This window comes from Bos grunniens, chromosome 25, assembly GCF_055505025.1.
Source record: "Bos grunniens cultivar Pamir isolate PY7600 chromosome 25, Bosgru_T2T1.0, whole genome shotgun sequence".
In the NCBI taxonomy this organism is placed as follows: domain Eukaryota; kingdom Metazoa; phylum Chordata; class Mammalia; order Artiodactyla; family Bovidae; genus Bos; species Bos grunniens.
Genome location: NC_141189.1, coordinates 16,162,298 through 16,421,964, shown reverse-complemented (window position 1 = coordinate 16,421,964; position 259,667 = coordinate 16,162,298). Strand labels below are relative to the sequence as shown.

The 259,667-nt window shown below is 49.1% G+C and overlaps 20 protein-coding genes, 1 long non-coding RNA gene and 5 other non-coding genes across 55 annotated transcripts in view; 10 read left to right on the top strand and 16 right to left on the bottom strand.

Annotated features, from left to right (window-relative positions):
* LOC147345159 (putative protein T-ENOL) overlaps positions 1–923 on the bottom strand; it is a 3,790-nt gene extending 2,867 nt beyond the window's left edge. For 2 of the 4 annotated variants that reach the window (XM_086375037.1, XM_086375040.1), the window contains exons 1-2: positions 443–590; positions 52–145 (exon numbers count right to left, since the gene is read on the bottom strand). In XM_086375037.1, coding sequence (XP_086231163.1) covers positions 52–141 — 90 coding nt within the window. In that variant the 5' untranslated portion in view covers positions 142–145; positions 443–590. The other 2 variants (XM_086375038.1, XM_086375039.1) reach the window with 2 other exon arrangements.
* A 272-nt stretch (positions 924–1,195) lies between these two features.
* CDIPT (CDP-diacylglycerol--inositol 3-phosphatidyltransferase) lies at positions 1,196–4,643 on the top strand. Its single transcript, XM_086375036.1, has 6 exons — positions 1,196–1,619; positions 1,715–1,849; positions 2,551–2,704; positions 3,140–3,221; positions 3,751–3,832; positions 3,951–4,643. The coding sequence occupies exons 1-6, from the start codon at positions 1,577–1,579 to the stop codon at positions 4,094–4,096; spliced, it is 642 nt and encodes a 213-aa protein (XP_086231162.1). The 5' UTR covers positions 1,196–1,576; the 3' UTR covers positions 4,097–4,643.
* A 12,297-nt stretch (positions 4,644–16,940) lies between these two features.
* MVP (major vault protein) lies at positions 16,941–36,535 on the bottom strand. 2 transcript variants are annotated; one of them, XM_086374991.1, is made up of 15 exons: positions 36,486–36,535; positions 28,525–28,657; positions 28,121–28,316; positions 26,941–27,064; positions 25,858–26,828; positions 25,324–25,418; positions 24,840–25,076; positions 22,850–23,131; positions 21,568–21,812; positions 21,286–21,483; positions 19,958–20,344; positions 19,073–19,189; positions 18,758–18,884; positions 17,936–18,124; positions 16,941–17,207 (listed from the first exon to the last, which is right to left on the bottom strand). In XM_086374991.1, exons 7-15 carry the CDS (start codon positions 24,945–24,947, stop codon positions 16,989–16,991), a joined length of 1,872 nt encoding a protein of 623 aa, XP_086231117.1. In that variant the 5' UTR covers positions 24,948–25,076; positions 25,324–25,418; positions 25,858–26,828; positions 26,941–27,064; positions 28,121–28,316; positions 28,525–28,657; positions 36,486–36,535; the 3' UTR covers positions 16,941–16,988. The 2 variants fall into 2 exon arrangements, with proteins under 2 accessions (XP_086231117.1, XP_086231116.1); XM_086374990.1 differs by having other exon boundaries at positions 26,697–26,828.
* Positions 36,536–37,118: 583 nt separating this feature from the next.
* On the bottom strand, positions 37,119–40,476 carry PAGR1 (PAXIP1 associated glutamate rich protein 1). The gene is made up of 3 exons (XM_086375033.1): positions 39,854–40,476; positions 39,563–39,645; positions 37,119–37,523 (listed from the first exon to the last, which is right to left on the bottom strand). Exons 1-3 carry the CDS (start codon positions 40,333–40,335, stop codon positions 37,327–37,329), a joined length of 762 nt encoding a protein of 253 aa, XP_086231159.1. The 5' UTR covers positions 40,336–40,476; the 3' UTR covers positions 37,119–37,326.
* On the bottom strand, positions 39,865–44,669 carry PRRT2 (proline rich transmembrane protein 2). 6 transcript variants are annotated; one of them, XM_086375008.1, is made up of 4 exons: positions 44,536–44,669; positions 42,888–43,852; positions 42,374–42,506; positions 40,996–42,199 (listed from the first exon to the last, which is right to left on the bottom strand). In XM_086375008.1, the coding sequence occupies exons 2-4, from the start codon at positions 43,782–43,784 to the stop codon at positions 42,189–42,191; spliced, it is 1,041 nt and encodes a 346-aa protein (XP_086231134.1). In that variant the 5' UTR covers positions 43,785–43,852; positions 44,536–44,669; the 3' UTR covers positions 40,996–42,188. The 6 variants fall into 6 exon arrangements, with proteins under 6 accessions (XP_086231131.1, XP_086231134.1, XP_086231135.1 ...); XM_086375009.1 differs by having other exon boundaries at positions 42,374–42,495; XM_086375005.1 differs by lacking the exon at positions 40,996–42,199 and adding an exon at positions 39,865–40,355 and having other exon boundaries at positions 42,888–44,623.
* A 1,107-nt stretch (positions 44,670–45,776) lies between these two features.
* MAZ (MYC associated zinc finger protein) lies at positions 45,777–51,254 on the bottom strand. 5 transcript variants are annotated; one of them, XM_086374997.1, is made up of 7 exons: positions 50,766–50,904; positions 50,056–50,142; positions 49,116–49,972; positions 48,648–48,711; positions 48,200–48,371; positions 47,173–47,397; positions 45,777–46,883 (listed from the first exon to the last, which is right to left on the bottom strand). In XM_086374997.1, the coding sequence occupies exons 1-6, from the start codon at positions 50,799–50,801 to the stop codon at positions 47,195–47,197; spliced, it is 1,419 nt and encodes a 472-aa protein (XP_086231123.1). In that variant the 5' UTR covers positions 50,802–50,904; the 3' UTR covers positions 45,777–46,883; positions 47,173–47,194. The 5 variants fall into 5 exon arrangements, 4 of the variants coding, with proteins under 4 accessions (XP_086231123.1, XP_086231124.1, XP_086231125.1 ...); XM_086374998.1 differs by lacking the exon at positions 47,173–47,397 and having other exon boundaries at positions 50,766–51,254; XM_086374999.1 differs by lacking the exon at positions 50,766–50,904 and having other exon boundaries at positions 50,056–50,569.
* A 316-nt stretch (positions 51,255–51,570) lies between these two features.
* On the bottom strand, positions 51,571–66,545 carry KIF22 (kinesin family member 22). The gene is made up of 14 exons (XM_086374992.1): positions 66,325–66,545; positions 59,930–60,125; positions 58,498–58,625; positions 58,253–58,407; positions 57,651–57,860; positions 57,330–57,560; positions 57,040–57,193; positions 56,779–56,914; positions 54,660–54,828; positions 53,350–53,518; positions 52,903–52,970; positions 51,942–52,151; positions 51,795–51,854; positions 51,571–51,707 (listed from the first exon to the last, which is right to left on the bottom strand). The coding sequence occupies exons 1-14, from the start codon at positions 66,437–66,439 to the stop codon at positions 51,660–51,662; spliced, it is 2,049 nt and encodes a 682-aa protein (XP_086231118.1). The 5' UTR covers positions 66,440–66,545; the 3' UTR covers positions 51,571–51,659.
* LOC147345152 (uncharacterized) lies at positions 59,639–68,646 on the top strand. Its single transcript, XR_015154567.1, has 2 exons — positions 59,639–59,867; positions 66,084–68,646. It is a non-coding gene; the product is annotated as an uncharacterized LOC147345152 (long non-coding RNA).
* A 4,407-nt stretch (positions 68,647–73,053) lies between these two features.
* ZG16 (zymogen granule protein 16) lies at positions 73,054–74,819 on the bottom strand. The gene is made up of 3 exons (XM_086375584.1): positions 74,765–74,819; positions 74,450–74,582; positions 73,054–73,754 (listed from the first exon to the last, which is right to left on the bottom strand). The coding sequence occupies exons 1-3, from the start codon at positions 74,817–74,819 to the stop codon at positions 73,439–73,441; spliced, it is 504 nt and encodes a 167-aa protein (XP_086231710.1). The 3' UTR covers positions 73,054–73,438.
* A 7,866-nt stretch (positions 74,820–82,685) lies between these two features.
* On the bottom strand, positions 82,686–82,792 carry LOC147345150 (U6 spliceosomal RNA). The gene has a single exon (XR_015155112.1). It is a non-coding gene; the product is annotated as a U6 spliceosomal RNA (small nuclear RNA).
* Positions 82,793–91,168: 8,376 nt separating this feature from the next.
* C25H16orf54 (chromosome 25 C16orf54 homolog) lies at positions 91,169–93,964 on the top strand. Of its 3 annotated transcripts, none has more exons than XM_086374979.1 (2): positions 91,169–91,378; positions 92,047–93,964. In XM_086374979.1, exon 2 carries the CDS (start codon positions 92,047–92,049, stop codon positions 92,701–92,703), a length of 657 nt encoding a protein of 218 aa, XP_086231105.1. In that variant the 5' UTR covers positions 91,169–91,378; the 3' UTR covers positions 92,704–93,964. The 3 variants fall into 3 exon arrangements, with proteins under 3 accessions (XP_086231105.1, XP_086231104.1, XP_086231106.1); XM_086374978.1 differs by having other exon boundaries at positions 91,239–91,431; XM_086374980.1 differs by lacking the exon at positions 91,169–91,378 and adding an exon at positions 91,704–91,827.
* Positions 93,965–104,541: 10,577 nt separating this feature from the next.
* Positions 104,542–119,206, bottom strand: QPRT (quinolinate phosphoribosyltransferase). 2 transcript variants are annotated; one of them, XM_086374976.1, is made up of 4 exons: positions 119,151–119,206; positions 105,964–106,499; positions 105,102–105,233; positions 104,542–105,028 (listed from the first exon to the last, which is right to left on the bottom strand). In XM_086374976.1, the coding sequence occupies exons 1-4, from the start codon at positions 119,161–119,163 to the stop codon at positions 104,810–104,812; spliced, it is 900 nt and encodes a 299-aa protein (XP_086231102.1). In that variant the 5' UTR covers positions 119,164–119,206; the 3' UTR covers positions 104,542–104,809. The 2 variants fall into 2 exon arrangements, with proteins under 2 accessions (XP_086231102.1, XP_086231101.1); XM_086374975.1 differs by having other exon boundaries at positions 104,542–105,233.
* Positions 119,207–122,792: 3,586 nt separating this feature from the next.
* Positions 122,793–126,513, bottom strand: SPN (sialophorin). The gene is made up of 2 exons (XM_086374974.1): positions 126,431–126,513; positions 122,793–126,058 (listed from the first exon to the last, which is right to left on the bottom strand). The coding sequence occupies exon 2, from the start codon at positions 126,022–126,024 to the stop codon at positions 124,546–124,548; it is 1,479 nt and encodes a 492-aa protein (XP_086231100.1). The 5' UTR covers positions 126,025–126,058; positions 126,431–126,513; the 3' UTR covers positions 122,793–124,545.
* Positions 126,514–135,432: 8,919 nt separating this feature from the next.
* On the bottom strand, positions 135,433–135,539 carry LOC147345146 (U6 spliceosomal RNA). Its single transcript, XR_015155105.1, has one exon. It is a non-coding gene; the product is annotated as a U6 spliceosomal RNA (small nuclear RNA).
* Positions 135,540–153,583: 18,044 nt separating this feature from the next.
* Positions 153,584–157,186, bottom strand: CD2BP2 (CD2 cytoplasmic tail binding protein 2). 7 transcript variants are annotated; one of them, XM_086374961.1, is made up of 7 exons: positions 157,048–157,186; positions 155,280–155,379; positions 154,910–155,048; positions 154,627–154,784; positions 154,109–154,544; positions 153,920–154,026; positions 153,584–153,832 (listed from the first exon to the last, which is right to left on the bottom strand). In XM_086374961.1, exons 2-7 carry the CDS (start codon positions 155,352–155,354, stop codon positions 153,722–153,724), a joined length of 1,026 nt encoding a protein of 341 aa, XP_086231087.1. In that variant the 5' UTR covers positions 155,355–155,379; positions 157,048–157,186; the 3' UTR covers positions 153,584–153,721. The 7 variants fall into 7 exon arrangements, with proteins under 7 accessions (XP_086231087.1, XP_086231088.1, XP_086231092.1 ...); XM_086374962.1 differs by lacking the exon at positions 157,048–157,186 and adding an exon at positions 156,388–156,927; XM_086374966.1 differs by lacking the exon at positions 157,048–157,186 and adding an exon at positions 156,388–156,488 and having other exon boundaries at positions 153,920–154,023.
* LOC147345144 (sesquipedalian-1-like) lies at positions 156,126–157,718 on the top strand. Of its 2 annotated transcripts, none has more exons than XM_086374969.1 (2): positions 156,126–156,293; positions 156,923–157,718. In XM_086374969.1, exon 2 carries the CDS (start codon positions 156,947–156,949, stop codon positions 157,565–157,567), a length of 621 nt encoding a protein of 206 aa, XP_086231095.1. In that variant the 5' UTR covers positions 156,126–156,293; positions 156,923–156,946; the 3' UTR covers positions 157,568–157,718. The 2 variants fall into 2 exon arrangements, with proteins under 2 accessions (XP_086231095.1, XP_086231096.1); XM_086374970.1 differs by having other exon boundaries at positions 156,126–156,651.
* TBC1D10B (TBC1 domain family member 10B) lies at positions 157,712–168,717 on the bottom strand. Its single transcript, XM_086374950.1, has 9 exons — positions 167,483–168,717; positions 164,258–164,357; positions 163,880–163,987; positions 163,672–163,778; positions 160,343–160,457; positions 160,163–160,228; positions 159,754–159,943; positions 159,268–159,422; positions 157,712–159,179 (listed from the first exon to the last, which is right to left on the bottom strand). Exons 1-9 carry the CDS (start codon positions 168,412–168,414, stop codon positions 158,544–158,546), a joined length of 2,409 nt encoding a protein of 802 aa, XP_086231076.1. The 5' UTR covers positions 168,415–168,717; the 3' UTR covers positions 157,712–158,543.
* A 3,649-nt stretch (positions 168,718–172,366) lies between these two features.
* Positions 172,367–174,843, top strand: MYL11 (myosin light chain 11). The gene is made up of 7 exons (XM_086374971.1): positions 172,367–172,426; positions 173,039–173,134; positions 173,386–173,461; positions 173,688–173,792; positions 173,908–173,986; positions 174,505–174,553; positions 174,644–174,843. Exons 1-7 carry the CDS (start codon positions 172,424–172,426, stop codon positions 174,746–174,748), a joined length of 513 nt encoding a protein of 170 aa, XP_086231097.1. The 5' UTR covers positions 172,367–172,423; the 3' UTR covers positions 174,749–174,843.
* A 184-nt stretch (positions 174,844–175,027) lies between these two features.
* Positions 175,028–178,856, bottom strand: SEPTIN1 (septin 1). The gene is made up of 11 exons (XM_086374958.1): positions 178,604–178,856; positions 178,341–178,431; positions 178,162–178,248; positions 177,784–177,907; positions 177,342–177,476; positions 177,128–177,245; positions 176,397–176,498; positions 176,174–176,273; positions 175,827–175,992; positions 175,494–175,584; positions 175,028–175,399 (listed from the first exon to the last, which is right to left on the bottom strand). Exons 1-11 carry the CDS (start codon positions 178,604–178,606, stop codon positions 175,313–175,315), a joined length of 1,104 nt encoding a protein of 367 aa, XP_086231084.1. The 5' UTR covers positions 178,607–178,856; the 3' UTR covers positions 175,028–175,312.
* An 8,717-nt stretch (positions 178,857–187,573) lies between these two features.
* ZNF48 (zinc finger protein 48) lies at positions 187,574–192,625 on the top strand. Of its 5 annotated transcripts, none has more exons than XM_086374956.1 (4): positions 187,574–187,659; positions 187,950–188,066; positions 188,616–188,709; positions 190,028–192,625. In XM_086374956.1, exons 3-4 carry the CDS (start codon positions 188,631–188,633, stop codon positions 191,827–191,829), a joined length of 1,881 nt encoding a protein of 626 aa, XP_086231082.1. In that variant the 5' UTR covers positions 187,574–187,659; positions 187,950–188,066; positions 188,616–188,630; the 3' UTR covers positions 191,830–192,625. The 5 variants fall into 5 exon arrangements, with proteins under 5 accessions (XP_086231082.1, XP_086231078.1, XP_086231081.1 ...); XM_086374952.1 differs by having other exon boundaries at positions 187,645–187,659; positions 188,616–188,742; XM_086374955.1 differs by lacking the exon at positions 187,574–187,659 and having other exon boundaries at positions 187,887–188,066.
* A 3,840-nt stretch (positions 192,626–196,465) lies between these two features.
* On the top strand, positions 196,466–205,196 carry ZNF771 (zinc finger protein 771). 2 transcript variants are annotated; one of them, XM_086374968.1, is made up of 3 exons: positions 196,466–196,878; positions 197,532–197,681; positions 204,137–205,196. In XM_086374968.1, the coding sequence occupies exons 2-3, from the start codon at positions 197,541–197,543 to the stop codon at positions 204,938–204,940; spliced, it is 945 nt and encodes a 314-aa protein (XP_086231094.1). In that variant the 5' UTR covers positions 196,466–196,878; positions 197,532–197,540; the 3' UTR covers positions 204,941–205,196. The 2 variants fall into 2 exon arrangements, with proteins under 2 accessions (XP_086231094.1, XP_086231093.1); XM_086374967.1 differs by lacking the exon at positions 196,466–196,878 and adding an exon at positions 197,138–197,178.
* On the bottom strand, positions 202,790–212,222 carry DCTPP1 (dCTP pyrophosphatase 1). Of its 2 annotated transcripts, none has more exons than XM_086374973.1 (3): positions 212,085–212,222; positions 211,291–211,401; positions 202,790–203,151 (listed from the first exon to the last, which is right to left on the bottom strand). In XM_086374973.1, exons 1-3 carry the CDS (start codon positions 212,180–212,182, stop codon positions 203,100–203,102), a joined length of 261 nt encoding a protein of 86 aa, XP_086231099.1. In that variant the 5' UTR covers positions 212,183–212,222; the 3' UTR covers positions 202,790–203,099. The 2 variants fall into 2 exon arrangements, with proteins under 2 accessions (XP_086231099.1, XP_086231098.1); XM_086374972.1 differs by lacking the exon at positions 202,790–203,151 and adding an exon at positions 208,563–209,054.
* A 13,181-nt stretch (positions 212,223–225,403) lies between these two features.
* Positions 225,404–227,668, bottom strand: SEPHS2 (selenophosphate synthetase 2). Its single transcript, XM_086374957.1, has one exon. It carries the CDS (start codon positions 227,505–227,507, stop codon positions 226,152–226,154), a length of 1,356 nt encoding a protein of 451 aa, XP_086231083.1. The 5' UTR covers positions 227,508–227,668; the 3' UTR covers positions 225,404–226,151.
* A 2,351-nt stretch (positions 227,669–230,019) lies between these two features.
* On the top strand, positions 230,020–230,092 carry TRNAR-UCG (transfer RNA arginine (anticodon UCG)). Its single transcript has one exon. It is a non-coding gene; the product is annotated as a tRNA-Arg (tRNA).
* A 636-nt stretch (positions 230,093–230,728) lies between these two features.
* TRNAR-UCG (transfer RNA arginine (anticodon UCG)) lies at positions 230,729–230,801 on the top strand. The gene has a single exon. It is a non-coding gene; the product is annotated as a tRNA-Arg (tRNA).
* Positions 230,802–235,944: 5,143 nt separating this feature from the next.
* TRNAR-UCG (transfer RNA arginine (anticodon UCG)) lies at positions 235,945–236,017 on the top strand. The gene has a single exon. It is a non-coding gene; the product is annotated as a tRNA-Arg (tRNA).
* The last annotated feature ends 23,650 nt before the right edge of the window (positions 236,018–259,667 follow it).

Sequence of the window (259,667 nt, the reverse complement as noted above, 5' to 3'; positions counted from 1 at the left end):
ACACTCCACCTCACTTCACCCCCACCCCAAGAACCCCTCCCCAGGGCTCACCAGATCGCAGCCCAGTGAGGTTGCAGGGGTTGTGGGTTGGGATGGCCGGCTGCCCTTTTTCTCCTCATTCCTGGCAAGAGTGGATGACATTCCCCTGGGGACAGTGGGAGCCCGAGTTAGGCTGCAAAACCAGCTCACTTCTCCCAACCCCAACCCACCACCATTCCCCGGGGCCTTGGAGAACTGTGTCAGTTCTCTCTCTGAAGAAAAAAGAAAAAAGGGGAGGGGGGAGAGAAATAGTTGCTTTAAATCTTCCTAGGGGAGGGAGGAGGTAGGAGGCCCACAACACCCACCTCTCCTACCCCTTACTTCGCCCAGCAGGGGCCCTCTCTTTCCTTCTTCCCACCCAAGGCCCTTCCCAAGACAAGGCAGCCCACTTGCCGCCCCCAACCTGGCAGACGTGTCGAAATCTTGGGCTACTCAGCAGGAGGGGAGACGGAGAGGTCTAACGAGCCCTTTTACGGGCCGTGGGGACGGGGGATTTGGGAGTTGGGGAGGAAGGCTGGAAAGAGGGGAACCCGGGAAGGCGCCGTTGCTATAAAAACCTTGGCGTCTGAGGACGTTCCGCAGCCCCGTTGCCAGGAAATTAAGGATTCTAGAACCAAATGGGGGAGGGCATTTTCCCAGCTGGTCGCATTCGCTTCCCCGGCTTCTCCACCCTCTCTGGGTCCCTCCTTGCGGGCAGTGACCCCAGCGTCAGTGGCTTGAGAAACTTGGGAAGATCACGGACGGTGGACCTTGGCACCTAATCCTCCCACCACTAGGGGCAGGCGAGAAACAACCCCTCCCCAGGCCGCCTTCCAGCCTCTCTGGACGTCATCTCTTTGCCTGGAGCCTGCGACAGCAAATGAGAGCCGAGAGAGGGGGCGGGGAAGGGAAAATGTGGGCTGTACCAAATAACTTTGCCTTTTGGGGGTGCAAAGACTCTGGATGGCGGGATCTTTTTGCCATTATGTCCAGGAGTAATATCCTCCGCAGAAAAGAAAGTAGAGACATTTATCTAGACCTCTTTCTCTTTTGATCTGTCCTTTTAAGCCCCTTCCTTTGCTCAGCGTCGATGATTCTTTGCCCCCTCTCCTCCCTCTGTACTTTGGTACGAATCGATGGAAAGGGGCGGAGGGAAGAAAAGGAAAAGGAAGCGGGCAGATCTTAAAGGGGACGCATCCATTTCTTAAGTCTCGTTCCTTTCTCTAATTTTGCAAGGACAAACGCAGAAAAGTAGGTTCCGGAAGCCGAGCGCAGCTGGAGCAGCAGGGGCCGCAGCTGTAGGCGGGAGCTCCCGCGAGGCAGGCGGAGGCCAGCGTCTGCCCATAGGAAGGGCGGGGTGTGCGCGCCCCCTGCTCCCGGCGCACAGCTGGGTCGGCCCATGCTCCGGCCGGCAGCGAGCTTGAACATCTGGGACCCGGCAGGGACCTGCACGCAGTGGGCGTGGCTGATGCGCCGGGCTGGAGAGTGAATCTGCACCGGGGCTGGGACAGAGTTGGCACCTCCAGTTAAGGCCCAGAGCGGCCAGGGGACCTCCGCGATGGCAAGCGAAAATATCTTCCTGTTTGTGCCTAACCTCATCGGTGAGTGCTACCCGCGGCTCCGGGCGGAACGGGAGGGCCAGGGGCCTTGGGCAGGCTCCCAGATCTGCCCTGTCTCACCCTGTCTCAATTCCAAGGTTATGCTCGGATTGTCTTCGCCATCATTTCTTTCTACTTCATGCCCTGCTGCCCCCTCACGGCCTCCTCCTTTTACCTGCTCAGCGGACTTCTGGACGCTTTCGATGGACATGCTGCTCGAGTCCTTAATCAAGGTGACAGACATCTCTAACAGCCTGTCCCACAACCCTCTGCCTCCTTTTTCCTGCTTCCTCAGGACCTCGGGGTGGGCGGGTACTCGGGAATCCGAGGGCTGTTATTCCCATCTCTGTAGAAGACAGTCTAGAATGACCTGGTTTTGGAGCAGAAGGGATTGAAGCTCCCTGTTGAGAACGAGCGCGACTGGGCATGGCAGTGGCAGTGCTAGAGGCTTTTCTGAATAAAAAGCCTTTCAACAGGTTATTGGGCATCTGCTGTGTGCCAGACACAAGCAATCAGCATTCCAGAAGGCATGTTTAGAGGGAGGATGGAGAAGGAAGGGAGATAGTTTCTGGAGGGTTGACCTCATTTTTTATAATCTGTTCTTCAGACCGGAAGAACAGACTTCCCTAAGACTTCAAATCTTCTTGTCTTGAGACCTGGACCTTTGGTTATGGATTGATGAGTTGTAGAGCTAGCTAGCTTTCTCACGCCCTTTTACAATGTTGTCTCCACTCTACTAGGCTTCCCCCTTTTATGGTATGGTGACCTTTGCCCTTTGACCTTAACACTCCAGCCAGAGCAGTCTGCTTTCCTCTCCCCTAAGTGGATGGTGGGCATTTTCACTCTTAGACTCTGCATCAGAGTGATACACCAAATACGGCCCCTGTCACAGCTCCATTGTCCCCTGACAGCCCCTTTCCACCATTTTTCTCAGGGACCCGGTTTGGGGCCATGCTGGACATGCTGACAGACCGGTGCTCCACGATGTGTCTGCTGGTCAACCTGGCCCTGCTGTACCCTCGCGCCACCCTTCTCTTCCAGCTCAGCATGAGCCTGGATGTGGCCAGCCACTGGCTGCACCTCCACAGGTCTGCAATTCTGGGGATAGGGACCGGTGGAAGAAGAGGCTACATGGGGAGGGATGAGACCTTCTCAGGGGGTATCTTCAGGCTTCTGGGGAGGTCTCCTTTTTGGCTGTGCTTTGTTAAGGGAGTCCGGCGAATCTTCTCTGACTCAGCATCCTATTTTACAGTTAGCTCAGTAATCTTTAAAACTCTTTTGAGGATTCCAAAGAGATAACATCCCTTCGGAAAGGGGATGGGGCTTTTGAATCCTGATTTTGCTTCCTCCAGCTACCCAGCTAGACTGTGACTTCTGGCCCAATGGTCCTCAGCTGTGCCCCAGTCCCCACTCTCTTCAGCAGAGGCAATCCCAGTACTTATGTAATGGGGGTTGCATTGAGGATTTGGTGGGCATTCCTGGTGATGCACGCTCATGGATTCCCCCTCTACTTTCTCCCTAAGTTCTGTGGTCCGAGGCAGTGAAAGTCACAAGATGATCGACCTGTCTGGAAACCCTGTGCTTCGCATCTACTACACCTCCAGAGTGAGCCTTTGCTGCCCCTTCCTATTTGCTTAGGGCAAGTCCTGGCCCCAGCACTGGGCCCAGGGCAGGATTGGTAGGGAGGGTGTGTGTGAATTGCTCAGGCAGCAGGTGTGCGCAGGAGGGAGGAACTGAGTGGCTTGAGGGGTGAGGGAAGGAGGAAGAAGCCAGAGAGGTCTGCAGAACCAGCTCTCTAAAGGCCTTAGGCCATAATCAGGAGTGTGGTCTTCCTCCTGGGTGGGCTGGACGGTGTTAGTACCTCCAGGTAGGACAAGGAGGGTGAGAATTGCAGCATTGCCAGGTAAGAATATCTTCCTCTTTTTGCGTGTCCTTATGGTGAGTGCTGCCCATGGCTCCAGGCTGAAGGGGAGGGTGAGGAGCCTTGGGTAGACTGATCTGCCCTGTTCCCGACATCTTCTCCACACCACCCTGCACCCCTCTCTCCCAGTTCCTGGTCCCCTGGCCCTTAGTTGGAGGATGGGAGCCACTGCCCTGCCATCTTGCTCAAGCAGCCTTTTTGCCGTTTGTTTAGCCTGCTCTGTTCACCCTGTGTGCTGGAAATGAGCTCTTCTACTGCCTCCTCTACCTGTTTAATTTCTCCGAGGGACCTTTAGGTAGGAGATGAGGGACTGGGCAGGAGGATGGGAGGGGGTCTGGCCTGCCCGGGGAGACAAGACCCCTGCCTCACCTGCATCCTGTTTTCTCTGGCTCACCCTTGATCCCTTCTCACAGTTGGCTCGGTGGGTCTTTTCCGAATGGGCCTCTGGATCACCGCCCCTATCGCCCTGCTCAAGTCTCTCATCAGCGTCATCCACCTGATCACAGCTGCCCGCAACATGGCTGCCCTGGACGCGGCAGATCGGGCCAAGAGGAAGTGACCGTGGAACCTCCAGCCCCTGGTTGCCCACCTGCCCTGGGAGTCTCACAGTGCCACGTGGCTCCCCAGTCTCTCCCTAGGGGGAGGGCCCAGGCTCACATCTTTCCAACTGTGTCATCCAAACTGCTGGGAAGGAGGGGTGGGCATCCTCTTTGGTGATATGATGTTCTCCGTAATCCTGGGGACCAGTTCTCCCACCCCCGTAATTGCCAAGGACCTGGACTTCAGGAAGGATGCTCAGGAGGCCCTACCCACACGGGCAGTGCTTTGGGGGCCCCAAGAGAGCTGGCTGAAGACTGGGCATTGTCACACCTGCTGGATCAGCCCTGGGATCTGGCTTGGCCTGAGATCTTAGGGATTTGAGTAAGGGAGGTGGGATAGGGGCCAGGGTTCCCAAGAGGCAGGGATTCAGACCTCTGCCCTTGGCTGGAGGAAGCCTGTGGGTACCGTGGCTGGGCGAGAAGGGGCTGTCAAGATCCCCATTGCAATCTCCTCTGTCCTGGCTCTGAAGGCCTTGATAATAAAGGAGGGGATGTCACTGTTCTGGAGTTGGTTGCCTTGGAGATACTCTTGGAGCAGGGCCTGGGTTGAGGGGAGAGGTTGGGGGAAAAATGATGATCCATCTGGATACTAGCTTACTGGCTGGCTCCTTCCTGTCACTCCTCGGTGACCTCAGCCCCTCCCTGCCACCCAAGCTCATTCTGTGTCCTCTGCCTACTTTATTTTCTTTACAACACCTGTCACTGGCTGTCTACAGTTACTTGTGTACCTGATATTTTCTACTTACTAAAAATTAAACTCCGCAAGGGCACAGACTTTTCTTATTCTTTCTCTGTCCCTACAAAGAAGATTATTCTTGACCTGGCATGTCATAGCCACTTGGTAAAGACCCATGAATAGATGGGTTGGTTTCTGAGAGTGTGGTTCTTTGAGCACGTATGGGGTATTTCTGGAAAATTCAGCTTCTTGGACCCTGCACCAGACCTCCAGAGTTGGGAATTAAGGGATAGGCCAAGAAGTCTGGGATTGTAATAAACCCCAGCTGATTGATTCTTTTCCCCAATTACATTGAGAATCACTGACCCTTCTTAAACATTTTGTGGGTACCTACGAAAGAGTAAGACACAACTGAGCGACTGAACTGAACTGAACTGAACCAATAGGAGATATTGTTCTGGGCATCTGTCCCTAACAGCTTACCCCTGTCATCTGAACAGAAAGCTGCCTGGCATCAGCTTTGACAAGAAAGACTATATTGAGCCAGATACCATATGCCAGATCCTGTACTGGGGATTCTTTGCAGATATAACTTATTTTACCCTTATAAGAGCTTAACCAAGAGGGGCTCATGTCTGTTATTGTTGCTTAGTCGTGTCCGGCTCTGTGACCCCATGGACTGCAGTACACCAGGCTTCCCTGTCCATTAGCAACTCCCGGAGATTGCTCAAACTCATGTCCATTGAGTTGCTGATGCCATCCAACCATTCTCATCCTTTGTTGCCCCCTTCTCCTGCCTTCGATCTTTCCTAGCATCAGGGTCTTTTCCAGTGAATCAGCTCTTCACATTAGGTGGCCAAAGGATTGGAGCTTCAGCATCCGTCCTTCCAGTTGAATATTCAGGGTTGGTTTCCTTTAGGATTGACTGGTTGGATCTCCTTGCTCTTCAAGGGATTCTCAAAAGTCTTCTCCAGCACCACAGTTCAAAAGCATCAATTCTCTGGCACCCAGCCTTTGTGATCCAACACTCACATCCATACGTGACTGCTGGAAAAACGATACCTTTGACTATATGGACCTTTGTCAGCAAAGAGGCCCTCATGTCTGAGGGCTGACATTTATCAGATGTGTACTGAGCCTCAACTCCTGCTCTAGGTTCAGGGGATTCAGTGAGAAGGAGGCCACTGGCTAGCCAGGGAAGAGATGATGCCATTAGGAGGGTGCTTATTGAAGGGTGGGGGTAGAATGTGCTGTAGCGCTTTGGGTGTCTTAAGAAGAAAGCTGGTAGTAGTAATTGGGGAGGGAAGGGTTAATGCAGAGGTAGATTGATTCTCAACTGACTGAGTGGGAAGGTGGCCTGAGAGCACCCTGGGCAGTTGCCAAAGGGAAATGGAAGCAGGTCGATGTGGCTGGAACACTGAACGCTGGGGGCTGGCAGCTGGAGAGCTGGTAAAAGGTAGGGCAGAAGCCAGCAGCAGCCTGATGAACCCGAGAGAACTTTTGGACTTCACCCTGAGGGCCATGTGGAGGTGCTGTAGGAGTCTTTTAAAATAATAGGTACATTATTCATAGGCAAAAATAGTAAGTTGCACACATTACCAAAGGATGACGAAGTCTTCCTGCCACTTGAAGCTCCCAGTTTTCCCCTGAGGCAACCACTGGTATTCACTGCTTATGTATCTAAATGAATTCTTCACATGTACCCATATTCTGTATTTTAAAATTCAGTTTGTATATTTGCTGGTCTGCTAATGAAACCCAGCGGGACCTTGTGGGGCTCCTGGGTAAAAATCCTCTCTGTGTGCCCCATTTCTTGTTCATAGGAATAGGCTTCCTTCAGCCTCCTTGACCTTCCCTGAATTCCAAAGGGCAGGTTCAAACAGTTGCTAATCATAGAAAAGGAGGGGTTGGAGAAATAAGGGAGGAGCAGTTAAACAGGGCAGCCTCTATACAGTAAGAAGGACAAGTCTTGGAGCTGACTGTGACTCAGATCATGAGCTCCTTACTGCAAAATTCAGGCTTAAATTGAAGAAGGTACGGAAAACCACTAGGCCATTCAGGTATGACCTAAATCAAATCTCATGATTATACAGTGGGGGTGGCAAATAGATCCAAGGGATTAGATCTGGTAGACAAGAGTACCTAAAGAACTATGGGCAGGGTACATAACACTGTACAGGAAGTGGTGGTCAAAACCATCCCCAAGAAAAAGAAATGTTAGAAGGCAAAATAGTTGTCTGAGGAGGCCTGACAAATAGCTGAGAAAAGAAGGGAAGCTAAAGGCAAAGGAGAAAGGGAAAGATATACCTAACTGAATGCAGAGTTCCAGAGAATAGCAAGGAGAAATGAGAAAGCCTTCTTAAGTGAACAATGCAAAGAAACAGAGGAAAACAATAGAATGGGAAAGACTAGAGATCTCTTCAAGAAAATTAGAAAAATAAAGAAAATTAGAGATACCAAGGGAATATTTCATGCAAAGATGGGCACAATAAAGGACAGAAAAGGCAAGGACCTAACAGAAGCAGAAGAGATTAAGAAGAGGTGGCAAGAATACACAAAAGAACCATACAGGAAAGGTCTTAATGACCTGGATAATCACAATGGTGTGATCACTCATCTAAAGCCAGACATTCTAGAGTGCGAAGTCAAGTGGGCCTTAGGAAGCATTACTACGAACAAAGCTAGTGGAGGTGATGAAATTCCAGTTAAGCTACCTCAAATCTTAAAAGATGATTCTGTCAAAGTGCTGCACTCAGTATGCCAGCAAATTTGGAAAACTCAGCAGTGGCCACTGGACTGGAAAATTTCAGTTTTCATATCAATCCTAAAGAAGGGCAATGCCAAAAAATGTTCAAACTATGGCACAATTGCACTCATCTCACACTCTAGCAAATGAATGCTCAAAATTCTCTAAGCTAGGCTTCAACAGTACATGAATTGAGAAATTCCAGATGTACAAGCTGGATTTAGAAAAGGCAGAGGAACCAGAGATCAAATTACCAATATCCATTGGATCATAGAAAAAACAAGGGAATTCCAGAAAAACATCTGCTTCATTGACTACGCTAAAGTCTTTGTGTAGATCACAACAAACTGTGGAAAATTCTTAAAGAGATGGGAATACCAGACGACCTTACCTGCCTCCTGAGACACCTGTATGCTGGAGAAGAAGCAACAGTTAGAACCAGACATGGAACAATGGACTGGTTCTAAATTGAGAAAGGATTACGTCAATGCTGTATATTGTCAGCCTCCTTATTTAATTTATATGCAGAGTACATCATGTGAAATGCTGGGCTGGATGAATCAAGAGGGAATCAGGATTGCCGGGAGAAATATCAGCAACCTCAGACATGCAGATGATACCACTGTAATGGCAGAAAGCAAAGAGGACCTAAAGAGCCTTTTGAGGGTGAAAGAAGAGAGTAAAAAAGCTGGCTTAAAACTCAGCATTCAAAAAATCAAGATCATGACATCCAGTCCTATCAGGGCAAATAGATTGGGAAAAAGTGGAAACAGTGACAGATTTCATTTTCTTGGGCTCCAAAATCAATCCAAAACTAAAAGATGCTTGCTCCTTGGAAGAAAAGCTATGACAAACCTAGACAGAGTATTAAAAGCAGAGACATCACTTTGCCAACAAAGGTCCATATAGTCAAAGCTGTGGTTTTTCCAGTAGTCATGTACAGATGTTAGAGTTGGACTGTAAAGAAGGCTGAGAGCCAAAGAATTGATACTTTCAAACTTTGGTGCTGGAGAAGACTCTTAAGAGTCCCTTGGACAGCAAGGATATCCAACTAGTCAATCCTAAAGGGAATCAACCCTGAATATTCACTGGAAGGACTGATGCTGAAGCTGAAGCTCCAGTACTTTGGCCACCTGATGTGAAGAGCTGATTTATTGGAAAAGATCCTGAAGCTGGGAAAGATTGAGGGCAGGAGGAAAAGGGAGTGACAAAGGATGAGATGGTTGGATTGCATCATTGACTCAATGGACATGCGTTTGCGCAAACTCCAGGAGATAGTGAAGGATAGGGAAGCCTGGTGTGCTGCAGTCCATGGGGTTGCAGAGTCGGTCATGACTAAGCAACTGAACAACAAGTACAGCTTTTGCAACTGAACAACAAGTACAGCTTTGGGGCTGGGTCCTGGTTCCTCCTCAAGGAATATACAATAACAATATCTTTGAGGTCTTCTGTAGAACCAAGGCCCCCACTCAGGTGGAGGATGGTGACTTCTGGCTGGAGCACAGCCCTGTACCTCACTACCAACCAATCAGAAGGAAGTCACACACCTTGCAATCGTCACCCCACATTCTAACTGTTAAAACCTCCCCTCAAACTGTTGGGGAGTTTTAAGCAGGAGCCACCAAACATTCTCCTCCCATGGCCTTTTCATAACCTTTTCGTGCTCCAAACTACGTTTCAGTTTATCTGACCTCACTATGCTTCGGGTACACACATGTGTGTTCTGTAAAACTAACACAAGCTGTTCCACAAGCTTTTTGTGTGCATTACCATTTCACCTCACATCTGCGCTCTTCTGTGTACTAAATACAATAAGCCCATTTTCCAGAGAGGAAATCTAGGACCTAGATGGCTTGGTTCCAGAGCTGGCGCCATTAACCTTTACCACACTGCAGTCCATGTCAGCAGTCTTCTTTTTTTTTTTTCAGGAGTCTTCTCAACGGTGGCATGGAATTCCATGGTTTATTTGTTTAAGCAGTTCCTGCCACCTCAAACAGTGTTTGACTCACCTGAGCCCTCTAATTGGGGTCACCTGTAGGATGAACATTGAAGGGCTTTAAGCAGGTTGATGGCAGGGACCGACTTGTACTTGAGGAAGAGAGTGGTTCACGAGCTGAGCAGCCCCTCCAACTGCAGGCGTTCCCCTGTCAGCCTGCTCCCAGGCAGGTGGGAGGCTGAGCAGTGGTCCTTCATCCTTCATGAGTCAGCTTGATGCCGAAAGCTCAGCTTCTCTGTACACCTGTCCAGAATTGAATCTCAGAGACAGGGTTTGGGGTGAAGTAGAAAAGGAGAGCATTATTGCTTTGCCAGGCAAAGGGGGCCAGAGCAGGCTGATGCCCTCAAAACCGTGTGTCTCCCCTTGGGGAAGAAAGAAGTGTTATAGTAATTGTTCAAAGGGGGCGTGATCAGCTCCTGGACATTCTTGGGATGGGTTGGTGGTGAGGTTAGCAGGAGTCAGCATCATCACCCTTCAGGTGCAACTGGTCTGGGGTCTACACACTTGTGGGCCGCATACCATTGTTAATTGCTCTTTACTTCTTCCTCCTGGAGGGGGTTTCAGTATCTGCAAAATAGCTTAAAGATATTGTTTGTATCTGTCGATGGGGCAACAGGAGCCTACCCCAAGGCTGCTCTCTCTTTTTTAATGCAATTTTATGTATCTGTTTTTGGCTGTGCTGGGTCTTCGTTGCTGCACTGGCATTTCTCCAGTTGCAGCGAGCAGGGGCTACTCTCTAGCTGCGTGCGTGGGCTTCTCATTGCCTTGGCTCCTCCTGTGGGCCATGGGCTCTAGAGCACAGGCTCAGTAGTTGTGGCGCATGGGATTAGTTGCTCCGAGGCATGTGGCATCCTCCCGGATCAGGGATCAAACCTGTGTCTTCTGCATTGGCAGGCAGATTCTTTACCACTGAGCCACCAGGGAAGTCCCCCAAGTCTGCTCTTGACTTTTTCTTTCTGATCTCACATCCTCTCTTGAACCTGCCCGTTGGAACTCAGGGAAGGTTATGGAGGCTGTTTCCTATAGTCAAAGAAATGGGGGATATGAAAAGGCTTTGTGTCCAGGAGCCCCACAGAGCCCTGCATGGCATTAAGATCTCCCTTCTGACCAGATGAGTCTTCCAAGCACTCACTCCAGCCCCACAGCTCTGACTGGTTCCTTGGCTCTTTGGCCCTAACCATTTATACAGACATCAGGTATGTCTATTCATGTAAACTAAGCAAGTGTACTACGGTGTTAGTACTCAGTATGTCTGACTCTTTGCCACGCCATGGACTGTAGTCCACCGGACTCCTCTGTCCATGGAATTCTCCAGGCAAGAATACTGGAGTGGGTTGCCATTTCCTCCTCCAGGGGATCTTCCCAATCCAGGTACCAAACCCAGAAATCTTGCATTGCAGGCAGATTCTTTTCCATCTGAGCCACCAGGAAATTCAGCAAAGTGGGAACTAAAAAAGAAAGGTGGGCACAAGTGTGGGTATCTTTCTCTCAAGTAGAATGTGTCCATGAGGAACCAGCACAGAAGATTCTGAATCCCCTCCCCTGTTGGGGCTGGGAGCAGCGTGGGAGGCGGGTAGCCTGCTGCCTTTGGTCCCATATCCAGTGACTGGACAGGGCCCAGGAGGAATCTTCAGGATGGTTCTGTGTCCTGGAGGATGAGGGTGGGGAACGTCAAGGCTGAAGTTGACCAGTGGAGTCACATCATATGTTGTTATGGTCAATGTCTGTGTGTCTGAAGACTTTATGACTGATGTGATGGTGTTTGAAGGTGGGGCCTTCAGGAAGAGATAAGGTTATGAGCCCTCACATGCTGGCTCTGAAGCAAGAAGAGGTGTTTTTGTTTTTTACCAGGTCGGTGCTGGTGCCTTGATCTTGGACTTCCAACCTCTGGAACTCTGAGACAGAAATTTCTATTGTTTCTAAGCCACCTAGTCTGTGATATTTTGTTATAGCAATATGAATGGGCTAAGAAGTATGTGCAGTAGTAACTTTCCAGAATTCAACTCTGTGTTCTCAGATTAAATAAATAATCACCATGTAGGACATGCCATGTGTTCTGCAGAGATGGGCACAATAAATACAGTTCCCTCAGGTGGTCCTGAGTCTGCTCTCACCCCTAATACTGTGATTTAGTGAGTGAGTGAGTGAAGTCACTCAGTCTTGTCTGACTCTTTGCGACCCCTTGGACTGTAGCCTACCAGGCTTCTCCGTCCATGGGATTCTCCAGGCAAGAATATTGGTGTGGGGTGCCACTGCCTTCTCCAGGGGATCTTCCTGACCCAGGGATCGAACCCGGGTCTCCCGCATTGGGGGCAGATGCTTTAACCTCTGAGCCACCAGGGAAGCCCAAGGTAACCCTAACTGCTGTGAAAAACTTCAAGATGCACAGTGGCTCAAACAAGGCAGGTTATTTTTGTTGTTGTCATTGTTTAGTCGCTAAGTTGTGTCCGACTCTTTGCAACTCCATGGACAACAGCCCACAAGTCTCCTCTGTCCATGGGATTTTCCAGGCAAGAATACTGGAGTGGGTAGCCATTCCCTTCTCCAGGGGATCTTCCCAACCCAGGGATTGAACCCGTGTCTCCTGCCCTGGCAGGTGGATTCTTTAACACTGAACTATACCAGGTTAAATCCTAATTCCAGAGATTAGGGACTCAGGTGCCTACCGATTTTCAACGCAGATCTTCCAAGTGGACCTTGCTTGCTTGCATCTCACGTAGGCAGAGGTGCAGTGGGAGGACTGCTCAAGGCTGGTTTATTGGATGGCAGGGAACTGGCACCAGCTACATCCACTCCCATCGATTGGCTGCCAGTCAGTCATGTGGCCACTTCTACATGCAGAGGAGGTTGGGAAAGAGATTAGTTGTGGGCCTAGGAGGAAGAGAAAATAGATTTGGTACACAAAGTCTTTTGCTGTTTAAAGACCATTTTTTCTTCTACAAGGGATACGTCAGTCAATTTATTTGGTATTTAACCAAAGAAAAGCTATTTGCTCCAGAGCTAGAGGAAAACAGGCTGTGTTGATCTACATCTGAGATCACACCATTCTGTATTTAACGGGCAATTTAAGGGACCTTCAAGGGTAAATTTAGTACCAAAGGACTGAGAATTTGGCTCCAGCGTGAACTGGAACTCCACTATATTTCCAGCAAGGCCTGCTTTCCTATCATGGAGATGTATCTTGTCTTCCCACTATATAATCAGTGCTTGGGAGACAGTGAAAACCCATCTTCACGTGTACAGTTTAAAGAGCAACTTCGATTACTTTATTGGATTTCACGACCTTATGAGGTGTATGTAGTCAGGAGAGGCTAGATTATACTGTGGTAAAAAGCTCCCCCACAAACCGCAGTGAGTTCACACAGGAAACAGTGCTCACTTCTGTTGTATGTCTGCTGTGGGCTGGGTGTGGCTCTGCTTCCCACCATTTTTCTCTGGGACCCAGGTCGATTTTTGAATATTGCTGGTTAACACGGAAAAGGAAAAAGTGTGGTGATGTCATTCCCTCCTGCATTTCACTGGCCAGAAGTCATAGGCCGAGCCCAGTGGCCATTGGAGATCTGTGTGGTGGAGGCATCAAGTCATCAACTGGAAATGAGCTTAGAGCTCAGGGGTGAGGTCAGTGGTGGAGAAATGGATTTTTGAATCTAAAGCCAGGAGACTGGCCAAGAATGTAGCCTTGTAAAGGAACAAGGTTCTGGGAATTCCCTGGTAGTCTGGTGGTCAGGACTCCAAGCTTTTGCTGCAGAGGACACTGGCCAGGGAACTAAGGAAGATCCAGTAAATCACATTGAGTGGCCAAAAAAAAAGAAAAGAGCGAGAAAGAGAACAAGGCTCAGGGTGACTCACGACTTAGCAGCTGAGCAGAGAAAGTGGGATTGGCCAAGTAAACTGAGGCACAACCAGGGAGGTGGAAGGAAAAGCGGAGCAGGCTAGGCGATGGGAGCCTGTGGTAGGAGGCGGGCGGCCACTGAGCTGAAGGATGGGAGGGGCTGAAGGAGAGGACCTAACTTCTGGGTTTAGCAACGGTATTGTGATGCTGAATAGAGCTGTTTCCATTAAGCAAGGGGTGGAGACAGAAGTTAATTGGTGTGGTTTGAGGAGATAATGAGAGATAAGGAGTGGAAACTGAGAACTTTGGCTAGGAAGGAGGAGATAGGGGAGCTGGAGGGAACCAAGGGCAGAGAGAGTTGGTTCTCCATGGAAAGGAGCAAAGCACATTTCTAGAAACAGATGGTGCAGGAGATAAAGGCGGTGGGATGGGGGAGTGGACTCCCAGGAGGACTTGGGGGGAAGGGGGTGAGCCAGGCTCAGTGGGAAGAGGAGGAAGGGCACGGTCCAGATGGGGTCGTTTGTTAGATTTGATGCTGGAAAGGGCCTTCCTGCCCAATGAGTTTCTATTTTCTCAAAGAGGTGAGAGAAAGTGGGCCGGGGTGTGGGAGGTGGAGAGGAGAGGGGGTGTGAAGAGCTGCTCTGAAGGGGCCCTCACACAAGCGAGCGAGAGGAGCAGAGTCAGAGGCCGTAAGGTCTCTCGAGATTCGTTGCCATGAGTTTCAAATGAGATCAGTCTGTAGGTGGGTGTTCCTCCTCCAGGAACAAGCAGCTGGTCAGGGCGGGTAGAGGGGGCGGTATCTGGTTTAAGTCAGGATGGAGCTTTTTCCACTGAGTATCATGGGAGAAGAGGAGAGGCGAGGAAGGAGGGTTTTTTGGTTTTTTTTTTGTTTGTTTTTTTCATTGAAGTATAACTGAATTACAATGTTAAGTTTCTGCTGTACAGCAAAGTGATTCAGTTACACATTTATATACGTTCTTAAAAATTCTTTTCCATTATGATTTATCATGGGATAGTGAATGCAGTTCTCTGTGCTATACAGTAGGAGCTTATTTGTCCATCTTACATTTAATAGCTTACATCTGCTAATCTCAGCCTCCCATACTGTCCCTCCCCCAACCCCTCCCCCTTGGTAACTACAAGAACATTCTATGTCCATGAGTCTCTTTCTGATTCATAGATGGGTTCATCTGCGTCATATTTTAGATTCCACATATGCGATATTGTATGGTATTTTGTCTTTCTCTGACTTCACTTAGTATGACAATCTCTAGCTCCATCCATGGTGTTGCAAATGGCATTATTTCATTCTTTTTTTACGACTCAGTAGTATTCCGTTGTGTAATATATACCACATCTTCTTCACCCATTTATCTGTCAGTGGACATTTAGGTTGCTTCCAGGTCTTGGATATTGTGAATAATGCTGCTATAGACATAGGGGGGTGTGTATCTTTTCAAATTAAGAGTTTTGTCCAGATACATGCCCAGGCATGGGATTCCTGGGTCATATGTTAATTCTGTTTTTTAGTTTCCTGAGGAACTTCCACACTGTTTTCCATCTGTCTGCACCAACTTACATTCTCACCAGCAGTGTAGGAGGGTTCCCTTTTCTGAAGGAAGTTTTGAGTGAGAATGAGTGAATTACAGAATAGACAACAAAATCTAGGCTGGGCAAGATTGAAATGAAAAGGGTGAGGGGTTCACCATTGAGAAAGTGGTTGAGATCAAGGTCACTGAACCCTGGAGTAGAGGAATGGTTGGCAGAAGGTGAGAAGGAGTTGATTTCAGAGGTGGTGTGGTTATTAGTAATGACAATGTCAAGGGATGGCCATGGGAGCCATGGCCAAGACAGGAAGGAACTTACTCTTCTTGGGTAACCTTATCTGCTGTTACTTCTCCCCAGAGGCCCTTGGCTATAAACAGTGTTAACACAGCATGTACCAGGTACTGGATGAAGAGCTTTGAGTTAGTTGCCTCTCCTCAGGGAAGATGCGGAGAAGGCAATGGCAACCCACTCTAGTACTCTTGCCTGGAAAATCCCATGGACGGAGGAGCCTGGTAGGCTGCAGTCCATGGGGTCGAGAAGAGTCGGACACGACTGAGCGACTTCACTTTCATGCATTGGAGAAGGAAATGGCAACCCACTCCAGTGTTCTTGCCTGGAGAATCCCAGGGACGGGGGAGCCTGGTGGGCTGCCATCTATGGGGTCACACAGAGTTGGACACGACTGAAGTGACTTAGCAGCAGCAGCAGCAGCAGGGAAGATGTAGGGGGTTTGTAGGAAGGAGGGGTGGATGAGCTGACTCGCTTGCCTGTTCTACCAAGACCGAGACAGCACCACCAAGTGCTATGGGCTAAACAGACAGCCCCACCCCCAACCAGCGGAGACCTGAGTGGGGCCATTGGTTACCAATGCAACTCAAGGCAGGAGACAAGAGCTCATGGGACAGGGCCCAGTGAGGGGAGAGGAATAAGACTCTTAAAAAAAAAAAAAAAAAAGCATCATAAAGAATCTCCCTGCAATGCAGGGGACTCCAGTTTGATCCCTGGGTTGAGAAGATTCCCTGGAGAAGCGAATGGCAACCCACTCCAGTATTCTTGCCTGGAGAATTCCACGGACGGAGGAGTCTGGTGGGCTACAGTTCATGGGGTCTCAAAGAGTCAATCGTGTCTGAGTGACTAACTGCTCAGTAGAGGAAATGCTGGCTCATTTCACAAATGAGGAAAAGATCAGGGAGGTTGGGTTCTCTTGGAGCACAGCTAGACACCCAAGCTTCTCTACCTAGGCATCTTTTTGCTTCCTCAGCAGAGACCAGGCAGGCCTGGCACCTACAGATCTACCTGTGCAGGAGGGCTGGTATACCTTGCACCCTGTACCTGTGTGCCCAGATTAATTGTATCTGGATCCTTCCCCCAAATAAGGGCTCATTAACGGTCGTTGGGGAGGGTGAGAAGGGGCCACCCCTTCCTTGATGCTCCAAAGAACCCAAATCAGAAGCCCAGGGAGGTGGCTCCAGTTCCTAAGGCCCACTGCACCATCTTCCTCTCAGATCTGACGCCCCCATCTGACAAGGGATGGGTGCACAGCGCCATGCGCAGGTGCATAGTTTGACCAGCAGGTGGCGCCGGATAAAGCCTCCCAAGTGCAGGAGGTGGGGAAGCTGGGATGGATACACCCACAGACGGAGGGTTAAGACTCCAGAACGCCCTGGCCAAACTGGGCTCCTGGAGGAAATGGTAGTGAGAAGAGATGGCGCAGAAGCCACCCAGCCACCCCAAGAGGTACAGGCTTCATCCTCTCGCCTGTGGCATCATCTCCCCCCACGGGCACCTAGGTGAGCTGACTGCTGAAGGAATAGTCTGGCTGCTGAGAGGGACTTTAGGTCCACCTTCCCATCAGCCTGACTTTGGGTTAGTCTTCTCCCTGTCTTAAGTTTCCTCTCCATTTCAAGATGAGGGTGGCCTGTAGTAACCATCAAGATTTCAGAGGATCTCTTCCCCACCACCATTAAGCTCCCTTGTGATAACAGACTGAAGGTAACAGAAGAGGGTTTTAAATGCCCAGAAGTGTCCGTTTTATTTGTCAGTGCAGTACAGAGCTAAGGCACAACCTGGTTGTTTCCAAGAGTTAGGGGGGCAGCAGTGGAGATGGGAAGCAAGCCCTCTTGGACGCTGGGTCCCCCGGTGGGCTTCTTGGCTGGGGGCTGGGCCTCAGCCCCGAGCCCCAGCAAACCCAAGGCTGTGTTGAAGAGGTTGATGGGCGTGGAACCATCGGTGATGAGGGTGGATTTTAGGCCCAGGCTCTGCAGCAATTTTACCTGGAAGGAGCAAGAGGCGGGTGAAAATGCAGTCAGAACCTAGTCCCTTCTCTCGTCCCCTCGGCCGCCTGTCTGGGAGGGGGGCTACCCTGTTCTCGGCCCTCACACGGCAGCTGCTGCCCAAGCCATCCTCAGGACTATTCAGTGACAAGTGAAGACCATTAAGAGGAGCCTGAAGGTTTCATCCTCTCCCAGGCCTCAAGAACCTTGAAGCTCTGGCTGCTGCCTCCGGGAGCTCTGCACTCCCCGCCCTTCACCTGCCAGGTGGCAGCCATCCAGACCTTTCTGTTCCTTAAACACACCTTGGAGCCTCTACTGGAAGCCCTCATCGACTGTGCAGAACTTGAGTATCCCCTCTTCAGAGGGGCGCCCCCTTACCCAGCTAACCTGCAGCCTCTCCTCCCCCTTCTCCGTATTGCTCTGTTTGACTTCTTTTGAAGCAACTTGTCATGGATTGACATCCCATCAGTTTACCGCCCTCCCAGGAGCTCACTGAATCCAGTGCAGTGCCTGATATGACCCCATGCTGGAATGACATGGGTCAGAACACGGGATACATGGAGAGTCCAAGCCACCACCTCCTCTTGTCTCTCTGTCCCCGACATCTCTCTAGAAGTATTTGCCTCCCTGGCTCTGTCTTCCTGGTTCCAAACATGGTCCCAGGACACACATCCACACGCACAGACATCCACACACGCCCACACCTGCTCTCTCTCCCCCACTCTCACCTGCATCTCCGGCCCTGCCACAGCCATGTCTCTGATGGTGCTGGGCCCCAGGGCCTCTGTCATCTGCTTGAACTTCTTCACCTCCACCTCAGCCAGCTGCTGGGCCTTGCTCACTTCCAGCTCCAGCTGGGCCCGGGCATAGAGCAGCTCCAGCTCTCGTACTTTCTTTACTCGCTCAAGTTCGGCTTCCTGGAAAGGGAAAACCCAGCATTCTTTTGATTGGGTGGCCCCTAGATGTATCTAGCAAGTCACCTAGCCAGATATCCTGAGAGACCTCGGATGGAAAGGATGGAATAGGAAACTTATCAGTTAGGGGTGAACCCTGGCTATGCCAATTTTAACTAGTGACCCCTGTGTATGTTCAGTCGCAAAGTGGTGTCTGACTGTGATGCCATGGACTGCAGCATGCCAGGCTTCCCTGTCCTTCACTATCTCCCGGAGCTTGCTCCAATTCATGTCCACTCAGCCTCTGCTGCCCTCTTCTTTTGACCCCTGGGAACTCCTTAATCCAAGACTCAGTTCCCTCTGTAAAATGGAGAGAATTCCTACCCATAATGGAATTTCAAGATCTTGCCTGTAAAAACAACATACCTAGCACAAAGCTGGCCAGTATGGGAATGCCTGTCTGTAGGATGGGTAATTATTATCCTTACCTTCAAAGCAGGTATTAGGTGAATGGAAACAGGGCAAAGGACTCCACAAACCCCAACACACTTGAATGGGGCTTTCTGTTAGGGTGCTTGGTGTCCCTCGTGGCTTCAGAGACCAGGCCTCTTCCAGACCCCAAGGCCACACCCTTTCACAGGCATCTCCCCCACGCACCGTCTCAATGGCCAAAGCCTCTGCCTTGAGCTTGGCCTGGAGCACAGCGCCTTCTCCCTCGATGCGCGCTGCCTCAGCTCGGGACTCGGCCTCCGCCTTGGCGGTCCCAGTGCTCTCCACCGCGGTGCTGAGGGTGGTGCAGAGAAGTCAGGGAGGCCCCTGAGGAAGCCCAGCCCCGCCCTCCTCTACCCTTGACTTGTGCTATCGCAGCATGAGTGAACACACACGCACACATACACACACACACACACACTCCCCCCATCAGCTGCTCTTCCAAGACCCTCTGCCATCTTTTCTGCCAGTTCTCCACCCCACCTCAGAGCCTCCAGCTCCAGGAGTTCTCTGCGAGCTTTCTCAGCTTCCGATTGGTCTAAGATCTTCTGCCTCTCAAGCCTGCCGCGGGCTTCTTGTTCTAGTCTCTGAGCCTCGTGCCTGGGTGGGAGAGGGGACAGGTAAGACGCTGGGAGTGGGGCCAGAATAGGCACTCCAAGGGCTGGGAGCACTGGCCGAGGAGAGGCCCTCGACATGCAAATGAAAACGCAGCATGGATATTACGTAAACCAGGGGTGGTTCTAGGTGCAGTGCACATGGCCATGACCCTGCATTCACACGACTCACCTTCCAGTGGGGGAAAAAACAAGTGAACCAAGATTTCAGACAGTGACAAGCTCTTTGAGAAATGGTTGCTACGATAACATGACTGGGCAAAGAGGGCACTGCTTCAGCTGAGGTAGAAAAAGGGCTCTCCAAGGAGGTGAACTCTGGAGGCCAGAGGAGGAACCTGCCCTCAAGTGCAGAAGAACAACTCTGGGCAGAGGGAGCAGCCAGTGCAGAAGGCCTTCAATGCACAGCCGAGTTCCCACCTTGAGGAGCAGAAAGGAGCTATGGGCCTGGAGCACATGAGCCCTGGGAGAAGGCAGGAAGGCGAGGTGGGGGAAGCAGGGCTGGACCCCAGAGTGCCTGGAAGGCTGCGGAAATGAATCTGGGTTCCAGCGCCAGCAAGGTGAGAAGCCACAGAAGCAGAGGTAGCATCTATTCCACTTTCAGTGGCCCAGGCTCTCTGCTGGTAAGGGGACAGCAGGCTGACCACCGGGGGTGCTGTGTCACTGGGGTCCTGGCAGTGGGCAAGAGGCGGGGACCTGTGAGAGGCGGGGCCCACAGTGGGCATCGTGGTCAGCCAGGCCCCTAGGCCTCACTCACTTGGCAGCTGCCTCCTGGGAGTTGGTGGTGATCTCAATGGCCAGCTGGACGCTGCGCTGCAGGGCGTCCCGGGTCCTTTGGTCCACGGGCTCCACCGACTGCACATCCACACTGCTGACCACCAGCCCGTTCTGGGGAAAGACGGCCCGGTCCCGGGGCTGGGGCAGGGCCATGGTGTCAGGCCCCTTGGTTTCCTGGGTCTCAAAGCCAAAGACAGCAGTGCGAATGATGCGGGCCGAGTTCTTATGGAAGTCATCAAAGGTGACAGAGGCCACGGCCCCCCGCACCCGAGATGCGATGGCCTTGCAGGCGTCACCCACAAAGTCGGGCACTGAGAAAAGCTTGGCCGTCTCTTGGGGGTCCTTCCGGTCACTCAGCTCGAAGTGCCTGTGAGCAAAGACAACTTTCTCGTCTTCAAAAATGGACATTGACCCCCACCTTCTGTGGTTTAGGCAGGGTCTCATGACAGAGAATGCTAATTAGCATCTGCTATGTATCAGGTAAAGTCCTAAGAAACTTACACATTCCCATTTCATTCACTCATACCACCCTATTTGGTGGGAATTTTTATTTTTTAGACAAGGAAACTGAGGTCCAGAGAGGTTAAGTGACAGACTCTAAGTCATACAGCAGGTCCTCCCAAGCCAGAAAGTTGAACCCAGGTGGTATGGTTCCCGGGACCAGGCCCCCTCGGTTTGTCAGGTTGCAGTGGCTCCAAAGATGCCAGTGTCCAGCTAGCTGCTCTTGTCATGTCCCAGGCACTCAGCCAAGAGGTGAGGAGGGTATGCTTGGCAGTTGTCAAGCACTGCTTCTGGGTCCGACTTTTCTCTCCCCTCTCATCACTGCCATTTGAGCTTTAACTACAGATGGGTCACTGTTCTAGTTCTCATAGTATCCTGTCCACAGGCCCATGAGACTGATGGTGACGCTGTTATTTTACAGCCTGGCAATGTGTGGAAAGCACCCAGTGCTTGCCCAGCCCGTGGCTAGCAAGTGGTATACCTGTTGGCCTCAGAGCACTTGCTCTCGACCACCTGATCATCCCAGCACACACATAGACACACACACAGTCTTTTTAAAACCTTGTTTGGCTGAATTCCCAATGGGAGTTTAGCTGGTGAGTGTCTTCCACACACGTCCCTCCAAATCCTGCTCCAGGAGAGCCCACATCTTCCCTGTCATTCCCCTCCGGCATCAGACTGCATTTGCACGAACCCCTGGGTTTGCCCCTTGACCACAGCATGGAGCTGGGTGCTCCGCCCTGATTGTGGGCTCAGCACTTGAGGAGGCATCTCTCCTCCTCACGGTGCCCCCCCGGGGCCCCTTACCAGTTGTAGGCAAGCTGCAGCTGGAGCCTGGCATGGTCTGCTGTCTCAATGGTGATGACGTCGGTGAAGAAGTCGGGCCCCAGCAGCAGGCAGAGCGTGCGGCGGGCGTGGGGACGCTTGGGCCGCCCGGCCGAGAGGGACAACACTGTAAACTGCTCTTCGGGACCCAGCAACACGAGCTCTGGCCCGAAGACCACGCTGAAGAGAGCCGGGGGTCAGAGGCCTGGAGAGACCCTCCCGCCACAGCCCCCTGATGGCACAGCCACCCAGGCCACTGCTCACCGGGCTTTCTTCTCCCGGTAGTCATACACCTGCACTGCAGCATTGTGCGGCACGCGGTAGCTGACCACGCGGGTCTTATTCCGGGGAGTGGAGAGCTTAGGGGTCTTGGATGTCTCCTTCTCACCCCTGTCGGCCAGAGGATCCTGCCCCTTGTTCAGCAGCTCCTCCACCCCTGGAGGCAGCTCCTTCTCCCACAGGACTTCGTCCTGGGTCAGCATGTAGGTGCTCCCAATCACAGCTCGCACCTGGAAGATGAGGGATGTCACCAGCGAGGGGAAAATGGAAAGAGACCCACCTGGCAGCCCTAAAGCGGAAGTGATCCAGGAGGCAGGGCAGCATCCTGGTTAAAGGTGGCCTCCGGAAGGAGGCTGCGTTCAAGTTCACACTCTGTGAGCTTGGTCATCTTGGGCAGCTATCTGCCCCCACTGCCCCCACCACCCCGTGTCTCTCAGCTCCTTATCTGCAAAATGGAGGGTAGGGGTGAGGAATGAATGATATCTTGCATGTCTAGTGCCAAGAATTTGGTATATGGTTATGTTCCAATATTGTTCTTGAATTTTCCTTCATAGGGCAGCTTGGAGGGCACCCCAGGGACAGATGCAACCCTAGGAAATAGTTCACACACTAACATTTCCTGGGATTCTGAACTCTACTTGTAGGTTAGAGTCCTAAAAGAGGCTGGAGATGTGGTCCTCAGTCAAACCAAGATCAAGGTTTAGGTGACAAAGAGGGATTCCACCAGGAAAAGGGTATGTGAAAAGGGTATGATCCTATGCATCCCAGTCAGACCTTTATGCCGGAGGCCAGATCTAGATGCCTTGGGGGTTGAGTCCCCATCCTCAAATCTGGTTCATCTTCTTGCTCAGGAATGCTAACATTTAAAATTAACTAAGACAGGGGCTTCCCTGGCGACTCGGTGGTAACGAATCCACCTGCCATGCAGGAGATGTGGGTTCGAGCCCTGGGTTGGGACAATCCCCTGCTCCAGTATTCTTGCCTGGGAAATCCCATGGCCAGAGGAGCCATGGTGGGCGACAGTCCATGGAGTCGCAAGAGTCGGACATGACTGAACAACTCAACCACCATTTAAGGCAAAGGGAAGGCAAGAACTCCAGAAAACGCCCTGGTCTTTTGCAGCCAGCTGGCTCAGATGCTGCCAGCAACGCTGTGGAGCTCTTCTGTCACCTCCACTGCCCACCGCCCCATCCGCATCATCCCCTCGCCCAGACCAGCCGCCACCACACCCACCTGGCAGTGACAGTGCCCACCCCTCCACAGTTACCCTTCCGGTCTTGACATCCTGCACGTAGATGCCCTCGTTCTCATCCAGTGGGATGGCCTGACGCTCTTCCACCACCTCCACCTTGGCGGGCGGCACATACTCCAGGGGTCCACGGATGAGCCAGTGGTCACCAGCCTGGTGGGAGACCTTCTCCTTGCCCTCCCCCTCCTCCAGGGGCTGCAGGGCCCTCAGCAGCAGCCCCTGCTGCTCCGACAGCACGTATACATTCTGGATGCCTCGTTCCAGCTTCTCCCCGGGCTGGAGGAAGAAAGACTGCTCTCCCTGGTAGGGAGAAGTGGAGTCAGGAGCCGTCGCCTCCCAGGACTTTGGAGCCCTCTGATGGTACCTCCCTCAGCCCTGGGTGATTGTGGACTTCTGTTGAGGACAGAAGCCCCTGCACCCCCCCCCCCCAAAGTCCCTTCCCCACCTCATCATACAGCAAATCATTTATTTAGACTGAGACTCTTCACAAATCCCTGTAGATGTGATCAAACCTGCCCTGGAAAGATTCTGTGAAGTGTCAAGGTCTGGGTTCTCACAAGCTCAATAGTTAAGAATTAACCTATTATTGCTTTATTTCTCCCACATTTTATTCCCTTAGGGTGGTGTAGTACAGAGTTTCCCATCTCTGACCTTTGGACCAAATCTGGCCTGCTGACTATTTTTTAATATAACATAATACAATATAAATATATATTTGAGATAAAACCCACCTATTATAAAACATGTGCCCATGTGCTAAGTCGCTTCAGTCATGGCTGACTCTGCAACTGTATGGACTGTAGCCTGCCAGGCTCCTCTGTCCATGGAATTCTCTAGGCAAGAATATTGGAGTGGGCTGCCATGCCCTTTTCCACGGGATCTTCCCGGCCCAGGGACTGAACCCATTTCTCCTACATCTCCTGCACTGGCAGGTGGCTTCTTTACCACTAGCGCCACCTGGGAAGCCCATATTACAAAATACACCTATTTAAAGTATACAATTCAGTTGCTTTGGAATATCCCGAGTTGCCCAACAACACTACTCCCTAATCCCAGAACATCATCATCCTGAAAAGAAACCCTGTATCCAGTAGTAGTTACCGCCCATCCCCACCCCAACAACTGTATGTGGATTTACCTACTCTGGACATTTCATGTAAATGGAGTCATACAATCAGTGGTCTTTTTATGCCTGGCTTCTATTGCCTAGCATAATGCTTTCAAGTTTCTCCGTGTTGTAGGACATATTAGAACCTCATTTTTGATTTTTACCTTTTTGAATTCTCTCAAGAACATGAGTGTCTGCCACCCCAGAAAGACTATCTTATCCTTTTGATTGACATGCCATTGAATGGATATGCCATATTTTTCAGTTATTCATCAACTGATGGATATTTGTTTCTATTCTTTCTGCCTCCCGTTTTTGCAAATAAAATGTTACAGGAACATAGCAGTACTGGTTCACTTACAAGATGTCTACACCACACAATATTGTAAAGCAATTATCCTCTGATTTAAAAAAAAAAAAGACAATCTACACTGCTCTCATGGCACAACAGCAGAACTAAGCACAACAGAGACCATACACCTCACAAAGCCCCACATATCTATGACTGTCGTAGGAGAGGCCTGCCCAGCTCTGGTAGTCCCACATATAGTTCAGAGAAGGGATGAGGTAGAGGATGGGGAAGGGCAAACCAAGAGATTTGTCTGATGCAGGATGACAAAGCTTCCAGAAGAGAGAGACGTGAAATATGAGAGAGAGTTTCTGGGTCTATATTCACAGCGGTCAGGGAGGCGCTCCCAGGAGAGACTGTGGGTAACCTGAGGTCAGGGATTGCCAGAAAGATCAGTGACACTGTATTCTCAAGAGAGAGAGACAAGTGTGCACAGAGGGAGCCGAAACCAGCTTGATGTTTCTAGAACGTGTACCTGGGGTGGGAGGAGGGAAGGGACAAGGGTCCAGGGCCTCAGGCCATTCCCCTCTGGGTGAGGGGCAGGCACTTACCTTGAACACAAGCTTCTGCCCCAGCTGGTTCTTGCCGTCTGGTCCGACCGGGTCGAGAATCACACAGTAGTTGTGGGGGCCCAAGGTGGTGACAGACACAACCCCCATCACCTCCTCATAGACATCTGGCACGTGGGCCTCTGTGTCCTGCACGGTCACCAGCCACTCCTCCCCAGTGCGGCGGGTCACCCCTCTCACGTCTCGGAAGTTCTGCCGAGCTCGAAGGTGCAGGGCTGTCTGGAGAGCAAGATGTCATGGGGTTAGGGGGGTTTCAGTAAAGCCACCTCCAACTAACTTCCTCGGGGAATCTGGGAACCCCACTGGTCACTAAATGCTCCAGGTCTGAGTCCCAGTGTCTACCAACCCAGGAGGATTTCTTAAATCCTTTCCAGTGACCCAGGACACTCCTCAGGTGATCTTATTTTCTGCCACAGTTCTCTGCCCCTCCGAGAATCTCCCACCCAGGGCCCCCCGGAGCACAGACCTTTTCCGTAAGGATCACAGCATCCACCACATCCAGAACCTCCTCAAACACTGCTGGGAGATAGGCACCCACGGAGCGGACCAGCCATTCTTCTCCTGGGCCGGGGAGGAGAGGCAAAGGTCAAAAGTCATCCAGCCTGCTCCCCAACTGCCCCTTCCCACAGCCTAGATAAAGGGTACCTGCAGGGCTTCACACACCACTTTGAGATCATTGCCCCCAGGCTCAAGAGCCTGACGGAAGTCCTTCTTTTCCTTTTTTGAGGCCAGAGGAAAAGCAACCCCTACCTCAGAGAGATTAAAAAAAAAAAAAAAAAGGTCTTCCAAGCATCCAAGTTGTTGCTATGCCAGTACCCTGTAGGCCTTCTCTAAGCTCCAGAGACTAGCTTTTTTCTTCTTCCCCTAAAATGGGCAGAAGGGCTTCCCTGGTGGCTCAGAGAGTAAAGAATCCACCTGCAATGCAGGAGACCCAGGTTCCATCCCTGGGTCGGGAAGGTCCCCTGGAGAAGGGAATGGCTACCCACTCCTGTGTTCTCACCTGGAGAATTCCATGGACAGAGGAGCCTGGTGGGCTACAGTCCAAGGGGTCACAGAGAGTTGGGCATGACTGGGCGACTGGCACAAAGTCGGCAGAACTGCGGCATTACAGCTTAGAGGTCGTTCAGCCTACTAGAGAAGCAAGGGTGCTGGGCACAAGTTCCAGCCTGGCTCTTTCTGGCCATAAACCCAGGCTTCAGTTTTGTCATTTGGAAAATGGGAGCTGTGGTGCCTCAGGGTTACAGGAAGACCTAAGGGAACTGCGGTCAGTAAAACTTTTGAACCACACCTGGCTCCGTAAGCATAGCCTTTGTTAAGACCTTGTTTTGTTTAATATAACAGGTCTGTCAAACAATTGCTAGTTGCATATAAACATGGGAAGTCCCAATGGTTCGAGAGGTAAAGAATCTGCCTGCAGTGCAGGAGACCTGGGTTCAATCCCTGGGTTGGGAAGATCCCCTGGAGGAGGAAATGGCAACCCACTCCAGGATTCTTGCCTGGAACAATCCCATGGACTGAGGCGCCTGTCGGGCTACAGTCTCTGGGGTCGCAAAGAGTCAGGACTGAGCATACACAGGCACAGCAACAATATAAACACCTGCTTTGTTGGTCTAGAGACAGACCCAGCTCACGACAGAGTCAGAGGAAGGGAAAGCCATGTCAACAGGATCCAGGTCAGGTTAGTGGGGGAAGCAGCATGAGGCAGCCCCCAACAGCTGACAAGAGATACCAGGGAAGCACTTCCTCCAGGCTACAGGTGGCCAGCCCCCAACCTCCCCCACTTACCCCCACAGTCAAGGCTCAGCCTGCCCTATCCCCGTGAACACTTCAAGACTCCACCTGTCACCCGCTCCTTGCCATCCCTGTCTAAGCATTCCTTGCGAGCCCTCAGCCTCAGGGCCTGGTTCTGCTTGATGACTGTGGCCTGAATGATCTCGATGACTTCCACCTCCTTCTGGGGTATATATGTGCCTGGGAAGGGAAGATGGGGGAGGTAGGGTTTGAAGGTCAGAAGATATCAAGGCCCTAATGAGAAGGCAGGAAGCCTCTGACCCCAAACCCGGCTGGATAGAAAAACACTTACCAGGCCCTTCAAATAGCCACTCATCCCCTGCTACCACCTTCTGTCCATTCTTATCCTCAAAATCCAGTAGCGCCTTAAGATGGAGGGCAGTGTTGGGTAGAACCACCTGCAGTGGTGTGATGTCCTAACAGGGGAAGCAGGGGGGAGTCATGGGGTACTCAGAGCTGTGACCCCTTGAGGCCAACTGAGATCCTCAAGGTCAGAGTCCACAGCATCAATCTCTCCACATCCCCAAAGATGACCCCAAGTGGAATGTACAAGATAGGGGTGGTCCCAGAGCCATCTGGCCTGAAGAGCTGAGACGGGGTTGACAGAGCTAAGAGTTAAGATGGAGTTGATGCCACGGCTGAGGGCCAAGGAAGTACTTTCCTCTGCAGAAGTGCTCAGATCCTGTTTAGAACTAGAACTCCAGGTAGGAGATTGGGTAGAGGGCTTGCTGGGCATTGTGGGAGAAACATCAGGGAAGCTGAGTAGGTGAATATCTCACGGCCCAGTGTGCACTGGGGCGCTCAGGAAACAGGAGGTGGGAAGGTCTACACTGCTCTGACGGGCATATCTGAAGTGTGAGGCTTTGTTTTCAAGGTTGCCTCATGGTCACCAGACCCAGTGCAGAAGAGAAGCAGCAGCATTGTTTGGTAGAGGGGACTCCTGAGGGAAGTGAAGGTCAAGAAATGTCGCAGAAATGAAGGTGTCCTCACTCTCAGACCCAGGGCCGGAGGGCAACACGGACGAGGGCCCAGCTGGTACTTCAGGCCTGCAATGCCTTCCCGTGGAGCGACCACAGGCACCTGGGCCTCAGCTGGTCCACCACAGCTGATCCGGCCCACTGGCCGCCGAGACTGTCTGAGGGAATGAAATGCTTACTCTCGGCACAAGTCACTGAGTGCCAGACTGGCCAGGAGCTTCGGGCAGGCTCTGGAGCCTGGAAGGTTAGGTGGCGAGATAGGCCGACAGCTCTCAAAGGTCTGACGTGGGCGTATGAAGAGGAAGAGGGTATTTGGGGAAGGTGAGGGAGGGGGCATCCAGTCAATTCTGTCCCAGTGAGAACCAGCAAACGTCCCCTACCATCCCCACCCCCTCCCACCACCCCAATTTGTTTTCCCTCCAGAAAGCAGTGCTGAGCCCTAGGTCAAGGTGGCAGGACACAAGAGAGTGGGTATAGGGAAGGTGAGCCGGGTACCTTCTCCAGCACCTCCCCTGGGAACAGGGGGAAGGGATCCTGGGCCAGCCGGATCTCCAGGTCCGCGTGGCGGAGCCGCACTTGTCCTGTGACATCAAACAGCACGGTGCCCTGGGCATCCCGGGCCACCGGGTTGGCCACCATGCAGTAGTGCCGTGGGGGGACCGTCAGCATGCGCACGGGAGCGAACAGGATCCTGTTGGAGGGCGAGAAGCAGTGTGAGGACTCAGACCCCTGTCCCTAGTCCCGAAGGAGGCAGCGAAAGGGAGAGACAGCTTCCTGTGACCCGAGCCAATGCCAGTCTTGCTCAGGAACGGGAAGGAGGAGATGGGTCATCATGCCAGCCAGACTCCCAGGCCCTCCTTGGCCCCAGATGTCCCCACGGCCCAGTGCTGGCCACCCACCTCTCATTGTCCTGCCGGATGTAAGTCTTTGGCCCGACCTCCACGCGGGACACATTGCTGTTCTGGTCTAGCACGTGGATGTAGTGGTATGGCGGGATGCGGATGATGGACTCTTCCATCGACATGGTGACTCCTGAGCCCAGGGCAGCAGAGTGACACAGAGGTGGGCAGAAGACAAAAGGTGAGTTCGGGGGGCTTGGGATGAGGCTGACGTAAAGACTGCCTGGGGTGATAGGGGAAAGGGCCCTTGTTCCTTCAGCTCAGGCTATTCCATCCTTTACCAACCCCCACTCACTTCTTTCTTCCCACCCAGGGCAGCCCATCCAGACCTCATCTCTATTGAGAGATGCTTGATGTAGTTAACCACAGAAGCCCACAGCTTTCTGCCAACTCTTTTCCCTCATTCCCATCAACTTTACCTCCCTCAAGCTTCCTATGCAGCACAGCTTGTGGGATCTTAATTCCCCCACCAGAGATAGAACCTGGGTTCATGACAGTGAAAGCACCAAGTCCTAACCACTGGACCACCAGGGAACTCCCCTGGAGGCGGCTTCAGATCAGAACTTTCCCGATGTTCAACCCCCAATGTGGAGGAGGCAGAAGTGCACGGAGCTGGGAAAGGTGGTCAGCCTCTGGCGGAGCTGTGGGGGTTCCCCCCCCAGTACGGTGCAGAGGGCAGAGGCTCTGAGGAGCTCCCTGGATCCTCCAGGGGGCAGGCTCCTTTATTTCAGGGGATCCTGAGGGCCCCAGCTGTATGCAAACATTAGCCCACATCCTGAGAATATTTGCATGGTAGGCAATCCTGATGAACTGTTCAGATATGAGCCACCCCTTGAGGAAGGGACCCCTGATGGAACTGATGCCGGATTAGCAACACCAAAGTGTCTAGTCCTTTCCCACTTCTCTCTGGTCTGCTGCCACCCATGACTCCCTGCCATCACAGGTAGGGGTGGGTGGGAAGGAGAAAGGGAGTAAATGAATACTCCATCCACCCCCACCCTACCTGCTTCTGAATCCTGGGTGGTTACATCCAGTGCTCAGCCTGTTCAGGAATGTCACACCGCCTACCTAAACCCCAGTCCTGCCTCCCTCCAGCATGCCTTGAACTTTGGCCATGTCCCCTGGAATCACACAAAAGGAATCAAATTTACTAGGGAATTCAAAGCCTTGCCCTCTGAGACTTTGGTCCAACTTAAAATATTTTTGGCCACACTGTGCAGCATGCAAGATCTTAGTTCCCTGACCAAGGATCAAACTTGCGCCCCTTGCACTGGAAGGGAGGAGTCTTAACTACTGGACCACCAGGGAAGTCCCAGTCCAACAGTTTTGAAGCCACCACCAAAAAAGGAGTGGAACCCATCTACTCCACCATTCATCTAGCTTTCAACCTGGGTGAGAAAGAAATGGGAAGTGAGAAAGAGGAAGGGAAAGTGGCTTGACACAGGAAACAGAGGCAGGAGCCACAAAATTATGGGATGAAGGTGAGGCCCAAGGGTTTTACTTGATCCACACAATCTGAAAAATTTCTTCTGTTTAGAAAATTGTAAGTTTTTTTTTTTATAAATTCCCGATTCCTGCTTCTCTTGACAAATGAGGAGCCAGGCCATACATTCCCACGTGACAAACTGCTGAGCGCCAAGTAGCTGCTGAGCTCTTTAGATGGGTCACAAGCTTTCCTGCTTAACCACAATCCCCACCACTCCCTGTTGTCTTACACCTGTGCCAGTGCACTCACATCACCTGTGTGGTTCCTGTTTAAAACCTTCCAGGACTTGCCTGGTGATCCAGTGGTAAAGAATTCGCCTGCCAATTCGGAGCACATGGATTCAATCCCTGGTCAGGGAAGATCCCACATGCTGTGGAGCAACTGAGCCACAACTGAGCCGGTGCGCAGCAGTTACTGAAGCCTATGTGCCTAGAGCCTGTGCTCCACAACGATGAGTAGCCCCCGCTCACCACAACTAGAGGAAGCCCAGGTGCAGCAGTGAAGACCCAGCACAGCCAAAAAAATTCCAACTCAGCATCATCTGATAGAACTTTCTATAATAATGGAAATAATCAGTGTGGTCTTTGGACTGACTGCACGTGGCTACCAAACTCTTGAAATGTGGCAGTGTGACTGAGAAACTAAATTTTTTTTTTTAAGAAGTGGATTTATTTAGAGAAACACTCCACAGACAGAATATGGGTCATCTCAGAAGGTGAGAGTGTCCTAAAGTTTTAATTAATCACATGTAGCTAGTTGATCCCCATATTAGATAGACAGTGTAGTTCTAAGTAACTGAGTCCTAGGTAGGGAGGATGAGTCGTTCAAGGCCACACAAGTCATTGGCACCATTAGATTCTCATCCTGATGGAATACCTGGTCCTGTGTCTCTCCAGTGGCATGCAGTGCAGTGCTAGGGGCACGGATTCAGCCAGACTGCCAGGGGTCACTTACAATTCTGATCTGCCACTTTCTTGCCTGGTGAAGTGAAAGTCGCTCAGTCGTGTCCTACTCTTTGTGACCCCATGGTCTATACAGTCCATGGAATTCTCCAGGCCGGAATACTGGAGTGGGGAGTAGTTCTCTTCAGGGTATCTTCCCAACCCAGGGATCAAACCCAGGTCCCCTGCATTGCAGGCAGATTCTTTACCAGCTGAGCCACCAGGGAAGCCCAATGTTCTAATGTCTTACCTCATTTTCAAAGGTTACAGTTTTCATCTGTTTTCTTGGTACACTTTCTGTATCCTGAGGGCTATGATTCTCTGCTCCTTTTTCTTGCAACTTTGTATGGGATTTGATCTTGATACTTTTCTGTTGCCTGTTTGTCAGGTTGATTACCCTTAACTTTCCTAACATCAGAGCTCCCTCTTCTGTTGATTTCAGGTAGTGTGTGAAAAACCCAGTGTGGGCTTTCTGCTCTCCCCATTCTTACCCTGGCCTTTGCTTTCCTTCTTCTCTACTGCCCATCCTGCTCAGCTGCGCTTCCATTCCCTGGGACAGGGCCCCACAAAAGCATCCCCCCTCCCCTGGCTAGGACTGCCTGGATCTTGGTTCCAAGTCTCACTATGGATGGGTGATCTTAGACAAGTCCCTTGCCCTCCCTATTCCCGTGTCCTGGACTTTGAACTCGGGATGGATAGGGCATCAGCCCAAGTCTATGAGAATGGAATTTATTATGAAGCACTTGGAATAGAGCCTGGCTCTGAGAAGCACTGTGTGTAGCTTGCAGCTGAGGCCCAGCCTCCCTATCCAGTTGGAGGATGTGACCTAGAACTATGGTGGCCCCTTATCCCACCCAGCATATCCGCTTTAAACGTGTTTACTGATCAGGAAGGTGACAGGTTTGTGCGTCACCCAAGCTGTGGGCCTAGAATAGCCAAGGGGCATCTGACAGCCTAGGGAAGCCTCTTCCTGGTTCTCTGCACAGTGGAAGCCTGGCCAGAAAGCCAGATGGGGGAGAAGGGAGGGCTAGGGCTGCAAGCGGAGGGGAGCGCAGGGCTCTGGGAGGCCCCACAAGACTTGAATTCTAGAAGGCCACACAAGGCTGGGAAGCAGGCTCTGGGAACAGCCTCCAAAGGCTCCTTTGGACGATCCCTCACGCCCTGCAGCTGAAGCCTCTCCACCATCTGTCACCCCAGTTGGGCCCAGTTGGGGGGCCGAGAGCCTCGCCCAGCTCAGTGACTCAGCTGAGAATCATCCTTGAAGCTAATCAGGCTGGGTTCCTGTCTTGTTTCAAGGCCAAGCCCTTGTTAACTACTCTTGTTTCAGTACCGGGACTCTGTCTCACCTCCCTGGTCAACCACCTCCTCAGCCCCAAAGCTGTGCCTTCCACCTAAGATCACCTGCTAAGTTCACCCAAGTACAGGCTTTGAGGACTTCCCTGGCAGTCCAGTGCTTAAGCCTCTATGCTCCCAGTGCAGGGAGCACGGGTGGATCCCTGGTTGGGGAACTAAGATCCTGCATGCTGCACAGTGCCACCAATGCACACACTAAAAAACTCCACCCCCTACAAAACAGACTTTGCCTTTTCCATCTTGCCATCCCCGAAGTAGACGTGAGCCTCAGAGGGTCTCTCAGGGATCCAGGGAAACCACCTGACTAGGGCAGCATGTTTGTGTATCAAATACAGGCTTTTGTGGTTTGCCAGATGACGTGTACAGTTAGAGCATTTTACTTTCAATATACCAGGGCCCTCAGAAGACAATTTTATGTTGAACTTTAGAAAGTCCTGCCCAAGCCCCGAGTTTGGTCCCAACTCCCTAAATTCACTGAGACTTCCTTTCAGTGTCTGCTTCCGATATCTGTGCTCTAGGATGCTCTCTGGGTACATGTCCAGACTGGCCTGATCACACTGACCCTCATGTCTCATGAGGCTCCTGCCAGAACCAGTCACTTCCACCCAGAGTCTCAGAGACCAGTCTCCCCCAGCTGCATCCCACAGACAAAGGAGGGAGGGGCAAGTGTTGCACTAGCAGAACATGAAACAGCCTGTGAGAAGAAACTGGCTTTATCCTCCAGTTAAGAGGTAATTTCTTGACCCCTTTTGGCTCAAGAGTAAACATGCTATAGCAAAATTAAATGAGTCATCACAGGTCCGATTTTCAGGGTCAATTGTGAATGACCGACCATGAATCTTAAATAGCAGATGCCTGGTCGACCAGCCACATGAGGTATGGGGCTGCAGCGAACAGGAGCAACAGCATCACCTGGAAGCTTGTTAATAACGTGGCATCTCGGGTTCTCCTGACCTGTTGCTGAATCAGTCAGCTCTTGAACTAGATCCCCAATGATTTGGGCATAAAGTATGGAGCAGCTCTGCTCTGTAATAGCCTCTCAACCCTGCCTGACTGTACATTAGAATCACCTGGATATTAAAACCACCCATCTCTGGAGATCAATTTAACTGGTCAGGGGTGGGGTCCAAATATTGCTATATATAAAAGCTCTTCCATTGACTCTAATATACAGAAAGGACTGAGGTCTGTCTCTGCTAATAGGATCTTGGGCCACTTGCTAGCCTCTGAGCCTTACTCTCCTAGACTGAAGTGGGAATAAAACTGACTGCTTCCTGGGGTTAAAGACTGGGTTATGTCTAATGGACAAAGGGTGGCTAGGAGGAAGGTAAATCCAGATGGCAAACTGTTCCTCAAATACAGAAAGTTTCATGTATTTTCCCAGCCCCTCACCCCCAGGTCCAAGTAGCCCCCCTGCCAGCGCTCAAGTCCCCTGGTCCCAAGCCATGGGCAGGCCTGAGGTTGGAGGAAAGGGTGGAGACAGCCTTGGTACCCACCGCCCCCACCTCTATTAAGTTTTGTTTGTAGTGGATTTGTTGTTTAGTTGCTATGTCGTGCCCAACTCTTGCCTGCAAGACGCCTCTGTCCATGAGATTTTCCTGGCAAGAACATGGAATGGGTAGCCATTTCCTTCTCCAAGGCATCTTCCAGACCCAGGTATCAAACCTGCGTCTCCTGCTTTGAAGGTAGATTCTTTACCACGGAGCCACCACGGAAGCCCTCTATTAAGCTTAGGTTTAGGAAAAAACACAGAAAACTCAAGCAAAAACATAACTCATCTTTGCAGCTTCCCTTCACTGATTTTAAACATTCTAGTCTTTGTTTAGATAATTCAAGAATCGCATTACTCAGGGACTGCAGAGAGGTTGTTTTTACCAAACAGCTTCCCTATTTAGGGAGATTATTTCCTGTTTTAGGGGACTAGAGTGGAAATTCTTGAGGATTGTCTCACATAAGCCACTTCTTTAGTAGCAGCCAAGTTTTTAGGAAATTTTTCTTCCGAGGAAAATCTTCTGAGCTCCGGCCCTGCTGGGCCACTTTTGGGGAGCAGCAGCTTGTTCTGGGGACGGAACAGCTCTGCCAGCTCAGGCTGATGCTGATCCTGTTTCTATCCTGCCTCCCAGATGTGGGCTTCCCTGGTGGCTCAGGGGTAAGGAATCCGCCTGCAATGCTGGAGACCTGGGTTCCATCCCTGGGTCGGGATGATCCCCTGGAGAAGGAAATGGCAATCCACTCCAGTATTCCTGCCTGGGAAATCCTGTGGACAGAGGAGCCTGGTGGGCTAGTGTCCATCGAATTGCAGAGTCAGATACAACTCAGCAACTAAAGAACAACTCCCAGATGTCAACAATTAATGCCAGTCATTGGCAGCAAAGATCAGCTAGATTGGAAGTGAGCTAGGAACCAGGCTTCAGAACCCCTGATCCAGATCAACATTTGCTAAAATCGCCCAATCATAGGACTCAGCTGGTCATCTTGATGCCTAAGCCTCACCCCATACCCACGGACTAAGGTTTCCAGGAAATCCCACGGACAGAGAAGCCTGGCTACAGTCCAAGGGGTTGCAGAGTCGGACACAACTGAGTGACCAACACTTTCACAAGGTTTCCAGGAGCGACGTTCTGGAATTTCTATCTGTGGGAAGTGCCTCTCACTTCCCCCTGTAACAGCTCCTACTCATTAATAACTTAATTTGGGCCTGGTATTGTGGTAAATGCTTTTAATCAACTCATTTAATCCTAAGAACCTAGAAGTTAAAGAATTTGCTCAGAATCATACAGTGATCAAGAGATGGTGGCTCAGACAGTAAAGCATCTGTCTGCAATGCAGGAGACCTGTGTTCGATCCCTGGGTCAGGAAGATTCCCCTGGAGAAGGAAATGGCAACTCACTCCACTGCTCTTGCCTGGAAAATTCTACAGACGGAGGAGCCTGGTAGGCTACAGTCCACGGGATCATAACGAGTCAGACATGATTGAGCAACTTCACACACACACAAAAAAGAAGTTAAAGAATTTGCTCAGAATCATACAGTGATCAAGGGATGGAGCCAGAATTCCACCCCAGGTACTGTGTCTGCAGAGCCGCCAAACCAGGAAGTAGTGTGGGTTCTCAAGCAGAAATGTCAGTAGATTCTAGAATCAGGACTTCAGGACCCAGGTGGGGCTGGGTACTCTTTAGGAGATAGTGCCAGTGCGGTTCAAAGGTATTCTCTGCAACCTAGGAAGGCAGCACCCAACAAGGAGGCCCGAGTAGCCATTCAAGGCGGCTGCCCTACGTGCTCATGGCTTTAGAGAGCTGCTCTGCCCAGAAAGCCTCGCCTCCAGGGCAGGTTGGGTGTCCTGTGTGCCAAGGGTGGCGACAGGCAGAAGCTTCTGGGAGTCAGTTGGCACCCTAGTGACTGCCAGCCCTTCTCCTCATAAAATCTGGGGGGCCCACCCGGATATGGAGCAGAGAAAAGAGGGCACAACCTACTTCTACTACTACTCCCCCCCCCCGCCCCCGCAACCCTCTGTGCTTCTAAGATCCCCAGAATTACAGGCCAGTGGGTCCAAAATAGAGCTTCCTCTTTTCAGTTTGGTCACCCTGTCCCCGACCCCGTCAAAAACAAAAACCAAACAGAGCCTTGCTCAGCAAACTCTGTGTCTTCTGGAAATCAAGACTTCCTTAAGATTACTCTGCCAATGATTTCTCAAATGATCTGTAAGGCCCACAGCTGGCACAGCCCTGAGCAGGGCAGAGGGGAAAACCTCGACGTCTGCAGAGCTGGGTAATGTCAACGGAGGAGAAAAGATTACATTCTAAGAGCTCAAGGGGACAGGCAAGATAAATCTGGCAGGGACCAACCTCACTCAAGGAGGGAGTCTAAATGGATCCCTTAGGTTTCCTCTGCCCCTACTGCCAATGGGGGAGCTGGAGGTCAGAAAGGCCTGAGATTTCGGGTCTGGGGGGGCAAGGTGACAAGTTCATCTACCTTTACATCAGAAGCCAGAAAAAAAAAAAAAACAAGGAAAGCAAACCCTCCCAAGGCCAAGCCGCCATCCATCTTCTCCTAGTTCTGGTTCAGGGACCACTTGCCCCAGCTGAAGCCCCAAGAAGGCACAACAGAGCTGGAGAGGGACTTGAGGGCCACAAGGTCCCACTCACTGGTTTGGGGATTTGGGGCCTTTATGAAGTACTTACATCCAGAAGTGTGGCTTGGCTGCAACAGACTCCTCAGTTCGGGGAAACTCCAGCACCCAGCCCAGGGGATCACTTCCCGACAGGGCAGGCTCAGGGGTGGGGCTCGGGATTTAAAGGGCCCTCGCAGCTGGTTCTCATTTCTTTTTTTTTCTCCACCTCTAGGCGGCTTCTGACTTCCCAGGTGATTCAGTGGTAAAGAAACTTGCCTACCAAGTCAGGAGATGTGGGTTTGATCCCTGCCTGGGTCAGGAAGATCCCCTGGAGAAGGAAATGGCACCCACTCCAGTATTCTTGCCTGGGAAATCTCATGGACAAAGGAGGCTGTCCATGGGGCTACAGTCCGTGGGGTCGCAAAAGAGTCAGACACGACTGAACAACTAGTGAAGAACAAGGTGGCTCCTACTACAGCTGAAGGCACTGGGCTCATTCAGCGGCAGGGAATGCCCGCCCCACAGCCAGCTGGCAGCTGGGACGCACACTGGGAAGGGTCCACGGCCCGAGGCAGGGGGCAGGTGCTGACTGAGTTCACTTCTACCCCATCTGCCTTCAATTGCCCAATCGGGGTGAGTACAGTCCTGCTTCTCCACAAGGGTTTTGGCTTCAGCTGCAGCCTCTCCTCTAAGAGAAGGTAACTTGCTTTAAAAAATTTTTTTTATTTTAGATTCAGAAAATTCGGCTCAGGTCTCCCAACAGATGTTCAAGAGAAAACATACACACACACACACATCAGTCCTCCTTCTGGCAAGGTGTTGTGGTGGGAGTCTGGGAGCATCTCTCCTCTTGCCCAAGGCCCTGGGTGAGGGAAGGTGGGCCAAGGCTCCAGAAGGCAGACTCAGCACCCTCAGTACTTCCGCTGCCGGGGGAAGAGACTGCCCGAGGACCGGAGTGGGGGGCTGGCGGGGCTGGCGTCCTCCGAGTCCAGGCTGAAGAGGTCCCTGCCGGTACGAAGGATCTGCTCCTCTAGCTTCTTGTGTCGCTTCATGTCTGAAAGGACCTTGTCCAGGCGGGCCTCCCGTTTTTGGCTCCGGGCTGAGCTTCCTGAAGAAGGGGAAGATGAGAAAAGTGGAAGGGAGTGAGGCGGTACGTGCCAGACCTGCCTGGGTCTTATTAATCACTTGGGGAGCTTATTAAACAAAGAGATTTCCAGGTCTGTTGTGAAGGCACTTTTTTTTTTTGGATATTGTCACATTTTAATTTTTTGGTTTCATTTTGGCACATTCAACTCACACTCAAAGTTTTAGAAATAGAAGCACATTATCTTTCTATATGCAGGGTAGAAAACTATTTGTAAACCATGTAAATTTTTCAATTCATTCAGACATAATTGCCATAGACGTCATGAAGGTTCTGAGATTTAGGGTTGGGGTCTCAGATGGGGTGGGTAGTGAAGCTTTGAATTATAAGAAGAGGCCAGAAATATGAAGATCAAGAAGGAGTGTCCCAGGCAAGGGACAGGCAAGTGCAAAAGCCCCAGGGAAGGAACACGGAGGTCTGTTTAATGAGAAATGTAGAGCTAGCAGAGACAGGAAAGACAAGGCCAAAGAAATGACTTACAGGCCATGACAAGGGGTCTGGATCTCTTAGTGTACATGGAAGCCTTGGGTGGGGGAGAGAGGGGCTTGGACTCTCAATTGACATGCTCGTCCACCCACCCCAGCCCCCGTAATTTGGAGGACTGAAAACAAGAGAAGTGACACAGCTTACATTTTGAAACATAAATCAACTCTAGCGCTGAGACTGGTGGCAGGAAGACCAGTTAAGAGCTACCACAACTCTCCAGGTGACAGAGATGGTGGTGGCTTGAATGAGGATATCGTGTTAAAGGTGGAGAGCCGAACATGGACATGTGGAAGCAGAGCTAACAAGACTTGCTGCTGGCTTGAATGTTGAGGTGAGAGAAACCGAAATCAGGAATGGCTCCAGGACTTCCCTGATGGTCCAAGGGTTGTGAGTCTGCCTGACAACGCAGGGGACATGAGGTCGATCCCTGATCCAGGAGGATCCCACATGCCCTGGAGCAGCTAAGCCCGTGTGCCACAACTACAGAGCCCTTGCTCTACAGTCCAGGAGCTGCAACTACTGAAGCCCGCGTGCCCTAGGGCCCATGCTCCGCAACAAGAGAAGCCACTGCGATGAGACACCCAAGTGTCAAAAAGCGGTACCTGCTTGCTGCTACTAGAGAAAACCTGTGCACAGCAACAAAGACCACCATAGCCCAAACTTTTTTAGAAGATGGCTCCAAGGGGACTTTCTTGGTGGCTCAGATGGTAAAGAATCTGTCTGCAATGTGGGAGACCTGGGTTCGATCCCTGGGTTGAGACGATCCCCTGGAGAAAAGCATGGCAACCCACGCCAGTATTCTTGCCTAGAGAATCCCCGTGGACAGAGGAGCCTGGCAGGTTGCAGTCCATGGGATTGCAAAGAGTCTGAGCAACTAAGCACAGCACAACAGCAAGGGGACTTCCCTGGTGGTCCAGTGGTTAAGACTGTGCTTCCACTGCAAGGGCACAGGTTCAATCTCTGGTCAGGGAACTAGGAGCCCACGTGCCGAGCAGCACAGCCCAAAACAAAACAAAACAAGAATGGTAAACTCTAGGAAGGCACACAGGATGGGAAACTGGGTAAGATTAGGACATGTACCCAGCAGTGTGGGTATGCGGATCTAGGTAATAATAGAAATGACTTGGACTTCTACGATGACTGAGATCAAAGTAATGAGAAGCATGATGAAATTATCTGTGATAATCTTTTAAGGGAAGATAAAAGGAAATGGCACCCCACTCCAGTACTCTTGCCTGGAAAATCCCATGGACAGAGGCAAGAGTACTGGAGTGGGGTTGGCTACAGTCCATGGGGTCACAAAGAGTCGGCCACGACTGAGCGACAACACAACAGGGGACCACGGAAGCTGGAAGGCCGGCACCACTGGGAGCATCTCTCTGCTGAAGCTACCAAGGCACCAAGTCAAGGCCTCTTTTAGGGAGTCACTTTATGAGTAAGTGGGAGCAGAGGCTCTTCACCCCACCCCCCCATCTCCCCCTATCCCCCGCTGCCCAGTACTCCCCTCTCGTCTGTACCTGGGGTGCGCCTCCGGTCAATTAGGGAGTCCTTTGGTGTCGTTGGCTCATCATCAAAGTCAAATTCTGTAGGCATATGTGGTCTGGGGCAGGGGGACAGACAGTGAAGGGTGAGGGTGGTTCCCCTCCCACCCCCAAACAACCACACTTGTCCCCAACCCCCTGGCTCTTCCTCTCCCCGTCTCTTCCCTCCCTTCACTTCCCATGATCCTGGGTCCCACCTTCCCTCCCTATTTCCTCCCGGCATCAGGGGAGGAGCCCCAAGGACAAGGTGCCAGGGTGTGCCCTCACTTTTCCTCTTCTTCCTCTTTGGCCTCTGGCTCCTCATCGGATCTCTCCTCTTCACTCTGGGCCTCAGGCGTGGGTGGCCGGCGGGGCAGGATCTCAGCCTGAAGCTCCAGGGTACCGTGGGCAGCCAGCAGTTCATAAAGCCGTTGGATTTCAGAGGGGGGTGGCATCCAGGACTGCCCATCTGCGGGCAGCTCCACCTCTTCATCGCTGCAGGGCACGCACCAGTCCTCGGATTCTCCCTTGGCACGCTCCTCCCCCTCAGGGCTGGGGGCTTCTCCCTGCACCTCCTCGGCCCCGGACCCCTCATGCTCAGCCTCCTCCCGGCCTCCTTCTCCCTCTTCCTCGGCTTGATCGGCCGAAGCAGAGGGGCCTCCGGTATCCTCCACAGCCAGAGCCTGGAGACCGGAGGTCACTTCCCCTTCTTCAGACAGAGGCGCCGCCGTGGTGGCTGCAATGTCTCCATGGCCCCGGACAAGGGACATATGCCACTAGGGAAGGGGCCCTGCGATGACAGGAGATGGCAGGAGTACTAAGCTAGGGATCCCCCACCCACGCCTCCGCGGGTAGGGCTTCCCGTGGCTTCGGGGAACGTCTGTCTAACCAATCAGGCCCCAACAGCAGTCCCTGCGAACAGACCCGCCGGTTCCCAGAAGGGGGCGCTCAAGTTCCCCCAAGGACCCCGCCCCCACGGATCGAGATCTGGTATTCCGACGTTCCCAGGGACCCACAGAAACTACTTTCCAGGCCGGAAAGGGGCGGGCCCGTTCTTTTCGCCTTCACGCCACCCCTCTCTACACCTGGATCCGGCACCCTCTCCTCACACCTCGAAGTTTCGCCACCTCAGCTACCGTACGCACCTGGAGCTAAGACCCGCCTCCCGGGCTGCGCAGGGTCACAGTACGCAGGCGCACCGAGATGGCGCGGGAGGCTCCGCTTTAGTCTAAGCTACTTTGAAGAGGAAAGCGAGGGAAGGCTTGCACATGCGCAGGTAGGCGCTCCGGAATGATAGGCTTCGGCCCACAGTAAAGATGGCCACCGGCGCAGCGCATGCGCAAACCACGCACTAGGGTCTGCGGAAGAGGAGGCAGTACCTCCGGCCCCCGCAGCGCACGCATGTAAGGATAACTGAGGCTAGAGACGAGTCTCATGCAGTCTCCGTTTATTGGTGTCTCAGACCCATGCAGCATCGGCATACAAAAAGGGAGAATCAGATTGATGTATCCTTTTTTTTTGTTTGTTTTTAGACTTTTAGGTTTTTTTCCCTACACTTTTTTTAGGGGGAAAAAAAAAAAACCCGCCAACTCCGAACCGTGTTGTGGCTCGGTCCCCGCCTCCCCAGCGGACTGTCGCGTGCAACAAACCTCTCTCGTCCTCTTAGAAAATAATAATACACCTCTCCGCCCTTCCCTTGCTCCCTGCAGCTGGGAGCTTTGGTCCTGTTTTGGGGATTCTTTTTCTTACAAAGTACGTGAATGACCCCAGCTCCGACGAGTTCGCTGACTGGGTTAAAAAGCCCAGATGGGGCAGGTCAACTCAGGCTGACCAGGGAGGGTCAACAGCCGTGCCCCTCCGTTCTCCCAGGTGCGTGTTCGGAACACGCCACCCCTGCATGTCTCCAAACGAGGCCTGGCTTGCCAGCTCTGCGACCCCGAGGCACCCTGGGGGTCGTCCGGACCTGGGTGGTCCCAACAGAGAACAGTCGGAGCCCGGGCGAGAGAGCCCTCTCCTGACACCACTCCCCTCCCCCAGCCCGATCTAAGTGCTGGAGTTTTTGTAGAATAAACGGTGGAGGAGGGTGGAGGAGAGGATGCAGGAGGGAGATGAGGAGGCAGGAAGAGGAAGGGGGCGGAGGGTGTGGGGAGGGAAGTGGCGGTGAATAAGATGGGGAGGAAGAAAGGGATGGGGGGAGGAAGCTGAGACAATGAATGTTGGGAAAGGGAGACCAGGATCGAGGTGCAGGAAATTTGGGGAGGTTGTAGTGCAGGAAGGTTGGGGAGAGATGCAGGGAGGCTGAGAGCACAGAGAGATGGGGAGATGTTTAGGGAGGATTCCAAAAGTGCAGGAAGTGCAAGGATAGGGAAGCCGAGAGGCTGGAGGGGGTGCAGGCAGAAGTGCAGGGAGGTTGGAAACAGTGCAGGGAGAAGGGAGGCCTACTGTTGGCAGAGGAGCCTGGCAGGATGCAGGAGCAGGAAAGAAGCTGTAAACAAGGCCGCTCAGGCTCCCTTGGTCCCTATGGGTGCGGGCCTGGGCCATGGATTGGGCTCCCCCCAGGGGAGGATGGGCCCAAGGCAGCTCCCAACAGGAGAAAAAGTCTTGGAATGCAGGGCAGAGCCCCTCACTTATACACTGTGGGAGAGGAGAGGGAGGGACAGACAGAGACGGTGGGGCAGGGGGGTGGGGGGAGACAAGGAGAGACAAAGAAGTAGGGAGGACAGACAGGAGAGAGCAGGGGCAGGGGTTAGTAAAGCCGCCCTTGCCAACCCTTCCATTCCTCCCAGCCTGTCCCAGACCCCCACTCACCGCCTAAGTTGATGACGCAGGAGGCGATAATGATGAGGATCCCCCCTACCAGTGCCACGATGCTTAAGAGCTTGGCCACACGACCCAGACGCTGGGCCCCATCCACGTCCCCCTGTTGCAAGCTGTTTCGGGACTGGGGTTAGAGCGAGGTGGGGGGGGCACCAGCCCAGGTCAGGAAATGCCAACCAGGCAGAGATCGGGTGTAAGAGTCATCCAGAGGAGACAGGCCAGCCGGTGGACAGTGGTTAAGGGAGGAAGGGGGTTGAGAGGCAGCAGGAGAAGGCACAGGTCAGTAAGACTGTGTGAAATGTCTCAACTTCCCTCCCACCTGATGGGGTAGGGCTCAGAAGGTGAAGTCCCAGGGAGAGGTGAGCAAAGGCCCAGTAATTGGGAAGTGAGATCCATGCAGAGAGGGGAGGGGAGGCGGGGTTACTCCTGGGGCTGTGTCCCAGCACAGGGCAGGAAACTGGGAACCACTGCAGGCCCGGGCCAGGCAGGGTTCCCTGGGGCTCACCATGACGGCATAAGCGAAGGCCACGATGTTGACAGGCCACATGGGGCAGAAGCAGGACAGGATGGCGAGGATGATGTAGTCCCGAGGTTTCTGGGTGCCTTCACCCCCCTCTACCCCAGATCCTGCGAGCTGGGAGCTAGGGTGGCGGCTCAGGCTTCCTCGGGGAGATCCCGAATGCCCACTGTGAGCCTTTCCTAGTCGATCCTCCTCCACCAGCTGCTGCAGCACACGGGGTGGGGCCCCATTGGCTGGGGGGGTCTTTGTGGAGGGTGGTGAGTGAGGCTGGGGGGCTAGACCCTCTTCCCCATCGCCATCACCAGCCTGCAGGGGAACCACTGCCCCATTCTCCTGCTTTTCTCCCATGCTCTCGCTCAGGATCTCAGAGGTGGGCTCCTCCTGGGCAGGGGGCTCTGGCTGAAGGGCTGGTGTGGAAGTGGACTGGGAAGCTGGCTGGGGCTCTGGCTGGGGTTCTGGCTGGGGGGCAGGCTCTGAGGCTGGCTCAAGCGGGGCTGCGGATTCCAGGTTGGATTCCGGGTCTGCAGTGGCCTCTTTCCTCACTTCGGGTTTGGATGCTAGCTCTTGGCATGTTTCTTCAGTGCTGGAGTTGGCCTTTGCTTCCCCTCCTGGGCTTGAGCTGAGGTTTCTGGCCTGAGCTGCTTCAGGGACCCCGGTTGGGGTCTCTGTGGTTTCTGGAGCCAGCCCAACCTTGGGTTCTGAGTCCCCAGGGGCCCCCATGACGTCTGGGGCTGGCTGCAGGGTCTCTGGCTCATCTGAGACCCCAGCTGGGACCTGGGGAGAGCCAGTTCGGCCTTCAGAATGGCCAGGCCCTTCTCCCTGGGTCTGGGGACCCTCCTCTACCCCCTTAATCTCAGAGACCTCAGAGCTGCTAGCTGCCATCTTGAGACAGGAGAGGGGAGAGGGCCTCTGAGGGAAGGATGGAACGGCACTGAAGACAGCAGCAAATCCTGCAAGACGAGGAGACAGGCTTGGTGTGAGGAGGGAAGAGGTAGCTTTCAGCGCTGCAGCCCAAGAGAGCGATGCTCCTGTCTCAGGGCCAGCCTTGGGCTGCCTCTGGGGAAAAGGAAGAAAAGTTGGGGTTTCCTTTGCTTTGGGGTGGGACATCTCTGGGGAGGAGTGCTCTGCTCAGGCTTCTGGTTGGAGAGCCCTGGGAAGATGAACCCTTTTGTAAACAAGGTTTCCCCACGGTCTCTTCCTGGGTCCACCCAACAAGATCCAAACTCATCCTAGCAGATACCACAGCACCCCAAAATCAACAAGCTGTTCAGACTCGGACGTTCCGATAGGCAGACTGGGCAGAGGACCCCGAAACTCACATTCCACTCTCTCTGCAGCCTCCCTTCCTGCCTGGGCGCCCAGCCGGTGCGGTTTTCGTGCTGCGCTTTTGGGGCGTAGACGCCCGCGCCCCTCCCTCGGGGACCTGGGCATCTCCACTGAGCCCCTTCCCAGCCCCTCTCCCAGGGATTCCCTCGCCCCTGGGGGACCGGCGCCGTCTCCTCCCATTGGCGTGGCGCGCCCAGCACCACGCGTCAGTCCATCAGGCGCCCGCATTCCGGTACAGCCTTCCCGGCGTCCGCTGTCTGTCCGTCCACTCCTACCCGCAGCTTCAGTCAGTCCATTCCCGTCTCACCTCGACGCCGGCCTCCAGACTGCTCCGGCTACTGCCGCCGCCGCCGCCACCGCCGCGGTTGCAGCCGCCGCAGCCCGGGAGGGAGCAAGTCAGCGAGGGAGGAAGGGAGGCGGCGGGTCTCCCCTCCCCTCGGCTCATCCCCTCCTCTCAGGTCCCCTCCCCTACGCTTCGCTGCCGCGCACCGCCCCCGCCCCTTGCACGGCTCCCGCCCCTCCCGGCCAGCCGGAGGGAGCCACGCGTGCCAGGCCCCGCGTTACCTGGGCAACCAGCCGGGGGACCACTCGCGCGGCTCCCTAGCCCTTCCCCCGCGCGCCTCCTGGGGGTGCCACCTTCCCAGGCCCCGGGCCCCTCCCGCCAACGGTCACCGGGGGTCCTGGCAGAGGCAGGGGGTCAGGGGAAGCGGAGAGGGGCCTCCGAGGAGACTGGACCAGTGAGACAGGCAGGACCAGGTGGAGGCACCCCTGCCAGCAGGAAGGGAAGGGAGATGAGGCCAAACTTGGGAGAGGCTGCAGAGGATGATCAGGGTGGAGTTTCCAGAAGGGAGCCTGCAGAACGACAAGTCCCTCTACCGCCAAGGAAGCAGCAGCAGCAGAAATGGGTAATGGAAGGCTCAAGAAAAGGGTCCCTGGAAGGGTCAGAGCAGTGACTGGGAAGGAATTCCAAGGGGCAGGATGGAGGGTGCAAGAGCAGTCTGGAACAACAGGAGGCTGGGTAAGAGCAGGGTGGACCACACCAAGAATGAAGAGGATGAGTGGGGAGAAGTGCAGTTTTTATTCTCCACGTCTTTGTTACCAGTCCTAGGGCTGAGTTGCCCAGTCTTTCCACAGCTACATCATCCATCACCTCTCAGGGCCTTAAGAGTGCAGGTATTGGGCTGGGGTGTGAGCAGCAGGCAGTGGGTCTGGACCGAAGGGGAAAAGCAGCATTTATGTCCAGCAACTGTTTGGGTTTCTGACCCAGGCCTCTTCAAACCTCCAGGGGCTATTCTGGGCCTGGGTGGATTGAGTATTCCCCCGAGACTCCGGAGTCCTGGAACTTGCTCCCCCGCAGCCTAGGAGCCTCAGCCCCACCCTGAATCTGGACTGCCTCGGCTGGTGCTGCCTCTGGGGAAGGAGCCGGAGCCCCAGAGCTGCACAGGGCTGAGCAAGGCTGCAACTGACTGACCAACTGCAGGCCTAAGAACTCCCTTGGGGGTGGGAACAGGGGGTTTGGTGAGAGCAATTCATTCATTGAGTCTGAGACAGGTTTTTATTTAAAATTTATTGTAATGGGGTCCGCGCAAAAGGAGGGGGTGAAGGGTGGGGAACATGCAGGGGACACCGGAACACGATGACATGGCCAGGGCCACAGCTTCTGTCGTGGGGGAGAGGGATGAAAAGAAAAGGCCAGGGCTGGAGCTGGGGTGGAAGAGGGAAGGGGGAGACACTGTGGCTGCATTCCCCCCACCCCCAGGAAGCACCTCTAGTCCCTGGATACCTCCATTTACCCTGGCCCCTAGGATTCCATCTCTTGTCCTGCCTCTGGCCCTAGTGGCTCCTTCTTTTGCTCCCCTTGACTTGTTTTCCCCTGACAGATTCTTAAGCAGGATGATGTTCAGGGCCTGACCCCAAACAACCCCACCTGATGAAGGTACAACCTTTGCTTTCTGCCCCCTCTCAGATCTCACCTTTCCCCATCTCTGGGACAGAATCTTTGATTTCCCTCCTTCCTCTCCTCCCTCCCCCTGGAAAAAAAAAAAAAAAAGCACCAACTCCCCAGGGAGGGGCAGCAGACAGTAGGGGCGGGGGCACCGGAAGGAGGAGAGCAAGGACCATCGAGGGAGAAGGCTCACAATCCCTGGAAGGGCAGGGCAGGGGGTCACAGAGAGGAGAGGGGGTGAGGGCAGTGGCCACTCCTGTCCTCTGCTCCCCCCTGCCCACTGTCCAGGGGACTTCAACACAACCAAGGGAACAGGTGTGTGTGGGGTCAGGTTTCATAGGGAGGAGAGAGGAGCAGGAGAAACAAATCGTTAAAACCTAGCGAATTCCCCTAAGAAAACATTTCTTCCTCCTTTCCTTCTGGAGGCTCCTTGGTTGGTGGGGGAAGTAGTGAGGAGTTGGTGGGAAAAGAGAGGGGAAGAGGAGATGGTACCGAGGGACTTTCCTCCATTCTCCCCTCTCCCCCCCACCAACTTGGAGCTCACCAGGGCTGGGAGGGAAGTGGCTGAGAGCTCACAGGCACCCCCTCGGCCCCAGAGAGGGAGCCCACGCCTGTGGGTGGGGCTGCCACTGCTGCTGCTGCTGCTGCCGCTGCCGCCGCCGCCGCCATTGGACAGACCTCACCTGCCATTGGACAGACCTCACCTGTACCTGCAGGGTGAGAACCACCAGGAGATCACAGCGCGATCTGAATGGCAAGAGCCTTGCCCCTTGCCCCAGGTGCCCTCCCCTGGGACACAGCCGTTGCTCACTCCCTGTTAAGATTTCGGCCTGCATCCTTACCTCATTCTGCTGAAAGGCCCTCCCTGGTCCCAGAAGTCTCCCTAACTTGGGGATAGCTGGGCATCCCTGGCCTTCCTAATATCCCCTATTGGGTCCTGTGAGCCCCCTCGTCCCACGCACCCCATCCCACCCCCCCCAGCCATGCCCCACGCCTTGCCTGGTGGGTGCGGGGGTCCCCCTCAGCAGGTGGGCTGTGGCTGGGGGGCATCTCCCGGGACAGGGGGGGCGGCCCCCCCCAGATGGGTCTGCATGTGGCCGGCCAGCTGGGCAGGGGTCTTGCAGTGCACGCTGCACAGCTTGCACAGGATGCGGTCAGCCCGCGGGGCCTGGAGCCCATGGTCCTTCACCGCGTGGATGCGCAGGTATGCTGCCGTGGTGAAGCCTATTAGGGGGGTGGATGGGGATGGGGGGTGGGGGTCAGCCAGGTGGAGACCCCAGAGACGGGGTTGTTCTCCTAGGCTGGGGACGCCCTCCTCAGATGGCCCTGTCCTCCTCCCACCACATCCTTGGTAGCCTGGGGCCAACTACTCTGCTGGGGCTGGGGGTGGGGAACAGCCCCCCGAGTATGGGAACTGGGTGAATGGTGTTGGCTTCTGGGCCTTGGTGTCCCCAGAGTCCATTCTCTGTGGCTGGGGGATCTCTCCCGGGGTGACAGGACACTGATTCCTAGCCACTTGAAGAGTTGACCCTCAGCAGAGACGGCTGTGTCCCCTCCCTCCAGTGCCCCATACAGTCTCAGCCCAGTTACTCAGTGGAGTGAATTTGTTTAAAAGCAGCTCCCTCTGCTACTGAGACAGGGCGAGTACTTTGTAAATCTCTGCCAACGTACTCCACTTGCCCCAGGAGCTGAAGACAAGAACTTGTGGCTGCACAGCTGAAACCTTGCCTGCCAACCCGTGGGAACTGGCTCTCTTGACCACTCCTTCCTCAAAGCAGTCGTGCCCCCTCCCATCTCCCCACACACACCCAGGAGTTGACTCTTTCTGGTAGATCATCTCCTCCAGCAATGACATCTTAGAACTTAGTGATGTTCAGTCGTCCCAACGTTCCTTCATGTGCTTTCTAAAGGGCTCTAGATGCCACGAGCTCTTGGCTACAGCACCTTTAACCCACATCTGTGGAAGGGCCTCTGGTTTTGTCCCCACCCTCTGTCCCTGGCCCTCCCGGCATCTCTCAGCATGTACCTTTGTTGCAGAGCTCACAGACATGGTGAGGGCCCTGGCTGTGCACCTTCATGTGGTCCGAAATATAAGCCGAGCTCAACATCTTGCCACACACATGACATGGCACCTTCTCCTCGTGTCGTACTGTGTGGGCCCGCAGACGATCCTTCGTAGCAAAAGCTGCCTCACATTTCTGGGGAGGGGGGAGGGGCGTGGGGGGTGTCAGGAGAGTTAAAGCTTCGGGGAGTGGGGCGAGGGGGGCAAGAGGTTAAAGGAATCAGAGCCTTGGGGGTCTTTGATCTGTAGGAAATGGGAGTGAGATGAGGAGGCCTTGAAGAAGGGATGAGAAAATGGAGTGAAAAAGCAAAAAAGAAGAGAGAGAAAAAGGGGCTCTGAGAGGCTGAACTCAGACAACTACAATGAGGATCAAAATCATGAAAATCAGGACAGGAGGAGGCGGGCTTCCTACCTCACATTTGAAGGGCCGTTCTGTTGAGTGCACTTGTCTGACGTGACTGTTGAGGTGATCCGGCCTGGGGACACGTTGGGTTTGGGGTTAGGGCCCTGGGGTGTGGATGGGTCCCCGAGTCTGCCTAACTCGGCCCATCAAGCATTTGCAAGGGTCCCTGCATTTTCTCCCAAGCCCAGGGATTCAGAGTCCAGGTCAGGCAGGAAATCCCTCCTCTCGCTCTAGGCGGCCTCGGCCTCCTCCCACTCGAAGCACTCCTACAACTGAAGGACCCACCTCCTTTTGCTAAGGACCACCCCCTGCTCCCTGGTAACCGGGAGAGGCTTGCCTCCCTCCTCCCTGGGAGTGGCTCCCCGGCCCCATCCTCAGAAAGCTCCCTCCCTCCCCGCCAGCCGAGGCCAGGCCACCTCCACCGCCGGCCTTCCCGCCCTCCCCACCCGCCCAGGGGGCGGCCGAGGCCGTGCACACCGGGAGAAGCTCTTGCCACAGTGGGAGCAGTTGTAGGGCTTGTGCACAGCGCCGTCATGTGAGCGCACGTGGTAGCTCATGCGGTCCTTGCGCTTGAAGCGCTGCTGGCACACCGGGCACTGGTAGGGCTTCTCGTCCGAGTGCGACAGCTTGTGTCGGTTCAGGTGGTACACATCGCGGAAGGCCTTGCCGCACATCTCGCAGGCGTGGTTCTTCCGGATGCGCTTTCCCGAGGCGGTCGTGGTCACCACGCCACCGGCGGCCACTGCGGCCGCTCCGCCGCCGGCGCCCGCCTCTCCCCCTCCCCCGCCGGCTCCGCTCAGTTGGGGCACGCTCAAGAGGCTTAGGGGCACCATGGTGGGCATCTTCATAGCACCCGAGGGGACCCGGCCGGCTTTGGCTCCGGTGTGGATGGCCTCGTGCCTTCGGAGGTTGTAGCCGTTCTTGAACTCCTTGGCGCACAGGGCGCAGATGTAGGGCCCCTTGCTCTTTGTCTTCTTCTCCAAGGCAGATGCGACCGGGGCCACGGCGACCGTCGAGGTTGGGGCAACGACGGCGGTGGCCGCGGCTGCGGCGATGGTGGCGGCAGAGACAGGGGGCGCGGCCTCGGCGGCGGGCGCCGACACCGGCGGGGGCGGCGGAGGAGGCGCCGGGGGCTGCTTCAGAGCCGCTGTGTCCACAGTGGAGGCGGCGGCTGGGGCCGGGGGCGCAGCAGCAACGGCGGCGGCGGCAGCGGCAGCGGCGGCGGCAGCCGCGGCCGCGGCGGACTCCTGGGCGGCGGCGAGGACCGGGAGCAAGTCCACCTGGAGGGGCTCGGCCGCCGGGGCCTGGGGCGTGGGTGGGGGCGCCGGCGCGGCCTGCGAAGACAAGGCGCCGTGTGGGCCGCGGCCGCGGGTCGGCGCCCTCCCGGCCCGGCCCGCCACGGCCGGCCCCTACTCACCTGGAATGGACTCTGGGCGCAGCCCTGGGAGGCAAAGAAGCGGGACTGGAGCTCAGCCCCGACCTGCAGGGGGTTCTGGGCGTGACCCTGAGGTGGCGGGAAGGAGTTCATGAGGCCGCCCACCCCCCGGGAGTCCAGGCCCAGCACGGGGAAGGGGGGGGCCAGCAGCGTGCAAGGGAACACGGGGAACATGGCCTCGGCCACGGCGGGGCCCCCGGGGCTCAGCGGGGGCCGGGGGCGCGGGCCGCACGGGGCCCGGGCTCGGGGCGCCGCCCCCGGCCGGCCGGGCTGGGCCGCGCCGAACGCATGGCCCGCGGGCCGCCCCGCCGCCCGCGCACCCCGGCCGGCGGGAGGGAGGGAAGGAGGGCGCCTGGCGGGCCGCGGAGCGCGGCGGCGACGGCGGCGGCGACGCCCCCTGGGTGGGGGCGGGAGGCCCCGCGGGGCCGGGGGCCGGGGGCGGGGGCCCGGGCGGCGGCGGCGGCGGCGGCGGTTGGAGCCTGGCGGGGCGGGGTGGGGGGAGCGAGGGAGCAGCCTCGGCCCCCGCCGCGCGCGCGCCCAGCCGGCGCCTCGGGGAGGGCGGGGGAGGGCGCGAGGGAGGGAGGGGGACAGCTGCGCGCGCACCGGGCGCGCGGAGGGGGGGTGGGACGGGAGGGAGGGCGGGCGGGAGGGGGTGTGGGAAGGGGGGGTGGGGCGGGGGAGGGGGTTGTTACCTGGAAGATGAAGCTGCTCCAGTTGCCGGGATCCATGGCGGAGGGAGGGAGGGAGGTGGCTCGCGCTCACCCTGGGGCGGGAGGAGGAGGAGGCGGCCGTGGGGGAGGGGGAACCCGGGGAGGAGGCGCGCGGGGCGGGCGGGAGGGGGGAAGGAGGAGGAGGGTGGGGGGAGCGGAGCACACTGCGCGCGGGGAGGGAGGGCGGGCGGGGGGCGCGAGGACACACAAGAGGCTGGAGCGGGCGCGAGCGCGAGCGCGCGCTAGGCCCGCGGGAGGGGGGAGGTACAAGAGGGACTCTGGCGGGAGGAGGGACAGGGGAGCCACCCAGCAGCCGGAGTCGCCCCAAGCGCGAGACCCCTGAGACGGCCGCTGATTGGCTGACGATGGCGCAGGTGGTGGGCGCGCGGGAGACGGGGCGGCTTCTCTCTCCCCCCCCTCAAAGATTCCACCCCCCGCTTCCCTCCGCCAGCGGCCGTTATTCCGCGCGCACGCGCACAAACTCGCTGCCGCTGTCGAGCGGGAGAATAGGGGAGCGCGCGCCGGGTTACGGATGGGGCGGGGCTAAGCTCTAAGCGCGCGCCCGGTTAACGGTCGTCGTCCGAGGACTTTCGCGGGAGCTTTTTGTTTCTTCTCGGCCACCGTCCCGTCCCCCTCCCACTCCAGCGGTTTATTTACAATCCTGCGCTGCTTCGTGTTTTCCCAAAGATGGCGCCCAAAGAAGTTTACCGGCTGAGCTTGTGGCCCATCCCAAGGGCAATTATACCCCGGCCCCGCCCCCGTAGTCCCAAGAATCAGGCTGAAGCAATGGAGTGAAAACTGTATTTACAAGACAAGCAGTTACACAAGGACTTAAAAAAAAAAAAACGGGGGGATGCAAAGGAGGGGAGCCGGCAGTCAGGAGGGGCCACAGCCTTGGCCCGCGGCAAGACCCAGGATGTTTGCCTGCAACACAGAAAGGAAGGGGAGAGCAGGTTTAGAGCCGGCAGGGCACAAGCCAGGGGAACAAGGGGGCCCGAGCCGCGAGCTCACCTTCAGGAACGACTCCATCTGTTTCCCTGATATACCCTCCACGCGTTCCAGGTCCTCAACCTGGCAGGACAACAGCGATGGGGAAGGGTCTAGGCCAGGTTTCCCCCACCCAACTCCATTCCAGGACTGTCCTCCCTGGGCCATTACCTGGCTGAAGGGGCCATGGAGCTCCCTCCAGCCCACGATGAGCTGAGCCTTCTTTTGGCCAATGCGCTGCAGGCTGCGAAGATCACGGGCTGAGCCTTCGTTCAGCAGATCTAATATTTTTTGGCGACCATGGGCCAGTAGCTCTGGGCTGATCTGCAGCTCCCAGCCGTCCTCAGCCTTCTCTGGCTGTGATGCATCCAGGGACTCCAGCTATGAGGCAGGAGGTGAGTGACAGAAACAGCAGAGTTTGCTGTTCGGCCCGTGGCAGTGAACCGCTCTGGACTCCTCTGCCAAGGATAGGAGTCTTAACAGCAGCTACCCGCCCGCCCTCCCCGGCCTCTATTTCCCTCCTGTCCAGTGTCTGTCCCGACACCCCTCCCTCTTGTCACTCTGGCGTGATTCCCAATTTATCTGATCTGTGAAAGAGTAGAATAGAGTTGTGATGATCAAATGAGATAATGAATGTAAAACACACAGTAAGCTCTTAAATCTGGTCCCTCATTTCTGAAAAGGAAAGAGTAAGTTCTTTCATCTTCAGGAAGCCACATAAGACAAAGTACTCAACAAATGACTCTCAACTGATGTCATCTCAGTTTAAAAACTGAGGTGAGTCTTTCAGTGTTATTTCTTGACTGTTTAGTTGTCTGCCTAAGTGGGCTCTGTAGTTTGTAGAGGGCAGGACCCAGGCTACACACTGTGCCAAGTAGCTGATAGAGTGCAAGCCATGGGAAGAAAAAAAAATAACAGGTGATGGACAGCCATCCTGCTAGGTACATTCATATTACCACATTTCATCCTAAATGCGCTGTAAGGCATTCTGAGGGTGAGCAACATGGAGGGGTTGTAAATAGCTGATAAGTGTTTGGAGAGGCCACATAACTCTGTGGCCAGTCCTCTTCCCACTAGAGGTCTCTGCCTCTCCTGGGCTCTAGGTGTAGCCTAAGCCTGCAGCTGCTCTCACCTTTCTCTTCCGGCCTTTCTTCTTCAGGATATGGATCTTCGCATTTGGGGATGCTGCCTGCTCCTGAACTGAAAGTAAGAATCATGAGCTGGAGTCAGAGCAGAGGCCACTTTTCAGCCCCCCGGTAGCCATTTGGTCTTCCATTACTGATTCCTCAGTTCCCCTCCACCCCAAATTAACCTTCTCTTTTGTTTCCATTGGATCTTTCTCATACTTGTACATGAAGGTAATCTCAGTTGGTCTTTCATGATAATCAGTCATGCACTGGTCAGTCTACCCCACTGTACTCAATGAGAGCAGTACACCCAGCTCTTATTTCATATCCACTTTCCCCCTTTCCATCATGGTGGGAGGACATGAGTGACATAAGGACAGCTGCTCCAAATACTACCTTCCTTCCAAGGTCTCGGTTATCTGAGCCCTTCTGGCCCCTACAGCCAAACTTACTCAGTTGTAGAGGCATTACCACTGCCTTTTTGAGGGGCTTAGCCACTGTGACTGTACGGCGAGCAAGGGGTCGGAGCATTGTGGTAGAGTAGTTCTCTTTCTCCTTGGGATCAGCAGCCTCCTGGGCCAGCACTTTGGCTTCTAGTTCTTTTTGCTTCATCTTAAGCCTCTGTTAGAAAGGATCAGGGAGAGAGATGATCCAGAACCAACTTTAAGGCAGTGGGTTAGCAAAGTGAGTGTGCAGGGCTCCAAGGCCTTAGAAGAGCAGAGTGAGCACCAACAAGATAAAGTACCAGGACAATTGGAGCCCAGGGTATTAAGGGCTTTCTAATGATCAGGGAAATAGATGGGGAAACAGTGCAAACAGTGTCAGACTATTTTTGGGGGCTCCCAAATCATTGCAGATGGTGATTGCAGCCATGAAATTAAAAGACACTTACTCCTTGGAAGAAAAGTTATGATCAACCTAGATAGCATATTAAAAAGCAGAGACATTACTTTGCCAACAAAGGTCTGTCTAGTCAAGGCTATGGTTTTTCCTGTGGTCATGTATGGATGTGAGAGTTGGACTGTGAAGAAGGCTGAGCGCCAAAGAATTGATGCTTTTGAACTGTGGTACTGGAGAAGACTCTTGAGAGTCCCTTGGACTGCAAGGAGATCCATCCAGTCCATCCTAAAGGAGACCAGTCCTGGGTGTTCATTGGAAGGACTGATGCTGAGGCTGAAATTCCAATATAGCCACCTCATGCGAAGAGCTGACTCATTGGAAAAGACCCTGATGCTGGGAGGGATTGGGGGCAGGAGGAGAAGGGAACGACAAAGGATGAGATGGCTGGATGGCATCACCGACTTGATGCAGAAGAGTTTGGGTGAACTCCAGGAGTTGGTGATGGACAGGGAGGCCTGGCGTGCTGCGATTCATGGAGTTGCAAAGAGCTGGACACGACTGAGCGACTGAACTGAATGATCAGGGCTGCCCAGAGGTGGAAGGAGCTTCTTTGTGAAATACTGAAGGGAAAGGCTATTCAAGCGGAGAGTCCTGACTTAATTTGATCCGGGTTTTAGCAAATGGCAATGTCCTACACTTGTACCTGGAATTTTTTTCTCTTGCCCCCTCACATAGGATCTCAATTATTTTTCAAAGTTCAGCCATATTAAGGACATTCAAGCAGAAGCTAGAGAACTGAGGGATTCCAGTGTTGGGTGAAAACTGGATGCTGGTCCAGCCTTTCCGGTCCTTCCCTATCTGAAGATCCTCTGACTGCTTCTCAAGGTCAGCAGGAATCCCAGCCCCAACCTTCAACACTTACCTCAATTTCCAAATCCTTCTCTTCCACCGTCTTCATGAGCACCATCCGCTCTCGCTTTGGGGTGCTCAGCAGAGGGGTCCCCTGGCTCCCCTGGGAGCCCAGCAGACGGTCCAAGCTTAGAAGGCGCTCAAGCATTGCCGGATCCATGCTGCTTAGCTTCTGTAGAGGGCTGAGCACACAAAGAGGTTACTCCCCACTTACCTCTTCTCTCATCATCCTCTCCAGCAGCAGGATTCCCCTCATCCTGCCTTAACTTGGTGTTTCTATGGTTCTAGAACCCTACTATTAACTTGCTGGCAACCCTGTACAAGTTATCCAGACACCCTGGGTGCAGTGTCTTCTTCAGGTGAATGGGGATCAATCACTACTTGTTCAGGTAAACCTCTCAAGGAGGCCAGGAGATCAAATGAGAAGAAGCATTTCATGACCACTGAATGGCAGGTATTCATGGGATCTAAGACATCCCCCTGCCCTGAGGCACTCACTGTCGAACAGTAAGAGAGCATAAGGTGACTGCAAGGGCCATCAGTGTGCCTGTTCATTTGGAGGAGCAGTTGGTGCAAGATTCACAGAGGAAGTCATTTTAAGCAGGGCTCTGAAAACCCCTGAAGACCTCAAATGCCAAGCCTTTCTCCTGTGGGCAGTAGGAAAAGCCTATTCAAATGGAGACCTGACTTAATCTGAACATGGTAACATTTGTTCCTTCTGTCTGGAATTTCCCCCTCAATGACAATTGAGATCAATGACAATCTGATCTCAATTGTCATTCAAAGTCAGTTTGATGCTACCTTTCTGGTGATGCCAGCTTGGCTGTGTATCTTCTTTCCTACACTATGAACTAGCTTCTCAAGGATAGAAACTGCCCTGTTCTTTAGATACAAGGGCCTCGGAGAGCAGGATTAGAAAGTACAGGTGAATACAGAAGTCATTTCTTCTTTCCTGGCTGTAGCAGAACAAAATGATCCTCCTTATCGTGCTCTGTACTGTCCACCTTTCGTCATATACGACGTTCCTGTCTTGCTTCCTCTACTGAAACGTGAGCCCGCTGAGGTCAGGGTGTGTTTAGGTCTGATGTGTCCCTATCTGGCAGAGACCTTGCTTGTTCACGTGTTTTACAGATGCGCATGTGTATATGTTTCTCTTGAGTCTGTACACATAGGAGAGGGGACTGCTGACAACAGTTTAAGAAGGACAAGATCGAGAGATGGGGTTCCGAGTGAACACAAGTACCCAAGCGCTTTTTGCCATCCTTTCTAAAATAGTGAGTTGGTCAAAAAGTTCCGGTTTTTCTGTAAGATGCTATGAAAAAACCTGAATGAATCTTTTGGCCAACCTGATACAACTGTCCCCTGGGGCAGAATGTGCACTAATCCTTGGCCTCCTCAGGTCACCTCTGTTCAGTTGTCTTAGGACTTAAGAGAGTTGAGAAGCTTTATTGGAGCTAGGGGTAGAAAAAGGACAAAGATCAAGATGCAAGTGGTTCATTGGAAGGCTAGGTGGCCAGACACAGAAAGCCAAGACCACTGAACAGGGGTGACTTGAACATGAGTGCATACTGGGCCATGAGGTGGGGCTATCAGAACAGGAAAGGAGGTCACACACCTCCCTGGTTTAGAGAGGCCTTGTTTGGATTGAGGGTAGAAGCAGGGCAAAGTTAGGACAGCAGCTGACCCCATGGAAAGTTACAGAAAGGCTGGACCCTGGACACACAGACTGAGTCTCAATGAGACATCTTTCTTTTTATCTCCTTTGCTCTGCTTTATCCTTGGGACCTGAAAGACCTGATCCTCATTACTTCTTGAATCAGAAGCGAAAGTGCTCATCCTTGAAACATTGGTGCCAAAATGTGAGATTTTGCTGACTGCCTAAATGAGTTGGAAAATAGAAAAGGGGGATGGGGGTGGCGGCTAGGAGCTCAAGGAGCCTCCTTATGACCCCTGATAGCAGCATCAAGGCTGGAGATTGCAATGAATTCAGTAGAGTAGGATTTTGGCTGAATCCAGTGGAAGAACAAGTTCACAACTCAAGGATCCAACAGACTAAATCCACAGCCACTCTGCACCCAACCCAGACACAACAGGAAAGGGAATATGCCCAAGACCCCTCCCTCTCTGCTCACCTGAGTTTCTGGGAGGCAGAGGCTGGAGCTATTGGGAGTTCGGGACTCTCAGTTTCCTCTTCCTCAGGGCCTCGGGCTCTCTTTGCCTCTGATGGGCCTAGCAGTTCTTTCTGAGACAATTTAACAGGTGCCAAGACTAGGGGAAGATGGCAGGGTGGGGAAAGAGGGGGTGTCAATTTCTGTGCTGATCCTTGGTGGATTCAGCAAACTCCCCAGGTATCCAGCCTTGGCCTGTCCACTCCAGTCCACCCCAGTCCTCACCAGGAAGCTGCAGGCTCTCATTGGTAAAAGGCCGGTTGATCACCTCCTTGGACCTGGCTGCAAAGTTGAGTGCAGAGACTGTGTCCAGATAGAAGCGTCTCTCAGGGGCAATGTTGGCAATGAGGATGCTGTGAGCTGAGCCACCCAGAGAGTCCTGAGAGACAGCGACAGGGCAGGGTGGGTAGGTCAGTAGCCTCACCTTCCCCCTCCCTGACCACTGCTCCCCGATACCCCGGCAGGCCTGAGAACCCCCTTCTCCAGCCCCTTTTACCCGAGATGGGAGGCCTGACCTGCAACAAGCGAGTGAGCTTGCTGTCCCGGTAGGGCACCCGAGGGAGGCCCTGGTTCAAGGCATCCACCACCTTGCCTAATACAAACAGGGAGGTGTTGATGGCTCCACTCTCCTTCAGCCTCAGGCCCTTGTTGCCTGTGCGCCGGTTGTCCTCTGAGCCAGCCAAGTCAATCAAGTAGAGTTTCCCTTCCCGCTGGCGAAATGGGGCCAGGCGTTCTCGCTGATCCACCTGGGGGCAAGAGCAAGGGCCCCCATTTAGTTCAAATTCCGGGGGCTCTGCAGGTCCTCACCCCTGTCGGGGGTGGAGGAGGAGTCTCACCTTAACCAGGAGCACAGCATGACTGCGGGAAGAGCGCTGGTTGAGCCGGGTGGCTCCCACCGTCCGATTTCGACTGGCTGGCAGGAAGTGCCGCTCAAAATCAGCAAAGCTAGTGATGGGCTTCTGCGTGAGGCCGGGAATCAGGATATTTCCTCGGCAGTCTTCTCGGATCACCAGGTCTCCCGATGAAGGTTCCAAGAGGTCTAATACCTATGTGAGCAGTGAGGGGTAGGGCCAATTCTCCACTTACAGGCTGCCTACTTCCTGCCTGTGGTTCTCATTTTCTTTGCTGGATTCTCAGAGTTGTGCCATCTACTACCCCAACCTCTGTCTTTCCAGGTGTCCTTGCTAGATCAAAGCTTCATGTTCCAGAACCGGGTCTGATTTTTACCTTTTGTTTCTTCCCTCACCAGTCAGAAAGGGCCCTTGAGGACTTCCCGGTGGTCCAGTGGCTAAGACTCCACACTCCCAGTGCAGGGGGCCTGGGTTCGATCCCTGGTCAGGGAACTAGATCCCACATGGCAACTAAAGATCCCACATGTGCCGCAACTAAGACCCTGAGCAGCCAAATGAATATTTAAAAATGGGGCCAGGGGGCTCACCTTTTCCTGGTAGATCTCTAAGTAGGACATAGTGACAGAGAGGGCCCACGGCCGGCCCTCAGCACCCTCCTCCCTCGTGAGCTGCAGGAGGTCCATGAGAGCTCGAGGAATCACCCCAGGCTGTTCTGGGCTGCCCAGCATCGTATGCGTCTTCCCTGGGGAAAGAGTAGAGAGAGCTGTGAGATTTTCTTCCCCATTCCCGAGTCCCTTCTGGCCCAGGGCTGCTCTGTATCTGGCCTCCTCACCTGCCCCTGTGGGCCCATAGGCGAGCACACTGGCATTCTGCCCTTCCAGCAAGTGCCTCAGGATGGGCTGCACCGATCCTGCATAGATGTCCTGCTGAGAGCTCCTCTCCCCGTAGAAAGCATCAAACCTGAGGGCAGGAAGAAAGGCGGGACTCAGTGGCGGGTTCCATTCTCACCCAGGTCTAGAGGATAAAACTGGTCTCACATTTAAGGGTCTCTATTCTTCTTGCACAAAGATCTAAGAAAGTGCCCACTGAACACCCATTCTGTCCCAGTCTCTGTATTGCTGTAGAAACACAGAGAGAAATAATTTGGTATTCCTGCTCTTAGGAGTTCTGCAGTCTGGTGGCAGAGATACCCACACTTTGCTGCGACTCAGGAAACAAAGATGAGAATGCACTAGAAGGAGTAACATTCTGCCTGGGGAAGGAGGATTTTTGCCAGAGAGAGAAGAGAAAGATACTCTAAGTGTCAAAAATAGCACACAAGACGTGGTATAAAAGGGCCAGGCTTCCCAATCCTTTTTCACATCAAAGAATTTATAGCAAGTGGCATCTGTACACCACCATGGAGTAAAGACTAGATGAGACTTGACACACCTGAGGCTTAGTCACTGTCCTCTGATGGAGAAGCTTTGGTTGAGGCAGGGATTAGCACAGATATAAGTGGAGGGTAGCATGTGCTGGGGGAAATGAGGCTGGAAAGAAACTGAAGCCGAGTTGTCAAGGGCCTAGAACAAGGTTGGCAAACTTTTTCCATAAGAAGCCAGATAGTAGATATTTGGGGCTCTGTGGACTACGTGGTTCCTTTCACAACTGCTCACCCGTCACTGTAGTCAGGCAGAAAGCAGCCGCAGATAGTATGTAAATAAATGAGCATGACTATATTCCAGTAAAGCCTTATTTACACAAAGTCTGCTGACAGATTTCACCTGCAGATCTTAGTTTCCCATCCTCTAGCCTAGAATGACAGGCCGAGGAGCCTGAACTTTAAATCTCCCAAGGAATTTTAAAATAGCTGTGAGCTCTATCCCCCAAACGTGGGTGGTCTTATCTGACACCACCCAGCCGCAGCCTGGGTTGGCTAGCTGGTCTATGTTTCCCCAATCCTTCCCACCCCTCCCCAAAGGGCCGAGCTGGACTCCCTAGCTCGCCTTCGCTGCTCCTTCCCCACTTTGGGCCTGCTTCCCTCCAAGACTGTGAACAGCAACGTGTGTCTGACTCAGCCTCTAGCCCTTCCTACACTCTCCTAGAGAGGCCCTATCACAGTGGGCACCCGTGAATATTACCTGCAACGAAGGTGTGGCAAACAAAGCTGCACGAAGGAAGGAAGAAGGATCCTCAGGAGGAGGTCTGAGAAATCGCTTCTGGGTAAGTGATAGTGTGAGCAGGCCTAGGAGAGAGATCGGGAGGGAGTGTGGCCTGAACCTTACTGGTATTTGAGAGTCTCCTGGTGGTTCCTCCAGTTGGCAATCTCCAGAGAACAGCTGTCCAGGCCCCGCACACAGGGGGTGTCGTTTTCTCCAGCTGTCCCATCCACAAAGGGCCGCAGTCTCACAGCTACCCTCACTCGAGCTGGAGGTGGGCGCCGGCCAGCGCCCACCTTGCTTAGCCGACAGCGACCGGCTCCTAGAAGATCATTTTTAGGTGTGAAGTATGGTGGCAGCTTTGGTGAGAGATAAAAGTAGGAGTGGGCTTCCCAGGTGGCACTAGTCGTAAAGAACCCACCTGCCAATGTGGGAGATATAAGAGACACAGCTTCGAACCCTAGGTTGGGAAGATCCCCTGGAGAAGGGCATGGCAACCCACTCCAGTATTCTTGCCTGGGAAATCCGATGGACAGAGGAGCCTGGCGGGCTACAGTCCATAAGGTTGCAAAGAGTGTGACACAACTGAGCACACACGAATACACAAGGGTAGGAATCTTGGAGGTGGAGGTAATTGAGCTGACCCCTGAAGAATGAGTAGGGTCACTGCCAAGCATGTGCAAAACGTATGGAGGGGTGAAAGCACGGCCCCCGTGCAGAACCGCTAAGGCAGGACTGTGTGTGTCCTGTAGGTGAGTCAAGCACAGAAAGGCAGGATGGAAGAGAAAGATGAATCAAATACACGGTCTCAGGCAGGGTGCAGTGGGGGGCTGAAGGAGAGAGATTATCTATGGCTGGAACCATAAACCAGATCGTGTACTTAGCAAACATTCACATTTATGAAGCACTGGCTAAGTGCTGCTGCTGCTGCTGCTAAGTCCCTTCAGTCGTGTCTGACTAAGTGCTAGGCACACTTTAACTTCCGTGGTGTCCCTGAAAGCTAGCTTCTGTCAGTCCTATTTACCTGTGAAGATGCTCACAGAGGTGCAGCCGTTCTCCAAGCACCTCGGTGTCTTAGGCCTGGAGCCCTGTGGCTATAACTGTATCTTGAACCATAACCTACATTGTGTCTTCTTTGCTATTCAGAGGAATAAACAGGGCCTAAAGGCTGAGTAAAACCCCAACATCTTAGTAGACTAAGAGACTCCCCCCGCCCACCCAGAACCTTGACAACAGAGGCAGGGAAGGAAGCCTGAAGACTGTGTCCCAGAGATCCCCCTGGGAGGGTCAGGGGACCACGGCTCATTTCAGGGGATGCTCTTTGAACCCTGGCCGTGCTGGGTGTGTCTGCGAGGTTGGCCTCTGTTCCTATCCTCAGTAAGTAGGTATAAGTGGGTGTAAATTGTGATGTGTATACAAATAACCTAAAGGATCTAAAGATTCTGCATTTCTAGCAACTTCTAGGTAATGCTTATGCTGCAGTGGGACATTGAATTGTCAAGGTGTGGCAGACCAGGACCTCACGGGATTTTTCTAGGATTAAGGAAGTGGACATTTACCCCATCTAAAAACCAGTCACTGAACTCCCTGACCTTTCCGTGCCTCTATTCTTGCCTGGAGTTTCTTATATATATAAGTTTGTACATACATACATATGTCCCCCTGCACAAACTGTTAAGTATGGTTTTCTCTCTGTGGAGGGTCATGTGGGTTTATTTTCTATGTTACCCAGTTCTGTAATGCTGTAACATTTGTAGTAAAAAATAACAGGACTTCCCTGGTGATCCAGTGGTTAAGTGCTTCCATTACAGAAGCTGTGAGTTCAATCCCGGGTCAGGGAACTAAGATCCTGCATGCCAAGCAGTGTGGTCAAAAAATTAAAAAAAAAAACAAAAAAACACAAAAAAAACCACGACACTGTGGACAACTTTGGAAAGGATAAAGTTAAGAGGCAGCCTCCAGTCCCACAGCTTGCAAAGGCACTAACATGCAGTGCTTCTCTGCGTTAAGTTTTCTGTTTAGTTTGCTTCTCATAATTAAATCTAAGTCATCTGGCAGTGGCGGAGGGGGGGGGGGGAGTTATTTTTATCATCAAAAAAACATAAGATACAACTGGAAAAAAAAAAAAGGGCTTTTCTTTCTGTGAGCTGAAAAAATCTATGAGGTAGGTATTTCTGTATTTCAGATACTATACTATAGCTGATAGCTAACAACAGAATTCAAATCTAGATTCCACCTCCAAAAATCTGCTTTTAATGAGGATGTCGTATTGCCTCCCTGTCACATACCAATTGGGAAAGTTCTTGGTAGCTCTGACTCTCCATTTTTGCTGGCGGTGGCAGCTGGTTGCTGGGACCCACGGACCTCATATTAAGGTAGCAGGCTGGTATCTGTGGCCAACATAGAAGCAGCAGGACAGGCTACCCCAGGAAGAATCTTTTATGTAAGTAAGGTATACCCACAACAGACGGCCTGTTCCAAACACTAGGCCTCCGTTCCTTCATCTGACAAATGAAGCTAGCAACCCCATTTCTCACTTTAAAGTTTACGAAGCACTTGGGCATCGAGTTTTCATTTGACCCTCATGGCAGTCCTGAAAGTCAGAAGGAAGTAGAAACATGCAGATGAGAAAACTAAGACTGCAAAGAGGTCAATGACTTCTCAAAACTGTGTGCAGGAACTTCCCCTGGCCTGTCTTTCCCAGGTTTTTTTCAGTGACAGCAGGGATAGTAGATACAGAAGCACTCAAAGAAGCTCAGTGAGCAGTACAAGGGGAAGGGGAAGTCTGTGGTGATGCAGAAAGAGTATAGACTCTGGCTAGACAGAGCTGGATTTCAATTCCAGCTCTAACACTTATCAGCTTGTGACCTTGGGCAAGTGACTTAACACCCATGAGCCCCAGTTTTCTTGTCTATAAAATAGGGCGAGGAGGGCCTTGGAAGAATCTTAATGAGGATTAAAAGAAGTAACATGTAAAATGTCAACACAGTAACTAGTACATAGTAAGTAGGTTGGTAACAATTCTAGTTAAGATGGCCTAGGTTCAAATCCTAGCTCTGCCACTTAACAACTAACTAAATAACCTGGGGAAATGATTTTCCATCCCTATGCCTCAATTTCCACAACCTGTCAAAATGGGGATAAATAAAAATACTTGTTGGGTTCTTATGGCAGTAAATAAGGTCATTCACATAAAAGTGCTTAGAACAGCAATAGCATTGGTGTGTGTGTATATGCTCAGTTATGTTGGATTCTTTATGACCCCACGGACTGTATGTAGCCTGCTAGGCTCCTCTGTCCATGGAATTTTCCAGGCAAGAATACTGAGTGGGTTGCCATTTCTTAGTCCAGCGGATCTTCCCGACCCAGGGATCAAACCCGTGTCTCTTGTGTCTCCTGCCAACTGGCAGGCGGATTCTTTACCCCTGCGCCACCTAGGAAGCACAACAGCACTGGTACTTGATAAAAACCCAGTAAGCATCTTGTTATATATTCATCCATTTTCCAAATGAGGAAATGGCAGCATAGAGAGGTTAGCTAGCTTGCCCATAGTCAATAGCTAGCTAGTGACAGAGCTTCAGATGAAGGTCTAACTCTAAAGTGCATTATGTGATTCCTGGGCCTTCTTAGACCCTACATCCCCATGGGCCTCAGAGTCGGAGACAAGTTCCTCTACTAGCTGTGTGACCTTGGGAAGGCTTCTTTCTTAACCTCTTCAAACCGCAGTTTCTTTTTTTAAAAATAACAGTATCTACCTCATAAGATTGTGAGGAGCCAGAGAAATAACGTACATACAATGTTTTAACACAGTACCAGCATAAGCACTCAGCAGATGTCAGCTATTGTAATTACACATTTCTCTTGCTACTCCCTTCAAGGCAGCAACTCACTCCTGCCCTCATCATTCACAGGGTCACCAGTGACCTCTTTACTGCTAGAGCCCACAGCCGGGTTCAGTCCCCATCCTGTTCGACTTCCCTGCAGTATTCAACACCCCAGATCCACTTTCCTTTGGAAAATACACTTTTCCCTTAGTTTTCCTGCCACCCACCAGCTGTCTAGTCACTCCTTAGTTTCTTCCAGTCTTAGATGTTTTCCCTTAGCTCCTTCTATCCTCTTTCTAGATCAGGGTTGCTCAATTCCTGCACTATTGATATTGTGGGCTGGATAATTCTTTGGGGATGGGGCTCCCCTATGCATTGTAGGAAGTTTAGCACATACCCCACCACCATGACCACTGCAACAACCAAAAACGTCTCCAGATATCACAAGTGTCCCCATGGAGAACACAATTGCCCCCAGTTGAGAACACCATTACTGACTGACTAATTTCACAGGCATGTCACCTGTGCTCCTGACTTCAATTACCATCTCAAGGCTAATGACTCCTAATTGACACCTCCACACCAGAGTGCTCTCTGCTGCCCTGACACCTCCTCTTACATGGTATTTCAAACTCCACTGTCTTAAACTGAATCCTTCCCCATCCCTCTGCAACCCCATCTTCCCTCTACGCTCTCTAACGTAAATAAATGGAACCAACCCCAAAGATCGGAGAGGCTTTCTTAACTCCATCTTCTCTCTCATTTCTCACACCAGTTCTTCATTAACATATGTTAATTCTACGTTTTTAAAATAAGTCCTCTTCTTTCCTACTGTGCAGTCTTTGCCAAGGTTGTCTTCATTTCAACAGCCTCCCAACTGGTCTCCTTGCCTCCAGTCTCATTCCCTTCCAATCATTCTCCCTCTACTTCCTCCCTAGCTTCTCCATCACACTCTCCTGTAGCTGTGCATTTGTCTGTCTTTTTCATCTAACTGTGAATTCAGTGAAAACAAGTCTTACTTGGCTTGCCTTTATATTCCCAACATCCAGCACAGAATAGGCTCTCGGGGGTATTTGCTGAACAAAGTAAGATCTGTCAAATGAATACCATAAACTGTGGCCACTGCCATTCTTCCTCCACAGCTCAGAGTCCAGGGGAAGTTGGAAGGAGGCACACTCACACAACTGCCAATGGTAGAAGAGTCTATTTCACCATAAAAGCCACTTTGAAAAAAATAATATATTTTTTTAAAAAGTCACTTTGAGGTTGGGCGAAGTTAGCACTTCTAATTATTTCTAATTTCCCCCTCCTCCCATGATTCCCAAGCTTCATTCAACTTAACTCTTCTTTTATTGATTAGGAAATTGAGCCAAAGAGAGCATCTTTGGCCTCTCTTTACAACATAAGAAATAGATCAATTGGTGGTCTTTTCCATCCAACAAAGCCTAGCAAACTTCTATCCAACCTTTGAAACCCCCCTCAAATATCACTTCCTTAATGAAGTCTTCCTAGAATACCCAAGAGTTTACTTCAGATTCTGTGTTCCCTATAGTAGTTTATACATACCTCTCATTGCTTTTCACTATGTTATAGATTTTTATGACTACTGATACAGACTAAAGATCCTCTAAAGAAGGGACAATATTCACTCAAGCATTTTTGTGATATCTACAATGTACCAGACACAGTGGATCTTGGAAGGCTGAGGGGAGGTTGTGCTCAGATGGCAGGAATATCATGTGCTTGGGCAAAATGGTTAAGAGCAGAGACTCTAGAATCAGATTTGCTGAGTACGAATTCAGACTCCACTATTTACTGGTTGTGTTAACTTTGAGCAAGCTTTTTAACCTATCTATGGTTCTTTGGTTTCTTCATCTGTAAAACAGGAACAATAGTAAACTACCTCATACCAGCACGTAGAGATTAAATGATTATCACCATAACGTACTTACAACTGTGCCTCACTCCTATCAAGGGCTCAACATGTGCTTGACATCCTATTAAATAGCTTTGTTTCCAAACAGGGCCCGACAAACAGTAAGGTCTCAGATAAATTCTATGGTGCCCATTATAATCACTGACCAGAATTCAGTGTACACAAAGACAGAAGAGCAAGATTCTGAATGTCCTAGTAACCTTTCCAACAGTTCTGACTTGCAGGGCTACAAGAAAAAGAAACAGTCCCTACTTCCCTTTTCTGTGATAACAGCACATCTTATGCTGTCAACTCACACTCTGCTGCAGCCCGTCTGAACCTCTTACCTCTCTCAGGGATCTCCCTGAACCCAAACAACACGTCATACAGGAACTCTTACCCCAACCAAACGTGTATCTAGATCCCTTTTGTCCCTATGGTTAGAGAATAAAGTTAGCTACTTTTCGCTCGCTTACTCCTGTAATCTTCCGAGATGGGTCACTGTCCCCATTTTATTAACAAAGAAAACTGACGTTCATAGGGAAAAGTGAGCTGGGGTCAAAACTGCGCCGGAACTAGGTCTCAACCCGGGTCTACAGACGGACAGCGAGAGCAGGAAGCAGAACTGCGACTCCCACCCACACTCCCAGCTTTCTCCTCCCCGCCCCCGCGCCATACCGCGGTCTCCGGAACAACTCACCGAGCCCACACTGGACTCCGACCCATCGCCCCGCAAGACTCCAGGCTACAGCAGCCGCCCTGCCCGAGTCGGGCTAACTTACCCGAGATCGCCGCCGCCATCTCGCGTCGCCTCCGCGCCGGGAGCCCCGCGTCCATCCCACTCCCCCACTGGGCCCGCCTCTCTATTCGAATTTCCCGCTGCCCCGCCCTCTCCATTGGTTTTCACCAATCACGGCTACTCGTCGCCGGAAGCTCCTGTATTTGCCTACCACTATCCCGCCCTCTAGGGCTGGCCTCCCGGTCTTTCAAGAAAGTTTCCCCTGGAGGAGAGCGCATGCGCGTACGTCGGCTACTTAGCCGTTGACGTCGGGCCGGCGCTCCCGTGCAAACTCCGCCGCCCTAGGCTTTCGCGACAGTGGCCGTCTGGGCCACTAGTGAACGCTGCGGCGTCCTGGGCTCCGAATACCTTCTGGTTTCCAGGGGTAGGTTTGCGTTAAGTGTAGCCTTTTCGCTTCATTTTCCCCCTCAAATAGCTACGAATTGTGGTATGAATTGAGCAAAGGGTGATCGAAGGCATTTAATTGATTTATCGAAAATTTTCTCTGAACTGAATAAAGCTTTCGCTATTTTAGTGGCAGAATAAAAGCACGTTACAGGAATAAAGATGTTGCACGGAAAGGGAATTATTCTAAACGACTGGCAGTGATCTCCAGCTTTACAGGTTCTTGCCTCAGAAGTTGTTTCTCGCCTTTGTGGGGCTGGAATCTTTTTATTTGGGCACTTTGCCGTCAGGGCCAGTCAGCGGTGTAGTCACTGATTTAGGTCAGGACCACGCTGGCTAGATTGTGGATAAATCACGTTGCACTCACTTCTTGCTGAGCCCAAAGCCACTCTGAGGTGTAGAGGCCAGGTGACCTATGTCCTCTTACGTCCTATGTCTGAGCCTAGGAGACCAACTCGGAGGTTCTTTATTTTGTAACTCAGCATGTCCCTGGTCTGTCTAGGCCTGGTTCGTCTCTTACTCAGTGACTTAAATCTTGGTCAGCTTCACCCTTGCCCCCATGTCCTGTGGATCTAGTCTGTTAAATAGTTCCCTAGCCCTTGTGGAAGCTTAACCATCTTTGAGCTCCTGGTAGGGCCCTGGTTTAGACATTATGTCCAACATATCAGAAAACAAATACAACACCAGTGATTCTCAATTTTTTTGGCCTTGGAATGCCTTTGAATTCTTAAAAATTAAGGCTCCAAAGATCTTCTGTTTATATGGGGGAGAAATATCAATAACCTCAGATATGCAGATGACACCACCCTTATGGCAGAAAGTGAAGAGGAACTAAAAAGCCTCTTGATGAAAGTGAAAGTGGAGAGTGAAAAAGTTGGCTTAAAGCTCAACATTCAGGAAACGAAGATCATGGCATCTGGTCCCATCACTTCATGGGAAATAGATGGGGAAACAGTGGAAACAGTGTCAGACTTTATTTTGGGGGGCTCCAAAATCACTGCAGATGGTGACTGCAGCCATGAAATTAAAAGACGCTTATTCCTTGGAAGGAAAGTTATGACCAACCTAGATAGCATATTGAAAAGCAGAGACATTACTTTGCCAACAAAGGTCCGTCTAGTCAAGGCTATGGTTTTTCCAGTGGTCATGTATAGATGTGAGAGTTGGCCTGTGAAGAAAGCTGAGTGCCAAAGAATTGATGCTTTTGAACTGTGGTGTTGGAGAAGACTCTTGAGAGTCCCTTGGACTGCAAGGAGATCCAACCAGTCCATTCTGAAGGAGATCAGCCCTGGGATTTCTTTGGAAGGAATGATGCTAAAGCTGAAACTCCAGTCCTTTGGCCACCTCATGCGAAGAGTTGACTCATTGGAAAAGACTCTGATGCTGGGAGGGATTGGGGGCAAGAGGAGAAGGGGACGACAGAGGATGAGATGGCTGGATGGCATCACTGACTCGATGGACATGAGTCTGAGTGAGCTCCGGGAGTTGGTGATGGACAGGGAGGCCTGGCATGCTGTGATTCATGGGGTCGCAAAGAATCGGACATGACTGAGCTACTGAACTGAACTGAACCGATATATCCATATTTACTGGGTTAGAAATGAATTCAAATTTGAAACATGTATTAATACACTTTAAAAAACTACAGAAACAAATCCATAGAGACAGAAAGTTGATTAGTGATTGGCAGGGGATGGTAAGGAATTGATGAACTGGAACTGTTACTAATAGATTGAAATTTCTTTCAGGGGTGATGGAAATGTTCTGAAATTAGACAGTGGTGATAGTTGCACAACACAGTGAATGTACTAAAAACCACCAAAATGTACACTTAGAAATGATAAATTTTATGTTGTATGAATTATGTCTCCATTTAAAAATTGCCCAAAATTGCAATAATAAACTTTTTACATATAACATAGATAACATTTTAGTTTTTAAAATGACAATTTTCCAAAGCAAAAAAGAAGAGTGACATTGTTTTACCTTTTTACAAACCTAATGTCTGGTTTGAACTTCCCAGGTAATCCAGTGATAAAGAATCCACCTGCCACTGCAGAAGACTCAGGAGCCTCTAGTTCTATCTCTGGGTAGGAAAGATCCCCTGGAGTAGGAAATGGCAACCTTCTCCAGTATTGTTGGCTAGTAAATCCCATGGATTCTGGTCAGTTACAGTCCATGGGGTTGCAAACAGTTGGACACAACTGAGCTTGCACACACAATGTCTGCTTTAAGATGAAATAGCAGGATTCTTACATGTGTTTCTGTAGTCAGTCTGTTGTAATATCACACATTATATAACCTCTTGAAAACTCAGCAATATACTCAAGAAAGAATTTAAGTAAAAAGTTAAATGGTATCTCAGTTTTTTAATGAAAATAGTTTGGACCTTGCAGACCCCTAACTGTCTCAGGAATCTCAAGAACTATTAGATGATTGGCATTTTGGTCTTCCCTGCACTTTACAGAGGACTATTTGGGCTTCCCTAGTGGTGCAGACAGTAAAGAATCTGCCTGCAATGCAGGAGACTTGGGTTGATCCCTGGGTTGGGAAGATCCCAAAGATCCCCTGGAGAAGAGAATGACTACCCACTCCAGTATTCTTGCTTGGAGAATTTCATGGACAGAGGAACTTGAAGGGCTACAGTCCATGGGGGTCACAAAGAGTCAGACACGACTGAGCAATTAACACTTCCATTCAGGTTTTCACATCTGTTGTCAGTCCCCAGATATATGGTAAGATACCTGCCAGAAATAGTGAAAAGAGCATAGCTCAGGGAGTCAGGACTTCTAAAATAAAAAAATAGCTTAGGTACAGGGCTTTGTTGCCAGGCACCTGGGGTCAAGATATTTAACCTCTTTGTGCCTTAATTTCCTTAGCTCTTGAAAGGGAATGATGGTTGGATCTACTTCCTAGGGATCTGCGTCTGCCTGGTGGCAATTCCAATTGTTAAACACCTGATATTCCAAGAGAAACAATTAAAAAAAAAAAAAAAAAAAAAAAAAACCTTCCAAACTAGATCCTTAAGTAGCCAAGAAGAGCAAAGTTGGATATAAGAGCTGACACCAGGGTCTTTCCTGGTGGTCCGGTGGCTAAGGCTCTGTGCTCCCACTGCAGGGAGCCCAGGTTCAATCCCTGGTCGGGGAACTAGATCCTACATGCCACAGCTAAGAGTTCGAATGCTGCAAATAAAGATCCTGCCTGCCTCAACAAAGATCGAAGATCTTACGTACTACAACTAAGAGCTGACACAGCCAAATAAATAAAGAAAATAAACATTAAAAAAACTCAATGAGTCCAAAAGCTATTTAGTTTTTCTTTTGTACTCCGCATCTCAGAGAATATCTTTCTTCCCAGATGCCCAAGCTACTGATGTGGTAGTTCTAAATTCTCTTTCACTCACCCTCTTGCATTTACTTATCAATTCTTCTGAGCCTATCTTCCCCCTCAAATCTCTCAAATTCTTCCCTTTCCTCTCTTTCTCATGCTATTGCCTTTGTACAGACATTATCATTTCTGATCTAGAACTAGTCTCTTAACTGTTTTATCTCATCCTGCTTTATCTTTCTTCGATTTCCCCAATTTACACCAGAAAAATGATGTACAGCTTATCAATCCAATGGGCAAAATTTGATTCGGTGCCATCCCATAGCCCATAAAGTTTAAATAGTTCAGTATTATGTTCATGGTTCCTGCCTTTCTGTGAGGCTTCTTCTTTTGCCCAATTGTGCTTTGCATTTTGCCTGTACTGAATCACTGAACCATTTTGCCTGTATCGAATCATGCCAATCATCCCACATGACACAGGGGTGCAGTCAAAAAGTGGGATGAATTTTATGTGATTTATATATCAATAAAAATATAGTTGTATAATATTCCATTCCATGGACTTGAGAGAAATATCTTCATATTTCTACATAATCTAGACTTAGTACTGTTCCTCCACAGACACACACACACACACACAGACTTCCCTGACCTCCCAGAGAAAGTTAACCCTCCTTTTGGCTCTCTTAGCATATTATGAAAATCACCTTTGTTATGCCACCAAACCAACAGTTTTAACTAGAGGAAAAGAACCAGATCTTCAGTACTCTTTGTATTCCTACCCTTTAGCAGGGACTATTTGGTAAATGTGTGATTAGCTTAATTCAGCACTCTTAAAACTCAAGTTTTTAAGTAAGGGGACATTTTCCTTAATCTGCCAAAACCTAATAAGGACTAGATAAAAGCCAGGAATCCCTCCCCTTAATTCCCTTCTGCCATGGCTGCCCCATTGGTGCCAGTCCCCTAACTGGGTGAAAAAAAAAAAAAAGAGGCTTTCCTAAAGTTGACCAAATATCTGATCTGTCAAAAGGCTGTCAGATTCAGCCATAAGAAGGACTAAAGTATTGATATATGCTGTAACATGGGTGAAACTTGAAAATACTATGTTAAATGGCAGAAAGTAGACATAAAAGGCCATGTTGTTGTATAATTTGATCTGTGTGGAAGGTCTGGAATAAGCAAACCTATAGAGACAGAAAAGAGGGTTACTAGGGGCTGGGGGAGAGGAGAATGGAGAGTGACTGCTTCATGGGGACGGGGTTTCTTTTTGAGGTGGTGAAACTATTCTGGGATTAGAGAGTGATGATGGTTCCACAATCTGTGAATACACTAAATACCTCTGAAAGGCATACTTTAAAAGGGGGAATTTTGGACTTCCCTGGTGGTGCCCTGGCTAAGAATCCACCTGCCAATGCAGGGGACATGGTTCGATCCCTGCTCAAGGAGGATTTCACATGCCATGGGGCAACTAAGCCCACATACCACAACTACTGAAGTCCATGCACTCTAGAGCCAGGGCTCTGTAACAAGAAAGGCTACCACAATGAGAAGTCCGTGAAGAACAAGGAAGACCCAACCAAAAAATAAATAAAATTTTTTTTAAAGGGTGAATTTTATGGGTCTTCCCTGGCCAGCCAGTGATTAAGACTTCGTGCTTCCAATGCAGGGGGTGTGGGTTCCAACCCAGGTTGGGGAACCATGCCAATCATCCCACATCACACAGGGGCTCAGTCAAAAAGTGGGGTGAATTTTATCTTATGTGATTTATATATCAATAAAAATATAGTTGCATAATATTCCATTCCATGGACTTGAGAGAAATAAAGGCATTTTTATAAGAAACAGACTAGTCATGAGTTTGTATCATGCTAATATTTCTTTATAAAATTACATATACATGACTGTTATTTTTGTCTAATTGGGAAAAAATGTGACCGAAATTCCCTGGGATGTGAATAAACCTATTGGGAGCAATGAGGAATCACCACCACGAGCACAAATATACAAACAAAAAACTGTCAAAAATTTGGGACCGAGAACTAGAATTTCCAAAGCAACTACATACCCTTAAATCCTTGCTGAATATGTCCAGTCCCCTAATGCTTCCCCTGAACTCTAAGCAGCCCGTTCAGTCCACAGAAACATGATGGAAAATCTCCACCCCAACCCCACCTCCTGGAATACCCTTTTGTTTTGAGGGTAAAATTGGCAGCGTGGGCTTCCCTGGTGGCTCAGTGGTGAAGAATCCGCCTGCCAATGCAGGAGATGCAGGTTCGATCCCTGGGTTGGGAAGATCCTCTAGAGAAGGAAATGGCAACCCACTCCAGTATTCTTGTCTGGGAAACCCCATGAACAGAGAAGCCTGGCAAACTACAGTCCATGGGGTCATAAAGAGTTGGATACAACTGAGTGACTAGACAGCAACAACAGTTGGCAGAGTAGAAGCTGCTGAGGTGGTGACTTCCGGAGGAAAGAACTGAGGTCTGAGAGAGCTGAGCATGGACCCCAGGACTTTCGTGTAAAGGCGGGAACTAGGATGGGGTAAATAGCCAGAGTCCTTGGCAGGCACTCGGGCTAAACTTTGGGAGTTGGGTGGGTTCTGGGAAAAAACGAAGGATGATCAACCAGGCACCCACAAACAGTGGGTGGGTTGAGGTCAGGAGAGTGAGGTGACAGCCTGTCGGTGGAGAGGCACTGTCTCAAGAAGACAAAGGAGGAAAGGGTTGGAGAGTGAAACATCTGGAGTTTGGGCGATAAGCCACGACTTTGGCCTTACCTTCAGCCTCCAGTTTGGGTAAACACTTGAAAAAAAAGAATCAGTTCAGGCCAGTATCTTATCTCTTCTATATTTCTAAAAGTTATCTCAACTGAAAATACTTTTGTAAAATTTAGTTATTTGGGGCTGTGCTTTGTTGCTGCACTCTGACTTTCTCTAGTTGTGGCGAGCCCTGGCTACTCTCCTGTTGCGGTGCATGGGCTTGTGGGCTTAGTGGTTGTGGCGAATGGGTTTAGTTGTTCCTCGACATGTGGGATCTTCCCAGACCAGGCATCGAACCAGTGTCTCTTGCACTGGCAGGCAGACTCTTAAGCACTGGACCACTAGGGAAGACCTCATCTCCTCTTGATAAATTATGAAGAAAAGCTCAGGATTCTTTCACCTCTCTCCCTCATCCTCCCACTCTTCCCCAGACTAACACACAACAAGTAGCCAGAAATGAGATTCGCACATTCCTACCCAGAGTCAAGAGGTGCATCCCACTAGCTGTAGTCATGCCCTTTTATTGTTTGTTGTTTTTTTTTTAATTGAGACATGGTGGTTTTTTTAATTGGATGGTGGTTAGTGGTGAGTGGGTTCCCAGGTCCCCATTGTAGGGTTGCGGTGCAACTCAGCAGCTCTCATAATCAGAGGGGTAGAGGTCCCAGTGGAAGCCGATGGCATCAATAAGGGAGCCAGCTCGGCCACTGATGAATCGTAGCACAGTGTTGGGGTACAGGGGGACAGCGTTGAAACTCGTGCCTGTGTCTTTCCCGAAAGACAGGAAGCGGAACTTGTCCGTCACAAAGACCAGCTTTCTCAGGTAGGTCTTGTACTTTCCCGACACCTGGACAATGGATTCCCCAGGGTAGAGAAAGATCTCATCCAGGTCTCCCGAGGTGCCACCCACATAGTCGCTCCACACCGTGCCGTAGCGCACCTGGAGACTAGGGGTGGAGTGAGGAGGGAAGAAAGGGAGACACTGAGTAAGGTGATCAGAATACAGGAGCTGTTGGCCTACAGGCTGAGACCTTCAGACTAGTGACCGAGGTAACAGCCCTGAAGAGTGTGAGGGTTGGATGAGCCCTGGAAGGGCATACACAGAACTTCAGCTCCTCATCTTGCTGATGATCAGGCTCACAGAGGGAAAACAGCTTGCCTGGAATCACCCAGACAGTAAAAATCAGAGTTTGCCTTTGGAGTCTACATTCCCATTGGGCCCCCACCCCTTACTTGAAAGAAGAAAAGGTTTTGTTTTTTTTTTTCCCAAACATCTGAAAGGCCCCCACGAGGGGAGAGACTTGTTCGTGCTGTGCCAGGCTCCAGTGTCAGAAGGACACATGTTTGGGGAGAGGCATCAAGCTAGAGAAGGAGGATGCCAGGTGGGATTTAAACCTTGGGTGGGGGTAAACTAGACAATGCCCAGGTCCCTCAGAGTTTAAGGTATATGATTTACTCAAGATCACACATGTGGGAGTCTTACAGGTTTCGGCAGCACAGGTCTCAAATCCAAGTCATCTAATAACTTTTCTATATCATGTTATCCCTGTGACTTACTGATGTGACCCAAAGTGACTGAGACCTTCCTAATTTAGTAAGATCCTAGAAGGTCGCCAAAGCACAGAATCTCGAAGACGCTTACCCTACGATGTAGTAATTGCTGACTCTAATGCGAATGGCGGTGATGGGGCCATCCAGCTGGTTTCCAGACTGGGAGAATCGTTCTCCTCCCCCACCTCCATATTCTCCACTGTAGGAGGAGGCCCTGGGCTGAACTGGAGGGAAAGGAGGAGTTGGGGGCAGAAATCCCCTGAGAGCTCAGTTTCTGCCCATCACCCCTCTTCCTCCCACAACTCGGTTCCAACCACCCCAAGTCAGCCTCTGAAAGCCTTGGCTGCTCGCAGTGCGGGCGCCTGTCTTCCCCTGATCTGTCCTGGACTCCGGGCTTCTCGCTTACTCTCTGTGGCAGAGGCTGAGGCACAAAGTAGGGCGAGAAGAGCAGCAGTCAACATCCTGGGGCTGGAGTGAGAAGAAAGGAAGTGAATAGTCGCCCTTATCCCCTCGAAGGCCATTTACCCAGGTGCCTCTGACCTCCAGCTGAGTCTTGGGGTTCTTGGTCCTTCAATGCAGACCTCATCCACTCAGTCTTGGGGTTTGAAAGAACTGCCCATAGTCTCTAGTCCTGTTCATCACAGATACTATCTTATGTGTCCTTAATCCCTCTCCCTCTCCCCTGTCTGGCTACAACCAACCCTCCTCTTCCCTCCCAGGCTAGATCAATCCTGACTTTCTATCTGGATTAAGCTGTGTCGACCCCTGTTCCCTCCTAGCACAAAGCAGGAAAGGAATTTTCTAAAGAAGTGAGGGACTTCCCTGGTGGTCCAGTGGTTAGGACTCCGCACTTCCACTGCAGGGAGAACAGGTTCCATCCCTGGTTGGGGAACTAAGACCTACAAGCCACATAGCAAAGCCAAAAAAAAAAAAGTGGAGGACATCTCCAAATTATAGAGATGGTTGAGTTCATCAAACCAGGAGTCTGAGAAAAGCCTAAAGGAAGTCGGGCTGGGGTAGATTGGCCCAGCTTGTGGGGCATCTGGGGCATAGTATAAATTCCTAGGTTGGTCCTTTTCTCAAATTGGAAAGAAAGGAGCATTTTAGAGCATTTATCTGTCACTTGGAGAGTGAACACGGTAATAGAAGAGACAGCCAGTATCACCATCCAAGCAGTTCTGGTGGAGATGGGATAGCCCAAGAAGTTTGAGAAGGAGCTGGAATCAGCTCAAGATATTAGATCCCAGGTGCCTGGTCTATTTGTCATACCTCTTTCTCTGCTAACACAAATCTGGCCATGGGTGTATCCCCGGTGTCTCCAGCCCTACAGTTGAGATCCAGACATCTTTACACCTAAGACTAGCTCCGATTCAGATGCCCCAGGTAGTTGACACCCAGGTCTCTCCTGCTGCTCAGTCTAGGAAGTCTCTTCTTCAGCTGAGCTTGAATTTCCCCCTAACTCAGATCCAGGAATCCCTGTCACCCCTTAGCCCACACCTCTGTCAGCCCTTACCTGGCAGTTTCAAGTGCAAAATAGCCCCCCTAGAAACTTCCAGATCTCTTATACCAAGTCCAAGCCCTCCCCCTGCTGTGTGAACCTCACCTCCTGAACAAACACGACCAGACTCCTAGGATCAGTTGTCAGGCAGGATCTGGAACTTATCCTATCCTAAGGGTTACAGGTGGCAGGGTGGGGCCAACTCTGGGCCAAGGCCTAGATCTCAGGAGAGGCAGAATAAACTTGAGAAAAGATCACCAACCGAGAGACCAGCAGCTGTGTGCGGGCAGCACTACTCATCACCTGGTGCTATCGAGGGTTCTCCCTCCCCTGTTTGATTTCTGCTGGTGCCCTTACCTGCAATCTGCCCTCTCTCAGGATAAACATTGCCCTCTCCAGGCATTTGAAATATAGACTGTCTTGGAAAGGGATCACACTCCCAACACCTTATACTATTTGCTGGGCAATTTTTTTCTCTCCTCTCATATTTTATATGAAAAAATTCAAAGTACAGAAAAGTTGAAAGAATATACAGTGAACATCCATATGCTCACCATGTAGATTCTGTCATGGTTAATTTTTTTATTAAACTGAGTCAGACGAAACAAAGCTCTACTTCATTAAAAAATAATTTTATGTATTTATGTTTGGCTGTGCCGGGTCTTCGTTGCTGCACCGGCTTTTCTCTAGTTGTGAGGAGCAGGGGCTATTTTTCGTTGCAGTGCGCAGGCTTCTCACTACAGTGGCTTCTGTTGTTGCAGAGCACAGGCTCTAGGGGGCGAGAGCTTCAGTAGTTGCTGCAGGAGGGCTCAGTAGTTGTGGCTCGTAGGCTCTAGAACACAGATTCAGTAGTGATGACAACGCATGGGCGTACCTGCTCTGCGACACGCAAGATCTTCCAGGATCAGGGATCGAACCCATGTCTTCTGCATTGGCAAGTGGATTCTTTACCACTAAGCCACCAGGGAAACCCTCTCATGGTTAATATTTTGTTGTACTTTCTATTTCTTCCAACCATCCATCCTCAATCTGTCAGCCTCTTCACAAACTTTTTCTCTCTAAGAAGAGTGACTTGAGGCAACACCTGCAGATCCCCCTCCCCGGAACAGATAGTCAGTTTAGTGGGCAAATGGGAAGCTGAGGAAGAAAAGCAGACAGGACCTCCCCGGGGGGCCGTGCTGGGCCCTCAGGACTTCTGGCACCATAGCTGAATCTGCCTGGCACTGTAGCCCACACAGGGCAAAGACTCCCTCCTGTGGGTCTGAAACTTCCCACGATTGGTGTCATCGATTTCTTCTGTCAGCCCTTCTCTTCTGGGACCCCTCCAGGACTCACCCTCTCACCCACTGAGGTAACAGGTCAGAAGGACAGAGGCCAGGGAGGGACTGGAACCATTAGCCTCGGTTATTAATAACCAGGAGCCCAGCATTCAGAGGACAGGCTCACCATCTGGTGCTGAGGACCCATCCCAGGAAACAAAGGAGCCCCACCCTGGGGAGCCGGAAGTAGGGCGGGGCTCCTGGTGAGGAGATTCCGAGATCTAGGAGGGCAGTCAAGGATGAGCTGTGTGATCTCCCTTCTCCAACCTTCTGCGTGTCCTGGTGCCCACTTTTATCTCATTCCAGCCATTGTGTCCTCTTATGGCTTTTGTCTTTCTTTCAGTATTTATTGTTTATTTGGTTGTGCTAGGTCTTAGTTGTGGCATGTGGGATCTTTCCCTGACCAGGGATTGAACCCAGGTCCCCTGCATTGGGAGTGCCAGAGGCTTAGCCACTGGACTACCAGGGAAATCCCAGCTTCTGTCCCAGCAAGTGCAGCTTCCTTGCACTTGCCTTTCTCTCCCGATTCTCTCTCCTTCCTTTAATGTCTTGATCTTCGCCTGACATCTCCTATCCCAAGGTTTTCTCTTTATGTTCCCTCTCTCAGTGCCTTTTTCCTTCTGTTCTTCTCTTCCTTCCTTGTCTCTTTGTCTCTCCCCAACTCTCTCTCTAACTCTGCCCTCACCCCTCATTATCACCCATTTCTTTCTTCTTTAATAGGGGCACATCACACAGTCTGTGAAAAAAATACTGGAAATCAAAGATGGCAGCTCAGAGAGATCTGAGCGGAACACCTTGGGAAAACTCCTCCGGGACCCTCAGAATAATCTCTTACATTGGTCATAGGTTCATTTTCATGCACCCACCCCAACAATGCTGTGATCCAGGGTCTCCTCTCTGCCTGCAGACTGGGTTCTGGGTTCTGGGCAACAGTTCCTTAGCACCCTCTCCAGCATGACGGAGATGCCCTTCCTCCAGTGGGAGGGGTCTCAGGGTTCATCCTCTGTCCTCCTGGAGGCAAGGAAGGCCCCTGTGTAGCTGATGCAGGTAACTCTAGAGCTTGCTCTGATGCTGCACCTCAGGAGCCAGAAGGAAGAGGCAGAGGCCATGGAACACCAGGCCCCCCTCTGCTTCTACCTCATTAGCTCCCCTTTGAACTCTTTCACATTTAACCCATGTGCCAGCTGGGGACCTACCTGTCCCAGTCTATGAGCAGTGAAAAGCACACCTGCCCTGGTCCTATAGACCAGGAAAGTCCAAAGCCTTCCCAAGCTTTCTGCTCTCCCAGGCAACTTACACTCTGTCACCGTCTCCTTCGCCCCCTTAGCAAAGCAACTCACTCAACATATGTTTATGGAGCATCTATAGGTTGGAGGCACCACCCCAGATGTTGAAGAGATAGCAAGGAGGAAGAGATTCAAATCCCACCCCTAAGAGCTTCCACTCCAGTGAGCGCGTGCATGAGTGCTAAGTTGATTCAGTCGTGTCTGACTCTTTGGGACCCTATGGATCGTAGACCACCAGGCTCCTCTGTCTGTGGGATTCTCCAAGCAAGAATACTGGAGTGGGTTGCCATGCCCTCCTCCAGGGGATCTTCCCAACCCAGGGATCCTTCCAGTGGGGGTGGGTGGGTGTTGTCAAATGAACAACGACATCACTGTAGGAGGTGTGCTATGAAGAAACCGTCAAATCAGAGTGAGAACATGAAGAGGGATAGGGAGGCTGCTTCTCCAACTTGGAGGGTTCTCTGGTCCGTAACATTTGTGAAGAGACCTGATTGAAGTCATGAAGAGAAATACAGCTATTTGTGTGAAGAGTGGACCAGGCAGAGGGAACAATGAATACCAGAGCCCTGAGCAGGAAGCACGTGGGATGGGGAGGGCAGGGTGGCTGGTGGTAAGTGAGGGAAGCAGGTGGGAGGCAAGTTCTGGGCAGTAGCCAGTGGGCAGAGGATTCAGGGAGAGGGAGATGTGGTCAGAGGTTTGGAATCTTTCCGAGAGTGAGGGGAGCCACTGAAGGGTTTTGCCTTTCAAAAGCGTTCCTTGCAGGACTTCCCTGGTGTTCCAGTGGCTAAGACTCTGAACTCTCAATGCAGGGAGCCTGGGTTTGAACCCTGATCAGGGAACTAGTTCCTACAGGCTGCAAATGAGCGTTTGCATGTTGCAGCTAAAGATCTCTCACGTCTCATTGAAGATTGAAGATCTTACATGCTACAACTAAATAAACTAAATAAATTAACTTTTTTAATATTAAAAAATGTCTAGTGGGCAAAGGTGACTCTGCTAAGTTGCAAAAGGGGCTTCTACCCCCTACCCCACTGTTCTTCATGCCCTACACGTTGCCCCTCAGTGGCCTACAGTTGGCTCATGTTGCTCCAGCTACTTAACATGCTCTCCTCTTTCTACCCACCCAGTACCTTCTACCCTTAGGACAGTCTGCCGTATCACCACCACCACCACCACTGCAGCCACTCCGTGCGCCCTCCGCCACAGCTTCTCTCCTCAGCTCCCTTCTCCCAGGCTCTGAACTGAAATCAAGCTCCTTTCTCTGACCTCCAGCTGTGCTTCCTCCATCACTTGTTATCGTTCAGTAGCTCAGTCATGTCTGACTCTGCAACCTCATGGACTTCAGCACGCCAGGCTTCTCTGTCCTTCACCATCTCCCTGAGTTTCCTTAAACTCATGTCCACTGAGTCGGTGATACCATCGAAACAGCTCATCCTCTGTCGTCCCCTTCTCCTCCTGCCTTCAGTCTTTCCCAGCATCAGGGTATTTTCCAATGAGTTGGCTCTTCACATCAGGTAGTCAAAGTATTGGAGCTTCAACTTCAGCATCAGTCCTTCCAATGAATATTCAGGACTGATCCCCTTTAGGATGGACTGGTTGGATCTCCTTGCAGTCCAAGGGACTCTCAAGAGCCTTCTCCAGCACCACAATTCAAAAGCATCAATTCTTCGGCTCTCAGCTTTCTTCACAGTCCAACTCTGACATCCGTACATGGAAAAACCATAGCTTTGACTATACGGACTTTTGTCAACAAAGTGACCTCTCTACTTTTTAATACGCTAAGTTTGTCATAGTTTTGCTTCCTAGGAGCAACTGTCTTTTAATTTCTTTTAATTTCCTCCATCACTAATATGGTTCTGATTCGCCTGCACTGTAATTTACCTGTTTTCGTGAACTCCTCTACTGAAACAGGAGCCCCTCCCACAGCAGGGACTATGAATCCACCTCTGAATCCTGGCTCCTGCATCTTACCTGCCCCAGACCAGGTGTCCTCCAGAAAGGACTGTCAAATGCCTTGGCTGCAGCGAGACTCCTAGGAAGTGTACCCCCCGCCCCCGTTTCTTCACGTAGCTAAGCCTTTTTTCTTGCAGGGAGGGCATGTGGGTGTCCTTCAGTTTCTCATTCACAATTCCTCTGGAAAAATTCTGTATTCAGAAGAATACTGGGTGTAAAGGCAGAATTCTGTGTTGAGGTCCTCCATTCAATACTTCTTAGTTGTGTACATTTAAAGAACTCACTTCATTCTGGAGAGCCTATATTTCTGCATTTACCAAATGAGAAAAAAATCTCCAGATCAACGCAAATCCTAAAGTACAGTGTTTCTCAAACTGTAGATCTTAAGACACTGGTGGGCCATGAAATCAATTTAACAGCTCAGGACCAGCATATTTTAAAAATGGAATAGAAAAGAAATGAAGAGAGCAGAGCATGTAACAAAGTTAAATACTGTGGGCTTTGGAGGAGCTTTTTTGGCTACTCGGCTCGGGGAATCTTATTTCCCCAACCAGGGAGCAAACCTGCAGCCCCTGCAGTAAAAGCATGGAATCTTAACCGCTGGACCACCAGGGAAGTCCTTACATTGTTTTTTGAAATAGTGCAGTTAAACACTCTGCATATGTAGTGGGTCACAATATAAAATGTTGCTTCCTGTTATGAAATGTAGTAAAAAAAAAAAAACTTGAAAAAAAATGATATCTACTTCTGTTAAAGGGTAAGGTTCCTGTAGAGTTCATTGATATAATAATGCATTTGGTTGAAAATTATTAGGCTAGAAGTCTAGACCCTCTAGGGCAGTAACTAAAGTGGCTCTAGATTCAGGTAGGTAAATGTACAATGTTAATAATTTTTAAAAATTGAGATACAATTGACATATAACATTATATTAGTTTCAGGTATACAACATCATGATTCAATATGTGTATATATTACAAAATGAGTTAATCACTTTTGAAATCAGAAACCTATAATAATGTACCAAGAATTTGTGGACAGACTGCTGTATTATGAAGAGACATGCATTTAAAGCCTGATTCCAGTTTTCACTCTTTTCATTACCTACTGAGCCTCGGTTTCTTCCTCTGTAAATTGGAGATAATGAGATCAACTTTTGGCAATAAACCTGGCACGTGATCTGTACTGAGTAAATGTGTATTCTCTCCCTTGAGAATTTCACAAAACATGGCCTTCCTTTTTGATCTCTTCAAGATAAAGATGGTTTAGGAGGCCATATCTTTTTCATCTGCAGTTAGCTTTATCTTAAAGCTTGGCTCAACTTGAGTTTAGATCCTGGAGATCTTGTCGAATGCATCATAAGACTGCAAAATAATTTTGTGTAAGTTGGCTTGAACAACTCAAATTAAAGTCACTTGGGAACCTGGTTTTAATTTTCTTTTATTGAGATATAATTACACAGTAACTTTTTTTTTAACCTGTTTTTGCTTTCTCTTACTGAATTGCTTTATCCACTGCAACTTTTTATTTTTCCCTTTGTTTAGTTTTTTGTTCCCTTTAATCTGTTTTGCTCCTCTTCACAAAAATAATCACTCTCCAGAACGTATAACAATATAGTATTCAAAGGGATGAAATCCCTGTCCATCTGAGTTGTAAATCAGCCAGTGCTCATATATGCTGGATAAGTTGCTACCTATGTGGGAGTCATTCCACCACAATGCCCTCTTTCTTGCTTTGTGTCAGAAAGAATTCAGCTAAAAATAGGAGCATGTTTGGTTTCCTTGACACATCACATGAGGTTCAAAGAGTCATCTGCGCTCATGCGTGATGTGTTCTGCAAATGCATTAAGACAGAGATACTGTGAGGTGCTGGTGAAGAGTACAGTGTTGGCATTCAGCCACCACTGCTCAGATGGTGTGTGCCCGGGGCAAGTTACTCATTTATTTATTTTTAAACAGGAGAAAATCAAAGTTTAATAACACGTATATATGGGAGAGAGTCAGAAAAAACTGAGTAACTCACCAAAGTGGCTGTAGCCCTGCCAGCCTCATCTAAAGACAAAAGATGTTAAGGGTGAGAGAGTCAGCTCTGGGAGGTGACCAGAAAAAAAAACACGGTAAACAAGGAGCCCAAGCCAGTCAATCTTAAAGGAAATCAACCCTGAATATTCGTTGGAAGGACTGATGCTGAAGCTCCAAGTAAACAAGGGTGATTGTGATGCAGGTTTAAACATTGTCTTCTCTGAAGATAAGAATTTGTAGAGAGTTGATAATAAAATTATGGAATGCTTTACGATTTTGCTTGGCATCCTTGCACAGGGGCCTTGCTAATCTTCTCTTTTTTCCTACAATTTTAGTACATGTGCTGCTGAAGTGAGCACCTGAGGCAAGTTATTTTACTTCTCTCTGCTTCTGTTTCCTCACCTAAAAAAAAGGGTGATAACCGTACTCACCTCTTAGGATTCACTCCAGAACGTGGCCTGGTGCATGGTGAGTGCCAAGGAAATGTTTCTATATGAATCAAGAGTGCACTAGTAAATCAAATGTCTTGTGTTCTAAGGAGGGGCTCCATCCAGTGGAAATGAGAAAATCCTAAGATTCCTAATTACCCCTCACGTTTTAGTTACACACCTAAATCATACATTTCCAGCATTCTGTATATACGCCTTGATTTTGTTCTTTTCCTTCCCAGTTGAATACAGTGCAGACCAACTGCTCATTGCACATCCAGCTGAGAGTCATTGATTTTAGCATCCATGTGCTCACATGCTCAGTCGCTTCAATCATGTCTGACTCTGCGACCCTATGGACTGTAGCCCGCCAAGCTCCTCTGTCCATGAGACTTCCTAGGCGAGAATACTGGAGTGGGTTACCATGCCCTCCCCCAGGGGATCTTTCCAACCCAGGGATAGAACCTGAGTCTCCTGCGTCTCCTGAATTGCAGGCTGATTCTTTACCGCTGAGCCACTGGGGAAGCCCCATTAGCATCCACAGTACTTAGTATGTCTCAACTTTGTCCCTATTGTACCAAGGTCATGAGATCTTGCACGTTTTCTCTAGTATCATCACTTTTTCACGTCCACTCATTTTATGTAAGTGAAGGCAAAATGGTCAACTAGCCACAACTAACCAGACACACAGGCTAAAGTAGCTTGAACTTCATGTGATCAAAAACATTTATTAGGTCACTTGGAAAATGGAACTGGAGTGTCCCACCTGGAGGGACTCACAGCCTTATGAGGGGATGTGGGGATAAAGGAATGTATAATTTTCAGAGTGCAGTGAATGAGAACAGTGGACGGGCATATGGGGATTCAGCCGAGGACAGAGAAGGAAAGGATCTCACCTGTGGCCAGGAAAGTGTGGTCACCGATGATGGGGTAGCAGAAAAGAGAGGAGCTGGCTGAGGTCCATCCAGCACAGCCACTTATCTTGGGCAAATTACTTAAAGTCTCTCTGGACCATCATTAATAAAAGAAGGATAAGATCTGCTTCATTAAAAAAAATGATACAAATGATGGCACTTCCCTGGTGGTCCAGTGGTTAGGACTGCATTTCCACTGCAGAGGGCATGGCTTCAATTCCTGGTCAGGGAACTAAGATTCCAAAATTGGATGGCCAAAAGAAAAAAAAGATATAAATGAACTTATTTACAAAACAGAAACAGACTCAGATATAGAAAGCAAATTTAGGGTTGCCAAAGGGGAAAGGGTTATGAGAGATAGCTTAGGAATTTGAGATTAACAGATATACCCTATTATTATAAAATAGATCAACAACAAGCCTCTACTTATAGTACTTATCTTGCAATGACTATAGTAGAAAAGAATCATTTCATCGTACATCTGAAACATAAATCAACTGTACTTCAATGTAAATAAATAATTTTTTAAAGAAAAAGACCCACTTCAAAGGGTTATTGTTATTATTTTGGCTGCACCAGGTCTTAGCTGCAGCGCTCGGGATCTAGTTCCCTGACCAGGGATGGAACCCACGGCCCCTGCTTTGGGAATGCGGAGTCTTAGCCACTGGACCACCAGGGAAGTCTCAAAGTGTTATTTTAGAGGATTAAATGAGATAGGAAAATGTGCTCAGTAAACTGTGAGGCACATAGAAGACGGAATTAGTTATAGCCAGGAGCAGTGTCATAAGAGGAATAGATAGTTGAACAGGGTAGGATGGTCAGTGGGGGGGAACTGATCATCAAACAAAGTGAGAACCTTCATTACAAGAGGACAGTATCAGGGTAGATCAGGAGGCAGCTGATGATTATCCCCCCAGGCAAGCCGTGAATGGAGCCAAGAGCAGACCATGATATTCATGATGACTAATCTATCCTTGCTGGGGTGGGGATAAGCGGCAAAGGGGGGCCAACTCCACTCTGGGAAGCTGAGAATCAACAACGAAGAGAGCTGGGGCTCCTGCCAAAATCCTCAGCTTCTTCATGGGAGAGAGGAAGAGATTATTGGCTGATGGGGGGTTGGTGGCATTGGGCAGGACCCTAGGGAAGCAGTGAAAGGTTTGGAAGAGGCACTGTCCAGAGGGGAGAGAGAGTTGCCCAGATCCGTGTTAAAGGGTGACTAGACGCACTGACTGATGGGTTGTTTGATTTTCTCCAGTAGGACAAAGGACAAGTGGTTGTATTAGTTCAAGGGGAAAGGCTGGTAAGGGCTGGAAGGAGAGGGGTTGAAGCAATTCACAATGATGTCAAGTTTATAGAGGAAGCAGAGTGAGGTCAGGGAGGGTGGGTACTCAGTGATGGATTTCTGGATGTGGGCACCAGGAAATAGAAATGTCAATAAGCTGGACCAGAGGGTGGAGCGAGAGAAAGGGGAAGCTCAGAGCTTGGGGAATCTGATGGTCAGTGTAGAGCAATCCTTAATGGTAACAAGATTTAAGGTGGTCCCTAATGTGAAGAGGCAGATTCTTCATGGTCTTGAAAGATAAGATGAGAAGAAAGTGCTGAATGCAACTCTTTATGTGAAGTATCTAGTATTATCACCGCAACAGCCCTTCAAGTTGAGGATTTGTGAAAAATGAAAATTCAGACACAAATGAAGAAGATTGCCAAGTCCCTCAGAATTATTTGCCAACACAGGTTCGTCTAGTAAAGGCTATGGTTTTTCCTGTGGTCATGTATGGATGTGAGAGTTGGACTGTGAAGAAGGCTGAGCGCCAAAGAATTGATGCTTTTGAACTGTGGTGTTGGAGAAGACTCTTGAGAGTCCCTTGGACTGCAAGGAGATCCAACCAGTCCATTCTGAAGGAGATCAGCCCTGGGATTTCTTTGGAAGGAATGATGCTGAAGCTGAAACTCCAGTCCTTTGGCCACCTCATGCGAAGAGTTGACTCATTGGAAAAGAATCTGATGCTGGGAGGGATTGGGGGCAGGAGGAGAAGGGGATGACAGAGGAGAGATGGCTGGATGGCATCACTGACTCGATGGACGTGAGTCTGAGTGAACTCCGGGAGTTGGTGATGGACAGGAAGGCCTGGAGTGCTGCGATTCATGGGGTCGCAAAGAGTCGGACACGATCTGATCTGATCTGATCTGATCAGAATTATTAAGATGGGTGGTGGTGGTTTAGTCTCTAAGTCGTGTCTGACTCTTATGATCCCATGGACTATCCTCTGTTCATGGGATTTTCAGGGCAAGAATACTGGAGTGGTTTGCCATTTCCTTCTCCAGTTAAGATGGGAAGCTCGGGTAATTCCCTGGTGGTTCGGTGGTAAAGAACCCACTTGCCAATGAAGGCCGCTTGAAGCTGAAACCCAGAACTCTGATTGCAGTAACATTATTTAAGAAGGAGTCTTTGGGTTTCAGCCAGGATGGGTGACATAAGCTCAGCAGAACGAGAGTGCGGTTGTCCTCCCCAGTGCCTGCTCATGATGCTCTTCTAGCCTGAGGCTGGTGGCCTCCACATATCGCCCAGGAGCCAGGTTCACTGAGGTCCTCCGCAACGTGGACGGGGAAGGTGTGGAGTTGACATTGCCGGAGGAACATGAGTTATGAAGAGGAGAAGTGGATGAACTCAGCAGTTGTAAATTTGGCCACCCACAGTTCCTCAAAAAGTTACCACAGGACTGAGAAATTCTACTCCTAGGTATATACAGAAGAGAAACTGAAACATATGTCCACACAAAAACCTGGACCTGAATGTTTCTAGCAGCTCTACTTGTAATAGCCAGAGTGGAAACAACCCTCCCAGGAAAGGATGAACAAAGAGTGGTACAGCTATCCCCCACGTTTCTTGAAAGTTCGCTTTATGCCACTTCGCTTTTATGAAAGACCTACGTTAGTACCTGTTTTCACTAGCCTGAAGAAATCTGAAGAGGATTTTCGCTTTTACAGTAAAAGGTGAGAGTAATACTGTGTCTCTTTTGTAGCGAGTGGTTATAGAGGCAGCGCTTACCCCACGCCTGGAAGTGGCACAGTCAAGCTCCTTCCCGGAAACTACACTCAGCGTTCAGTCACCATAGTCTTCAATGCTTGTGTGTGAGCATCTGTGCTTTCTCTCTGTTTATTTTTTGCATCCATCAGTAAGATACATCCTAAGATAATGACTTCCTTATTTTATGCCATTTCAGTTTACGAAATGCTTCATAGGAATGCTCTACTTTCAGATAGAGGGGAAAAAAAACCTAAATATTCTATGCTGGAATATTATTTATTCAGCTATAAAAAAGGAAGGAAGCATTGCTTCATGCAATAGGATGGACAAACCTTGAAAACAGTATGTGATATGAAAGAGGTAAGACACAAAAGGCCACAAATTGTATGACTGCATTTATATGAAATATTCACAACAGACAAATTCATACAGAGAGAAAGCAGATAGTGATTGCCAGAGACTGAGGGGAGGAGGCGATGGGGAGTGGGTAGAGGGTTTCCTCCTGGGGTGATGAAATGTTCTGAAATTAGATGGCGGTGATTGCACAATTTTGTGAATACCCTACACACCACTGAATTGTATGCTTGAAAAGGGTGAAATTTACCATATGTGAATTGTATAGCTCAATAGAAACAATGATAAATAAATAAGCTTTGACCACCCAGTGCTGCTTTATGGAGACAGTGCAGCTGTGAGCAGTGAAGTGATGTATCCAAGAGCCATTTGCTACTCCTTGGCATCAGGATGGGAGAGCTGGAGGAAGGATGAACTTGGATGGAGGAGTTTTCTAGAACCAGGATACAAGTGAGTCCTCCAGTTGGATCTCAGGTGACTAATGACCCATAGAGTTAGTATTCCTTTCTGATGAATGGGGCAGTGATGGCCAGGTATGTTGTAAAGGACATGAAGTTTGATGTTTTCTTAAGAGAGTCCACTTTCACCAGAATAAGGCTAAGTATGATCAGGCTCAGTACACATAGGAGTTGGGGAAAGTTGTGGGAGCCTCTTCAGCCCTCCCTTCTCCTGGAAACATCTGGTGGGCTGCAATGCATCAGAAGATGTAGGTTCAGGTATTGACCACTGAAAGCCGCAGACTGGAATATACCTCATTGACTTTCTTAGGGGCACCATGGCAGAAAAATAGGGCCCACAAAAGCCACCACATGGGCAGGAGCCCCACACATACTCAGCTCAACTGATTGCTCCTTCAAGATCCATCAGGTCCAGTTACCTCCAGATGGGGCTTCTGCTTAGGGCTGCAGAGAACTGTTTTTGTGTTTTGTTAAATACTTATTTAACAGGTCATAGCATGCAGAATCTTCTATCTTCATTGCGGCATGCAGGAGCTAGTTCCCTGACCAGGGATTGAGTTGGGGCTTCCTGCATTGGGAGCACAGAGTCTGAGCTACCGGACCACTAGGGAAGTCCCTTTTTTTTTGTTGTTTTAATATCAGTGGCTGGAAACTTTATGTATTTATTTGCCCAATGGCACAGTTTACGAGGGATCTTAGTTTCCTGGCCAGGGATCAAACCTGTGCCACCTGTAGTGCAAGCACCAACTCCTAACCACTGGACCGCAGGGGAATCCCCATTTTAACAGCTTTTAAGTCTACACTGCAGTAGCATCAAGGACAACCGTATTGCTGTGCAAACATCACCATCCTCAACCTGCAGAACTTTTTCATCTCCTCAAACTGAAATTCTAGACCCATTAAACACAAACTCTTCATTCCCCCTCCTCCCAGCCCCTGGCAACCACCAGGGCTCTTTCTGTCTATCAAAGTTTGACTACCCTAAGGGCCTCACATGAGTGGAATCATATAGTGTTTGTCCTTTCGTGTCTGGCTTATTTCACTCGGCATGATGTTTTCAAGGTTCATCCATGACGTAGTATGTTTCAAAAGATCCTCCTTCTATTTTAGGCCTAAATAATGTTACATATAATATAAACAATATTTTTAATATAAACATTTTGTTTATCCATTCATCCATCAATAGACATGTGAATTCATTTGAGTTATTTCTTTTAGCTATTGTGAATAATGCTGCTATAAGCATTAGTGTGAAAATGTGTTTGAGTTTCTGCTTTTAATTCTTTTTTTAAAATTTACTATTATTTGTTAAAATACTTATTTATTTGGCTGTCCCAGGTCTTAGTTGTGGCATGTGAGATCTAGTTCCCTGACCAGGGATTGAACCTGGGCCCCCTGCATTGGGAACAAAGAATCTTAGCCACCAGGCCACCAGGGAAGCCCCCGCTTTCAATTCTTGTGCACATACGTAGATATAACATTGCTGGACATACGGTAATTCTATATTTAATTTCTTGAGGAACCAGTTAAAAGAAAGTTAAGCCTTTCTGTAAGTGATGAAAAACAGTTAAGAATCAAAACAGCCAGTTTGATACCCTGAGAACAAACAAACAAACAAAAACATACCTGTTTTTTCTGGTTTTTAATAATGTTTACTCTTCGAGTGGGCTTCCCAGGTGGCTCAGTGGTAAACAATCCGCCCGCCAAGCAGGAGCTGAAGGTTCAGTCCCTGGGTCTGGGAAGAGCCCCTGGAGGAGGAAATGGCACCTCACTCTAGTACTCTTGCCTGGAGAATTCCATGGACAGAGGAGCCTGGTGGGCTACAGTCCATGGAGTCACAAAGAGTCCAACACAACGATTAAACAACAAAGTGCTTTTTTTTTAAACACAGATTATTTACAAGAAAACAGATAAAACAATTTTCAGCTTTTATTTACTTGGAATATATTTTAAAAAGAAAACCTTTTTAATGCCATGAATACATGTAACATAAAATTTACCATCTTAATCATTTGTACATATCCAATTCAGTGGCATTAAGTTCAGGTTTTATTTTAAGGTTTATAGTCTCATCCAATTCTAATCTCATTGGGTTTCACACAGGTCATAAGACACAGAGCCTTGGGACTCTCTTTCCTCCTACTCTCATCCCTGCCACATTTTGTACTCCTTCTGGCCCTTCCCTCAAAACCACGAGGACAAAGAAGTCTGAGTCAGGCTGCCTTTGTGACCATCCTTTGTAATACACTAACATTTCAACAGATTTTGGGCAGCCCTTCACCTTAAATGGCTGTTATTTTGCAAAATGAAATATGTATTCCTAGGAAGTGTTGTGCTGTATACAGTTTGTATGCCAGAGAAGGGATTTATATCTATAATCCCCCCGTCCTCCGATGGACATGAGGCGTAAGACTTAGGGCACAACATGTAACTTGTTTAGGGCTTATCTGTCCTCTGTCATTGAGGGAGTCGACCTAGACGATCTGTGAAAGGCTCAAAGTCCAGGAACTGATGATGCTCTCCTTGACCCTCAGTGCTAAGGGAAAGGAGCCGAGATGGCAAATGTTCACTGTCTTGGTGGTTGTTGCTCAGTTGCTCAGTCGTGTTCGACTCTTTGTGACCCCATAGACTGCAGCACGCCAGGCTTCCATGTCCTTCACAATCTCCTGGAATTTGCTCAAACTCATGTCCATTAAATTGGAGATGCCACCCAACCATCTCATCCTCTGTCACCCACTTCTCCTCCTGCGCTCAATCTTTCCCAGCATCAGGGTCTTTCCAATGAGTCAGCTCTTCCCATCAGGTGGCCAAAATACTGGAGCTTCAGCCTCAGCATCGGTCCTTCAGTGAATATTCAGGGCTGATTTCCTTTAGGATTTAACTGGTTTAATCTCCTTGCAGTCCAAGGGACTCTCAAGAGTCCTCTCCAGCACCACAGTTCGAAAGTATCAATTCTTTGGTGTTCAGCCTTCTTTATGGTCTATGGTCTCACATCCCTACATGACTACTGGAAAAACAGTATACAGACATTTGAGTATACAGACATTTGTCAGCAAAATGACTTCTCTGCTTTTTAGTATGCTGTTGAGGTTTGTCATAGGAGCAAGCATCTTTTATTTTCATGGCTGCAGTCACCATCCACAGTGATCTTGGAGACAGGCCTAAGCACATTTTTTAACCTGGATCTTTCCCAGAAGCCTGCCATTTTTGCTACCTGAGTCTCACCTCATAGCTATTTTCCAACTGAAACTGGGGCTACATGGTCTGAAGAAAAGGAGATATATGTCCATGAAAAACACGGAGAAGGTAGGGCAAGCAGGAGGGGGTGGGGGCAGATAGCAAGAGCGGGATTGGGGGAGGGCCCAGTGGGCAGGGCAGGGCAGGGCCACAGCAGCCACCTGGGAGCAAGTAGAGGGGGCCACCTTGGTGGTTGGGATGGGCTCTGTCTCTCTTTCTTGGCTTCCGAGTATGTGTTCTGAGGTCTGGGGGCTGGCTATGGGGTGACACCGAGTTCGGCAGAGCTATTGCCCATTCCGGCCCCACCCCTTGCCAGGAAACGCCTCCCCGCCGCAGTGACCACATCCCCCCAGCAGGTTGCCTGGGAAACGCTCCGCAGGGGCTGGGGGATCCAGGGCACAGTTGCCCAGCAACAGGTGGTGCCCTCCCTTCCGCCCTCATGTGAGGCAACTGTCCAGCACCCTCTGCTCACACAGGGAAGAGCGGCTCCGACGGAGAATCAGGAGCCCAGGACCCACCGCCTGAGGTGAGGAGCATAGGAGGCCCCTGAAGATGGGGGACCAGGGGGACCGCCAGGAGGTGAGCAGAGACAAACAAGGGAAACGGGGTCGGGCAAGACTGGGCAAAGCCAGAGAGGTGGGGACGGGGGTAGAGGTGGCACCTGAGACCTGGCACAACAGCAAACCCAGGGGAGCCTGCAAAGAGCAAGACCAGCTCCAAGGAGGGTTGTGAAGGCCAAGGAGCACCCAGGGTGCCGGAGCTGGGCCCACACACAGGGGCAGGGCTGGGATAGGTCTCACTTCCTCACCCGGCACTTCCTCTTCCAGGCAAGACCCAAGCGGGGCTGAGACGGGAGGAGAGGAGCCCTCAGGGCCCTTTGAGTTTGATCTGAGGCACCCTGAAGTCTGGGAGGAAAATACAGCTTCCAGGAAGGGCCTGGGGATTCTGAGCGGGAGGGCCTAGCTATAGACCCAGGTGGGCCCTGACCCTCTGGCCGTCTGGCTCCTTCCCACCCTTTCTGGGTCTCCGGGCTCCTCTGTCTGCGTGGGTCTGTTTCTCGCCCAGATGTCTGGGAGCCCGGCTCCCCTCTGTCTCTCTCCTCCCCGTGTTCACACACCTGCGGCCCCCCTCTGTCTCTCCTGGTGGTATCAACCTTGTCTCAGGCACTTCCTCTCCTGACTGCTTTCTCCTCAGATGCCTCCAACCCCACAGCCGCCCTCAGTGCAGACGGAGGCCTCCTCATGGGCCCCGCTGCCCTGCGGACCCTGCATCCCCATCATGTTGGCCCTAGCCACTCTGGCCGCTGTCTTCCTCCTGGCCACAGCTGTGTTGGCCGAACGCCTGTTTCGCCGCTCCCTCCAGCCGGACCCCAGCATCCGCGCACCCACCCTCGTGTGGCGCCCCGGAGGAGAGCTATGGATCGAGCCCATAGGCACGCCCCGAGAGCGCTCTGAGGACTGGTATGGCTCAGAGGTCCCCCTGCTGACGGACTGTGCCCCAGACCCGCCCGCCCAGGGGGGCACCTTGGAGGCACGAGCGACAGCCCCACCCGCCCCCTCACCCCCACACTCCCCTCCCAGCAGCCTGGTCCCCCAGACCCCACCCAATGCCCGAACCCGGAGCACCTTCTGGGGGCCCCAGGTCTGGGAGGAGAGGCCCCAGGCCCCAGGCCTGGTGAGCTGGGCTGAGCCTGAACAGAGGCCAGAAGCCAATGCATATCCTGGGAGCCCCCAGGCTCGGAGGGTGCGGCCAGGAAGCCCTGATCTTGAGTGGGGCCTGCAGCCTCGGGTCACCCTGGAGCAGATCTCAGCATTCTGGAGGCGTGAAGGCCGAAGCAGCGTGGGTTTATGAATCCCCAGGGCCTGCCTGGAGGATTGGCCTTCCAGAGACCCTGGGGAGAGGCCCAACCTCAGAGGGATCTTAAGATCCTGAGGCTCCCAAGACCTTGAGCTGACACCTGAGGTCCCCTTAGAGGAATGCCCATCCCAGGCCTTTTACTTGTGGATTTCGGTTCCCCTGGATCTGGGCCTGGAAGGCCTGGATGTGGACAGAGCCTGTGCTTCCGCAGGAACTCAGTGGTGTCTTTGCTTAGCTGCTGGGGGCTGTGGCGCAGAGAACTGGATTTGGAGCTGTCTCTGGTGACTCAGGCAGTAAAGAATCTGCCTGTGATGTGGGAGACCCAGGTTCGATCCCTGGGTCGGAAAGAACCCCTGCAGAAAGAAATGACAACCCACTCCAGCATTCTTGCCTGGGAAATCCCATGGACAGAGGAGCCTGGCGGGCTACAGTCCATGTGGTTGCCAAGGGTCTGATACAACTGAGTGGCTAACACTGCATCAGAAGCTGCCAAGATCACACTTTGGATTAAGAACTCAAGGTACCAGACAGGAAGGAAATAGCGTCAACACAGCGGCATCCACCCTTCTTCTGCTGACCCTGGAGTGAAGGGTGCCATAGATGCTGAAGAACAGACTGTGGTGATGACAAGTGCCAGCCACTAGCAGGAGAGACAGGAATTCAGCTTCCCAGGCCCCCATCATCCCACCAGAGCAACACATACAGAGAGATCAACATCCAACAGAGCATCTTATTAGATACAAACTGTGGCTTTGGCCCCCAGCTGGTGACAGGAGGCCCTCTCTTGCCTGCAGTGGGATCTGCAGTCTGAAAAAGGCCAGCAGGCAGCAAGTCCTCTTGAGGCGTCTCATCTTAGCCCTCTGGATCTTATCCCTCCCAATCCAAGGAGAGCTGAGTTTGGTCCAATGCAGAAGGAACGCTTCCTGGAACAAGGCAGCTGCTAAAACAGCGTCCCTGGCCATCTTCCCTCCCAGCTTGCTAGCCAGAGCTGCCCCAAGACGGGCTTACTTATAATGCTCCACCCCACAAAAATGGAGCCCCCATATCTGTATCAGTTGACCTCCCCTTTGGGCATGGGGCCAGGAGTTGGGGGTGGGGTGGGGGCAGGCTAAGGAATTTCCATTCCCTGGGATCTGACATCTCAAACCTCAGTCCTGAATGTTAGGATTTCTGCCATATCAGTCGACCACCTGTACTTTATATTTTTCTTTACACATGGCTTACTGTTTGCTTAATAAATTTATTTTACAAGGAATCTGTTGTGTATCATTTCTGTAAATGGAAAACCAAGTACCACTGGCCAGAAATAGAAGGTTAAACATGGAAATAAATACAATGTAAACAAAGATATCAAGTTCTAAGTAGACTTGATTTCCTGCTGGAGGCATTGACCTAGAGATTTGCCCTTTCTTTGTTAAAAGGATCAACAGTGTTGTTGAGTTGATAAATCCTGTCCGACTCTTTGCCACTCCATGGACTGTAGCCCGCCAGGCTCCTCTGCCCGTGGGATTTCCCAGGTAAGAGTATTGGAAAACTCTTGCCGTTTTCTTCTCCAGGGGTATCTTCCCAACCCACAGATCGACCCAGGGATCAATCCTGCTTTGGCAGGTGGGTTCTTTACTGCTGAGCCACCAGGGAAGCCGTCAGCAGTGTTAGAAAAGTAGCAGACAGTCTAGGGCCATCCTGAGACCTGCCTCCAGACGACAGCCCTGCCCCAGGAGCAGCCATCCTGTGCGACTAAAGGCCGGCCAGGAGTCCCTCCCCCAAGTTCATCCGCACCCAGGAAATGCTGGGGGGTAGAGGCCAACACTCTGCTCTTCCTGCCTGGAGGGCTGGGGAGCCTCCCTTCTCACTGCTTGGATGCCAGAAGTTGGAGGAGCAATCAGGGAATCAACACCCCCTCCTCCCCTCCCACCTAACACTCATCCTGTCTGTGTTCCTCCCAGCCTGGCCCAGGGGGTGGAGGAATCAGACTGGACCCCGCCCTCAGGGAGCTCTCAGTCTCTTTAGTAGCAGGCGTGGGGGTGGAGGGAGGTGAGATAAGACCGGAAGACACGAGTGATACAAGATCAGTCCCATCTCTGTCACTCACGATTGGCTAACAGTGTCACTTCTTGTCACCATCAGCTAACCAGACTGTGTTGTGGAGACTCCACCCACGAGGTGTGAATGGTCCCCCAGGGAACCGAAAGCTCAGAGCTTAGATGCCTGTGCACCAAGGGCTCAGCCGAGGGACAAGGCCCCAGTGCTCCGATCTGCTCTATCACCTGCTCACTTGGAGAAAAGTAATTTTTGTATTACTGGGCCTCACATTCTTTCTTGTGACACAGAGAGAATTGTAAGTTAAACCAATGCTCTTTTGGAGCTCTCCTAGCTGTGACATCTAAAGATACAATATAATGAAAAATGGACTCATACACTCACTTGTGGATGAATGGCATCTCCCTGAGGCAGAGTCCAACTTGCTGTCCCCAAAATCTCCTTTATGTCCCCAGACCCAGAGCAGGATCTAAAATATAGCAGAAGCCCAAAGAAAGGGAAATGGGAATGACTGTATAGATAGATGGATTAATAGATGCATTCATTTTACTCTTTCTCTTTTTCCTTTTTTTTTTTTGGCTGCGCTCCATGGCACATGGGATCCTTGTTCCCCGACTAGGGATAAAACTCACGTACCCTGCCTTGGAAACCTGAAGTCTTAACCACTGGACCACCAGGGAAGTCCTCCTTTCTCCTCTTTATTTTGAACCTCTCTTCATTTTTAACACTGTCTTGTTACTTTCTCATGTTGAGTCCTTCCTTTACACCTTTCAGCATTTAAAATGTACTTCTTCAGGACTTCCCTGGTGGTCCAGTGGTTAAGACTCTGTGCTTCTAGTGCAAGGGATGCGGGTTTGATTCCTAGTCAGGGAACTAAGATCCCACATGCTATGTGGCCAACAATTAAAAACAAATAAACAAAACCATAAAAATAAAGTGTACTTCCTGAGTGGTCCTTTACCTAACAACTCTGTAGTCTTGAGTCAAGTTCTAGAGTGTCTGCTCACTCTCATTTGTAACAGCTGGCTTCCTCTTATGTTTTCTAAGTTGGGGCTATGAACTCAGCTTCAGCAGGGCCTTATCCGTGGAAATCCCATGTGACCAGCTCCAGGGTGCTTCTTTAGAGAGCTTCTCTGTTTGTTCCAGCCAAGGATGCTTCAGGGGAGTCACCAAGCCTGGGCCACATTATTTGTTCATTTTTATTTGGGCTTCCGAGACTATACAAATCGTATAAATTTGAACCCCAGATTTAATGTAGGCACACCTTTGCTTATGAACTCTCAGGGAGCCTTTCCATTGCCACCAGTTCTCAGGGTGTGACCCACCAGTTTCTTGTGTGTTCCCTGGGCTGATAGAAGGGTGTTTTGCTTTTTTTTTTCTAGTCTGCATTTTCACTGAGAGTGTCACCCTTTAAGGGACTGAGCTGAATATTAGGGTCTCAGTTTTCAGTGCCCCAGGTAAATCTTCTCCAAAATATAGGTGGAGGTAAACCCCAAACTCCTTCTTTTTGCCAATATCTGCAACTGTCCATGAGTTCCCCCAGCTCTGGTTTTCGATTTCCTCTTTGTGTGTGGCTCTGGGGGTTCCCCTTAGTTTCTTGAAACTCAGCTGTGCTTTGTAAAGGATGTTTGCTTGATTTTATGCAGCATTTCTAGATGTTTCACAGCAGGCATGTGCTTGTCAGATTAATACCATTCACAATATCACCAAAAACAGACGATTTCCTCTGTAATCAAGGTCAAACCTTCGCAGCTAAACTTATGGAAGGACCCATCTGTCCTAGCTGGCTACATTTGCTCCTCTCCCCATCACTCTGCAACCTGCTGCAGGCTTCTATACACTTCCAGCATTCTCCAGAAACTGCTTTCCCCAAAACCAAGACCTGCATATGTAATCAGTCTCCTGTGAGCATCTTAGATATTTTGATTCCCTAACTGTTTTTTTGGCCACACCACATGTCATGGGGGATCTAGTTGCCGGACCAGGGATTGAAGGCGAGTCCACTGCACTGGGAGCGAGGAGTCTTAGCCATTGGACCACCAGGGAAGTCCCTGGGTCAGATAACGTTTCATGTTCCTGTACACTGTGGAATATTTTGCAGCATCTCTAGTTGTGAGGAGATGTCTGCAGGCATTGCCAAATGTCACCTGGGGTGGGGTGGGGAGGGGAACCAACCTCTCAGGTCTAAGTGACACATTTTAATCAGTTAACGCACCTGCACACAGAGCTTGCAGACTGTCAGGGAAAGGCCCACTGGGGAACTAGACCCGCTCAGCCACCAGGTAGAACCATGCGTGCCTCCTCTGACTGATTTTCAGGGGCACCAAGAAAGGATTAAGATGAAGAGATAAAACAACCAACCCTGGAGGAAATGATAGGGATAGAATTGGATAGTTAAACAAGTAGTTGTAGAAGTCCCAGTAGGGACTATAGATAGAGGAGGAAACCTAGGAAAGTTTGGGAGGGCATTGTAAGTTAATGATAGCTCAAGAAAGCTACTGGGGGAAGGAAATGGCAACCCAGTCCAGTATTCTTGCCTGGAGAATCTCAGACAGAGGAGCCCAGTGGGCTGCCGTCTACGGGGTTGCACAGAGTCAAACACGACTGAAGAGACTTAGCAGCAGCAAGAAAGCTATTGGAACATTATTCAATGACGCAAGCTTGCTTAATTATAAAACCATAAACAAACCCGCATTTTATGCCCCAGGCCACTAATTGGAAGAAATGTCACCATTCTTTCTACTAACAAGATGATCCTAGTTTGACCTCATAGGGTCAGACACTTTCCTTCCTAATAAAAACCAGGACCTAATGACGTATGCCTTACATCGGTATCTCCGTCTACCTGAAGAAGGCGGTCTTCTCCCCTCCCCTTTTTTTCATTGTAAATTGTCTCCCACTCAATCCTAGGGGCAGAGCTTCCTCACTTGCCTACTTGCATCTCTTAAAACCGCTTTATATTAATAAATCTGCTTCTTGCTATCACTTTGCCTCTTGCTGAATTCCTTCTGCACTGAGACACAAAAGTAAGTCCCAGACATCGGGTGTGTGATTCTAATTAAAAAATTGTGGATTTAAGTTCCAAACTGGGTTTTTGCTGGGTTCAAGTCCCAATCTGATGTAAATTGTTTCAGAAACAAATAAGATAATACACCATGAAACCAGCAGACGCTTCTAGGAAGACAGTGCGTCACAATGTCTCTTGTAATTGAAAATTATAAATTATAATTTGGAAATTGCAAATTTGATTGCCCAAATGAAAAAATTAATCAAAAGAATGTATGGGTGGAAAAGGTTTTTAAACATCTCTCAGGATGTAGAGGAAAATAAATGGAAAACATGTAAGAAATGTTAAGAGATGAAGGATCAATTCATTTAATATTTACCTAGGGCCTTCCCTGGTGGTCCAGTGGCTAAGACTCTGTGCTCCCAATGCAGAGGGCCTGAGTTTGATCCCTGGTTGGGGAGCTAGATCCCACACAGTACAACAAAAATGGGAGGTTCTGTGTGCCACAACTAAGATCTGGCTGGGTCTTAGAAAAAGCAAAGGAATTCTAAAAATCATCTACTTTTGCTTCATTGACTATGTTAAAGCCTTTGACTGTGTCACAACAAACTGTGGAAAATTCTTAAAGAGATGGGAATACCAGACCACCTTACCTGCCTCCCGAGAAACTTGTATGCAGGACAAGAAGAAACAAAGCCAGACATGGAACAATGAACTGGTTCAAAATTGGGAAAGGAGTATGTCAAGCCTGTACATGGTCACCCTGTTTATTTAACTTATATGCAAAGTACATCATGCGAAATGCCGGGCTGGATGGTTCACAAACTGGGATCAAGATTGTCTGGAGAAATATCAATGACCTCAGATATGCAGATGACACCACTTTAATGGCAGAAAGCAAAGAGGAACTAAAGAGCCTCTTGATGAAGGTGAAAGAGGAGAGTGAAAATGCTGGCTTAAAACTCAACATTCAAAAAACGAAGATCATGGCATCCAGTCCCATCACTTCATGGCAAATAGATGGGGAAACAATGGAAACAATGACAATATTTTCTTGGGCTCCAAAATCACTACGGACAGTGACCGCAGCCACGAAATTAAAAGACGATTTCTCCTTGGAAGTAAAGCTGTGACAAACCTAGACAGCATTTTAAAAGCAGAGACATCACTTTTCTGACAATGGTCTGTATAGTTCAAAGCTATGGTTTTTCCAATAGTCATGTAGGAATGTGAGACCATAGACCATAAAGAAGGCTGAGTGCCAAAGAACTGATGCTTTCGAACTGTGGTGCTGGAGAAGACTCTTGAGAGTCCCTTGATCTGCAAGGAGATCAAACCAGTCAAATCGTAAAGGAAATCAACTCTAAATACTCATTGGAAAGACTGATGCTGAGGCTGAAGCTCCAATACTTTGGCCACCTGATGCGAAGAGCCAACTCATTAGAAAAGACCTTTATGCTAGGAAAGACTGAGGGCAAGAGGAGAAGCGGGTGACAGAGGATGAAATGGTTAGATGGCATCACTCAATGGACATGAGTTTGAGCAAATTCAAGGAGGTAGTAAAGGCCAGGGAAGCCTGGTTTATTGCAGTTCATGGAATCGCAAAGAGTCGGACATGACTTAGTGACTGAATAAACAACAGAAGAATTATACAGATTCATCTGTATAATTACAGATTACAAAACTATCTGGCACTCAGCAAGGTGAAATTCACCACATCTCGAAAGCAGTAATAAGTGAAAAAGACAGGAGAAGATAAATGAACTGTCAGAAAAGATTATGGATTTTTTTGGTTCTATTTTAATTATTGTATCCAGAGCATCACAGAACTGTTGCCTCAGATAGGCCACAAACACAGTTCTTTTGCATCTTCTACCTTTCCCCCAATGGGCCTGTCATCCTTTGGAATTAGATTGGAATTTAAAAATGCAAGACTTGGTCTCGCCCTTGAAATCTTCCATCCATTTGGATAATTACTATACCAATAATACAAAAATAACTTTAGTACAATCCTTTACCTAAAAAGCTGCCAAAGCTCAATGAATTCTCCTTCTGGCTCCTAATATTCCGAGAAAACAAAGCAAATCATGCAAAAAATAAAATAGATATTTGTGGTTCTTGGTGAGATTACAGTTCAGTTCAGTTCAGAGAATAAACAGAGCCCCCCATTAGAGTATAAACTCCATGAGACCAGGGCTTTTTCACTGTTTGCTCATTGTTGTATATCCAGCCTTTAAGGAATCAACATTGTTCTTTCCTTATTTATTTTTGGCTATGATGGGTCTTAGTTACTGCAAGGGCTTTCTCTAATTGCCGTGTGCAGGTTTCTCATTCCAGTGGTTTCTCTTGTTGCAGAGCATGGGTTCTAGAGCACAGGCTCAGTGGTTGTGGAGTACGGGCTTAATTGTCCCACAGCATGTGGAATCTTCCCGGACAAGGGATCAAACCCGTGTCCCCTGCATTGGCAGGCGGATTCTTAACCACTGGACCACCAGGGAAGTTTCAGCATTGTTCTTTATATACTGATGTAGTATTCGAAAAGAATCTTCTTTTTGGTTAAATAATCAGCCAAATATTAAGAAGCAAGTGACTTATGAGATAGATCTTTGTTAGTGCTAAAGTCTTTTGAAAATTTTAGCTCAAGAGCTGGAAGAAGAAATAGGTTACCCAGTGACCCACCAAACTAGAGGTACATTAAAGGATCTCTGCCTCTGATCATTCCCTGAGTGCGCTGTACTAGATCCAGGGATCCAAAAAGCACTACCTACCTGAAATAAAGCCCATGTTACCTGGAGTAAATCTACTGTGCACAGAGATCAATGGAGATATTATTCAGAGCCTCACGGTCAGATTCTCTTCAGATCTTTGTAGTTTGGTTTTACAAGCTGAGTTACTTAGGGCCTCAGAAAGCAGCTTTTAAAAGCAGTTACTGAATAACTGCCAAAATTTTCTATTCCTCAGGAAGTGATTGGAACGATGTACGGAGATGTTGAAACATTTATGGAGTTTTACCTACTGCATTGTCTTGAAGGGCTAGCAATAAATTAATATACGTGTCCACACCACATAATAGCACAGTGGGATTTTTTAAAGATCCGAAGTTGAATTGTTTTCACATACAGTTTGGTTTGCTAATAATGTCTTGCCGTTTTTAAATGCTTTCAGCTTTCTCTGGCCTTGACTCACTAAAAAGCTCATGCCCAGTGAGTTCACTGGCTCTGCCAACCTAGTTTGATCTCTTGTTTTCCCTGACCCTGTACACTTAGTGTTCCAGTAGTTGGGTTGGGTGGAGGGGTGGGAAGGGAAATGGATGCATGGAAGAGGGGTGGGTGGATGGAAGGGGCCTGGGCAGGTGAGTAAATGTTAGCAGAATGGGGTGGGGGAGGTGTAGAGTATGGAAAGTTTGGTGAGTTGAATGAGTCTTGGTGGTCTCTGGAGTACGCAGGGTCTTGAAGTCACTGATACCTTAAGCAGTTGGAGGGGGAACTGATGAGGGGATTAAGCTGGAAAAGTGGGTGGAAGACACGCCTGGTGCACACCCCTCCACACCCTTCCTTCTTGGGCAGATGCTGCACATTATTCACAGTCTCTTAGCCTAGTATCTTTGAAATCTGAAAGGAAGATGGAATCAGAGCAGAATGGACGGTGCTGTGACGGTGCTGTGACTGCAGTGCCCTCTGGTGGCCATAAGGGGATTTGGCGGTATTCTTAGGTGTTTTTTTCATTGTCTATTCTCCCCTCGCCACTCCATTGTTTCTCTTCCCTACCCCGCCCCGCCCACACACAGAGCCCCCTACTAGAGTATAAACTCCATGAGACCAGGGCTTTTTCACCGTTTGCTCATTGTTGTATATCCAGCGTCTAGGACAGTGCCTGGCACATAGTAGGCTTTCAACAAATTCTTGTTTTTGAATCTGCTCCTCTACTTTATTGACCCTGAGCAGTATTCTTAACTTCATAAAGCCTCAGTTTCCTGAGCAAATTGGAGATACTAACATCCCCACTACCATAAGCATGAACTGAGAACGAGACCTACACGTGCTGAGCAAGGGCCCCCAGTTAAATAAATGTGCGTTCTCCTCTCCCCCTGCAGCTGGCAGTGATGATGCAGTATATGCTGCCTTGATTTGCACCTGATTTGATGGGCATGTTTGCTTTAATGGGCTTGGGCTTTATGCTGGATGGGGGGCAGCCTGTGGAAGTCATCTGAGCCTAGTTTCAGGCTGGTCAGGGAAGAAGGAAGATACCAGATAGATACCAGGTGAAATGTGAGACTTTGGCCATTCACCCCTGTCTCCTCACCCTCACGGCCACACCCAGTTCTTCCTTTGGCCCTGAACCCATCAGGCTCCATCTGCCCTCTGAGCCTTTGCAGATGCTGTTTCTCCTACCTGCCCTCCCTTCTTGCTAACCACCTGCCATGACCCACATTCAAGCCCTATGAGTAGCGGTATCAGCCTTCCCTTGGCCTGGCTACAGCCACTCTGGCCCCCTCAAATAGATCTTCCTGCAAATATGCTTACCTCATTTTCCAGCTTCAATCTGATTGTTCTCGGGACAGAGTCCAAGTCCTCTGACCTACCATTTTGTGGTCTGGATGCTGCCCAGCTCCTAGTCATCTCGCCTCTCCTGATCCCAGCTTCAAATCTTAACCAAACAATCCAAGCCATTTCCCACTTCTGACCCTTTGCCTACACAATCTCCTCTGCCTGGAAATCCACCCTTGCAAGGAGAGCATGAATTGCTTTTGCCTTCCCAGGCTCCCTTTTCTTCTAGGCAGGTGGGGGAATCCCCTCCCAGTGCCTGCATTTAGGATCAGGCTGGGAGAACTGGTTCATTTTTTCGTTCAAGGGTCAGCTTGAGATTCAGCCTGGCAGCTTGCTTTTTTCTATTTTAATTGGGATGCTGTGGGTGCCGCCCACATTCTCCAGTTGGCCACAGTTCGCTCCCCTGCGTCTTCTTCCAGCCTCCCCCATTTGCCTCATGTGCTTGGATCCTAGAGGCATCTGAGTTTGAGGCTCCTAGTACATGTCTCCCTTCTGCCTCTACTAGACTCTGACTCCCTCTTGAGTCCGAGGCTTTTGCCTTTCAGTTCCCTGCTCATCTTGGGTCCCCATTTCTGTCCTGACACCCAGTTCCATGAGGGTTGTTATCTCCCTGCAGGTCGGAAGAGCTGGTCCTCGAAGATCTAAGATCCCTGGAGCAGGGAAGGCTGCCTAGCGGAGAGTGTCCTTGTTTCCCTGGAGGCAGGACAGGAGGGCCCTAGGGTGGAAGTGTGTATCGCAGCATAGGTGTAGCCCAGGCGGCATCTCTGGTCCGTGTCCTGTGAGAATAGTCCCTTCAGTTCAGGACATCAGCCAAGGCAGTGGCCACTTCTGCCCGGTATCTTTGCTAGTGAATCTCCACCGTGTGCTCAGAGCCTGGCCATGGCAGGCGCTCAGCACACATCTGATGCTTGAAAGATGAAGGTATTGGCCTGTCTGGAGCTTTCCCATCTGGGGTGAGCTTGATGTTTTCTTAATCTGCTTCTTTCCTATCGCTGGTCTCCAGGGTTGAAAAGGGGGCAGTGGGGTAGAATAGATCCCTCAAGACAGACTGGGACCCCCAGCCTCCCCCTGAAGAGGGAGCCTCTGTGGGTGAGACCTGTTTTTCCTCTCCTCCTGGCAAAGGGTGGAGAAGAGAGTAGATTCTGCGAGGGGAGAGGCGACTGCAGACTGAAGCCCTTCCAGAAGGAAGCACCCTGGGGACCACCTTCATCCTTGGGGCCCTTCATGCTCTCGTTCCTCCCAGAGCCACCCAGAAGGGTCAGAGAGAGGTTCGAGGTGAGGGTAGGAGTGGCCACACAAATGGGCAAGGCCTCAGGGGTGCGTTGCGCGCGTGTGTGCTTGGGGGGCTGTATTTAGACCCTCTGCTTAGACCTCTGAGTCCTGACCTAGTACAGAATGAAGTTTGATGTCTGAACCCGGGCCCCCACCCATCCCTTCCTTACTCCCTAACTGACCTTGGCTCTGGTCCTCTCAGAGGCTCAGCAGCTGCGTACCTCTCCCAACTAATGATATCCTAAAAGGCCTTCAGCACCCATGGGAGTTTCATCTGGAGAAGGATGGGTGGTGGAGTCTGTTGGGGAACCCAAAAGTGAGGAATGAACAGGTTCTCACCTCCAACCAAAGAGATGCTAATAGTAGCCAGAGGTGCAATGTGAAATACTTAGTCAGCAGTACAACGTGGGCATCAACCACTGGACATCAGACTGGGTCCACATATCCTCAAATATAACACACCACTGATTGTAAAACACACATCACTTTGCGTCACGTGCTCTGTCATGTCCGGCTCTGTGACCCCATGAACTGTAGCTCACCAAGCTCCTCTGTCCACGAGATTTTCCAGGTAAGAATACTGGAGTGGGTTGCCATTTCCTCCTCCAGGGGATCTTCCCAACCCAGCGATCAAACCCATGTCTCTTGCATCTCCTGCATCAGCAGGCAGATTTTTTTATGACTCCACCACCTGGGAAGCCCCAAAACACACACACTTAGTCAAAAAGAAAACTGTCAAACCAGTCCTTTCTTAGTGCTTACAATTTCCATTTTATGCTTGTTGGAAGAGTTGTTTTGGACTAATTTCCACATAGATCGTAATCATGTTGTACCTACAAGCCTCATGCACAGACCACAAGGGCTCTGTGACAACCCATGTCTGTCTGACAGGGCCCATTAGACGCTGTTAGTTAAAGGCAACTCCCGTGTGTGGAGGGAAAAAAAGTGCATCTTAGAACAGATGAATGATGGCAATTTCTAACATTTACTGAGCATTTACTCTGTGCTAATTATGACCCCCAAGAAGTCCATGAGGTTGAGTAGACCCATTTTACAGATTAGGAAACTAAAGTGAGCAGAGAAGTCAGTCCTTCGCCGTCCCCCAGGCAGTGCGTGGCAGAGCCGGCCTCAGCACAGTCTAACGCCAAAGTGTCCTGTTGGCCGCCAGACTTAAAGAAACCTCGAGGGTCCCATGAAACCACCTTATTCCGCTGCCTGGGTAGCCTCCTCGGCTTTAGGACCGGCGGGCGTGGGGCACTGGAGTGGCCCCTTCAGCAAACAGCTTGAGGGAGAAATCGAGGGCCGGGGCCGCCTGCGTCAGCATCCCCAAAGAGATGACATCGATGTGGGGCCCACAGAACTGCGGGAGGTTGTCCAGCCTGACGCCCCCGCTGGCCTCCACACTCACACTGGGGAACTGGGCCTTCAGTGCGGCGGCCGTGGGGTGCAGCTCCTGCGGGACACGAACGGGGGAGAGGTGAGAGCCCCCAACCCGGCCCCTCCCCAGAAAACCACCCCGGCCTCACCTCAGGCCTGAAGTTGTCCAGCAAGACGAGGTCCGCTCCTGCCTCGGCCGCCTCCACAGCCTCCTGCAGGCTGCTGCACTCAACCTCCACCTTCAGGGCGAAGTCAGCCGCCCGCCGCGCCGCCCGCACCGCCTGGCAGGCCGGAGGGGTGACAGTGAGACCGGGTGGCACCTGGCCCCCCAGGGCAAGTGAGCTGGGACTGCCACGCGAAAGGCTCCAGATAGATAATGAGCTTGGGGTTCATGGCAACCCACTCCCGTATTCTTGCCTTGAGAATCCCACGGACAGGGAAGCCTGGTGGGCTACAGTCCATGGGGTGGCAAAGAGTCGAACATGACTGAGTGGCTAACACTTGGGGTTCATGAGGAAACGGGGCATGGAAATGGCTTCTTGCACATTAGCACACACACATTAGGTGAAACCACATGAAATTACCATTTTTGTGAGGCAAAAAAGGCCAGATTCAGCACACTTTGGCATTTGGACCTGAGTTCAATCAACTCAGAATATTAAGACTCAAAGAGGTCTTCAAGCACAGTTTCACATAAAGGAAACAGGTCCAGGGAATTCGAGTGAACTGCCCAAGGTGGTAGAGTCATCAACACTGGCTTCCCAATAGTTCGTCCTTTGCCCTTGAGGATCATACCAACCAGCTGAAGAAGGCTGGAGAAGAAGCAAGTCCAACCCCTCCCTTCACAGATGGAACCTCTGAGGGGTCAAGGAGTCTCACATCCCCGCCCCCGCCAGGCCATCACTATTTCACCAAGGAGTGGCTGGGGGTCCCTGGTAGCGGGGAAGAACTGGGAGGGGGGCTGGGGTTGGAGCAGGGCCAGGGTAGGGGCTCAGCTGGACAGATAGACACCTTTTTCACACCACCGGCTGCCATGACATGGTTGTCCTTCACCATCACCAGCCCGCCAAGGTCGTAGCGGTGGGCGGCAGCCCCGCCCACTAGGAGCCCGTATTTCTCCACCAGCCGGAAGCCTGGTGTAGTCTTCCTCGTGCCTGCCACATGTCCGGCCCAGCCGGTCCCCCTGGCGGTCTCTACCGCAGCGGCAGCCATGCTGGCAACTCCGCTACAGCGGGCCAGCGTGTTAAGGGCCACCCGCTCCCCCAGCAGCAGGCAGTGGGCAGGGCCCCGGACCTCGGCCACCTTGGCCACAGGCACCAGCTTTGATCCCTCAGGGAGAAACCAGGAGACCTGGCAGTTGACTTGGGCAAAGATGGCATCAAAGAAGGGCCTCCCTGCCAGCACCCCTGGGGACTTGGCCCACAGCACCGCCTGCGAGGGGGCTGTCCCCGAGACCAAGGCCACGTAGTTGAGGCCTGGGCAGTCCTCTCGGAGCCAGCTGTCTGCCAGGGCGGCCAGAGTGGCAGGAGGCAGCAGATGCGCCAGGCCTGGGAGGGAAAGAGAGAGAACGGCATTACATGTTGGCTGCCTTTCTGATAGTCAGGTGATGGTCAAAATATTTAACAGCTGGCTGGATTGGGCACTAGCCAGTCAGGGTGAAGATCTGGGGGTCCTGGGAGAGGGGCTGAGGCATTGGGTAGGCCTTGTAAGCTGAACAAGGTTGCCAGATTGACTGAATGACACCTAGTTAAATTTATATATGTATTTATTTTTGGCTGCACGGGGTCTTCATTGCCGTGGGCAATCTTTCTCTATGCAACAAGGAGCTACTCTCGAGTTACAGTGTGCAGGCACCACTGTGGTGGTTTCTTTTGTTGCAGATCATGGACTCCAGGGTGCTAGGGCTCATGTGAGATCTTCCAGGACCAGGGATCGAACCTGTGTCCCCTGCATTGGCAGACGGATTCTTAACCACTGAACCACCAGGAATCCCCTAGTTAAATTTAAATTTCTGACAAACATCAAAGTTTTTTTTAGTATAAATATATTCTAGGCAATATTTAGAACATGCTTACTCTTAAAAATTATCTGTCAGTTATCTGAGATTCAACTGAGTGCCCTGTATTGTATCTGGTAAACCCAGTGCTGGATCAACAGCTATTGTCAACTATAAGAGACATGCAGCCACCTAAAATGTCATTCTGCAGCTTTTCCATCTGCCTTGCATAGAAGGATGGGTTATTTATTAGCTGAAGCTCCCAGGAGAACATGAGCTGTATGTCTTTCCGACCCCTGTCTTCTCCATAGCACCAAGGATTTTAAAGCTGGAAGTTCAGCTTTTTAGAGACGTGGGGACTGAGGACAGAAAGGAAAGGCAAGCCAACTGAGGTCACAAAGCAAACTGACAGCAGGGTGAGGCCAGCCGGGCCTCAGGGTCACGGGCATCTGCGCTTCACCTTTGCCTTCCAAAATGTGCCTTGTCTCTAGAGATGGAATTGTGTAAGGAGGAAAGAACATGGGGAGATTGTGTTTGAGCCTTTGCTTTTCGAGACAGAGCTTCAGGAGTGTGGGCGAGCCCTTTAAGCGTTAAGGACAAAGTGCTCTCTGAGGTCCTTAAAGCTGGGCCCCATGTCTGTTGAAATGAGTGGGGTGACCACAGAACGGTGCAACACTGCCATCTGTTGGTCAAGAGAAGAACTACAGCCTCGTGGAGGGCGTCGTAGATGGACTTCGCTTGAAGCGGGCAGAAGTGACAATTCGATAGCCTCTAAAGGGGGTAGTTTAGTTTTGTTTCCCCTACTTTCACTCCAAGTTGAAGATTTTGTTTTTTGGCCACGCCACGTTGTAGGGATCTTAGTCTGCCCCCACCCCCACCCCCACAGGAATTGAACCCATACGCCTGCAATGGGAGCATGGAATCTTAACCACTGGACCACCAGGAAGTCCTGCTCCAAGTTGAAGTTTAAGGCCAGACGGTCTGGCTTGCTCTACTCTCAGAAGGTGCATGCCTGCTCAGTCGCTCAGTTGTGTCTGACTCTTTGTGACCCCAAGGACTGTAGCCTGCCAGATTCCTCTGTCCATGGAATTTTCCAGGCAAGAATACTGGAGTGGGTTGCCATCTCCTGCCTTAGCAGGTGGATTCTTTACCACCCAGCCATCTGGGAAGCCCAAGGCCCTTCTTTTTCAGCATTTCTTTCCCAAAACTAAGCACCTGCCCCTCCCCACCCCAGCCACAGATCGTGCTTGCGCCTGACCCTCCTTCCCCACATTCTTCTCTGCAACGAACCAAGTGGCTTCCCATTCCCTCCTCAGAACCAGCTGTGGCCTGGCCAGGTGCTGGGAACAAAGTCAATGAAAAAGACATAGTCCTGCCTCCACCATTCATGATCCAGCCAGGCAAAAGGCCACTGAACAAAGAGCAGAGGTGGATGCAAAGGCCCACACTCCATTCAGACCCAGGTGCCGTGATGTTTACTTTATAAAGTGAATTTGAATTTTTGGACTGGTGAGTATCAGATAAACAAACTGTGATGCATGTATACAATGGAATTCGACTTGGCAATGAAAAAAGAGATGAACTACTGATACACCCACCACACACGTCTCAAATGCAGTATTCTAAGTAAAGAAGCCAGATTCAAAAAACGACACGCTGGGACTTCCCTGGTGGCCCAGTGGTTAAGAATTTGCCTTCCAATGCAGGGGACCCTGAATGCTGTGACAAAAACCCAGCACAGCCAAAAAAAAAAAAAAGTGACAAGTTATTTGAGTCCATCTATGTAACCATGTTCTTGAAAAAGCAAAATGACGCAACAGAGAACAGAACAGGGGTTGCCTGATGGTGGGGGAGGGGCTGCCCACAAAGGGAGCAGCACCCAGTTTGGGGATGTGATTGAACTAGCCTAGATTTTGTCTGTGATGGTGGCTACAGTACTGATGCATTTGTCATGACTCACAGAAGTTGACACAGGAAAGGGTGAATTTTACTCTGGTTATACCTCGTTAAACCTGACTTTAAAAATCAAACCGTAAAAATGGAAATTTAAGTGGATTGCTCTCCTGCTTAAAGCCTCACTTTCATTGTATTCGTGCAAGCTCTCTTGACTTCTTTCCATTTTTCATTTATTCTTTGGACAAATCCTTGCTGAGTACTTGCTCCGTGCCAGGTACTAACTGCTGGGTAGCAGAATGGGCAGCTCTTTCTCTTAGCTTTCAGGCCTTCGCCTATGCTATTCTGAGGTTGTTACTGCCTCCTGAAGTCCCTTTCTTCACCCTTGCCCCAGACTCCCCCTTCACTTCTCAGTCCTCTTCAGATCTTCCCTTAGACATCACTTCCTTGGCCGGGGGCTCTCATAGACCGCCTAAGCCGGGTCACGTGCTCACCCAGCTCCTTGTTCATCCATCAATGTCATCTTCTGCTGGTGTTTTCTCCCTGGGGCCAAGAGGTCCACTGAATTTTCTGCTATAGCCCAAGTGCCTGGCACGCTGACCCAAACAAGTGTGCGGCTTGTATATTGACAATTTCATATTATTTTTAAAAATTATTTATTTATTTTTGGCTGCACTGGGTTTTCGTTGCTGCAAAGGCTTTTCTCTAGTTGTGCCTCAGAGGCTTCTCATTGCAGTGGCTTCCCTGGTGTGGAGTATGAGCTCCAGGGCGGTGGGCTTCAATAGTTGTTGGCCGGAGGACTTAATTGCCCCCAAGGAATGTGGAATCTTCCCAGACCAGAGATCAAACTCGTCATTTCTCCTGCATTGGCAGGCAGATTCTTAACCACTGGACCGCCAGGTAAGTCCAGTTTCACATTATTTTTATCTTTGGTCATGCGAAAGGCATGTGGGACCTTAATTCCCCCACTGGGAATCAAACTTACACCCCATTGGCAGCGCCTAGTCTTAACCACTGGATCACCAGGGAAGTCCCCTTATATTGTTTAGTTTGAAACCAAGTGTTTAATGATACTTATCTGAGCAGAGAGGTGGCACAGTGGAAGGAATCAGAGCCCAGACTCCAGGACCAGTCAGTATGGGTTCCAATACTGCTTCTATTACATTTAACTAAGTAATCCTGGGCAGGTGGCTCTACCTTTCAGGGGACCTTCTGTGTCCCAACTGTAATGGGAATAACACTGATAACCCCATAGACTTGTTATGAAAATTCAGGTAGTTTATATTTCTAACACCCTCAGGAACACAAAGGAAATTCCACCCTGCATATTCACTGGAAGCACTGATGCTGAAGCTTCAATACTTTGGCCACAGGATGTGAAGAGCTGATTCACTGGAAAAGACTCTGATGCTGGGAAAGATTGAAGGTGGGAGAAGAGGGCGACAGAGGATGAGACTGTTGGATGGCATCACAGACTCAGTGGACATGAAATTGAGCAAGCTCCGGGAGATGCTGAAGGACAAGGAAGCCTGGCATGCTGTAGTCCATGGGGTTGCAGAGTCAGACATGACTGAGTGACTGAACAACAGCAGGGACACTGGCACACAGTAGGTGTGTTAGCTTATGGGATGAATGAAGCATTTACCAAGAGCGAAAAGGAAGAAATGACTAAATGTCCCTGAGGAAGCGGGGAGCTTCAGTGGTCATGAAGCTCATGACATGACATGAAGGTCATTTAAGCTCATCACTTAAAGGATGAGTCATGTTTGCCAGGCAGCAGTGAGGAGGTGGGGAGGAGGGAGGGCAAGACACTTCGCACTAAAAGAGCAAGTGCTCAAGGCTCAGAAGCAAGAAGATAAAGGAGGTGAGGGAGGGCTGTGGAGGATTCATGGGAGAAATGTCTCGAGCTTGAGGCCAGAGTGAAAAAGGGGCTAAACCAATTAGTGGAGAACTTTGGACAAATCCTGGGAGCCATCATAGAATTTTAAAGGAGGGAATGGTATGATTATGACTGAGTTCTAGAAAGGTCACTTCAGCCATTAACTGGAGACGGGTTGGGAGGCAAAAGGAGGCTGGGGCAACTGGCCAGACAGAAAGTGAGGAGGCCCTGAACTGGGCAGAAACCGATGGAAGAGCCGGGGCGGGCTTGGGGCAAATGGAAGATGTTTCTGAGGCAGAAGCCACGTGGTCACGGGAAGTGAGGGGTGGGGTACGGAAGTTGGGAAACGAGGGCCCTCCCCTGGGCTGCACGTCGGAATCCCCTGGGAGCTTTCTGGACTCTGCTGCTCAGGTCCATCCCACATCAATCGAATCAAAATCTTTCCAGGGCGGTTCCCATGAACCCAAGTTTTGGAAATGCTCCCTGTGGGATTCAGATGCACAGAAAGGTTAAGAACCTGTGCTCACACAAACCCACCTGTTGTATACCTTGGTTTATATAAAACACCCAGCAAAGGTGAATGGAGAGAGACAAGACATCAGATGAGTGATTGTCTGGGGCCGAAAATTAAACAACATGGAATCTTACTGGGGTGATGGAAATGGTCTGGTGATGGTGGCATAACTTGGTAAATTTACCAAAAAGCTTTGAATTGTTGTCTACTTAAATAAAAACAAGAACCAATACTCTGCCAAAAGGCAGGAATCATTTTGCAACCCTAGTAACCCAGTGGATCCAGGGATTGGATCAAAAGCCAACATCAAGAGGAAAGTCAACCAGATACTGGGTACTCCAGAAAGAACACCCCTCAACCTGTGGAATATTCTTGCCAAAATAGCTGAACCAGAGTCAGATCACACTTCTAATGCAACCACCAATTCACAAGAAAACCAGAAGACAGAACAATGTTTTAAACCATACCACTGGGATACAGCCAGCCAAATTCAGACCATAGGAAAGATAGCCCAATTCAGTTGTGTCTGTCTCTTTGGAGCCCTGTGGGACTATAGCTCACCAGGCTCCTGTGTCTATGGGATTCTCTAGGCAAGAATACTGGAGTGGGTTACCATACCCTCCCCCAGAGGATTTTCCCAACCCCAGGATCCAACCTGCATTGGCCAGAGTGTTCTTTACCACTAGCGCCACCCATACATTGCAAGAAAAACCAAAGATTAAAAGAATCTAAACCACATACTGCTGCTGCTGCTGCTAAGTTGCCTCAGTTGTGTCCAACTCTGTGCGACCCCATAGAGGGCAGCCCACTAGGCTCCTCTGTCCCTGGGATTCTCCAGGCAAGAATACTGGAGTGGGTTGCCATTTCCTTCTCCAATGCATGAAAGTGAAAAGTGAAAGTGAAGTCGCTCAGTCGTGCCCGACTCTTAGCAACCCAATGGACTGGAGCCTACCATGCTCCTCCATCCATGGGATTTTCCAGGCAAGAGTACTGGAGTGAGGTGCCATTGCCTTCTCCAAGCCACATACTAACCTGTCACAATGGATCTTATTTGGATCCTACTTCAAACAAACAAATTGAAATCAAATTAGAACATTTACAAAACAGTTGAAAATCTGAACACTGACTGGGTATTTGGTAACATTAAGGAAATATTTTTTTGAATCGGGTTATGGTTGTGATCCAAAAATGTATATTTAAAAAACAATTTAAAAATAACAAAGTACTGAGATATTTATGTATGGAAATATTTGAGAGCTGGGTTTCCTTTAAGATAGTCTTGGAAGTTAGAAATTAAAGGGTATGGGGACTTCCCTGGCAGTCCAGTGGTTAAGACTCCATCCTTTCCCTGCAAGGGGAACAGGTTCAATCCCTGGTCAAGGAACTAAGAGCCTACATGTGGAGCGGCATCACCAAAAGGGTGGGGGAGTATGGATGGGACTAGATTGGCCAAAAGTTGGTGGTTGTTGAAGCTGGATGATGGGTATGTGAGAATTCATCATACTTTTCTATCTACCTTGTGTACATTTGAAATTTCTCTATAATGAAAAAGTAAAACAAATAGATAACAATGGAAAGGAGAGAGAGGAACTTCGCTTAGGATAAGGTCAAGGAAATTTTTTGGGAGGATGAATAGAGCAGTGATTCTCAACCTTGGCTACACAATGGAATTATCCAGAGAGCTGTGCCAAATGTATATAATGTTTTGGCCCCACCCCCAGAGATTCTAATGTAACTGGTCTGGAATGTGGTAGCTTAATTCTAACTCAGAATTGAGAGCTTCTGAACCATAGGACGAGAACCTGTGTGACTATTATACCTTGGTGAGTACCACATGCCTGGCACTTGCAATATATGTGTGTGGTGTGCTGTGCTTAGTCACTATCTTTGCAACCACATGAACTGTAGCCTGCCAGGTTCTTCTGTCCGTGGGGATTCTCCAGGCAAGAATACTGGAATGGGTTGCTATGCCCTTCTCCGGGGGATCTTCCCAACCCAGGGATCGAACCCAGGTCTCCCGCATTGCAGGTGGATTCTTTATAGACTGAGCTTCCAGGGAAGCCCAAGAATACTGGAGTGGGTAGCCTATCGTTTCTCCAGGGGAACTTCCTGACCCAGGAATCAAACTGAGGTCTCCTGCATTGCAGGCAGATTCTTTAACCAGCTGAGCTACCTGGGAAGCCTACATATATATATATATACACAAAGTCAAATTCTACTTACTGCCCTTCTTCATGATAGAGGTCACTAAGACAGAGAATCTAGGTTCAGAAATGCAAAGGGAAATTACCTAAAGAACAGAGCTAGAAAATGGGACTTCCCTGGTGGCCCACTGGTTAGGACTCTGTGCTTTCACTGCAAAGGGCCTGGTTTCAGTCCCTGGTTGGGGAACTAAGATCCCGTAGGCCATGCCTTCCAGCAAAACAAAACAAAAAATTTAGAAGAAAAGAAAAGAAAATGACCAGCGTGGACCCTGGTCTTCCCTGTCCAAAGAAGGTAGTTTTAGCTTTAGAACCACACTGCCTCCTCCAGCAGGGCTTCCTGTCTGGATCTCTTAGGCAAGATCAGCCATTGTAAATGCAGAATGTTCCTGAAAAACAAATAAATACATCTGGATTTCGCTAAGCCCCAACTCTCTTGTGCATTTCGAACAACAGAAATTCCTGTGGGGAGCTTTGAAAATAAGGCTCTCCTAATTAGCTGCTGAAGCTGAAAGGAACTGCACAAGAGAAGTAGGCTGTTTTTGCAGCTGCCTGAGCAGAAGTTGCAGCACTGAGGAAACAGCTGTAAGCCCTGTCTGTCCCCTTTTTATCCTCGATGTTGTTCTATGTAAATAGTCTCTCAAGACACCTGGACTTCAGAGATTATAGTGTGACCATGTGAGGTATCACCTTGATCTCTCAAGGCAATACTTTCTTCATTGGTTATTCAAGAATTTTTTTTTTAATATTGGCATCTCTGGGACTCCCCCGATAGTACAGTGTTAAGACTCTGTGCTTCCATTGCAGGGGGAGAGGATTCAAAAAAACTGGCATCTCTGTTTTTGAGGGAATCTGAAGCATCTGGGCGGGGATGGGGGGTAGGGGGTGGGGCTTCCCAGGTGGCACTAGATGTAAAGAATCCGCCTGCCTCTTGCTGGACGCAAGAGATGGGGGTTCGATCCCTAAGTCAGAAAGATCTCCTGGAGGAGGAAATGGCAACCCACTTGAGTATTCTTGCCTGGGAAATCTCATGGATGGAGGAGCATGGTAGGCTCCAGTCCATGGGGTTGCTAAGAGTCGGGCACGACTGAACTGAGCATGCACACACACAAAGCATCTGGGGAAATTTCCTGCATTTCTCTCTTTACAAATAATGTAAAAAGATGCAGATAAACTGAAGACTCTGGCAGAATATTTGAAGATTCCTCCTCCCTCCTCCCACCACTGGCACTTTTGCTGTTCTCATCTGGATTCTGGATTGTTGACTGATTTTTTTTTTAAACTTTCCTCACTCTTTTATTTGGCTGCATCAGGTCTTAATTGCGCTGGGTCTTAATTATGGCAGCACTTGCCACCTTCTGTTCTAGGACACAAACCTCTCTATGGGTGCACAGGCTCTGGAATGCTTGGCTCAGTAGTTCTGGCGAACGGGCTTAGCTGCTCCAACGGATGTGGAATCTTAGTTTCCCCGACCAGGGATCAAACCAGCATTCCATGCATTCCAAGGTGGATTCTTAACCTCTGGACCACCAGAGAATCCCTATTAACTGATTTTTCTATGTTGCCCTAACTGGCCAGTGGCTTGGTACCAAGAGGGAATGGGCTAGAATCAGAGCTCCCATCCCTGCATCTTTCTTCCTCTCATGTAATAAGTACTTGATCATGCTTTTGATGAACCGGCACAAAGGCAGGTTCTACAAATGCACGTAAGACAAATACCACAAGTTTTTGTTCTTAATTTGATTGTGACCGGGTGTAACCATGTGTAACCATGTGGCTTGTACTTGGAACAACAGTGACTTATATGAGGCTGAAAAAATGTTCCAGCTAAAAGCAAGTGATGATGGTTTTCCCCAACTGACTGGAAAAAAATTTTAAATAGGTGTTAGTTTTAAAGATTTTGCATTTATAGGTTTTTCTTAAAACTCTGATGCCTGCTACCACTTGTCTATAATAGAATCTGAAGTGACATCGTGTATAATAAGAATAACAGCTAACACGTATGGTCCTTCCCTAGCCCTGTCCCAAGCATTTTCTACATATTAATACATTTAATCCTCCCAACAACACTCATAAGGTAGGTACTATTATTATCCCCCTTTTACAGATAAGGAAACTGAGGCACTGAATAAGAAAGTAATTTGCCCAAAGTTCACACAGCTCCGAAGTGTGTGAAGGCAGGATAAGTCTAGGCAGGCTGACCCAGAGTCCCCTCGCTTATCCCACCTTATCACATAATTCGCTAAATTATTTTTAAATTATTATATATTTATCATATCACTATCCACAGAATTCTATAAGCCAATCCAGGGATCCAGCGTTCTATCCCTGGGGCAGTAAGAATAGCCTGCGTGGGGGGCAGGGGCGGGCTTGGTCGGAAATGCCTGATTTGAATCCCGGCTCCATCACCTACAGGCTGGGTGACCTTAGGCAATTTGCTAACCTCTCTGAGAGTCAGTTTCATGAAAAAAGTACAGGGTTACAATGAGGAGGGAATGGGCGGCTCACGTTAAGGGCCTGAGCCAAGGCCCACCCAGCTGGTGTCGTTGAACCCAGGTGTCTGACTCTGGCAGCTTTGTTCTCCCATCTATTTATTTGTTGATCCATTTGGCAAACACCAGATGGAGACAGAGGCTGGTTAGCACCTCGGCTTCCAGAAGTTTTCTTTTCCCCTTCTCTCCCTAGAGAGGCGAAATGACCAGAGCCAGAGGGGGTTGCCCAACACACAAGTGGTAAAACGATCTACAGGCCTTCAGACAAGGAGAGGAGACCTGTTGTTAAGGAGAAGGCTGGCTCTGAGAATAGGCTGGGGCTAGATGGGCAGAGGAAGGCCTGAGGCTTATGGAGCCAAAGGTGCACAGGGTGAGAGAGAGCTGAGTGGGAGGAAGAGGCCAGACTGAGCAGGCCCTGAATAACAGGAAGCAGTTAGGGTCTCACTTAACAGGCAATGGCAGATCCATCAAACTTTTGATCTGAAGTCACGTGATGAAAAATGCACTTTTAAGTTTCCGTGTGCAAGTTGTACCTAGGATTCTTTTTTTTTTTCCTTTAAGATTTAAAAAAATTTTTTATTTATTTAAATAAATGCTGTGCCAGGTCTTAGTTGCAGCCCCGCCTCCACCCCACCCCACCCCACCCCTGCTGGGATCTTTGATCTTCACTGTGACAAGTGAGATCTTTTTAGTTTTGGCATGTGGGATATTTAGCTGTGGCGTGTGGGATCTAGTTCCCTGACCAGGGATCAAACCTAGGCCCCCTACATTGGGAGCCTAGAGTCTTAGCCACTGGACCACCTGGGAAGTCTCACGCCTAGGGTTCTTGAAAGATGTAATGTGCTTAGTCTCTCAGTTGTGTCTGACTCTTTGCAACCGCGTGGACTGTAACCCGCCAGATTCCTCTGTCCATTGAATTCTCCAGGCAAGAATACTGGAGAGGGTTGTCACGCCCTCCTCCAGAGATCTTCCCAACCCAGGGATTGAACCCAGGTCTCCCACATTGCAGGCAGATTCTTTACTGTCTGAGCCACCTGGGAAACCCTGAAAGATATAAGTTGCAAGACTATTGCAACAGCTTAGGCAAGGAAGCAGTGAACCAAGATAAAGGGTAAAGGGAGAGCATCTGTTTACAGGGACTGCCTCCTGCACTCCACACCCCCAGACCTGGGAATCTCCCCCTGCTCACACTTGGGCCACCAGCCTGCCATCTGCTTCTTCTTCTTTTAAAATTTGGCTGTGCCGGGTCTTGGTCACTGCAGGGTGTGGGATCTTTAGTTGCAGTATGCAGGATCTTGTTCCCTGACCAGGGACTGAACCAAGGTCCCCTGCATTGGGAGCACAGTCTTGGCCCCTGGACGACCAGGGAAGTCCCAGCCTGCCATCTGCTTTTGGCCCAACTCTGTCCTCGCCCCTCCTCTCCTCTGCGTCCCCAGCCTTTGCCTCACCCCACTGATCTGACTACTCCCTCCTGGCTTAACTTCCGGTCAGTGATCCCAGCACCAACCCTTCTGGCTTGGTTAAACATCAGTGTCATCACATGTGTGAAGGCCGCCACTCAGAGGAAGGCTCCCCCAGAAGGAGGCAGGACCGGAAAGACGTGGAGGTAAATCCATAGGACACAGCAACTGTCTGGATATTGGGGTTCAAGGGAGAGGGAGCTGTCAAAGGTGACCCTGAGGTTTCCGGTCTGAGTGGGAAGCTGGTGAGACATGAACAGAAATGGAGCTGGTGGCACCAGAGGAGTTTGAGTTGACAATCCAAGCACATATCCCCAGAATGGAACTGGAACCTGGGGTGGTCTCGGAGCTGGAGAGACGATTGTGAGGACCAACATCATCACCAGTGTAACTGCACTGAGTGATCTCAGTACCAGGCGCCTGACGTGTATTATCTCATGTAATCCTCGCCACAACCTGAGGGTAGGCACTGTTTACTCTTGACCCAATGAGGAAATCGAGGCACAGCGAGGCTAAGCATCTTGTTCAAGGTCACACAACTAGCTGGTGGCAGGGATGGGACCTGAACCCCAGCTCTCACTCTGAGATCATTTCTTTAAAAAAAAAAAAAAATTTGTTTATTTGCTTAATTTTGGTTGCACTGGGTCTTTGTTGCTGCACACCAGCTTTCTATAGTTGCAGTGAGCGGGGTCTACTCTTGGTTGCAGCGCACAGGCTTCTCACTGCGGCGGCTTCTCTTGTCGGGAGCACAGGCTCTAGGCCCACGGGCTTCAGTAGCTGCAGCACGCAGGCTCATAGCTACAGGCACACAGAGTTTAGGAGCCCTCGGCGTGTGGGGTCTTCCCAGATCAGGGATCGACGCCGTGTTCCCTGCATTGGCAGGTGGATTCCTATCCACTGTACCATCAGGGAAGTCCTCTGAGATAATTTCTAAACTGAGAACTGGTCTTGACCCCCCAGGAGCTGCTTCCACGGCCAAGCAAGAGGGCCCAGGGGAGGGAGGCCAGAGCTGGGGAAGGAGAAGGCTGGGGAGAGGACTGTGAAGCTGCAGGGAGCCCTCCATGTTCCTGTCACTCCCTGCCCCCATCCCCAACCTCAGGAGCAGGAAACTATTAATAGTATTATCATTTTGCAGATACAAGGAAATGGGGCCCTGAGACCTCAAGTGACTGGCTCAAGGTCACACAGCCTATTCCTAGTGGAGCTTGGATTCGAACAGGAGGCTTTTTGACTCCAAAGCCTAGCCTGTACCATCCTGCATCCAGCCTCCTCTGGACATCACTCCTCACATGCGTTCGAATCCCAGGACTCACAGGACTCAGGCCCCCTCCCCCACCCTCACGGTGCATGGGATAGGACTTTGCCTCACTCCTCCAGAGTTGTTAGTGAGAGGCAAAGTCCGGAGCTGCTCCAGCCTCCCACTACCCTGCACCTTCAGCACCCCCAAAGATGTGGCCACTTCCAGGCCATCCCTGAATTTCCCAGAGCTCAAGCCCCTTTCTTCCCCAGAGCTCAACTTGGGACCCGTGGTGGAGAGAGAAACTAGAGTGAGAAGAGGCCTTTGGAGGGCAGAAAAGAGTGCTTGGGGTCGGAGAGGCTGGAGGGAGACAGGGGTAGGTAAGAGAGTAGCTGGGGACCAGTGGAGACTCATCTTGGAGGAGGAAGGCTGAGGACGGAGGCGAGATGGGATGCGGGGATGGGCAGAAGAGGGGCAGAGGGTGGTGCAGGGACACAGAGGAGAGAGGTCTGGGAGGCTTCTTTACCTTCAGGGTCCATGAGAGCTTGGAGCTGGCCGACTGGTGTGTCCACTGCTGGATCCAATGTTTGGAGAGGCCGGAAGCTGGGGGTGGGGCTGCCAGAGGGAGGTGGGTGGGGCCAGTCTGACCAGCCCCGTCACCCGACCAGAGCCCTGCCCCAGTCTGGGGCTCCCTCCTGCCTCCAGGACACTCAGACACAATAGCTCAGAAGTCCTCTCCTCTTTGAGCAGAGGGTTCCTATTCTTGCCAGTCACCAGCCTCCCCAGCCCTGCCCCAGGGCCTGTGGTCCTTCTGAGGGCTGGACAGCGTTTTTATAAATAATAATAATAATTTTATTTATTTGTTTTTGGCTGTGCTGGGTCTTCGTTGCGGTGAGCGGGGTCTAGTCTCTAGTTTCACTGCATGGGCTTATTGCAGTGGCTTCTCTTGTTGCGGAGCTCGGGCTCTAGGGCACATGGGCTCAGTTGTTGTGGTACACGGGCTTAGTTGCTCCTCCCCGTGTGGGATCTTCCCAGATCCAGGATCAAACCCGTGTCTCCTGCATTGGCAGGTGGGTTCTTTATTAATACCATTGAGCCACCCGGGAAGCCCCTGGAGAGGCTTTCTGATGGTGCACTGGGGAGATCCTACGTCCACCCTTTTTGATCTCAGATGCCTCTTGACCTTTTTCTGTTCCTCCATTTCCTTAGCTGTAAAATGGGGTGATACCATCCTCATGGTTTCAGCTGAGACTCAAGTGAAAAACTTCATGGGTGACACAGAGTAGAAACTCAGCATATAGCCACTTCCCTTCCCTTCCTTCTTCCCAAAGTACTTTCAGGCCCCCGAACAGATTAGAGCCGGGCTTCTGAACAATAAAACCAGGAAACTGCCAATTATGGTACTGGGACTTCAGGCAGGTTCCTGTTCCAGAAGTGCTGGAGATTCCATTTCTTCATCAGAACCACCTGCTAAGGTCGCTGGGACCATTGACTGATTGCTAGACCCTGGCCTCTTCCCAGACTTCTCTGATTTCTGCCTCTGCAGCACTCGACCCCAGCAGGACCTGGACTCACATGAGGCAAGCAAGGGTCCTGCGGCACAAAACGGAAAGAGCTCAAGCTCGAGCTCCGTTGTTGCACTTCCGTCCTTGCTTGCCTCTCTCTAGTCCAGGCTAGCTCCTGACAGCCCTTCTTCGAACCATTTCTCCCTTTTTTCCCCCTAGACGTCATTTTCTCTTGGTTTCTCTCCTCAAGGCTCTCTTCTGTCTCCTGCAGATCCTTCTTCCTCAAATTGTGGTGTCCCCTCAGTGTGGTGAGGACTGTTCCTCTTTCCCTCCTGGCGAGCATACATGCTAAGTCGCTTCAGTCGTGTCCAACTTTGCGACCCTATGGACTGTAGCCCGCCAGGCTCCTCTGTCCATGGGATTCTCCAGGCAAGAATACTGCAGTGGGTTGCCGTGCCCTCTTCTAGGGGACTCTTCCTGACCCAGGGATTGAACTCGTGTCTCTTCCTGCATTGGCAGGCAGATTCTTTACCACTCCCACCACCTGGGAAGCCCCTTCCCTCCTGAGTACACAGCTAAACTACATTTCCCAGCCCCCCGGGAAAAGAGACCACCATGTGACTGAATTCTGTCTGGTGGAATGTGAGCAAAAATGATACAGGCCCCTTCCAGTCTTCCCATTATCCTCCCTAGGAATGGCAGAGCCATAAGATAGAAGGAGCCTGGGTCCCTGAGTGACCTCGTGGAAGGTTGCCCTCCAAATACCAACACTAAATTGTTGCATAAGCAAGAAAAAGCTTCTTTTGAGTTCTACCCCTGAGATTTGGCAGTTGCTTATTAATAGCAATTAGCTTGCCCTAACACAAGAATATTCTCTCCACAGCTCTCTCCTTTTCTCATTCTACACAATGAATGATAGTTTATGCATTTATCCATCAGTGCCATTATTTAAATTGCTATGCAAACTCAGATGACTCTTTATTCTCCAGCTCTGATCCCTCCAAAATTTCAGGTCTCTACTTCTAATATCCCTCCTGACAGTTCTAAAAACAAACTCATGGAGAGTTCCCTGGTCACTAGTGGTTAGGATTCAGCATTTTCACTGCGGTGGCCTGGGGTTCAATTCCCCTGGTTGGGGAATTGATGTCCTGCAAGCTGTGCAGAGCAGCCAAAATATAAATAAATACATAAGTACATAAATACATAAGTACATAAATACTCATGTTTTCTCCCCAAACTGCTCATCTCTCTGCATTTTCACATAATTATGTCAGCATCTTTGTCTCCCAAGACAGAAACCTTGGAGTTTAACCTCATTCTTCCTCCTGACTATCATCTCAATAGTCAATTAGTTCTACAAATCTTATTCTCTGGATAAATATATTTCAAGCCTGACCTCTTCTTTTGCCTTAGACCAAACTCCCACCCTATCTAACTTGAACTAGGCTGATACTCCCATCTCCGGTCGCACTGCCTTCAGGCCGTGCTCCTGGATGCCAGTTTCAGTCAAAAAACCGATCTGGCTCCTCCTCACAGCGGGGACGCCCCCACCCTTTCTCTCTGGGTGTGCATCTCTGCCTTGCTTCTGTGTTAACTAAACAAACTGTCTCTCCACGTGCTCTCCCACTTATTGTTGTGCTATGTCTCTAATAATTAACTTTGTACCTGCAAAAAACAAAGTCAAAAGACATCTGATCCTGCCATGGCTTACATGAAAAACATTGTTTGCTCATTCTTTCATTCATTTGCTCCTCCATTCAGTAAACACATATTAGGTAAGCATGCCAGGCTCCAGAATCTGGAGTCATAAAGACGACAGGAACAGGGGACACCTTCGCATGATGACAGCCCAGTTGTTCCTACTGTCACTTGAGGCACTGTTGGAGTGGAGGAGCAACCCTTTGCTGGGCATGGAGGCAGCTAGGGCGGCTTCGCAAAGGCGGTGACATTTGAGCAACATCTTGATGGTTAAGAGGAGGTTGGAGGGAAGTCAAGATGCGTGTGGGGTGGGCAAGACGGGGTGTGGGCGGGCTTCAGGCAGAGCATGCGCAAATGCAGGAGTGAGTATGTGGCCCTCTCCATGGCTGGGAGCATTGGGGATCTGGGCCATGGTCTGGCTAGCTGTCCTGAAGACATGAGCTGGGCAGGCAGGTTTGATAAGCACCCCAGGTCTGGCCATGGCCTGGCTAGCTGTCCTGAAGACACCCACTGGCAGCTTGTTGCTGGGGATACACAGACGATCTCCAGAATAGCCTGAGTTTTCTGATGGCTAATGGCTGGGCCCCAAACCTTCCCAGAACAGGAGCAGACTTATGGATGCAGAGGAAAATGAAGTGTAAATATCCACTTTTAGAAATGAAATATCCTTCGAACCATGTTTTGAGACCCTTTTCCTGTCTGGAGAAGTGAATTACATGAATAGATTTTTCAAGACCAAAATCCTCGTCCACCTGGAATTTGCACTGGATGACAAAGCTGTATTTGTAACTGATTATAATGTGCGCTTTTGAAAATAAAATAGGAACATGCGTTTTAAAATATAAGATAAAGAATAAGACACCATATATGGTTGGGTGTGTGAGAGAATTCTGTTATTTAAGATACTAGAGAGTGCTGGCAATTTTGCAAAAGAGGAAAAATATTATTTTACCATCAGGACAAAATTAGTATTTTAAATATTTTATTTTTTATTTATTTATTTGACAAAGGGTGTGGGTTCCATACTTGGTTGGGGAACTAAGATCCCTCCTGCTTGCACGGCATGGCCAAAAAAAAAAAAAAAGGCACCCAGACAAGTGTGGGGAAGACTAGATTTCCACCCCCACTTGCCCACGTGTGGGTGGCACAATTCTAGGTGGGTCTCTGGCCACTTTCTGCCACTTCTCTCCCCATCTCTCCCCCACCCTCCCATGAACTGACTGACCCAGCCCTTTCCCTGTCTCCCACATCCCCTCTGATCCAAACCACCTGGCAGTTACACCACCATGGTGTCTCTTGGCCTCTCCTTTCGTAGGTCAGTACGTCTGCTCTTGGTCACTGCTCCTCTTAATTCAACAACTTCCTCTTTGCAAATCCTCTTTGTTCTGGGGAAATACCAACGGCCTCTGGGTCCACATGGTGCCCAGGGTACTGGCGTGGGCTGGTCTCAGAGATAGTGCAGCTGGGTCTTGCCCCCTTTTCTCCATCCCAGAGCCACAGGGATGCTCCTGATTCTGGGACCTGTCACAGCTCCCTCTCTCACAAACAATTAAACGGGTAACAGCATCAGCGAGTCCTGGGACTCAGTGTGTGCATTGGCGGGGTGGTGGGGGGAGGGCAGGGGATGATGGATGAAAGAGTCGGGGGTGGGAAGTGGGGGAGGGTGTGACTGGAGGGGTGGGGGAAGGGAAGAGGGGATAGGGGTAGGGGTTACGGGGTACTTTGAGGCTGAGTTGAAGAACGACGCTCAGTCACACATGCAGTCTTTCTCGCAAGCCAGGCCACAGACAGAATTAAATCTTCCACCTCCACCCATCTGAGCAAAGACAAGGGTGCCTATGTTCTCAGCACCTCCTCAGGGTGGCATCTCCCCAGCCTCTGCAGCCCTTCCTGCCCCCTCCCTCACACTGTCTGTACTACTTCCCACTGTCCGTCACAAACATCACCAAGTCCTCGCCTCCTGCACACAAACCGCACGCATGAGTGGACCCATGCAGACACCAAGACTTCTAAGAACTACATCTGCCCAGAAACTTCTCACCTCTGCTCTTGGGAGGAGAAACAACCGAAGCCTCTGGCCGCCTCTGTCCAGAGGTGGGGGGAGTGTGGCAGCTGGGACCATGGGCCAGTCTAGGGGCCTGGCGCTGTCATAGATACACTGAAAGCACCCCGAGGCTGGCCTGGCACAGACCACTGGCACCCAGAGTTACAGGCAGTTCATGGGCTAATCCGGTACAAATGTTCTAATCCATGGGGCCAAATATACTTTCCAGAGTAATCCTGAAGTGGGAGCTTGCTGGGTTGCCAATTCCTTCTTCCCAGACTCTGATATCTGTGGGGAACCCACTGAGAAATCACCAATCCAGGAAGTCTGGCGTTTCCAGAGACTCGGCGGCTAGTTTCAAGGACCAAAATGTGGAGAAAATGTGATGGGGAGGAGTAGGTGTTGATGAGGAAGTTTCATTCGTTCCATCTGCAAGTGTTCAGTGGGTGTAGGCCCTGGTCTAGGTGCTGGGGGTGGATGCTGGCTAGAAGAGCCAGGGTTAAGAAGCTGAATGAAGATTAAGGCTGAAGATGCTGTGTTAAAATCCAAAGAGTGCTGGGTGCAAATGCTGGGTGACGGATGAGGAGGTTGGATATCAACCTCGTGGTGATAATGGGAGGGAAGGTGATAAAAGCGGGAATGGTTCTGAACTCCAGTCTTGAGATTCTCGAGCCTTAAGGGGTCTTCACCTCTCTCGCTTCTGGCCCATTAGAAGTAGGGGCCTCTGCACCTTCATCCTCGTTGCACACCAGCGGCTCCTCTTCCCCCTTTAAGCTGGAGGCTGGCCCTGCCTTTAGCTCCTCCAGCGCCATGGAGCCCTGGCGAGACTTCCGTCTACCAAAGAAAGTGGTGAGTGTGGGTCGCTGGCCAGACCCCTCCCTGTGGGGGCCATCAGAGTCGTTGTTCCCCCGAGACGCTCCCTCTGTGGCTGTCATGGCCTCCTCATCAGGCACCCGGGCGACCCCAGCCCAGGCATCTACCACCCCATTGCGTTTCCCACCGCCGCCCAGTGTCAGGACTCCTGTCTTCCGCTTCTGTCGCCGGAGCCACAACAGGATTAAGGCCACGAGGACAACGACCACCAGCAGGGCCACAAGCACAGCCACCAGCAAGGTGCCTTTTGTCCCCTGAGGTGGAATTAGTTTGTCCCTCCTGCTTACGTTTGTGGAGGTATTGGGGCTGAATGTTGTTACTTCATGGCCAGTGGAGCCAGTGGTCCCCATGGGAGTCTTGAGAGAGGTAGCTGGCATGGTGACCAGGAGTCCACTTCCCTTGGAGGTCTTAGGAGAGCTAGTTTTCATGATGACAGGGGATCCACTGGTCATACTGATGGTCTTCACAGAGCTAGGTGCCGTGGTGACAAGGGGTTCCCTGGTCCCACTGGAGGTCTCCAGAGAGCTTGTTGCCATGGTGACAGGAGGTCTACTGGTCCCACCAGAGATATCCAGAGAGCTAGTTGCCATAGTTAACAGGACTTCGCTGGTCCCACTGGAGGTGTCCAGAGAGCTCGTTGCCATGGAGACAGGAGGTCTACTGGTCCCACCAGAGATATCCAGAGAGCTAGTTGCCATAGTTAACAGGACTTCGCTGGTCCCACTGGAGGTGTCCAAAGAGCTCGTTGCCATGGAGACAGGAGGTCTACTGGTCCCACCAGAGATCTCCAGAGAGCTAGTTGCCATAGTTAATAGGACTTTGCTGGTCGCACTGGAGGTCTCCAGAGGGTTAGTTGCCATGGTTTCACTAGTCATAGTAGGGAATCCTGTAGGTTTCATTACTGAGACACCAGGTGTGCTGGTGGCATCAGGGATTTCCATGAGCTTTATTGATTTCTTGATTGAATCTTCCTTGGAGATTGTTGACTCAGATACAGGACTGCCCCTGCTGGCAGTGGGGGAAGTTTCAGGAGAGGACACCACATCGGCTATATAGGGAATCGAGGAAGGCGGTAAGGTCTGGTGCTCAGGGTTATCACTCATCTTAGAGACCTCGTTTGTTGTAAGACTGGTTGTCACTGAGTTGAAAGTTAGGGTCTCAGAGACCGAAGAAAGAGAGGCTATTGTGGTTTTAGATGTCCACAAAGGAGAGCTTCTTGAAGACACTTCAGTCAGGTTTTCTGCCCCCATGCTCCCGAAGAGGAGGAGAAGCAGGATCATTTCCAAAGCAACGGGCGTGAGCAGGAGTTGGGACCTGCGGGTGGGGAAGTTGGAGAAGTAGAACACATAAGGATCTGGGGGCAGGGGGAGGACCGAGCCAGGCCCTCCCCTCCTGCCCACTTCCCTGCCAACTGCCGGGCCGAACTCTGCGGTTCAACGGCTTTTTCCACCCTTGCTTTCACTAGTGTCAGAAATAACAAGATACTGGCAGCACCCCCATCAACTCTATCCCTCAGGACCTCTCAGTGTGCTCTAGCCATTGCCACCCCATCCTGCCCTGCCCTGACCCCATGCAGCTCCAATGGCTCCTCATCCTTTTTTCCCATTATCCAGCAAGGTCTTCTCAAACCAGAGGCACATTCCCAGGTCCACTGAGGCCCCTGCCCCACCACGTCCCACCACTTACCAGCTCACTTGAAAAGGGCACAGGGCTGCGACCAGGCTGCTCCAACTCCTCCTGAAGCTGGGGCAAGACTGGCTGTCAGGGGCCCCAAGGGGAAAGGAAGTGGCCCCCTGGCTCCACCCACCTCACCCAGCATCCTGCCCCACCCTCCCCGCTCCTACATTGCAGTGTGATGAGAGAGGCATCACTCACTTTTTCAGGGTCCCAGGTGATGACAGGGGCTCTGGGGTCTCAGCTGTAGCAGGTGGGGATGGTGGGCGGGTTCTGGAATGGGGATTCCTGGATCTTCACTAGAAAATGGGATGGCAAGCTGGTGACTCTGGAACAGGTATAGGGGTCAGAGCAGATGACGCTATGGCACCACCCTATGGTGGAGATGGGTGCTTGAAAACCAAGGGGTGTGGAGGAGGAGATGGGAGGGGAAGGCGGTTTCCTTTGCCTTTGTGGTCCCCAAGCTGTTAGGTGCGCCCCCAAGGCTAGCACTGCTGCCCCAGGAGCTCCCAGGAAATACCAGGGCGAGAGGAAACCCTTGACTCTGGCTAAGGGCAGTGAGAGGCTTTGCAGGCTGCGTGAAATTCCTGGTAGGCTCTGGACTTCTCAAGAAGTGGGAAGTGGTCACTGCAACAGCCCCAGGGATGGACTACCCGACTAAATCAAAGTGGTTATTAAGCACTGAATACGCTATCATCTTTTTTTTTTTTTAATTTTTAAAACTTTGTATTTATTTAATCACTTGTAGCTGCGCTGGGTCTTCGTTGCTGCACAGGCTTTTCTCTAGTTGCAGGTAGTGGGGGCTACTCTCCAGTGGGTGGTACTTGAGCTTCTCACTACGGTGGCTTCTCCTGTTGCGGAGCACGGGCTCTAGGGCACGTGGGCTTTAGTAGCTGCTGCACGTGGGCTCAGTAGCTACACCTCCGGGTCTCTAGAGCACAGGCTCAATAGTTGTGGTGTATGGGCTTTAGTTGTTCCACAGCATGTGGGATCTTCCCAGATCAGGGATAGAACCTGTGCCTCCTGCATTGGCGAGTGGATTCTTTACCACTGAGCCACCAGGGAACCCCCCTCCTTTTTTCATTTTAATTGGAGGATAATTGCTTTACAATGTCATGTTGCATTCTGCTGTACAGCAACATGAATCAGCTAGAAGTATACATATATCCCCTCACTCTTGAGCCCCCTCCCATTATGCTATGATCTTATTTTTGCAGAAGACTAATAAAAATGTGGGAATCTACATGGAAGACACTGAAAAGATATCTACAGAGGGATTAACAAATTTTGTTGGGTAGGAATGAGCAGAGTTCTCTATTTCCTTCTTTGGGTGGTTGCTGTTTTCTCACTTTCCTTTAATCTGTAACCTTTGACTTTTGGTATATATACGACTTTTTTTTTTTTCTTTTTTTGCCTTTCTTTTTTAAAAAATCAAAACTGATATATATGTTGTGCTCAGTCACCCAGTTGTGTCCAACTCTTTATGACCACATGGACTGTAGCCCGAGAGGCTCCTCCATCCATGGGATTTCCCAGGCAAGAATACTGGAGTGGGTTGCCATTTCCTCCTCCAGGGATTTTTATGTTGCACAAGTAATAATACATGTACATGACATGTGACTGAAACAGGCCAATGTCAGGGCCTGGGATTGTACCCAACTCACAAGCTAACGAGTCAGTCTGACAAAGACATGAGACTCCTGAGTCAGAGAAACAGAAACCCACCACTCATCACTCAGCAAACAGCAGGTGAGCTGCATCTGCTTCAGTTCTGCTCACCCCTGATTTGCACAGGGGTGAACATGGAGAGGCTTGCCCCACAGCTGAGGAACTCTGAGCTTGGAGAATTTCCTTCTTTTTGAGTAAGTGGTGAGCAAACTTGCCCTTTGTCCTGAAGGGAGACGTTACTTCATCCCTCAGCGGTACTCTCTGTCAACACAACCTTGAGAAACTGCCTGGATGTAGAACGGCCAGGACCATGAATTGTTGGCATATCAGCAAGAGTGTGGGCTTAACAGGCGGCTCAGGGATAAAAGAATGTACCTGCCAATACAGATGAGGGTTCGATCTCTGGGTCAGGAAGATCCCCTGGAGAAGGAAATGGCAACCCCCTCCAGTATTCTTGCCTGGAGAATTCCATGGGCAGAAGAGCCTGGTGGACTACAGGCCATAGGGTCACAAAGAGGTGGACACAACTTAGAGACTGAGCATGCATGGACATATGCACACATAGCAAGAGTGTGCAAGTGTGCTCTGGGCTGAGGTGGATCGCCTCTTCCACCAGACTCCTTGGAAAATGGCTGATCCCAGGGCTGGAGCCTGGAAAGTATACGATGAATGCCAAGAACTATCTTGTTCCCTGATTTCAAGCTATATCTCATGCTACAGTAATCAAAACAGCATGGCACTGGCATAAAAACAGAGACATAGACCAATGAAACAGAATAGAGAGCCCAGAAACAAACTCACACTTAATTAATTAATCTGTCAATTAACCTATGACAAATGAGTCAAGAATATGCTATAGAGAAAAGAGCCTCCTCATTAAATGGTGTTGGGGAAACTATACTACTTACAAAAGAGACAAACTGGACTACTTTCTCACACCATATGCAAAAGTAAACTCAAAATAATTTAAAGACTTGAATGTAAGACTTGAAATCATAAAACTCCTAGAAGAAAATATAGATGATAATCTCGACATTGGTGTTGACAATGACTTTTTAGATTTGACATTAAAAGCAAAAGTAAATAGGACTACATCAAACTAGAAAGCTTATCCACAAAGGAAACCATCAACAAAACAAAAAGACAACCTACAGAATAGGAGAAAATATTTGCAAATCATGCATCTGATAAGGAGTTAATATCCAAAATACATAAGGAACTCATGCAACTCAATAACAACAACAAAAAAATCTGATTTAAAAATGGGCAGAGGAGGCTGGTCGGGTCTCTTGAGCCGGTTTGACGGAAGAAGCGGCGCGGCAGCGGTGGCTGCGGCGGCGGCGGCAAATTAAAAAAAAAAAAAAAAAAATGGGCAGAGGAAAAAGAAAACTCAAAAAGAATAGAAATGGGCAGAGGACTCAAATAGGCATTTTTTCAAAGAAGACATACAGATGGCCAACAGACATATGAAAAGATGTTCAATATCACTAATCATCAAGGAAATGCAAATCAAAACCACAATGAGATTATCACCTCGCACCTGTCAGAATGACTACTATCAAAAAGACAAGAGGGACCTTGGCGGTCCAGTGGTTAAGACTCCCAGCTCCCACTGCAGGGGGCAGGGGTTCAGCCCCTGGTGAGGGATCTAAGATACCACAGGGCACAACTAAGAATTTGTACATTGTAACTAAAAAAAATTCCTGCTTGCCACAACTAGGACCTGGTGTGGCCAAATAAATAGATATTTAAAATAATGATAATAAAGATAAAAAGACCAAGTTACAACCAACATAATAATAATGGATTCAGATAAGAATGAATATTTAAAACCATTGGGTGAAACTGGAGCAGGGAGGTGTGGCATGCACATAAGGTGTTTTTATAGTGTTAAAGCTATGTATTTATAGTCCACAAGCTATGTATTCATTAAGGGAAAGTAGCAACTTTACAGGCAATGGCACCCCACTCCAGTACTCTTGCCTGGAAAATCCCATGGACGGAGGAGCCTGGAAGGCGGCAGTCCATGGGGTCGCTGAGGGTCGGACATGACTGAGCGACTTCACTTTCATTTTTCACCTCCATGCATTGGAGAAGAAAATGGCAACCCACTCCAGTGTTCTTGCCTGGAGAATCCCAGGGATGGAGGAGCCTGGTGGGCTGCCGTCCATTGGATCGCACAGAGTTGGACACGAGTGAAGTGACTTAGCAGCAGCAGCAGCAGCAACTTTACAGTGGAAAAAACTAACAGACACTATCTTACCAGAGCGATCAAAGTTCACATCACCAGTGATGGGACAAACCCAACAAAAGGCTCCAGATACGATGCACTGAGAAGGGTCGCTTCTGTCCTAGCAAACAAATGCAAAACCTGAATCTAATCACTGAGAAATATCAGGCAGATCCAAGTTGAAGGGCACTTTACAAAACCAACTGTCCCCTACTCTTCAAAAATGTCAGTGGCAGGAAGAACAAAGAAAGCCTGAGACACTCTCAGAATTTAAGAGTAGAGACTTGAGGACTAAATGCAATATGGGATCGTCAACCAGAAAAAAAAAGATGCTGTAAAGGACACCAAGGGATAACTGGCAAAACTTGACTAGACTGTAGAATAGATAATAATGTTGTTGAGGTAACATTAATTCCTTAAATTTGATAAGCATATTATGGCTATATTCCTAGTTTGAAGGAAATAACATGTTTAAAGAATGTAGGCATCATGGTGCATAATCCAGCAAGTTCCTCTTCAACAGTTTCACACACACAATAATAACAATAGAAAATTTAAAAATTTGGAAGATAAAAACAAAGCACATATGGAAAAATAATATGAAGTGAGGGGGCTTCCAGGTTGATGAACATGCAGAGATGGGGCGAGATGGGGGCGGAGCCTGGAAGCTCCATCCCCTTCCCCCCAGACCTTGCCCTTTTCCTCTCTTCCAACTCGCTGTTCCTGCATTATAAATTTTGATAACAAACCGGTTACCGAATATATCTTAACATTTTCCTGAGCCACCATTTCCCTCTATATATTTAGCACCTGGCCTGATATTTGAGAAGAACTCGACTTCAAAATGAGAAAGCAGAAAGAACTCGACTTCAAAATGAGAAAGCAGAAACGCGTATCTTGCAAATCTCTTCGCAGGTGCCCATAAAAGAAGAAAAAAAAAGGTTTCTAGTTAGCGGTCATTACCAAAAAGGTGAATGGCGTCATTATGTTTCCCCTAAGTCAGGAACAAAGAGGACTCAGAGCTTCTGAGTTTTTAACATGTATCCATATACCCTTCTGAAAATGGAATTTCATCATTCTTCTCTTCTTTTCTTCTATTCTACCCTATTCTTTGTCGTTTAGTTACTGAGTTGTGTCTGACAATCTTTGCCACCCCATGGACTGTAGCCCACCAGGTTCCTCTGTCCATGGGATTTCGCAGGTACGAATACTGGAGTGGGTTGTCATTTTCTTCTCCAGGATATCCTCCCAAAACGGGGATCAAACCTGCGTCTCCTGAATTGCAGGCAAATTCTTTACCTCTGAGCCACCAGGGAAGCCCATTACGTGCTCAGGCATCTAATGAAAGGATTTTTTTTTTTTTTAAGTGGTGAAGACATGTGAAAGATCTGCGGGTGTTCACTATATTATTCTTGGGACTTTTATCTGAAAAATTTCGAAATAAAAGAACATACTTGAAATTCCTTGGCAGTCCAGTGGTTAAGACTCTAGGCTTTCACTGCCAAGGACACGGCTTTGATCTCTGGTCAGAGAACTAAGATCTTGCAAGCCCTGTGGCATACCTCCCCTGACACACACACACGCAAAAGATAATAGAAAGACCTAGAATCTGATTACTCTTCCCCCACCTTCACTGTTGTTTCCCTGCTCTCAGCCTTGTCTTTCATCACCTCCTTTGGGCTCTTAGCCAAGGAGCAGCCAGAGGGGCCCGGGTCAAACATCTGATCTCACCCATCCCCTACTCTAAACTCTGAGACAGCCACCCACAGCAAAAGCCCAAGTCCTCAAAGTGGACACAAGGCCACGTCAATCTGACCCTCCCTCCCTTCCTGCCCTCATTCCCTCTGCTCCTGCCACCCAGGCCTCCAAGCTGTTCCTGGAGAATCTGAGCCCGGAGGCCTTTGTGCCATTTGTGAAGCTGCCTAGAAGGCTCTTCCCCATTATCTACATGGGTCAAGTGTCGCCTTCTCAGTACGTCTTAAAGGCCTGGCTACTCTATGGTATTGTGCGGGGGGAGGGGGCTAAAACTGCTCTCCCCTCACCCCAGCCTGCATGTCCCAGCCCCTACCCCTGCTTTCTATGGCACTTTTTATTTACTTTTTTTTTAGTTTTGGTTTCGCTGGGTCTTTGTTGATGCACATGGGCTTTCTCTAGTTTTGGCGAACAAGGGCTACTCTCCAGTTGTGGTACGCAAGCTTCTCATTGCGGTGGCTTCTCGTTTCCAAGCACAGACTCTAGGGCACGCTGGTTTTACTAACTGTGGCTTGTGGGGTCAGTACTTGTAGCTCATGGGCTCCAGAGTGCTGGCTCATGAGTTGTGGTGCATGGGCTCAGTTGCCCGAGGCCTGTGGGATCTTCCTGAACCAGGGATCAAACTGGTGTTCCTTGCATTGCAAGGTGGATTCTTAACCACTGGGTCACCAGGGAACCCTCGTTGGCTTGCTCGGTAAACAGTAGGTGCTCAGTGATGTTTACTGGCTGACAAGGAGTTCTCTGGCTGAGAGAAGGAAGAAGGCATAGGGTGAAGAATTGTGCCATTGAAGCAAGACTGCTGAAAGGGACCAGACGAAGGTGGAGCTGTGAGCACTGGGTGTGCCTGTAATTGTGAAGTTTGCACCCAGCCCACAGACCTCCAGGAAGTCCCGTGAGGTCTTCAGAGTCTGAAGGTGCTAGAGCGGGGCAAGCGACTTGTGTTCTATGAAGATAATATTTCTGCCCTCCCCAGGGTTTGGGCTTTCAGCTCTGATCTCCTGCAGGTCTCTGAGGGGCTGTTTCCAGGCAGACATCCAAGCAGATGGGAGCCTGCTCCTCCCTGCCCCTAAGCCTGAGGCCAAGGAAGCCTCAGATGAGGGATCACTGGCACCTGAACTGCGTCACTTACCGTCCGCATGGCCTGGGGTCAGTTGTGTCATCTCTCTGACTCAGTTTCTTCATCTATAAATAGGGACAATAATACTATTTTTGGGGACTTCCCTGGCGGTCCAGTGGTTAAGAACCTGCCTCGAAATGCAAGGCATTGCGAGTCTGATCCCTGGTCAGGGAGCTAAGATTCCCTCATGCTGTGTGGCACAGCCAATATATACATATATACATATACTATTTTTCAAAGTTCATAGGAAGATTAAATTAGATAGTGTAGGGGGGCGGGGCAGTCCCTTGGTAAGAGCCTAGTAAACAATAACTGATGTGTATGAGCTGCGTTGTGATGTCCCATCTAATCCTCCAAAGCCTGGGCCTTTTCCTCCCATCCACAGCCTTCTCCAGGAACAGGGCTGACAAGTCAGGCAGCCCTTCCCTCCCTGCCACCCGCCCCCTCCCAGGGACTTTCTATCTATCTAGTCAGAGGGGTGTTTATGTACTACTAATTTATCATTGAATGTAATGGTTTCTCAATTTTTATCAAAGTAACGCATATTATAAGCACAGAGTGTTTATCATGGAGGGTAATACTCCTCCCCTTTCCCTGCCAAGTCCTAGTCCTGGAAAGGAACCATTCTTTAATCTCCTTAATTTATTCTAGTCTCAATTCTTCTGGTGGCTCCATATTCCTCAACAACATGTTAATTCTGCTGTTTCTAGAACTATCCTTCCTGCCTGTCATTAATCCACTGGCTTCTAGCTCCAATAGAAAAGTATTTGACCCACTGGCCCTGTCCCACTTCCCAGGTCAGTGCCATCTCTCTTTTTTAGGCCCTCTGGAGAAGGCAATGGCACCCCACTCCAGTACTCTTGCCTGGAAAATCCCATGGACGGAGGAGCCTGGTGGGCTGCAGTCCATGGGGTCACTAAAAGTCGGGCACGACTGAGCGACTTCACTTTCACTTTTCTCTTTCATGCATTGGAGAAGGAAATGGCAACCCACTCCAGTGTTCTTGCCTGGAGAATCCCAGGGACAGAGGAGCCTAGTGGGCTGCCGTCTATGGGGTCGCACAGAGTCGGCCACGACTGAAGCGACTTAGCAGCAGCAGCAGCAACTGTAACTACAGTTGTTTTTGTTGCTGTAAATTTAGTAGCTCATGGTCATTTTTGGTGTCAGCTGTCATGTGTGGTGAGATGATGGTTGGAGAGGACTCTGAGGCCAGACTTCCTAGGGCCAGACCCCGAGACTCAGCCGCTGACAGAGTGCGTGACCCTGGGCAACAAATGTCACCTTCCTGTGCCTCAGGCTACTGAGCTGTGCAAAGGGTTAGCCTTGTCCTAAGGATTCGGTGAGCTAAGCCAGGGGTAGCTGTGCCATCGACCTGTTAAAGAGTACAACTCAACTGAGGACCTAATTGGCTTTATATTAAACAACCCATGAATCCAGCAGCATCTCACCTAGCGGGGAGAAAGGCGCTCTGAGGGGCTGTACAAATCGATGGCTTTTATAGGCCTAAGTTGGGCAGGATGAGGAGGCGATTAGTCAAAGAAAAAAAAGGATTATTTTAGTCAATTATTTCCTTACAGGCAGGGGTCAGGAAAGATAGAAGTCTTATCAAGGAAATTACCTCACTAGTGTTGATCGAGAAGTTCCAGACTGGTTAATTAATTAATTTATTTTTTAAATTTTATTTTATTTTTAAACTTTACAATATTGTATTAGTTTTGCCAAATATCGAAATGAATCCGCCACAGGTATACCTGTGTTCCCCATCCTGAACCCTCCTCCCTCCTCCCTCCCCATACCCTCCCTCTGGGTCGTCCCAGTGCACCAGTCCCAAGCATCCAGTATCGTGCATCGAACCTGGATTGGCGACTCGTTTCATACATGATATTATACATGTTTCAATGCCATTCTCCCAAATCTCCCCACCCTCTCCCTCTCCCACAGAGTCCATAAGACTGATCTATACATCAGTGTCTCTTTTGCTGTCTCGTACACAGGGTTATTGTTACCATCTTTCTAAATTCCATATATATGCGTTAGTATACTGCATTGGTGTTTTTCTTTCTGGCTTACTTCACTCTGTATAATAGGTTCCAGTTTCATCCATCTCATTAGAACTGATTCAAATGTATTCTTTTTTTTTTTTTTTTAAATGTATTCTTTTTAATGGCTGAGTAATACTCCATTGTGTATATGTACCACAGCTTTCTTATCCATTCATCTGCTGATGGGCATCTAGGTTGCTTCCATAAAAATATGGAACGCTTCACAAATTTGCGTGTCATCCTTGCGCAGGAGCCATGCTAATCTCCTCTGTATCGTTCCAATTTTAGTATATGTGCTGCAGAAGCGAGCACCAGACTGGTTAATTTAAACTTTCATGCCTGGGAACAGCTGAAATTATAATCAGGTTAGGTATTAAGTTTTGGTTTGAGCGACTTGGCTCAATACAAATGGACTCCATTTGAGGCCTGTTGCCTCATTTTTAATAGATCATAAGTTCTATGTAAATGTTGGCAATTATAAATCCTTTTTTAGAAAAATATTTATTTATTTGGTCATGCCAGGTCTTACTGCAGCATGTGGGATCTAGTTCCCTGACCAGGGATCGAATCTGGGCCCCCTGCACTGGGGGCATGGAGTATTAGCTGCTGAACCACCAGGGAAGTCCATTTAAAAAAAAATTTTTTTTTTTCTTTTTTCTAATGTCAGTGGCTGGAAACTTTTGTTTATTTATTTTTGGCTGCACCGTGCAATATGCGGGAATCTTGGTTCCCCAACCAGGAATTGAACCCCATGCAGTAGAAGTGCAGTATCCTAACCACTGGACCACGGGAGTCCCCTCTTATATAGCAACTTCTTGACTGTTGCTTCATGGTTTCCCTTTCCTGATCTCTCTTCTGCCTAGTTTCTGATATGCGCACATTTAGTTTTATAATGCTTAAAGTAGTGAATACTTGCATTCTCTTCTTTGCATTGTCTAGAGCTGTACTGTCCAATACAATACCAACTAGCCAAGTGGGACTATTTTAATTTAAATTAATTAAAATTCATTAAGATTTAAAATTCAATGGAAAGAAAGATGTGGCTTTTATACACACACACACACACACACCCCTCCCTACACACAATGGAATACTACTCAGTCAAAACAAGAATAAAATAATGCATTTGCAGTAACATGGATGGACCCCTAGGGATTATCACACAAAGTGAAATAAGTCAGAAAAAGACGAATATCATATGATATCACTTATATGTGGAATCTAAAAAAATGATACAAATGAACTTATTTATAAAACTCACAGTCATAGAAAACAAACTTATGGTTATCAAAGGTGAAAGGGATGGGGAAGGGATAAATTAGGAATTTATTTAGGGATAAATTGGGATTAACAGGTACACATCACTGTATATACAATAGATAAATAACAAAGACCTATTTATAGCACAAGGAAACTATATTCAATATCTTATTATATACTGAAAAGAATCTGGAAAAGAATCTGAAAAAGTATATATTATATAATATACATATTTTTATTCTATACATTATATAATATACATATAGGATAAAAGAATATATATATATATATATATATATATATATATATATATATAGCTTCCTAGGTGGCACTAGCGGTAAAGAACCCATCTTCCAATGCAGAAGATATAAGAGATGTGGGCTCAATCCCTGGGTGGGGAAGATCCTCTGGAGGAGGGCATGGCAACCCACTCAAGTATTCTTGCCTGGAGAACCCCATGGACAGAGGAGCCTGGTGGGCTATAATCCACAGGACTGCAAAGAGTCAGACATGACTGAAGCAATTTAGCATGCATAAGTTGTTGTATGGCAGAAACCAACACAACATTGTAAATCAACTATACTTCAATTAAAATTTTTTAGCTAATTAATTTATTTTGGCTACACTGGGTCTTTGTTGCTTAGAATGGGCTTTCTCTAGTTGTGGCGAACAGGGGCTACTTTCTAGTTGCGGTGTGTGGCTTCTAATTGTGGTGGCTCCTCTTGTCGCAGAGCACAGGCTCTAGGGAGTTCGGGCTTCAGCAGTTGTGGTGCACAGGCTTAGCTGCCCTGCGGCATGTGGGATCCTCCCAGACCAGGGATCGAACATGTGTCTCCTGCATCGGCAGGCAGATTCTTAACCACTGGACCAATGTAAAAACCAATGGGAAAAACCAGTGTAAAAAAAAAATTGTTTTAAAGATTTAAAATTCATCTCCTTGGTTGCAACTAGCCAGCCGCATTTCAAGTTCTCAAAAACAACACATGGCCAATGGCTTCACTGTACTGATTAGCACAGAAGTAGAATATTTCAATTATCTCAGAAATTCAAGATCAGCACAGTCTGATCTAGAGTCTGGATCAGCAATGTCTGGTCCAGAGTTTGAGTCTAAAAATGGAACACTATTCATTTTCTTTCCTTTAAATATTATACCAATATTATTCAGTGCACAGTCTAATAATTTACTAAGATTACCCACTCTTAATTATGCTTCTTTATTTTTTCCTAGAATATCAAATTGCTTTTCCTAGTTGCTTGCTCTGAGTGGCCTATCTGTTCCCCTGCCTCTCCTCATGGCTACACAGCTTCATCCTGGGACTGGTGGTTATTTCTCTTGAAAGTGGAATCCCCTGTTACCTGAACCCTACATCCTTCTTTCATGATTTATCCCTCATTTTTGTTGGAACACATCCTCAAGTCACTTCCTAAGAAAGTGACCTTTCTAAGAAGAAGTTAAACTTTCTAAGTAATCTTACACCCTAATATGTCTTTATTTTATTCTTATACTTGCTTGATACAGAATTCTTGGCTAAAAATAATTTTCTTTAGAATCTAGAGGGTGTGGTCTGATCTTCTTCTACTATCTGAATACTTGATTTTGCTGATGAAAAGTCTTTGCAGATGAAAAGTCTGATGCTAATCCAGGAGTTTTTTTCTCAAAAAAAAAAAAAAAAAAAGGAAAAATTGAATGCTTTCAAGTTGGGAAGCCCTACTCCAGTACCTAAACCCCCAATTAGCTTTATTAGTTCACTGTAAAGTATGAATATACTTAAAATAAATACCAGACAGTCAACAAAAAAGCCCTTAAAATGTGAAAAGAAAGTGCCCAGATTAACCAACCCCGTCATCCATCCTGCCTTCCTCCTTCCTCAGAGAACCCCAGTTCATTCAGATGGCCACTCTTTCTGCATATCAGGGACACTGACACACCCTTTCAGCTCCAGGAAAAAGTCTGATGATCTAAAGAAACCACCACCACTTCTACCCACGATTGGATCAGAAAAGAGAATGTGACCCCATTCTAGCCACTGAGTTGCAAACTTATAAGGTTTGAAAGTTCTTCTTTGCCTAAAACAAAAACAAACAAACAAAACAGGAGAGATGACTTTTCTTTCTTACCATGTGATTAAAACACATCCTACAACTCTGAGAAGAACCAGCCCTAAGATGCTGACAACGTTATGGGTGCAGAGAATGGAGACAAACAGCATAGGATCCTGGAGGCATTATAAAAACCCAATCAATGAATCCTGAGTCTCCTTTGGTCCCCTTCTATGGGCTTCCTATTAGTTGGTAAAGTTGCAGAATACAAAATCAGTACCTAAAAATCAACTGTGTTTACATACACTAGTAACAGACTATCAGAAAGAGGAATTAAGAAAACAATCCAATTTATAATTGCATCAAAAAGAATGAAATACCTAGGAATAGATTTAACCAAGGAGGCAAAAGATCTGTACACTGAAAACTATAAGGCATTCATGAAAGAAACTGAAAAAGACAGAAAAATGACATTATATTTCATGTTCACAGATTAGAAGAATTAATATTGTTAAAATGTCCATACCACCAAAAATAATCTAGATTAAATACAATCCATATCAAAATTCTAGTAGCATTTTTCACAGAAATAGAACAAACAATTCTAAAATTTGCAAGGGATCACAAAAGACCCCAAGAGCCAATGCGGTCTTGAGAAAGAACAAAGCTGGAGGCATTACACCTCCTGACTTCAGCCTATATTACAAAGCTACAATAATCAAAGCAGTATGGCACTGGCATAAAAACAGACACACAAATCAATGAAACAGAATAGAGAGCACAAAAATAAATCCACAAAATATGGTCAATTAATTTACAACAACAAACCTAAGAATATACAATGAAGAAAGGAAAGTTCTTCAATTAATGGTGTTGGGAAAACTGGACAATCACATGTAAAAAAATTAGTCTTTGTTGTTTAGTGACTAAGTCGTGTCTGACTCTTTTATGACCCCATAGACTGTAGCTCACCAGGCTCTTCTTTCCATGGGATTTTTCAGGGAAGGATACTGGAGTGGGTTGCCATTTCCTTCTGCAGAGGATCTTCCCAACCCAGGGATTGAACCTGCATCTCCTGAATTGGCAGGTGGATTCTTTACCACTGAGCCACCAGGGAAGCCTTAACCTGCACCCTTATCTTACATCATACACAAAAAATATCTCAGAATGGATTGAGGCTGGAACTTAAGACCTGAAACCATAAAACTCCTGGAAGATAACATAGGCAATAAGCTCCTTGACATTGGTTACGACAATGACTTTTTGAACTTAATACCAAAAACAAAAGTAAACAAGTGGGACTACATCAAACTAGAAAGTTTCTGCACAGCAAAGAAAACTATCAATAAAATGAAAAAGCAGGGACTTCCCTGCTGGTCCAGTGGTTAAGAATCCACCTTCCAATTCAGAGGACTCTGGTTTGATCCTTGGTCAGGGAACTAAGATCCCACATGTTGATGAGCAACTGAGCCCACACACCCCAATTAAGACCCAATGCAGCCAAACAAACAAAATCCAAGGCTAAGAAAGAGTAAGTAGAGTGACGAACTCCACATTTGACTATGAACTTCCTGGGGCTGACCCCCCAAAGGGACAATTTATATGATGAGTTCTCTTATTCAAGGAGGAAGAAATACAATAGTTCCTCAGAGGAGTCTGGTGTTTTCCTGGCACTCACTTATAAAATTACTTTTCACATGAGAATATCCTTCATGCTGGTTAATGTCAGGGATGACATCAACCAACAACATGTCAGTCATGAGTAAGGTCTAGGCCTTGAAGGCAAACATTCTAGCCTGATTCCCTGACCTTAACTGTGTGAAATTGGGCACATTTCTTTTCTTTTTTCTTTTTATGGCTGTGCCACGCAGCTTGCAGGATTAGTTCCCCAACCAAAGATGGAACCCTGGCTCCCCCGAAGTTAAAGCACTGGGTCCTAACCACTGGGCCACCAGGCGATTCCCTTGGGCACATTTCTGAGTCTGTTTTCTAGACCTTTGAAATGAGAATAAAGAATCTACCTCACAATGTTATTTAATTTGTTCATTTATTTCATAAATATTTGTTGAACGCTACAGTAAATTCCCCGGTGACTCAGCAGCAAAGAATCTGCCTACAATGCAGATGATGCAGAAGATGCGGGGTTTTTCCCTGGGTGGGGAAGATCCCCTGGAGGAGGGCATGGCAACCCACTCCAGTATTCTTGCCTGGAGAATCCCATGGATAGAGAAGTCTGGAGGGCTACAGTCCATGGGGTCGCAGAGTCGGACACAACTGAAGCCACTGAGCATGAAAGCAACCATGAGTTAGGCATAGTTTGTAATCATGAACCAAAGAAAGTGCCAGTCTCCTGTCCTCCTGGAGGTGACTGTCTCCCAAGGGGAGACAGAGTCTAGACAAATCTACAGTGTTTGCTATTATGGAGAACAAAGTCAAATCAAAGATCCTATCAGCAGATCATGCCTGATGTGTTCTGGGAACCCCAAGGAAGCCAGCATGTCTGAAGCAGAGTGCATGCCAGGGAGAGGGTGGGAGGGGAGGTAGGAGAGAAAATAGGGCCAGATCCTGAGGGCAAGAGTTCCTGCACTGGGTCAGGTGAGAGATGAGGGAGTCCGAACCAGGATGACGGGCAATATGGAGGGCAGTTTTCAACTGTTGCTTATTTTCTGAGGTAGAACCAGTGGAATTTCTTAGCCTATTAGCTTTGGTGGGGGTAGGGGGGTGTTGTGAGAGAGAGGATCTGACAACACCAAGATTTCTGTCACAACTAACTGTAAGAACCAAATTGTGGTTTTCAGATACGGGAAGGCTGGGGATGGAGCAGGTTTGGGGGAGAAGATAAAGAATTCATCTGGGAACATGCTAAATTCGATACGCTTCTTAGACACCCAAGTGGAGGTTCCAAGTAAGCAATTCTCTATGAGCTCCTACCAGTTCCCAGAAGACACCCACACTGAAGGTGTGAATTTGGGGGTCATCAGACCATGGGGTTGCTAAGAGTCGGACATGACTGAGCAGCTTCACTCTCACTTTTCACTTTTCATTTTCATGCATTGGAGAAGGAAATGACAACCCACTCCAGTGTTCTTACTTGGAGAATCCCAGAGATGGGGGAGCCTGGTGGGCTGCCATCTATGGGGTAGCTAAGTCGGACTAAAGCGACTTAGCAGCAGCAGCAGCAGCAGCAGAATATGGTTGGTATTTAAAGCCATGTCCAGATGAGCTCAGCTCAAGAGTGAGTGTGGATGAAGAGATGAGGACATATGAGATGGGTATTACTCCAGTGAAGAATGGGCCACAGTGGCTCAGAGAGGTTAAGTGACTTACCTGAGGTCACACAGCTGGTATGGGGTAGAATCTGCATTGACAACTAGGTCCTGGTACTGCATTCACAAGGGTCTTAGATCTTTAGTACTGCTTTAGAGTTGTCCTTGCAGGCTTCTCTTTATCCAATTTGACCTGGGGCTATCATTAAGTGTTTAAAGGGTTTGTGTGTATGCGTGCTAAGTTGTTTCAGTTGTGTCTGACTGTGCAACCCTATGGATTGTATGTATATTTGATTTACAATGTTATGTTAGTTTCAGGTATACAGCAAAGTGATTCAGGTGTGTATATATATTCGTGCAAGCTAAATCGCTTCAGTCGTGTCCAACTCTTTGCGACCCTATGGACTGTAGCCCACCAGGCTCCTCTGTCCATGGGGATTCTCCAGGCAAGAATACTAGAGTGGGTTGCCATGTCTTCCTCCCAGGGATCTTCCCAATCCAGGGATCAAACCTGTGTATCTTAAATCCACCTGTATTGGCAGGCAGGTTCTTTACCATAAGCACCACCTGGGAAACCCTTAGAGGATTTAACTGGTGTTTAACTGGTGGGCTCTAAAGCCCTTGATGTTTCCAGCTGAGCTTTGAGAAAAGCCAGAGAATCAGGAGTCCAAATTCGGGCCTGGAGGTCTGATGGGATTCCCACACACCAAGACAGTGAAGATCTGTGTGCTTCGCAAAGCCAGAGGTCGTAGGAATTGAAATACTAGATTTTGGAAGTTAGAGGACCTGGCTGACCAGGTATTGGCCATTAAGGCATGTTTTTGGATCCATTCCAGCCCCAGAATAATTAATGAAGTACTCAGTACACCCGTGCGGCTTTCCTCCAGTCTGGAAAATGTCACCAACGGGTGTCACCAACTGCTTGCCCTCATCCCAGCTCTAAATTGAAGAGAATGGTAAAATGATAAATGACAAATGGTAAGATGGTAAATGATAAAACAAAGATAATGCTTGTCTCTCCAGGAATGCTATAAGGTTAAACAAGAAAATGTCAATGAAATCACCCAGCTTAGGTCAAGCCCTGGCACAGAGTTGAATTTCTTCTCCTGCCTCGGCCATTAAGAATCTCAGCAGAGATCCCTCACAAGCCATAAGACTTCCAGGGGTCCCCTCTTGCCTTTGCCCCAGGCACTTGTTCAGTTGGACACATCCCACCTAGGAAGTGGTCTTCAGAGTTCCATAGACCCTGGGGTTCAGAAGTGGTGCTTTGGGGCTTGTCACCCTAGCCTGATTAGTCATCTGCCTTCCACCCCGCAGACCCTTCTCTGCCCTGCTCTCTACCCTGGAGGCTCCTTTGCTCTCTGGCTCCCACTTGGGTTCAGCTAAAGGTAGGACAGGCTGGAGATCAGAGGGAAAGAAAAGAGAGGACATTTCTGCCCCGCTCTAGTCACACTTCTGACTTTATCTCTCTGCTCATGTCTATACGATCTGTGAGGTGACCTCCTGTGATATTGTGATTCAAAATAAGAAATATATATTTGACCTTTGTCTCATTTCTGGCACACAACTCCCCCATACCACACACACACACTGGAATTGATGATCAGAATTATACCCCCTCCTAAGTGTTTCTAGCTTTCACGGGGTTCAGCAACACTATTTCTTCCCTTAAATCTTGGAATTAGTAACATTTTCCCTTTATTGTTAGCCTCTGGGGGCTTCAACATTCTTTGTAGGTTCCTTTAATATCATACCTATAACTCTACCAGGAGTCCCTATATTAAAGCCTCTGGAATTGTGCTGTCCCATACAATAATCACTGCAATTTAACTTACAATAATTAAAATTAAATACAATTTGGGACTTCCCTGGTGGTCCAGTGGTTAAGAATCTGCCTTGCAAGGAAAGGACACTGATTCGATCCCTAGTGGGGGAACTAAAATCCCACATGCCTTTGAGCAACTAAGCCTCAGAGCCACAGCTAGAGAGTCCTCACTACACAACAAAAGATCCCTCATGAAGCAAGGAAGATCCTGTGTGGCACAACTAAGACCTGATACAGCCAAATAAAATAAATTAATTAATTAAAAAAAAAAAGCCACTGGCCCAAGCCATCCTTCCATTACCCGCCATGGAGTCATTCTGGCTACTCCTTCAGGAAACTCCAGAAGGCCCCACATTCCTGCTACTGATGGGTTTACACCCATACAACAACTGGAGAATGGAATGGAAACCCACTCCAGTACTCTTGTCTGGCAAATCCCATGGACAGAGGAGCCTAGTAGGCTTCAGTCCATGGGGTCGCTAAGAGTCGGACACGACTGAGTGACTTCATTTTCACTTTTCACTTTCATGCATTGGAGAAGGAAATGGCAACCCACTCCAGTGTTCTTGCCTGGAGAATCCCAGGGACGGGGGGAGCCTGGTGGGCTGCCATCTATGGGGTCGCACAGAGTCGGACACGACTGAAGCGACTTAGCAGCAGCAGCAGCAGGCATTAAACAAAGTCAAGGACCTTTAGTTCCCTTTCTTATCAAGGGCTACAGATAATACTTGGATCTATTTTGCAGATACTTTCTATTTGCAGAAATCCCCTCCAGGTGGAAGAAGTTCACTATATATTGCCCACAAGCACATAGAACCCAGACAGGTTAGAGCCAGAAGGTTGATGATGCTGACTTCCGTTACCTCACTGCAAACCAATCAGAAGAATAACCACATGCTGATCATGGGCCCCGCAACCCTCTCTTCAACATGTAGCTGCTTCCTCTTTCCCCTATACAATCTCCAAGCAAAAACTTGGGAAATGGGAAGTTGGTTTTTTTGGATATGAGTTCACCTTCTCCCTAGGATTGCCAGCTTCCTCAATAAAGGTGTCTTTCCTTATGTAGCACTTGTCTCGTACTGGACTCTTGAGCAATGAGCAGCCAAAACTGAGTTCAGTAACAAGCCCACAGCCATGACACTCAAGGACTGGCTCCTTCCACCACCCTGTTTCCCCATGCCTGCCTCTAGCCCACACGGCATGGGTGCTCATGAACACAGAGAATGGGGGCTTTCTGCTGACCTCTGTGGAGAACTCTGGGGACATTTGTAGAAGACCAAAAGCTGCCCTCTACTGTCTCAACAGCCACTGACCTGGGGACACAAGGTGGGGCTGGGCTGGGGTGCCACACAGTGTAACCAGAGAGCCTGCCTGGGCTCTGATCAGAATGCAGTAACAGGGGCTGGATATACCTACTTTTAAATTTAAAAAAATTTTAATTTTTTTAAATATTTATTTATTTGGCTGCATCGAGTCAAAGTGGACAAGGATGGGATCTTTCATTGCAGCATCCAGGCTTCTCTAGTTGAGGCACTTGGGATCTAGCGTGTTCAGGTTCAGTAGTTGTAATGCGTGGACTTGGTTGTCTCTCTGCATGTGGGATCTTAGTTTCCCAACCAGGGATCGGACCCGCATCTCTTATGTCTCCTGCATTGCAGGCGGATTCTTTATCCACTGAACCATCTGGGAAGCCCTCCAGTCCTGTCTAAGGAATTGTAAAAACAAGTTTTGAAAGCATCAAACTGTTTTCAAGGCACTATGAACCCCCCACTTCCAAACTTCTTGGCCAAGTAATAAAACTGGTTTTTAATTAATTATTTTTGGTTGCAGTTGGTGTTTGTCGCTGCGTGTGGGCTTTCTCAAGCTGTGGTGCATGGGCTCAGCTGTCCCCCAGGCCTGTGGAATCTTCTCTGACCAGGAATCAAACCTGTGTCCTCTACATTGACAGGCAGATTCCCGGGACCACTAGGGAAGTCCCAACATAACTGTTTTTGAGAACAAAGTTCAAAATATTTAAAGGAAGAGGTTGCCACCTATGTTTGAGTGAGGAGGTCAGCAAATCCTCTCCCCAAAGGTAATTATAAATCTGGGTAAAACAGACAAAACAGTCACTTTGGAGCTCTGAAACTGACCAAACACATGCCCCAATCTAAGAAGGAATTGACTTGAAAACTGCTCAACTTTGAGTTAGAACTGGGGGAGGCTGTTCCTGTGTTCTTGCTTGAGGCTGCTTCATCTCATCTCATCCCAGCTGCCAAGGTGGGACAGTGTTGAGGACCAGCAGATTCACTGATGAAGGGGGCTCATTGGATTTAGAGATGCAGACAGTGCCCACACCAAGCAATGTTGCTGGTAGAAGTAGCCAAATTGGGGATGTGCAAGTGAGAAGAGCTGATGCTTTTACTAGCCTGATGCTGTGGTTGAGATTGAGGCACACATACTCCTAGCTGAGGCTGTGTGCATTTGCAGCGGAGGGCAGGGGGGCCCACTCCATCCTTCCACGCTTGGCTAACCCTGGGGCCACATGCGCAGAGAAGCTTCAAAAGGGCTCAGAGGAAAGTAAATCTGGGGCCAACTTGAAAACAGCTTGAACTTTGTACTCTCCTACCCACACACAGATTTGTTGGCAGAGAACAGAATTCGCACTGATGCGAGGTAACTGAGTACAGCCTCCATTCAATAAGTGGCTGACCATTAAGTGACACTGACACAGAGGTCTTCCTAGGAACCCAAGCTTAAAAATAAAAACATCAATTGGTTAAAAAACAAAACACAAAAAAACAGGGTAGAGACCATGGCCACACGCCATGAAGGAGGCAGATTTCACAGATACTGCCTACCAGGCTAATTATTAAACAAACAAACAAACCAACAAACCAACAACAACCTTTAGGGGGCATCAGTCCAAACTCAGTGGGAAAAAAAATGTAATAGACCAAGACTTTGAAGTACCTATTATAAATATGTTCAAAGAACTAACAAAGAAAAGTGTGACAACAAAACAAAGACTTAAAGCATGCCAATGAATCAAAAATAGATCTTGAGAAGGGGGAGAAATCATGGATTTTTTTCAAAGGAAAGAAGTTCTGATACCTTCTACGACATGGATGAACCTTCAAAACAGTATGCTAAGTGGAATAAGTCGGACACAAAAGGGCAAATTCAGAGAAACAGCAAAAATGGAGACTACCAGGGATTGGAGGGAGAGAGGAATGGGGAGTTTTTTGTTTAGTTAGGGTACAGAGTGTCTGTTAGGATGGTAAAAAATTTCTGAAGGACTTCCCTGGCAGTTCCGTGGTTAGGAATCTGCCTGCCAACATGGGAGACAAAGGTGTGATCCCTGGTCTGGGAAGATTCCACTTGTCGTGGAGCAACGAAGCCCAGAAGCCACAACTACCAAGACTTGAGCGCCCTAGAGTTCATGCTCTGAAACAAGAGAAGCCACCACAATGAGAAGTTCGAGCACCGCAACTAGAGAAAGCCCACACATACAGCAACGAAGACTCAGCACAGCCAAAAATAAATACAGAATTTTTAAAAATTAAAAAAAAATAAAATAGGCCATAAATTGGGTCAGTTCACTCATCAAAAATCTTGGCTAGACTTCAGGATCACACAGGCCTGGGTTCTATCACTCTCTCATTTTCAGATTCTTCAATATGGGGCAGGTCAGTTTTCCTCACCTCTCTGAGCCTCATTTTTCTCATCAGCAAGATGGGGAAAATATGTAGCTAACTAGTAGGTTGTTGGGAAGATGAAATATAATACTCCTAACTTATTTAGATACTTAAGAAATGTCAGAAATTCCCCGGTGGTCCAGCAGTTGGGACCCTGTGCTAGCACTGCTGAGGGCCTGGGTTCGATCCCTGATCTGGGAACTAAGATCCCACAAGCATGACCAAAAAAGAAAAGGAAAAGAAAACAGAGATGTCAAATGACTTCCTCTTCTCTTATCAAATAGAGATGGGTTTAGAGTAGGAAGTCTGAGTCAGATAAGAGGCCTTTAGGTCAGAGGGCAAAAGCCCCATCGTGTCCAAGTGACCATGGAGAGCTTGAAATAGAGAAAGGTGTCCAAAACAGGGAGCCACAGGGCCGGATGCCACAGAGTTGAGTGGGGCAGAGACATGCAGGGTAGTGGGTGGAGAACAGGAAAGTGAGAGCAAGGACGATAGCATCAGAACAGGAAGACCAGATGCTGCCCAAGCAAATCTCAGTCAGCATCAGCATCTGCAGCTAGATTTTACACACTGGTCACATGCAGGGTTTACACAGAGAAAGTGTTAGTTGCTCAGTGGTGTCCAATTCTTTGCAACCCCATGGACTGCAACCCACCAGGCTCCTCTGCACATGGGATTAACCTGGTAAGGATACTGGAGTGGGTTGCCATTTCCTCCTCCAGTGGATCTTCCCAACCCAGGGATGGAACCCGGGTCTCCTACACTGCAGGCACTACACCATCTGAGCCCCCAGGGCAGCTGTGGCTTACACAAGGAGGTGGGCCTTACCTACAGGGTAGGCTGGGCCAGACAAGCCTCCTGGAGAATGGGGTCGTGTCGGCCCCCAGCCAGCCAACTGGAGATGTGAGCTGGGATGTTCCCCCTGAAGGAGGTTGGTGGTGGTCTGGGAAGTGGTGAACCTACCACAGTGAAAGTGTATCACTGAACTTGGGGAATAGTCAAAAAGGACCAGGAGCAGCCCAGCCTCTGTGGGGAGTTCAGAAATGGCTACTGACTTTGTCCTTTATCCACCCTCGAATCATGCGCAAAACGTACATGCTCCGACTCCATCAACTGCAGCCCACCAGGCCCCTCTGTCCATGGGATTTTCCTGGCCAGAATACTGGAGTGGGTTGCCATTTCCTCCCCCAGGGATCTTCCCAAAACAGGGATCAAATCTGTGTCTCTGTGTCTCCTGCATTGACAGGCAAATTCTTTACCACTGAGCCACCTGGGAAGCCCTCCATGTGTAAAACATCTGCTACTAAATCCACTCTTGAGGGAATTCCCTGGCAGTTCAGGGGTTAGGACTTTGCACTTTCATTGCTGAGGACACAAGTTCAATCCTGGTCAGGGAACTAAGATCCCGAAAGCTTCTGGGTATGGCCAAGAACAAACCAACCCACACTTGAAAGGAATTCCTCTTGGGTCTCAGCATCAGGAAGAGATGGGCATCTCCAGGGCTCTAGCTTGGTTCTGGCTGGAAGCAGAGTGGAAGGCAGGCTGCCAGGTTCGGACCTCCCCACTGCCTAGGAGCCTGGGGTTCAGTGACTGTGCAATGAGGCGTCAAGCCAGCCAGGCGGGTCTAGAATGGAGGGCACGTGTGTCAAAGGTATGAATATACCAAACCTCCTCAGGCTTTGTGGATTCTGACTCTTCATTAATCTTAACCCCTTTTGGGGCTCCTTCCCAGACCTCATCTCCCTCAGGACCCCACCAGAGGCCCAGGGCAAAGTGTGATACCCTGGAGTATCCAGACTCCCCTCCCCGAATCCTGCTACTCTTCCAGAAAACAGCCTGCCAAAGGCAAGAGGCTGCATTTCAGAGGGGCAAGTGTCCGATGCAGTAATGACACCTGCAACTTTGACCTTGAACTCTCCTGTAAATCTGCCCCTGGCTCAATGATACCTCAGGATTTAGAATGAAACTAACGACCCCTCAGCCCTGCCTCCTTGGAAGATGCTTGGCCTTCCCAGGTGGCCCAGTGATAAAGAACCTGGCAAGCTGTAGTCCACGGGGTCACTAAGAGCCAGACAGGACTGAGCAACTGAACAAAGCCCTGCTTGTACTCTAATCTTGTCAGAGACCTCACCTGTGAACCACATGTTATAAATCCATCATTAAATTCTCCCAGGTTGGGGCACAGAGTTTTTAGAGGCAGAATCCCAGTGTGTCCCCCTTCGTCTGGCAAAGTAATAAAGCTCTCCTTTTCTATTCCACCCAAAACTCTGTCTCTGAGATTTGATTTAGCACTGGGGTAGAGAGGCTGAACTTTTGGTAATGGAGCCTGGAGCCTGGAGCTGAGGGAGGCAGCGGGGAAGAGACATGTGGAGCTGGAAGGGCTGGTTCAGGCCAGGCCATAGGAAACCCATCAGCTTCAAGTTTTCAAACTTGATCTTGAGGGCAATGGGGAGCCTTGAAAAAGTTTCAGTGAGGGGCTTCCCTGGTGGCTCAGTGGTAAAGAATCCACCTGCCAATGCTGGAGATGCAGGTTCAATCCTTGGGCTGGGAAGATCCTTCATGCTGCGGAGCAATTAAGCCCGTGCGCCACAACCACTGAACCTGTGCCCTCAAGCCTGTGCACCCCAACTACTGAAGCCTGACTGTCCAAGAGCCTGTGCTCCACACCAACAGAAGCCACAGCAATGAGAAGCCTTCGCACCTCAACTAGAGAGCAGCATCCTGCTCACAACTAGAGAAACGCCTGCACAGCAATGAAGACCCAGCATAGCCATAGATAGATAAAAACCAATTCCATTTATATAACATAAAAAAGATGTAAATACTTAAAAGTTTCAGTGAAAGGCAAGGTTCTTCACTTCTGACTTCCTATTCCAAACCCATAACCCAATGGGGATGAATCATAGGGGAAATTTCAGACAAGTCCAAATTTTAGGAATTTGACCAAAAACCACACCAGCACTCCTCAAATTGGTCAAGGTCAGTGAAAACAAGTCGGAGGAGCAGTCAGAACAGAGAAAGCTAAGGAGACAGGACAGCTAAATGTACCGCGGTGTTCCAGACAGGATTCTGAAACAGAAGAGGGATGTTACGGAAAGTTAGTAAAACATAAATAAAAGTTTAATCCATCCACACAATGGAATGTTACCCAACAATAAAGGTACTATTATACGTTACATAGATGAATCTTAGAAACATGCCAAGTACAAGAAGCACACACAGAAAACACATTAGACCACATACGGGATGATTTCATTTGTGTGAAATGCCCAGAACAGGCAAATCTCGAGACAGGAAGTAGGTTAGAGGCTGGCAGGGGCTGGAGGGTGAGTGGGGATGGGGAGAAATGGGGGAGGAACTACTGCCGAGTGGGGTTTCTTTTAGACAAAATTCTAAAATGAGGTTGTAACAATGCTTTCGCAACCCTGTGAATGTACTAAACACAATGGTGCTTTAAGTGGGTGGATTCTATTGCAGTAAAGCTATTTAAAAATAGTAATGTCGAAAACAAAAAGTAAAAAAATAAAAATAGTAATAACATTGGTTCATAGGTTAACAAATGTTCCACTGAAAGATGTTAACAATAGGGGAAACTGGACGTATGCTCTGTGATATTTTTGTAAATCTACAAAACAACTGTAAGATACAAAAAGCTTATTTATATAAAAATTATATAGTGATTTCCCTGGCACTTCAGTGGTTAAGAATCTGTCTGCTAATGCAGGAGACAATGCAGGTTTGATTCCTAGTTTGGGAAGATTCCATATGCTTTAGGGCAATGGAGACCCGTGCCATAACTGTTGAGCCTGTGCTCTGGAGCTCACAAAACACAACCCCTGAAGCCTGAGTGCCCTGGAGCCTGTGCTCTGCAAAAAGAGAAGCCTGTGCACCATAACAAAGAGTAGCCCCCACCCACTGAAACCAGAGAAAGCCCAAACACGACAACGAAGAGCCAGTGCAGCCAAAAATAAATAAAATTAAAACAGGGAAAAGACTCTGTACCTCCGTGAACGTGAGTTCGATCCCTGGTCAGGGAACTAAGGTCCCACATGCTGTGGGGTGTGGCAAAAAATATTATATACTCACATGTAAAAATTATATATATATATACACACACATATATATACACAGTTTGTTTGGTTTAAGGCAAGGGAGTTAAGTGTTGATAGGGGCTTGAAATAGGGACATGGCCAATGAAGAACTGAGTGAGGTTTAAGATGGGGAGAGGCATTCAGCTGGATGGAGTGCTAGTTTCCTATTGAGGCTGTTAACACAAGACCTCAAACTTATCACAGCACAATTTTATTAGTTCTAGCAGTGGTCAAAAGTCCCAAATGGTTTCACTGGGCCAAAACCCATGGTGGAGCTGCGTTTCTTTGTTTCAGCCTCTACAGGTACCTGCATTCCTTGGTATCTGGCCCCATCTTCCAACTGCAAAGCCAGCAGCAGGTGTAATATCTTCACCTCCTGCTCACTTGGACCCTCCTCAGTCCCGTTCACTTAATAGGATCCATGTGAACATACTGGGCCCACGTCACTAATCCAGGACACATCATTAACGTGATTGTGTCTGCAAGCTCCCTTTTGCCAGAGAGCCATACATTTACAACTTCTGAGGCTTAGGATGTGGCCATTTTGGGGGGCCATTAATCTGCCCACACCTGTTGTCCTCAGGGATGTAAACACAGAAGGGATGTGTCCTCAGCTTTGGATGGAGCCTGGGATGCCTGCAGGATATCTGGGGAACTTCCCCTTGGCTTCCATCTATTCACCAAACACTACACACCTCCCATGAGTCAGTTACCGGAGATATAAATGTGAATACTGTATTTCATTGGTTCTAAAACATCTGTTTTTTCACTTTGGAACATATCTGCAATCAGGATGCAGCTTTGAATCAATGACATCTTACAACCGCAACAGGCAGGGTTTTCTTTCTAACACATGAAGACATCTTACAACTGAAGGTATCTTGAAATCAGTGAAATCCAGGTCTGGATGGAGCCCTAGTGTGGGCCCCACTGCTATAGACATTAATTATAGAAGGTAGCTGCCTCACCAGAGAATCAAGTATCCCCACCCAGCCCCTCCATCCTTTCCTGGTTCTGGGCCTGCCTCCTTCCACCCCAGGATGCCCACTGCCCCATGGCTCTGCTGCTCGACTCTTGGCTAACCGAGGCCACCAGAACTTCGGCCACACCCATGTTCAACTCTAACACATGAACTGGTCCGTGAACCGGCCCCTCTCCCGAGGTGTAACCTCGAGCTGGGCCTGTGGTTTTCCACTTGGATGCACATGGGAAACACCTGGGAGTTTTTCAAAGACCCAGGCTATCCCTAGACCCAATCATTCATAATGTCTGAGGAGTGAGATTACAGTTTCCCATAGACTCCATCAGAGAGCCAGGTGGAGGACTAACTGGTGTGAGTGAGGAGAGGCATGAGGCAGCACCGGGGGTAGGTGGAAAGTGTTAGGTCCAGACTACACAATGACACCTATCAGTCTTCCTCCCAATCCTCCCCAGGCGCACTCTGAATGGAGAGGACCAGCCCAGTTCTCGCAGTTTCCTAAAGGAGCTAAACTGAGTCAAATGTATTATAGGAGCCCAGGAAATGTAAGCTGCACAGACTCCAAGGCCATTCAGAAAAGGCCTGGTGCAAAGAAAGGCCTTCAAAGGGAGTCCTCTGGGTCGGGGACAGTCCTCTGATTCACTGTGTAACCTCTGCGAGACACGGCCCATCTCTGGGCCTGTGCAGACTGGCCCAGGTGGCCTTGAAAGTCCTTTAGGTGCCAACAATGAGTTTAGACTTTACCTCAGAGACCATTTCTATCTGCTTCTAAGAAACCTGAGACAGTGGGGAGCAAGCCAGTGAGCATCAGCCTTTGTGCTCACTCCCAACAGATGTCCCCGCCCATCCAAGCCTCAAGATTCCACTTCTGGGGCTCTATCCTATATTGGTTACAAGGCAGAACATCTTTGGTCCTAGGAGCCAAAGACCTAAGAACAGCAAAACAGGAACCCCCAGGGGATTCTGGAGAACAGCATGTGAGTGGAGAGATTTTTCAGTTGAGAACAAAGTCGGGATTGGGAGGCCACAGGACACCTGACAGGCCCGGCTCTGCCCCAAGGAGTGGGAAACAAAGGTGAGTTGGTTCGAGGGACCAGAGAGAAACTCGCAAGGAGGAAATTCATGAGAGGAAACACTAAGGGCAAGAACAAGTCCAAAGGGACCCGGAAGAGGTTCCCAGCTCCAGCTTCTGGCCATCAGCACAGCCAAGGCCCCTAATACACAACTAAAGGCTTTTATTGGGAAAAGGAAGTTGACTGAAAAGTGGCCCCCAACATCTTCACTGCCTGAGGCAGCTGGGGCCTCCTCCACAGAGTCCAGCAAAGAAGGGACCACCAAACTGGGCCCTCAGGAGGCTCAGGTGTAGAGGTCAAAGTCAATCCGTTTGGAGTTGTAGAACTGGCCACCCGGGGGGTCCAGCTTCCGGCAATAAACGCCATCTGGGAAGTAGCCTTCGTTCACCCAGGTCTGCAGGAAGAGAGGGCAGAGGTGGGAGAGGACTGATGGGGTGGGGGGAGGGAGAGAAGAGGCACAGCAAAGTAGAGAGGAGCTTACCTGCATCTGGGTGCTGGTGAAGGGCCCGTACAGCTCAGCATCCCCTGTGTTCTCCCACTTATACTCCCACATCACATCCGCCAGACCATCTCCGGGTGACTCTACTTCTAAAATAACAGGCCAAGTCATTTGGGCCTCCAGTGGCCTGCCCCCTGTCCACAACCCCCCTCCTCTGCCCTTCAATCTTACCTTCCCTCTGGGCAGGGGTTGGGGTCTGCAGCTCCCCTTCCGCCACTTCCTCAGCAAACATGTCCAGGGAGGGGGGCGGTGTGGGGTCACGGGGTCCCTGGGTCTGGCACGCCAACCCCTTCAGTCGCATGGCCAACCGTTCCCTTGTCTCCTGATACACTCCCAGGTTGCCCTGGGCCACCATCTGGTCGGCCAACCCGGAGAGCCGGTCAAGGCGCTGAGGGGAACTGGGCCGCCCGGGCCCCTTGCTGCCTTCTTTCCCTCCCCCTCGGGCTCCCAGACGCCTCAGTGCCCCAGCCACTGTCTCTCTTGGCAACATCAGTTCCAGAAGGCCCTCCAAGAGGGCTTGGGTGCTCATTGGTGTCTGGCCCAGGCTGTCCTCCTCCTCTGAGTCTGACGGTGGCCGCTGATCAGGTGGCCGCTCCCTGATCTTTACCTGCAATGGGAAAACACGAAGGTTTTATTTCTGACAAACTGCCAGCAAAGCCCAGGCCCAGATGCTAATCTCCGGGCCTCACCCAGTCAATGTTATCCAGCCAGCTGTCTCGGATTTGAGCATCCCGGTTCAGGAAATAGTTGCCGTCTGCATCAAAGTGGCCTTCCTCCATCTCTTCCTGCAAGTTGAAGGGTGTGATCCGCACACCTCCCTCACTGGGGAGTGTGGCTGCTTCCTGACCTGCACCCAGACAGACACAAGAATCCCATGCTAGGCGTGCAAGAGACAGGAGCCTCCCGTCCTCCACGACCCCAGAGGTCCCTGTTTGTTCCCCCAGCAAAAAGTCAATTCTTGGTACAGCTCACCTTCCACATCCTCTGAGGCCAAGATGTCATATTTGCTGGACCCTTCCTCCTCCTCCTCCTCCTCCTCATCGCTGTCCAAAGAGTGTTTGCCTTTGAAGCGGCTCCCGGGACCCCCTACCCCAGCTACAGGGTCCACCAACTGTGGGCAGGAGACAGAAGTTAAGAAAGAAGCATGTTACTGGCTATGACCCCAAATACTCTTAGGATCTACACTCAAACTGAAAATCTTGCAAAACCGTATCTCAGAAATACACGGAAAAGCTGGCCCTTCCCATCCTTTCTTTGTCCCTCCAATCTCTCTTCTGGCTTCTAATTTATTTTTTTTCTCCCCTCATTCCGCCACAGAACAGAGGAGTCTGGCCCCCCTCACCTTTTTCTTGGGGACACTGATTTCATCCTCGTCATCATCTCCCACGCCTTGGAAGGTCACTTTCCTCTTTGGCATGACTGGACAGAAGGGCTTTTCCAAACTAGGCAGAAAGGGTGCAGATTAAGGGAACTGGGTGAGCAGGCAACTCCCCGCGAGGGGGCCCCCTGCACAACAGATCTTTCACTTGGCGGGTACTAGATCCACTTTGGGAAGGGAGGGAGTACAGAATCAGGAGCCGAAAGGGGAGCTGGCAGTCCACAAACCCCGTGGGACTTGGCTTAGCATCTACAAGAGCCGCTGGAGCGGAGACCCAAGAGCGGACGGGCGGAGGAGCTCCTACGGGCAACCCCCACCCTAGACGAGAGGAGACGGGCTCCCCCACGTGACCACCCTTATTCCAGGCCCCAGCAGTGCTGGGCGCGATGTGCTTCGCGGGCAAACACCCGCTCCACCACCCCCAGCTTCCTCAGAACCCGAGGGGCCCCGGCGGACCCAGGACCTAGCGCCCTGGCAGCCCCGCTCCTCCCTGCGCCGAACTCCCAACTCCGCGGGGTGACTCCCAACTGTCTTGGGCTGTGTACAAATTAGAAAGGCGGCAGGGCCACGGGGACACCAGCAGTCCCGCCGGCACGCGCTCACCTAAGGATCCAGGAAAGGCGGGGGAAGAAAAGGAGAGGTTTTCACCAGGGCTACATCCGGGCCACCCGCCCGCCACCACCCGGAAGAGAACTGCCGAAGGCGTCGGGGAAAGCCGGAAGTGGCTTCACTCGGGTTAGAACAACAACTGAAGGAGCGGGCGGAAGTACGCGCCGCGTGGGGAGAGACGCCCCCTCCCAGAAGTGACGCGAGCCGTGTGGGGCGACTGTGGTGACAAGAGGGGACATTTGAACGCCCAGACCCTGATCGGACGAGGATGGCCGGAAGTGGGCTCGGTTTCCTCCTACAACAGTAGAGGCTCTGAGGAGAAAGGGGCGCCCAGGTTCATGATGGAGGAACAAAGTCCCAGCAGGGCCGGTGGGTTCCTGCCCTAGTTTTCTCTTTCCCGGGTTGAGTCTCCTTTTCCCCACGGCTGGCTCTGCGCCCTTCATCATCTCATTAGAAATCCTGCCTTCCTGCTCTTGGCGTCCAGTTGTCCGTCCTTTGCTAGTCCGAGGTGTTGCCTTGTTCTTGTCCCAGAGGTTCTCCTGGAGGCTCCTGGGACACTTTCCGAACCCAGCTCCTTTTAGGACCCAGGGGAAGTCTAAAATCAGCCGCCTCCTAGCCCCTGGGCAAGTTCCTGGTTTGTGAGGTGGGAAGAGTCAAAAATAGGAGAGGTGGCAGTGGCACCTGTTCCCGGTACCGAGGCCTGAAGTCCCTTGTGCCCTCATCTCAGGTAGGCCTGGGAAAGGACTGTAGTGGATATCCGCCCCCCCACCCCACCCCAAATAGGACCCCAGCCCTACAGTCCTGCCCAGGTTTTGTAATTTGGCTCAAGGGGTAGAGCTGAGGTTGGGAGGTGGGTGGGAGGTCCCTCTTGAGAACTCAGAGTTTGAATCCCTCTAGACCAAGACAGTGCCCAGAAAGAGCCTATTGGAGCCAGAGGAGGGCAGTGCGGGGGTACCCCAGATAACCAAATGAACCACTCCTCCTTTCTCTGCTCCTAGGGTTTCTTCCCACAGTGGGCTACCATGAAACTGCACCGAAAGTCCGTGCTCCGTTTCTTCCGTGGGTACAGAACACAGGCTCCAGACCGGGAGGGCATCCTGCTAAAGAAGGGGGCCCGAAATACCAGTTATCAGCGCCGCTGGTTCATCCTGCGAGGAAATCTCCTCTTCTACCTGGAACACCAGGCTGACCACACACCCCTGGGTCTCATCCTATTAGAGAACTGCCAGGTGGAGCCACGCCTTGGAGCCACAGAACCCTATGCCTTTACCATTCGGACTCCAGGGGGAGAAGGTGGGCGGGCCTACAGGCTGGCAGCAGAAAACCCGGAGGAGCTGAGAGCCTGGCTGTGGGCGTTGGCCGGAGCCACCTGGACGCGGCTGGCTGAGCTGCTACGCCCCCTGGAGGCCCAGTACCGGGAGCTGTGCCAGGCAGCTGGCCAAGAGCCCGGCTCACCCCCAGAGGACTGTGGCTCCCTAGCCATCCCCAGGACCCTTTTCAGCTTCCAGGAGTTGCACGAGCACTTTGGAAAGGAGATCCGGATGCTGCAGGCTGTCCATAGACAGTTTCAGGAGGCCAGTGACAACGGAGGCAGCAGATCCCCAACAGGTGGAGGTGAAGCAGGAACTCAACAACTGTGTTGATGAGCGACTAATAGACTAAAGGCCCAAAGGTACCTGCCAAGACCAGTCAACAGCTTCCAGAGACACCCAGATCCTTGCTAACTCATCACTCCCTCCCTCCTTGTCCTTAACCCCACTCATCAAATAACAAAGCAGAAGACAGGCCCAGGTACAACAGCAGGTTCTTTTCTGGTTCCTCAAAGCGCCGCACAGGGTTGGGGCAGAGACAGAAGAACATGTAAACATTGGGTTCCACCCCCTGGAGCTCAGGGGAAGACCCCTTACCCAGGAAGGGTAAGGACTGGAAGGGACAAAGTGAAAGGCAGGGGCCCTGGTCAGACAAAGCAGGGGAGGCCTGAGAATACAGAGAAAGGTGGGTGAAGAGGAAGGAGAGCAAGGAGGGTGGTGGTGGGAGGTGGGAGACATTTCCTGTTCCAGTGCGTGTCCCCTTAAATAAACTAGAGTGCAAGAACACTGGGGAGGGGGAACCAGAGAACAGAAGGAGGAGTGAACACCCCCACCCTGCGCCAACCAGGTCCTCTGTACATAATTACAACACAGAGATGTCCAGAAGGAGAGCAAGAAGGGCCTGGGCCCCCAGCCAGGAGCTGGGGAGACAGGCAGGACTGAAGGGGGTAAAGGAACCCAGCTTCACTTCACGGGTAAGGGGAGTGACTGGAGTGTAAGAATCTGAAAACTGCTGACTCCCGCTGCCACAAGTCACCCCTGTGGTGACCAAAGGCCAATCAGGAGGGTGGCACCTGGGAAGGGACCCCAGTTGGGCCGAGCTGGAAGTGAGGTGTCCACTGCTTCCCCCCGTTCTCTGACTGTCCTGGCCACGTGGGGATCAGTGGCTGGCACGGAGACGGCGAACAAGCCACTTTCCTCAGAAAGAGGGACAGCCTGCCAAGGGTGGGCTGGGAGCAACACCCCAGGCTAGGTCTGCTCTTGACTGAGGGAAAAGAGGGGGCCACGCAGTCCAGCCCCAGGGCAGAGGTCAGAAGTACGCATCCTGCCGGGCCTCTGATGCTGAGGACCTGTCCCCGCCGTCCTGGGGGGCGGGCGGTCCATCTGCCTTTCGACGCAGCGAGAGCTTCCTGCCCTGGGCCTTCTTCTCCTGCTTCTGCCGCTCCTTCTCCTGTTTCTGCTGCTCCTTCTCCTGCTTCTGCCGCTCCTTCTCCTGCTTCTCCCGTTCTTTTTCCTGTTTCTGCCGCTCCTTCTCGCGTTCCTTTTCCTGTTTTTGCCGCTCCTTCTCCTGCCTCCGGGCCTCCTTGCTGCTGGGGGCCAGAGGGGCGCTGTTGCCAGTAGGCGAAGGAAGGGATGGACGCAGTCCCTCGGCGGTGACCACGGGCCCTGGGGCAGGCCCCGCGCTGGCCCTGCGGACGGGAGGGGGTGGGGAGGGGACCCCTCCACCTGCCCGGGAGCCCCGGCTCTTGAGGCCAGGGAGGCTGAGGAGGCTGGAGGAGGGGCCCAGGGGGGGCAGCTGCCGCCGGCGCTCCTCGTGGATGGCTCGGGAACCGTGTAATCTCCGTGAGGGCCGATACTGCAGCTCGCCCCGGGTCTCCAGCCACTTCTTGAGCTGGGCTGCGTTCTCTCGCTCAATCAGTGCTTCTGTCACTTGGAGGTTGGTCACCTAGATGGAGAAGACATGGGTACCAGGGTGAGGTGGGGGGTGGGGATCTACTGAAGCGGGTGTGAGGTACGCTAAGGCCAGGACCTACCTCATGCACCAGGAAGTCCTCCTGCATGCACTGCTGGGGCAAGTTCCGCAGCTGCTCCATGGTCTCATACATGCCTTGGCAGGAGCGCAGCTTTTCCACCGAGCCCAGCGTGTGCCGCAGCAGCACCAGGGCCACCCGGAAGATGATCTTGACGCCTGCAGGCCCAAAGAGAAGAGGCCATGGGTGATCAGCCTAGGGGTCTCAGCCTGGCCCGTGCACGCGGTACTCACAGCCCCCATCCCTGTGTATTGCTGACCCGACAGATGAGGAAATGGAGGCCTCAAGGAGAAAATGAGCTGCCATGGGTTTTAGGTTCCTGGGAGGTAAAGCAAGCTGTGGCTGGTGGCAGAGCCAGTAAGATCAAGTCTCAGTTTCTCCAGCCCCAAGATGGATCTCAGTGAAGCAGCCTTCCGTCAGCAGGCCCCACTCTGGCAGCCACCATGGAAACCCCAGTCCCCCTCCTGGCCTGCGTGGCTACAGAAGTACCTTCACAGAAGAACATATCCCAGACCCGGAGCACTGAAGCCCAGGGCAGGGTGCGGGCGAAGATGCACATGAACCACTCTGTCATGTAGAGCACGGGATCGATGCGCTGCCGTCGTAGGTGCCGATGCGCCAGTGGGGAGGCCCGGCGCAACAGGGCGAAGAAGATCTCTCCGTCCAGCTGAATGGCCTCCTGGAGATGGGATGAGCCATGAGAAGAGGCCCCTGGGTGTGGGCCCCCTGGGGTGGGACTGGTGCTGGCAGTTGGATCCCACCCATGAGGCGGGATGCTCAGCTCTGCAGAGGGCCCAGAACAGCCAGCCAGAAGGGCACCGGGTGAGGCAGGCCCAGCCCGCGCCGCAGTCCTAGGGACAAACCGTAGCCCCAGGCGCACCAGCCTCCACACACTCACCAGCCCTGCGCTGTAGTAACCAGGGAGGTACTTGTCGCAGATCTGCACCAGGCACCAGAAGGCTTGCTGAGAAGGACAAGAACAAGGAGGGAGGGGTGGGGCCAGAGGAACGGGGCAGGGAGCTCCCCCGTCACCCCTGCAGACCCGGCCCCTCCCCGACCAGGTCTGGCGTCTGCTGACCTCGGCAGGCATGTGCATGAGCAACACCGCGGCCACGGGGGCCTGGGCCTGGCAGTAGCCCTCGTCAGGCCGGTAGATCGTGTAGGCCTTCAGGATTCGATACAGGTCCTGCTGCCTGTGGGCATAGGGAAAGACCATAGGGGCAATCACAGCAGTTGGGAGCTCCCTGTCCCCAAACCAACCCCCCACCAACCCCACCCCAGACTCCCCCAGAGCTTGTGCAGGATCAACCCCGGAGCTTTACCACCACACACCTGATCTAGCTACCTTCCTGATCCTGCCTCCTGAGCTTAAGCCAAAGTCTCAGATCATCACGGAGGCTTTCTCCCAGGTTCCAGCCTTCTACCCTTGCTGCACACCCACGTGCTCCCTGCCCATTCCCCACGCAGGCTCTGCTCTCTCTCCATCTGCCACCATCCGTAAACCCTCAAGGTCACCTTCTCCAGGAAGCTCTCGACAACCGCGGCATCGGCCCTCCTCTGGCACTGTCTGCGTGCTTTAACCTCCCGGCAGGCACTCTCCCAGGGCAGGGCCCGCCGTATCTGTCTGACTGGATTTCATCAGTTTCCCCCCAGGCCAGGGCCTTGGTTCTCATGGAGTCCTGGGAAGCCAGCTGGGCCTCAGATTTTCCTCTTATCTCTGCATCCAGAAGAATACACTCTGCCCCAGATCTGTCCCTTTTGCTTGAGGGTGCTCCATGGCTCCCTCCATGGTATGAGGGAACTCCAACCCCTCAGCTCCCCATTAGACAGCAGAGGGCCCGCCACCCCTCCCCACGGCTGGTCGTCACATCCATCAACACTACATTCTGGATTTCACTCGTGTCTAGGCCTTCTTTCCACCTCCACAGTTACTGAGCAGCAGCCCTTCATCTCTTAACTAGGGAAATGTTCATAACCTCCCAGATCCTCTCCCTGCCTCCAGTCACACACTCCTGACCACAGCTTACAACAGTGTTTCTCAAAATTCAGTCACTGAAGTGTGACCTTCATTTGTGCTTTATCTGCACCCTGCCCCACTGTTATTTTTTCTCTACTTTGTAATAACATCCATGAAATGACAGGTTTGATATACTAGTTATTTCACCTAATATGTATTAAATATGTAACTTCCACAAGCTCTCACGCTACTTTGACCCATCTGCCTGATTCTGTGCCTCTGCCTCCTCCCGCTGCTATGAGTGAACTATTTGTGAATCTGACCAACCACAGCCTTTCCACTGGGTCCCATCCCCTCTTGCCTACATAGGCCATCCTTCCAGCAACCTTCCGATCACTTGTGTATCATCCATTTTTCTCTAACTACAGATGCTGGCAGCATACCAACATGTCAGCTTATAAAAAATAAAAAAATCTATCTATCCAACTTTCTCCTCTGAATATCACACCATTTCTTTCCTGCCTGTTCAGGCAAACCCACCCAGAGTACAGACTTGCTATCCTCAGTTTCTTTCCTCCCATCCTCCAGTTGGACTTTAGTCCTTGCTCCACACAAAACCGCTTTTATCAAGGTCACCAATGACCTCCACATTGCTAAATCCGGAGGTCAGTTTACAGATTTGACTTGAGTCGATCCATCAGCAGCACTTCAAAGAGCTGATCCTGAAACTTCTCTTCACTTTCCTTCCAGGAAACACTCTCCTGGTTTTCCTAGCTTTTTCCAGTCTCCTTTACAGGTCCTTTCCCATCTTCCTATTCTTGAAACATTAGCACTGTAGGCTCAGTCTCTGAACACCTTCCTTTCATACCTACACTTCCTGCTTTGATGACCTCATATAGTCCCACGGGTGAGATCTGGTCCCATCTAGAGGCAGACATCTCTCAACTTCCAATTTATCTCCAGTTTAAATCTCTCCCAGACTTCTCTGGTGGTCCAGTGGTTAAGACTCCACACTCCTAGTGCAGGGGGCACAGCTTTGATTCCTGGTTGGGGAACTAAGATTCTACATGACAAATAGCATGACCAAAAAAAAACCTCTCCCTGGATGTTGTGTATATTGTATATCCAGCTTACCTGGCATCTCACCTGGATGTCCAGTGAGTATTTCAAACTTCACATTCACAAAATGAGTTCCTGATATACCCCTCAAGGTTACTTTTCCCCATCTACCCATATCAATATATTGTAACTACATTCATTCTAGTTTCTAAGACCAAGAACCTTAAGAGTCTTCCTTATCTACTCTCTCTTCTACTCTCTCTCTCACACACCACTCCACATCTAATCCACTGGCAAATCCTTTTGGTTCTACCTTGAAAATATATTCAGAGTTCAACCCCTCCTCCCCACAGTTCCACTGCTACCACCCTGGTCTATCTACCATTGCCTCTGTCTGGGATTATGGCAACAGTCAACCTGGTCTCTGTTTCTGCCCTTGTCTCCAATCGTCTATTCTCACCACAGCAGCCAGAACAATCCTAGGGGTTTTTTTTGGCAGAGTTGCACAGTATGTGGGATCTTAGTTCCCAACCAGGAATCCCAGGAATCAAACCCATGCCCCCGGCAGTGGAAGCATGAGTCTTAGCCACTGGACCACCTGGGAAGTCCCAGAATGATTCTTTTAAAACACAAGTCAGATCAGGTCACTTGTAACCCCATATCCACTCACGTTCTCTATTGGCCTTTCTTGCTTTAAACTCTTCTATTTATCACCATTGTACATACAACATATTTTCATTCTTTGTTGTCTATCCCTACTGAAATATAATAAGCCTGGAGAGGGCAGGAATTTTTATCTTTCATTCACTGCTATCATCTGTAACTAAAACAATACCTAGAAGATAGCAGGTGCTTGATAAGCACTTGCTGAGAGGATGAACTTACTGTTAAAGTTTATCCACGTGCTCCCACATGGAGCTGAGAACCATCTAAAAACATCTGGCACACTACTAGGGAGCGATACATAGACTTCTTGAGGAAGTCTGGCAAACAGAACAAAAATCGAACGGCCCTGGCACAGCATTTAAGGGCCCTTAACTACTTTGCCAGCTTCAGCAGCTCTATCCAATGCCACTGCCCAGACAGAGCTTACATAACCCCCGAGCCAGGAAAAACCCTGCCCCTTGCTCTGCTTCTATCTATCCTTCAAAACCTCACTCACATGCAACCTCCCCATTGAGGCTTTGATGTGTCCCACCTCCCCGTCACCAGTACCCCCACACCTCTCCCCCATCACCCCAAGTCAGTGTCTCCCTCCCTGGACCCATCCTTCAGTATGTCTTAATACTCAACTCATGAAAGACCACTCCTGAATTCCTGGAAGGCAAGAACTGTTTTAAGCCCAGCCCTGCATCCACCCACCACGGACTCACACAATCAGGTTGCCTTACCCGTGCCCGCCTCGAGCAGCAAACATCTCGTGGAAAGGGAACTGGCGGTGCAGGTCCTTCTCGATCACATCCAGCCACTTAGGGTCCCCAGGAGCTCGTTCCAGCTCCTGCAGTGGGACAGCTGAGATTACCTCAGACTCTGGGGGTATGGATGATGGCCCTCACACAGACTGTGTCACATAGCCCCACACCCTGGAGCTGTGCGCACCTCAAACTTGCCCGGGTTCTGCTCCAGGAGTTCCTTGCTATTGGACAGGTATTGCCAGGCCTTGGCTCTGAGGGAGGAGGGGATCCCCTTCCGGCAACGCAGCTTCACCTAAGGCAGGGTGGCCAGCAGGGGAACAGCTTCAGGGATAGCCACAGCCTCCAAGCCTTCCCCTGAAGCCCTCAGGCTCCCTGGGACACCTGACCTGGCCTTCTATCTTTTAAAGTTACTCCTTCCCCAGGCCCAAGAACCACCTACCCGCAACATGGTCCAGAGAGCAGGTAAGATCAGGTTCCTGGGCTTCCCCAGAGCCCATGGGCCCACCCTGTCCTCCCCACCCCTACCACATCCACGGCCCTGCCCACCACAGCCTTCTCAAACCTTCTGGAAACGCCGTGACAGCCACTTATCCCAGTGACTGAACATCTCCAGCCATTTGAGCTCCCGCTGCCGAGCCACATCCACAGGAATGGAGCTTTCTCTGAGGATATGGGGAGTAGGAAAAAAGTCAGTAGCAGCAGTATAAATCCTGATTGCTGGAGGAACTGAGGCAAGCCACCTCCCAATCTCCAACGAGAGCCCAGACCACAAACACATTCTGTGAGCTATCAACACATCAGGATGTCTGGTCACTGGGCCCTTCAAGGCCCTAATTCACCACACTGAAAGAAATTCCTTTTGGACGGAATCTCCGAACAGAGATCACATTCTCATGTTGGACCTCTGTACAGAGGCTGTGTTCAAATCCCACTTCTGACACATAAAAGTTGGGGAGAGAGTACAGGATATATATAAAGTATACTTTGTACTGGGGCTTCCTGGGTGGCTTAGGTGGTAAAGAACCTGCCTGCAACGCAGGAGACACAGGTTCGATCCCTGGGTTGGGAAGATCCCCCCTGGAGAGGGGAATGGCTACCCACTCCAGTATTCTTGTCTGGAGAATTCCATGGACAAAGGAGCCTGGCAGGCTACAGTCCATGGGGTCGCAAAGAGTCAGACACAACTTAGCAGCTAACACTTTCACTTTCACTTCACATATTTTGCATTAGATCTTCACCACTTACTCACTGTGTGGCCTTGGGCAAGTCATTCTCTAAGCCCCAGTTTCCTCATTTGTAAGATGGAGGAAAAAACAGTATCACCTAGCACGGCCTCAGTGAGTAAACAGCAATTATTATCCACAAAATTAAACACAGAACAAATATCTGTCTCCTTAGAAGCCACTGAGTTTCCTTCTACCAGACTCTTGAGATCCCTTGAACCATCTGCAATTTCCTCTACCTCCTCCTCCTTGGAATCACCCCAGATTACCAAGCAAATGAAGCTCTCCTTGCACTGCCTGCTCACTGTTCTAGCAAAGCTTCACTCACACTCAAAATACCGCATCAGTCTTAAAACAGTTACTTGGAGGAGCCAGCACTAGGTGAGTGGAATGGAAGAAAATGCATGTTCCCAGATAGACCTGAGCTCAAATCCCACTTGTCCCTTGGAAACTGGGGAGTCTTAGTAAGTGAGAATCAAGTCTCTTCCTTATCTGTTAAAAGGGATGCCACTGCCTACATCACCAAGTTAGAAGAGGACTACTGAGAAACTGTATATAAAGGACTGTTAAATGGAAGGTTTAATGTTAGTTTCTTTTGTCCCAGAAGCTCCTTAAACTGAAAGGTGATTTCTCATTAATCTCTATCTTAAAAGTCTAAAGGCCAAACTCTACTAAAGGCCAGGAGGAGTAAGATCCCTTTCCGGCCCTCGAAATGTCAGAAGCTAGCAGAGGGATGACTGCAATGTGATGAGGGAAACGCAATGACAAAGATGCACTGAAGAGGCAGCTAACTGAAGTAGGGGCAACAGATATCAGAGGTTTCCTGGAGGAAAGGACATCAGAGGGAAGCCATGAAGAACTGAGTAAAAGATGGCAGGAAAAGACCAGGAGAAGGGCATTCCTGGCTGATGATACAGCCTGAGTATGCAGGGAGAAAGACCACAATCACTTCAACAGGACACAGCCCACAGCACATGGTGAAAAGTGGTGGGGAAGAGGACCAGAGAGGCTGTCAGGGCTGATAATGAGGAACCTGTGTCCAGGCTAAAGCTTAAACTTTATCCTGTGGACAGTGGGGAGCCGCCAAAAGCTTGTAAGATAACGTGCCCCACGGTCAGCCTGACCTCAGAAGTAGATTCTGCCAGCGTGAAGATGGATTTTAGAAGGACAAAATCACAAAGCTGAGAGTTAGCACCCAGCACAGTGCCCGGTACACAAGAGGGGCTCACTAAAATCCAATTCAATCCAAGTTCCTTAGGGCAGGATAGCTCGGAGGAGAGCACCATAGGTCACGCGGATCCAAATGATTTGAATGGGGCAATTCACTCGATTGCTCTAATCCTGTTTCTTCATCTGTGAATTAGGTACAACAATGTCTCCGTCATGCATGGGAAAGCACCAGCCTTCCCCGCACAGGACCGTGAATGTTGATGTTCGAAGATTTTCTGAAATTTTGTTGTTGTTGTTGGATTATACACCCTGCATTCTTTAGAATACCCTCCCACAGGGCTTCCCCCAACTGACCCCAACACATACAGCCATGACTAAATCCTCCTCGTTCTCCACAATTCAGATCAGTCTGGCTGAATTCCCAGCCTGGGCACAAGATTCCCTCCCCTAGGTGCTCACAAAACCCCGTGATGATCTCCAGGCTACACCTAACATATGATGTCGAAACCAACGGTTTAAGTATTTGTCTCTCCCTCTAGATGATGAGCACCTTGAAATGCCTATTTGATCCTTAGTACCCAGCACAGGGCCTGGCACCGGGGTTCTCTGGCAAAGCTGTACACTGAACTGACCAGCAGGTTAAAGGGGTACAGGACCAATGGGCAGCATCCAAAGAGAGGAAAGGAAGAAGTCAGAAGTAATTACACCCCCACCTTAGGAGTGACTCAGGCGCCTGGAGGGAACTAGGAAAGAGTAAGCCCGGCTAGGGAGATGAGGAAATGGGGAAGAGGCCTCCCCACCCCCTTTCCTTCAGTGAAAACACAAGCCTGCTCTTCTGTTTCACAGAGATGCCCTGCCTTCAGGTCTCTCTTCCATCACACTTCCCCAACTCATCACCCCATCAGACCTAGGGCTACCGGGGACAGGTGCTTGCATCCCTCCAGACTTTGCCCCTAAGGGACCAACAATCTCTATCAGAACCCCGGTCTGGTCAAACCTCCAGACTATCCGGCCTGTAGCTGGAGACTCCCATCAAGGAGCTGTGACAACCGGAGTATCATCTCATTCTACCTTTCACTTCATAGAGGAGGCAAGTGAGGCCCTAACTCCAATGGAGAAGGCACTCACTCGAGGGCATGCAACACACCACCAAAGGCAAGGCTTAGACTCAAACCCAGAACTCCTGACACCTGGTCTGAAACCTTAACAGGCTGGTGCCACAGAAAACCTCAGGATGCTCTAGGCAGGATAGGATCCTTAAGCATCCCACTCCCACTGGTCACTCCCTGGATCCTCAGAGGAGGATGCGCTGAGACAGTGTAGGCAAGGTGTATCCTTTCCTCCCCATCCCGCCCCACCTCTGCTTCCTTGAAACAGGCCCACTGGGTACTCACAGGCTGCCTGAATACTGGCTGCCCCCAAGGAAGCCGTACTTGTCCGTCTTGCGCAGAGCCAGACCGTTTATCTCAGAGTCTGAGCCCATGGAGCTCACATCATCCGCCAAGGACTCCAGGGTCCCAGACATGAGGCTCACGGAGTCCAAGTAGCTCAGGGTGTCTGGGGCCTGCCCTCGAGGCCCAGAGATGCCAGGTCCCAGGCTGGACATGGAGCCTAGGTCCTGAGAGTTTTCAGCGGGCTCCGGAGCTGGGGTCACCGTCACGACAGCTACCTGGGCCTCACATGTCCCTGGAGGGCCTGTGCCAGGCCCTGAAGGGTCCTCGGGAGCCTCTCCGGTTGATGCTGATGTTGCTGCCGCAGCTCCATGTCCACTTGTCACCTGTTCTGCTGTCACAGCTGCAATCCGTGCAGTCACACCTGAGGCCACTGTGGTTCCCGGCTTGGGGGCGAGAGGGGGTTTGGCTGTCAGGGCCCCAGGAGCCGTTCTTGAAGGGGTCCTGGTGAGGGTCCCGGGTCCAGGATCGGGTGAGGTTATAGCCTCCTCCGTCTTCGGAGGGTCTGCCCCTGGGGCCTGAGGCACGGACATCTCGGCTCCAGCCACAGCCTCGGGCACCAAGGGCTCCGGGCCGGAGACCTGCGCCCTGGGGGCATCGGGTGAGGCCTCCAGAGTCAGTCCCACCTCCGTGCTGGCTGTGACCGTCGGGCCGGGGACCGAGTCTGAGGTCTGGGTCAGACCCGGTACCCATGCGGGCCGCGCCTCCCCGGGGGCCACCAGGGTGACCGGGGCCGAAGTGGCCGTGGTCACTGGCGGCCCCGGAGCCACCACCAGGACGGGCCCGGCCCGAGAGCCGCGGGGCGGCGGCGAAGGGGCCGCGGGGGCGCCATGACGGCGCGGCGGGGCCACCAGGGGCGCCGGGCCCGTCTCCATGTCCGCGGGCCGCCCCTCACATCCCCCCGCAGCGGCGGCCGCAAAAGGCGCCGCCCCTCAGGCCGCTCCGCGCCGCCCGCCGAGGAAGGGGAGAAGGCGAAGGGCGCGGCCCGGCGCGCGCCGGGGTCGAGGGCGGCGCGCGGGCGGCTGCCCAGCGCGCGGAGCCGGGGAAAGGGTCCCGGGTCGCCAGGCGCCGGGGTCTCGCTCGCGCCCTCTACCTCCCTCTCGCACTCTCGCCGCCGCCCCCTCCCTCCCGCTTCGGGCAAGCGGCCGACCTCGCGCCTGCGCACACGCCCCGGTGCCGGCCAAGGGGCCTGCGTCTCGGCGCTTTACGCCTGCGCACGGGCAGTCCCATCGCGCTCCTTTTTTCTCCCGCCTCGTCAGAGGTCTTGGACGAATAATAGGAGAGAGGGAACTGGGTTTCTGCCAATCGTTGGGAGGGTGGGTGGGGCTGGAGGTGGGAAGGGGGTGGGTAATTTGGGAAGAGGAAACAGAGAAGGCGGAGGGTTATAAAACCAATGAGAGGGCGGGTGAAACCTAGAGGAGGCGGGACGAAGGGATTAACTAATAGAAAAGCGGAAAGCCGAACCTCCTGGCCAATAAAGATGACTGAAGAGTGACAGACCGTGGAAGGAGGCGGGTGCTGTGCGAGAAGAGGCGGGCCTACCTAAAAAAGAATGGTTAAAAGGGAGCCAATGAAAAGGGAAGTGGGCGGAGGTCAGGTTGACAGACAGAGATAGCTATTTGGGCGACGACAGACAGCATCCGCAGTCAATAGCAGCTGAGGGATTCTTTGGGTCTTCCAAGAAGGTCTGGAAGGAATGACAGCTGCGAGGGGCGGGCCAAATTTGCGATTAATTTGCCTCATCAGCCAATGAATGCATCCTCTCACTTTAGCAATAAGGGAGGAAGAGAGACAGCTGTCTCAGCCAATGGCAACATCCAAAGGAAAGGGGTGCTACCAGCAGGCGGTGCCAAGCCAGGGATGTCGGTGACAACCGGAGACAAGCGCGGGAGGGGGTGACAGTTGGGGACAGCGCGGAGAGGGGCGGGGTTCGGGGGCATTGGTGAAACCCTTAGCCAATAAGCGCCACGCTGTCCTGCCTGAGTCCTCTCTTGGGCCAGTTCTCCTTTCAGCTCCCAAACCCACCACGGGGCACTTGATTAGGTGCTCTCTGATCAAGTACTCTTGCCCTTCACTCTGTCTCTAATTCTTATCCCAGTCCGCTACAAACCCCAGGTGACTATAACAAGAGCCCCCAAATCCTGTAAGTGACTCATCCTTCTGGATCCACCATTTCCTGCGGGTATCCCAACCCCTAGGTCCCTGTCCTCAGATCCATCTATCTGAGCTCCTCCCAGAATCCAGGCTCCAGTTCCTCAGAACTCATCCTCCGAGTGCCCCCTCCATTCTAGTGGGGATCCCAGACCCCAAATCATGGATTCCCACTACGATGAACTCCCATATCTCTGTTCTTATTCTTTGGAGGATGCAGAACAAACCCTCTGGACTCCTCTCTCCTCATTGATACACAGTTCTGTGCTCCTCCTTCTCTGCTAGGAAACCAGACCCTAATCTCATAATCCCCCTACTCCCCCCGTACCCCACCCCAGGCTACCCTAGACCACAAACACAAAGCCCAGATTTTACCAGCCCCTCCTCTCTCTGGGCTCCATCTCCCTGGGGCCCAGGATTCAGGATTCATCCCCAGAAGGGCTCCAATTTCTGTGCAAAATCCACCATCCTGAAATTTCAGTCAGGCCTAGCTAGCTCTCAGTTTCCCAGTTCCTTGGTCTCTGAGTTCTCTGAGGCTCCTTTCCCCAGCTCAGACTCAGATCCTGTGAACTCCAGTGTCTGAGATCTGCCGTTCTTGATCTCATTCTCTTCAAACTCCCCACTTTGCATTAGGCCCAAGCTTCCTAAGCACTTCCTCCATTCCCCTCTATTGAGTTCTCCTCCCCTCCCACAACCCAGTAAGAAGTGGGCTCTTCCCTGTGCCTGGACCCCCATGGTAACCTTATAAGGTGAGGCAGCTGTCAACTGAGGCAGGGAGGGGCCAGTGCAGGAGGCCAAGGGCAGCTGCTAAGTTTAGGGTGGCTCCTTCTCCCTTCTTAGAGACAACAGGTGGTTCGACCTCAGTGCCCAGAAAAGAAACTGTCTTAGAGGCATTGGCATGAGTCTGGAGGAGGGAGTAGGGCGGAGGCAACTTCTTCAGGACATCAGGTCCTAAAGGGAGCAGGAGGAGGAGGAGACACAGGTGTCCTTGCCAACCTTGAACCTTCTGGGGCTTCCTCAGCCACTATTTCCCCAGACCTCCACTGTATGGAATGGACAGGCTCTGAGGCCCAGAGGGTTGGGAGAGGGGACCTCAAAATCTCACAGTCAACCAAGCTGGTTCTTGCCCAGATTGGAGAGAGAAGCCATTGGCCATCCAGCCACCAAGGTGGAGGTGATTAATTCGCTTCTCTCTTGGTGTCTTTGACTCCCTTCCTCTTGAGTTCCAACTTTTACATCCATATCCAAAAAAGTGATTATAGACTCACACTAGACCATGTCCTTCTCCTGTTTCAAAACTTTTCAAGGCTCTCAAGGTCTCAGCCCTCAGTCTGGCATTGAAGACCCTCCAATCTCTGGTGTCCAGGCCCTTGTATCCTCTGCTCAAGCCCCATCCCAACTCTGGCGAGCTGAACACTTCTGATCTTTGATTTTTCCAGGGCTTTGTCCATCCTTGCCCTCCACTTAGCATGCCTGTTCCTCCACTTCTACCTGACACTTCCAGCGGCCTTCATAAGGTCACTTCAGTACTCCTACACAGGCCTGCTATGCCCTCTACTTCTATATTCCAACTGGTGCGTCATTTTCTGCATTAACCCTCTCTCCACAGCTAGACTGTAAGTTCTACCAAGGCAGGGCCTGAATATTAATCGTAATGATTGTAAGAATTCCCTGGATGTCCAGTGGTTAGGACTCCAGGCTTTCACTGCCGAAGGCCCAAGTTCAATCCCTAGTCAGGGAACTAAGATCCCACAAATTGTGCAGTGCTACCAAAAAAAAGAAAAGAAATTATAATGATCATACATCACTAATTGTTTCCCAATATGTTCACATCCACAAGTTCTTTGGCCTGGGAATTACCTTCCCATTTTACAGAGCCGGAAACCAGGGCCCAGAGAGTTGGAACACAAAACCCAATGTCACAGAGGAGACTCTCTGCTCCAGGCTGTCTAGTCTCTTCATACTTAGTGATTCCATGCCCCACATCTTCCCTCACAGACTCCCCTCTCTCCTTGAAGGGGATGTAGAAGACTTCCTGATCCTTCAGCTTCCCCAGATAGCTCTCTCCCACTTTTAACCTCCGTCACTACCCAGACACATACATACTCTTGACTGTGAACTCCACAATGGAGGAGGACTGTGTTTGTCCAAGTGCACCCACGTGGTGCACTTGGAGGGACAGCAAGGGGTGTCTTTGGTCAGCCTTCAGCCTCCCTTCTCCAATGCCTCCATGTTTGATCAGACCCAGATCCAGGAGTTCAAAGAGGTGAATATGGGGAGAAGGGAGACTGAAGTATGGTCCAGTGCCTGGTACACCATTGATGCTTAATAAATTTACTGGGTTTAAACCTTGCAGGGATGCAGGAGCCTGGTTCCTCTCTCTCCTAGTCCTGTGTCTCAGCCTGGGCCCTCTCTGAAATCTGGCACATTCCAGCCTCCTTTGGGGAGTAAGAACATCCCTTCCTGCTCAGGTCCTAGTGAGACATGCAGCCCAAGACACCCTCCCTCCTTTGTCCCTCCCTAGGCTCCAGCTGCTGCTGGCCCTCCAAGAAAGGAGAGGCCCTGAGCTGGGCTATTTTGGTATCTGGGGTGGGCACCCACAGGGCTAAGGTTACAGTGGTATGTTAAGGGCTCCCTGGGGCAGGACTATATAACTCCAGAGGGAGTGCTCCAGACGGACTCTCTGCTCCCTTCCAGCCAGAGCCACTGCCTTGCCCACAGGAGACCTAAGACATGGTGAGTGAAAATCCCCCAGCCCAAGCTCAGATCTCTCAGACCTCAGGGAAGCCTCACCCCTTGAAAGAAAGGAGCTGGTTCCAAGTCTGGCAAGAGGAAAAAAGATGAATCTTCCCTTTCTTGGTATCGTTAATGGGGAATATATAGAATGATGCCCTAAAGGACCCAACCAAGGATAATCTGCCCAGACACTCCACTCTCAGGAGCCTAGTCCCTCTGAAAGCACACTCCTCCACCTTCCTAAATCCCCTGGAACCAGCCAGGCCAGGATTCCCACTCCCATTTTATAAATGAGAAGGTAGAGTTTCAGACAAGGTGAATAAGTGGATCAGGGACACACAGCAAGTCTAGGACTCAGAGGAGCCAGGCTCAGGGCACTCAGAAGGCAAGAAACATTTCAGTTGTTGGGTAGGGTGGAAGGATGGGTACTTGAGGGCTTCAGATAGAAATCTGACAATCAAACTGAAACAAGTCCCCTCAGCAAAGAGTCGTAAGGAAGGGGAAGCCTAGAGCCAGAAGAGTTGCTTTAGAAGAATGAACTCAAAGAATCCACTGCCTTCAGAGGAGTAAGGATGGGTCCACGAACCCCTCTGCCCAACCCTCACCTTTCAGGCACCCAAGAAGGCCAAGAGAAGGGCAGCGGCAGAGGGCGGAAGCTCCAGTGTCTTCTCCATGTTTGATCAGACCCAAATCCAGGAGTTCAAGGAGGTAAGTGTGGGCAGAAGGGAGACTGAAGGCTGACCAAAGGCACCCCTTGCTGCCCCTCCCCCACCCCTCCCTGGAATGTGCACCTGTTTGGGGGAAGGAGAAGGGCTTAGATTCCTTACTCCCCTCCCTGCTTGGAGTGTAAGAGGACCTCTGGCTGGCAACCAGAATCTCAGAATCTGATCTGCCTGGAATAAGGATGCTGAAACTCAGCCACGGGAGACCTAATCTCTCCTTGCCTCTGCCCTCCACAGGCCTTCACAGTAATTGACCAGAACCGGGATGGCATTATTGACAAGGAAGACCTGCGGGACACTTTTGCAGCCATGGGTGAGCTGCCTCCTCTACCTGGAAAGATTCAAGGCTGCAGAGTCCTGGGAGTTCAGCAGCTGTGGGTCCCAGTCCTGCCAGGCCACCTTGGGACTCAGTCTATCCAGGATAAAATTGGATGGGATAAAAAAAAAAAAAATGGATGGGATGATCTGAATTTATAGGAAGCATTATTCTCTGGCCGCAAGACCCCACTCCAGCCCCTGCTTTCCCAACCCTGTTCCAGGGCGTCTTAATGTGAAGAATGAGGAGCTAGACGCCATGATGAAGGAAGCCAGTGGGCCCATCAACTTCACTGTCTTCCTGAACATGTTTGGGGAGAAGCTCAAAGGTGAATGAAGTATGACGTGTCCTTGGTCCAACCCCTCAGCTGCCTCTTCTCAGAACTTTCAGGGACTGACCCCTTAGCAACCTTTCAGCTACATGTGCCCTCTGACCCCCTCTAGGTGCCGACCCTGAGGATGTGATCACTGGAGCCTTCAAGGTCTTAGACCCTGAGGGAAAAGGCACCATCAAGAAGCAATTGTAAGTGACACTCTCCAGCTGCTCCCACACAGAAAGCCTCTTTCAATTCCCACCAAGAATAGGCACTGCCAGGGATAAGGGTGGCTCAGACAGTAAAGAATCTGCCTGCAATGCGGGAGACCTGGGTTTGATCCTTGGGTTGGGAAGAACCCCTGGAGGAGGGCATAGTAACCCATTCCAGTATTCTTGCCTGTATTCGAGAATTCAAGAATCCCTTGAGAAGCTCTTCAGAGGAACCTGGCAGGCTACAGTCCATGGGGTCTTAAAGAGTCGGACACGACTAAGCACGGCACAGCACAGGGATAAGGGAAAAATCAGGACTGTGGAAATGGGCGATGGGACACAGGAAGAAGGGCAAAAGGGGAGGCCAGAGTGTTTGGGAGACCAATGAGGAATCCAGAGTGACCCTGGTTTTCAAGACGAGACTGGGAATGGCAAGGGGGATGAGGTGGGAGGGCATGGAAAGGAATCACAAAGTCCAATCTCAAACCTCCTGTATATCAATCACCTCTCTCCAGCCTGGAGGAGCTGCTGACCACTCAGTGTGACCGCTTCTCCCATGAAGAGGTGAGTGGAGGAGGGGTCTGGGAGAAGCGGAAGGATGGGGGAAGGGGAACGTAAGGAACCAGTTGGTGATACTCTGCCTATTTTCCGCAGATCAAGAACATGTGGGCTGCCTTCCCCCCCGACGTGGGCGGCAACGTAGACTACAAGAACATCTGCTACGTCATCACGCATGGTGACGCCAAGGACCAGGAGTAGAGCGGGCCCTTTTCGGTCTCTGCTAATCAACACCTTCCTGCCAGTCCGACCTCCCCACCCAGACTCCTAATAAATTGAAAGGGTCTCATTTCTTATCCGCGGCGCCTTCAGTGCGTTTGTGCGAGTGGGACTCAGGTGGGAGGCTGGGCAGACACACTGGCACGAAAGGAGTGCCCAGCAAATGAATGAATAAATAGTGGCCCGGAGGCCTGGGTGGAGCGGTTCCACCCGCTAAGCTCGCCACTTATTCCCGCTGGGAAACAGAAGATTTGCGTGGCCTCAGAGAAACTCAGTTTTTTATTGAAGTCACGGATAGGGAGAAGTGGGGAGGGGATGGGGGTGTTCAGGGTTGGAAGAGGAGGTCACTCCAGAAGTGAGCTGGGGTGGAGCCAAAGGCGGGGCTACAAATTCCAGGATTGGGAGAACCTGAGAACCCGCCCATTAGAAGGGCGGGCCTTACAGGCTGGGGCTCCGAGATTAGGCGCCTGGCAGTCTGGGGCTCAGGGATTGGACAAGAGACGAACCAAAAGCGGACGCGAGGTAAAGAAAACCCCGATGGGGGCCTCAGAGAGCGTCCGACTGCTCGCCTTGAGCCTGGCTTAGCTGCATCTGGGCCTGCATCTTCTCCAACATCTCTTGCATGCGGCGAAGCTGTGCGGGGCAAGATTGCAGGCATTGGGTCCGGGCGAGGCCAGAAAGGGACTCCGAAGAGGACTTGGGGGTCTTGATCTGGGGGAAAGCTCACCTCTTCGTCTTTCTCGCGAATCAACTTTTCCGTGTCTGCCAGAGGCAGCATGGGCAGCGGGATCTCTGTGGCGCTTTGGCGGGAAAGCTTACTAGGGGATGGGAGAGAAGGAAAGGAATCAAAGGCGAGGGCCTTGGTTGAGTCACCGCTGCGAGACAGGATCTGGAGTTTGAGAGTCTAGGAGGCGGAGCCATATCCTTAGGTTAGGGAGGTAAGCAAAGGGGATGGGGAAAGAAAGGCCCTGGGAGAGAGAGGTCTAGAAGGTGAAGGTCGAGGTCATGGAGAGTGAGGGTGGGGCCTTGGAAGCACCTAACTGTCCGCGCTGGCTCTCACCTCCGGCTGGCTCGATCCCGCGCCCCGGGCCGGGCCAGGCTCTGTAGGCAGCGGGCCCGGTAGCCCTCGTAGAGCAGGTCGTGTGTCACCTCCTTCAGGTCCTGCAGGTGTGTCTGCACGAGCATCCGTCGCAGGTTCAGGAAATCGCAGTGATGTGGGTTCTCCACTGGGGGGCGGACCCGCGAGCGTCAGGGAACTTAGGTCGGGTCGGCTGCCAAGGACCCCTCTTTGGGCTCCTAGGACCCCTGGGACCAGAACTTTCCCCAACTTCACATGTTGGGTACGGTTGGCTGGGAGGCGGCCTCGGCTCCCTGCTGGCCTCAGAACGCGTACCCGGCCTTACTCACCCTCTACAGTGCCCCAGGAGTAGTGGCGTCCCCTCACCGGTCGGGGCCCGCCGTCCCGCACTACTTCGCAGGAACCGACGACGGCAAAAGGGATGCTTTCCTAAAGGGGAGGAGTCAACGATCTCCATCCTCTCCCCGCCCCGTGGACAGAAACCTTTCTCAGCTCCCACCTCCACATCCGCCTCCCCTGGCTTCTCAGTCTCGTCCTGCTTTGCCTCTGTACCTTCATCTCCGCATCCTGCCTCTTGAAGTCTTCATCCTCATCAGAGTCACATTCAGGGAACTGGTAGATATTGATCTCTTCCTCCTTCAACTGTTCCCGGATCTTGGAGGAGACAGATGCAGACAGAAACTGTGAGCCACAAAGACATTGCCTGACCAGAGACAGTGAGATCTAGATACAGACACGGGATGAAAGAGACAGAGAGGAAGGCGTGAAAAACAAAGATGGTGAGAGATGGGCATCCAGGAAGACTGAAAACAAAATCTCAGACGATGAGAGAAAGAGACATAGATGATGAAAAACTGAGACCTTCCCCTAAGAGGAAAAAGACTGATGTTTGCAAAGTCTTGAAGATGAGCAGATACCAAAAGACTAGGAGAGAGAGACATAAGTAGAAACAGTGGGAGAGGGCGCTGAAGAAGTGGGGAAATGGGGGCATGGTGAGCATCCTGGGGCCAGACGGATAACATGGGTTGTTATGTCCACACTTCGGCCCTCAGACAGATCTTAGCCAAGCATCCAGCCCAGGGATTCTGTTCTGAGCCTCCAGAGATGTGGCTTCCTGAGGCAGCTAATGACCCACCTTTCTCAAAAACTTTCTTCCAGTCTAGCCTGACGTATCACACTCCGAAAATGCTACCCCGAGATCAAAGAAGTCAAAGCTGAGCTCAGCTTTCGTCATGACTTTTGGCTTCATGTGCAGACCAAAGGTCAGAGGCCACCACACATACCTTCTGTTTGAGGGCCTGTGTTTCCTTTGGCATCAGGGCATCTGCTTTGCCAATGACTGGGATGATGTTTACCTTCTCGTGCACTGCCCGGAGGAAGGCCACATCTAGGGGACGGAGCCTGCACCCAGAAATTGGTCAGGGCTCAGTTTCAGGGCACAGAGACCCACCCCCCGCCCTCCCCAAATGTCCCAACCCCCTAGGGTGTCCCACAGACCCCCGGCCAAAGGGTGAGATGAAATAGAGGCAGCAGTGGACACGGGAATCCTGGATGTTCTTCCGGTTCAGGCCACTCTCATCCCGAAGATACTGCTCAAACTGCTCCTCGATGAAGCGCACCACAGGTAGCCAGCTGGGGGTGTGGGGAGAGTGCCGGCAGTCAGAGATCCGGACCACAGTAGAGGGCAAGGGGCAAGGCTAGCCAGGACTGTAGGGGTGAGAAGCAGGGTCTTTGGCTCCAACCAAAGATGTCAGAGGAAACTGGCAGGAGAGATGTTGGGAATCACAAGGCGTTTTGGGCCCCAAGACCACCAGAAACAGCTCCTGCTGTTGCAGGGGCGTGAGTAGGGCAGGGCAGACCAGCCCTGAATCCGACCCCTTGGTCTCCACAGAGTAGCCACATTGGGAAGCTGAGCCCTGGGCTCTCCCCGATTCCTCACCAGTCTGAACAGTCCACTGAGTCCCCAAAGCCAGGTGTGTCCACCACAGTCAGCTTCACCTTAATACCCCCCTCCTCGATCTCCACGCCCCGGCGCTCGATGGTCAGCGTTTGCGTCAAGCGAGCTATGAGGATGGGGAGAGGTCAGGGAGCTGGCGAGGGGTCTGAAGCAGGACTAATTTCCTTTCTCAGACTCACAGTTGCCCCCCACCCATTTTTCAGGGGAGGAGACTGAGTCTCAGAGAAAAGCAATGAGCTGCCTGAGTTCCCCAGAATGTCATGGGAGACCCAGAAGGAAAGGAAGAGTGTGCAGTCTGGGAACATGGGAGGAGAGGGGTCAGAGGGCATGGGCAGCGTGGTGGGGAGAGGGGCATCTTACCACTGGCTTCTGGTATTTGCCGATCCTCATAGAGGTTGGTGAGAAATAGGCTGTTGATGAGGGTAGATTTTCCCAGGCCTGACTCCCCTGTGGACAGGTCAAGCCCAGCTGGTCAGGTGAGGGGACAGCCAAGGTCTCTTGAGGACACCCTACCAGGCCCCTCTCCAAAACCCTCAGACCTGCCACCATGAGTGTGAAGTCAAACCCCTTCTTGACAGACTTGCGATGCAGCTGGTTGGGGAGGGCGGCAAACCCCACATACTCCTTGTCCTGTTGGTGAAGGTGGACGATATGAGGCTGCTGGGGGTGGCAGGCAGGGTCCCCCAGTATGACCTGACCTCAGAAGCTAGGAGAAGTCAGCCTACTGTGGGTTGACCAGGACCTGGCTACCCTGCTGGCTGGGGACGGAGAGATGCCTGGATTCCTGGGCATAAGGACTCACCATGGCCCCGATAGCTGTTGCTGCACCTGATGGCTCTCCCCACTTCCTCTGGTGGGCAGGAAGTTGAGGGCGGCAAACAAGGGGGCGGGCAGTATAGGAGCTGAGGTGCTCCAACTGGCCCAGAGAGTGGGGAAAACCAAGATTGAGATCAGCTGGTTCTCGATTCCTGGGTCCCTTTGCCCATCACCCTGATAGGAAGCCTCAATCCCTCTGTTCTCTGTACACGTTTATTCCAAGCCCTGCTGTGGCCCCATCACCCTGATGGAAGGTAGGGTGTAAGCAGAGAGGAAGGAAGTGGGTTGATCTCTCTAGCAAGTGAGGTGAAGGCTTGGATGAAGACAGTTTAAAACAGTTTCAGCCTGGTGCTCTGTGATGACCTCAAGGGGTGTGATGGGGGTGAGGTAGGGAGAAGGCTCAAAAGAGAGGGGATATATACATACTTATGACTGATTCATGCTGTGGTATGGCAGAAACCAACACACCATTGTAAAACAATTATCTTCCAATTAAAAAATAATAAAATTTTAAACAATTTCCAAGGGTCTGAGTGGACCAAAAGCAACAAGATTGAGGGTAGGAGGGACCATCAATTTTCCTCCCCAGCTCATGCACCGGATTCTTAAAAAAGGACTTCAGATCTTTGGACACTACTGCCAGAGAGCCTGCTTTCAAAATCCTAGCCAAGGCACTCCTCTGCTCAAAACCCTTCACGGACTTCCCAGTGATCTTAGAATCAAGTCTGAGAGTCCTGGCCAAAGCCTCCTGCATCTGACCTCATCACCTCCTCTTTGATTCGCCCTTGGCAAGTGCCCACATCCTTGGCTCTGTCTACAATTTTGTTTATTTTATTTTTGCCTGTGCTGGGTCTTCATTGCTGCAAAGGCTTTTCTCTAGTTTCAGTGAGCAAGGACTTCTCTCCAGTTGGGACGTACAGGCTTCTCATTGCGATGGCTCCTCTTGTTGCAAAGCACAGGCTCTGGGCGCAAGGGCTTCAGTAGTTGCTGCCCCTGGGCTCTAGAGCAGTCTCAGTAGTGGTGCACAGGCTTAGTTACTCCTTGGCACGTGGGGTCTTCCCAGATCAGGGATGGAACCCATCTCTCCTGCACTGACAGGTGGATTCTTTACCACTGAGTCACCAGGGTAGCACCCTTGGCTCTGTCTATATTGGACTTTTCCTTCTTCTGCACAGGTGAACTCTGTCTTTCAAGAGTTTGATTCAAAGGGTTCTTCTTCCTCCTGTATGAAATCTTCCCCACCCACAAAAGGTAGAGTCATTTTCCATCCTCTGGACTCCCCAGCACCTTTCATAGCCCATCCAATGCCCACCTTTGCTTACCTGGCTGTCTCTTCTACTCCTGGCTGAACTTTCTGAGGGCAGGAACTATGTCTTCCTAACGTTTACATCCCTGGTGTCTTGCACAGGGCCTGGCACCAAGAAGGTGCCAATAAATAATATATCAGATGAATGAATGCATAAAAGAGTGAGTGATTGAAGTTAGTTAGGGAAAAGGCAGGGAGGCTGCAGAATATGTAAAAGGAGCTTGTCTTTGGAGTCAGAAAGAACTTCCCAGACTTCAGTTCTATCACTTGCTGTGTGATCTTGGGCGAGTCATTTGCCCTCTCTGAACTCCATTTTTTTCATAGTAAGATGAAATGCACACACTTAGACTTTCTATCAGGAATTAGAGTGGTTTTGGATGACACAGGCTTTGGAGCTAATCATTTATGTATACAACATACCATATATACATATATATATATATATTAATATATATGTACACATGTTGTTGTTGTTTAGTCGCTAAGTTGTGCCTGACTTGTTTGCAACTCCATGGACTGTAGCCCGCCAGGCTCCTCTATCCATGAAATTTGCCAGGTAAGAATACTGGAGTGGGTTGCCATTTCCTTCTCCAGGGGATCATCCTGACCCAGGGATTGAACCTGCATCTCCTGCTTGGTGCACACACACACACACACACACACACACATATATACATCCCAACTTTAGAATTTATGAACTGAAAGGCCTCTCTGAACCTTAATATGACCTATAAAGCATTGTTTGGTTTGTGTGTGTGTGTGTTAGTCACTCATTCATGTCTGACTCTGCAACTCCATGGGCTATAGCCTGCCAGGCTCCTCTGTCCATGAGATTTTTCTGACAAGAATACTGGAGTGGGTAGCCATTCCCTTTTCCATGAGATCTTCCCAACCCAGGGATAGAACCCACGTCTCCTGCATTGCAGGCAGATTCTTTACCATCTGAGCCACCAGGGAAGCCCATTGCTTGGTCTAGATCCTGCCTATTGCTCCAACCCCATTTTCGTCCTTCACTCCTTGTGGTTCTGTTTATCATTTCCCATTTAGCCCCTGTTGTGTCCCTCCCCCACCTTCTTGTGTTGGAGCCCTAACCCCCATGTGACTACATTTGGAAGTAAAACCTTTAAGGAGGTAATTAAGGTTAAATGAGGTCAGGAGGGTGGGGCCCTGGTTGGATAGATCTGGTGTCCTTATAAGAAAAGACACCAGCCATCTCTGCGCACGCACAGAGAAAAGGCCATGTGAGGACATAGTGAGAAGGTGGCTGTCTGCAACCCAAGAAAAGAGGCCTCACCAGAAACCGCCTCTGCTGGCATTTTGATCTTGGACCTCCAGTCTCCAGAATTATGAGAAAATAAATATCTGTTGTTTAAGACTTCTAGTCTGTGGTTCTCTGTTATGCCAGCCTGAGTTAATACAGCTTCATAGCACCCTCCTTTCCCCTTATCCTAAGGCAACCACTCTAATGTGCACAATATGTAATTTTTTTTTGGTTCCTATATATTTTGAAAAATGTGTAGTACACGGTACACAAATGTTTATAGAAATAGTTGTATGTGTTTACATATGTGTTATATATATGTTATGTATGTAATGGGCTTCACTGGTGGTTCAGAAGGTAAAGAATCTGCCTGCAATGCAGGAGACCTGGGTTCAATCCCTGGGTTGGGAAGATTCCCTGGAGAAGGGAACAGCTACCCACTCCAGTATTCTGTTCTGGAGAATTCCATAGACAGAGGAGCCTGGCAGGCTACAGTCCACGGGGCCACAAAGAGTTGGACACGACTGAGCGACTTCCATTATGTATGTAATATATGTACACGGTACACAAACGTTTACACAAATAGCAGTGTAGTAGTGAAAGTCACTCAGTCATGTCCGACTCTTTGTGACCCCATGGACTATACAGTTCATGCAATTCTCCAGGCCAGAATACTGGAGTGGGTAGCTGTTCCCTTCTCCAGGGGATCTTCCCAACCCAGGAATCAAACCCAGGTCTGCATTGCAGACTGATTCTTTACCAGTTAAGCCACAAATAGTTATCTGTGTTAATATATATTTCTACTTATTAATTTATTCAATTAGCATTAACTTTTAAGACCCATCCATGCTGCCACCTTATCCTTGTTTCAACCTCATTTTTATTATATACATGTCTATTTCAAATTATTAATCTTTGGCTGTGCTGGGTCTTAGTTGCTGCACGCAGGCTTTCTCTAGTTGCAGTGAGTGGGGGCTACTCTCTAGTTGCTGAGCACAGCCTCTAGAGTGTGGGCTTCAGCAGTTGTAGGGCATGAGTTCTGTAGTTGTGGCACACGGGCTTAGTTGCCCCATAGCATGTGGGATCTCCCCAGACCAGGGATCAAATGCATGTCTTTGGCAGGCAGATTCAAAACCACTGGACCACCAGGGAAGTCCTTCAACCTCATTTTTAGTACTCCCTTTCTGTAACCCTGTGAAAACCACCCCTCTGGGCCTTACTTTCCTCATCTATCATATGGGATTGCATACTCCTGCCACACTGAATTCACAGAAGTTGTTCAAGTTTCCTATGCTTATAAAGACATATAGGGATTAAGAGCTGTGTGACCCTGGGCATCTTACTTTCCTGTGACTTGGTTTCTGCATCTGTTAAATGATTCATTAATAATTTCACCTCATAGGGCCATGATGAGGATTATGTACCTGACACACATAAAACTCTTAGCGGTGCCTGACATAAAAGATGAGCTTGAATGCCAGCTTGCTATGACATGAGCTGAGAGGTGTGACAGTGCCAATGATCCAACCTAGCGACTGCTCTTCTGGATCAGTTGCTGAGAATCCAGACGGAGTGAATCAGTCAGGGTTGCCGCCCTCTGGGGAGACGGAGACAGCCACAGGTAAGGGTGACACACAGCACTGGCGCTAAAAATGTAGCGTAAGAAGGAGATAAACAGAGTGCTCTGAGAAGCCGAGGGACGGGATAATTACACCCTTCCCCTGCACCACAACCCTTCCTTCTGCACTTCTCATCAGGCCAAGCAGCCCTACCATTTTAGTTAAAACTCTGAAGCCTCCCTCCCTTGCCCTCTGCAAATATATCCAGTTGATTTTCAAGTCCTTTCTACTGATGAGAAAAAGCAGCCCTTCCTGCCTACATCCCTTACTGTTTTGCCCCTGCCCTGGTTTCAGACTCAAATCAGGCTCTTGCCCCAATTACTCAACAACCTTTAAGAAAATAACATGGGCACACCTGTCAGAATGGCTATCATCAAAAAGACCACAAATAACAAATGCTGGCGAGGATGTAGAGAAAAGAGAACTCTCATACACTGTCGGTGGGGATGTAAATTGGTGTAGGCAATGTGGAAAACAGTATGGAGGTTCTGTAAACAACTAAAAATAGACCCACCATGTGATCCAACAATACCACTCATGGGAATGGATCTGAAGAAAATAAAAGCACTAACTCAGAAAGATACATGCACCCCAGTGTCCGAAGTATGGAAGCAATAACAGCCAAAATGTGGAGCAACCGGTGTCCATCAACAGATGAATGGATAAATAAGATGTGGTGTTACACACACACACACACACACACACAATGGAATACTACCTACTCAGTCATAAAAAAGAATAAAATTTTGCCATTTGCAACAACATGGATGGACTTGGAGAGTATTATACTTAGTGAAATAAGTCAGACAAAGACAAATACTATATACTATCACTTACATATGGAATCTAAAAAATAAAACAAGCTAATGAATATAACAAAACAGAAAGAGATTCACAGATCTAGAGAGTAAACTGGTGGTTACCAGCAGGGAGTTGAGGGGGAAAAGGGCAAGATAGGGCTGAGAGATTAAGAGATACAAGCTCCTATGTGTAAAATAAATAAACTACAAGGATATATTGTACAGCACAAGAAATAGGGCCAACATTTTATAATAACTATAAATGCAGTATAATCTTTAAAAATTGTGAATCACTATGTCACAGACCTGAAGCTTATATAATATTGTAAATCAACTATACCTCAACAAAAAAAGAAAACAAAAGAAAAATAACATGTATATTCATTTATTGTATAAGCAATACATATTCTCATGGAAAAATGAGCAACTGCAAATGGTTAGAAAAACATACATCTAATATCATTACTGATATAACCTCATTTTGATTTTCATCCTTTTGGATTTTCTCATATGCCTATGCATATGAATAAATATATATTCACAAAACTAAGATTATACTATAATTTTAGAAACCTGTTTTTGTCATTTAATATGTCCTGTAAGTCTATGATCATAAACACACATCTACATTATCATTTTTTAATAATTTTATTTCATTATCATTTATATACACTTATATTTCATTTGTATTTATTTATTTGGCTGTGCCAGGTCTTAATTGCGGCATGGGGGAGAGAAGCTGGGCCCCGCGCATTGGGAGTGTGGCGTCTTAGCCTACATTATCGTTTTCATAGCTGCTTAGTATTTAGGTGGCACTAGTAAAGAACCCGCCTGCCAACGCAGAAGACGTTAAGACATATAGATTCAATCCCTGGGTCCGGAAGATACCTTGGAGGAGGAAATGGAGTGAAAGTGTTCGGGCTGTATTCTTGCCAGGAGAATCCCACTCCAGTATTCTTGGCAGGAGAATCTCACGGACAGAGAAGCCTGGCAGGCTACGGTCCATATAGCAGGACGTGACTGAAGCGACTTAGTGCACACACACACACATTTAGGTTGATTCCCACTCTTCCCCATGATAAACAACGCTGAGCTGGGATGACTATGTGGTGCTATCATTGTGCACTTGTCCAAACCATTTCCTGGGGCCTCATTTCTATAAGGGGAATTACTGAGTCAAAGGAAGTCACATATTTAAGGCATTTGTGCATATTAACAAATGCCCTCAAAAAAGGTTCGTGGCCTGGTTAAGTTCAGAAATGACACGAATTAGTAGTGACTTTTCACTTTCATGCATTGGAGGAGGAAATGGCAACCCACTCCAGTGTTCTTGCCTGGAGAAACCCATGGACAGAGGAGCCTGGTGGGCTGCCGTCTATGGGGTCTCGCAGAGTCAGACACGACTGAAGCGACTTAGCAGCAGCAGCAGCAGTGACACAGTATTCCATTTACATGCTTATTAATTCCAACAAATTATGCTCAATCATTCCTGGGATAAAGACTTTATAATGATAAAATTTGGGGCCTGTTTGGAAGGTTTCTATGGGGCAGTGAATGGTAGACAGCAGTCTTTCCATTTCATGGTCATCTGGATCACTTCTTTTTCATCTCAGCATATCTTCATAACCACCTATGACCCTACCAGACATCCCAGGAAGGGCTTCTGTATCTTTAGACCTGAGTTCAGATTCAGACCCAATAACTCCAGGTTTCATCTTCTCAAAGTTAGACCTTGTTCTACAAGTAACTATGGCATGAGGGCTGACCAGCTTTTGGGGGGCTCCCTCCAAGAGGGGCTGGCTGTTTGCCATTTTGGTACCCTCTTACCTCTGTTTCCCAGCAATGTGCCTGGTACATGTTGGACCCCCAGGAAATGTTTGTGGAACTAATCATTAACTTACCATCTTATCTGCAGCTTCCACTACTTTCCTATTATATAAACTTATGACACATTAATCAGAGCTATTATTTATTTTCCTGAGGATTGATCGTAATCATGGAGGATATATATATATATATATATATATATAAAGATAATTACAGTCTATATAGGGCTTCCCTGGTGGCTCAGACAGTAAAGTATCTGCAGAATTTGCCTGCAATGCAGGAGGTCCGGGTTTGATCCCTGGTTTGGGAAGATCCCCTAGAGAAGGGAATGACTTACCCACTCCTTCCCACTATTCTTACCTGGAGAATTCCATGGACAGAGGAATCTGGCAGGCTACAGTCCATGGGACTGCAGAGTTGGACACAACTGAGCGACTAACACTTCCATTTTTTCATATCTATATATGTATGTATTTGCCTGCTCCAAGTCTTAGCTGCAGCATGCAGGATCTTCAATCTTCATTGCACATCAGGGATCTCTTAGTTACAGCATGTGGGATCTACCTTCCCAACCAGGAATTGAATCTGTGTCCTCTGCATTGGGAGCTTGGAGTCTTAGCCACCAGATGACCAGGAAAGTCCCCTTAATCATCTTTGGATCCCCAAGCTTCTAGCGCATAGTAGGTTCTCCATTAGTGTGTGAGCGACTGTGCCTGGAGTTCTTCATTCAGGGTCCCCTTCAGCCAGGCTCTGGACTTTGCTGAAATCTTAGCTGATTGAAAGGATCAGCTTGAAAACACCACCTTCTTCCTTGGTTACTTCAGCCCAAAGAGTCACAACTGATATTTTTTACTGAGTACTTTACACATATTATTCTCAACCATTCAAATTAGGTAGTATCTCCATTTTACAGTTCAGGAAACAGAAGTAACTTCCCCACCCAAGGTTAAAGGGAGTAAATGACAAGATCAGGAATAAAACTCTTCATGAATGACCTTAAAGATAATGTCCGCAGCCACTAAACTCTACAGGTTTCTCTCTGTACTACATTCCTATCATATCTTTGTTCATTAGGTCAATGTAGACTGTCCACACATCTGTATGTCTCCATGTTCTAGATGTGAGAAATTGGGCCATAAAGACGGCTGAGCACCAAAGAATTAATGCTTTCAAACTGCAGTACTGGAGAAGACTTTTGAGAGTCTCTTGGACAGCAAGGAGACCAAACCAGTCAATCCTAAAGGAAAGCAACCCTGAATATTAACTGGAAGGATTGATGCTGAAGTTTAAGCTCCAATACTTTGGCCCCTGATGCAAAGAGCTGACTCATGGGAAAAGACCCTGATGCCAGGAAAGATTGAGGGCAGGAGGAGAAGCAGGCAACAGAGCATGAGATGGTTAGATAGCATCACCAACTCAATGAACATGAATTTGAGCAAACTCCGGGAGACAGTGAAGGACAGGGAAGCTTGTCATGGGGTCACAAAGAGTTGGACATGACTTAGCAACTAAACAACAAATATTTGTGCACGCTCATTCCCACAAATAAGACCTCTTCCTGGTCTCCCATACTATAATATCTTGAATTAGTGCACATAACTCTCACGCCCTTACAGTTCTTATTTATCATGAATTGTGTGCTTGCCCCTTTAAATTGGTAGCACCCCAAAGACAACTCTTACACGTGTTTTATCTCTTTATCAAACTGTTGGCATAGTACTGAGGCACTAATAATTGTTGATTAATACACAAATCTTAATTAACCCTCTCCATCATTAGATGAGCTGCAAACAGAGGCACCCCACCCGCTCCCCAAAGGCAAACATGCCCAGAGGAGATACTGGGGATCACACCCCTGGGTCCACTGAAACAGCCCCAACCAGGGCCGCACCAAGCTAGGAAACAAGGTTTAATGTTTTCGCTTCTCCCTGGGTTCTTTTGTAGCGCCGTAGACCTGTCCCTAGTCTTCCCATGGCCTCTTTTCTATGCGTCTGTCTCTCTTTGTCTCTGCCAGCTTCACTCTTTGTTCCTCTGCCTCCGGGCTTGCTTCTCACCAGGTGCCCTGCCCAGTTCCTCCGACTCTGCTTCAACGACTTTATATCTCTCTTATCTGTTTCTACATGTTTCAGGAGGCCAGTCTTTTGCTCCTGTGTGTTTGGTCCGCTGCAGTCTCTCGGTCTCTCTGCCTTTGCATCCTCTCTGACTGGGGGCTCTTCGGGTTACGACTCTGTGAGTCTCCGGATCCAAGTCTAAGTCCATCGGCCTGCCTCTCCCCAGCATTTATCTGGCGTCTGCCACTAGCTCCCGATCCCGCCTCGGTCTCCCCCAGCCCAGCCCAGCCCAGCCCCCACCCTCGGCCCCCGGCCTCGCCGACCAGACCGGCTTTGTTTCCTGCGTCTCGGCGCCCCGCCCCCGCCCCGTCTGGGGTCTCCGCCGCCCTCTGCCGCCCTTTGTCTGCCTCGGTCTTTCCCCCACCCCTTTCCCTGGGTCTGTCTTTGGCTGTCTCTTTGTTTCTCCAGGCTGGGGTGGCTGGAGCTGTTTGCCACCTCTGAAGGTCGGCGCGGGTGGCAGGACACAGCGACAATTAGAAAGAGTCTTCGGCCCTCCGCATCCAGCTCCAGCCCAGGAAACACACGGTTAATACCACAGAGTTCGGGCAATTGGACTTGGCTCAGAGTAGCCCTCTCCGCGGCACGCGGCTGCCCGCCGGCTACCGAGCTCCAGAGGACACGGGCGGCTCCCACAGGCGTGCAGCTCCTCCAGGGTCCTAGAGCGGCCCGGTGCCGCCTGGCGCTTCCGCTTCCCGTCCCCGCCCCCGGCGGCCGCCCCCGGGACGCCCGGGTCCGAGCCCCCTCCCCGTTTGGCGCCGAGCCCGATCCCCGAGCCACTAGTGGCACGGGCACCGGAGCCCCGCGGAGGAGCTCTGGAGGGCCCCGGACTGGCGAAAGTGGAGGCTGAAGCAGCGGCGGCAGCGGCGGGAGGGGAAGGGGGCGGCTGCGCGCCGGAAGGAGCAGCAGGTGCAGGGGCGGCCGGTGGCGCGGGCGGGGGTCACCGGAGCCGCGCCCCGTACCTCGGACACCCGAATGCTGTCCGGTGCCCGTGCCGGCCGGCAGAGGGCAGCGGCAGGGCCCCGCCGTCCGCACATGGCTGTGTGACCGTGAAACTGTGTTTGTCTCCTTGCTCAGGGCGGCGTGCCGGCGATGGAGCGCGCGGTGGGGCCCTGGGGTTCGGATCTCCGTGGCTCAGAGGAGAGAGAGCAGCTGAGAGGCGCCCGCACAGGTGAGGGCCGAAGCGGTGCACCTCCATGGGCAGGTAATGGCCGGGTGGGGCCCCCGGTTCTGGGCTTTGCGTAGCCCAGACCCAGAAAAATAGGACGTGAACTGTGCTTCCAGGGAGGGGGAGGGAACCAGTGTTTCTGAGCACCTACTAAGCGACACGCCTTGAGGGGCATCATTTCAAGGACTCTCCCCATCCCCTGCAGTCACCATCATCCTCGCTGCTTCAGTCCTACTTCAGGCCTCGTTCTGTCTCATCCTGGCAAATGCAACGGCCTCCCCTCAGCCCTTTTCTCTCCAGTGTTGCACCCACTGTGCAGCCACATTGATCTGAGTCCTGGTCTAATCCTGTCTCCCTCCACAAAAGTCTTCCCTAGCTCCCTTCTGCTACTAATTAAAAGCGTTAGTCTAGCGTTCAATTCAGATCTCCCATGCTTTATCTAGTCCCAACATCCTTTTCCAGCTTTATCACACATTCCTTTCCATGGCTTACTTTTTTTCTGCACTGTGAAAGCCTAGCCCTATCTCTCTAATGTCCTCTCTCTAGTGACAGCACAGTTCATTCTGAGCCTGCAATTGTAATTATTTGTGTTTTATCTTATTTCTCCTACCAACGTTAAGTATCCTGAGGGACATCTTTGTGTCTGGCTCCTTTCAGGTACATACAAGATGATTGAAGAAATAAACTACAGATTGGGCTAATAAAAGATAAAATCTAATTAGTAAATACCAGGCTTTCCACATAGAATATAAGGTAGGGCTTAACAGCAGGCTTGGGAATTAGACCTGAGTTAGAAACATGGCTTTGTTACTTTATAACCTTGAGCGAGTGACTTAGAATTCTCAGAGACTGCATGTCTGTAAAATGGGGACAGTTAATAGTATTACCTCATAGGATTGTTTGCAAGGATTCAGTAATGCTTACTTAAGTGATTGGCACATATGAAAGGCATGGTAAAAGGAGGTTACTGTTACTGAGAGGCACAGACAATATAAGGGCTTTGGAAATTCAGAGGAGAGAGGTCTTTGCGACCACAGATTGTCAGGGATGCCTTTCGGGGGAGACTGCTACTGAAGATAGTGTGTTAATCGCTCAGTCATGTCCGACTCTGCGATCCCATGGACCCACCAGGCTTCTCTGTCTGTGGAATTCTCCAGGCCAGAATACTGGAGTGGGTGGCCATTCCCTTTTCCAGGTGGTCTTCCCAACCCAGGGATCGAACTTGTTTCTCCCACGTCACAGGCTGATTGTTTACCATCTGAGCCTCAGTGGGAAGGCTGAGCCAAAAGGCAGGATCTACCGCTCCTTTTTCTTTCCCCAGGTCTAGGGAGTGAGCATGCGGAGATTTCTCAGCCAGATGAGTTTGAACATCCCCCACAGGAGGATGACTTGGAGTTCAAGGAAGAGGAAGATTTGGCCCCAGGTCATGAAGTAGGAAATGCCTCTCTCAAACCTGAAGGCATTCAGACTTGGGATGACCTGTGGGTCCAGAGGGAGGGGCCTGGAAAACCTCAGGCTCGGGACAGAGGCCCTCGGCTCCTAGGAGAACCACGCTGGGGCCAGGCTAGTGATCGGGCTGCTGTATGTGGCGAGTGTGGCAAGAGCTTTCGGCAGATGTCAGATCTGGTGAAACACCAGCGAACCCACACCGGGGAGAAGCCCTACAAGTGCGGGGTCTGTGGCAAGGGCTTTGGGGACAGCTCTGCCCGGATCAAACACCAACGAACTCATAGTGGTGAAAAGCCCTACAGAGCCCGGGCGCCAGCCCAGGGGCCCCCAAAGATTCCTCGGTCCAGGATCCCAGCTGGCGAGCGCCCCACTATCTGCGGTGAATGTGGCAAGAGCTTCCGGCAGAGTTCGGACCTGGTGAAACACCAGCGGACACACACGGGCGAGAAGCCGTACAAGTGTGGCATCTGTGGCAAGGGCTTTGGCGACAGTTCTGCCCGCATAAAGCACCAGCGGACACACCGAGGGGAGCAGCCCCCCCGGCCCGTGGTGCCCCGGCGGCAGCCATCTCGAGCTGCCACGGCAGCCGCCCAGGGACCTAAGGCCCAGGACAAGCCATACATCTGCACCGATTGTGGCAAAAGATTTGTGCTCAGCTGCAGCCTCCTGAGCCACCAACGCAGTCACCTGGGGCCCAAGCCCTTTGGCTGCGATGTGTGTGGAAAGGAGTTTGCCCGCGGCTCAGATCTGGTGAAGCACCTGCGAGTGCACACGGGAGAGAAGCCCTACCTCTGCCCCGAGTGTGGCAAGGGCTTCGCTGACAGCTCTGCGCGGGTCAAGCACCTCCGCACCCACAGTGGCGAAAGGCCTCACGCCTGTCCTGAGTGTGACCGTACCTTCAGCCTCAGCTCCACCCTCCTCCGCCACCGCCTCACTCACATGGAGCCCCAGGACTTCAGCTTCCCAGGCTACCCTCTGGCCCCCCTGATCCCCAGCCCACCCCCCAGCTCCAGCCCGCCCCCACCTCCTCTAGGCACCAGCCCCCCGCTGACGCCTCGAAGCCCTTCACACTCAGGAGATGGCCCTTTTGGCCTGCCTGGCTTGGAGCCGGAGCCCGGGGGCCCACAGGCTGGAGAGCCGCCACCACCACTGGAGGGTGACAAGCCCCACAAGTGCCCTGAGTGTGGCAAGGGCTTCCGCCGGAGCTCGGACCTGGTGAAACACCATCGTGTACACACGGGGGAAAAACCCTACCTCTGCCCAGAATGCGGCAAAGGTTTTGCCGACAGCTCAGCCCGAGTCAAGCACCTCCGCACCCATCGTGGGGAACGGGCTAGGCCACCACCACCATCCACTCTCCTGAGGCCACATAACCCCCCTGGCCCAGCACCCACTGCCCCTCGATCACGAGTCCGGGCTCAGCCCTCTGGACCCAGCCAGCCCCATGTGTGCGGCTTCTGCGGGAAGGAGTTTCCCCGGAGCTCAGACCTGGTCAAACACAGGCGCACACACACTGGGGAGAAGCCATACAAGTGTGCAGAGTGTGGCAAGGGCTTTGGTGACAGTTCTGCCCGTATCAAGCACCAGCGTGGGCACCTGATCCTGAGGCCCTTTGGAACAGGAGATGGTCGGGCAAGGCCCCTCAAAGAGGAGCCACCAATGGGACTGGAATGATGGGGTCCAGGGAGGGTGGAGGCCCAAGAGACCAAAGGGAGGGTATCTGCTGCTTAAGCAGAGAAGAAAGGGCCTGGGAGGTGGTGGGAGGGAGAAGGAAGGGAAGAAACAAAGGGAAGAAAGGAGTGAATAGATAGAAATAGAGATTTGGAGACAAACGATCTTGAAGCTCAGGAAACAGTCCTGGCTGGGCTGGGTCAGGACCTTGCCAGTTTGGTTTATACCCCCAGCTTCTAGAACACTGCCTGGAATACAGTAGGCAATAAATACTTGTTGATAAACTAGCGTTAGCCTGAGGGCCCTTAAAGAATTCTAAATTCCTACTGCCTCTTAACCTGTAAATTGACCCCTCCCGACCTTGCCTTCCCCCCCACCCCGACCACCCAGACAGGCATCCTGAACCAGGTTTGTTAGACCTAGGAGCAGTGAGACTTCTGAGGTTAAGGGTAAGAGTGAGGCAGGGCCATCTTGACCATCTGTTGATGGGGAGAGTACTGTTGGTAGGCAGGCAGTACCCAGCCTCGGGCCACTGGACATGGTCGGAGCCAGGAAGAGGACACTTGGAGTGAGTCCAGACCCAACTGCCCTGACCACCTGGACACAACAGAACAGGAGGGAGACAGCGGAATGAGCACTCATTTGCTCTGGATGCCAAGCCCAGGTCCTGGTGGATGGCAGCAGAGACACATTGGCTGGAAGAAGGGCAGTATAGGAGTGAGGAAAGGCCAGGGAAGTACCAAGGCCTGACAGCCACATCTCCATATGTCTTCTCGCCAATAAACTGCTTCTTATCTGAGGCTTGGACTGGTGTGTGCGTGTGTGTGCATCGTGAGGGGTGAAAAAGCTGAAGGGTCACCACAGGCAAAACCCACAAGCCATGTGTAAACTTGGCCTCTTTGAGCCCGTCAAAGAAATTGGGTGGTCAAAGCTGCTTTTTAGCTCAGGCAACGTGTTAAAAAACGGCCCCCAGGTCTGTCAGTTGATGCCCTAGACCTGAGTGCTGGCTGCCCACAGGCGCCACCTACGCCACAGGATCTAGCGCGACCCTTAAAAGGAAAAACGCGACGCCACGGGTGGGAGCGTGAGGGGTCGGTATTAGGCAAGCGCTGTTGCTATGGCGACAAGTACCCGGAGAAAAGTGGCCAGCGGGTCTGGTAGGGGCGCAGAAGACCCAGACGCTGATGCTCTGCCTTCAGGGAAACCCCGCCTCCCTACGATCCCTTTTTATTTGTCGAGAAACGGGTCATTAGGCAGCATAGCCCGAAGGCGATGTCTCTATCCCCCGGAAGAGGCAACCATATTTCCCAGCCATCCGTGCGTCGTTAGATGCTGGACTCTTAATTCCCAGCTTTTTCCAAGGAGGGCGCCAGTAGGGAGGAAAGGGGAAAAAGGAACTGACCTGATTGGCCAGGGACCAAAAAGACTAGGGCGGCTCACCCATCTAAGAAACGAAGTACAAGACTGCTCTGCAACTTCGCTGGCTTGGCATTTCAGCTAATCTGCGTGCGGTAACGGTCCCTGGGTAGAAGCTCTCGCGACATCTTACCCATTAGCCGGGCTTCCCTAGAAACCAATGAAAGCTTGCTGCAGCGCGGTTCCTCCCAGCCTTCCCATCCCTACCAAGTTGTTACACAGACTCGAAATCCCAGTGTTTTGACTTCAGCCCCGGGGTTCTTTGCGGCTTCTGTCCTTAGATACACACACCCCTCAAAGACTTTAATGGAGGCCTTTGGGCAGGTCGTTTCTGCTGGTTTCCGTGTCTCCCCACACTACCAGGTCGGCTTCCAAGCTAATCTGCAGTGAACTTTGTAAAAATTTGACCACATCGCTCCCCTATTAAAAACCCTGCCGTATAGCAGCATGCCCTGTCTGTAAAACTTAACTCCTTAGTTGGCATTCAAGACCTTCCACTTGTGTGGTTTCAACTCTGTGCCTCTTAAATGTTTTGTTTTCGTAACTTGGAATGCTCCCCACCCCCAATCCAAATACCTTAAGCGTTACTTCCTCCCAGAAGCCTTCCCTAAACTTCCAACCTGGGTTAGAACCCCCTTCCTCTGAGCCCTTAACACATCAAGAGCTTCTTTAGGATAAAGAGACACTCAACAACAGCATTACCTACTGCGTGCTGGGTATTGGGCATAGAATAGATGAACGAGACAAAATGTCTGCCCTCAGTTTCTATGCAGAAGATAAACATTGAACAAATATTTTCAAGTGTGGTAAAGACTATGCAGGAAGCTTGCAGGTAGGAGAGAATCCTACATGATCCAATGCCTCTTCAAAGAAGTGGCAATTATGTTAAGACGTAAAGAATGATGGATGGCGGATGGTGTGTTCCCTGTACCAAGTCCTTAGGGATTCAGGAGCCCAAGTAAACCACTGAGGCTGAAGGCAAATAGTGAAATGCAGAATAGTGAAAAGTAAGATAAAGACTTTTCCAAATTCAACTTTCCACTGCCTAGTCCTAAACGGGGCCTGGCACATAATAGCCCTCCCTCAATACTTTGGTGAATGATGTCCTTGAACATGATGTGCTCTTCACAAGAGTTCATAATCTCACAAACTGCTACCTGTTTGTCCATCTGGCAAACCCCCACTCATCTTTGAAGGTCCATTATCTCTTCAGTGGAGAAGGAAATGGCAACCCACTCCAGTACTCTTGCCTGGAAAATTCCATGGACTGAGGAGCCTGGTAGCCTACAGTCCAGGGGTCAGAAAGAGTCGGACACGACTGAGCGACTTCACTCACTCACTATCTCTTCAGTGAGTCCTGCACCCAATATCCACTCCCTTCCAGGGAGTTATTCACTCACCCCACTATTCTGCCAGAACATCTATTATTTCTTTTTCATATGTATATTATATATAAAATATTATCTAGGCTTCCCTGGTGGCTCAGACAGTAAAGAATCTGCCCACAATGCAGGAGACCCGGGTTCGATCCCTGGGTTGGGAAGATCCCCTGGAGAATATATTACTGGGTTTTAAAACTTTTTATTTTTGGCTGTGCTGGGTCTTTGTTGCTGCACGGGCCACTCTCTAGTTGCAATGTGCAGGTTTCTCATTTCAGTGGCTTCTCGCTATGGAGCACAGGCTGTAGTCGCACAGGCTCCAGTAGTTGCGGCTCCCGGGCTCTAGAGCACAGGCTCAATAGTTGTGGCACACAGGCTTAGTTGCTCAATGGCATGTGGAATCTTTTCCGATTAGGGATCAAACCTGTGTCTCCTGCACTGGCAGGGGGATTCTTTACCACTTAGCCCCTAGGGAAGCCCTACATGTGTGTTTTAAAATCATGATCTTCTTTACTAAACAAAGAGATTCTCAGGAACAAGCTCGGATTCCAGATAGGTACTTGTTCATGATCTTCCTTCTACAAGTGTCTATTCCCAAATCCTCCCACAGTAGGAGGACCTTCCAGTAGGGACTTTCACTGCTCTTGGCTGAGTCTCCTGATTCTCCGAACCCGGGGGAAGCATGTCTGGCCTTTTGCTAGATTTCCAGCCATAATCTGGCCCCTGCCTGCCTCTTTTCCAATTCCCACATGACATTTCTCCTCACTTGGCTCCAGCCACACGTCTTCTCTCTTTCCCTCAGACATGCCAACTTTAATCTCACCGTAAAGTTTCTGTAGTTCTGTCTAGAACATTCTTCATCTAGATTTTCAAATGATTAACCCTTTCTCATTATTCAAGTTTCATTTCATGTATTATTTCCTAAGAGATGCCTTCCATGCTCACATTAAAGAAGCCCCCAACCATAGCCACCCCCTGTTGCACCATCTGGTCCTATTTCCTTCTGATACTTATCCTTAGCTGAAATTACCTTATTTACTTGTTGACATTTTGTACACCCTGAGAAGTGCCATAGTAGTCAAGGTTTTCATCTCTTTTGTTCATGCCTGCATCTCCAATATCTAAAATGGTGTCAGGCACACAGTAGGGCTCAATAAATATTTGATGAGAGAACGAACACAAAGTGATTTTGGGGATCCTGATTGTATCATACTCATTTACCCTCTTTTCACAGCTCTGAGGAAGAGCAAAACTTTGACCAGATGTAATCCCAACATCCAAATTATGCTCTGGGTTCTGCAGACTGAGGATCAGGCTTCACTCCTGGCTCTGCTACAATTTCCTCATGTAACCTCAGTTCTGAGAGATAGTTTGGTGCAACAGAAACAATATGAGCTTTGGAATTTGTTACTTACCAGCTATGTGACTTTGAGAAATTACTTAAGCTCTCTAAGCTTTTAGTTCCCTCATTTGTCAAAGGAAGATAATATTATTGATCCCCACAGGGTTGTTGTAAGGACACTAGGGATTGTAAGCACTTACTGAATGTTATTTCTCTTTCTTTCGTCATTTCTGAATCCACATTGCCCCATTCATAAAATGGGAGAATTAAGTATCTTTTTCAAGAGAAGTGGGAAAATACAGATCTTTATATATGAACTATCTCAATTTTTAAATGTTGGGAATTAAAATTTGTAAAAGACCTCTCAGGCTTTTTTTGAAGTTTACTTTTAAACTTGAGGGCCAAAATACTTCTGTGGACTGGATCTGGTCTGTGTGCTATAAATTTCCACTTCGGCTACTGGGCTGTCAGAGATGCTATGACGACACTTACTGTGGAACTTAGGTAAATCAGTTTACCTCCTTGAACTTCAGTTAGCTCATCTGTGAAATGGACCCACCTTTGTGAGATCAGGGGTGTAAAAGGTTTAGCATAACGATGGCGCCCAAGAGGCGCACCACACAATAAATGGCAGCGATAACTTGGGTGCCTGTTGTTAATTAAGTATGTACTAAAGGGGCAAGCTATCCCAGAGACCATTGCCCCAAGGCAGTGCCGGGAAAGCAGAAAAGATGGAAGAAGAAGCAAAAAGAGGGAAGGAAAGAGGTAAGGAGGCAACAGGGTCCGCCCTCCAGGCGGGGCGCCAGCGAGAGGCCCAGGCAGGGGCGGGAGTGCACGTGGCCTATTTCGGGCGGAGCAGACGCGCTTGGCCGCCACGGAGACCTCCGAGCCGGCCACAGGAAACGAGCCTTGAAGGTAGGTCACAACTGGACTGTGAGGACGTTGAACACCGAGTAGGCCGGCCTGGGGTCTTTGGGAGTTAGGGAATAGCGGAAGGCGCTGGGTGTGGGCTTGCCACCCTCCCAGGGCAGTTTGGGCCGGACGCCTGGGTCCTCTGACCCCTCCCCCTCGGGGGCGGAGTTATGTGTTCTGAACCAATGGCCGGTCGCCTCTGAGGCCCCGCCCACGCCCCGCCCCCGGAGTCGCGGCGTCGCAGAGTGCCCAACCGCCCGGCGCCCTGGCCTGGGGCAGCGCGAGCGCCCGAACCTGCGGCTGGTGAGTGCGCAGCCCCCAGGGTCTCCGCCCCGATCCCGCCTCCAGCCCGTGCCCTAGAGCTCCGGGCCGCTGACCCAGGCTCCTGGGAGTGACTCAGCGCGGGGAGGGTGGCGTCTCACTGGGGCTGGAGATTCGAAGTGTTCAGGGCCTTGAATGCCAGGATGAGTAGCGTGAACGAGTCTTTCGAGCTGGTCCCGGGACAAGGCTGGGGCCTAGGGCCGGGCTGGGATACAGGGAAGAGGGTCAGACACAGATCTGGGCATGGGAGGAGAAGCCACGGCTGCATCGCCTTGTGTGGGCCAGAGCCATGGTCGGGGGGGCGGGTCCTGAGCTGACTCAGCTCCCTGCCCCAGGACACCAAGATGCCCGGTGAACAGCAGACGGAGGAGGAGGAGGAGGAAGAGATGCAAGAGGAGATGGTGCTGCTGGTGAAGGGTGAGGAGGAAGAGGGTGAAGAGAAGTATGAAGTGGTGAAACTCAAGATCCCTATGGATAACAAGGAGGTACGTGTCCCACACCACGGGGGTCCCATCGGCCCTAAATCTGGTGCAGGTCCATCCTCCCTCAGTCAGAAGCCGGGGATCCTGCCCCTACTTTGCCTGGACTCTCAGGCTTAGAATCTCAGAGTTGGCCACCCATCCTTCTGTCCCATTGTCCATCCTGCCACAATACAGATGTCACGCCTACTGTGCCAGGCTCTGTGCTGGGTGCTGGAGAGTAAATGCCCTCCTCGTTTTCTCGTGGAGCTTGATGTGTAGCAGGGTTAGACTGACAAAGGTGTGGAAGGTTTAAAGAGGGGAGTTTTAAGGAGATCAAAGTATGAGTTAGATTTCCCCTTTCAGGACCCTAGCTTCCACTAGGTATATTTCTATTTCCCAGAACTTTACAACACTCCCACCCCCAGCCAGAGCAGCCCTTGTGTCCATATGCAGGGTTTCTGGGCCCGGGTTCCCTGATTTCTTCCTGCACAGGGGCCAGTTCCCAGGAAAAGAAAGTTCTGCTGCCCCCTAGTGGGTGTGGTGGGCCCTAGGGGGAGGGGGCTGGCTTCTGTGGCCTCCTCTTCCAGTCAAAATAACTATTTAGGGAATTCCCTGGCGGTTCAGTGGTTAGGACTCTGAGCTTTCACTGCCTTGGCCCGTTTAGTTCTGTTTTTCTCAGGCCTCCTTGGCCCATCCTCCTAGCTCAGCCTGCCTCTTCCGGCCCTGTGAATCCCCTGGTCTCCTTTGGCCTGTAAGTTAAGAACTCAAGACTCCAGAGTTTAGGGTGGACTTTCAACTCCATCACTTACTTACCAGCTGTGTGACCTTTGGCAAGTTTAACCTCTTTGTGCCTCAGTTTCCTTATTGGTAAAAGTGAAATCATAATAGCACCTACTTCTTGGGATTGGAAGGATTAAATGAGTTGATACTTGTAAAGAGTTAGAACTGTGTCTGGCACACAATAAACATTCTGTACATATTTGTTGCTATTATTATTCATTCTTCCTCCTAAAGTTCAGGACTTTGGGCGAGGTCATCCTTCTGGAGATGTTTCAGTTAATTTTTATCAAGGCCTCAATAAGGCTGAATCCTGGGGCTGGATGTGAACAGGGAAACCAACATGGAGGCCTAGACAGAGGATTGAAGGCAAATAAGGCAGTAGGAAAGGTTTCAAGGAAATAACATGGGCCTTGTAAACTTAGTGGGAATATGGCAAATAGAGGAGGAGGAAGGGCATTCCAGGATGAGGAAACAGCAAGTGCTCAGAAAGATAAGGCCAGAGAAACAGATGGACCAGAGTGTTTGCGTATAGTGAGCCTATAGATTTGTACCTACTGTGTTAGGTTATGCAGTGCTGTGAGAAGCTTCAAATCAGAGAAGAGGCATGATCACATTTCCTTTTTAGAAGAATCGTTGGCTGTTATGGGGAGACCAGGTCAGGTAAGGCTGATAGCCTGCTCTAAGGTAGTGGCAGCAGTGGAGGGAACATGGAAAGAGGGAGATATTTGGGAACACTGATTGGAGTGGCTGGAGCTAAGGATGGGAAGGGTGGAGGTAGGCATGGCTAGTCATGAAAGGGCGGTAGGGCTACACTCTGAATGGTGTCACTTAGTGGTTAAAAGCATCGGTTCAAATCCTAAAGACCACATTTACCAGCTTTGCCTCAAGAGCTCTCTCATCTATAAAATGAGATAATGAAAGTAAAATCCTTGAAATCTAGTCTAAATATCACGTGGGTGACTGGATTTGGAGGAGAGTAGAAATGAGTTACACACACACATCCCACAAAGATTTAGCACTGTGCCCACAAAATAGCTCATCAACTTGCTGTGTGGTCTCCTTGAGTCTGGGTTCTTATGAAATAGTGGTCTCCAAAGCTCAGTGTCCACATTCTATGAGTCTCAGCTCTCACCCAGTCCCGTGGCCAGTCATTGTCCAGGACAGGCCCTAATTATGCTACACGCAGGGATTAGAGTAGTCTCTCACCCCCTATCAAAATCCAAACTATCTTAAAGAATAGAAAGATTTTTTTTTCCCAGAGGGCTCTATGTACATTCAGTTCTGTCTTTCCTTGCTTAAAATCGAACCTTGAGTGGTTTTGTTTCCCTAAGCTCCCACGCCTGGCATTCCAAGCTCTTCATCCTTCGACCTCGTGGCTTCATCTCTAGTCAGTCAGCATCCTTCCCATGCCCCAGTTTCAAGTACACCTGACCTCGAAGACTTTGCCCGTGTGGTCTTTTGGCCTGTAAAATGCTCTTTACTTTTCCCATCTGCTTTCTCTGGAAGTAGTGCGCCTCTCTTCTAGATCAGCTTTTATTTTTAACATGCATACATTCCACTTGGGGATCTTGCTAAAGTGAAGATTCGGATTCAGTAGGTTTGGAGTGGGATTTGAGATTCTGCATTTCTAACAAGTTGCCAGTGACGCTGCTGGTCTGTGGACCACCCTTCTTGTAGCAATGAGTGAGGGAGGTCAGGATTGTATTTTATACTCTGTACTCCAAAGAAGGGAGATTCAGATAGCTAAAAGAATCCAGGGGAGGGAGACAAGCTGTGGAGGTGACCTCAAACTTGTCAGTGAGATAGGATTGCATCATGGCTGATAGAAAAGGCATTTTGGACAATGACAGCCTTCCAGTGTAAACCCTGGCCTTGCTGATGGATCAGGTGTAGGGCCTTGATAGTCACTTACTTCTGAGTCTTCTATCCTTATTTTAAAATGGAGCTAATACAACCTAACCCAAAGGGTTAGGAGAATTTAAAACAAGAACATGGGTGAAAAGTATTTATTGCAGTTCCTGGCACATATTGAGTGCTTAGTAAATGGTAGTTATTTATTAATTAGAAAAGTAATGGTTGAAGAAGAAACTGGAACGCTTGCTCTTTTTTTTAACTTAAGCAGAAAGACAAAAATCACTAACTTTAAATACTTGGATTATCATATTATTATACTACATTGTATCCCCCTAGTGCCCTCATGTTAAGAGTGGAGATACCCATTATTCTAATTTTAAAATCTGACAGTTGTAGAATTGAAAAGACATGTAAGTCTAGTATTTGCCAAACTTCATTCACGTGTCTATTGCTCACCTGTTGTGCTCATTTAGTTGCCTTCTTCAAATAGATTCACATTGTTTTGATAAATAAATTTACCTTCATCTGAACAATAATGCTGATAAAACTGTGGGTTTCATGGGATCTGTTGTTTTTCTAATAACCATGAAGATAAATACATGATGATCATACTAAGATAAAAGTAAGCCTACATAATACTTAGAAGCCTCTTGCATTCTGTGATGTGCATACTTCAAGTCGGGAGATACTTGATGTTACCTAGCCTACCTTGCCCTCCTTGGTTCAGTGAGGCAGGGGGAGGGAGGGACTTGCCTGGGGTCTTAATGAGCTAGACTCAACCCCTCTTACCAAGATTCTTCCTGAGGCACCCAGGGCCTTTCTTCCTGGAGTTAGAGATTCCAAGGGTACTTGGGTGAAGAATTTCTTTTTCCCAAATTAGTGGATCCAGGGTTAAGAAAGTCCTCAGACTGGTCAGTTACCTAAAGGAAGGGTGCCAAAGAAAAAAATGGGCCAGAAAAATATAGATATAATGAGAAAAATTCTTTCCACGATATAAACCCCATAGTTGTTAAAACCAGGGCAAGACTGGAAAGTGTGACCTTGAGTTCAGACTGTGCCAAATTGCTGTGGGGAGTTTCTCAATTTAAAGTATCAAGTTGTATTTTAACCTTGAATCCCTCTTGGAGAGTGCCAGGCACTTGGAATCCAGCCGCTGGCACATCTTGGCACTCTGAGTGCAGGGAAGCAGTGTAGCCTACTGCTGAAGGATGAGAACTCTAAAAAGTCAGTCCTGACTCCCATGGGCTATATCAATTTAATCTCTCTTAGCTAAGTTTTCTCAGTTACCAAAAGATAAGGCCTGATCCTGGGGGTAGGACTGGGGGAGAGGGGTAACAGGAAGATTTAATACAATAATGTAATGTACTAACAACACTGTCAAATCTTACAGTCTAATGTTGTTATCAGTAATATCATTATATAAACTGTTGTAGCCAGGGTTGCTTTGGTTGGTGACTAATTTTTCAAACTGCTTTGTTTCCACATTTCTGAAAAAGTGAAAGTGAAAGTCACTCAGTCATGTCTGACTCTTTGCGACCCCTTGGACTGTATACAGTCCATGGAATTCTCCAGGCCAGAATACTGGAGTGGGTAGCCTTTCCCTTGTCCAGAGGATCTTCCCAACCCAGGGATTGAACCCAGGTCTCCCACATGGCAGGCAGTTTCTTGACCAGCTGAGCCACAAGGGAAGCCCCACATTTCTGAGGTGGTTACCAAAAAGCTGCTGTCTTTTTAAAATTAATTAATTGATTATTTTGGCTGTGCCAGGTCTTAGTTGTGGGATGTAGGATCTAGTTCCCTGACTAGGGATTGAACCAGGGCCCCCTGCATTGGGAGCATGGAGGCTTAGCCACTGGACCACCAGGGGAGTCCCAAAAGCTACTGTCTTTAACAAAGGATCTTGAAGGCCCTGAAGCTGCTCTCCTTACAACTTCAGAAAAAGGCCTGACTACTCCTTAGTGGTCACCTCTCGTTTCTTTATCTAGAAAAGAATAATGATAATTACTTGGTAGAGAAGGAATATGGGGAGACAGAAGCTAATGCTGTCTTATCCTTAATACATGTCTGGTTTTGCACTTGGTCATGAATTAATATTCTATTTGCTTAGTCCATGAACGTGAACGTGAAGTCTCTCAGTTGTGCCCGACTCTTTGCGACCCCATGGACTGTAGCCTACCAGGCTCCTTTGTCCATGGGATTTTCCAGACAAGAGTACTGAAGTGGGTTGCCATTTCCTTCTCCAGGGGATCTTCCCAGCCCAGGGATCGAACCCAGGTCTCCCGAATTGCAGACAGGCACTTTACCATCTGAGCCACCAGGGAAGCCCTGCTTAGTCCATAGTAGAGATTCAACATCACTTTTGCTAGGATGAGCCATCTCTTTTCTACGAAGGAAGCAGTGTATCCTCAGTACTCTTTACTGTTAGTACAAATTGTTTTCCCTTCATCTGCCTCTTATAAAGCATTTCTTTTTTCTGATTTTATCTCTAGAGACCCAGACCTCATGAAACGGATTTATTCTCAAATTTTTTTCATTTCAGGCCTCAGAGTATTTGGGTTTCACCTTTGCTGCCTTTTGTGCAGCTTAAAAAAATGATAGGTGCTTGCTCTTAAAAGTTTATTAAAGAGCCTGAACTTGATTGTAGCCTGGCTCTAATCACCATGCTCTCCTGGGTCTCTGACCTCACTGGCTGCTCAATCTCCTTTGCTGGCTGCTTTGCATCTTGCCTCCCAGTTCTCTTTAGTCCCTGAGTGAACACATCCAGTCTCAAGGCTTTAAAAATCCCCCGCAGGCTGATGTCTTCCCAATTTACATCTCCAGCCTGGGCCTCTCTCCTGAGCTCCAGATGTGTCCAGGACAGCTGTGGATAGGATCAGAAACAGATCACAGGTACCAAGTCGTTGTTCCCCCGCAACTGCCCCCCCCCCCCCCCCCGCCCCCCGCCCCGCCATTCTGTAGATGATAACTCTGCCTTTGCGATTGCTAAGCTCAAAATCCTTGGAGTCATCTTGACGCCTCTCTTTCTTTATATCTCATGTCTAATCTATCATTAGGTTGGCTGTCTCCGATTGCGGAATATATCCAGAAGCAGACCACTTCTCACCACTTTCACTTTCCACCTCTGTCACCTGGGTCCAACCCATTGTCTTCTCTGGCCTGCAGTACAGGGGCCTCCTCGGTGGGTTTCTGCCCCTTCTCCTCCTTTATTCTGTGGAACCTTTTAAAATATGAGTCTTATCTGTACCTCATTGCTCAGAACCTTCCCACATCTCCTCTACTGGTTCCTCATCAGATTCTCATTCAAGGCTAATATAACGCCTTAAGGACCATTCCATGGATTGCTCCTCCCCTCCTGTGTTCTGCCCTAGGCACTTTTTCTTGCCATTCCTGGAACAGAAAAACTCCTGCCTTGGGGCCTTGCTTTCCCTTCTGGAACCTGCTCTTTCACCTCCTTTAGGTAAAGGCTCATGACATCAGTGAGGTTTCTTAACCCTAATTAAATGTGCACCATCCCCCCAGTACCAGCACCCCTTTCATCCATTCTTCCTGAAATTATGAATTCAGAAAAATTTTAATGCTGAATCCCCAGTTCCTAGAACAGAGTCTGGCACATTACGCGCTCAATAAATTTTGGTTGAATTAATAAAGAATAGCTGGAACGACACCAGGCATTGTGATATGTGCGTTAATTATCTCCTTAGACGCGCACAACCGTCCTGAGAGGTGCACCCCTTGGCTTTTAACTACTGTAAAAACGGGGACGGAGAGGCTGCAGCTGGCGGAGCCCCAGGTCTCCGGCTCCTGGGTCTCTCCGTCAGGGCTGACCTGTTCCCCTCTCCCCGCAGGTCCCGAGCGAGGCGCCAGCGCCGTCTGCGGACCCGGCGCGCCCACACGCGTGCCGGGACTGCGGCCGCGCCTTTGCACGCCGCTCCACTCTGGCCAAGCACGTCCGCATACACACGGGCGAGCGGCCCTTTGCGTGCACCGAGTGCGGCCGGCGCTTCTCGCAGAAGTCGGCGCTGACCAAACACAGCCGCACCCACACGGGCGAACGGCCTTACGAGTGCCCGGAGTGCGACAAGCGCTTCTCGGCCGCCTCGAACCTGCGGCAGCACCGGCGGCGCCACACTGGCGAGAAGCCGTACGCATGCGCACAATGCGGCCGCCGCTTCGCGCAGAGCTCCAACTACGCACAGCATCTGCGCGTGCACACGGGCGAGAAGCCGTACGCGTGCCCGGACTGCGGACGCGCCTTCGGCGGCAGTTCATGCCTGGCGCGCCACCGACGCACGCACACGGGCGAGCGGCCGTACGCCTGCGCCGACTGTGGCACGCGCTTTGCCCAGAGTTCGGCGCTGGCCAAGCACCGGCGCGTGCACACGGGCGAGAAGCCGCACCGCTGCCCTGTGTGCGGCCGCGGCTTCGGCCACCGCTCCAACCTGGCGGAGCATGCGCGCACGCACACTGGCGAGCGGCCCTATCCTTGCTCCGAGTGCGGCCGGCGCTTCCGCCTCAGCTCGCACTTCATCCGCCACCGTCGCGCGCATATGCGGCGCCGTCTCTATATCTGCGCCGGCTGCGGCCGGGACTTCAAGCTACCAGCTGGAGCCACTGCCACCGAGCGCTGCCCAGATTGTGAGGGCAGCTGAGCCGCCGTTTCTTTTCTCCGCGGGGTGCGAGCCTCCATGTGGGGAGAGGCACTCTGGGATCTTAACCTGGGGCTGCGTTAATCTGGACAACTCCCCGCCCCACCACCAGCGTCTTGAATAGGATGGGACTGGCAGGCCTGGCTGCCCTGGAACTGGGAGACAGGATTCCCCTACCGGGATCCCTGGAAACGTGCCCACTTCCCCCTCATTACATCCCCTCCGCCCATGTTAGAGTGAATAAAGTATTATATCCTCACCCCACCTGTGCCTGTGAATGAGGTGGGTGGGGAGAGGCAGAAAGTTGGGGGTCTCCCTAGGCTTAGGTGAATCGGCATGGATTCAAGAGGGGCTATAAACCCAAAAGGGTTCCAGGAACTGCGTTTATGGGTGTGGAGTCATTCTACACTTGCTCCTTGGTTATGTCTTCATGAACTCAGATCTAGAAGGTTCATAAATTTGTCACATTCGTAATCAATGGGCACTGCATTTCGCAGAACTTTGGTGAGCGGGCATGAACCTTATGCAACTCAGTCTAGCAAAGAGAAGCAACAGTGGCAACTTGGTGTGCAGGTGTACGCTCACTCATGTCTCTTTGTCAGTGGTAACCCACCAGGCCCCTCTGGCCGTGTAATTTCCCAGGAAGAGTACTGGAGCAGGTTGCTATTTCCTTCAGAATTTTCCCAACCCAGAAATTGAACTCATGTCTCTTGGCTTTCCTGCATTGGCAGGCGGATTCTTTACCATTGCACCAGTGCTACATTATTACTAGCTCATTTTCATCATCAAAGCATTACAAAGTTAGGTAACTCATTTTACGTCTATTTCTGCAGATTATCAGGTACTGACAGCGTCAGTAGTCCCTTGGGGGACTGACAGCAGTCTCTTGTCACTGGGACGATGATGGTGGAGCTGTTGGATAGGAGAGGTCCTCAGTGCAATCTTGGAGTTTAGAGAACCTCTTCCCAGAGGTGACATTTTTTTTTTAGCTGTGCCCTGCAGGGATCTTAGTTCCCTGACCAGGGATGGAACCTGCACCTCCCTGCATTGGAAGCGTGGAGTCTTAACCACTGGACTGCCAGGGAAGTTCCCTCAGAGGTGACGTTTAAGCTGGTCTTAAGGTCAAGAGAGTTGGCGTTGGGGAAGTATGGCGAGAGCCCCTGAACCTGCATGGCAGACTTGTTAGAGCTTGCAGACATCCCGGGGGTGGAATGTAGGGACAAAAAGCAAGGAGGTTGGCAGGAGACAGACCACTAAGGACATTGAAAACCAGGCGAACGGTTGAGAGGCCACAGAGAAGCCTTGAGGGATTAGAGGGGAGGGAGGGATCTGACATATTATAGAACTAGAATTCATAGGAGTTAAAGTGGACCTGGGACACGGGAGAGTTGGGGCTGATTTCACTTCTTAGCTTGGGGGACTGCAGGCAGTGTCACTGAAATGAGGACACATGATGAGCAGGATGGGAGTTGAGGTGGCGGCCATTGTTGCAGCCCAGTCTGGACATACTGAGTGTGAAGTAAGCGGAGGCATCAGGGAGGTGATAGAAGTAACAGCTCAGGGATGTCAGGTCAGGAAGGTATGGCACCACATCCAGAAAAAGGTACTCGAGAATGTGAATCTGTAAAGGAACAGCCAGAGGTAGAAAGAAAACCGAAAGTGTCTGGGAAATCTAGAGCAAAGTGTTTCACAGAGGAAACTTAGCTGTCAGATGCGGCTCTGGTGAACACTGTGTGTATGTGAATTTAGGGAAAGCGAAGAGAACAGTTTCAGTTGAGGTGTGTGCATGCTCAGTCGTGTTGTGTCCAACTCTATGAGCCCATGGACTGTAGCCCGCCAGGATCCTCTCTTCATGGAATTCTCCAGGCAAGAATACTGGAGTGGATTGCCATTTCCTCCTCCACAGGATCTTCCTGACCCAGGGTTTGAACGCACGCCTCCTGTATCACAGATGGATTCTTTACCCCTGAGCCAACAGGGAAGCCCCTCCAGGGAAGGGGTGGGGGTGAAAGCCAACCTTGAGTGGGTTAGGGCAGAAATGAGGAAGCAGAGTGGGTGGCTTGGCTATGAAAAGCACGATGGAAGGAGCTGGAGTTTTGTTGGTTTTTCCTTACCAGTAGGGAAGAGGCTCGATTATGCTTTATGGGCTGGTGGGAAGGGCTAATGGAAAGGAAGAGACCTTGATTATATAGAGGAGAGGGGAGATAATTGATCAAGGAGACAGGATGAAATAAGAGATCAATAAGATAAAGCTCTTGCTATCACTGTTGGGAAGAGGAAAGGAAGGTTTGGAAACTTAAAGCAGTTCCAGTCTGATGAATTCTCTTACCAGGGAAGTAAGAGAGGTCACTGGTTAAGAGGGAGTGAGGTCATTAATTAGAGGACTGAGGCCAGTAAAGTGGAAGGCTTCATTTCACTGATGTGGAAATAGGGTGAAGGAGGCAGGCCACAGGTATCTCTGAAAAGGAAGTGACGTGCCTGAGGTCACACAACGTGTGAATCATACATTCCCAACGCTAGGTATAGAAGTGGAACAAACAAACTGGCCTTGGGAAGGAAGGCCGCGGAGGGGATGGGGAATGTTAGGCATTCCAAGGTCCAAAAGAAAAGAAGCCTTGTTCTGCTCCACACCAGACAGACCTGACCCTGATCTGTGCTGCGGGCCAAGGGAGAGGGGCAGAGGGCTCACAGCTCTGGAGTCTGATGGACAAGACTGGGGCCTGAGACTCAGCCCTAGGCCCAGGCTGGCCTTAACATGATATTTCCTGCCTTGGGCCCCTGAAAGTTTTGAGTTGAAAGAGCAAACTGATAACGACAACTGCAAACTTAACAACTACCTACTATGCACCAGACACTGTCCTAAACACTCTACTTTTTTTTTTTTTTTTTGACCATGTGGCATATGGGATCTTAGTTCCGCGACCAGGGATCAGACCCAGGCCCCTTGCATTGGAAGTGTAGGGTCTTAACCACTGCGCCACCTGGGAAGTCCAGCACTCTATTTATAATATAATAGCTTATTTAAACCTTACAGCCCTACTAAGTAGATACCATTATTTCCATTTTAGATGAGGAAATGGAGGTACAGAAAGATAAAAATATAATGAACATCGTGTTGCATGCTAAGTTGCTTCAGTCGTGTCCAACTCTTTGCAACCCTATGGACTGTAGCCTGCCAGGCTCCTCTGTCCATGGGATTCTCCAGACAAGAATACTGAGTGGGTTGCCATGACCTCCTCCAGGGGATCTTCCCCACCCAGGGATCAAACCTGTGTGTCTTATGTCTCCTGCATTGGGAGGTAGGTTCTTTATCACTAACACCACCTGAGAAGCTCCATAATGAACATCATCTAGTACCAAAGATGGCATCTGAGCCCAGATAGCCTGGCTCCAGAATCTGGGCTCCTATCCAACACTACATAAAGCCTCTGATCTTATTTAGAGAAGGGGAAGGGACTTACGTGAGATCAGACAGGGAACTTTCTAGAAATCAGATCTCTCTGCTCTGCAGGTGGGAGATACAATAGAAAAACATGGGAGTTGGGCTCACAGGCATTCCGGGTGCCCCTCTCCAGCGTGGACTGGGACAGAGCCTCCCCGGCTGCCCTAGGAAGAGTCTAGAAGGTGGTAACCAAAAGTTTTATTGAGGGAGAAAAAAACAGGAGGCTATCTTCTGGAGGTTCTGGGGCCTTAGACCTCAAGAAGTGTAGCGCCAGGTCCATGACCTCTTAGGAAAGAACTAGAATGAGGTACCTTGACCAGGCACCCTCTGCTGCTCAGAGGCCATGCTGAGCTGCAGGTTCTGTGCCCATGTTTCTAGGTTGAGACTTGACCTGTGGACTCAGAGGCAGGGTCTGCAGGCCCCATGGCCTGGTTTTCAGAGGTGGCCCCGTGGGGCAAGTCTGTATACTTGCAGGCAGAACCACGGGATAGATGCGCTGGGTAGCGTCGCCGGTTGGTGTCCATCTTGCAGAGCACTGCTTGGGGCAGGTCTACACGGCAGCGGGCTGCCAATGCTACCAGGTAGATGAGGACATCACTGAGCTCCTCTTGAAGGGCTGCTCGTTCCCTGGGGGACCAGGCTTGGGGCCCAGGCTCCTCATCAGGCTTCCACTGACTGGGGACAGAAGACACAAGACAGGCACACACACACAGATGCTAGCTAGGACAGTGGGTTCCACCTCTCTCAGGAGCAGCCCACATCTTGAAGCAGTGAACTCCCACCTCCTAGGAAGTTTCTTCCAGGACAAGTCAACCCATCTGGGCCCTGGACTCCTTATGGTGGGGAAGAGACCTCATCAGATGATTCACCCAGACCTCTGTGTCCCTACCTAAGCCAAGGAGAGGACATTTCACTTATTGGGACCCAGTCCTACCTGCCAACCCCGTCATTTCTACCCCAGACTAAACCTTAGACCTGGACCACTGCAAAAGTCTGCTAACTCATCTTCTCTTCTTACCCTGCTGCTGCTGCTGCTGCTAAGTCACTTCCGTCGTGTCCAACTCTGTGTGACCCCATAGATGGTAGTCCACCAGGCTCCCCCATCCCTGGGGTTCTCCAGGCAAGAACACTGGAGTGGGTTGCCATTTCCTTCTCCAATGCATGAAAGTGAAAAGTGAAAGTGAAGTCGCTTAGTCCTGTCTGACTCTTAGCTACCCCATGGACTGCAGCCCACCAGGCTCCTCCGTCCATGGGATTTTCCAGGCGAGAGTACTGGAGTGGGGTGCCATCGCCTTCTCTGCTTCTTACCATACCATCTTTTAAAAGAACAAATTACATTTCATCCCTCCCCTGCTTAAAACTCCCCCAGCTGGACTTCTCTGGTGGTCCAGTGGTTAAGAATCTGCCTGCCAATGCAGGGGACATGGGTTCGATCCCTAGTCCGGGAAGATTCCACATGCCATAGGGGCAGCTAAGCCCATGTGCCACAACTGTGAGCCCATGCACTGCAACTACTGAAGCTCGAATGCCCCAGAGTCCATGCTCTGCAACAAGAGAAGCCACTACACCTAGAGAGTAGACCCTACTCACTGCAACTAGAGAAAGCTCACATGCAGCAACAAAGACCCAGCACAGCCAAAAACAAAAATGACAACTCCTCCAACTGTTTTTGGAATAAAATCCAAACTCCTACCTCGCCCTCCAGGTTCTGTATGAAATGACTCCTGTCTCTGCCAATGTCATTATCCACCACGCTCCCTCTCACCTGGCCCCCCCACCCCCTTAAAGCCACTCATTCTGGCCTCGTCTGTCTTGCAAATAGGCCAAACTGTCACAGGGCCTTTGCACTTACTCTGCTCCCGCAACCTTGAATGCTCTACCCGACCCATGCTTCCCATCAGGTCTCAGCTCAAATGTTACCTCCTTAGAACAGCCTTCTCCCTCTGTTACTTTCTTTCTCAACACCTCGTGTTATTTGCCTCCTAGAACTTGTCACAATTCCATATCTTTTAAAGTTAGTTCACTTATTTATTGTCAGTCTCTTTGCACTGTGAGCGTATCCATCTTGTTCAAGACCATATCTTGATTCTAGATGACCTAGCACCCAGACGGTGCTCATGGACCGTAATGAATGAATGAATGGATTGCCTTCCCACACATCTGTGCTGTCATTTCTCCATGCCCCTGAGACTACCCTGGTTTAGTCCTCACCACATTTTGCCTCGTCTACACCAGCCTCCTCACTGATCTCCCCTGACACAATTCTCCTAGGGGATCAAATCCACTCTGCAGGTACAGTGATCTTTCTACCACTCAAATCGGGTCAGGTGTTCTGTCCAGAACTCCATTACTTCCCAGCCAAATCCTACCATTCTGTGTTCCTATCCTACCCCTCTCCTCCGCAGCCACAAGAGATTTATGTATTGAGTACTTATTGTGTGTCGGGTACTTGAGACACACCAGAGAACAAGACAGATACAAAACCCTCACCCTTTGTCAAGAAGCTTACACTAAAGGAATCCTACATTATCGCTGAATTCCTACATTCTCACTGAATTTAACTCGCCCTTTTCCATCTCACTACCTTTGCAAATGTGGTTCCCCCTCTCTGGAATGCCTTCTATAGAAGACCAGCCTTTCTACCCCAGAGGCAGAGGTATAGGAAGGTTCCCACCACCCCTTCTCAGACCTGGATCTGCCTTGCTGTTTTTACACCTTTCTCTCCCAGGAGACTGGGAGCCCCTAAAGGGCAGCAGACCCATAAGTCATCTCTCTGGATGCCCAGCAACCAGGTACAGAAGAGCTTGGTAGTGAGGAGCGGAAACTGGATCCATGGATATTTGATGGTCAAATGAATCCTCCCCTCCCCTCCTCAACACAGACTCTTCCAGAAAACCTGTCATCTACTCACAAGAGCTCTGCCAGCTCCCCAACTTCCCCCACCAAGGCCAGGAGGAGGTTTCGAGGCTGATGGAACTGCTCCCAGTCTCGTTCAGCAGCGAACTCAGCATGGAGGCGGCGACTAGAATGGGAGAAAGGGGTGGAAGTCCAGGTCCAAGGTTAGGGGATGGGGGAGGAGATGCAGGGCCCTGGCAGGTACTCAGTGAGATGCAATGGGGGCATGCGAGTCAGAGAGGATTCTGCAACTAATTCTTTGGATGGCCTAAACAGGTCATCTCTTTTTTAGAGGATTTGGTTTTCTCATCTGTAAAATGGGTGCATCCTTACACAGACCCTAAACTATCGAAATCTAATAATACCCTCATTTTCTTTATTCCATTTCCTGTTGCTGCTTCTGCAGTTTTCCTCCACCCGGAATAACCCTGTCTCTGCATATCTAAATCCTATTGATTTTACAGAATGCAGCCCCAGGACACTTCCCCCAAGAAGCCCTCCTGGATTTCCTCCAGAAAGAAATGTTTTCGATGTCTCAACACTACATTTGCTCCCATCCTACCTCCCGCTCCTGGAGGACAGAGGCAGGGCAGAAGCATCACCGTACTCCGGTAGGTCCCCTGCCTCAGATGTGTATAGTTAAGCCCATTTTGCAGAGGAGAAGGTTAGAAGTTTCGCCTGCGGTCAGCCCCCAGAACTAGGACCTGAGCACAGCCACTAGCCTTTTTTTCCGAACACGTGGAGGGACCCTACCCGAAAGGAGGGAGGAGGGGCGATCTCCCCAGCTCAGGCTGGGCAAGGACGGCTTACATGTCCTCCAGCGTTGGTTCCGAGCTGAAGCTGAAGGGGCCGGTAGCAGTAGTGCTCTCTCCTCTGGCACCTCCAAGCATCTCTTCACTCGCGGACATGCCGCCCACCGAGCTGCCGCCGGGACCGTCTGGGAGAACCGGGAGCCAAGCTCGGAGCCCCCGCCTCCAGAGCCCCTGACCAATCACAGGCGTTTGTGATTGCTTCACGGGGGCGGGGCTGAAGGAAAGACCAATTACTTATGTGGAGCTCGCTAAATCCCTCCCCTTACCCGGACTGGACCAACCTGAGCGGACTTCAAGCGGGCGTTCCTTGGCTCCCGCCCCTGAATTCTTGAGTCTTGACCGAGAACCTTAAAGATATAGGTACCAGATTCGACCAGGGGAAGAGACAAAGGGCAGAGGTTGGAGAGCGCAAGCGCGTCACTTCCCTTTGGGGCGCCAGATGGCACCAAAGCGAAATGACAGAGCGGGGAGCCTCGTGGCGAATCCCAGAAACGAATGATTTAAAGGAGAGAGGGGAGCTTATTAAAACGATACAGGAATGTCTCCAGGATAAAACTGAGCCTGAGGAATGAACTAGAACTAGGGTTGTTGTTCAGTCGCTCAGTCGTGACCGACTCTGCGACCCCATAGACTGCAGCATGCCAGGCTTCCCTATTCTTCACTCTCTAGGAGTTTGCTCAAATTCGTGTCCATTGAGGACTTCTCTGTAACCTAAAAGGTAAAAAATCTGCCTGCAATGCCAGAGACCAGGGTTCGATCCCTGGGTCTGGAAGATCCTCTGGAGAAAGGAATGGCAATCCACTCCAGTATTCTTGCCTGAGAATCCCATGGACAGAGAAGCCGGGTTGGCTGCAGTCTGTGGGGTCGCCAAGAGTCGGACACGGTTGAGCGACTAAAACACACACACACACACATGTCCATTGAGTTGATGATGCCATGCAACCATCTCATCCTCTAGGGGAACTAGGGAAGCTGTTTCAATTTTACATATTTAATCCTCACAGCTATTCATTCAGTCCTCAAATCAGCCCTCTGAGGTAGTTAATATTATAATCATCATCTCCATTTTACAGATACAGAAACTGAGGGATTGAGTAATTTAACTCTACAGCTAGTAAAGTGGTAGCCAGGTTACAAATTTAAGCAGTTTGGCTTCAGAATCTGGGATAACTCCTACACTGCTGCTGCTGCGAAGTCGCTTCAGTCGTGTCTGAGTCTGTGCAACCCCATAGACAGCAGCCCACCAGGCTTCCCCGTCCCTGGGATTCTCCAGGCAAGAACACTGGAGTGGGTATATTGTCTCAAATGGTGATAAGTACTATGGTAGATAGCAAGATAGAAAGGACCTGGATCCTTGATAACATTGCTGAGCCACTTATTTTAAAATAGGTTACAAAGATGCCCTGATTTAAGACTCTGGTTATACAAGATAATAAATCCCTTTATTGGTCAAACCACTTTTAGTGTTTTTGTTACTTGTCTTTGAGAAATTGACATTTAACCTGAGTAATTATTAATAAATCAAGGGGAATAGGGGACTTCCCTGGTGGTCCAGTGGCTAAGACTCTGCACACCCAATGCAGGGGGCCCAGGTTCAGTCCCTGGTCAGGAAACTAGATTCCACATGCTGCAATTAAATATTCCAAATGCTGCAATGACGATCAAAGATCCTGCATGTTGCAACTAAGACCTGGCGCAGTCAAATAAATATTTTTTTAAAAACATTAAAGAAAAATCAAGGGGAATAGAGTAGTAGGTATAGAGAACACCAGTGGTTAAAGCAGGGAAGGCTTGTTGCTGCTGCTGCTGCTGCGAAGTCGCTTCAGTCGTGTCTGACTCTGTGCGACCCCATAGACAGCAGCCCACTAGGCTCCTCTGTCCCTGGGATTCTCCAGGCAAGAACACTGGAGTGGGGTGCCATTTCCTTCTCTAATGCATGAAAGTGAAAAGTGAAAGTGAAGTTGCTCAGTCATGTCTGACTCTTAGCGACCCCATGGACTGCAGCCTACCAGGCTTCTCCGTCCATGGGATTTTCCAGGCAAAAGTACTGGAGTGGGGTGCCATTGCCTTCTTGGCATGTTCTAAATGCAAAAAGAGTTCCAGTGTGGCAGGAATGCTGTGAACAAACAAGGGGGATAGTGGTGGGATGTGGTGTTGGAGAAGTAAAAAGAGATCAGATCAGATCAATCAACCATTGATTTTATTTCATATTTTATTTTATTTTGGATTTTAAGTATATGGGGACCTTTTGAAGGATTTTAGGCAGGGGGGCCATATGATCATATTTCATATTTCTGAACCCTCTTACTGCTGTGTTAAGAATGAACTGGAGGAAGGACTTGCCTGGTGGTGCTGTGGTTAAGAAGATAAGGTGGCATCCATCTGCCAGTGCAGGAGACACCAGGTCAATCCCTGATCCAGGAAGATTCCACATGTCAGCTAACAACTAAGCCAGTGCACCATGACTACTGAGCCTGTGCTGCAACTGTTGAAGCCCACATGCCCTAGAGCCCATGCCCCACAACAAGAGAAGCCACTGCAGTGAGAAGCTCTCGTATGGCAACTAGGGAGTAGCCCCCACTCACCACAACTAGAGAAAGCCCTCACAAAGATTCAGTGCAGCCAAAAATAAATAAATAGTTTTTTTTTTATTTTATTTCAATCTTTAAATTTTTTATTTTGTATTGGGGTATAGCCAATTAACAATGTTGTGGTAGTTTCAGCTGAACAGTGAAGGGACTCAGCCATACATATATCCATTATCCACTATCCCTGAAACCCTCCTCCCATCCAGGCTGGCACATAATATTGAGTAGAGTTTCATGTGCTATTCAATTGGTTCTTGTTGGTTATCCATTTTGAACATTGCAGTCCAACCCAGTAATATTATTGTACAGGGTAATCTTTTTTTTTTTTTTTTAATTTTTCAGCACTTTATTTATTTTTTTTTGATAAATTTAACGCCTTTTATTGCCATACCTCATTTTACTGTGCTTTGCTTTAGTGAGCTTTATAGATACATGTTTTGTTTTGTTTTTTTTTCCTTGTTAATTTTCTGTTTAGTTGATCTATCCATAAGTGTGAGTGGGGTATTAAAGTCTCCCACTATTATTGTGTTATTGTTAATTTCTCCTTTCATACTTGTTAGGATTTGTCTTACATACTGCGGTGCTCCCATGTTGGGTGGATATATATTTATAATTGTTATATCTTCTTCTTGGATTGATCCTTTGATCATTATGTAGTGACCTTCTTTGTCTCTTTTCACAGCCTTTGTTTTAAAGTCTAATTTATCTGATACGAGTATTGTGACTCCTGCTTTCTTTTGGTCCCAATTTGCATGGAAAATCTTTTTCCAGCCCTTCACTTTCAGTCTGTATGTGTCCCCTGTTTTGAGGTGGGTGTCTTGTAGACAACATATGTAGGGGTCTTGTTTTTGTATCCATTCAGCCAGTCTTTGTCTTTTGGTTGGGGCATTCAACCCATTTACATTTAAGGTAATTACTAATAAGTATGATCCCGTTGCCATTTACTTTATTGTTTTGGGTTCGAGTTTATACACCATTTTTGTGTTTCCTGTCTAGAGAATATCCTTTAGTATTTGTTGGAGAGCTGGTTTGGTGGTGCAGAATTCTCTCAGCTTTTGCTTGTCTGAAAAGCTTTTGATTTCTCCTTCATACTTGAATGAGATCCTTGCTGGGTACAATAATCTGGGCTGTAGGTTATTTTCTTTCATCATTTTAAGTATGTCTTGCCATTCCCTCCTGGCTTGAAGAGTTTCTATTGAAAGATCAGCTGTTATCCTTATGGGAATTCCCTTGTGTGTTATTTGTTGTTTTTCCCTTGCTGCTTTTAATATTTGTTCTTTGTGTCTGATCTTTGTTAATTTGATTAATATGTGTCTTGGGGTGTTTCTCCTTGGGTTTATCCTGTTTGGGACTCTCTGGGTTTCTTGGACTTGGGTGATTATTTCCTTCCCCATTTTAGGGAAGTTTTCAACTATTATCTCCTCAAGTATTTTCTCATGGTCTTTCTTTTTGTCTTCTTCTTCTGGAACCCCTATGATTCGAATGTTGTAGCGTTTAATATTGTCCTGGAGGTCTCTGAGATTGTCCTCATTTCTTTTAATTCGTTTTTCTTTTATCCTCTCTGATTCATTTATTTCTACCATTCTATCTTCTAATTCACTAATCCTATCTTCTGCCTCTGTTATTCTACTATTTGTTGGCTCCAGAGTGTTTTTAATTTCATTTATTGCATTATTCATTATATATTGACTCTTTTTTATTTCTTCTAGGTCCTTGTTAAACCTTTCTTGCATCTTCTCAATCCTTGTCTCCAGGCTATTTATCTGTGATTCCATTTTAATTTCAAGATTTTGGATCAATTTCACTATCATTATTTGGAATTCTTTATCAGGTAGATTCCCTATCTCTTCCTCTTTTGTTTGGTTTGGTGGGCATTTATCCTGTTCCTTTATCTGCTGGGTATTCCTCTGTCATAAATAGTTTTAAAAAGAATGAACCAGAGGAGGGCAAGAGTAAGAAGCAGGGAGATGCGTTACTGCAGTTTTCCAGCAAGAGACGTTGATGAGTTGGCCTGGGTTGATGGCGGGTGAAGATGAAAAGAAGTAGATGCATATCCTGGAGATAGACCTAAAGGTTTTGTTGGCTTTGAACTAGTGAGATGGGAGAAAGGGTAGAATCAAGCATGGCTTGCAGGTTTTGAGTGTTGGGCAGCTTGGCAGATGGATGGTGACTAATATTGGGATGAGGAAAATGAGATGCAGGATGGAACACAAAAGGCATCGGAAGTGTGGTTGGGACAAAGCAAGTGAAGACCCACATCAAGTTGGCAGGTGGATTTATGAGCCTAAGGGTTAGAGGCAAGATGAGGGCTGGAAATTCAGATTTGGTAGTCTCTGTCATTTAAACACTACTTAAAGTTTGGGAATTCGAGAAGAATAACTAGTACAAGAATCTAGGTAGGCAAGACTAAGATTTGGGGTACTCTGACATTTAGCAGTTGAGCAGAAGAGAGGAAAAGGGCTTCCCTGGTGGCTCACTGGTAAAGAATCCGCTTGCCAATGCGAGAGAGAGGAGGACTGATCCCTGGGTCAGGAAGATCTCCTGGAACAGGAAAAGGCAACCCATTCCAGTATTCTTGCCTGGGAAATCCCATGGACAGAGGAGCCTGGCAGGCTACAGTCCATGGGGTCGCAGAGTCAGACATGACTGAGTGACTCAACAACAAGGGAAGAGAAGGTGAGGTAGGAGGAAAATCGACAGAGTGTGAAGTTATGGACACTAAGAGAGTGTATTCCAGAGTGAGTGGACATCTGATGCGGCTGAGCTGCTGGGTAAAATGAGAGCACAGAATTTGCTACTGGATTAGGCAACATGGAATTTAGATATGGGAGGTAGGAGATATGAGGGCGTCCTGGGTAACTCCTAGGTTTCTGGCTTGAGTAAATAGATGAATAGTTTTGTCATTTGCTGAAATGAGGACATAGAAGACCTGAAGTTGTGGTAGGTGGGAAGATACTGAATTCAGTTTGGGACAGGTTGAGTCTGAGATCTAGGCAAAACATCCAGGCAATGTCCAGCAGGTCTGAAGTTTGGAGCATTGAGCTGCCTTATGGATCTGGGTACTGAAAGTTTCAGGAGCCAAGCACCACCCCTAGCACCTTCCCTGGTGTTTACTAAGCTTCTCCAGTTGTGTGTGTGCTCAGCCACGTCTGACTTTGCCGCCCCATGGACCATAGCCCGCCAGGCTCCTCTGCCCATGGAATTCTCCAGGCAAGAATACTGGAGTGGACTGCAATTTCCTACACGAGGGGATCTTCCCTGACCCAAAGGTTGAACCCTTATCTCTTGTGTCTCCTCCACTAACAGGCGGACTCTTTACCACTAGTGCCACCTGGGAAGCCCAGCTTCTCTAGCCTAAAGACAAACTTACTGGAATATAAAACACCACTTGGAGAGCAACTTTCTCGGGAGTCCTCTGCATCGCAGATTTTTTAAGAGTCAGGTTTTCAGGACTTCTAGAGTTCACAGGTCAAATGGTCCTTGGAGACTGATCTGAAGGAGGAGGCACTCTCACTGAGATTGTCTCTGGCCATTCCCCCCGCCACCCCCCAGGAGGTTCCCTGGCAGAGCTGTAAAGCTCTTCCAAAGCATCCTGCAGGGACATCCAAGTTCTTTGCTTCCACGACATCATCCTCTAGAGACCAACCGGGACTTCTCTAGCTGTCCAGCGGTTAAGACTCTGCTTCCACTGCAGGGGGCCTGGGTTCACCCCTGGTCAGGAAATTAAGACACTGCGTGCTGGGCAGCGCAGCTAAAACAAACAAACAAAGGTGTTTCTCCATCGCCAGCTAATAAATCTTTAATGACACAGTGGACGGAACTTTGTTTTTGCTGGAACAGGACAGAATGTAACACATTTAAAACATGTAAATGCACACATACACCCTTGTACCACTCAAGAGTTTGGCCACCTTCCCTGCTAGAGCCAAACAGGTGCAACTGGTCTCAGTAAGGCTCTTTGGGAAAACCTGGAGTGGAAGTGGCCACAGCAGCTGGAGAACAAAGCAGCAAAGGCCTGTAAATTGCGAAGGTGGTGTCCGGGTAGGGGAACCTGGGCCAGTCAGAGGTCCCAGAGACAACAGAGAGCGATGGAAAACTAGGACTCAGGTGACTGATTGGGAGCCTACCTGCCAGTGCCCTTGGGAAGACTGTTTCTCTTCTCTGAGCCTTGATTTCCCTATCTGTATAATGGGGATCTGGCCTAGGTGGCCTCCAAGGACACTTCATAGTGTGCTAGGAGGACCAGGACAATACGTATTTTGTCCATGGCTGGGTCCCAATAATCTACTTCAGTTCTGTTTGCTTTTCTTTTTTTGCCTTGCTAAGCAGTTTGTGGTATCTTAGTTCCCTGACCAGGGTTCGAACCTGGGCCCTTGGCAATGAAAACTCGGAGAGTCCTAACCACTGGATTGCCAGGGGATTCCCAGTGCTGTTCTTATTGGAGGTAGATCTGTAGGCCTTATTGGTTGTGAACTTGGGAATGGGAGAAAGGGTGCTGCTATAATTAAGATGGGCTTCCCAGTTGGTGCAGTGGTAAAGAATCTGCCTGCCAGTGCAAGGGACATGGGTTCGATCCCTGGGTCAAGAAGATCCTATGAAGAAGGAAATGGCAACGTGCTCCAGTATTCTTGCCTGGAGGATCTCGTGGACAGAGGATTCTGGCAGGCTATAGTCCATGGGGTCACAAAGAGTCAGACACAACTGAGTGATTGAGCATGCACGCATATAAATTTTTCAGGGGCAGTCATAACAGAGCCTTTTTCAGAAACTCCAGCCTAGCCCTGTCAGGCCAGACAGTCCCCAACACCCTTAGAAGTCCTTCACCAACCTATTTATCTGGCCATATCCCCCTACACACAGGCTGAAATCCACTCTCCCTGCCTTTGCTCACCCATTCCCCTTCTTCTGGAATGCCCATCCCCATTCTCTGCATATCCAAATCCAAATTCCACCCATCCTGTAGAGCCCCGCTTCAAAGCCTCCTCTAGGAAGCCTTCCGAAACTTCCTCCAAAAGGACAGAATTTGGTTTTATATAGTACTTCCTTCACTCTTATGCCATGGCACTTACCACTTCTTACTTTAATTTGGGGGAGACTGGTGACCCTGTTCTAGATCTACCCTCAGTCCGGTCTTCTGGAGAACAAAAGCAGTGTCAGGCTTTTGTTTCCCAGGACCTGGTACTTGAGTTGATCTATACATACATTTAGAGGAGGGTATCTCACGGGATCTTCTCCATGACTTGCCTGCCATAGGTGAGTATGGCTGTATGAAGAAGGCTGAGCGCCGAAGAATTGATGCTTTTGAACTGTGGTGTTGGAGAAGACTCCTGAGAGTCCCTTGGACCGCAAGGAGATCCAACCAGTCCATTCTGAAGGAGATCAGCCCTGGGATTTCTTTGGAAGGAATGATGCTAAAGCTGAAACTCCAGTACTTTGGCCACCTCATGCAAAGAGTTGACTCATTGGAAAAGACTCTGATGCTGGGAGGGATTGGGGGCAGGAGGAGAAGGGGACGACAGAGGATGAGATGGCTGGATGGCATCACTGACTTGATGGACGTGAGTCTCAGTGAACTCCGGGAGATGGTGATGGACAGGGAGGCCTGGCGTGCTGTGATTCATGGGGTCGCAAAGAGTTGGACACGACTGAGTGACTGATCTGATCTAATCTGATTTTACAAATGAGGAAACAGACCCAGAGAGGTCTGGAGACTCGAGATCATCCGGAAGGTCGAAGGCTGAAGCTCCCCAGAGCCCCCAGTGCTCTTCAGCACGGAGTAGAGGAGGCAGCTCACATACGCCTGAGTATCTGCTGAGGTTGCCTGGCACTGCCTTTCCTTCTGTCCTTTCTGTCCCTCCTCTTCATCTTCCTCTCTCTCTACTTTCAATGTCCTCTCCTTTTTCTTTTCTTTCTTTGGCTCCCTTTTTCTTCCTCTTTCTTTCTCTCCATCACCTTTTAAGAAAAACTTTTTTTGCTTTTTCTTTATTATTATTTATTTTTGATTATGCTGGGTCTTCATTGCTACCCTCAGGCTTTCTCCAGTTGCAGTGATCAGGGGCTATTCTCCAGTTGCAGCATGCAGGCTTCTCATTGCTGTGGTTTCTCTAGTTGTGGAGCAGGTATGCAGGCTCAGTAGTTGTGTCCCATGGGCTTAGTTGCCCTGTGGCACGTGAAATCTTCCCAGAACAGGGATCGAACCCATGTCCCCTGCATTGGCAGGAGGATTCTTAACCACTGGACCACCAGGGACATCCTCCTTCACCTTTGTTACACCTCTGTTTATACCTGTGATTCTGTTCTGATTTCCACCCCAGGCCTGTTACCTCCCATTACCTGCTACTTCCACTTTGCTGCCCAGGCCCTCTTCAAGGAATAGTTGGATGCCTACCTCGCTTCCAACCCCCTAACCCTTCCTAGGTTAACTAAGAGGACCCAGGCCAGGGAAGCATCCAATCATTTTCCTTCCCTTTTCTACTGTCGAGCCCAAGCAAGAAAATAAACCAGTTAGAGAGTCGTATTCTTTAGTAAGCAGAACCAAGGCCCCGATTTCTTATCCAAAGCCTTGTCTTGAGATTGGTGGTACCAACTTCCACCACTAGGAGACACTAAGAGCAAGGAAAGTGTGAAAACAGAGGGTGCTGGAGTCCCGAGTGTGTCTCACTCACTCACTCATCGATTCAGTATATCCTGAGCATTAACTGTGGGCCAGACACTGTACAGGTGCTGGGGATATAGAACGTCCTCTGCCATCTTGGAGCTTACACACTTGCAGAAAGGGACAATTAAAAAGTAAATTAAGAAGGAACTTTCCTGATAATCAAGTGGATGAGACTCCGAACTCCAAATGCAGGGGCTCTGAGTTTGATCCCTAGTTGAGTAACTAGATCCCACATACCTCAAACTGAGACCCGGCATGGCCAAATAAAAAAACCGAAATATCTAAGAAGCCAAGAAAGGGCTTCCCTGGTGACTCAGCAGTAAAGAATCTGCCTGCAATGCAGGAGACACGATTTTGATCCCTGGGTCAGGAAGATCTCCTGAAAGAAGGTATGGCAACCCACTCCAGTATTCTTCCTGGGAGAATCCCGTGGACTGAGGAGTCTGGTGGGCTACAGTCCATTGGGTCGCAAAGAGCTGGACATGACTGAAGCAACTGAGCATGCAGACACGTGAAAGGTAATACATAGGATGATGAGTTGGAGAGTTGCCGGGTGTTGGCTGAGGTCAGAGAGGGCTTTTATGAAGAGATTTTATTCTAACTAAGCTAGGACTGAGAGTTAGCCAGTTGGATAGAGAGATGGAGAACAAAGGATCTCGATTTGTTTGAGAGAAGTAATTCAGTCGTGTCTGACTCTTTGCGATCCCACGGACTACAGCCTACCAGGCTCATCTATCCATGGGATTTTCCAGGCAAGAGTACTGGAGTGGGTTGCCATTTCCTTCTCCAGGGGATCTTCCTGGCCCAGGGATCGAACCCAGGTCTCCCACATTGCAGGCAGACGCTTTACCATCTGAGCCACCAGGGAAGCCCAAATACTTCTTTGAGCCCCTTTTTTTTGGGGGGGGGCAAGAATACTGGAGTGGGTTGCCATTCCCTTCTCCAGGAGATCTTCCCAAACCAGGGATTGAACCTGGGTTTCCTGCATTGTAGGCAGACACTTTACTGTCTGAGCCACCAGGGAAGTCATAGAAAGGCTACTGGGCTAGAGTTCAGTGAGAAAGGCAGTGAGTGTGCAGTGAGATGAAGTGCCTTGAGATGAAGCAGGGGTTTTGTGGAAAGTAATTTGAGAGCTTTGAGCTCTGAGAAAACCTGATTGAATTTATCTATTTATTGTTGATACATTACATTTTGTTTATTTTTGGCTAGAGTTGATAACTGCCTCAGTTTTTTTTTTTTTTAATTTGCTAATTTTCTATGTTGTTGCTGTCGTTTAGTTGCTCAGTTGAGCCTGACTCTTTTGCGACCCCACGGACTGCAGCCTGATGGGTGCCTCTGTCCATGGGATCTCCAGGTAACAGTACTAGAGTGAGTTGCCATATCCTTCATCAGGCGATCTTCCTAAGCCAGGGATTGAACCTGAGTTGCCTGCATTGCAGATGGATTCTTTACTGCTGAGCCACTGGAGAAGCCCCAATTTCCTATGTAATTATCACTAATTCTTTTTACATCTTCCGATTACCTTCCAATACAATTTTTCACACAATTAAACATATCAATACTCTATCAGTTCCATTTTCCTTTTCCTAGAAGCCTTCCAAGCTTCTGCTCCAGCATGAGCTGGTTCTTCTCTGTGCCTGGTGGACAGCTCTTACCTTGAGAGCTCCCTTCACCTTTCACCTGGGCTGGGTTGCATTTCCTGGACCCTGTGTTCTTCCTCTTTCTCCGTTTGCTCCCTTGTTTTGCTGGAGCACATCTTCCAGCAGTTTCTTAAGAAAGAGTGAATGCGATGAAAACACTTCAATACCTTGCACGTCTAAAAATTTTTGGAAAAAAAAAGCATGGCTATAGAATTACACAGAGAAAATCACTTACCCTCAGAATTTTGGAAGCACTTTCTCATTGTCTTTTAGCTTCCAGTTCACTTCTGAGAAGTCTGATACCAAACCTTTGTGATCTCCTCTCCTCCCAGAAGCTTTAGGAGCTCACCATGACTGGAAGTATGGACTTGGAAACCAGGCCGTTTAGTTAGTAGACTGCCAGTGCAACCTTGACCAAATTTCTCAATCTTCTTGCACCTCAGTTTGCAAATGGGGTTGTTGGAAGTTTACAGAAGTTAATACATATAAAACCTCTTAGAACAGTGCCTGGCAAAGAGTATTATATAAGCATTTGCTATTGTTTTTATTATGGTCTTTTAATCTGTAGTATTTTAACAATAGTTAATAATAAAATGAATGTAGGCCTTTTTCCACTCCCAGTGCTGGGAACTCAAAAGGCATGTTAACAGACACAACTTTTAAATTTCATAAACCTTTCTTGTATAATTCTTTGTTTTCTTCCTTTCATATGCTTTATTACCTCTTTCTGGAACTCTTATTTGTTAAACCTCCTGGCCCATCTCTGATTTTCCTGTTTTCCCCCTTCATTGTGCATCTTTTTGTTTTGTTCTCCTTTCTGATAAATGTCAGCTTTACCTTCTAAATCTTCTACTGAGGACTTCCCTGGTGGTCCTGTGGTTAAGACGCCAAGCTTCCAATCCCTGATTGGGGAACTAAGATCCCTTATGTCTTATAGTGCAGCCAAATAAATAACAAAAACTACTGAATTTAAAGATTTTTAGCTGTATTTTTTTATTCTAAGTGCTTTGCTCTCTTATCTTTCAATGGCTGCTTTTTCTTCTTTTATTCCTTTTTCTTTTGCTCCCTGTATAGTCTCTTTTTTAAAGTCTTTGTTTGCTTTGACTTCTTTCCAGTTGGAACTTGCCTCAAATGTCTGGTGATCCTTTACTGCTTCTATTTGACAATGAGGCATTAAAAAGAATCTTTTTAAGTGAAGCTTTCCAACTGGGAGGCTTCCTGGTACAGGGATTTTTCACTGGGGGCTCCCTAAATGTTTGAATTTATAGGTTTTTCTCCCCTAGGCAGATTTATTTTCTCCAGAGAAGTACCTTCCACCTGTGCCAGGCAGGGGCAATATAAGCTTCCCAGTGTTTCTAATACCAAAGCAGAGAGAGCAGACTGGACAATCTCATTTTTGTCTTTATTCTTGCTCTTGATGAGGCTCCCTGTCCTCTGCTCTGCTGATTGCCCCCGACTTTATAGTATTTTTAAAGTTCACATTTTCCAGAGACCAAACTGCCCTTTACCTACAGAGGTGAGAGGCAGTCATGTGGCTGTATGACACAGTGTGGGGAGATGTTTGACAACTGTGAAGATCTAATTACCCTACGCATAAACTTTTAACCAGTATCTTTGACCCCATCTTCCTTGGTATATTTGGAGCCTATCTCTTTGCTTCTTGTTAAGTGTTCCCCAACTCTGAAGGCATTTTTTTAGGAGGGGGGGCCACACCTTGCAACTTTTTAACTGTGGTGTTGGAGAAGACTGTTGAGTCTCTTGGACTGCAAGGAGCTCAAACCAATCAATCCTAAAGGAAATCAGTGCTGAATATTCATTGGAAGGACTAATGCTGAAACTGAAGCTCCAATACTTTGGCCACCTGATATGAACTGACTCATTAGAAAAGACCCTGATGCTGGGAAAGACTGAAGGCGGGAGAAGGGGACGACAGAGGATGAGATGGTTAGAAGGCATCACCGACTCGATGGATAGGAGTTTGAGCAAGCTCTGGGAGTTGGTGATGGACAGGGAAGCCTGGCATGCTGCGGTCCATGGAGTTGCAAAGAGTCAGACATGACTGAGCAATTGAACTGAACACCTCACAGCATGTGGGGTCTAAGTTCCCCAACCAGGGATGGAACCCATGCCCCTTGCAGTGGAAGTTTGGAGTCTAACCATTGGACCACCAGGAAAGTCCTTCTGAAGGCATTTATACTTTGGCCTCCTCTGTTCTAAGTCAATTACCCCTCTTACACCCACTTTCCATCTTCCAAGAAAGGCTGACACCTTTCCTTTGCCATTTCCTCTCCCACCCTCTAGGCCTTGGAATTTATGACTGTTCATGATCCTTTGCTGTCAACACCAAATGTTATGTTGGTTCATTTTATAAAACTGTAAAAGATGAATAATTCCAAAGATACATTCACCAGAAGAATTTTCAACAAAATTATTTCACTAGAAATTGCTTTATTGATGAAATCACCAGGAATTTTCAACACAAGATTTAACATCTTAACGTCCACCAAAGCCTGGTCTCTGGGGTTTGGTCTGCCTCTCCCAGTCCTTAAAGGGGTTTAGAGAGAGACGTCATTAACAGAGACCAAGTAAGGTGGTTGGAGGTCCTCCTTTCCCAGTCATTGGACAAGCTGCTCAATTCTTGTCCAGAGTAGGAAAGAGCCAGTGTTTCAGAGTAATCTAATAAGAATTTGACATTGTATTTAAATCTCTCATAACAATTTCAATTTATCAACAGTATTGGTCCAAACTTATTTATTTCTGATCTAAGTGTTTTTCATTTTGCATTTCTGGTGTAATTTTAATAAATAATGCATTTTTGGTGTAATTTTAATAAATAATTTCACTCCCTGTGCAGAAATCAATTAATCCTGTGCCAAGAAAAATATCTCAAACCTGAGTAATCTCTTGCTCTTGGAAAGAGGAAACAGGGGGGGTTTCTGCTTTTTCCACTCAAGAGATGACCAAATATACACCCCCCGACCCCCCAGAAGTCCAAAATGTTACTTCTGGCCTTGGAATGTGCAGCTTTTGATAGGCTGATTCAAATCACCTAGGAAGAGCAGCTGGAACTACGATGCAGGCAGCCTTCTTTGGAAATTTCTTCCTAAAATCAACTCTAGCGGATGGTCCATGCTTGTGTACAAAGGCTGTACAGTCTGAACAACTTCTGCTGTTCCATCTCACAAGCTAGGCTCAGAGGAGGCACTGGAGTTCTCAGGAACAAGAGGAGTAGCAGTGGCCCCACGAGGTAGGACCTCAATAACGCGAGGCTTGTCAATGATCCGGGCTGTCCGGTTTCCCTTTTCCACAATACCGACGATCCAGGCTTGATGACCCTCTCCATACTTTGAAGATTTGATTTCTGAACAAAAGCGAGCTGCCTGTTCTCTTGGCAGACAAATTAGTAGCCCCCCAGAAGTTTCTGCTGAGGTTCCTTGCAGGAGACCGAAGCGCCCGCTGGCCTTGCTGATGGCAGCCATCTTGGCAATGATGGGCAGATTATGAATGACAAAGGAGACCTCATTTCTTTGTTGTTTTGCAAGGTTCTGAGAGTGACCCAGAATGCCAAAGCCAGTGATATCTGTGGCTGCATGGGCATTAAACGTGTGCATCAGCCCGGCAGCAATTCTATTGAGGGTAGCCATGTTGAACATGGCTTCCTGATAACCCAGCTCTACCTCTTCTCTGGAGACCACCATCTTTATCTTATTCCATCGTTCAGGATTATCCAGCCATTGGTGGGCATTGACGGCAACCTGAGTTCCTAAGGGTTTAGTTAACACGAGCACATCCCCAACAACGGCACTGTCAGGCAGGATGAATTCATTTGGTTGACATACTACAGTGGCAACTCCACCGATGATAATCCAAGGGTTTACCACCGTTTGCCCACCAGTCACCGCAGTCCCTCCTTCCTCGGCAGCATCTCGAAAGCCTTTGATCATGAGTGGTGTTATCTTTTCTCGCTCCTCCTCAGGCATACTCTGGCTGACGCTGAGTAGCATCAACATGTTGTCACACTCAGTAATGCCCATCGCGTAAAGGTCACTCAGCACGTTGGCACATGCGATGCGCCCCATCATGTAGGGATCTTCCACCAGCGGGTAAAAGAAGTCGGTGGTCTGCACCAAGGACAGGCCCCCGTGTCTCAGGGGTATGACGCAGGAGTCCATCCCAATGCCCAGGGTGGGGAAGGGAGGGCTGGGTTCCGCCCTCACCGGCAGACCGGCTTCCTGGGCCGTCTCTTCAAGGCCTCCGACCAGGCCCCGGCCCGGCGCGGGCAGCACCACCGGTCGCGTCAGTCCCGCCAGGAGTTTGAGCAGCGTCTCCTGGGGGACCTTGCAGCCTCAGCCCTTCATGCCAGAGAAGCCGGTGAGCCGCCAGCTCGGGCTGAGACCCAACGCCTGGGGCTCGAAGGGCCGGTAGCTCGAGAAGCCCCGGCCTAGAGGCAAGCCCACGGGGCCCGAGGAGCCTTCCCCCGCCGCCACTGCCGCCATAGCCTCTCCGCCGGCACCAGTCGCCGCGACTTCCGCCATTACGCCTGCCCGGCAGGGAGGGAGAAAAGAGGATGGAGGAGGAGAGGTCCCTTTTACTTTCCACTCCAGTTAGTAAGGCGTAACGACATTACCGCAGAGACTCTCTCTGGCACGACTCGCGCAGCCTAACTGCCGCCACACCACGCGCTCCAGGACGTCCTGAGAAAAGAGCCACCGGTCTCTCCGTATTTATCTTGCTGGTGATTGACAGCCGTACCAGCCAATGACGGCTTCGCTACGAAGGGGCGGGCTTCCTTTAGTCTAAAAGATATACTACAAATCAACCACAGCTTGCAAAATTGGTCTCGGCAAATTACTGAGCAAATGCTCTGGTTCATTTCCCTTGATGTAATTTAAATGATCTCTTAGGAGTGCTTGGCGGAACTCTGATTCCCTAGAGACAGTTTACCAAGTCCAGCATATTCAAAGACGAGGGCAGATCGGTCACTTGGTCAACCTCAAGCCGGTCAGATTTGTCCAAGGGTCACTTGGTAGCGCACATGATCTATCCAGGGTAGAAACATAGCCCAGGAGAAAAATCGGAACGAATATTGAGAAATTAGATATTAAGTTACTACCATTATGTAAGCAAACTGCAGCATCAACATAATAAAATGTTAACGAGGACTTAGTCAGACATGACTGAGCGACTAAGAACAGCGACTGAACAACAAGGACTTTAAAGCGTTTTAAGAACTCTTAAATCCAGACAGCTGCGAGGGTTTTGGTGCTATTTCCACCACTAAACCTATGCCAGTCACTTCCTCTCTCTTGGCATCAGCTGACTCATCTGAACAGTAAAGTAGCTTTACCTAGGGTTCTTCTAGTCTAAATTTTTTATATCCCTTTAAGTTAATATATATGAGAGTGTGTGGTGTATTCATGAAGGAAAGCTTCTCAATATCCGTTAAAATGATAGCTGCACTAAATACCTTTGACCCAGCAGTTCCATTCTAGAACTTTATCTTTTAGATATATTCACCTGTGTGAGTGGGAAATGATAGTTATTTATTGCTGTGCTATAAACATACCTGAACAACTTAAATGTTTATCAATTATGATTAAAATAAATTCATACATTTATATAATGGACTATAAGACAGCCATAAAAAAGAATGAGAAAGCATTGATATGATTATGCTGACAATAGTTACAGTTCTAATAGGCAGGATTCTAAATGCTCTACACATATTAAGTAATTTAATTCTCATAAAGACCTTATAAGTTAGGATTTGTCCCACATTTTACAGATAAGTAATATAAGACACAGAGAGATTAAATGACCTAATCGAAATCACCATGAGTTTAGCATGAAGCTGGATATGAATCCAGGCAACCTGCTCCAGAGACCAAATTATATTGCCTATAATGTTTGTTAAGAGAAACAAACAAGCTTCAGATGTATGTATAGAATGCTACAAATTGTTGTTGTAAAAGGGGGAAATATATGCAAAAACATATTTCTGGAAGGGTGATCACCAGAAACGTAATTTTGATTATCTGTGGGGAGACAATAAGATGATTAGGGGACAGATTTTTTTCATTGTGTTGTCTTTTTGATCTTTTTGTGTTGGAACTTAAAAATAAAATTTAACATTTGAATGTAATACTTAAAACAAAATTAAATGCCTATGGGAGTATAAACTGATGCAAACTTTGAAAAAGAGCCTGACCTTAACTGATAAAGTCGGACATATGCAAACCCATGTGATTCCACTCAAGGACGTGCCCTAGAGAAAAATCCTGCTCTTGTGCCCCAGATGATATATACAAGAATGGCTGTAAGAGGTCTGGAGAGGATTGTAAAACAGTGTGAATGTACTTAACACTACTCAACTTAAAAATACTTCAGATTTTAAGAAGTAGTTAAGACGGTAAATTTTATGTTGTATGTGTGTGGTGTTTTTGGTTTCTTGTTTGGCTGAGCTGAGAGGCATGTGGTATCTTAGTTCCCTGACCAGGGATCGAATCCGTGCCGGCTACAATGGAAGCACAGTGTCCTAACCACTGTATCGCCAAGGAATCCCACTATGTGTGTTTTACCACAGCCATGAATATTAAAAAATATAGTAGATACTTACAGATTTTATAGTCCACCATTACATTTGGTTTTTATTCCTGCATAAGTGAAGTGAAGTTGCTCAGTCGTGTCCAACACTTTGAGACCCCATAGACTGTAGACCAACAGGCTCCTCCATCCATGGGATTCTCCAGGCAAGAACACTGGAGTTGGTTGCCCTTTCCTTCTCCAATGCATGAAAGTGAAAAGTGAAAGTGAAGTCGCTCAGTCGTGTCCGACTCTTAGCAACCCCATGGACTGCAGCCTACCAGGCTCCTCCGTCCATGGGATTTTCCAGGCAAGAGTACTGGAGTGGGGTGCCATTGCCTTCTCCATAGCAGGCATAGTACAGTATTAAGTCCTGGAATGAATTGGAAGGAACCAGAATGTTAGATTTAGACTGAGCTGTCATCTTGACTCTCCTAACAGCCTTACCTGAGTTGTCTAGTGGGTGGCTGTGTGGCCTAATGGATAAGGCGTCTGACTTCGGATCAGAAGTTTGCAGGTTCGAGTCCTGCCACAGTCGCAAGGGGATGGGTAGCTTTTCGAGGGCTTCGAGCTTGGGTCTCGAAGAAGGACATGACTGAGCTACTTAACTTTCACTTTTCACTTTCATGCATTGGAGAAGGAAATGGCAACCCACTCCAGTGTTTTTGCCTGGAGAATCCCAGGAATGGAGGAGCCTGGTGGGCTGCCATCTATGGGGTCCCACAGAGTAGGACACGACTGAAGCGACTTAGCAGCAGCAGCAGCAGTGTATGTATGTCAACATCACTCTCTCAAGTTGTCCCACCCTCTCCTCCCTCACCCTCAGGGACTCTTTTGGGGGAAAGTGTGTATCCATATTACTTCCTGTCACTTCTACCTGGGAGCAATGTTCCCTGGGGCCAGTGCAAAGAAAGTCAGGAATTTTCCTTGGCCAGTGACCAACCCCCCGGGCCAGAACAAGTTCTTGTGCCTTTGTGCAGACCTTTGTACCTTGACCAGGGATTGAACCCATGCTGCTTGCATTGGAAGCGCAGAGTCTTAACCACTGGATCACAAGGGAATTTCCTGTGGGAAGATAGACATTCTATACATTTTCAGTGCACTGAAAACACTTCAGCAGGCTTTCCATTACCTTTTTTTCTTGTTACAAAATCACTGTCTTGTCATTGTCGGTGGCTGTGTGGCCTAATGGATAAGGCGTCTGACTTCGGATCAGAAGATTACAGGTTCGAGTCCTGTCACGGTCGCAAGGACGGGTTGCTTTTTGAGGGCTTCCAGGGTGGCTCAAGTGGTAAAGAATCCACCTGCAATGCAGGAGCCGCAGGAAATGCAGGTTTGATCCCTGGGTGACCCCCTGGAGGAGGAAATGGTAACCCACTCCAGAATACTTGCCTGGAGAATCCCATGGACAAAGGAGCCTGGTGGGCTACAGTCCACGGAATCACAAAGAATCAGACACGAATGAAGTGGTGACTTAGCACAGCACAAATTGTCTAACCTCCAAAACCTCAGTTTCACTGCCTAAAAGATAATAATACATATCAAATAGGAATGTTAGGAGAATTAAATTTTTTAAATGTGTGTGAAGTTCCTGGCTGATGGTAAACTCAAAATAAATGCTAGAACTTCTATCATATAGTACTGATATTGTGGTTGTAGGGACTGAAATTTAAATTCACAAATCTTGTAACATCTTCCAGAGTTTTTTATAAAAACAAATTTATCCATCTTTCAAAAGAAAAAAGAAGAACTGTAACAGAAAAACACTGAAATGACCCAAGTTCTCATTAACCTAAGAGTGCGCAAACAAGCTGTGGTGTAACCACACAAGGGAATATTATTTATCTTTAAAAATGAGGTATAGGCATCATCAGTATGAATAATCTCAAAAACAAAACATTGAAAAGAAGAAGCAAGTTATAGAAGAAAACATAATCTAGGATACCATTTATAAACAAGCAATACTATTTATTATTAATAACTATTAATATTTTATTAATGACAAGCAATAATATTGTTGAGATGCATACTTGATAAAGACTCTTAAAAGGTAAAAGAATGAATGATTAACAAAGGAGTTGTTAAAAGATTAGCATAGGAATTACTTCTGGGGAAGGATATGTAAAAGAACTTTTGGGCTATGTTAAATTCTGTTCCTTAGACTGAGTAGTAGTTACATAGGGTTTCTTTAAACCATGCACATATATTTTCCCATGCTTTTTGTAAATAAACTCTATATTTCAACATTTTCAAAAGAAGAAAATAGGCTATATTTCAGAATTGAAAAAAATGAGATACTGAAAAAGCAATAGATGCGGAAGCGGAAGCAAAGGACCTCTGGGTTTTATCTTATCTCTGGGCTTGCAAAGGACCTCTGGGTTTTATCTTATCTCTGGGCTTGCCCTCAGTGATTTATCTGGCCTTAAGGAAGTTACATAACCTCTCTACAGCTTAGTTTTAATCTCTGTTAAATGAGCATCATCTTCTCCGCTTCAGACCACATGAGCATTTCAACTATGAAAAGTTCTTTGCAAAATGTTGAGCGTATTGTTCACGTGAAGAATTCTCTTATCATTGAGTGAAACACAAAAACAGCCCATGACCTCTGTAGTAATTTCATCTGGGTTAAAAAGTGACTAGATTAGGTGGTCCTGGTTATATGTTCTCTTAGTTCTCTGGACTTTTCCTTCTCAGTATTTGGTGCAATTTGTACTTCTTTATTCATGTGCTTACACCATGACTATCTGCTCCACTGATCTGTAAGCTCCACAGAGCAGGGGCTGCTCAGTTTCATCCACTCTAGCGTTTATATGACAAAAACATTCATTGAATGAATACTTTATTTTATACAGTTTGCTGAGCACAGGAGTCATGTGATGCGCGCATGCGTGCTAAGTCGCTTCAGTCGTCTCCGATTCTTTGCGATCCCATGGACAGGACTGTAGCCCACCAGGCTCCTATGTCCATGGGATTCTCCAGGCAAAAACTCTGGAGTGGGTTACTGTTTCCTCCTCCAGGGGATCTTCCTGACCCAGGGATCAAACCTGCAGCTCCTGGATTGCAGGCAGATTCCTTACTGCTTGAGTCACCAGGGAAGTGCCCTGAGTGACATGATAGTACTGAGCATTTTGCGTTTATTTATCTCCTCATTTCATCCTCAGAGCAGCCCCAGGAAATCGGCATTCTTACCTCCATTTTACAGATGCAGAAACTGAGGTCCCTGATAGGAGAGTCTTGCACAGGGTCAACCAGCTAGGAATCAACCTGGTGAGAACTGCAAATCCAAGTCTGTCTAGCCTGAAGGCTGGTGCCCTACCCCTCAGTTGGGTGGGCCATTTGAAAATACTGGTGGCTCAGAGGTTAAAGCGTCTGCCTGCATGTGGGAGACCCGGGTTCGATCCCTCGATCGGGAAGATCCCCTCTAGAAGGAAATGGCAACCCATTTCAGTATTCTTGCTTGGAGAATCCCATGGATGGAGGAGCCTGGTAGGCTACAGTCCACGGGGTTGCAAAGAGTCGGACACGACTGAGAGACTTCACTTTCACTTTGAAAATACTAGTAACCCTCACCACACCCCTCAAGAAAACAGGATTCTTTCTTTTTATAGGTACATAAGGTAATTTTTAAAAATTTAGTTTTAGTTGGAGTATAATTGCTTTAGAATGTTGTGTTTGTTTCTGCTATACAAGAATCGGCAACAAGTATGTATATATTTGCGCTTCCCAGGTGGCTCTAGTGGGAAAGAACACATCTGTCAATGCAGTAGACGAAAGAGACATGAGTTCAACCCCTGGGTCAGAAAGATCCCCTGGAGGAGGGCATGGCAACCCACTCCAGTATTCTTGTCTGGAGAATCCCATGGTCAGAGAAGCCTGGCAGGCTACAGTCCATAGGGTCACAAAGAGTAAGACACGACTGAAGCAACTTAGCACAGCACAGCACGTACATATATCCGCTGCCTCTGGAGTCTCTCTCCCACTCCTTCCCCTATCGCCACCCTTCTAGGTCATCACAGAGCACTCAGCTGAATTCCCTGTTGATTCCCTGATTCCCACTAGCTGTCTATTTAAACATGATAGTGTATGTATGTCAACATCACTCTCTCAAGTTGTCCCACCCTCTCCTCCCTCACCCCCAGGGACTCTTTCAGGGAAAAGTGTGTATCCATATTACTTCCTGTCACTTCTACCTGGGAGCAATGTTCCCTGGCGCCAGTGCAAAGAAAGTCAGGGATTTTCCTTGGCCAGTGACCAAACCCCTCGGTCAGGACAAGTTCCTGTGCCTTTGTGCCGACTGTCCACTTGGGTGGATCCTTGTGATCGCATCATGAGCTTTCGAAAGCATCCTATTTATCTTTTTCTTATTTTTTCACTGAGAGATTCATTAAACTACATTTGCCATTCGGGCCAAAGACTGCAAGGTAGAAACCTGGAGGTGGAGTTGGGAGAGCAGACAAAAGAGAAGAAAGAGGGATTTTAAAGAATAAGATAATCTGAGTACCAGCCCATCATTTTAAAGAAAAATAGAGATATATAGCTAATTTACAATATGATACTACTGATGTTCAAGCTGGTTTTAGAAAAGGCAGAGGAACGAGAGATCAAATTGCCAACATCCGCTGGATCATGGAAAAAGCAAGAGAGTTCCAGAAAAACATCTATTTCTGCTTTATTGACTATGCCAAAGCCTTTGACTGTGTGGATCACAATAAACTGTGGGAAATTCTGAAAGAGATGGGAATACCAGACCACCTGACCTGCCTCTTGAGAAATTTGTATGCAGGTCAGGAAGCAACAGTTAGAACTGGACATGGAACAACAGACTGGTTCCAAATAGGAAAAGGAGTTCGTCAAGGCTGTATATTGTCACCCTGTTTATTTAACTTATATGCAGAGTACATCATGAGAAACGCTGGACTGGAAGAAGCACAAGCTGGAATCAAGATTGCTGGGAGAAACATCAATAACCTCAGATATGCAGATGACACCACCCTTATGGCAGAAAGTGAAGAGGAACTAAAAAGCCTCTTGATGAAAGTGAAAGTGGAGAGTGAAAAAGTTGGCTTAAAGCTCAACATTCAGAAAACGAAGATCATGGCATCTGGTCCCACCACTTCATGGGAAATAGATGGGGAAACAGTGGACACAGTGTCAGACTTTTTTGGGGGGGGCTCAAAAATCACTGCAGATGGTGACTGCAGCCATGAAATTAAAAGACGCTTACTCCTTGGAAGGAAAGTTATGACCAACCTAGATAGCATATTCAAAAGCAGAGCCATTACTTTGCCAACAAAGGTCCGTCTAGTCAAGGCTATGGTTTTTCCTGTGGTCATGTATGGATGTGAGAGTTGGACTGTGAAGAAGGCTGAGCGCCAAAGAATTGATGCTTTTGAACTGTGGTGTTGGAGAAGACTCTTGAGAGTCCCTTGGACTGCAAGAAGATCCAACCAGTCCATTCTGAAGGAGATCAGCCCTGGGTGTTTTTTGGAAGGAATGATGCCAAAGCTGAAACTCCAGTACTTTGGCCACCTCATGCGAAGAGTTGACTCATTGGAAAAGACTCTGATGCTGGGAGGGATTGGGGGCAGGAGAAGGGGAAGACAGAGGATGAGATGGCTGGATGGCATCACTGACTTGATGGACGTGAGTCTCAGTGAACTCGGGGAGTTGGTGATGGACAGGGAGGCCTAGCGTGCTTCGATTCATGGGGTAGCAAAGAGTCGGACACGACTGAGCGACTGATCTGATCTGATCAGGTATACTGCATAGAGCTTCAAAACTTACAGATGTATTCAATTTAAAGTTATTATCAAATATTGGCTATACTTCCCCCGAGCTGTACAATACATCCCGTAGCTTACTTACTTTATACACAGTATCAGTAGTTTGTACCTCAATCCCTTACCCCTGTCTGCTGCCCCTCATTCCCCCCATTTGTTTTTCAGATGCAATAAAAGCCTCGGGGCTGGGGCTACTTACAGTGATTTCCAGTTATAATCATTCAGAATCCTAACACTACACTTCAGGGTTCAGGGCACTTTTCGTTTTATTTTATTGAGTTGGCCAAAAAGTCTGTTTGGATATTTCTGTACTATCTTATTGAAAAGCCCAAACTATTTTTTGGCCAACTCAATACATGCTGCCCTGTGGAGCCGCAGGCAGGATCTTTGTACCTTGACCAGGGATTGAACCCATGCTGCTTGCATTGGAAGTGCAGAGTCTTAACCACTGGATCACGAGGGAATTTCCTCCATACACTTGGAAAATTTTGTGGTTGTTGTGGGAAGATAGACATTCTGTACATTTTCAATACACTGAAAACACTTCAGCAGGCTCTTTCCATTACATTTTTTTTTCTTGTTACAAAATCACTGGCTTCTTGTTGTCAGTGGCCATGTGGCCTAATGGATAAGGCGTCTGACTTCGGATCAGAAGATTACAGGTTCGAGTCCTGTCATGGTCGCAAGGAGGGGTTGCTTTTTGAGGGCTTCCCGGGTGGCAGGAGCCACAGGAAATGCAGGTTTGATCCCTGGCTCAGGAAAATCCCCTGGAGGAGGAAATGGCAGCCCACTCTAGTATTCTTGCCTGGAGAATCCCATGGACAGGGGAGCCTGGTGGGCTATACAGTCCATGGGGTCGCAAAGAGTTGGAAACGACTGAAGCGACCTAGCATGCACGTCATTGTAGAAAAAGCACAAATTGCAACTTAGTAAGGAGGAAAAAAGTTTTAAAAAGCACTTGAAAGCCTTTCTCCCAGAAAGGGTGTTAATGACCCCTTAGTGCAGCACAGCTAAGTTTTTCTTCCTGTGCTACGTGGAGGGCCACCACTCCACACTGAGCCCTAGGGGGCGCCCAGTCATTCCCTCCAGGCTGTGTGGAGCTACTGCGTATTTGGTGCATTACATAACCTTACACACACAAAGAGATGGAGGACTACCCTAGAGGTCCAATGGTTAAGATTCTGCACTTCCACTGCAGAGGGTGCGGGTTTGATTCCTGGTGGGGGAACTGAAATCCTGCATGCCTCTTGGCCAAAAAAAAAAAAAAATTCATGAACTGAATGAAAATACAACATATCAACTTACACTTTTAATAATTATTTTATTATTTTTATTGTTATTTTACTTATTTTTATTTTTTGGTTGTACCTTGCAGCATGTGGCTGGACTGTACTCCAAATCGGGAAAGGGGTACATCAAGGCTGTATATTGTCACCCTGCTTATTTAACTTATATGCAGAATGGTGGTGGTTTAGTCACTAAGTCATCTCCAACTCTTGCGACCCCATGGACTGTAGCCTGCCAGGCTCCTCTGTCCATGTGATTCTCCAGGCAAGAATACTGGAGTGAGTTGCCACTTCCTTCTCCAAGGGATCTTCCCGACCTAGGAATTGAACCTGAGTCTCCTGCATTACAGGCAGATTGTTTACCAACTGAACTATGAGGGAAGCCCTATATGCAGAATACATCATGGGAAATGCCGAGCTGGATGAAGCACAAGCTGGAATCAAGATTGCCGGGAGGAATATCAATAACCTCAGATATGCAGATGACACCACCGGTATGGCAGAAGGTGAAGAGGAACTAAAGAGCCTCTTGTTGAAAGTGAAAGAGGTGAGTGAAAAAGTTGGCTTAAAACTCAACATTCAAAAAACTAAGATCATGGCATCCAGTCCCATCACTTCATGGCAAATAGATAGGAGAACAATGGAAACATTGAGAGAGTTTATTTTTGGGGGCTCCAAAATCACTGCAGATGGTGACTGCAGGCTTGAAATTAAAAGACGCTTACTCCTTGGAAGGAAAGTTATGACCAACCTAGATAGCATATTAAAAAGCAGAGACAAAAAAATAAAAAAAATAAAAAATAAAAAGCAGAGACATTACTTTGCCAACAAAGGTCCATCTAGTCAAGGCTATGGTTTTTCCTGTGGTCACGTATGGATGTGAGAGTTGGATTATAAAGAAAGCTGAGCACTGAAGAATTGATGCTTTTGAATTGTGGTGTTGGAGAAGACTCTTGAGAGTTCCTTGGACTGCAAGGAGACCCAACCCGTCCATCCTAAAGGAAATTGGTCTGGAATATTCATTGGAAGGACTGATGCTGAAGCTGGAACTCCAATACTTTGGCCATCTGATGCGAAGAACTGAATCATTGGAAAAGACCCTGATGCTGGGAAAAATTGAAGGCAGGAGGAGACGGGGATGACAGAGGATGAGATGGTTGGATGACATCACTGACTCAGTGGACATGAGTTTGAGTAAGCTCTGGGAGTTGGTGATGGACAGGGAAGCCTGGTGTGCTGCAATCCATGGGGTCACAATGAGTCGGACATGACTGAGCGACTGAACTGAACTAACAAATGATTGCCCTTATCTGTTGTTATCTCTGTCTCCATTAGCATGTCAACAGACTGATGACAGGGATTGCTGTTCACTGCTATATCTCTAAGAGCCAGTGCATAAAGGTGGTCTTCTATAAATATTTGTGAATGAACCTGGGGGAGTCTCAAGCATCTATTACTTGCCAGGTATTTTCCAACCACTCTTTTATTTCTTACTAGAAATAAATAGGATGATCCTCTTTTTATTTTTTTTAATTTTTAATTTAAACTGGGGCTTCCCTGGTGGTCCAGGGGTTAAGACTCTGTGCCTCCACTGTAGGGGTCTTGGGTTTGATCCCTGGTCGGGGAACTAAGATCCCACATGTTGCAGTTCAGTCCAGTCTCTCAGTCATGTCCGACTCCTTATGGCTTAGCTGGTAAGGAATCCACATGCAATGAAGACTTGGGTTTGATCCCTGGGTCGGGAAGATCCCCTGGAGAAGGGAAAGGCTACCCACTCTAGTATTCTGGCCTGGAGAATAGTCCATGGGGTCACAAAGAGTCAGACACAACTGAGCACCTTTCATTTTCTTTCAGGTTGCTCATAGCTTTCCTTCCAAGGAGCAAGCATCTTTTAATTTCAAGGCTGCAGTCACCATCCACAAGTGATTATGGAGCCCCAGAAAATAAAGTCTGTCACTGTTTCCATTGTCTCCCCATCTATTTGCCATGAAGTGATGGGACCAGATGCCATGATCTTCGTTTTCTGAATGTTGGGTTTTAAGCCAACTTTTTCACTCTCCACTTTCACTTTCAACAAGAGGCTCTTTAGTTCCTCTTCGCTTTCTCCCATAAGGGTGGTTTCATCTGCATATATGAGGTTATTGATATTTCTCCCAGCAATCTTGATTCCAGCTTGTGAGTCATCCAGCCCGGCATTTCGCGTGATGTACTCTGCATATAAGTTAAATAAGCAGGGTGACAATATACAGCCTTGATGTACTCCTTTCCTGATTTGGAACCAGTCTGTTGTTCCATGTCCAGTTCTATCTCTAATTTGTTAGTTAGGGATAGATATTAAGAAGAAAAAGTAAAATCTGGAGAGAGGGAGCTAAGAAGTCTGGTATGTGAGTGTGTAGTGTGCGATCAGGGCCAAGGAAGGCCTCACTGAAAAGGTGACCTTGAAGTAAAGACCTGAATGAAAAAAGGAATAAGAATGCAGACTCCTGGGAGAGAGTGTTTCAGGAAGAGAGAATGGCAATTGCGAAGGCCCTGGGGCAGGAAGGAATGCACCTGGGGAGTTCTAGGAACAAGGAGCCCAGAGTGCCTGCTGCACGGAGTGGGGAGAGTTTGAGGAGATGAAGTCAGACAGATGGGCACAGCGTAGCAGGCACAGGACATAGGGTTGCATAGGTCTTTGTAGGATTTTTTTTTTTTTCCGCCGTTGCCGCCACGGCCTCCTCTTTGTAGGATTAATAGAACCTAACTTTTAAGCTTTTAATCCTCAGTCAAATCCCAAAGGTTCCAAACTTTTCCCAGCAGCTTGAGCCCCCCTGCTCTGGCCTGACACCCAGGTCAGTGTTCTCATTGCTGGTCCCTGATTTGGACCTGACCCAAGCCACATTCAACCCAGTTCCCAATTCTCACCTCGCCTGAACTTGCCCCGTGGGACATCTAGCAATGTTGTGGCCACGCGTTCCGGGAAACAAACTCACTCAGGACAGTGCAGGTAGCAGAGTGCACTATCTTGGGCCGGCGGGCCCAAGGCAGAGTCTCCTCTTAGCCAAGGACCCCGACCAGTTTTTGAGAAAACCTTATATACCCTAAGTGTACTTGCTCAAACCCACCTCTCCGAATTCCTTGAAACTGTCTGGACAAGGTAAAAGAGAGATAGGATCAAAGTTAACCCATGATTCATGTGTTACAAGACTAGATAAACAGTGGATATTTATCAATAGGCCTGTGGTTATATCCCGATAAACATAATGGAATTTACCACTCTGTTCTGTTACAGAGATAATTAGCATATTCTTTTAGGCAACAGAGAGTCCAAGTGCAAGTCCTGAGGCTCTTTTATCCGGGGGTCTGGTTTTCCATTGGTATGCTATTTATATAGACACCGGGCACAAAGTTCAGAGTCCATTGGGAGGGTGACCATACTTGTAGCCTAATGTTCACAGCCTGGCCTAAGATGGAGTCCAGCTCTGTTTCCTCCCTCAGCAAGAGCCTCTACCTCAGAAAATTTGAGAAATGACACCCACAGCCACATAGCTATCACACTCTTAACCACCTGCCATCATCCCAAGTGGCAGGAAGTTTCATCTCTGTATCTGGGGCAAATGTGAGAAGTCAATGAGTGAGTCAATGCTTGCCACAAGAAAAAGAGAGAAGCAAGGAGAGAAAGAGGCTGGGAGTGATAATGGTACTCAGGGAAGAGAGGGTTCTGAGATAAAGACAGAAATCAGAAGCGCGGTTTTGAAGATGGTGAGAGAGGAAGTCATGTGATCATCTAGGGGCATAGAATTCCAAACAGAGAAACCCCGGAGCAAAGGCCCCAGGCCAGAGTGAGCCTGAAGTGAGCGGAAGAGCAGGAGGCCATTGTGAGTGGTGACAAGTGGGTGAGAGAAGAGGTGGGTGAGAGAAGAGCAGGAAGGGGTGACGTCAGAGGGGCAATGAAGAGCCTGATGTGCAGAGACCGTGGGTCACTATGAAGGCTTTGGCTTTGGCTCTGGGTGAAATAGGAGATGTTGGAAGTTTAGACCAGAGGCCTGACATGATGACTCTGACTAAGCTGGGGGCAGATGGGTTTGGGAGTTAGAAGCAGAAGGACAGTGAGAAAGTTTCTTTGAAAACACAGGAAAGAGGCAATGGTGGTTTGCAGCAGTGGCTACACTGAAGATGGCGAGAGGCAGTCGGAGTCAGGACATGTTTTGAAAGTAGAACCAACAGATTTCCTGATAACTTGGGTGCAGGATCTGCTGGGTGGAGGATCTTTGGATTTTTTTTCTCCTAGTCACAAGAGGAAGCCATAGAGTTGGTTTTGAGCAGGGGGTTGACAGGGTTGCCTTTGTGTTTTTGAAAGATCACTCTACTGTTAGGTCAGAGATAGTCTGGAGGGGAAGAATGCAGTGGAGGGCAGTGAGGGATGGTGATAGCTTGGACTAGGAGGAAATAGGTAGACGGTTAAGCAAAACACAGCACAGCTCTTTCTGCCTCTGGGCCTTTGCACAGGCTACTCTCAATCACCCAAAAGCTGTCTATGGTTAACAAACGCTATTATCGTCAAGACTCAGGGAGCCCCTCCCCCAGTGATTTCCTCTGTTTTAGCATTTATCATGCTGGGTTTTCTCTGACATCTGTGAGCTTCTCACAGCGGGGATCACACCTCACTAAGCTCTAAGAGCCCAAGGCCCAGCACGAGGTCTGGTGCAGAGAAGGCCTTAAAGAGCACTTGTTGAATGAATAAACAAAAAAGAATGTGACGGAGGAAATAGATCAACACCGTGATATTCAGAGCTCACCGAAGCACTGCGAATCCTTTATTGTTGTTGTCGCTGTTTTCTGATTATGAAAGTAATATGTGCTCTTTATAAAAAACATTACAGATATCAATTATATCATTACGATCCCCCAAACCTCATCCTCTATACTCTGGAAACAAGACATCTCTAGTATTTAGAAATAAGTATGCAGCGTTCAGGAAACATTCTCCCCCCATTTGTATATAGATACACTAAAAAACAAAATGTCTAAGAGGCAGAGAGATAGGAGAGAGAGAAACTGAGAAAGACAGACTTCCTGCCTAGCAGACAAACAGATGTCACACACACTGTTTTGCAACTTGTTTTTTTCTACTCGCATTATCATGACAATCTTTCTATGCTGAAAATCTACCACTTTTTGGTAAAAGGCTGAACAATATTCTATAAAACGAATTTGTTTAAGCGATATAAGCTAATTCTTATTCATGTTGGCTATTTAACTTATTTTCTACCTTTTTTTTAATGTAAAGATTTCTTTGGATATCTTTGTTGTATTTATTTTGAGACACCACCTTTTTTTTTCTTGGCTGAGCCTTGTCTTCATAGCGGCCTGAGGTTATTTCTCTACTTGCAGCCCTTGGGTTTAATTGCCTCATGCCATGCCATGGAAATCTTAGTTTCCCCACCAGGCAGTAAACCCAAGTCCCCTGCATTGACCACCAGGGAAGTCCCTTGAGACACCAGATTTTAGAAGCAGAGTTGAAACGTGTTCCTCCTGCAGTGGTTTTAAGACTTGGGTCTTGGTCTTATGTGACTATTAGATATAGTCTAATATCTAATAGTATAATTAGAACACATAGTGATCACACATGATGGTGTGATCACTCACCTAGAGCCAGATATCCTGGAATGTGAAGTCAAGTGGGCCTTAGAAAGCATCACTATGAACAAAGCTAGTGGAGGTGATGGAATCCCAGTTGAGCTATTTCAAATCCTGAAAGATGATTCTGTGCAAGTGCTGCACTCAATATGCCAGCAAATTTGGAAAACTCATCAGTGGCCACAGGACTGGAAAAGGTCAGTGTTCATTCCAATCCCAAAGAAAGGCAATGCCAAAGAATGCTCAAACTACCGCACAATTGCACTCATCTCACATGCTAGTAAAGTAATGCTCAAAATTCTCCAAGCCAGGCTTCAGCAATACATGAACTATGAACTTCCAGATGTTCAAGCTGGTTTTAGAAAAGGCAAAGGAACCAGAGATCAAATTGCCAACATCTGCTGGATCATCGAAAAAGCAAGAGAGTTCCAGAAAAACATCTATTTCTGCTTTATTGACTATGCCAAAGCTTTTGACTGTGTGGATCACAATAAACTGTGGAAAATTCTGAAAGAGATGGGCATACCAGACCACCTGACCTGCCTCTTGAGAAACCTATATGCAGGTCAGGTAGCAACAGTTAGAACTGTTAGAACTGTTCCAGATAGGAATAGGTATACGTCAAGGCTGTATATTGTCACCCTGCTTATTTAACTTATATGCAGAGTACATCATGAGAAACGCTGGGCTGGAAGAAGCACAAGCTGGAATCAAGATTGCTGGGAGAAATATCAATAACCTCAGATACGTAGATGACACCACCCTTATGGCAGAAAGTGAAGAACTAAAAAGCTTCTTGATGAAAGTGAAAGAGGAGAGTAACAAAGTTGGCTTAAAACTCAACATTCAGAAAACAAAGATCATGGCATCTGGTCCCATCACTTCATGGGAAATAGATGGGGAAACAGTGGAAACAATGTCAGACTTTATTTTTTGGGGCTCCAAAATCACTGCAGATGGTAATTGCAGCCATGAAATTAAAAGATGCTTACTCCTTGGAAGGAAAGTTATGACCAACCTAGATAGCATATTCAAAAGCAGAGCCATTACTTTGCCAACAAAGGTTCGTCTAGTCAAGGCTGCGGTTTTTCCAGTGGTCATATAAGTGTCACGCGAGTGTATGTTCCTCGGTTCTTTGTCTCGTCACAACAAAGATTTGGAGCAACGGACATTAAAGCCCTCGGCGCGTCACAGCTCTCAGGTCTTGGACAAACCATGCTACAGCTCTTAGGCAAATCAGTGTTACAGCTCTATTTTATTTATAAGATAGGAGGAGAATCCAAGACTCGAAGAGAAGAGAGTGGAGAAGTGCGTAGGGAGGGAGAAAGAGAGAGAGAGAAAAAGAGAGAGCGCGCGCATGCATGCGGGAGAGAGAGTCCGAGAGAAAGCGCTTTGGCTCCTCCTTTTATATGTTTTTTCCTCCACCTGGGCCTGCCCTATGCAAATTGGGCTTAGCCAGGAGTGCTGTTTGTTCTGTTTGTTCTGCCTGAAGTCTTCACTCTGGTCCTCGGACCTTCCTTGTCTTTTAGCCACCGCCATTTTGGACTCCTTTTCCCTATTCTACCTACCTAACATAAGGATGTGAGAGTCGGACTATAAAGAAAGCTGAGTGCCGAAGAATTGATGCTTTTAAACTGTGGTGTTGGAGAAGACTCTTGAGAGTCCCTTGGACTGCAAAGAGATCCAACCTGTGTGTTTTAAAGGTGATCAGTCCTGGGTGTTCATTGGAAGGACTGATGTTGAAGCTGAAACTCCAAGACTTTGGCCACCTGATGCGAAGAGCTGACTCACTGGAAAAGACCCTGATGCTGGGACTGACTGGGGGCAGGAGGAGAAGGGGACGACAGAGGATGAGTATGGCTGGATGGACATGAGTTTGGGTAAACTCTGGGAGTTGATGATGGACAGGGAGGCCTGGCGTGCTGCAATTCATGGGGTCGCAAAGAGTCTGACACGACTGAGTGACTGAACTGAATTGAACTGAACTGAGGATGTTCAGCTAGGAAGAGACTAAGGGCTGATATGAGCCCTGTTCACATTTCTCAAGAGGCTTCCAGGTGGGAAAATGAATAGACTAGTTCTAAGCATTTCCCCAGGCTTGCCCAGTGGATCAGTGGTAAAGAATCCACCTGCCAGTTAGGAACCCCACCCAGAAGATGTGGTTCAATCCCTGGGTCAGGAAGATCCCCTGGAGGAAGGTGATAGCTTATGGCAAAAGGTCAGATTCCTGATCTCCAAAGAAGATTTAACTTCGGGACAAGAGACCAGGCTTGATCACTCAAGAGCTTTTGTATAGCAGAGTTTTATTAAAGTATAAAAAGAGACAGAGAAAGCTTCTGACACAGATATCAGAAGGGGGATGGAGTGTGCCCCCCTCGCCAGTGTTAGCAAGGGAGTTATATACTTTTTAAATTGGTTATTACAATATATCAAAAGAATGGCTCAAGGTTGTAAAGATCTGACTAGACCCACTCCCACAATTTACATTTTAAGATAACAGGATTAGTCAGATTTTCAAAAAGGAGAAACTGTCCTCAAGCAGGGTATATTGTTATTATGTAATCCTTAGTACAGAGTTTAAACTTAGTTGTTTGTTGTGTGGTCATCAGTTCTGGGCTTAAAGAAAAGACGTTTTATGTGACTAAGGCTAAGGAATGTAGAGAAAAAAATGATGTTTGTCCTTTTCTCCTTGAGAATTCCAGACCCCTATCTCCGCTTTGAGAACCCCAGACCCCTTTCTCCTCCCCGGGAACTCCGGACTTCTTATCAACCTACCTAGGAATTGACTCTCTCATTCCCCTCCCCCTCACCCTTTTCTTTTAGGAGAATTATGTTGCCAAGGGAAAGGGGTGTTGTTTTCATTCCATAACTACTTCCTGCTGTTGAGAGGCGTGGTCTATAAATTGTTGAGACAACATATTCCCCTAAGGCTCGTATTGAGGGTCTCTGATCCAGGGGCCCCAAATAATATTTGGAAGAGGTTGTGGCACTTGTAGGAGCCTGGACAACCATTTGTAACTTAAAAGCTTTCAAATGGTTAGAAACAAATCCAGTTATACAGTTACAGATGCAGGGAGCAAACAGTAAATACAGAACAATTAGAATTATTACGATTAAGATAGTTTTCCACCATGGGAAGCTAGTTAACGTTTCCCAAAGTGAGGTGACTGAGGCTTCAGGAGAATCCGTAGCCTGAATCATCTTGTTCGTGTGTTTAGTAAAGTGAGTAACATTAGTACTCATACTGGGTATGAATAATGGCACAAGTTTCTCCTTGTGCAGCCGTTAGAATATCTAAGGCCAATCTGTTTTGTAAAACCACCTTTCTAATTTGTATTTGTTCACCATTAAGGGCTAAGTTAGTCAGAGCATCCACTTATAGCATAACATCTTATCTGTAGTTCCCAGAGAGGGAACGAATATGCAGCCAGATAATCATACCAGTGAAATACATATCTTGCCCAATGAGTTTTAAACATGTGGCAGATTAGTAAGGCTTCTCTGCAAGCTCTGAAAATATGAAGCCAAGAGTAAAAGCTAGACCTAGGGTGCATCTCCCTATTCAACCGGGGGAAGCCACGCCCATAGGTAAGAGCCACAAATCCAGTAGACCCTGTTTGGGGCAAGCCAGCATGACTAAGGGATCCAGTACCAATCAGTGCCTGGCCAGGCAAAAGGAGGACCTGAACTGGGATTGGAAAACACAGGAATGATTACATAGCATATTTCTTGAGGCAAAAATCCCAATTGTTTCTAATCATTATAATTAAGTTGTCGGCTAACTTCTGGGGATGGCTCTATTTGTTTCCAGCATATAGGAGCATTAGATAGTAGGTGTCCCTCTTTAGGAGTTAGCCATATGACCTCATCCCATATTTGATAAACATCAGGTAGAAAACCACCAGATCTAGACCCATTTACCTTCTTTTGTGCAGCAAAATAGTCACTAAACCAAGTTAAAACATAATCAAAATTAAAAGTTACATTATGCCCATAGTTACATCCATCTTAGGATTGTTGCTGCTGCTGCTGCTAAGTCGCTTCAGTCGTATCTGACTCTGTGCGACCCCATAGACGGCAGCCCACCAGGCCCCACCGTCCCTGGGATTCTCCAGGCAAGAACACTGGAGTGGGTTGCCATTTCCTCCTCCAATGCATGAAAGTGAAAAGTGAAAGGGAAGTCGCTCAGTCGTGTCCGACTCTTAGCGACCCCGTGGACTGCAGCCCACCAGGCTCCTCCGTCCATGGGATTTTCCAGGCAAGAGTACTGGAGTGGGGTGCCATTGCCTTCTCCCCTTAGGATTGTTAGATGTCATCAAATCAAGAAGAGGAGTCACATATGATTGTTGTTGGTGAAGATATTCTCAGAATTGAAGAAAGTCCTTTCCTCGAAGTGGAGAAACTCACCATGGGAAGTCTTCAATTGATGAGGAGGGGAGTGCTCCGCAGACCCAGCAATTATGTGGCGTAGGAATGAGCCCAGGACAGGAAGGCATTGTCTTGAGGGTCAACTGACAGACTCAGGACTTGTGGAGTCAGCAGGAGCAAGCCCACATAGATTCTCAGGCCCATCTCGGTTCCTGGCTCAAACACCGTCTTGTTTGATTCAAAGGCTGGGTCAGGAGTTAACCTCCCAGTAATGTCTGTTGAAGAGCTAAAAGCTGAGTCACATAGTTAATTTTAAGGCTTCAGAATCTATGACAATATCTGCGCACAAAAACAGTCTGTCATAGAGACAGCCACTTATTTGGGTAGGGAGGGCAGTTCAAGACCTCATTAAAGCTATGCGTAGAACTGTAAACCAGCTGTCTTGTGTTTCCTGAGTTATCTTACATGGATGTCTTTTGATAATGTCACTAGCCTTTTCAACTTTTTCTGAAGATTGGGGTCTCCAGGAACAGTGTAAGTGATATACTATTCCTAGAGCTTTTGACACCCCTTGAGTTACAGCAGCTTTAAAGGTGGAGCAGTGTTGCTCTGAACTTTAGAGTTTAAGATCCCACTTACATCATGAGAAGTCAGTACAGTAAAGATTTTGCCAATTAGTCAACTTAAAAGCTTTAGGCATTAGTAAAACAATAGTAACAATCACCCTTAAACAATGTGGCTGTAGCCTTTATTTTCAGTAACAAACAAACTAAACTCTGATCCTGTGGGCAAACTCAAAGTTGAAGCCTGCAAGAGAGCAATTTGAAGAGCCTTAAAAGCCTTTTGGCGTGCTGCGATTCGTGGGGTCACAGAGTTGGACACGACTGAGCGGCTGAACTGAACTGACTGACTGACTGAAAAGCCTTTTGAGTAACTAGAGATCAAACCAGCTTGTCGGTTTGGGCCTGCTGAGTCTCAGTTATAAGTTTATATAAAGGGCAGGCAAGTTCCCCATAACCTGGAATCCAAATGTGGCAGTTGCCTGAAATGCCCAAGAATCCTTTCAATCGTCTTAAACTCATAGATAGAGGATGATCTAACATAGGCTTAACTCTAGAAAGCATCCTTCAAATCAATGATTGAAAAATATTTGGCTTGTCCAGACAGCCCCATTACGGTAGTGGATCATGAAGAAAGCAGACCAAGAGCTTTAGTGAGCAGAAAGTTGCCCCAGTGTCCAAAAGAAAAGATTGATTGGCCCTCCACAGTTAATAATACCCGGGGTTCCTCAGGTGTTACTAGGACAGGAGCTTGTGTGGGGACCCCCGAGCTCTTCCGGTCCGATTGTCTTGAGAGTCTGACCCCTGGGGCCTACACCTTGGAGGGCAATCTCTTCTCCAGTAAGGTCCTTTGCAGACGGGACAGGGAGCTGGGGCAGCTTAGATGCCTGAGGGCAATCCCACTTGAGATGCCCCTCCTTTCCACAATAATAGCAAGCCCATCCCTTTTCACCTGGGTTCCTCTGGGCATTTTTCCTGAGGCTGTTTCAGAGCAGATCTAACAGCTTGGGGCTTCAGTGTTTTGCCTGGTTCTCTTTTTCCTTCTATTTTCCTCCTTCTGCCCTTTGAAGATCGACATTAGTAAACTGGTGGAGAGCCTCCCGTAGTCTATACTAGGAGTTTATCAGGAGTTTCCTACGCTCCCTGTTCTATGTCAGCAAACAGCATCGTTTAAAGTCTTAGCGTGTGCTCACTTGAGTCCTTTAAGAATACACCTGACAAAATGACTCTGTTATAGGAACTGCTTGGCTCCTAGTAGGAAGGAGGGCTATTTCATGTTCCCTCTTTCCTCTTGTCTCACGTTCAAGCCATTCATCTCCAAAAGTAGTAGCTTCCCTCAGAACTAGAGCTCTCGAGTCAGGAGTCAGCATCTGTCCCAAGACATATGTTACATCTTTCCAAGTAAGGTCATAAAGTAAAGTTAGTCCCATAAAGGCTTCTATATACTTTTCTGAATTCTCTAGATAGTCTCGACTGCGATTGGTACTGTTTGAATTTCTACCGAGACTGAGGCAACCCTTTCTGGAAGGGTGCCTTGATTTTCAGCCCGTTCAGTTGGGAGCCCCTGATACAGGGGCAAAGTAAGAGGACAGGAAGGAGCTGAAGATTTCACATCCAAATCTGTGCCCTTAGGACATTAGTCTGACATGTCTTGCAGAGAGATAAAGAGCAACACATATGTCACTTCTACCCGTTTCTCTTGTTTTCTACAGATCCCGTCTAGTTGTAAAACAGTGATAATTGAGATCCTTCAACAGGTCAACATTTCCCATCTTCTAAAGGATACTGTGGCCATTCAGTATCACAGAAGAAGATCAGGAGTGTCCTTTTTAAACTCTGGGGATGAAACTTGTCCCAGTTTTTAAAAATACATTTTGAAGAAGTGGTTCTGGAATTGCTAGCTCCCATCTATAAGAGAGAAAAAAGCAGCATCCACAGCCATGACTTTTTTCCAATGGAAATGTCCTTCCCTGCTCTAGATGGGGATGTAGACAGACTCTCCAATGCAGCTTTCTTTCCCAGGTCGGACTTAGTCTGTCCCTTACCAAGGCAGGGGTCTTACTCGTCCCTCCTGGTTCTACCACTGAGACAGAGTGGAGATGCACCAGGAATAGACCTGATGGCATCCCAGATTGATTTAGTTCCATACTGCCAAGACCTTTATTTGATTTCCCCTTTTCCTCTGATGCCACCCAGAATGTAACAGATTAGCTTTCCCGGAATGTTTCCCAAACAAGTACTACTAGGGGGAATCATCCATCTTACATGTGGCCATGTACATTCCTGAGTACAGTCCTGACTGCAGTAGAAATGGTGAGTTATAAAGGGATGAACAACAACCAAGATGTCCCTTCTGTGTGTCACCATGCCAGTATATGTGACAGCAAAAGAGGTGGTGGAGGGTTGGCTATTGAGGAAAAAGTGATTCTTCTCCTCAAGCTACTAGGGCCAATCCTTCCAGTTCATTTCCACAGATTACACAGAAAGTAATATCTAAGGAATTGAGATAAAGGCAATCAGAGAGTCTCCTCTGGCCCATTAAGAGCAAGCGCTACCAAAGGAAGAGGCCCATTGTATTTCCAATCTGACCAGATCCTGTAACCTGATCTGTGTCCTCAAAAACCACGTGGTCACCAGCAGTGCTTCTATCCACATAGATGGGAGACACAGCCATGACAAAGACTCACTTTCAGGTTGCTGGCCCCTGAGGCAGGTAGCCAAGGGAGTAACGTCTAGCCTGAGAGGCGTTCCTGGAGCTCGAGTTCTGCCTAGTTCCCGAACATGCTGCTGGAGCTAGAGTTACGTGCTCCTAGTAACTTTCTAGGAGAAGGCAATGGCAACAAACTCCAGTACTCTTGCCTGGAAAATCCCATGGACGGAGGAGGCTGATAAGCTGCAGTCCACAGGGTCGCTAAGAAATGACTCAGCGACTTCACTTTCACTTTTCACTGTCATGCATTGGAGAAGGAAATGGCAACCTACTCCAGTGTTCTTGCCTGGAGAATCCCAGGGACAGTGGAGCCTGGTGGGCTGCCGTCTCTGGGGTCACACAGAATCGGACATGACTGAAGGGACTTAGCAGCAGCAGCAGCAGTAACTTTCTAGCAAAGCTTGCCTAGTCTAGCAAGGCTAAGCGCTTCCATCAGTTCAATTTAGTCACTCAGTCGTGTCCAACTCTTTGCGACCCCATGAATTGCAGCACGCCTGGCCTCCCTGTCCATCACCATCTCCTGGAGTTCACTCAAACTCACGTCCATTGAGTCGGTGATGCCACCCAGCCATCTCATCCTCTGTCGTCCCCTTCTCCTCCTACCCCCAATCCCTCCCAGCATCAGGGTCTTTTCCAATGAGTCAACTCTTCGCATGAGGTGGCCAAAGTACTGGAGTTTCAGCTTTAGCATCATTCCTTCCAAAGAGCACCCAGAACTGAACTCCTTTAGAATAGACTAGTTGGATCTCCTTGCAGTCCAAGGGACTCTCAAGAGTCTTCTCTAACACCACAGTTCAAGCATCAATTCTTCCACGTTCAGCTTTCTTCACAGTCTAACTCTCACATCCATACATGACCACTGGAAAAACCATACCCGTGACTAGACAGACCTTTGTTGGCAAAGTAATGTCTCTGTTTTTGAATATGCTATCTAGGTTGGTCATAACTTTCCTTCCAAGGAGTAAGCGTCTTTTAATTTCATGGCTGCAATCACCATCTGCAGTGATTTTGGAGCCCCCCAAAAAATGAAGTCTGACACTGTTTCCACTGTTTCCCCATCTATTTCCCATGAAGTGATGGGACCAGATGCTATGATCTTAGTTTTCTGAATGTTGAGCTTTAAGCCAACTTTTTCACTCTCCACTTTCACTTTCATCAAGAGGCTTTTGAGTTCCTCTTCACTTTCTGCCATACCGGTGGTGTCATCTGTATATCTGAGGTTATTGATATTTCTTCCGGCAATCTTGATTCCAGCTTGTGCTTCTTCCAGCCCAGCATTTCTCATGATGTACTCTGCATATAAGTTAAATAAGCAGGGTGACAATATACAGCCTTGACGTACCCCTTTTCCTATTTGGAACCAGTCTGTTGTTCCATGTCCAGTTCTAACTGTTGCTACCTGACCTGCATATAGGTTTCTCAAGAGGCAGGTCAGGTGGTCTGGTATTCCCATCTCTTTCAGAATTTCCCACAGTTTATTGTGATCTACACAATCAAAGGCTTTGGCATAGTCAATAAAACAGAAGTAGATGTTTTTCTGGAACTTTCTTGCTTTTTCCATGATCCAGAAGATGTTGGCAATTTGATCTCTGGTTCCTCTGCCTTTTCTAAAACCAGCTTTAACATCAGGAAGTTCACGGTTCATGTATTGCTGAAGCCTGGCTTGGAGAATTTTGAGCATTACTTTACTAGCATGTGAGATGAGTGCAATTGTGCGGTAGTTTGAGCATTCTTTGGCCTTGCCTTTCTTTGGGATTGGAATGAAAACTGACCTTTTCCAGTCCTGTGGCCACTGCTGAGTTTTCCAAATTTGCTGGCATATTGAGTGCAGCACTTTCACAGCATCATCTTTCAGGATTTGAAATCACTCAACTGGGATTCCATCACCTCCACTAGCTTTGTTCATAGTGATGCTTTCTAAGGCCCACTTGACTTCACATTCTAGGATGTCTGGCTCCAGGTCAGTGATCACACCATCGTGATTATCTAGGTTGTGAAGATCTTTTTTGTACAGTTCTTCTGTGTATTCTTGCCACCTCTTCTTAATATCTTCTGCTTCTGTTGGGTCCATACCATTCTGTCCTTTATCGAGCCCATCTTTGCGTGAAATATTCCCTTGGTATCTCTAATTTTCTTGAAGAGATCTCTAGTCTTTCCCATTCTGTTGTTTTCCTCTATTCTTTGCATTGATCACTGAGGAAGTCTTTCTTATCTCTTCTTGCTATTCTTTGGAACTCTGCATTCAGATACTTATATCTTTTCTTTTCTCCTTTGCTTTTCACTTCTCTTCTTTTCACAGCTATTTGTAAGGCCTCCCTAGACAGCCATTTTGCTATTTTGCATTTCTTTTCCATGGGGATGGTCTTGATCCCTGTCTCCTGTACAATGTCATAAACCTCCATCCATAGTTCATCAGGCACTCTATGTATCAGATCTAGGCCCTTAAATCTATTTCTCACTTCCATTGTATAATCATAAGGGATTTGATTTAGGTCATACCTGAATGGTCTAGTGGTTTTCCCTACTTTCTTCCATTTCAGTCTGAATTTGGCAATAAGGAGTTCATGATATGAGCCACAGTCAGCTCCTGGTCTTGTTTTTGCTGACTGTATAGAGCTTCTCCATCTTTGGCTGCAAAGAATATAATCAATCTGCTTTCAGTGTTGACCATCTGGTGATGTCCATGTATAGAGTTTTCTCTTGTGTTGTTGGAAGAGGCTGTTTGCTATGACCAGTGCCTTCTCTTGGCAAAACTCTATTAGCCTTTGCCCTGCTTTGTTCCATATTCCAAGGCCAAATTTGCCTGTTATTCCAGGTGTTTCTTGACTTCCTACTTTTGCATTCCAGTCCCCTATAATGAAAAGGACATCTTTTTTGGGTGTTAGTTCTAAAAGGTCTTGTAGGTCTTCATAGAACCATTCAGCTTCAGCTTCTTCAGCATTACTGGTTGGGACATAGACTTGGATTACTGTGATATTGAATGGTTTGCCTTGGAAATGAACAGAGATCATTCTGTCATTTTTGAGATTGCATCCAAGTACTGCATTTCGGACTCTTTTGTTGACCGTGATGGCTACTCCATTTCTTCTGAGTGATTCCTGCCCGCAGTAGTAGATATAATGGTCATCTGAGTTAAGTTCACCCACTCCAGTCCATTTTAGTTCAGTGATTCCTAGAATGTCGACATTCACTCTTGCCATCTTCTGTTTGACCACTTCCAATTTGCCTTGATTCATGGACCTGACATTCCAGGTTCCTATGCAATATTGCTCTTTACAGCATCGGACCTTGCTTCTATCACCAGTCACATCCACAGCTGGGTATTGTTTTTGCTTTGGCTCCATCCCTTCATTCTTTCTGGAGTTATTTCTCCACTGATCTCCAGTAGCATATTGGGCACCTACCAACCTCTTTCAGTATCCTATCATTTGCCTTTTGTTCATGGGGTCCTCAAGGCAAGAATACTGAAGTGGTTTGCCATTTGGTTGTCAGACCTAACAGCACTTCCATACATGGGGTCTGAGTAAAAGTACATAGTAACAGCATGGGTCACAATTCCCTTGAAAGTCTATGATATGACAAATTAGGTTAGTAGTTCTAATGCCCCATGCAATTATGAAATGGTCAGAGACCAGGAAAAGATGACCAAGAAAGGAAAGTTCAGTCCACAGACTTTGCCCATCTCTGGCCGCTCCACTAGCAGGGACCTTGAGTGTCTTTTGGCCTTGACAGGTCGGTATAAACCTCCGACAAGACTCCCTTTTTTGGGATTGCCTTCAGTCATTGCGAGGCACCATGAAACCACAGAGCAGGGCTCATCACTTGCATCTCGCAGGGCATGTCATTCATTTACATAAGCACACCATGGAGTTAGTAAAGTAAAGCAGAAAATGTGCATACTGAGAAAGCAGAGAGGCTAGAGCTCTGAGTGTTCTTACCTTGTCCTGAAGATACCAGACAAGCTCCCAAGATGATAGCTTGCGGTGAATAGTGTTGGATTTGTGATCTCCGAAGAAGAAGATTTAATTTCAGGACCAGGGACCACTTGATCACTCAAGAGCTTTTGTATAGCAGGGTTTTGTTAAAGTATAAAAAGGGACAGAAAAAGCTTCTGACATAGACATCAGATGGGGGATGGAGAGTGTCCCCCTTGCTAGTGTTAGCAAGGGAGTTATATACTTTTTTAATAAAGAAGCGAGAGGCAAAGGAGAAAAGGAAAGATATACCCATTAGAATGCAGAATTAAAGAATAGTAAGGAGAGATAAGAAAGCCTTCCTCAGTGATCAATGCAAAGAAATAGAGGAAAGCAATAAAATGGGAAAGACAAGAGATCTCTTCAAGAAAATTAGAGGGAACATTTCGTGAAAATATGGGCACAACAAAGGACAGAAATGGTATGGACCTAACAGAAGAAGAAGATATTAAGAAAGTGAAGTCGCTCAGTCGTGCCTGACTCTTTGCGATCCCATGGACTGTAGTCTACCAGGCTTCTCTGTCCATGGGATTTTCCAGGCAAAAGTACTGGAGTGGGGTGCCATTTCCTTCTCCAGGGGATCTTCCTGACACAGGGATCGAACCCAGGTCTCCTGCAATGCAGGCAGAGCTTTACCCTCTGAGCCACCAGGGAAGATATTAAGAGGTGGCAATAATACACAGAGAACTATGCAAAAAAGATCTTCGTGACCCAGATAATCATGATGGTGTGATAACTCACCTAGAGCCAGACATCCTGGAATGGGAAGTCAAGTGGGCCTTAGAAAGCATCACTACGAACAAAGCTAGTAAAGATGATGGAATTCCAGATGAGCTATTTCAAATCCTAAAAGATGATGCTGTGAAAGTGCTGCACTCAATTTGCCAGCAAATTTGGAAAACTCAGCAGTGGCCACAGGACTGGAAAAGGTCAGTTTTCATTCTGATCCCAAAGAAAGGCAATGTCAAAGAATACTCAAACTACTGCACAATTGCACTCATCTCACATGCTAGCAAAGTAATGCTCAAAATTCTCCAAGCCAGGCTTCAACAGTATGTGAACTGTGAACTTCCAGATGTTCAAGCTGGATTTAGAAAAGGCAGCAGAGCCAGAGATCAAGTTTCCAACATCTGTTGGATCATAGAAAAAGCAAGAGAGTTCCAGAGAAACATCTACTTCTGTTTTATTGACTATGCCAAAGCCTTTGACTGTGTGAGTCACAACTATGGAAAATTCTTAAAGGAAAGGGAATACCAGACGCCCTGACCTGACTCCTGAGAAATCTGTACATAGGTCAGGAAGCAACAGTTAGGACCTGACATGGAACAATAGACTGGTTCCAAATTGGGAAAGGAGTACATCAAGGTTGTATATTGTCACCCTGCTTATTTAACTTATATGCAGAGTACATCATGTGAAATGTTGGGCTGGATGAAGCACAAGCTGGAGTCAAGATTGCCAGGAGAAATGTCAATAACCTCAGATACTCAGATGACACCACCCTTTTGGCAGAAAGTGAAGAGGAACTAAAGAGCCTCTTGATGAAAGTGAAAGAGGAGAGTGAAAAAGTTGGCTTAAACTCAACATTCAAAAAACGAAGATCATGGCATCTGGTCCCATTACTTCATGGCAAATAGATGGGGAAACAATAGAAACAATGACAGACTTTATTTTCTGGGGCTCCAAAATCACTCAGATGGTGACTGCAGCCATGAAATTAAAAGACACTTGCTCCTTGGAAGAAAAGCTATGACCAACCTAGATAGCATATTGAAAAGCAGAGACATTACTCTGCCAACAAAGGTCTGTCTAGTCAAAGCTATGGTTTTTCCAGTAGTCATGTACAGATGTGAGAGTTGGACTATAAAGAAAGCTGAGTGCTGAAGAATTGATGCTTTTGAACCTGTGGTGTAGAGAAAACTCTTGAGAATCCCTTGGACCACAAGGAGATCCAACCAGTCCATCCTAAAGAAAATCAGTCCTGAATATTCTTTGGAAGGACTGATGCTGAAGCTGAAACTCCAATACTTCTGCCACCTGATGCAAAGAACTGACTCTTTCGAAAAGACCCTGATGCTGGGAAAGATTGAAGGCAGGAGGAGAAGGGGATGACAGAGGATGAAATGGTTGGATGGCATCACTGACTCAGTGGACATGACTTTGAGCAAGCTCCAGGAGTTGGTGATGGATAGGGAGGCCTGGCATGCTATAGTCCACGGGGTTGCAAAGAGTCAAACATGACTGAGGGACTGAACTGAACTGAACTGACAATAAATCAAAAGAATGTCTCAAGATTGTAAATTTACATTTTAGGATAACAGATTTAGCCAGAAGGTTTTCCAGGAAGGAAAAACTGTCCTCAAGCAGGATACACTGTTGTTATATAATCCTTAGTACAGAGTTTCAAGAGCGTTGTTTGTTGTGTAATCATCAGTTCCCAGCTTAAAGAAAAAAACGTTTTATGTGACTAAGATTAAGGAATGTGGAGAAAAACAGATGTTTGTCCTTTCTTCTTTCTTGAGAATTCCAGACCGCTATCTCCATTTTGAGAACCCCAGACCCCTTTCTCCTCCCTGGGGACCCCAGACTTCTGATCAACCTGCCTAGGAATTGACTCTCTCAAAGGAATGGCAACCCACTCCAGTATTCTTGCCTGGAGAATCCCATGGATAGAGAAGTCTGACAGGTTGTAGTCCATTGGGTTGCAAAGAGCCAGACATGACTGAAGTGACTGAGTACACAAGAATGCAGGTACAAGCATTTCCCCAGGGCAGAACCAAGTCTAAAGCATGGGAGATTTCCCTGACATTCCAGTGGTTGGGACACTGCACTTCCAGTGCAAAGGGCACAGGTTCAGTCCTGGTTGGGAAATGGAGATCCCACATGCCATGCAGGAAAAAAAAAAGTTTAAAGAATAGAAGTTGCAGGAAGGCACATTGGCATGTAATACAAGACAGCATTTTCCTACAGGCAGCAGTGCTGGAGACACAGTGAATCTCCTTGAGAAGTCATGTGTGTCCCATCTCTGGAGGTGTGTGAGTGGCCCCTGGCTGAAGATTTGGTACAAGTTAAAATATAGCAGATTTATGTGAAGTGAGAGAAGGTTGGATTAGGTGATTCAGGAGTTCTTTCAAATCAGAAATTTTCTTATTACACTTCTAGCAGAAGGTGTCATAAAGGATGGCATGGAGAAGCTGGCATGAAGCCTTCGAGATAAACTCGGGAAGATTCTGACACATGGCGATGGGGAATGCACATTTCCGGCAAAAGGGATGGGCCAGTGAGAGACTGAGGAAGAAAGAGTAGGACATGAAGCTAAAGAAGTTTCAGCCTAGTTATGTCGTAAGATTGAAATTTACCCCCAATAACAAAGAACTTTTGGCATTTCTGCCTCACCCTAGCCTCACAACTTCTATTTGAGTACTACTGCCCCTTCCAGGGGAGTTGAGGATGAGACGGCCAGATGCAGGTTTACAGGCTGGTTTATATTTCGAATGTGGCCCTGTCCCCTTGGCCTCAGCTGATTACTGTAGAGTAGACATTGGTGCTGTAGCTGGCCCAGTCAGGTTCTCCCTTTTTAGATGGGGTGCCTGCTCCAACCACCTGGAAGACTCAGTTGTTTTGAGGTCCGCCTGAGGGCCCCATGGTCTTTCATTTGGGATGAGGTTGTCAATAATGGGCAAACTTGGGACTTCCCTGGTGGTCCAGTGGCTACGATTCTGCGCTCCCAAGGGTTCAATCCCTGGTCGTGGAACTATAGCCCACAAGCTACAGGTAAAAGTTTGCATGCCACAACTGAAGATCCTGCATGCCACAACCAGGACTGGGTCAGCCAAATAAATAAATATTTAAAAAATAATAAAGGGCAACCATTTTTGAGCTTTGTTGAAGAGGTAGAGAAAGGTGGTCTGCAGAGAGGAAGTGCAGGATGAGGGGAGATGGGGTGCCCGCTCCAGCCACCTGGAAGACTCAGTTGTTTTGAGGTCCCCCTTAGGGCTCTGTGATATCCTTTAAACAGATTTATTCTTTTAATTTTAGCCAGTTCAGATGGGCTCCTGGTACTTGCCACAGTGTGAGATTTGGCCAAGATCTTCTTTCATAGGGAGTCAACCAAGGCCTTGAAGGGAATTATCCATAGTTCCTGAAGGAGTTTCAGGAATATTCATTCAGGAGGAGGGGTGGCAGAGAGGGTGAGGACAGTCTGATAGGTGATGAGCCTGAAAGGAGGCCTCCCTGATCACTTAGATATCCCCCCAAACAGTTCATACGGTGCAAACACTTGTACAATAACCAGTCTTCCAGATTCTGTTTTTCTGTTTGATCTACTCTGGGCAGTTCTACCTTCTAACCTCCTGGCAGCTGGGAAGAAGAAGAAGGAACCTTGTGGTGACCCAAATAGTTGTGTCAGAGTCATCCTGACAAGGGTGTCAAGACACCCAAGAGGAAGTAGTGGGTGGGGAGCCCGTGTCTGGGAAATAGCAGCTGATAGCAGCCGGTGGCATTTACACCAGCAGATCTGCTGTGAATCTAAAAAGAGAACTCTGCCCTGATTTGTCCTGGGTTTAGAGGCAGTTGGGCCTGGTGGATGGTGGGTGTGGCAGGGAGCCCTCAGCCCCTTCCTGTTGCCAGCTACATCAACCAGGGGCCCACTGGTCCCTGCACACTGGAGTCTCCCTCCTGCCGCACCCTTGCTTAGTCAATATTTTATTCATTCAAGAGCCACAGGAAAGGGACTTCTTTTCTGGTCCAGTGGGTAACAGTCTGTTCTCCCAATGCAGGGAGCCTGGGTTTGATCCCTGGTCAGGGAACCATTATTAGATCCTGCATGCTGCAACTAAGACCCAGCATAACCAAATAAACAAGCTTTAAAAAAAAAAAAAAAAAATGAGCCACAGGGAAGAAAAGGCTCAGTGTGAGAGTCTGAGTGGACTGGGACACGAGAGGCCATTAGGAGTGGATGCCGCCTTCCAAGTTATTGCTGTGCCTGGCTCATGGAGCTCATATTTCTATCTCTCATGACACATATTTCTCTGCATGTTTGCACTGCCCTCTCCTCACTTATAACTGGCCAATCCTCTCTCTGTTCCCCAGCTCACATTCTGGCAGAAGCCAATGGATTGCTTACCTGCCACCAGTGTGTTGTTTCGTGTTATACAGCCATTAAGTAAATTTCTGGTTCTAGGAACTCGGCCTTCTTCTTTAAACTCCTTCAACCTCTTCCTTTAGGATGATACAGATTTTTGGTTCTTAAGAGCCTAGATCCTGGAAAGCAAAAGCCTCTTAACTATCCTTAGAGAAAAGGGTAGCCCCAAGCATTCATTCATTCAGTAAATACTTATCGATTCAATATTTATTCACTCTGCTCCAAGTACTGTTTTAGGTACTGGGCATACACTGAGGGCTTCCCAGGTGGCGCTAGTGGTAAAAAAAAAAAAAAAAAAACCCGCCTCCCAATGCAGAAGACACGAGGGAAGATCCCTTGGAAGAGGGCATGGCAACCCACTCCACTATTCTTGCCTGGAGAATCCCCCAAGGACAGAGGAGGCTGGCGGGCTACAGCCCATAGGGTTGCAAAGAGTCGGACATGACTGAGTGACTAAGCACAGCACAGGGAGGACGGACAATCAACTGGATGGCTAAGGAAATTAGGTAGTAGAAAGAAGTAGTTTGTTAGTGTTAAGGAACAAGAACCTCAAGGAGATGAGGGAAGGAGCCTGCAAGAGAACAAGCGTCTGGAGGCAGAGGGTGATCAAAGAGCCGGGAGAGCAGAGAGGCTGAAAACGAGTGAGCTTGAGGGGGACAAGCTCAAACAGATA

Coding starts and splice junctions, on each gene's coding strand:
- PAGR1 (XM_086375033.1), bottom strand. CDS start 40,335: ATGTCCCTTGTCCGGGGCCATGGAGACATTGCAGCCACCACGGCGGCG. Junction 39,646..39,853: donor AAAGAGGAAGAAGAGGAAAA/GTGAGGGCACAC, acceptor CCCCTGCCCCAG/ACCACATATGCCTACAGAAT. Junction 37,524..39,562: donor TGACCGGAGGCGCACCCCAG/GTACAGACGAGA, acceptor CCCCTTCTTCAG/GAAGCTCAGCCCGGAGCCAA.
- LOC147345144 (XM_086374969.1), top strand. CDS start 156,947: ATGAAACTGCACCGAAAGTCCGTGCTCCGTTTCTTCCGTGGGTACAGA.
- ZNF48 (XM_086374952.1), top strand. CDS start 188,631: ATGGAGCGCGCGGTGGGGCCCTGGGGTTCGGATCTCCGTGGCTCAGAG. Junction 188,743..190,027: donor CGGTGCACCTCCATGGGCAG/GTAATGGCCGGG, acceptor TTCTTTCCCCAG/GTCTAGGGAGTGAGCATGCG.
- CDIPT (XM_086375036.1), top strand. CDS start 1,577: ATGGCAAGCGAAAATATCTTCCTGTTTGTGCCTAACCTCATCG. Junction 3,222..3,750: donor GCATCTACTACACCTCCAGA/GTGAGCCTTTGC, acceptor CCGTTTGTTTAG/CCTGCTCTGTTCACCCTGTG. Junction 3,833..3,950: donor TTTCTCCGAGGGACCTTTAG/GTAGGAGATGAG, acceptor CCCTTCTCACAG/TTGGCTCGGTGGGTCTTTTC.
- DCTPP1 (XM_086374972.1), bottom strand. CDS start 212,182: ATGTCCGCGAGTGAAGAGATGCTTGGAGGTGCCAGAGGAGAGAGCACT. Junction 211,402..212,084: donor GAACCAACGCTGGAGGACAT/GTAAGCCGTCCT, acceptor CTCCCATTCTAG/TCGCCGCCTCCATGCTGAGT. Junction 209,055..211,290: donor GGGGAGCTGGCAGAGCTCTT/GTGAGTAGATGA, acceptor TTCTGTCCCCAG/TCAGTGGAAGCCTGATGAGG.
- ZG16 (XM_086375584.1), bottom strand. CDS start 74,819: ATGTTGACTGCTGCTCTTCTCGCCCTACTTTGTGCCTCAGCCTCTGCC. Junction 74,583..74,764: donor CTCAGCCTCTGCCACAGAGA/GTAAGCGAGAAG, acceptor CTTTCCCTCCAG/TTCAGCCCAGGGCCTCCTCC. Junction 73,755..74,449: donor AGCAATTACTACATCGTAGG/GTAAGCGTCTTC, acceptor CTCCACCCCTAG/TCTCCAGGTGCGCTACGGCA.
- TBC1D10B (XM_086374950.1), bottom strand. CDS start 168,414: ATGGAGACGGGCCCGGCGCCCCTGGTGGCCCCGCCGCGCCGTCATGGC. Junction 164,358..167,482: donor AGCCAGTATTCAGGCAGCCT/GTGAGTACCCAG, acceptor CCATATCCTCAG/AGAAAGCTCCATTCCTGTGG. Junction 159,944..160,162: donor GTTACTACAGCGCAGGGCTG/GTGAGTGTGTGG, acceptor TCCCATCTCCAG/GAGGCCATTCAGCTGGACGG.
- MAZ (XM_086374999.1), bottom strand. CDS start 50,247: ATGTTCCCCGTGTTCCCTTGCACGCTGCTGGCCCCCCCCTTCCCCGTG. Junction 48,712..49,115: donor TGTGGCAAGAGCTTCTCCCG/GTGTGCACGGCC, acceptor ACGTGTCCCCAG/GCCGGATCACCTCAACAGTC. Junction 47,398..48,199: donor CTGTGAGCTCTGCAACAAAG/GTACATGCTGAG, acceptor CCCCCCTAATAG/GCTTCACCACGGCAGCATAC.
- CD2BP2 (XM_086374961.1), bottom strand. CDS start 155,354: ATGCCAAAGAGGAAAGTGACCTTCCAAGGCGTGGGAGATGATGACGAG. Junction 154,545..154,626: donor GGCTGGATAACATTGACTGG/GTGAGGCCCGGA, acceptor TTCCCATTGCAG/GTAAAGATCAGGGAGCGGCC. Junction 154,027..154,108: donor AACCCCTGCCCAGAGGGAAG/GTAAGATTGAAG, acceptor CTGTTATTTTAG/AAGTAGAGTCACCCGGAGAT.
- MVP (XM_086374990.1), bottom strand. CDS start 28,649: ATGTCGATGGAAGAGTCCATCATCCGCATCCCGCCATACCACTACATC. Junction 25,419..26,696: donor TGGCAAGGAGCGGGTGACAG/GTGGAGTCTTGA, acceptor TCCCCGGCCCAG/GAGAAGAATGGCTGGTCCGC. Junction 19,190..19,957: donor TCCCAGGAGGCAGCTGCCAA/GTGAGTGAGGCC, acceptor TCTCCCACCCAG/GCACGAGGCTCAGAGACTAG.
- KIF22 (XM_086374992.1), bottom strand. CDS start 66,439: ATGGAGAGGGCGGGGCAGCGGGAAATTCGAATAGAGAGGCGGGCCCAG. Junction 57,861..58,252: donor TAGAGATCTACCAGGAAAAG/GTGAGCCCCCTG, acceptor CTGCTCACATAG/GTATTAGACCTCTTGGAACC. Junction 52,971..53,349: donor GGTAATGCCTCTACAACTGA/GTAAGTTTGGCT, acceptor TCTTACTTTCAG/TTCAGGAGCAGGCAGCATCC.
- ZNF771 (XM_086374968.1), top strand. CDS start 197,541: ATGCCCGGTGAACAGCAGACGGAGGAGGAGGAGGAGGAAGAGATGCAA. Junction 197,682..204,136: donor TCCCTATGGATAACAAGGAG/GTACGTGTCCCA, acceptor CTCTCCCCGCAG/GTCCCGAGCGAGGCGCCAGC.
- PRRT2 (XM_086375010.1), bottom strand. CDS start 44,009: ATGTCCCACCCCAAAGCAAAGGAAACCCCAACTTTTCTTCCTTTTCCC. Junction 42,507..42,887: donor CCTTCGCTTATGCCGTCATG/GTGAGCCCCAGG, acceptor CTCTAACCCCAG/TCCCGAAACAGCTTGCAACA. Junction 41,529..42,373: donor CTGCGTCATCAACTTAGGCG/GTGAGTGGGGGT, acceptor GGGACCACCCAG/GTCCGGACGACCCCCAGGGT.
- QPRT (XM_086374975.1), bottom strand. Junction 105,234..105,963: donor CAGCCGGTGGTGTGAAAAAG/GTGTCTATCTGT, acceptor CCGGCCTGCCAG/GCGGTGCGGGCGGCGCGGCG.
- SPN (XM_086374974.1), bottom strand. CDS start 126,024: ATGATCCTGCTTCTCCTCCTCTTCGGGAGCATGGGGGCAGAAAACCTG.
- MYL11 (XM_086374971.1), top strand. Junction 173,135..173,385: donor AAATCCAGGAGTTCAAGGAG/GTAAGTGTGGGC, acceptor TGCCCTCCACAG/GCCTTCACAGTAATTGACCA. Junction 174,554..174,643: donor ACCGCTTCTCCCATGAAGAG/GTGAGTGGAGGA, acceptor TATTTTCCGCAG/ATCAAGAACATGTGGGCTGC.
- SEPTIN1 (XM_086374958.1), bottom strand. Junction 178,249..178,340: donor CTTCACACTCATGGTGGCAG/GTCTGAGGGTTT, acceptor ACCTGTCCACAG/GGGAGTCAGGCCTGGGAAAA. Junction 175,400..175,493: donor TTCGCGAGAAAGACGAAGAG/GTGAGCTTTCCC, acceptor TGCCCCGCACAG/CTTCGCCGCATGCAAGAGAT.
- C25H16orf54 (XM_086374978.1), top strand. CDS start 91,405: ATGGGGGACCAGGGGGACCGCCAGGAG. Junction 91,432..92,046: donor ACCAGGGGGACCGCCAGGAG/GTGAGCAGAGAC, acceptor CTTTCTCCTCAG/ATGCCTCCAACCCCACAGCC.